The sequence below is a fragment of the Dermacentor silvarum genome, chromosome 4, assembly GCF_013339745.2.
Source record: "Dermacentor silvarum isolate Dsil-2018 chromosome 4, BIME_Dsil_1.4, whole genome shotgun sequence".
NCBI classification, from domain to species: Eukaryota; Metazoa; Arthropoda; class Arachnida; order Ixodida; family Ixodidae; genus Dermacentor; species Dermacentor silvarum.
Window position 1 is genome coordinate 109,889,081 of NC_051157.2, and position 288,358 is coordinate 110,177,438.

Consider the following 288,358-nt stretch of genomic DNA (forward strand, 5'->3'; position numbering starts at 1 on the left):
CAATATTTTTGTATACAATCCACTTTCTGCGTCGGTTACGTTGCTTGTCGGCAAATGTCTCGGCCGCGTGGCACAGCTTGACTTTTCGTTCTTTGTTACCGCGCCAGACGAATCTTTCCATCTTCAATCGAACGAACTCCTCGCCCTTTCAACGCTTGAAGAATCGTTGAGTAGCATGTTCTCCAGTTCCATCGCCATTACCCTAACCCCTGCCGAACACTCCGAGCTCCTTCAGCTTCTACACCACTTTAGCAATTCCTTCGATGTTTCTCAGCCGCAACTGGGCCAAACGTCGGAAGTGCAGCACTACATTGATATCGGTTTACACCAGCCATTGCGTCAACGACCGTGTCGCGTCTCTGCCGACAAGCGTCGCGTCATTAACGACCAAGTCGACGATATGCTACGCCGTGGCGTTATTCAACCATTCCACAGTCCCTGGGCATCTCCTGTCGTTCTCGATCGCAAGAAGGACGGGTCTATTCGCTTTTGTGTTCACTACCGTCGATTAAATAAGGTCACGTGCAAGGACGTCTATCCTTTGTCGCGCATCGACGACGCCCTAGACAGCCTTCAGGGCGCGGTATTCTTTTTGTCCCTAGACTTGCGTTCTGGCTACTGGCAGGCTCCAATGGCTGAAGCCGATCGCCAGAAAACGGCGTTTATTACACCTAATGGCCTATACGAGTTCAACGTGATGCCCTTTGGACTTTGCAACGCGCCTGCCACGCCTGAACGACTCCTGGACAATATATATACGCTGCGTGGCCTCAAGTGGTCTATGTGTCTTTGCTACCTCGACGATGTCGTGGTTTTCTCGCCTGACTTTCCGACCCACCTACATCACCTTAGACATGTTTTGACGTGTCTCACCGACGCTGGCCTGCTGCTCAACCTCAAAAAGTGTCGCTTCGCCGTGCGGGAGCTGACCATCTTAGGCCACACCGTGTCCAAGCACGGCGTTCTACCGTACCCTGTGGAACTTCATGCAGTAGCTGAGTTCCTGAAGCCTACCAACGTCAAAGAACTTCGCAGTTTTGTGGGTCTGTGCTCATATTTCCGGCGCTTTGTCCGCAATTTCGCATTGATCATGTCGCCCTTGACCCAGCTGCTGCGCAGTGGCGCAGACCTCTCCTCCTGGTCCCCTGCATGCGATGCCGCGTTTGCTACACTGCGTCTGACTTCTTACCACTCCACCTATTCTTCGCCATTTCGACCCCACAGCTGCAACTGATGTACATACAGACGCCAGCGGGGTCGGTATTGGCGCCATCCTCGCGCAAAGAAAGCCCGGCTACTCCGAATACGTGGTCGTCTATGCGACTCGTACGCTGACAAAAACAGAGGCCAATTACAGCGTGACTGAAAAAGAGTGCTTGGCACTAGTATGGGCACTTGGCAAGTTCTGCCCATACTTATACGGCCGCACATTTGATATAGTAACGGATTACCACGCGCTTTGTTGGCTCGCCACGTTGAAAGATCCGCCTGGCCGCTTAGAACGCTAGGCACTCCGAATCCAGGAGTATGATATTCGCGTCGTCTACCACTGCGGACGCAAGCACACTGACGCAGACGCCCAGTCCCGGTCGCGTATTTCCATTTGCTAGTAGGTACAGCGTTTGACCGCTGGCGCCACGCTGCGCCGCTCGCGCGTACCATGTTTCGAGCCGCCGCCGTTGGAACGGAGGAGGCGTTGACGGAGAAAACGCTGGGCTGGTGGTGACTTAGCCTGCTGTTGGGATCGGTGGTATTATAAACGCATCACTGTTTTGATGATCCAAATATAATCTCACTATCAGGGAGGGAGCAGTCTACCTGACTGGAGCAGTATTTTTTTATTTGGGGTGTTGCTACGCTGCGCTCCGCAACATCCCAACGACCGCCGCTTCGCGTCGGCGCCCGGCACCACGGCTGCCGCCGTGGCGCCGGGGTTCAAGCGACCGCGCTGGCAAACAGTGAGAGAAAAAAAAAGGAAAAAGCGGGATATTAAAAAAATTGTAGTTAGGGCGGGTTTCGAACCCGCGTACGCAAGATCCCGAAGCGAGCGCCGTAACCACTCAGCCATACAGCCACTTTTTTTTTCTTTAATGCATGGAAAATAAAGTGGAAGGTATATTACAGTGCGGACATAGCTACACACTTAAAACTCGGGCAAACACACACATGCGTCCAACAAGTGCATCCAGTCAGGCGGAGGTTCCTGCACGGCGTACACACTTCTTATATAAGCTGCACTTTCTTGAAAGAATGATCTTGTAGATCGCGGGCTTTCGGCATGTCGATCACACATTCTAGCTCTCCATAGGCTATACAAACCCAGTACTACGAACATGTCATAGGGAGGACCGCCACTAATCTTAAACGGTAGGAATCTAATTGCGTATGGAGTGATGTCAATGTCCTTTTTAAGCGTCCGTTGGAGAATGTTCCAGAAAAATATAGCATCTGTACAGTCTATAAAACAGTGATCTATAGTTTCAGCACGTGGACACAGTCGACAGTTCGTGGACCATGGCACGAAGCAGCCCCTCGCCTTCAACCAGGTTTTAACAGGAAGTGTTTCCATATGCAGTTTAAAGAAAAATGTTTTAGCTCCAGGAGGTATACACATTTTACGGACCCGCCTAAGTACATCCTGATAAGGCTGATTTAAATAAGGTGCACGATACAAAGGATCTGGGAAAATCGAATACACCAGTGCAGCAGAAATTTCTTTTCGACTCGCAGTGAAAATGTACTCCAGGCTGAATCTAACTTTCAAGAAAAGGAATGAATCCACAACCTCCTTGAGAAAGCCCCAAGGAGCCTGTGTGACATCTTTGGCATCTGATGACACTACTATATCAGGAAGATAATGAGCTAATCGGAGCTGTAACATTTCACGCAAAAAGGGATGATCACTGTCTCGAAAGAAAAACAGACGAGAAACAATTTGCCTGACGAAGAGATGGACTAATCCTAAACCACCTCGTTCAAGAGGGACGAACAGATTATCGCGCCGCATGGATTCGCAACTCGAGCTCCAAATAAATGTTGCAAATACGCGATGCAGTGCCTGAATACGAAGTCTTGAGCAGTGCAGTACTTGCAGCACATACATGAGACGGGAAACTAAAACACGTTGCACACTTCAGCACGACTGAACATTGACAAATTCCGTCCTCGCCATGAATTCACTTTACTTTGTATTTTCCCTACTTCCCCCGACCAATGACTGTTGCTATTTCTATACTGTGAGAGAGGTACACCTAAATAGCACAGATCATTTTTCCATTGAATGCCTGCGTAATGTGATGGCATTGTGGCCCATAGTCCAAACTAAAAACCTGAACTTTTTTCGAAGTTAATGCTGGCACCAGAAGCCGCACAAAATTCTTCTGTAATTGCGAGAGCAGTCTTTACACTCTTTTTATCAGTACAAAAGAAGGCCACGTCGTCTGCATATGCAAGAACCCGAATCTCACTCGACGGCAGTTTAAACCCTTGGAAATTTTCTTCTTTCAGGATGCTCATACAAAGTGGCTCCAAATACAGGCAAAAGAGAAGCGGTGACAAAGGGCATCCTTGTCTTACTGATGATAAAAGCCTAATCGGATCGGAGAGAGAACCATTCACTATCAACCTCGTTGAGCCACTAGCATAACATATTTTGACACCTTTAAGGAGCTGGGATCCGATATTTATATGCTCCAGTACACCAAACAGGAACGAGTGATTCACCCTATCGAACGCCTTAGCCAGATCTAGCTGTTCCATTGCTACCTGTCCAATCCCCTCGGCTACACACTCAAGCACAGATCTCGCAACAGAATGTTGGTCTGAATGGACCGACCTCTGATGCCACAGGTTTGATGATCACCTACCACAGATCTTATCACGACTTGTAAACGGTTAGCTAATACTTTTGCAAAAATTTTATAATCCACATTGCATTACAAACAAAAGCAATTCGCTTTTACATACATGGCGTAGAAAATACCCGACTCATCCCAAACATTTATGAAAACATCTGATTTCCAAGCGTTCCCCCCTTTCCGGGCATTATTTCCTGCACTTTGGCACCACAAATACACGGGCGACTTTGCGTTTTCAAAATTTGGCCTCAGGTTATGCGACGGTACGTGACATACACAGAGACGGACGCAACAGGCACTCAAGACAAATGCGTGGGTGCAAAGCCTGTTTTCAGTCCTTTAGAAGACGGAATTTTCGAATTACAAGTGTGATATGTTCCTCGGCGTTAGCTTTCGCGCGTTCTGCCGGCGCCAGCAGCACACTCCCATGTTATCACTCTTGGCAATCGCCCATCGCGTTTTCAACAGGCGTGAGTACCGAAAGAAGGTATATGTTGTTGCGGGGCCACAAAAAACGTCACAAACTTGACCCTCTATAAGATTCATTACACGCCAAACTAACTTTATCACCACGGCCTAGCTGCTTATTGCTAACTGCGTCACAGCGCGCTGTGCGGCCAGCGTGCCTCAAAAGTACCCCAGAAAGAAACGAAATTACTCTTCAGTAATGTCTGGCGTCAGAGAAAGCGGCACAAACTTCTAGTAAGATGCACTACACTGCGCACTACGACCGAGTTGGTTCTCGCTAACTGCGTCACAGCACGCTGCGCGGCCAGTGTGCCTCAACAGAACCGAAATAAGTTACAATAATCCCCTAGGAAGCTTCGGAAACATGTCCCAGCACGATTCATTAACTCAAATTAACTGCGCCAGGACGGCCGAGCTGTTTTTCGCTAACTGCGTCTTAAGTCTCGGTCGCATGCCGTAAGCCTAAATGCGTCGTAGACTGTGAAGCCAAATTTCTCACCTTGCCGTAATCCAATAGTGCAGTGGTGCCTTGTCCCAGTGCAAAAGGAACGTAAGCATACGCCGGGAGCCCACGAAACCAGGCTACTTTACAAAAAAAAGGGGGCAGACGGGTCGCCGCGGGCGAGCGCTCAAACGCGCGCGCGGCCGCACTCGCTGGCTTCGGGGGACTGTCTGGCGGATGACGCATGTATCTGGCGCGTCATCGACCTGTGGCTAGGTAAAGCTAGGAAATTAAGTCGCAAAGCTTAAGTTCATTTATACACAAAACGTTTTAGTTTTCGCGGCAAAGAATTTTAAAAATAAATCAATGCCTGCTAACTTGAGTTCACTTTCTTTTTTTTTTCGATGCTCGCGGCAGCTAACGTTCGGTGTCGAAAGTATAGCGTGACGTATGGTGACGTGTTTCCTGTTGCCAGTTTTTGCCGAGTGTCCCCTCTTGTTGAATTTCTTTCTCTATGATGTTGGTCTGAATGGACCGACCTCTGATGCCACAGGTTTGATGATCACCTACCACAGATCTTATCACGACTTGTAAACGGTTAGCTAATACTTTTGCAAAAATTTTATAATCCACATTGCATAAGGAAATAGGCCGGTATCCGTCCACTTTTTGCAATTTAGTTTCATCATTGCTTTTGGCTATGAGTACAGTGTGCCCTTCATACATTGTGGCAGGTAGGTAACCTACCTCCAAGGCTTCACGGTACACCTGAAGTAATAATGGGGACAAGAGGGAACGAAAACACTGATAAAATTCGGCAGTAAGGCCATCCGGGCCAGGCGTCTTGCCTTTCGCTAATGAATCTATGCATGCAGTTATCTCATTAATATCAATGTGATTGTTTGTATAATCATAATCGTCCTGATTTAACTGAGGCAGCAGGAATAAAAATTTGGTGGCAGACACACATGTATCCAATGGCTTATGGCTTCGAAATAATTTTTGGTAATGTTCAAAAAACGCTTGAGTTATGAGGGTCGGCTCATTAACAATGATTCCACCATAGTCTATTTCTAGGATTTGTTTAGACAGCGCATGTCGGCGCTCATCACCTAGGGACCTACTGCATGGCTGTTCTTCTAGAAAACGCTGCGCTCGCGCACGCACTAGTGCACCTCTGTATTTTTCTGCGTACAAAACCTGTAACTGCGCCTTGGTGTTATGAATATCATCAATATATTCACCCGGATGTAGACATTCAAGTTCATGTAATTCCTTCAGAAGTCTATACAATTCTCTGTAGTTATTCTTTTGTTCAAAGGCCAATATTGATGATTCTTCGATAGCTATCATTTTAATTTCCTGTTTGATTAATTCCCAAACAGCAAAAAGAGGCAAGTCCTTGCGACATGACAGATGAGCTATAAGCTCAGTAACACGGTTTAGGAAGCAATCGCGCGAAAGGAGTTGGTTATTAAATTTCCACAACTCCCAGCACATACGCCGGCTTTGGTATCGACGGCTACCAAAAGATGCTGAGACTAGGCAATGGTCACTGAAGAACACAGGGTGCACAGTGTAACCATGAATAAGTGATAGGGCGCTAAGCGAAACGTAAATTCGATTAAGCCTTGCATGCGAGATACCTTGGAAATGCGTGTAGCGACACCCTGCTTTTTCATGTTCCCCAATGTCCACAAGCTGATAATCACACATCAGGCGTTGCAACACATCACTACTTGGATCACGTCTCAGCCTCAATGACGCACGATCTTGCACATTACATACACAATTGAAGTCCCCAAAAAGGACCAATGCACGATCAGTAGACAAATGATGTTCTAGAGATAAAAAGAAACACTCTCGTTCACGTAGCTTGTTCGGGGCATAAACACACACAAATCTAAAGCTAATACCACTGATATCAATATCACACCATATTAGGCGCCCTTCCCTATCTGTAAACAAATGCAGCACATCACATTGTAAATGTCTTCTAACGAATAACATACAACCAGCGGAAACTCCTATTGCATGGCTTACACAAACATTATAGTCAGATAGAAATGGAGTTAGAGCTACTTCTGTGTTTTCATCGGATTCAATCTTTGTTTCTTGGATAGCAGCAATATCTAATTTCCTATTGCGTAGCAAACGAAGGAGTTGAACTTGCCGTCGCTTACTGCGTAAGCCACGGACATTTAAAGTACCAAAGTGGAAGGGAAGAGCGCCCGCCATGATTACCTATGTTGGTGCAGCGTTCACACGCTGCTCTAGGGGTGCATCACTCCCGTCTTGAGGAGGGGATGCGCTGGCGACCTTTTGCTGCACTTCAACACAAGAGACATCTGTGGGTGCAGGCGTTCCTTGGAGCGGTTTTGTCAACTTCGACACTTTGGGAACCCGGGCCTCCTTTCCCACGGACGATGGGTTGTCAGCTGGCGCTGGACGCTTCTTAGTAGCCTCACACATCAATCCAGATTCCACTGATGGCGGGCGGTCTTGAACTGGTGGCAATTCTGCCCATGACATAGTTGGTTCGTCGTCAGGCAACTTAGTATCCTCCACAGCGGCAGGCTTCGGGCTAAGGCTATCGTCAGCCGATGAAGGCTTTGTCTCTTCCTGTCGATGAGCTTCAGCGGGTGTTTCACCGGTCGCATCCACAACCTCGCTCACATCCATTAGATGATCGGTGATGGTCTCATCCTCAGCTGGTCTGTTTCCACGAAGCTTGTCAGCGTAGGTTCCGATGCATGCATCTGCAATGTGACCGTAGCGGTGACAGTTGCTGCAGCGTGGTGTCCTACATTGTCGCCGGATATGCCCGACTCTGTTGCACCGTAGGCAAAGTGGTGGTCGGCCAGGAACCAAGATGAGGCACTGGTGCCCGTATATGCTCAATAGGTGAGGCAGATTACTTGCAGAGACTCCGTCCTTCAGTGTAAACGCCACGTCGCGATTAGTCATTTGCCAGCCCTCCATGCCGTCACACCGCCACATTTCTCTCGTGATAGACTGCACTGTTCCATAAGGTTCTAGCGCTTCAACAATCCGTCTCTGTTCGAGGTGTGGGGGAAGCCAAAGAAGCTTCATCTTGATATTTTTGCATTCTGGGTCTATGACAAGGCACTTGAGGCCCTTCACCAGCAGCTCGCCTTTGTCGACAAGTTTCTGTTTCGCGATGCTATTAACGCATGTTACTAGCCACAAATGGCTCATCTGGTACTGTCCAGCACCGAGGATATCAGCTGCATTCAGAACTGAAAGGAGTGCATCGCGAAAGTCTGGGGCCCGATATGGCCGCCCTGCCAGGTCAGCATGCAGGAAAACTGAGTTGAGAACGGTATTGCCAGTTGGTAGACGAGGAAGAACGACCTTATAATTACCGGAATCAGTAGTTGACGGGGGGTGGAATCCTCGGCCAAGGGCCGATGCGCTGTTTCCAGCAGAGCTCATCGCAGACGTGGCCGTTCGAACCGGCTTCTTCTTCTTCTTCCTCAGCATTCTGCATGATCAAAACATACCTCAGCCATACAGCCACGCTTCTAAGGGTTGCATTCGTGCAAACCATGTCATTGCGTTCGAGCGCCCTCGGTGAACGGAACCATCTAGAAACGCGGTACGTGCGAGCGGCGCAGCGTGGCGCCAGCGGTCAAACGCTGTACCTACTAGCAAATGGAGTGTTGCGTCCCGGTCACCTCTACCTCCAGGCTCGGCCTGCGGAACCACTTGCGCACACCCCCTGTCATCTCTTGACCTTGACTCGATTGACATCTAACAACGCCGTTACCCGTGGATCGCTTCTCTTTTCGCCTATCTTTTTGGATCATCGACCACCCCTGTATCCCGATCCCTCCGACGCCAAGCTCTTCATTTCGCCATCAGCTGCTCCACCGACGCAACTACGCTCCTGCAGGCCGTAGATGGCTACTAGTCATTCCCCGCAGCTTGAGGTCCCAAATCTGTGCCTCTTTTCACGACGATCCGCAATGTGGCCACGCCGGAGTATTTAAGACTTACGAACGTATTCGCCATCGCTACTACTGGCGGGGAATGTACACTTTTGTACGAAAGTTTGTTCTGTGCTGCCCTGACTGTCATTGTCGCAAATTACCACCTTTACGTGCGTCTGACGCCTCAGCAGCCGCTCCCGTGCCCTGCCAAACCCTTCGATCGCGTCAGCATTGACCTCTACCGCCCGCTTCCTATGACACCGGATGGAAATCAGTGGATCATAGTTGCTGTGGACCATTTGATACGTTACGCGGAAACTGCTGCATGCTTTACCGAATGCTACAGAGCGGGATATAGCCTCTTTTGTCCTACATTGCTTCATCCTTCGACATGGCGCACCTCGAGAACTCCTGAATGATAGAGGTCGCGCCTTCCTTTCCGAAGTTGTCGAAGCTCTGCTTTCGGAATGCCACATTGTTTATTGAACGAGCACGGCATACCATCCGCAAACTTCCGGGCTCACAGAATGGTTTAACCGCTCTCTCGGTGATATGCTCGCGATGTACATGGCATCTGATCATGGCAACTGGGACCGCGTACTTCCTTTTGTAACGCTCGCATACAACACCGCGATACAAGTATACTACGGGATTTTCACCTTCCTTCCTCCTATATAAAGGGAGCCTTTGCATACCATCGACACTCTCCTTCTATACCATCCTGACACTTCTGAGTGCCCACCTGTGTGCGAAGCTGCCCGACAGGCCGAAGAGTGCCGCTTGCTCGCGCGCACCTTTACGTCACAAGTACAACAGCGCCAGAAGGAAGGCCGCGCCGACACATTGCCCAATCCCACGTATGCCCCAGGATGTCTTGTATGGCTGGCTGTTCTTTGCCAAACTCCTGGCCTTTCCTCGAAACTCGTTCCAAAGTACGAAGGGCCTTACCGTATCTTGGAGCTAGCGTCCCCGGTGAATTTTCTCATCGATCCACGTTCTCCATCTGACAACATGCGCCGGCGTAGGCGTCACCTCGTCCACGTGGCGTGTCTCAAGCCCTACCATGACACTCTGCCTCTTAGGCCACCAGGATGGCTCTTTTTCTGTGGAGGCGATTGTGAAGAAGAAGGCGCGCCTCCGTCCAGACGGGAGAGACGGTGCCCCATGCTGCGTCGCCGTTCCTTGAACTCGTAGCGTCCTTGCAGTCAATAAACCAATAAACCTATTCTCAATTCAAACACTTTCGAAGCAAGACAGAGGATATATGTGGGCCGGTAGCACCCGATGTATGTACGGGCACAACCCGTGCGACCTTGCAAGCACTTGGGAACGTACTAGACTTTCGCGAACTATTGAAGATGCGTGTGAGAACAGGGACAAGTATGCTTCCATTCGTCTTGAGCAGTGCGGGAGGGACATCATTAGTGCCAGACGAAAGGGCTGGTTTGAGGTGCTTCATACAGCTGAAAACAAGGTGTTGATTGACTGATAGTGTCCATAGCGCAACAGACCGAGAAAGGAGGTTACTTGATGTCGAAGCATATTTAACACTAAATAAGGAACAGAAATATTCTGCAAAGGCACCAGCAGTGCCCGAGACAGCATTGCCATTTTCCTCAACAAGGCATAAATCTTGGGCGCTGTTTTGAAAATTAAAAGCGCGCGCGCGTAGCTCTAGAAATATTTTCAATTATACATCATGCTGTCTTGAGCAGGTTCAACCTGGCTTTAGTGATGATTGTCATGACAAAATTTGCAGAGACAACGACAGCCCCTAAATTCCAGTTTACACTTATCTAGACCTGCGTGTCCCACTTTTCTGTGTGCACGGTCTTTCACCTTTTCCTGCGAAGTTTCTTACCTCTAGCCCCCGTATGCATCCCCCGCATGCGCGCCCATGGGGGAGCCCTGGCCGGCTTACATCTGTATCAAGGGGCGTGGACAGGAATGGCCGGCGGCGCAAAGAGTAAAAAAGAGTAAAAAAATTACACCATCTTCCCATAGGGGAACCCTAAGTAGTATGCGAAGCAGCCATGGGGTCGACTCAAGGTAGTTTTATCGGCGGTATAAACTTGGACATGCAGCAGCACCAGCAACGCGCAGAACTGTCGACGCCGTCGGCGTTTTGCCCGCGTTCGCACCGAACGCGCGCGGCGTTGGTGACTGTTGCCGGTGCCTCTGAGGCGTCTACCGTCGCGCCTCTAACCTAAGCTGCTTCGCATTATCGCGCGCGGAGCCGCAGGTGTTGCCATTCATTGTGCAATCCGGAGAGGAGCGTCGGAGAGGAGAGGAGGAGTGCCGAGAGGAGAGGATATGAGACAAGGAGAGGAGAGGGAGAGGATGCGCATGCGCAGTAGGGATGTGGACGCCGCACGGCAGAGGGAGGGAGGGAGAGACATAGCCCCGACCATAAGATGCTTCGCTTCTAAAAATTATGCTCGGATTGACGTCAAAATTTTCAGTAAGGTTCCTGTAAACAAAGGTATTAATGGCTTTGAAAAGAAAACTTGGTACATTTCGGTCTGGGCGGGAACTGAAACCGGACGAGCACGCTTCCTCGACGCCCCGGCGGCTCCACGGTTCTGCCTGAGTAAAGGTGTGCCTAGTGCGTGCGTGATTGCACCTGTCACGTAGCGGCCATCTGGCTGCCTCAATGTTTCACGAAAGGAATTATAATGCTTTCGCAATTCCCACATGACAATCTCTAATTGCCTCTGCTCAATTTGTTGTTGTTCGCATTTCGCCTGTTTGTCGGTAGCTTCCGTCGTCAAGGTCGCATCTTTTCCCGTCGCATTTTCAAGCTAACAGCGAGCAGCGATAACATCGCGTTCACGGCGCGAAGCGAACAACAAAACTGGGGGTCGGTGCACTGTTGTGCCGTCTGAAAAAAATCTATGATTGCATAATGTATGCAGCCCATGTATACAGCCTAAATAGCTTCGCTGATAATCCGTCCCCATATGAATGTTGCTGGCCAACGAATTTTTTTAGAATTTTTTTAGATCTTTGAAGACCAATGAGACTTTTTTAGTATTTTTGTAGGTATGGATATGTGCATGCCATCTTCAGTGACTTTCTTAACAAATTAACTTGTTTATAAACAATTCAGCGACAGAAATGCGCTTTTGGGAAAGTCAGGAGCAATGAATCAGTTCAAGCCGAAAACGTAATTTCATGTGAAATCACAATATTCGTGTCTCATGGAGGGGAAAAAGATGAGCATGTTAATTTAGAACGTTGTACAAAACATCAGAGATCATAAACTACGAGAGCAGGCTAAGAAAAATGTAAGCTCCGGATGATTGTATTGGAAAAGCCTATTGTTTCTTTATGGGGTTAAGTTCATACGTAATGCAAACTGAGCGCGACTGCTTTTTTTTTTCTTTTTCCACCTGTCGAAGTAATTTCATTTCTAGGTTCCTCCTGCTGTCTCGAAAAGCCTCTTATACTGGTAGGTTATTACGAAGATAACGTACGAAAAGCTTACGCAAGCGACTCACCCAATTTGCTCATAAACGTTCTTCGAAATTTCAACGTGAGCAAAGCCCTGCCCTCCCAAAAAGACTTCAAGAAACAACTCACATCGCAAGAACATACTTACCCTCTACGTCAAAAGGAGCTTCGAAGGCCTTTAGCTACTGCGAGAAAAAGTTTTAAGTGGTCCAGAGCCTCGGGCGCTCGTTTGTTGCGGAAGTAGATTGTCGAAGTACGACATCGTAACAAATAGAACTGCGACAAGCGATGACAAATCACCTATAGGTAAGCTTCGCTGAACTGCAAACCCTGTCATTATCATCCTGGGCAATCTACGCTTGCCGACCTTCCGCTTGCTCTCGTCCAAGCTGAAAAAAAAATTGCCCTTAATGAAAATTTAAAAAATCAGAAAGAGAAACAAGTGTTCCTTTCTTCGATCCAACCCGTTTCATTTATTTGATTCAATTGACTTACGACCTCAAATTTTACGAGGTCATGTTTCCACTGTTCGCTTTTCAATCAACGACATCGTTGTTACAACCTCCAAGCAACTTCAAAAGACGAAGGCGATCAATTCGACTCCGTGTACTGCTCGATCAAACTGCTCCCGCCAATAGCATGCACACCATAAAACAAAGAAAGCGAAGCGAAGCGTACGCTTGGAGGTATGCAGTGAAATTACGTAGTAAAAGAGGTGGGCAAAGCAGCATGCGGGGACGGAGTAGTACAACTTGTTCGATGAACCGCTTTGGATTAAGCACGACGCGAAAGGACCCCTCTTTTAGGGAACGGTATTATGCTGCAATCCCGCGACAGGCGTTCCAGCGCGTGCAGTCAAACGTAAAATTGAAGGAGGCTGCAGAGTCGGAGGGGTGCCTGTGTGGAGGTTAAGGTGCAGCCTCTCGAGGGAGCGACTAGGGTGAAATTTAGAACATCGCACTTCCTGTTGCTAGTGTGCGAGCGTAAAGCAGAAAAACACAGGAAAAAACTCTCTCCCCCCCAGAGCTTTGTTCCGCCCCGCGACCTCCTCCGACCCATTAAGCTTATCGTTTGTATTTCGCTGCAGGAACGAAGCGCACAGCGTCGTGATCATCTAGAATGTCCCTCTATTAAAGCGCAAATTGTGCGTGAGGAGAGCGAACTAGTTTAACCAGCTCTCCTTTTCCTCGCCCTGCCACCAACACGAGGTTGCACGCGAACGCTCCATTGCTCCTTTGCTGAGCTCACCAGGCCCTCCACAACTCAACACCCTCTTCTCTCCTTTCTGCATGCTTCTTTTTCCGTCGCCCTTTCTCTCTCAGTCTCTCGTGTTCGCATGTTAAGTGTAGTGGAAGCGAGGAAGTCTTCTTGGAAAGCGAAGTTGCATGTTTACAGTTGCATGCAACTGCAAATGTACACGATTAGGTAACGCAACATGTCTTGTGTTTTTTCTCCTATAGCAACGATATCGAGGGCGACTGTTTTTAGAATGTGGTTAACCGGCTAGACTCTAGACCATGACTTGCGTCGCAAGCTTTGAAACCAACACTGGTATTGCTGCATTATTGGGAATCCATCGGACTTAGGGTTTGCCGTTGTAAAGTGTTTGCGCATATATTTACGCATAGGTAATGCTCCTTCGCTTTCTTTCTCTGGATTCTTTCTTTTTATCATCTTATACGCCGTCTTATGGGTAGAAACGAAACCGGACACACCATTGGTTGACCACGTAGAATTCCCTTTCTCTCATCTCTCTATACAGTAAAACTTACCAAGAATGTTTCGGAAACACTTTCGCAGTGCAGGCCCCTACGCCTCAGGAACTTGAGCAAATTATAGCCCTTCACCATGCCCTTCGCACGGAGTTGCGGCATAGTGCCGTTCCTAAATATAGCCACCTCTGTATAATACGTGGTCGTTTACTGTGCTTAGAGCTCATCGTTCTTCTCCTCCCCTGACGCTATATTTCTATATTTATCCACGTACTCCATTCCTCCCGTGCTGGGTAGCCAAAGAAAACTACATTTGGTTAACCCCCCAGCCTTGCCTTTTTATACATCATTTCTCTCTCTTTCTTAAAGTGGAAGCTGTCACGAGTACTTCTGACAAATTTCTTGACGTCTGTCATAGTATTACCGTCAAGTTTGTCACGGTCCTTTCATTGTTACTTCGATATTTCCGGTCAAGATAGGTTGCCAATATGAGAGAGGATCTGTTCCTGTCGAGTACTTAATTCAAGTTAATTAACGTGGGAGCCAGGGTGCAGCCACCGTTTCAGTACCAGCTTCGTCACCGCTGTCGTGGTCATCTCCCCGCGTTTTTTTCTGTGGCCGTATTCGTCAGTGTCATTAGCACTCACCGTATTGTCGTCCTTTTTGTCGTCGACACGTTGTATTAGGTTGTCGTCACAAATGCGGGGTGATCGTTGTGGTTGTCACCTTCTTGGACGCCGCTGTCATGGTCTCCAGACCATTTATCAGTGTCTGCTTTAAATACTGCTACATTTTATTGCGATAGCAATTATATGGACACTTCAACCAAATTTCTTCCGTCGGCGTCGCCGTCGTCGTCGCCGTCGCCGTCGCCGTGAGGTTCCCTATAGATAAAATCTTCGCCGCGCGCCGCATGCCCGAGCGGAAGCGTGCGGGGACGCGCGCTATCACGGAGAGCGAACGCACTCAATCTCCCACGCGCAAGCAAGGAAGCAGGAAGCCAGCGCCGGAAAGAGCGGGGGGGGGGGGGGGGGGGGGCACTTCTACTTCGCCAACAACCGCGCTCGTCGCTCGTCCGCGCCGTCTCTTATCTCCACACGGCTCTGACCTTTATGCGCCGTGCATTCGACGCTCAGTTTCCGTTGAAGCGATAGACCGCACGTACCTTCCGCCGCTGCGGCGTATGCTTGCTGCCAGCGTTTTGACATTCGTTGTCTGCAGTCATTCAGTGTGATCTATTCATGTTTGTTTGTGCGCGCTCACACCACGCTTGTTCATTCAGTTAGTAATAGTCGGGTCACATTTTCCAACGCACGCTACACATGCAATGCTGCCCGGATCTGCAGTGCAGTGCTACAGGTGTGTCCCTTCGCACGCGCTGCCCACGGGAAGCGCTTCTCATCAACACCACCGTTTCACACGCGCCTTCTCGTGGTCATCGAGTCTGTCTTCATGTCGGTCTACTTAGGCCGCAGCACACCTGCTTACTTAATCAGCTCATGTTTACTACAATTCATATTGCTACCAAAGCCGCTCACCTTACTTCGTATGACATTGCTGTGTTGCTATCGCATTCATTGCTTGGCCCTTAGGGCGAAACTGTGACATTTTTTTTATGCTTCCAAAGCTTAATGCCACCTCGCGTGACCCAATGCCTATAACTGCACCAAACAATGCTTAGAAGCGCATATAAAAGAAAGAGAAATGCAAAAGCAAGAAGGCTAACCAGGTCGTATCTGGTTAGCCTAGAGGTTGAAAAGAGATAGCTGGCAATGGTTCGTTGCCAACATGTTGACAAGTGACACGTGTGTGTCTCATGTTTTTTGAAGTTTTCGTTCTTTTCCTCTTTATTTTTCTTGCGTAACGATTCTGGAATTTTGCGAAAGCCGGCTCTGACCTTCCCTTTCTTCTACATTTAATAAAAAGAGTTCGTTTGCGGAATAGAGGTCCGTAGACAAGTGACAGCGTTCAAAGCGCATGTAGAGGCCATCGAACAGTTCTCTAGTCCGCGCTAGTCTGCAAGAATCGCAGTAGTACAATATTAACTTTCTGTGAGAATTATGCTCGGGTTTTCTGGGAGAATATGCTGTTTTCTAAGAGGTCTGTCGTCCTATCGGCATAAGGTAGCACGCAAATATTCGTCTTGGCTGTCAAATTAGGGGCTATGGCAACGAATAAGTCCAATAGTCTCACCGTAACAGGAAATATTGCACGAGGCATTATGCACCATGCCAATGAGAGAACAGCAGGTGTTTTGTAAACGAGACGTCCAGCACCGAGCTAGGTGGTAATAGAACAAGTGTATAAATACATCGGAAGTCGTCGTGTGTTAATTGAGGCATATTAAACCTACATCACCCTCCAACTCTCAAATGTGTTTCTTTGATTAGAGTACGTGAATTGGTTGCTTTTGCATTACCTACTTTTGAATTTGCCTAGTCTGTGAAATTTGACACACATTTGCAACGTGTTGACCGTGAGAAGCTACGCGTTGGCTATAGCTCCAGTTGTTCAATTCTTAAAGTCTATTTTTAATCAAGCCTTCCTTCTTTTCTTTTTCTTTCATTTACTGTTCTTGCGCCTCGTTCTTACGCACTGTTACATTTTATAATTCGCAAACTGATGCTATATTCTGAGTATCTGGTTGTATAGAAAAGTGTGCAGGAATCTATAATTAATAGAGTAACCCGTTAAGCCGTATCTTTCGAACAAGTCCCCCATCTTCCAGAAAAATTAAGCAATTGCAAGTGACAATAATACCAATCTACTTTTACATGATAGCTAACGTGAGTGGGTAAGCGGCTATTGCCCGTTATGAAAATATTGTGACGCTTCGATCGTAAGCTGCTAAACAAGATGATCCGTTTGGGCCAGAAAACGAATCCTTACTTTGTATGTGGCGTTCTTCTAACGCCATACCAGTCTATCACTAAGTCCTGTACGAAAAACAAAGCTCTGCACAAGAAGCTTGCTTTGCGAATGGAAGTTAACACGTATAGACATAACACATGCTGGTGTTTTGTCAGGTTGTCAAATTTCAAGGCAGACTATTAGAATACTGACGGCTGAAGTTGCGTCCTTGTGTCATTAGCATTTCCTTACGCTACAAGATGCATCTGTGTCAACAGATGTAATATGACGGCCTTCAGACCCTAGTGCACTTGAATAGTGGCGCTTGGGCGGAGCGATTACCGACTGCTTTTGCAAAAATTGGTCTACATCCAGCAGGCAACACTTCTCGTCTTCCAAAGTAGTTTCACGCCATATGAGACGTAACTCTTCGCACGTAAAATACATTTATTAACAGTGTAATGGTGAAGCAAAGCTGTCTTCATATGAAGAGGCGTTAATCATATTAAATACCACAAGCAATTTCACTGGGGGCTAAGAAGTAATTAAAAAAGTTGCAGTGGCTTAGCTCGGCTATGCCAGGATATACGTAGCGTTAGCAAAGGTTCAGCTGATTATTCTTAGCTTATTCTTAAGTATATTCTTAAGATAAGATTATTGTTATGAGTCAAGCTTCTCCGTTCTTCTGCGCTGTTGAGCAGCATTTGCGCTCTCCTTCTCCATGGCTATACCACACTGGCAAACGCCAGTCAGAAGCGCAGCCGCTCCAGCGCAGTGTCAGACGGCGACTGCACAGCGAGCGCGCGCCGGCGCCAGTGCGTCTACCACGGCTACGACGTCACTCCTCTGGAATGCGCAGACCGGCTGCGGTGAGTCGCGCGCGGCGGCGGCGGAGTGCGCGAGAGGTGCCGGCTTCGGTGGCTCCGGTGCGCAAGCCGTGTGACATCACTGATCCTTGCGCATGCGCAGCACGGCTCTTGATGTGCCGCGCGAAACGGGCTTGGCTAGGCAGTGTAGCCAACGCTACAAAATGCTTTGGACTCGCCCACTACAAAAATACACATTTTCAACTTCTATTGAAGCAATTGTTTCTCGCGGATAAAAGCCTGGCCCACGATTATATTAGATGAGGAAATGTTAATCTGTCGTACCCAAATATTGCGAACCTTCATGCTTGAGAGTTCCTGCAGCGAGTCAGTGAGGGAGACTGGCAATGTTCAGAGCTCTCTAAGGAAATCAATATTACCATTGATTCTTGGCGACACGTAATCACATTTTCTGCATAAATTGAAGAAGATAGTGTCTTGCTTCCTCTATATCTGTACATTCCGAATATTACAGCAGACTTCCTTCTTGATTCACTGCTTATGTGCTCTAAATCTGTATCCTTGAACTAAAGTAAAATTCAACATTACGAGAAACAGAAATTAGGCGTGCCTATATGGGCGCAAGGAAGTAATCACTGATGGCTGTCTTAATAGTTAGACGTATAAACCAAACAAGAAACAGGAAACCAAATAGGGTTAAAGGAATTACTGCCGATTCTAGCGCAGAATCGGGGGGGGAAAACAGTGCAGGAGCATGGAACTCATTACAGCCTTTCGAAGATTAAAAAAAGAAGAAGAAATCATGTTCAATCTGGGACAGACCAACTAGTACTAGGACGTCGGAAGCAGGAAAGAGGAGAGCGCGAGAAGCTCCTAGAAACAGGCGCCCACAGCCCTCCAGCAGAGTAAATAAGCCGTGGCACCGCGATTTCAGAAAATTCCCGCACCCGACCTAACCGACTGTCCGCGCTCAGATAACGGCCCAAACGGCGGCCCCACACCGCAGGCCATTCTCGGCGCCGTTGGTGGTAAAGGCAAGCGCCGAGAGCCCTCCCCTCCCGACCATTGTCAGCTAGGATAGCGGAGGGTGTTCATTTGTAAAGGAGGGACGGGCTGATGCGGCGCGGTGGAGGCGTTGAGAGATTGAGCGAGTCCGTGGCCGGAATGGGAACAACGGGAGGAGCCAGGGGTGCGGACAGCGGGTTAGAAGCTCTAGTTTTTACGCATCCAGCCTTCGCCGAATCGATCCAATTGCACGCTCCCCTCTTCGTCCTCTCGACCTCGACGCGCTCATGTCCTGCTCGTCCCTGCTCTTCCTTTATTTATTTTTTAATTTTTGGTCTGCATTTTTGCGCTCTCCGCTTGCTGCCCTCATGTTCGGTTTCTCCTCACCCCTTCTTTCACAGCGTAAAACACGCCCCCCCCCCCTTTCTCTCCTCCTTTCCCTTTGTCTCTCGTGGTTCCGTCATAGGCGGTGATCGTTGCGTGTTCACCTTCTGCTGGTATTTTGTTTCCCCGCGAGGCTGACCGAAAGAAGCTGTCCAGCCGCTTCCGCCTCATCGAATACTCGTCGCCTACGCTTCATCTCCCGGCCTTCACTACGGCTTCCTCTGCTTGCCGCAAAGTCGTCCTCTTTTCCTCGTCCGGCGTTGCACACCCTACGGTATTTTTCTGTCATCTGCGCGCCTACCATCGGCGCTTCGCACAGTCGATTTACCGCAGCACCCCCTCTTTGCCGCTTTATGTCCCCCCCCCCCCCCCTCGCCTGTCTTCTCGGCCCTTACTATTTCTCTTGCCTCGCTCTATACCGAAGGCACATCTGTCCTTTCTAGGAAGGCCGAAAAGTTGGCCAATTCTTGGCCTCGGCTGCCGCTCTACCTTGGAAGCCAGGCTCTGGTTTGGCTTTTTTTTTTTTTTTTTGCCTGGCGTATCTGGCACAGGCGCGGCTTCGTGGCGCGATACTTCTTACTTGTCGCTCTTCTGCCCGCCCCCCAAACTTTGCGAAACAGTCGCGGCAAGTGTAGGTGGCAATTTACGGGTCCTCGACCCCTCATCGTTCGAGAAAGCTTGATAAGACTTCGGCGGAGCGCTCGAAAAGTCTCCTCTCCGTCCACACCTCAATCCATTCTTTCTCTGGTGCCATCTACATTGGTCCCTGCCGTCTTCAACTGCCAATGTGTACATCTATCTCGATTCGGTGTTTTATGAGCGATATTGGTCAAATAACAAGGATAGTATATGCACGTCGGCGAGGCCTGGTGTTCGATTGAAAAAGTTTTTTATTCGTGAGCGCTCTTAGCAAGAGCGTCCTCTAACCTAACATGACCAATATTTTTCGTTGTCTCATTGGCTTGCGAAGATTCTCTCAGATATAACAGTGGGCCCACGCCGCATCTCAATAATGGCTCTGACGTAGAAGCACCTTTTTTGAATAGGCAATATGCATTTGTATGGACGCAAATTTTCTTATTTAGGTGGCATTCGCTATGGGTTGTTATTGCAGCAATTTGACTAGCGAGCACCCAAACTACAGCCACTCAGAAAACCTTTCTAGTAGGAATTCATTTGTAGAGGCTTTATACTTAGATCCGGAAGCGTTCGTAAATTACGTGCTGGTTAAACGTGACAGCGAGCATAATACATGGGTTCAGAACAGCGTTCTCAAGCAAACGTTACGAACTTACACGAATAAATAAATTGCGTTATCTATCCAAGCAAATGTTATGGACGTACATTATTAAAGAAATAGAGTTATCGATCATACGAATGTTTCGTATGCTATCAGGTTTCTGTGGCTTGTTAACAGTAGGCTAGGGTGGGTTATTTGGCGGCTGTAACGTAAACGTACGCCAAAAAATAGTGCTGGTAAATATGACGACACCCATGGCTCCAACTTTAGTGTTAGTTGTGGCGACGGCAGAGCTATAGCTGCAGTTGACAGCTAATTAATTATTCGTAGCTTACGCAATCACTTCATGTCTACCCGCGCCAATCACAGCTTATGAACCGCTGAACCACCTAGTGTGTCAGGTATACCAAAAGAGTACAGCATTTGCTGATCTCACAAGACGCGCCTGCATAGATATCGTCACACCTGGTGCAATTGGATTATCGTGGCTTGCACGCTTTACGTCTTCGTTATGTCGACTGTTGCCGGGCGTTACCTAACATTTCTTTAAATCACGTGCACTTTGAGGTTCCACACATTGCTTGGGTCTGACTTTTCCATGACCTCGCACACATCTGATCTGTCTATTAGTGAAGGCCACTGCTAACGGCACATCGCTCACGGAATGTACCAGTCTTTGTGAACTTGACCCCTAATTATCCTTCTTTTCTTCTGCTGTTCTTTCCTCTTATCGTTTCGCCTGTCATTTTTTGTACCATCTCTCGTTATCCGGTCTTCAAGAGGAAGCTTACGCTCGAGGCCTATATACTAGCTTACCTTACTTTTGTTCGCGCACAACTTGAGTTTCCTTCCTCCATTTGGTCTGCCTATCATAACAACATGGTCACCACATTAGAATCCGTCCGAAATAGGGCAGCACGATTCACCTCAAGGAACTATATTTCCATTCAAGTGTCACTCAGATTAGAACTGATGTTTCCCTTCAATCTTTAGGCACACGCCATGACATCGCTCTTCCTCACATTATTTCACAAATATCTACACTCCAATAGCTCATGTTCATTTCCCCTCGATGTCCCACCCCGCACGTCCAAAATATTGCACAATCATTTGAGTTTTACATAGATATATGGTGACACGTTAGCTTTCAATACATCAGCACTTCCACGAGCCATCAGATTGTGGAATAATATACCTGAAAACATCGCATCTCTGTCTAATCCTGATACATTCCATCACCAACTCATTACACATTTCACCGAAACCGTCGTTTAGCATGTCTCAGTTCATATTTTGATGTGTTTTTTTCCTGATTTCCTGTTAAGCATTTAGTCTCCTTTTTTGTAGGATTTTGTTTGCCTTACATCGTGCTATAACCCGCTTTGATAACACGCGCACTTATTCATGCGCCATACGCTTTTTAGTTTATCGTGTACTTTAACGTGTACCATATTCCGCACTGCTTGGTATACTCTTCCGTACTGCGATTGTGTGCTCAAATTTTATTTGCCATGTATTGTACTTCGTTTTCTTTTTTTATCTGGTTGTGTATGCACTGTTGGGATTTTGACGTCCCCCTTACACATTGCCGTATGGGCCTGTAAGGTATTCCAAATAAAAGACTCCACCTATTCAAATACATTTAAAACGCAGAAATGCTTTTATGAGACAGTGCCTAGACTAATTTGAATGAAGTCGCTTGTATTTGAGAGAGAAAGTTGTAATTCTGGTGACTATAGAATACAAAATCTTGATTTAGGGCCTGGAAGGTATTGAACAAAATGCGGGATACCTCTGACCTTAAAAAAAAATTGAAGGTAACAAATGCGTATCTCTGCAACAAAACCAGATATTCAATTTCTGTAAACTGCACCTATTAAACAGCAACATTTATTTCACAGCGTGACACAGGATGAGTAAAAGAGGCACAGGAGAGTTCGTCTTGCATCGCGCTTTTCAGGAAATCTGCCGTTTGATAATATATACACACCAGCCACAATGAACACGCTGCATCTGTTAGACCAGCTAAAGTGGACAAGTCTGTTATGTGGGCTTGCAGCTTACATGAAATCGCTGCAATTTTTACAAGAGTATTGCAAAAGTTAAACTCGCATGCTATATTGGCATACTTCAGAAAGGTGTAAATTACACCAATTTTCTCCGCCTTAGATATAGTATTAGGTGCAGTTTGCAGAATTGTGATATCTTATTCCTTACTGAGTTACAAAGATTTAGACGTGATTGTTCTTTCTTTATTGGAAGTTCGCTTCTTTTAACAGTATTTATAAAAACTCGAAGGGCTAGTGAAAAAAATGTGCGTCCAAAATTAACTTGATATCAACTTTTTCTTTTATATGCAAGATGTTTTATGAAAGCTGATGCACTGTTTACCGAGAAAAATTATTTATCCTTTCCCATGCGAGCCCCCGAGCTAAAGCTTCCTATTTATTTTTTGGCACGTTTTTTTTTTTTCTCATTCTCCAAGTCTCGGCGCCATCTGATAGTATGTGAGGTAGAACTTACTGATTACATACTTCCTTTTTCTGAAATATCGGTAAGCGGCCGTTAATGACTAAAATTAGGCGTTTGTGTTGATGACATCGCGATATTCAATAAAAAATTACTGCTGCAAATGATATGAACAAAGTTGCAAAGATATGCACCAAATGTCTAAAAGAATACAGTACGGTAGGTTCGGATGAAAACAACTGTATCCTGTTAGCTGGAATCGGCAGTACTTTAGTGTTATATTTAATTAACTCATTAGAAATGAAGGGTTAACTGATATTTTAACGACTAATCTTATAGACAATATGTCAATCTGATACCCTTAGACTACATATGAAGATGAATTTCAGCTTTTTGCGGTTCGCTTTACTAAGCGCATTTCTTTTTGTTTTTGCGTTTTCTTGTTTTTTTTAAGAACAGCGAAATTTGGGAGACAGCAGGTGTAACCTCCCGCTTTCGCGCCATCGAATTGCGGCTCTCAAAGGCGGTGTGTTCTGCGACATTGAGCCACTTCATAATTTGAGCTTCCAGGAGATGTACTATAAAAGTATTGTTAACAATGTATTTTTTTCAACATTGAAGAAGAGACAGCAATGCCTATATTTGTGATGTAAGAAGATTCGTCATTCTTTTTTATTATGTAGAGCAACATGAACAAAATAACAAAGGGATCCTTCCTTCGATGAAATATTTTGGCACTTTATTGTCAGCGTGCTTTATAGTTCTTCTCTTGCAGAAGTTTAATCATTTGCGGTAGGTGCAGCTGCGTTAATACCATCGCAACAGAAATGATTCTAGAGAAAACGTGCTAACCGTTTTACATAAGATTTCTCGAAGTGTGGATGGTAGCGTCACTCTATCTCGACTCGTCATGGTGACATTGCCAGTAAAAACAAAATGGTGCATTCTGTCAACAGTGTGTGTGGTTTCCTGAACAAGAATGCAACAATCAAGATGTTTCGAGGAACGCTCTTTCTTCCTGGAGGAGAATTGGATTGAAAAAAAGTTTCAAATAAAGAAAATTACAATAACAGGTACAAGACTTTTCATCTTCCGCTAATGACTTTTCTGCCTCCGCCTTGCAGGACTTCGTGGTTCCCTTGGCGGATATATGCCTGACTCAACGAAAGAAAGAGCTGGGCTTTCCATGCTCGATGGTGAGTCAATTTTCTATATTCTTGAGCACAGCAACCTAGAGTGACAAACAAAGACAGGTTATTTTTTTCGCTCTAGATCGCGAATTGGGTGACTTCATAGAAGCAGTTATTTTTAGAATTGTAAACCGCGATGATGAGAAGAATGGCATCCGATTTGCCTCTTGTAGCATTCAATCTCACGTCTCTTTTTAATGGAGACATCAGAGAGCTGCACAACAATTTAACATGTCCGGGATAACAATTCCTCTGACCTATGGTGTCACAAGCAGACCACGGAGCAATGTCGGGGTTCCTACTTCACGTCAAGTTTATTCTTGCAGCAGGCTGCAGGAAGACGAATCGCCTAAAAGTGGAGAAAAAAATTGACGTAGAATTGCACTTTTTCTGCGAAAATTTTAATCTTCCATGATCCCTCAATCACGCGCCCCAAAATTCTCCTGCTTTTTTAGAATGAGGAAACAGCAAACGCAATGTGCTCCTGGCTGAAAGAGAGAAAAGAAGCGAGGGCTAGGGGGGTAACCACAGATAGATACGATTTACTACCTTGCAGTGGGGCCATGTAACGTAAAACTATTCCATTATGATTTTATTCCAATCACCTGGCGTCAATTTTACGTAATCACCGAAGCAAGCATCGGGCAGAGCCCACAGCGGTTTTTGAACAGCCCCATCAAACGCTCTCCTCCTTCATAGGAGGATTCATTTGTTTGCTTTTAAAGCAAACAGCATTGCCTCGTTGACATGTCTTTTCTGGTTTGATTGGCTGACAATATTCCAGGAGCGTGAAGCAGTTGAGAGGTTTCGGGTGGTCCGAGCTAGTGCAGTGAAAGTAGTTAACCTGACGAGGATGGTGTTGCCGGCGCCTGAGATTGGTCCGCTTCCCCTAGCGTATTTTGCAGAGGTTTGGTGGAAAATCACAGTGGCTTGCATCTAAAGGTTAGAAATGCAGCTGCAACGGATCCTCAGCGAAAAACAATTCTCAGAGTGATGTCGTATACGTGCGGAAAGGGCTTGACAACGCATTACTTTCTCGCCCCAATTCTTATTACACACAAATAAAGCGATTCTCCTAGGCAGCTCGAGTAGCCAGTGGCAGAGTAATCAGCCGCTAGCCATATTTTTATTCATTTCAGAATTACGCAGTATCCACCTATACCAATAAAAAATTATTTGTCCAGCTATAATAATGCATCTTTAGCGATCACACGTCAGTTTGACGTCGTGAGCTTTCGCGATCTTTTGACGTCACCTCACAGCCGGGCGAAGTGGGCGCTGCCCGAAAGATTTTTACCAATAGCAGAAGGCTAATCGCGAAAAAGACATCCAATCGTAAATAAATATTTTAATTTTGTTTGGCCTAATCGTGCATAATCAGTGTGTACACGTCAAATCAGATGGGGAGTTTTCGCCGTTTTCGTGACGTCGCGTGACAGACAAGCGAAGTAGGGGGCGGCCTAAAAAGTGTTTGACTAATCGCGGAAGGCTACAGTGGCAGAAATGGAATAAAAACAGATTGGGGGGGGGGAATAGCTTTACGTTAAAGCGGTCATGGACGAAGAACAACTGAAACATGCATAAAACGAAAAGCGTATATCGAATAACTGAAATCCCGTCCCGCTCGTCCAAAAGATTGCCCAATCATTTGAGTTTTACACGGATCTATGGTGACACTTTAGCTTTTAATTCATCAGCACGTCCACGAGCCATCATATAATGGAATGACCTACCAGACAGCATCGCCATCTCTGTCTAATCCTTATACATTCCATCACCAATTATTACACATTTCACTGAGATAGTTGTTTAGCATGTCTCAGTTCATATTTTGAAGTTTTTAATTGCGATAGCAATTATATGGACACTCAAGGCGCATTTCTGCCGTCGGCGTTGCCGTCGGCGTCGCCGTCGCCGTGAGGTTCCGTATGACGTCAAACGGCGATGAAATCGTCGCCGCGCGCCGTATGCTGTATGTGGGAATGAAGGCGCGCGAGGGACGCGCGCTTTCCTGGGGAGCAAACGAACGGCCGAGATCAAATACGCGTTCTGCGCCGTGCTCCCTGAAGGGCTGCAGAATTAAGCGTCTCTTTCCTCCTTTACAATCACCATATATATATATATATATATATATATATATATATATATAGAGAGAGAGAGAGAGAGAGAGAGAGAGCAAACGCGACTTCTTCCGTCGCGCGAAAGGTCGTGGGGGGGACGGGAGGGAGGGGAGGCGACGTTTAGCTGCGGCACCAAATGCGTATTGTAGCGTTAGCTACACTGGCCTAACCAAGCCCGTTTCGCGCGGCACATCAAGAGCCATGCTGCGCATGCGCAAGGATCAGTGATGTCACACGGCTTGCGCACCGGAGCCACCGGAGCCGGCACCTCTCGAGCACTCCGCCGCCGCCGGTCTGCGCATTCCAGAGGAGTGACGTCGTAGCCGTGGTAGACGCACTGGTGCCGGCGCGCGCTCGCTGTGCAGTCGCCGTCTGACACTGCGCTGGAGCCGCTGCGCTTCTGACTGGCGTTTGCCAGTGTGGTATAGCCATGAAGAAGGAGAGCGCAAATGCTGCTCAACAGCGCAGAAGAACGGAGAAGCTTGACTCATCGGATCCCGAAGTAGTTGCCTGGCAATTAGCGGTTGAGCGGTCTTTGTGGTCTTAGCGGTCTTTGTGGCAATAGAGAAGCAACGTGACGTTGAGCAAAAATAAATATACATGTGCCACATAACACGTATACCGCGTTTGTGTCATTGGAGCAGCAGTAAGCATGACAATCAAGCTAATCCTTGACAATCTAGACAACCAGGAAAGCTAAGAATAATCAGCTGAACCTTTCCTAACGCTACGTATATCCTGGCATAGCCGAGCTAAGCCCCTGCAACTTTTTTATATAAAAACGTTGTGAGGTGAGAAGGTGGTAAAGAGTTCCGACGCTGCTCAACGGGTATCCCGTTCTGATCTCGTCGAAAACCTCCGAGCCGCCCCCAGAGCTAGGCACCGGCAACAGTCACCAACGCCGCGCGCGTTCGGAGCGAACGTGGGCAAAGTGCCGACGGCGTCGACAACAGTTCTGCATGTTGCTGGTGCTGCTTCATGTCCAAGTTTATACAGCTGATAAAACTACTATCCTTACTCCGTATAGCTCTCTACTAATTTGCTATCGCAATTGATGCTTCGCCTTTCGGGTGAAACTGCGACATTTTTCCCCCTGATTTCCTGTTAAGCATTTCGTTTCCTTTTAACAGCGAAGCTGTTTAAGCCAGCCGTAATTTGTGGTGCGTATCAAGAACTACCAAGAAAGAAAAGAAAATAAACTTTTTTTGCCGAGGCGGGATTTTAACCTGCGTATCCCCGGTCCCATAGACGAGCGTCGTAACCACTAGGCTATACAGCCACGCTTGCAGAAGATGCATTTATGCGAACCATATGATTGCGTTCGAGCGTCGTAGTCTTCGTCCATAGCTGGCGCGTTCGTACGCTAGTGCTTTGCGAAGTGAAGAGGTTTTGCGCGCTATAGAGAGAGACGCATTCACGGAGCGGGTCTCCTGGAGCGCGGAGTCGGCAATTTGAAGGCGGTGTCGGCATTGGAACGTGGTGTTGATGTGGGAAGCTGCGCTATGCAACGCGCAATGACGGCCGTAAGTCCGAGAAGCGCGAAAAGAAATTATCATCATCATGAGTAATAGGATGAAAAGTTCGCGCGCACTTCCAGAAAATGCTGCGCTACGATCGTCCAGCTACGCTGTTTCAAGCGTTGCGCGGCCGAGTGCAAGGTTTTTTTTTTTTTTACATTTTGTTGGCCTCACATCTGCCATAACACGCTTTGATGAATTGCGCACTTATCCATGCGTCATGCGCTTTTTATTTTATCGTGTACTTTAAACTGTATACCATATTTTTTTCTTGTTATTGCCGCATTGCTTAGTCTCCTTTGCTTTGCTGCGAATATGTGCTCAAATTTTATTTCCTATGTATTGCACTTTTCCGTTTTCATCTGGTTATGTATGCACTGTTGGGACTTTTTTCGGCCCCCTTTTCAGAATGCCCTACGGGCCCTTAAGGTACTTCAAATAAATAAATAAATAAATAATAAATAAATAAATAAATAAATAAATAATAAATAAATAATTAGCTGCAATATTTAGCCGCTCCTGTATTCAGCATTTGCTGGGTCGACAGTATCACCTAATAAATAAATAAAATAAAATATTTTCCTGCTTAGGACCACTCTCAGGCAGAGAGATGCTCCGCTTTGAAGCAAGCTCGGGAATGAATGACATCAGAAGATGCTCTTGCCTCGAATGTGCCTAGATTTACACACTGCTTACTCAACAATGGGACATTGTTGCTAGTGTATTGAGACACTAGTGGCACATATGCACACATATTTTTCAACGGAGAGGCTACAGGGACTCTCGGCAAAACCTCGCTGATTGTTAGCTCACTACACAAAACATCTACAGCGAAATTCAAGAGAAATTTAAAAAAAGAATCTTTCTGTTTCAGGTAACGGCAAAACAAGGAAAATGTGAGGCTGCTTTAACATTTATGGCGCGCTCTGTGGAAATAAAAAAAAATGCATTGCAAAATTCAGAGCCCTTTCACTACTGTGAAACTGAAAGGTACACGTTAGTGGTCCAAATTTCCGGATTCACCCACTACGGCGTGCCTCATAATCAGATCGTGGTTTTTGCTACGTAAAACCCCATAATTTATTATATTGATTTAAATAAAGACACATATCACATGAATTGTCATTTCCTACCGTTTTTAGTATTTGGCCACTAAGGCGACTATAGCTTTGTGGTTACTATTGTAGAAGGCCATGCGTTCTGTAATGATGCTCGAACGGGAATGGGCACTAAGGCGGCGCGAGGCGTTAGCAACCTCCCGCCGCCTTTGCGGCCCATTCCCGCTTCTGCTCACGCCGTCGATCGTCGTAGGCATGCTGTTCTTCATAGGTCCGCCCAATACGCGGATACCCATTACATGGTCGTAACGCAACTGAGATAACGTGCCTATGCAGTGCGTGACGTCACCAGCCAAAGAGACACACCCATTGGCTATTAAACGCAGCTGGGGCCCACCGGCGATACACTTTGCTTTGTATCGAGGCTACGGCGTTTTCGGTCTACGCGCTCGGTCTACGCACGCGGCGATCCGCTAGAAACATAGCGCATAACAGCTCCGCTGTAAAAGCGGTGTCTCTTCGTTCCAAGAGCACGTGTTAGAACTAATAGATTACCGCTCTTCCCGGCCATCTAGTTTCCAGAATATGAGCACTGTCTGCCGGCCAGGAGATCATCGACTCCACTCGCTCAACTTACCTTGTTCCCGTCACTGCCTTGCGCGAGAGAATTACCTACAGTTTCGGCGCTCACCAACTCTCTCTCCTCGAAGCTCTAATCTTCATCTCGCCTCTTTCCCGTCACGATTCTACCTCTCCTGGGAGAGAACCGTCGTCGTGTCGTTGTTGCGAAAAGGAGTGATGAGGGCGAGTGGCAGGTCGGTCATTAGTCGTCGCGCGTCAGTGCCGCGTCCGGGTCCCTAGAGACACCGGGCTGCATTAGTGAGCCGCAGTTGAAGCCGGACACCACGGCGACTGCACCGAGCGTCCGCTCTTCGCGTCGCATTACTGCGTCCCCGAATACGGCGGGGAAAGTAGGCGCATAGTAACAGGCGGCTTTTGCCACGTGTAAAACCCACTCCGGAATGCACAGCTCGTGAAAACCGTACGCGGCCTAGGCTAACATGCTGTTTCACTCGAAATAAATAACAAATAGTTGACAAGCGCATATAAGTGTATATGTGGAGGTAGCGTGCCAAGCTGGATGAACTGGAAAGTTGAGTACCGGCTACGATCGTTGCGTCTACTTGGAGGTCTCAAATTCGTGCATGGTAAAGGTTGACGATCTCGTAAGCAGTGTGTACACACTGCTAAGGATGCGCACACACACACACACACACACACACACACACACATATATATATATATATATATATATATATATATAGAGGAGAGAGAGAGAGAGAGAGAGAGAGAGACAGAGAGTAAGGGTGTTCAACGGGCCAGACAATAAATGAGTGAACAGGATTTTGACACCTTCGCGGTAACCTTTGCTGTATTGCCCAACAGTTTCTGTCGGTGGACCAACCTTCGTCGGGGATTACAGGCTGCCCTTGCCTGTAAACCCCGACGAAGGTCAGTCCACTGACCGAAGCTGTAGGGCAATAAAGCAAAGATTGCCGCGAAATTCTGTAACTCACTTTTACTTACACACAGGTACACACACACACACACACACACACACACACACACACACACACACACACACACACACACACACACACACACACGCACACACGCACACACACACATATATATATATATATATATATATATATATATATATATATATATATATATATATGTGTGTGTGTGTGTGTGTGTGTGTGTGTGTGTGTACAGTTTCATGCACCAGCGCTAAGCCAAAACTGACTTGTACCTTTAAACTAATTTCTTTCCTTGTAGATAACAGATTCTAAGAGAATTTTCTAGTTGGTGCTCCTCACGGATATCACGGCAAACGATGAACGCGGTCCAGTGCGTTATTTTTAGCCAACAATAGAGTAGACCAGAGCGGACGCACTTGTCGACTTTGAAACATTTGCCTGCCTGATGGAACATACACTCGTGTATATTCTCCGTCCATTCCTTTTCGCGCTTGGTCGTTTCGACCAGAACTTCGGTTGATAAAATTCAGCTTGCATGTGTACGCTTTCATTAGAGCTTACACTCGCGCAGACACATGAACGCGAGCGTTTCTGGCAATTATACGAACAATCAGAGCTGAGCCCAAGCGCACGAAAGCACCACGCTTGTTGGCCGCAATAAATATGGATGTGCCGAGCGAGAACGGTTGCCGTCTACCGTCAGCCAACGAGTGTCCTCGTTTCAGGATCCAGAGCAGGCGTCTGTCAGAAAGCCAGTGCCACCAGGGATTCGCGGTTATATGATGCGAGCGCCAGACCGCGAATTGGATTTCTCTTTAGCTACTCGCTTGCCTCAGAGGCGCGCTGGTTCGCAAGGCGCAATTAGCGGCGGGACGTACGTCATCTTGCGGAGGGTTTTCACTCGTGGTCCAGACCCACGTCAGGGGCCCATCGAGTGCGCACTTATACATACAGCAGCCAAGCAAAAGCAAAGTACGTCCTATACCACCGAAAGCCTGATTACCTTTTACGCTATTACGTACTTTCGCGTTCCCATGGGTATATCGTATATATGGTGCTTTCCGCACGCTTTCCCGCGCTCTTCTGATTCATAATGCGGTGCATTAGCAGCGCATCAAACACAGAAGCGGTGAGGAGGCATTAAGCGTGCCTCAACGAAAAGCAGCAGCGATAACAGAAACAAGCCGTGCTGCGTCACAGAGACGCGGAAATGTATGAACCTGATGAGTCCTCAGCCTCGTCTATTTGATGCTTCGTTGCGGTTCCGACAGCAAGTGGAGGTGATCTGCTTAACGGGCGACCTGAATATCAGTAAGCCACCTTATACCGCATGCCTACGTTTTATTTCGCGGAGTTCCGGATCCTTTGAGGCAAACAAACACTCTGCCAGGTTGCTGTTACTTTAGAAACTGGGGTTTTCGATTGTGCTTGCAGACTTATGCATCAGAAACTTTAGCTGACCGTGCCTCTTCACCGGGGTTTGGTGTTCGTTGTCTGTTGTCGCCGTAAATTTTTGTGGATATATATATATATATATATATATATATATATATATATTGCGAGACGACGCCCGGGACGAAGGCAGAGCTCTTATATTGACACACAGCGCGAGACAGCCCACGAACACCAACCCGACAAAATGATGATGATTATGAGGATGGGTATATACACATGAAGACGATGATGAACTGCACAGTTAGCGCTCACACTAACTTCCCCCCCCCCCCCCCCCTCACGAAAGCGGCCGGTAAGGCAGCGAGTCAGAAACGGTCGGAACGCCGAAGATACGGCTTCAGGCGAGAGACGTGAACAATTTCAGTGCTGCGGCAACGGCGGTCAGTAACCGAGGTAACAGGAGCTACGCGACAGTTCACGGCAGATGTTCTTTCAAGCACGGTATATGGGCCGCGATACCTGTGAAGAAATTTTTCACAGAGCCCTGGCACTCGAACAGGTGTCCACAGGAGCACTTTGTCGCCTGGGCGGAACGACATGACACGACGGGTCGCATCACAACGGACTTTCCTCTTATCTTGAATGGTTGCGGTGTGGGAGCGCGCAATTTCGCGGCAGTGGGCGACGCGGGCGGCGAACTCCTCTGGTAGAGATGTGGATGGAACAGAAGGCGTAGAGAGAAAGGTGGTGTCCAAAACAAAAGATGGTGCACGGCCGTACACGAGGAAAAAGGGGCTGTAGTTTGTTGTGCGCTGAACGGCAGTATTATATGCAAACGTGACGAAAGGAAGTATAGTGTCCCAGTTTGTGTGGTCAGATTTCACATACATGGAGATCATGTCGGACAGAGTTCGATGGAAAGACGCTCGGTAAGACCATTGGTCTGGGGATGGTACGCAGAGGTGGTCTTATGAATGGTGTTTGACGCTTGCAGGACTTCAGCAGGAACATGGGAAAGAAATGTCTTGCCACGGTCACTTAGAAGAACACGAGGCGCACCGTGGCGCAAGATAATGGCTAGCAGGACAAACTCGGCGACCTCAGAGGCCGCACCAGAACGAAGAGCTGCCGTCTCAGCGTAGCGCGTGAGATGGCCCACGGCGGTGACAATCCAGCGGTGACCCGCGGGGGTAAGCGGAAGGGGTCCGTATAAGTCGATGCCCACGAATTCAAGGGGAACGGACGGGCACGGCAATGGTTGTAAAAGGCTGGCGGGAAGAGATGTCGAACGTTTTCGATGTTGGCAGGACGCACACAAACTGACGTACTTGGCAACACTAGTAGACAGGCCAGGCCAGAAACAGCGAGTCTTAATGCGGTCGTAGGTTTTATGAAATCCTAAGTGGCCAGCCGTTGCGTCGTCGTGAAAAGCTTGCAAAATTTGCAGTCGAAGTGAGCGAGTGACGACTGGGACCCATCGGTGACCGGTAGGGTGGTAAACTTGCCGCAATAATGAGCCATCATGAAGTTTAAACCGTGCCAGTTGTCGTCTTAAGCGGCTGTTGGGAGGACAAAATATATACTGTTTGGAGCACTCACAATATATATATATATATATATATATATATATATATATATAGACGACTTGGGACACTAAGTATGTGCTAATATTGTCCTTTCGAGTGGACAGCTTCTACCACTGCGAGTTTGGTATTTGCGACTGGGTGTGCGTTCATTCTAGTCCCGTACTCTGGAATGGATGTGCCACTTTGACATAAGGTGTATTAAGGTCTTAAATGTGTTTAGATAACGTGTCGTACTACCCTGTGCATACTCGTGTAAGCATAGTTCTTCCCTCGATAAGCATCATGCATCGCCTTCGTTCTTGTCATGCAGACTAGAAGTCACAGGCAAGAGGCTGTGCCCGTGTCATCTTATACTGCTGCTACGTCGCTAACTCAACCAAACTCCACGCCATATACGTTCCAGCATTTCGTTGGATCTGCGTGTTTTTATCAACGCCGACCTTTAAGTCAATTTTTCTGCCGTCGTGACCGACAATGTCTCGAATCGGTGGAATGAGTGGTGCAAATGTTCCGATAGCATTCCCAATGTTGAATATAAAGCTTAGCTTATCACGGAAAGGTAAAGCGTTCACTTTATTCTTCTGGCTTACCCTACCACGGACGAAGCCTCCTGAACTCTAAGAGCAACAAAATACACACGCACCAGTGAACGAACAGAGGCCACTTACTATTAGTTTAGAGTTCACTACACCTAGCGTGCTGCCTTGATACTAGGCCACTCATCGATGTCGGAGGCCGGAGAATTCGCTATGCTTTTCGAGACATATTTGATCTTTATATGCAGCCGCGATGAGACGCTCCTTTTAAGGCCAATAAGAACTAGTAATACCGCTCACAATCACATGGCTATTAGTGCTTATTCTGTCTATTTTTAATTTCGCCGCAAAAGCCCAGCGACGCTATGTCAATGAACATTTCAGTGCACTTCATTCCTCTCACAGCCTAACAACGTGACTTTATATAACGCGCTACATTTCAGAACTACTTTGCACTCCTAACGTATACAGCGCAGTAGCACACGCTAACCTGTCTCCAGTATACTAGACAATTGCTATCCCAATGGCACAGTTATCAAAGCATTACTGATACATCGTGCCATTATCACAAATTCTATAAATCTACTTTGTTACTTTGTCACTTACTTTCATAGAAATCGACAGAAATTAATGAACAAGAAAACAAATGCACTTAGCCAGCATTGCGGCACCGGAGACTTTTTGTGGGATGCGCCCGTATCCAGAGTTTTCAAAGCGAACGTTTCGAACCTATACACTCCATAGTTTGGCGTGGCTCTAACTGATATATGTAATAAAACTGCACTTAGTAGCTGCGCAACACAGACTCCATTTTGTTCTATATCACACTTCTTCTTTATTCTCTTCCCATCCCCTGCCCCTTGTCTTGTTTCAACTTCTTCTATTTGCAGGGCGCCATAGGATTGCTACATTCCCCCCAGCATTGTTTGCATCCCTCCTGGGATGATACTTGAATATATTTCCAATAGCAGCGGATTCCATGGTGTCATTGGGGCCAATGTACCATATGGTCTTTAAGTGTCCTTGTTGACTTGCCGTCTTCATCACACGAAATGGCCCGTTATAGGACGCGTTCAGGCTTGGCCCTCTTTTTACCAGCACGAAGTCACCGACGTCGATTGTTGGCAACGTTGTATTTTGCCTCTTGTCAAAGTTTCTCCTTATTCTTTCACGATACCTTGATGTACTATCTTCAGTTCTGGCTGCTTCTGTGAGCTTTATGTTCTTGTCAATGCCAAGGCTGAAATCCGCAGGCAGATAAGGTGGTTTACCAGTTGCAGCGAATAGAGGAGTGCATCCCAGGCCGGTTGTATACGAGCGGTTGTGGTGAGCTACTGCCGCTTCCAGAGAGCATTTCCAACCACCAGGGAATGAAGGATACATCCTAATGTATTATTTGATGTCTCTGATAGCCCTTTCAGCTAGCCCATTTGCGGCGGGATGATAGGGTGCAGTGAACCGTAACTTAATGTTACGTTTTTCAGCCCATTCCTGTGGCCGACGGCTTCGGAAGGCAAGTTCATTGTCGGAGACAATTACTTTTGTGTTGTCAAACATTTTCCGGTTCAAAAAAGAAAGTACGCTGTTGGCATGTTCTTTACCAGGTCTTGCGGCAATCATCCTGGTGCACTCATCGATACACAACAGGAAGGCTTGTGTCTTCTTAACTCCTTCAGAATTTTTTCGTAGTTCTGCGAAGTCTAGATGAATAACCTCAAATGGTGTGGTAGAATATTGTGGTATAACCATTTTTTGCGTTGGTAGCTTAAATTTTACTTTGTTAATCTGGCATGTATGACATGATAGTACATATTCCTTTGTTTCTTGCTTCATACGAGGCCATGAGAACCTTTTGGTCAATTTCATGTAGGTTCTCCAAAAGCCATCATGGCCTCCTGATTCGGGGCTATCATGATACAGTTCCAATATTTTTGGAACCAATGATGTAGGCACTGCAAGTCGTCCATCTTTAGTGCGTTGCAAAACCTCGGTTCCTTCCCATATCTTTGCAACATTTGCCTCTTCATGATTGTCGGGAAGCATAATGGCTAATCGCGACATTGCATCTGCATCCTTCATAGAAGCTCCCGGGCGATGAGCTACTTCAAAATCAAACTGCTGAAGTTCACCCACCCAACGGGCTATCTTTTCCTTCAGTTCGGCCATCTTCAATATGTACGTTAGTGCTTCGTGATCTGTGTATAGCTTGAACTTTGCGCCTTCCAAATATGAACGGAAGTAGCGGACGGCTTTTAAAACGGCGAGAGCTTCTTTTTCTGTTGTGGTATAGTGCAATTCAGTTTTGTTGAATGTGTAGCTGTAGTATCCAACTACACGGAGCTGTTGGTTTGGTGGTCGTGATGAGTCTCTCTGATATAAGACTGCTCCCGTTCCATAGTGCGATGCATCGGTGTTCAATTCGAAGGGCAGCGCAAAGTCTGGTAAGCACAAGATAGGATCAGAAGAAATGATTCGGACCAGTTCTCGGTAAGCGTCATTACATTCTTCTGTCCAATAAAAGGGGAGATCTTTCTGCGTCAATCTTGTCAGGCAGCGACTTTCAGAGCATAATCTTGAATGAACGCTCTGCCAAGCCTAGAAACACACGAAGTGAGTGCACATCGTACGGCTTTGCTAGTTTTTCGATGCGAGCTACCGATTCTTCTTTCGTGTTCTTCGTTGTTCCGTCCAAAACTCTACCAAGAAGTGTCACCTTAGTTTTGAAGAACTCGCTTTTCTTGAAATTAACTTTTAGCTTAGCATCAGATAACGCTGCCAGGATATGAGCCAGGTGTTCTTCATGCAACGTTTCACTTTTAGAGTATATGATAATGTCGTCTACGTAAACATTGCAGAAGAGTCCAATATAGGGATTCAAAACTGTGTTCATAATCTTTTGAAACCAACTAGGTGAGTTTTTCCATCCAAACGGAAGGCGATTGTATTCGTATAGGCCAAATGAAGTCGTTAATGCGGTGTATGGCTTGGTGTCTTCTTGTAGTGGCACCTGCCAGAAGCCCTTACACAAGTCTATCCGAGAAAAGCAGGTAGAGCCTACGGTTTCATCGATGATGTCGTCTATCCTCGGCATTGGAAAAGGAATCAACAGGGTTTGGTTATTTACTGCTCTGTAATCCGTACATAGCCAAACCCTGTTGATTCCTTTTCCACTGCCGAGGATAGACGACATCATCGATGAAACCGGAGGCTGAAGCTGCTTTTCTCGGATACACCTGTGTAAGGGCTTCTGGCAGGTACCACTACAAGAAGACACCAAGCCATACACCGCATTTACGACTTCATTACTTGTACACGAATCAAGCGAAAATCCAGAAGTAATCCATTTTATTAAGCTGTGGGAAGGTACCAAAGATCTCCAGTTCATCAAAGGAAAGTATCATGTACCACCAACTATGGTTCAAAGGATTCTTCATTTGTACCACGACACTCCTGGATCGGGCGGACATGATGGCTTCTGGCGCACATATAAGAAATTGCTCATGAGATTCACATGGCCGGGCATGAAAAACGACGTCAGCCATTACATACGGCCGTATGGATCGTATAAAGCCTACTGAGCCAAAATATGTAATAAAACTGCACTTAGTAGCTGCGCAACACAGACTCCATTTTGTTCTATATCACACTTCTTCTTGATTCTCTTCCCATCCCCTGCCCCTTGTCTTGTTTCAACTTCTTCTATTTGCAGGACCGCCATAGGATTGCTTCAATATATGCTGCTGTATTAGTTGTTACTTCGGCAGATGTATTTATAGATGTCAATATGAAGGTTATATGTTCCCAGAATGCAATTACACCAAACTGGCTCATATAACCTCTTCGGGCTGGCAGACAAAATGTCAGTAAGCGCACCTTCTGTTCTGTGTAATTCGAAAAAATCAAATTACTGAATAAAACCTGAACACATAATGTCGGCTCCTAGGTACCTCTAAATAAACACCTATTGAAATCGCGCATTGCATTTGATGGATTCGTTGATTTGCAAGATTTTTTTTTCATTTAGCCATGGTGTGCCAAGGTGCCCGTTTCTTCCAGAATGGATATATGCCACTGTAACAGAAGAAGTTTCACATTAGTAAATGTAGCTATTGCGGGCGAGGACATATTGTGGCTCCACTTGCCGCCAGCGCCTGAATGACGCGTAAAGTTGGATCACGTGCCAGAGCGTCTGCTTAAGCGCCATAACCTGCTCCGTTTTTATTCTTCATATTTTAGTGCAGCAAATTCTGTCGGTTGTAGTAGTTTTTCGCAGCAGCGCTTGCTATTTGTTTTGATTTTAGAATTTTATACGTTTTATGAGAACATCCTGTGTTTTTTCGTGCAAATTTGGGCAAGGTGTTGCTCTAAGTAGAACCTCAGAAATATAAAGCATGGTAGTTTCTACAGAATGTGAACGGTCGATAAATACCGGTGGCAAATTTAGAAGAGTGCATCTACTTGCACGAAATAACAAGTTCCATCCGCAAGAGTTGAAGCAGTCGAATGCATGAAGTGAGATATACGAGACTAATGCAGCCAGCTATTTACGTTGACAAAGTGGGGGTTCCAGCAGGTACAGACGCGAGCACAACCCCAACTTTGTCATCATGCACCAACAGGCCCAGCAAACCTCTCTTCCAAGCTATGCACGTGGCGCAGAGATCTATCTCGTAAGTCTACGGCATTTAGTTGGTTTGAACCAGTGATGGGATCTTGTCGCAGATGCTCGGGATTTACTGCTATGTCCTTTTTAATTTTTTTTTTGCTTTCTCGTGAACAAAGTGCACACACGGCTGTAAAGTATCGTTCGGTTCAGTCGGAACATTTTTCGCTGGCTGGCAATGTGCAATGAACTGCGGCTCCACAATCTGGATATGCTCCAAGTCTCTTCCTCACTTAACTTACAAGCAATATTGTATGTGGGTAAATCTCCGCAGCGGCTAGCTTAAATTTCATCCCCCGTAGAATGCAAGGACTTCGGAATCTGCATGCGCCTTTATAAGCAGTGTATCGTGCCACGAAGTCGTGTCTCGTTTGAATGCACCCCTGCACACGACCACATAGACGATGATCGTTGCAGTAATTTTCTATTTATATCATAGAAAACGATCTAAATAAATGAAAGCAACAAGAGAAAAAGCACGACAATACGAAATGGGCTGGGGAGTTGTCATATCTTGGTTTTGTGTGTGAAGTTAGCGTAATTTTATCTGCTGTCTGTACTATATAGTAGATAAGGTCTTATTTATACACGCTTCTGATAAATAAACAAGTAAAATACTTCTTTCAACTGCTGCAAACGTAGAACGCCCACGTCTTGAACACGCACAATATTTGACAAGTTAACTTGCGATTAACAAAAATCCGAGGAGTGATCTTTAAACCATTCAGGCTGTCTAAAAAATATCTGACCAGTTTAATTTTACATAGACCAAGCGCGGCTAGCACGAACATTTATTAACGGAAATAATTACGAATTTAAGAACGCGTTCTAGTGCAGACTAAGAGTTGGCTAGGGATCACCTAAAAAAGTTTTCTTAAATTTCTTATTATTTTCCTTATGAAATGTTCGTGCAAGCCACCCCAGGTCTTGTTGCTCCATATCTAATCGAACAATCCTACCAAAACAAGAACAAATCCCGGCGTTGGTTGGATACATTACAGGATGAGCGTATACTAAAGCTCATCTAGAAGGCCGCAAGCAACTTTTCTAGGGGTCGACAAACCTTTAACGCGAAAGCGTTAAGGACCCCGCGTCGAAGAAAATCTGGTGGCGGTGTTGGCATACCATGAGCGAAAAATGCTGATCATAAAAACGCTGATGAGCCGACAATATGTGTTCAGGCTTTACATGTGAATTTTTTTCTTTATTACGCGGAAAACAGGTGCGCCTACAGGCAATATTTTGTAGGGGCCGGAGCTTCTATACATATATATATATATATATATATATATATTGTGAGCGCATTTTGGGCATATCGTCGTCGTCATCTCTACAAACGGCTCATCATCTTGTGTGAGCGTTATTTGTGCACATCGTCGTCGTCATCTGTACTTACGATTCATCATCATCTTGTGCCTCGTGGGGTGCTTCGTCTCTGTCTCGGCGGCTGCTCAGAAATAAAGGCACCGCATCGGTCGACGTCTCACAAGATATATATATATATATATATATATATATATATATATATATATATATGGTATTGTACTGAATTAAATTTTATTGTATTGTAGCCTGTGAGATTGCACGACGCATCCACTTGCACTGGATGTCCAGGATGACACCAGTTTTGAGATATTTTTTTCCCAATGTGTGGGACGAAATACATGGGTGTTTCAGTTACTTTTGTGCTTCAGTGTATAAAACAGCATTTTGGTAAAAAAGTATAAGTGGAACAACATTGCATTTTTACGGCCAGTGTGATGGCGCATATCTCCAAACTGGCGTTATTCAGGAAGTTGATTCCAAGTAGATACGCCTGACAAGCTCACCGGCTACAATTCGTAAATTGCAATATGTGTCTTAAAGTTTTTAACTAAGAAGTTAATTAGTGAATTTGTGGTAATTAGTTGAATATGTGTTTCCATTTCTCGTGCTACTAATGTCCGTCTCATCGAATAACCCAGCTCAATGATACGAATTATGCTACCTTCCACAGGCAATTTCTTAAAAATTCCATAAAGCCTAATTTTGAACACCCGGTATATATATAGCATGGTTGTTCAACGGGCGAGAAATTAAATGAGTGAAAACGACTTTCCCATTATCGCGGCAAGGTTTACTTTATTGCCCGACAATTTCGATCGGTGTATCGACCTTCTTCAGGAGTTATACGGGGCATATATATATATATATATATATATATATATATATATATATATATAGTCAAGAAGAAGACGCACCTCCGTCCACCAGCTCTGCTCGTGTTGCTGGTGTCTTACAAGACGGTGCGCCACGCTGCCTCACCGTTCCTTGAACTCGTAGCGTCCTTGAAAGACACCGCCAATAAATCCCTTATCTATATATATATATATATATATATATATATATACACGCCAAGATACCAACGCACCAAGCAGCAAACAGTTAACCTCCACGCCAAACCCGACAGGGGGCAGGCAAAAAAAAAAAGCGCTTCGCTTTAAAACGCCACCGTAGGTGATTGATCCCGCTTCGCCTTATAGTTCCCGTTTGAACAGAGCGGGCAAAAAATTAAACAAAAACCGCGGAGAGAGAAAAAGGTGAAGGACGAAGAGCGACAATGTGTGCGGGAAGAGCTGCGGCGATGCATAGCGAAACCCGTCACGCGAATGGTCGCCGTTTACGCAATGTCGCGACACGAGTTCTCCATCCGTTTCCGGGACGAAAAAAAACCCGCGCGCACTTCCCCCATTCATCATGTCGGCGCACTGCAGCGCTGACGACGAAAGTGGATCTGGCACCTCGGGCACCCCCTTTTCTCTAACGTCCCTCCCCTCCATTCCTTCTCCTCCAGACAGCGGCTTCTGTTTGCCGACTGAACGCCGCCGTGCCTCACGCGAACGCGGGAGGTGCAGCACATGCAGTCACGTGTCCCGTGGGACGGCTGCGCCGCGAGAAGTGGCTCCTAACTGTGGCAGATAATTAGGCGGCAACCGACGCGTCGTCCCGCATTTTCGTATACAACGCTCGCAACTAGCTCTGTCGTGACGGAATTATTCGCCCGTTGACAGGCGGCGCTTTTGCCCGTGCCGTACGCTGACGGCACCTGAGGGTGCCTAGCAAACCCCGTCCACGGCATACATATTTAAGGACAAGCTTATTACAGCGGAGCTGCTATACGCTAGGTTCTGGCGGTTTGTGCGTAGGAAAAAGGAGATGGCGGCCACGCCCGAGCTCACGAGCGGCCGATCCCGGTGATAAAAACGGTGATAAAAGCGTATCGCCGGGTAGGCCCCAGCTGCGTTTAATCGCGAGAAGTGTCAAAGCGTATCGTGATAAAATAATATGGTAATAGAAAAAGTAAAACCATAATAGACACTGTTTAGTATGGATTGCAGTTTCACGTGATGGGTTATAGTCTATAGGCAAATCACATCCGATAGTCTGCGACGCGGTCGATGGGTATCTGCGCGGATATACGGGGCGATAACGTTTAAGTTTTACGTATTTTTTTTTAATAGCGCCTGTGGCAGGTGGCATAATTCTCGTCCTCGAGGCGGCTTATTCGAAGAGGCGGACATCGTACTAGCGCGGGAAATGGAAACATAGATTTACCCTCCTTATCTTTTTAATTCATTACTTTATGGCACAATTCCGCTTTCCTAATTGTAGCCGGTGAGACTGCAAGACGTATGCACTAGAAATTAATTTCCAGAATGCCCATATCGTCTTATTTAAAACATCGTATTTTATTTTTCCCATTCTTTCCATTTTTTCTTCACTTTCTCTCGAACGCATCCTTGCTACCTTTTTTTTTCAATTACCGGCCAAGATAACGAACCCTGTTGATTTGTACCAACAACCGGTGCTTGACCAATTCTTTATGCTCGTCCTGTGTTCTCCTTACCTACCATCCCCAGAGTACTCATGCGCGCATTTACTTCGAATCCATGCTTTTTTTCTTTTTCTCCCTAAGCGGCATCAAACAGTAAAACACTTTTTGAAAAAAAAATGTTTTTCTCTGATGCGTTGACATTTTGGGGCCGAATACCGTTTGGAAACCATGGTACACCCGCCGGAGGCCTTAGTTTCTCCATCGCCTATCCCTCTAGATTCCTAAATATTTTATTAGTGAAACTGACCCGCTTTACCCCACTGGCAATTGTTAACGTTATATCTCCTTCTGTTTGATATTTTCTTTTTACCTTTCTCTGACGTGAAGACAAAGAACATGCTTGCCTCATCGTACACTTTTCTGTTTCTTCAAATGCACGATTATTTCTCAAGCACTGGTTTAGTGCACTGCTTATACGATAACGGTTCACCTGAGCCTATCGCGAGCGTAAGTGAAAACGATCGCTTTACTGAGGAAAGGGTTCCACGTCAGGAAATCAGGAGGATGCTTTTGTGAGCGTGCGACTCTAGGGGCGCTATAACGTAAAATGATTCCAACTGTTGTGATTCCAATTTCTACAATCAGCCTCCACGATTGGTGAAAACATTTTCGGGCCACTACCAACTTCGCCTGTCTGTCACGTGACGTCACGAAAACCGCGATAGCTCCCCATCTGATATAACGTGTACATACTGATTATGCATGATTAAACCGCACAAAAGAAAAATAATCATTCCTGATTCGACGCCTTTTCACCATTAGCCCTCTGCTATTGGTCCAATGTTTTCTGGCTACGTCTACTTCGCCTGTCTGTCACGCGACCTTCCAAAACCGCGAAAACTCACCACGTCAAACTGATGTGTACGTGAAAAAAATGCATTATTATGCGGAACAAAACTGAAAATTTTTCTGAATAGGCGCAGGCTGCCCCGTTCCGAAAGGAATAGAAGATGGCTGCCCGCCAATCGCTCATTCCCTCGCTACTCGCACCTTCCGGTGAGCATGTATTTATTTGCGCATTATGAACTTTTTTTTTTGCGTGGCAGTAAAACGTTATCGAGCCCTTTCGGCATGCATACGACATCGCTCTGCCAACTCTTCCTTGCTGAGGATCCATTTCAGTGGCATTCTTATCCTTCCGTTGCAGGCCACAGCGATTTTCGACCAGCCACCGCAACCTAAGTAAGTGGACCAATCGGAGAAGCCGGTACCACCCTCTTCATGCGGTTATTATTTTCACTGTGCTGGCTCGGCCCCATCGAAACCCTCTCCACTAGAGCGTGCTCTCGCCTCTTGTCAGCCAATTAGATAAGAAAAACCGCTGAGTGTAGACAATGTTATTGGTTTTGAAAGCCAACAAAGGTGACCTCCTATAAACGAGGAGTGTTTTATTGGGTTGTTCAGACAACACTGCGGGTCACCGCCCAATGCTTGCGTCGGTGGTTACGTAAATTTGACGTCAGGAGTTTGGAATCAAAACAGTTTGGAATCATTTTACGCTATAGCGCCCTAGGTTTCGTACGCATACTTCTACAAAGCCACTCACATGTAACGCGAGGCCACAGAGCCATATTGAGCGAGACATCTATTCACGATTATGGAACTTAGACTACTGAAACTTTACAAACCACTGGTATCGCGAGCAATGGACTCAAGTATAAACCGCATGCACGCGATCTTGCGCGACAGCGACAAGCGACGCGATGGAGATGGCTGTCGCGGTCGCTCGTCGCCTCCAAGTCAAACCGCATGCGAGCGACGAGACGAGCGACGACATTGGGCGACGTCTCCCCGGTGTTGCAGGTATGAGGGCAGCAAATACTCGCCGAAACTGGCGTGACGCTTGCTTTATTAATTTAAGTTGATGTGTTTTAGTGTAAAGAGCAGCATAAATATTTCTAAATGCAGCATAAATTATCCTTGCACGTATCAAAATCTAGTCGTTTGCTCGTTCCGTGCGACAATCGGTAGTGCTTGACTGATGTATATCCAGTTCCGGCTTCGCGCTATTGGCTAGTCGCTCATAGCACTTCCGGGCGACGAGCGACGAATTCTAGATTTCTAGAACCGAGCGATTGAGCGAAAAGACCGAGCGATCTGTTCGCGCGACGGCCCGTTTCGTCGCTCGAAGCCGTCGCTCGTCGCCGTCGCGCCCAAAATCGCTGTCATGCGGTTTGGGCTTCACTCCACTCGGATAATAGACAAACTCGCGATGGTTGACCATTTACTCCGCAGCAGCTACTTCGGTTACTCACCGCATTCACACTTCGAACGGGTTGTAATTCATGAACGCATTGTCAACATCAAACAGAAACACTATAATTTATTCCTGCAACATATGCAAAGAATATGAGTAATTAAAGACATGTGTTCGAACATTCATGCGCACCCTTTGAACCCGACGACGCTTCGTGAGAACGGTAGGTAAACTGTGATAACACACTGAAGTAGTATATAATGGTGCAAATAACGGACTTGTCTTAATGCAAAGAATAACATGTGTTATAATATTTTCTGTTATGAACAGCCTACAAACCAGCCTCGAGCACAGAAAATCTTATCACAATTACCGCGGTCAGTCAAATTCCTCTCTGAATGCCTCGATGAATGTATATCCGTTGAGAAGTAATGTTAAATGAAACCCAAATTTTGCCATGTGCACCTAAATCCTTCAAATTCTTTTTAGCACTTCTGCGCTAGATTTACGCTGCCATTTTTAATCGCAGTCGCATCTGTAATTTAACGTTCTGAAATAGCTGGTGACGCACACAACGGTACTCGTGCCAGAATACATCTTCGATCCCGCAGCAAATGAGTACATCGCAGAAGATAAGAACTTAGGGTGAGAAAAAAAATCACCCCGCTTGAGCAGGTTGCACGCACGCAGTGCTATGGATAGACTGCCCAGTTAGATATGTGCGACCTCCAGCAACGCAACCAAAACGTTCAACCGGCTGAGTCCTGCGGCCTTTCAAAACAAAACTTTATTTGCCTGCAAACTCCCGAAACAATGCTAAGAGCTACGGACTTCTTAAGCTCAAACTGATATGCTTGTTCGTTTCGCAACAGAGCATTCCGTGAGAAATATTCCGCGTGACTTTATGTGCATTGCTAGGAAAAACATAAAAATAAGAAAGCGCATCTCGTCCCTATGACAAGACAAGATATCAAGACGTATATAGTAGCAGGTGTCTCTACCTGAATAATGACCCCTAAGATATCCTGCGTTTAAGGGCCTATTCACATTTGCGACTAGGGGCGGTCGCGCGACCAAGTTAGTCGCAAGTAGTCGCAAATGGTCGCTTTTCTCGAAATGCGACCGTTTCGGGCCAGTCGATCACTGCTCGATTTTTCACTCGCGCGACCGCAGTCGCAGAACTGCTGAACCAATCAGATGCAAAGGAACAGGACGTCCGTATACTCTGACGCTTATTTTACGTGGCGATGACATTTCAAGCAGACGTGAACGGCATATCGTGAGACATTTCGGTTTAGCGACTGGTCGGTCGCATTTGTGAGTGTGAACATCGTTCGTCTTGAGCAGCTTTCTGGTCGTCAGTCGCAATCGGGTGCGCCCTCGCCTAGTCGCAAGTGTGAATGGGCCTTAACTCGGTACCCAGCATCTGAATGTAGCAGGATGCAGTCAAAGAAAGTGGTCTGATCAAAGAATAAAGCAACGTGACACTTTTCTTGAGGCTTTGCCTTGTCGCTAGCCGTGCAAGAGCCTCATTATCTTTCGGTAGCGCCATCGTATTTGCAGGTAGGAAGAAATGACAAGTAAGAAAAACGTCGGCGCTTCAAACGTCCGCTACGTTGTGCAAAACCTTGCGCAGCCCTAAATCCCGGCGGAACTTGCGAAATCTCGGCTTACATGAGAAGTAGTTTGTACAGCTGCCCTTATATTAGGAGCAGACGGCTCCTCGACACTTCGTCAGTTATTTACGACATTTCTGCCATTGCCACGGTTTTCCAGGAGATTTACACTGAGAAAACAGTAGCCAGAGTAGCCCTTATAACTTCTTGAAGATGAGAAATGCAGTTTATCGCTGCAGGACTGAGTCTTGCGGAAAGCCTGCGCAGTTCGTCGCAACTAAATTGCACCATCGTATTGCCTTTTCCTTTTGTCTTCCTTTTTTGTTTGTGCCCGCTGTGTTCTTATTGTGCTCGTATCAGTATCTGCCCAATTTATTAAGTGGTCAGAGAAGTACCTCATTGCCTACGTTGGTGACGGAGGCATAAACATAAACAAAGCGCATAATGCACCACCCTGCCTTGAGAGATGTCACTTGACACTCTCAAAGTGGGCACAGATAGAGAGAGAGAAGCAGGAACAGGCAGGTCGTTTAACCAGACTCACGTCCGCTTTGCTACCCCGCGCTGGAGAAAGAAATCGAAGGAACGAAAAAGATAAAAAGAAGGGGATAGAGAGAACAATATTTGCGCGCACACGTGAAGATGCCGAGGAAGTCTATACATTGTCGCAGAGACCTAGGGAATTGTGGTACTGCAGTAACGCTCCCGCTGACTTTCTGCGTGCTTGACGTGCACCGTCGTGGCCCAAGGATCTTCGTTTTTTAAAGCGATCTTGGGCACAGCTGGTTCATTACTCGCAGAGGACGTCTTCGTTCGGCGTTTTACCGGCAACAGTGGTGCAAGAGGTGTTCGGTAGAACAGAGAGATAAGTCATGTATCGAGAGCCGGGGAGGATAATCAGAGGTAGCCTATCCTAGATGGAGGCAAGGATTGAGGACATAGAAAGAGAAAGAGAGGAAAGCAGCTGAAACGAAGTGCAGTGCGTTTGAAATGTAAGCGTATAATGTGAAGCCGCTGCAGGGACAGCAGCCTCAGATGTATACATTAAACGTTAGATGTAATCGTACAAGCTGGCTCTGTTTTGTTGCCGGCTTCTCTAAGTACTGTAACTTGTTTAGTAAATAAAGAATGATGTGGCGAAGTCAAAAGAAGGCACTGCAGCAAAAAAATCTGTTTGCGTAAAAGTGCTTCAACACAAAACTCAAAAATTAAAAAAAGAAAGAAAACATTGCTGCAATCCAGAATGTTATAATTGCGACACCTCTTTTCAAGCACGTATGCCTGAAATATTATCTATTTATTCTGTAATTACAATTTAACACTGGAAATTAGTGTAGCGGCTACGAAATAAAATAAATCAATCAATAATAAAGAGCTGATAAACATATTGAATATGAACTAGGTGAAACAATGCTCAAGCTATCCTACCTTTACATTTCGGTGGCAAGAATTCTCGCAAGAGCGACAAGAAATCAAATGAGAAAAAATCAAGACACGCGGTGCACACGAAGAAACGCACAAACCTCGCGGGATTGGAAGAAACTAGCCTCGAAATTCGAGGAGCACCAGAAAGAAGAGCTCTCGCTCGCTCGCCTCATATCCCACCACATGAACGTCAAACACGCTAATATCACCGCACTGTATTCGCCACTCCGATGAGAGCGGCGCGCTGCGTTAGGGAGCGATTCGGGCAACAAAGGATAGGGTGGATCAAGGAACAGTCTGCACTAATGGTCAGAACATCGCGACAAAAGAGAATAGAAGAATGAAACATGAAAAAATGAACAATGAAAGAAATAAGGAAATAGAAATAGCTTAAGGCCGAGTGCCTCAAGAAAGAGCCTCAGGAGCAAGTGTGCGACGCTGCCGATCAAGCCAAAAAAAAAAGGCAAAGATCCCGCTAGCGAAACAATATCCCGCTACGTCTCGGCAGGATCATCAGCCGAGGCAAAAAGCCAGTGTGCGGCGGACACGGTTGCCACGGCAACCGCATCTGCTCCCGAAGGGACATCAGCGCCGGGGCTGCCACCGATGCGCCACCTAACGGTGCGTGGATGAAGCGCACTCCGACGGCTCCCGCTACCAGTCGACGCTGAGCTTTCCTCTGGGCTGCTGCTTTGTCTCCTCGGCGCCCATCCCGAATCAGTTTCGCTTGGATCACGCTCGGGAGTGTCACGTGGTGCTTGCCGAAGCCACCATAGTCCGGGCACAGCTGTTTCGGCGATACACCCGAAGGGTGTGATCGAGAACTCTCATTTCACGCTCCCCCGTTTCTTGAGGCAGAAAGAAAGGCGTTAAACTGCCAGAAGTCGACCCCTTCCTTCAGCTGAGAGACCCTGTGAACGGGAGAGTAACTCGAGTCCGGCATTCCACTAGCCGCTGCGGTGTCAGCGGCGGTGCCGAGCCCCAGAGATCGGGTATTAGGTGACTTTCGCCTGACTGCGGCGTTTTTAGCTCGCGCTCATCTCTTCGTGTCATGTGTTGTGCATCGGACGGTGCATCCGTACTTTGAGAGGAATTATGTGTCGTTCGTGAGTGAGCGTTTTCGCGAAGGATACATTTCCCATCTGTCTCTTCGTAGTCCGGAAGATTTTTTTTTTTGTGACATTCGGAATACCGTGACGATGTGTCTGATTGCGGTTTCTTCTCTTCTGCGTGCGCGATGACGTGACAACAATGGAAAGTGCTGTTCCCAAATTCCCACTGGCAATCTACTGCGCCGTCCTTACCACTATGGTCGTTCTCGCCAAAGGTTGGTAATGTACATTTACTTGCATGCGATCGTGTTCATGTTGACTAGCTAGTTGTTCCTTGGTGGCAATCACTTAAGCCTCTTAAATTCTTGCGAGAGAAAAATAGCGAGACGGTATAATGGCCCGCAACACTGTACAAAAGGAATATGATTTATCCATAAATTCTGCCATGTCAGTAAGAACTAGTGTAATATCGCCGGCGCTTGCGAGATTTAATATGTGAATATTATGATAGCTGGTCGCCGTAAAGCCGGTTGAACATATTAGTGGCCTTGCTGTCGCTTTGCGAATGGCCTGTTGGAAGTATCGGCTGATTAGGGGAAACGAACATGTTGGCCACTTGTAGCGAAAAGAGATCTCATTTTAAATTTTTTTACTTGGTTCAAGAATTCAAAGCATTGACTTCTTTGCTTATGCAAAATATTATCGATACTCTCAATAACATTTCTGACAATATCGTGCTACTCAAAACGAACGCCACGTAATCGCTCAACGATATATCAACTAACGCTACATTTTTCTGAATTAAAAAAAGTAATGAAATACCCAATGATATACATGAGGCATAATTCTTAGCGAGATCTACGCGAATGCTGCCAGGATAATTTCAATTATCAAAGACTGTTATGAAAAGTTAGTGACTAATCACAAAGATCTAATCCTATATGCCTTATGATACATCGTTCGGAGTATAATTTTCCACACATTCCTTAGCGCTTATTTCAAGTTAAAAATGTGAGATATAGAGAATGGTAATAGTAAAATGATAATGTGTTTGTCTGGCAACAACGTAGTGCACTGGCGATGCGTACCATTATGATATCAGAAAAAAGATACAAGAAACTTCAACCTTCAAATTTCAAATTAAGCTTTCAGGGTCTTGTTGTTTGATAGAGTCATGCGAGCATTCTGATGACTTCCCTTAAAGAAGTGTGAACCATGTTTAGCCGTTTAGTAGACTACACTAAACTGTAGACGTTTATGAAATAGATGTATTTTTCATGATGCATTCAGTAAAGCTGGGAACACAAATAACGGCACCATAAAAAAGTACTTTCCGAGCTCGTTTCATGGTAGATCCTCTCGGAGATAGCGATGCTTTCGCAATTTACGGAGTAAACCGCTTTTTCATTGAACTTTCATATGGTTACACACGATGAAAAATGGCTTAGGGAGAAAATAAAAATAAACAAACAGCAGAAGTACCAGTTGGAGTACCAGTACCAGTACCAATTGGAGGCGCGTAATTGCATAAAGTTTTTTTTTACTTGTTCATTTTTAATTTCACATGAAAAGGGTTTCTTTTTTGTTTGTTGTTCAGTCTTTCGAATAACATTTATACAGTACACGCAAAAACGAAATAGCTGAGCTCTGCCCACAATTTTGGTAAAAAGCGCTGCCTTTTTCTGTACTCTTGCAAGGCAATAAACGTGGTCACGCAGTTATGGCCCAAGGGGCGATGACTTCCGCGGGGGCTAGGAATGGTTCGCGACGCAGTTCTCACGCCGTGAAAAATCAAGGTTCGCATGTTGGGTCATGTTGGGTCTGCAATTGGAAAACATGTTTAATTCAAGTGCGCCTTGCGGCCTAGCGATATATATATATATATATATATATATATATATATATATATATATATATATGACCGGCATAATGCAAGGGTTCCTTTCGCCCGATTCCACTCTTTTATCATCGTCCACATCGCACAACCTGTTGATTGTGGTGATAATATCAACTGAGTGCCGCTCAGACCACTGACGGTGCTCGAAAAGGAAAAGCATTGGATAAGAATAGTAGCTTTACCTCGGCGTAGGATATTAAAGGAACTGAGTACAGAGTTAGACAGGCAGCACAGATGACGAAGTCTTGCGCTTCAGACAGTTTTAGGATACTTAGATGTCAAGCCTTTTTACGGCAGAAAAAACTCTATGCACCAGCCTACATGACCGATTGTGACGAAGTGAACGACCAACCCGCTCGCTGTGGCTTGCGTCGGGGGCATACTGTGGATACCTCTCCTCATCTTTCAGTGGCCATTCCCTTCTTCTACAATGCAAGGTAGCCAACCAGGCTCAGCCTAGTTAACCTCCCTTATCAATACTCTGTTTCACGTATGAATGGAAGCGCGAATGAGGTAGTTGAGAGTGTACAAAAGGAATAGGCTCTGCCACAGCGTCTGCGTGATATAAGCTAGGTACACAGAAACAGGGAGCGACGCTCCTAAAGAAATCGGCCCGCGAACGTGAACCCATAGGGTTATTTAATTACGCATGACTTGGCCGCGAACGCGCTGAGTGCAGTGGTTTCAAATTCTCCAACGCAATCGGACCACTCCCCGTGTGCTCGTATAGTCGGCCCAAGGTTTCCCGTTTTCTCAAGTGTTGTTTCGTGTTAGGGTTCTTCGGACTACAAGGAGATACAGTCCGTGTGTCGAGGTGAATTTCCGACCAACCATGACTTGCGGCATCACTAGCACCATCAGATTTAGCACAAGGGAAAATAAAATAAACAAAGAAAGAAAGAGAGAGAAAAAAATGACACCAATTGTATATAAAGTAGGCTTTGCCGCATAAAACCTGAGCATGTAGAGAAACTCTTTTACACGTTCTTTTATTCGAGAGAGAGAGAGAGAGAGACGTTTATTCTTGAAACAGTGTCCCGAGTGAGGCCCGGTATCACCCTGAGGTGGGAAGGTTCCTTAGTCCAGGAACCCTCTGGCTTCGGCTGCCCTATTGGCCCTGGCGACGAGTTGTCGTTGGTCTTCCAGGTCCCCGAGGGCGAGCTTGGCCTCCCACGTTTCGAATAGGTGGTTTTCATTTGCTTGTGGTGCTCGGTTAGCGTCCATTTCCGGCTGCATTTCGCTGTCTTCATTCGAGATATTTTTTTTTTCATTCTTGCTCTGGTGCCTCTCTGGACCAGAGCAAGAAGCTGTGCGCGCAAGGGCACCGGCGTTTCCAGGAAGCCACACAAAATTTGAACTAAACTGTTTATGCCGTTACACAGGCTTTTGATCTTGCTGATCTCTTACGAAGCTCGCTAAATATATGACATTAAACATCTGACACAAACGCACGATTAAGCGCTAAACGACACTCGCTTTGTTTGGTTTCTTTTGTTTTTATTTAGGTAATATTGATACTAGCCGCGGTATAGCTCAATGGTTATGGCGTTGCTATGCTGAGCTCAATGTGGTAGGTTCTGCCGCATTCCGATGGGGTCGGAATGCAAAAACGCTCGCGCGCCGTGCATTACCTGCGCTGTAAAGAACCCCAGGTTGTGCAAAATCATTCAGTTCCCCACTACGGCGTGCCTCATTAGACCAGAATTTTCATTGTTCCAATTGATGGGGGAGAGCGGACCGATTTGTACTATGATTTCGAAAGCCCGAGGCAGGCATCCCACAGAAAGTCGATTCCACCAATCCATAATACTTTTTTTTTCTTATCGTGGAAATGGCAGTCTTGGAGTGACTGAATGAATAATGTCGGCCTATAGTGTGCGGTACTTAAGACTTATTTTCACATTTACCTCTGTATTGGAAGAAAGTATCTATGAGGTAGTGTTTCTAGGACTATGCTTCTTGTATGTACCCAACTCACGCTCAATAGCAACAAATGCGTATGCAGTATTTAAATAACGCGCATACATAAATATGTGCCCAAATGGTTACAACAAAAAGTCCAGGAGTTTAAACTCTGGGCACTTAAGAGCTGACCGGTGTCTAAATAAGAACCCTTTGTCTTTTTTCTTGGAATAAATTGACCTGAACAAGAAAATCCTCGCACGTACCAGCTAGGATTTTCCCTGGGCTTCTTCCAGTTGAACATAAAAATTATCGATGGGCGTGCTTTTATTGTGAAAAGTATTTTTTATTACCCGCCATTACTCAAACTATGAATAAATCAATGCGGCGCTTATGTATTGCGCTGTTGTCGCTTAGACCAGCTCACCAATTGCAGGCCGTGTTTCTTTGAATGACTTATGGTTTGTATTTACATGCCTTTAATATTTGCTATGAAATAAATTATTTTACATTCAATTTCCGTGGCAAACCTCACAGTGCCCCCCCCCCCCCCCGAAAGTGATCCTTGTGTCAATACTGACATCCGAACGTGGGTCCATTGAATACTCATAGTGCGAATATGTAAAACAGGCTGTCGCATTCCACATACTATGCCACTTCGACGACGCTTTGACGAGACGTAGCAATGACGTGATATTGCGTATTTACTCTATTAAGGATACTTAACGGACTAACGTGACCTCAACGGAGTACATTGAAATTCAGCTGTGCATGGTATAAAGGTTGACCTAGAAGCTTCATTTTTAATGCAGCATGTAGGGAGCATAATGAGCATTAAACTAGCAGAACTGTATAACTATACTAAAGCCGTCAGGCTGCTGAAGCACGGCACGACAGCTGGTGACGTTGAAAAACTTTCGATTAACGGCAATTAAAAAACACAATTTGAATTTGAGTGTGTTTTGCTTCGTATCGATGCACTTTTTTGTTGTAAAGTCTTTCCTTCGAGGAGCAGCGAACACGAATTGCAGTGTAGATTTATAAATTGCACATCCTGTTTACTTAGAAGGAAGGCCCGACTCGCCAACAAGCGGCGTAAAATCAAAAGATTGATGAGGAGGTCAACATCAGAAATACATGATGATACGCCTGGTCAAAACAAATCAGCTTTTTTCCAACCTCAGCACTTAAGTCTAGTTAACCTCAGTGCCTTTCTTATCTTTTCTCTCTGTCTCTCACACGTCTGGCACTTATGTATAGGTTGATTCTTGTACTAAAGAAATGTAATGCATGCTATCATTTAGATGCAAAATAACGTCGTTTTCTTGCCTCAATTGAATAAACCTATGTTCAAAATTTGTTGCGAAGTCAATCGGCCCAAAAGTAACTGGCGAAATTCCTATTGGATTCCGGACTCTAAGGGGCCCTGACACACTTTTTCAACGTAGTAAGAAATCGTTGCCGATCTGTCGTAGAGGCTGCTGTGAATATGTGAGCTATATAATAATTCCGGATTCAAAGGGACCCTGAAACACTTTTTGAACATAGCAAGGTAATGTTGCCGATCTATCGCAGATACTGCTGTAAACATGTGAGCCAAATAATAATGCAGTGCATGCAGCAGGCAATTTACAATCTCGTGACAGAAACAGCAAAAACTCGCTCGCTCTTGGTTCCTCATTGCTGTCATGTCTAGCGCAATGTATGGGGCTTTCATGCAGTATGCGTTTGATGTCGAAGCCGTACATCAATTATCCCAACATCAATGACGCCGCTGGCGTCACGTCAGTTGCGCGTCGTACGCAAACCGAAACTATGTAACTAGAGCCATGTCACCTCTAACGTATTGTGTCGTGTTTTATGTCTCTTGTCAAAGACAGACACAGCATGCACAAAACATCCCCGTCTGAGACCCGACATGCCAGCTTCACTTTACGCGCGTGCAAATACACCGGCTTTCAGTGCTGGCTTTGTCGCTTTCAGTGGCGCCGATAAATAAAGCCTTCAAACGAAAGTGCCACCACCGCTGTTAGGATGAGTCCTTGTAGCACGCCCGAGGTGTGTTCGTGCGTCTGTGACGGCCTGACGTATACTCACAGATTCATCAAAGCGCGGAGCTCTTTGATGCAACGCCTCTAGGCTGTGCATTTGACGCATTATTAATGGAGTAGCCTGAACTCTGCACTGCCATTCCTAATGCAACTACCGCTAGACACCCCCCTCCCACGGTGCTCTACAAATGAGTAACTGCTAAAAAATGCAAGGATAGTGAGACACCGCCACGTCTTTCTCCGTATACATACCCCGCTCAGCTTCCATACACGTTGTGTAGTGGCCATACATCTTTCACGGGGAATACAGCTTGGCACTGAAATTAATTTGCGCCATTTTTCGCTTTGCATGGAGGCCTAAAAAAGAAGAGCATGAGAGGATCTGGCGTGGAATATACAGCTCGAAGAATACAGTGCGTGTGTTAGGAGCGACGCGAAAAAAGAAGAGGGGGGAGGGGCTAACGGTAGCATGAAGTGCAGTGGAGTGTGCGTGTTGAAAAAGAACTCTATAGTTGAGATAGTACGCGCATTGAGCTCGAAAGGAAGCAGGCACTTCATTTTTGCTGGTTACGGTGTCAGTGATAAACAGCATCTTGCGCCACGGAGGACGCCAGGCGAGGGCGCAAAAGGGAAGATACGAAAAAAAAAATGCAAGCCCAATCTCTGCTCCTTGAACTATAGACGACGGAGGATGTAAATCTTGCTAATGTATACGTGTTTCTCCCATTGGACCACAATTTCTCGCTTCGCGACGGCCCCATTTCGTTTTTTTATTTTTCTTCAGAAGCAGCGCCCGCTATCAGCGAACCGCGTAGAGCTGGGTCCCCAGCGTCGAAAGGAATTTACTCGGGCCCGAGAGTAGGGGCACGAATGAGAAACAAAGCTACTACAAATTTGCGACCCGCGTACGCTGCGTGCCAGCGCATTTTTCATCGCGCGCACCTACTATACGTTGTCGCATTTGGGTGGAAAAGGAATAAAAAGGTGCCTGGTGAGGAGACGGCGTTGCGACCGGCGAGCTTTCAAATGAGTAATGCCTGTGCTGCCCGTGTTTCATGCATGCATTTCATGGTCACGATAGCCTTGCTTTTATGCACACATTTTATCATGCACCATAGCTGAAATAATAAGAGCGAATAGAGTGATCGTGCATGCATATACGCGTGTTGTGCAGGTCTCCATGCGTGCCAGCCGAGTATACGACAGGAAAGAGAATTGTGGTGCCGATAAATTCGAAGGGCTTGAAAATGAATGAATAAGGCAGTGTTTGTGCTGCCATATTTGTTTCTTCTGGTGTGTACTTTTTGTACGCCTTCCTTTTCGTGCAGCGCACTGTGATAGAACTTGAAAGAAAGTGATTTAGGAATACGATTTGGCACGTTGAATAAATGCATTTTTTAAGTCACATTGTGGGCTGTAGGAGAGATACGTGGAAGCACGGCGTTTATTTAAGTGTATCGGTCTGGCTGAAGGATCTGGCTACTTATGAAACACAACAGCACATATACACTCACTTGCCATGATACTTTGACGCAGAGTTCGTTTTTATATCTCAATTTTTATAGTTATCGTTTCTGGAAACCAGAGCTAACGGATGCGGCATCTCATTTGCTCTAAGGAGTACTGTGTATACCTGGACAAAGCAGGGGTGTAAATTATGGGCTGTGATAACTGGCGGCCCACGATTTTATGGTATTGACTTCTTGATGCTATGATATCACGTGCACTTATTTCATTATTATTGTCTCGTTATACCTGTAGCTTTTTATCATAGTAACGTAAGCAGCACCAGCACGTAACCGCATACTGGTAATTGCACTTTACTCTGAAAATTAACTAACTGAATATAACACAACCAATAGAAAAAAAAGATTGTATGATTTGTGGTAAGCATCGAAACAAATTTTCTCCCTTTGTCATCAATCCGAAAAGCGTTTGACATATTGATCATTGCTCTGAGCGAAAAAAAATATCGCCAGGAGAGAGGCTAGGCAGACAGGACAGAGCGTCTGTCCTTGTCCGCCTGGCCTTTGTTTTTCCAAAAATTTTTCCGCTCAGCGCCATGATCAATATCCACCATCACAAGCCCAACAGTCTACAGTACTAAGCTTTCTACATGCATTCAATACCAGTTCGTAGAAGGAAAACGAAGAATGCTTCTTTCTTTTAAAAAGAAAGAAAAAAAAACACACCAAAAAACAGCTGGGGTGCACTTTGCAATTACTGGCGACTGGCGTATGGTCGAAATGTCATTTATAGTAAACTTCATATAGACCATCTCCTTTCACAGTTTACGTTCTATTTCGTGCTTAATATTATCACTTCTAACAAGACTGAAACTCACAGAGACAAAAAACGCACACGACTAAGCGTTAGTATGTGTAGCGTTAGGAGGATGCTCTGGACAGGTTAAGCAGCATAAAAACGCAAGGTTTATTTGATTTTTATGCTACCGTTGCACGGGGCGCCAATTTTATTAGGCCATGAAGCACTCAAGGCAAATGTGAGACGCCAGCGGAGGCCATGCAACTGCCGGTATACGAAGCTCTGCTCCAAGAGTGGAGCCACAGCAGCGAGCCAGCGATAACGACGATAACAATGACCACAAGCGTCTGTAGTCTTAGTTACATTATCGCAGAGGCAATCTCGACGAACGGGAACGGGAGTTGACGACAGGGGCACATCGAAGTATGATTACCGCCAACCAGCTCATTTTTGTCTTCTGTGGGCTATATGCCGCTGCGCTTAGCCGAATCGGGCCGGGAACCTTTGGTGCAGATGGGCGACACGAATTGCTATCCCCGTTCTGTGAACATGGCGCTATCCCACACAAAGCACGTCAACCATGTCGAGACAAAATGACACTATACTTCGGTGACCACGGTGACATTAGTGACGGTCACTGCTTTAAACCACCGAATGCAAACCTACAAGCTATAGTTAGCAGGGACCTTTGGTCTAAGCAGGGTTGTAGAGGTCCAGCGACGTCGACCTGAACCATCGCGAAACTGTCACCATGTAACGAGGAAAGTTTGATTGAAGAATCTGGATTGTGGTGCAGCTTGCTTCACTGGCAAGTAGCACACGCGCGCGCTCCGTTGCGTGCAGCCTTCGCCATATGAGGTTTTGAAGGCTACTCCGCTCGTCGCAATATATGCACATGTATGTCGTTCGGCAGTGTGCTGCTATTTCCGTGGTACATGTGACACTCCAACCACCTGGGTGGTGGGCACAAAAGTCTTTTTTTACATCCCCCAGGGCCCTTTGAACTTACGGCACCACGCAGGATCACCCTTAAATTGCCTGTCTGGTCAGCCTGGCAGTCGCAGACAACGTCGACGGCATGTTTTTTTACAACCAGTGTTCGTTGCCATTTATGCGCAACCACATAGAAGGAGTTGTAATGAGACGCTTTGTGGCAATGGCGTCTCGATACCTTACGTTGAGTCAGGCGTGAGACGGCTGCCGACGCAGAACACAGAAAACGTTCTGGCGCTGAACACTACTAGTAGAAAATGTCGCAAATACGCTCACCTTTTCTCAACACATTTCTTTAAACTAACGAGGCACTTGTAATAACAGGTAATCTGTGACGGGGTCAACTGCTGCCCATTAATAATAATAATTTCCAGAGGCAACTACTCTTGGCTTACCATTACACATCTTTTTTTATTTTATTTTTTCTTTTTTATCGAGGAAGGCTGCCAGTTGTAGCATAGAGAAAACGGTCACAGGCCTGCGCGGCACACGCAGCACAATCACATCGTAAGCTGGTGGAGCGAGCGACTTAAGAGTAGCAATTTCGGCACCACGCACAACAGGGCCTTCGCGGCAAAGTCTCTTCGCCTCGTTTTCACGAGAGCGATCTCAACTGTCCGCCCGGCGTCGACGGCGAGCTGCGGTTTGTAATGCTCTTTGCAGAGCCGTATGCGGAGCCCGATGATGCTTGGTTGTAGCCGCGCCCGTAGCTCTACGATTCGCTTCTTCATTAGCGGTTCGTACCTTAAGAGGAGACGCCATAACGTGTACCAAAGAGGTACAAAGAATACGTGGCGCACATCTCACATCGGGATCGCGTTTATTGCACGCCTCGCCTAAATCAGATCTCATCGTCTGCGCCTGTGCATGTGGCTTTTGCAGGGGCCAGAACTAGATGGTGCCACATACTGGCGGAGGCTCGGGTCGTCCGCACCTGAGCGCCTGCCCATTGCGCGTTTATAGGGCCTTTTTCTGACGCTGATAGCAAACGCTTGCCTGGCTCAGTGGTAAAGTATCCGACTCCCGTGCAGCGGGCCTGGGTTCGATCCCGGTGGAGACCGGGTACTTTTTTTCGCATTTCCGGCGATAGCGGTTACACGGCGGCGGCGGACAACAACGCGAACCGAAACGGCAAATCAGAATGAGCCCATAACAGCTTACGCTGTAAAACTAGAAGCGCGTATACATACAAATGCAATCCTGGATCATGCAGGAAGCCCAGCAAGGCTGTTGTAGCAACAGAACTCAGCGTCTGAGAACAAGGTGTCGCACTTTGATGTTCACAGGCGAATGTGATAACGGAAATTTCTTCTGCACTTAATTTTCCCGCAGGTCGTGTTTCTTCTTGTGTATAAGATGTTAGTTGGGGATTTAAAGTACGCGCTTTTCGTATGTGAGAAATTGGCTCGAACGTGCACATTTATATAATTCATTGCCAATGGAACAGTATTGAGATTTTTCTGAAGCAAATAAATTTTTACCTACAAAAAACGATATTTTATCGTTAGCAGCGATAAAACTATAGGTAAATTACGCATTCCTTGTAAGTGCGAGTGCAGACAAGTATTAAGACAGGACGAGTTCTTGGTCGTTCAAATACTTAATCAGAATACGAGGACCATTGTGTGGCCTCTCATTGAGCACATCACAAACAAAAAAACAAACCACGATGAAATAGTCCGCAACGAAAGCCTTTCTAATTTGTGTTAGTTGAACGTTCCGCGATGGTAATGGTAATGACTCTTATCTCTTAAAAGGAACGTGTGTGCTCTGATGCGTTTCCCAACGGTTAGAAAAAAAATGCCTTAATGACGCGTGCTTATTTTTTAAACTTTCGCCACCCATGCGATAAAGATCAGGAGCTGCGATCTAAACTTCTGGCTTTCACTTTTTTTTGTTGAAAAAAAAGCAGAGAGCGCTTATTTAGGGTCCATGTTCTTGGAGCCAGGAGCTCAACTCTGCAACAACTGTCTTAGACTTAAACGCTTTGCTTAGTGCAGATGATCACACGCTTAATAAATGAGTGAAAAATTGGATACTCGTAAGGCTATTTTTTAAATTTATTATGTAGCCTAAGGACGAAAATAAATACTGGAGCCTTCGTCGCCGTATTCGGGAGATGATTACTTGTTTTCATTTACTGCTATAATAATATAGGTTGAATCTAAAGTGTGTTCTTACGCTTTATAAGGCTTTATTTTCGAATGCTCTTAATTTACAAACATTTCGCGATTCGGAACGTCCGCAACGTTTAAGACCGTGGGAAATTTTCTGGGAGGAGATATGGACAATATAAGCCCAAACCTAAAAAAAAAACTTATTTTGCCGGATAGTTCTGTTGCCTCTACCACAAAAAACGTCGCGCATTCGATTTGCTAAGCTGCGCCAACTAGAGTTATGACTGTCTTCTCAAAGTTGTACGCCGATTCTCCGGTAATGTATCCTGTGATTCGATGAGCCAGGCGGTGTGCAGTGGCTCAATCATTAATGCCATTAGAAGCAGTTTGGCATTCTTGCCCTGCTTTCGCTGTGTCTCGAATATGTCAGCGCACCAATGCTTGAACTTGATTGAATACGTGATTTGGAAAAGAATTTCCAAGAAGCTCTTGGAGCGCAAGGGAGCTGTGCGGCACCCACAAGCATGAAATTTCGAAGTTTTGTAGCCGCTCATGTACGCCGAGTTTTCGATTCTTCAGTACGGGTCAAGAAATTATAGGGTTTTAAAGTATATAATCGCGATATAAGATACCGAACATTATATGACATCTTGATATATTATTGCTTGAATGAAGCAGATAACTTAGCGACGCAAAGGATCGAAGTTTTCCGCAAAACGTGAAGGTTGAAACAAAGTGTCCCTGTGTACTCTTTCAAGGGCTACTTGTTCAGATCATTGGATATAGATATCAAATATTCAGGCGGGAGCGGTATGGTTCTATCGTGGGTGTACAACAGAAAAGGCAGTTTTAAACTTGAGTGCTTGCCATTGAAAATATTTTGCCGCTTTTTCGAATTAACACAGTAAACGATTCCTCCACGAAGTTCTGTATGGTATAAAGCGCGCACTATTTTCTCAAAAAACAAAAACAAACCTGCTGCCCTCCACTGCAGTGCTGTGTCTGCATACAATAGCCGATAGATGGCAACCTATTTTTGAGTACAACTTTATTATATACACCAAAGCGAGTTATCTCATTGAACGGATAAACAGGCAAAACATTGTGCTCATTGCGGCCATGAAGTCACTATTAGGTATTGTTTATTAGCCTTTAACGATCCAAGGACCAAATGGCACTGTGTAGTACTGCTTGAATAAACCAAAAACAAACAAAGTAATCGCGACCTACTTCTAATCTTAACGTGTCATACCGAACTGTCCCACGTGTTAAACAACAATGGTATAGCCTTCAAACGTATAGCTCTAAGAATCTCCTAAAAGAGCACACAGAAGAGGATAAGACTTCAACAGTGTAATGGCATTCGGAGCTACCTAATGAATTAACCAGTTTCCTTCAAGTCATTGCCAAAGAACAAATGAACAAGTACTTAACTTAGTAAGAACAATAATCTAGTGCGGCCGAGCTCAAGATATCTTTCCCTTCATGATTGTTCGGCGGCTTATTTTACGAACAGATGTTGTGTACAGAGATGGACCAGGACGTGTTATGCGGCACATCACTGTGCCTAACTGCTTCTAGCTTTGCAGTTAATACTGAAGCGAATGTAGTGTTCTTAGCGCAAGTAGAAAAAATTATGCGCCTTTCTGCACCATTTTACAAAGTAATCTCAGCTATACCGTAACAGGAGCGTCGTAACGACATTCAGCTCCAGCTTCAACGTACGCTGCCGTCACAACGCAACTAGCGAAGAATGCCTCATTTCTTAGCTTTGCACCAGGTTCCCTTCGTGGTAGCAACATTTCCTGAATGTTTCAAACTTAGTGTCAGGGAAAATTTAGAATTATTCACCCCGTCATTCCAGGACATTGATCCACTATCCACTAGGCATCTTGGAGAAGAGCACTATTGGAGAAGAGCACAAAATGGAGAAGAGCACAAAAGAGGAAAAAATAAAGGAAATTGTCGGTGTCATTAAGAGCCAGTCTGCGTTCTCCACTCAGATGCCTCAGCAAACAAAAAAAAATTGAGAGAAGTGAAATCACCACATGCCCACATAATCACGAATGGAAACACCTTGGTCTACCTTGTTTAGGTTTCTAAGCACAATTTTGTTTTGCCCCTCTTGAAACATGGGCTTGCCGTAATGTGTTTCTGTACGCAGATGTAATTTCTTTGGCTAAAGTACAGGTTCCTTCATATATTCGTTGTTTTCACTCAAGGCTGGGTTTCCGAGTGAGCACTTACTTTCTTACTGATTTATTGCGAAGTGCTTTCCGCTGCTGGAACATCTATCATGCTCGGAATACAAATGAAAAAAGTATCATGATGTCTCTGAATAAAACACAGCTTTCATTTTCTTTCAGCGTATTTCTCATTAGGCCCTTGGTAAACGCCTTTCCAGTGTTGACCAAATCATAGCAAACATCACTCACGCTGTATACCGCTAGCAGGACAGTTTCGCAGCTCCTGCTCGAATTCGCGCTTAAGTTCTTAACTATCCTTTTTTCCTGGCAGCTTTTTTTTTTCATTCCGTATTGCTCCGACACAGGATAGTCGTCCGATCCATTACTTCTGCGTGACCCCAATCGCCAACTTTCGAACGGTTCTCCCCTGACCGGTTCAGTCGCCACTTGTCACACCCCTTTTCCAATTTAGTTGTTTCTTATCTGACATTTCCTACCGTATACTCTTTCTTCCGCCTGACAAATCATTTTTTTGTTTAGTTCTTGTTGAAACTGCGCCAAGGAGGTCATGTATATATAGCCCTGCGTGCGAGGGGTTGTGACCTCTGCTTGCACTAACGTCAATGTGTTGCTAGAGTAAAGGCATGAGTGTTATTGCCACCGTAGAAACTTTAGCGGGAAGGATGAAAAAGACAACGAAATGGGAGTGTAAAAGGTATTGGTAAAGAAACAATGCATAAAATATTTTTATCCTTCCTACTCTTCTTCGGAATTTGCGAGACAGTGTGCGTGGCTGATGGTCTCCATGTGCTGTCTTTTTTTTTTTCGCACAACACGCGGACGTCACATACCCCCACACGCTACAGCCAGGATATTCTTATTTTTTCCTAATAACTGCCTCGCACGTCAAGTCGCTTCGTCTTGAGATGGCATCAGTAAACAAGGAGAGAGACTTGGAGAGGACGGTAAGTGTACCGGAAATGAAAGTCTGAAAAGCCCAAGCAAAAAGAGAAAGGCGCCCGAAAGTTGAAGCAGTGGACGGCGGGCAATAAATTACAGGCATTTCCTTCATTCTTGAAAGCTCGCGACTGTTGTTGATTTTTTTCCCCAGGTTACTTTGGGATCCGTTTTCATCTGTTGTAGTTTGTACCCCCATGAACGTACTGTAGAATACATGGCAGTAAAATTTTAAAGGGTACGCTTAGTTAGTATTTCACTTCGGATTACAGCTGAAATATGATATGAAAGCACGCGGACTTCAGCGCGCAGATGTCAGCCTAATGAATCCTACCAGACCTTTCTTTTTTTTTCAATTCAATTCCGGCGTTTTACGTGCCAAAATCCCAATCTGGTCGTGAGGCACGCCGTATTGTGGGACTCCGGGTTAAATTCGGCCACTGGAGGCTCTTTAGCCTGCACCCAATGTACGGTACACGGGCGTTATTGCATTTCGTCCCCAACGAAATGCGGCAGCCGCGGCCGGGATTCGATCCCGTGAGCTCGTGCTTTGCAGCGTTTAACGCCAAAGCCTACTACAAGCCGGCCTCCGCTACAGTGTGACAACCAGCTGTGACCGCTGGATACATGATAACAGATTCCACAAAACACTGCTTCAATTCATACACAACACAGGCCTCACAGCACACATATAATACACATATACATATCAAGAATTATGCCGTACCGGCAAGTCCTTGTCGCAAAAAAAAAAAAAACAACAAAGTCACTAAGCAACCATGGCGGGTCAGTTTTCTTTTTTACCTCTCGAGAAAATAGAAGTTTTTAGTTATTTCCGTATTATACTATTTTGTGGTGGACACATAACGAATAAAAACTCCCACGTGCACACAAACTTGTGAAGAAGGGCCAGTATACGGAAAAAGGTGGCGGCAACGTTAAAGCATATAAACACCGTGAGAAAATATTGTCTGTTGTCTGAATCCCGTCTCTCCAGTGGTCCTAATATTTATTTATTTATTTATTTATTTATTTATTTATTTATTTATTTATTTATTTATTTATTTATTTATTTAAAACGTTGACAGTCACTTTAGCATACGCTAAAGAAGATGAAGGCGAGAGCCTGCGTGCTCGCGAGACATTCACTAAATTGCTTGACATTTTCATTCGGAGGCGTTGGTAGTTCCTCTCACTTGTTTTCTCCCAGCAAAGGTCGTGGTTTTGAGTGGCTTAACCTGAATTAACTGCGCCTTAATTAACTTCGCCCTAATTATAACTTAGCCAAGCTAGCCGGCACTGAGCCCCGAACTTCGATGATGAATATCTCAAATTAGGTGTGCGATTTCCAAGATTAAAAAAAAAACTAGAGTTGAATTGAAACCTAATTGGCCACCTAATTTATCTTAAATAACCACCCCAAGGCCCTAATAACGGAGTAAGGAATAATTAGTTGTGTTTATTTTAACTAGTGTTCTGAAGCTCACGTTACCAGGGGCACACTATGTCCGCTTCACCTAGGAACTCCTCTGCAAGAACGCCGCCTTCGCTACGGTCATATCCTTTTTATAAAAAAATAATCCGTAAAGGTTTTTTAGAAAAATACACGCGCTATATAGTCGTGTATATGCAGACGAGAAGCACAACTTCGCGGTTATCTTTGGTATATTTCCCAACAGAGTCGGTGGACCGACCTTTTGCAAGGGGGCGATGCTATGTATATGCGCGTATGTGTGTGTATGTAAACTGCAGACGATTTCTTGCAGTAAGCGGAATAAGGACAATGCGACAACGCTGGAGCAGAACAAATCGCTTACCATCGGAAAACGGTTGCCCTATAGTAGGCTCTGTATACCAGCGACTGTTGACGTCATTGCGATAGCCTCCTTCTGCTTAACGAGGATTGATGCGTCGGCGCCGTCCCTTTAATCGACCGCGCACGTTACGCTGCACAGTACAGCGGTGGCATCGTTGTTCGCGTTTCTCCTCGACGATTATGATGTGCCCCACTTCGCTCGATTGCTTTTGCGACTACCTCAAGGCAAGTGCCCTGGCGCCGTTCTACAATAGCGCTCCGTCAGCGCCGAGCCGTTGTTGATGTTTCCCAGGGACGCTGTTTAACTTGGCGTGCAAACTCGAACGCGCTCTTTTGTATGTCTTCGACGTTTCTGTTCGCTCCCCCGAATGACAATAACAGACGTGGACCAGCGCCACCCGGTGGTGTCGTTTGGCGACACTCCCCTTCGATGGCTCTCGTTCGGACTCGCTGTTAAACTTTGCCAGTTCGGTTATCGCTCAGTTTTTCCTGAGAGCCAGCGATATATAAATGAGTAAAACAACGTGAGCTTAGCGGGGCTGTTTAATGTTGCTGTAATCTTTGTTATTATTATTATTGTTATTTCATTCTTGATTTCAAGGAATGGGGGTGCTGGTTCGTCCTTAGTTTTCATCTTTTGACATATGGTGCTGTACACACTCCTGTTCTTGTGCATGTAGCTTGTACATAAAACGTACTGTACTTATACATGATATACATGCCTAACACACACATTTAGCGCACTGTACATTGATAACAGATATGTATACTGCGTAGTATCGACCAAAAAGTTTACGCGACAACGGGATCTCAGAAAACGCTAAATATCCGAGCAGCCTTTAAAAATAGCCAGTGAAACCGTATATCACAATGTTGTTCGCATACACCTAGAGGCTGGAGATGGGAATACCAGGCTGCGTTTTGAGGCTGCGGAGATATTCAGATTTTTGTCAGATCCCTTGGTCGAGTAAAATTTATTGCTCGATAGTACGTTCACACATGCTCTCTTCTGCATAAGAGCATAAGCAGCAGAGTATTACAAGTAACATCTCAATACAACAGTACAAGGTTAACGGTGCAAATAGAACTTTCTTTAGAAAAGAACCGTGTGGTGTATGTAGATTCGCTAATGACGCTGCACTATGCCGGTGTCGCCAAGAATTTCTCTTTAGCTTTTCTTTCCTTTTTGTTCTATCGGTGCATTGTGCTTAATGCTATATAGTTTTTATAAATTAACATATTTTAGGAAATCATGCAGATTACCTAGTTGCGACGTCTGGCACATGTTGGTAACGGAGGCCTGCATTGTACTTAGGGCGCGTAAGAACCGCCTTGGCAGGAATTATCTGGAATAAAATATTTAAATGACGTCTGCGAGAGTCGGTATTATTATTCAATAAAAGTTAGGCTTAACATGTGTTTTTCATGATCCATCCCTTCAGAAGAACGTTATAATAATTTGCTTATTATTACTCAAACACTGAATAACGAGAGGTGCTACCTTCGTAGTCATATATTTCAGATCAGAACATTTTTGGGATGATTTTTTTCGATTATCGAGTTCATTACAGCGTAAGTTCTCTTGCCTAAATCTGAAGCAGTAATCTTTAAAAAAAAAAAGCTTTAGTATTTGTAGGCAGCAGCAATGGTGGGAGCGCATTAGCGCTTGAGCACGTACAATTCCAATCGGATAATCATCGTGACTACACTATTTTTGTGTTTGTGCTTATTAACACAAACGTTTGATCATGCACAGCAAATGAGACCCAAAAGAAAGACAGCCGTAGCGCTAATTACCAACTACCGCGTTGCGTTCGTTTCTTCTTTCTCGTCCCGTTGTCACCTTATATTTTAATGACCTGTTACCAACTAGCTCATTTCTGTGTTCTGCTTTATTACTGCAGTATTATTGCGTTGTGCAGGATTAAAAAAATTAGGACTAGACTTTCCTTCAAACCGCAAGTCAGTTTTCTCACCTGCGGCGTACTTTCTGTAAAATATATATAATTAAGAAATATTGATCAGTCTGCATAGCGTTCTAGAGAGAGAGAGGGAAATAGAAGAGAGGAAATGCATAGCGTTCCAAAGGGGATATTACAATCGGTATGCTTAACTTGCAGGTTCTTCTACGCAGTTCCCGTCATTTCATTTGCAGCTTGCGCGTCGTGAAACGTGCGCAATGAATGCTTCTCGTTTTCCTCTTTTTTTTTTCTTTTTTTTCTTTTTTGTCGCTTGCAATAGAGTTCATAATATTCTACTCAAAACATGAAATTCTGTTAACAGCTGCGTTAGCAATGTTTTCGGTGGATCCTTGCTTTATGCTTGATCTTTGTTTATCACATTTTTAGTGCCATTGGACAAATTATCTCACAAGAAGTATCCTGTTAAGCATATGCCACACATTCACTTATCTCATGTGAATATGTTTTCTAAATGACTAGATATGATAATATCAGGTGATTCCAGGCTCTTTTGCTGTATGAGGCTCTCTTGACGCACAGACCAAACATGCAGACGAACGAAAGGTTTCATTCACTGTACAAACATGGATAGAAGCCTGATTTACTACTGAATGAAAACTATATCCTTATTTGAACCCCGTTTTACGCCTCTTAGGTATAAAAATTGGTCTTCAAAATTAGGTCATAAACGGCCACATGTTCTGCCGCGGCTGGAGCAATCAAATTATTGAGCTCGACCTTCCATTGCGGGTCCCGCGAATGCGGAAAAACGCAAGCCCAGAAAGAAAAGTGCGAATGCGTCACAAAGAATGATTTCGACTGAGATATTAAAAAAAGACTAAACTTCAAGAAAGTTTCGCACTCTTTTTCAGCGCATACTAAAGCATACCAAACAAAGTTGCACTATCAGTCCGCCGTAGACAGGGTTACAAGTCTGACAACGGTTCTCACTTGCGGCAAATAATGCGAAGGAAGCTTGCAAGTATACAACAGAGAAAAGGACTATCAGGAAACTGCGAGAAGACGAGACACGGCATTAACATTGCCGCAAGATACGCGTATAAGAGGGAAAGAAAGAAAGCCCTCGGGCCCCGCCCCCCCCCCCCCCCCCCCCCATCTTCTCGCAGACCCTCTCAACAACGGCGTCAGCCGAGCGTTACGGAGAGGAGGTAGCCCGGTGCCCACACGGGCATGAGAAAGGACAAAAAAAAAAGCCATGGGACGAAGAGAGGCAGTAGCAATTGCGGGAAGGCGAGAGGGAATGGAAGAAACTGGGGATGCTATATGGGCGTTAGCCAGGGAGAGATAGAGCCAAGGGGTATAGTGCCAGGCCAGCTACAAACGACGAACGTCGGGGATGTCACTAGACTGAAGGCGTAACAAGAAGGAAATTCCAGAGAGTTGGACACGGGAAGTAAGCAGTGAGACTACAGCTCGTTAGTTAGCCGGCTTTGCGCTCGTGCCTGTTTGCAGGCGCATAAGTACGCACGAGTACGTACAATATACGCATGACTACATGCAGGCACCACCGTCTGGGTAACATCCGAGGAGATGAGCTCTTATTCCCTTCATCTCTGATGGTCGGTTGAGAGCATCTACGCTTGCCTCTGCACGCACGTCCCCGCATCTTTCTTATTCGCGTGGCTACGTTGAAGGCGCGGGCTTCGATCGTCGATGCGTGAAGCCTCTGCCGTCGTTCCTTAGCGATCTGTTTCCTGATCATCCGGAAGTGCACGTTTGCCGATGACGTCGTTCTGTGCGTTAGCCCATCCTAATGGAATACAAAGGGATGCACCCAGTAAGAACCGAACTGTGCCATCAACCAAGAGCAGATGGATACGAAAGCATTTTGCCGCGTGTCTGAGTCGACAGCCCAGTGAGCAATCTCGAAGTCAGGCAAACGATGCACAGCGGACAGCAGAAAGCGGCGCGAATCTCTGTGTATAACACTGCGTCACTTGTCGAACGCGGAAACTTGCGTGGACATGGTTCATCACGCGGCATAGCCCTGTTTCTTGAGCAGGAGGATAAAGATGACGCAGGCAGCTCACGGTGCCTCTGTAAACTGTGTGCTTCTGACAGGCACTGAGCTCCTACTAGCACTGGTCTGGCTTAGCGGTGTCTCCTTTATGTATACATTTCAGTATATAGTCAACACTTGACCACTTCCTCCTTGCTTGCCGGCCATTTTCCGCGTTGAGCGGGTTTTTCGAGATCCCTGTAAACATGCGACGCGTCAGCATGAATGCTTCCGTCCTGCTTTCGCTTGGGCCTTCCACGTTGGGGTGCGGCCACCGGAAAGTTTGCAATGCTGTATGAAAGGCTTTACCTTTAATCTTGGTTGGCATCGCTCGCCTGAATAAAGAAAAGAATCAAACCTATTGTGCTTTCATTTTTCATACTTGTCGATTCACTCTACTATGATGTACGTCCCCATTCAATAACAGGCGTTTTATTTTTGTTTTTCTAAACCTTCTTAATGCATTTTGTGCAAACGTTCGCCAGTTCCCCGCGGGTTTATTTGCGCCACTTGTGTGGACGAAACCATAACAACCATATCTCGGCAAATATTACGAACCGAGAACATGCTTACCTTCTATATAGAGTGCTCGCTCCCACTTTAGTAGTTCGCTTTTGATGACAGCCAAAGCCGGTCTCACATGCTGCGAATAAACTGCGATTCTATACTGATGCATAAACAGTACCTGCACTGAAGCTAAGACGGTCAGGGCTCCTGGTCGTTCTTGACGTGGCGGAAATGTGTGGAGCCGAGTCTAACAAATGGCAGCTCGGCAGCAATCTGTGAAGTCGAACGAACTGTACCACCTCTTTTCTTTCAGTTCAAACAGATATTTCTTGCTCTTCTTCAGCTGTGACAGTGCTGTTTCGCCTTTTTTAGGTGGCTTTGTGAAAGTGGTTGCAATTATCTCCATGATAAAATGCGAATTTCGAAGTATCTAAATAGACAAGAATTCGCGAAATAACATTATAATTATTTATATTAGGGCACATGCTGCAGTTGTGAAATTGAAGCAGGGAAGTAATTAAATTTACTCTTAGAATTTCCGTAAGGCAAATTCCAAGAGTGGTACGACCTTCTGGATATTCATCCTCAAAACGTGATACGAAATGCATTGGGGTTCTAGTTACCCGTTTCCCAAAAGCGTCCCTACATCCGTTTAGGATAATTTAAAGCGAAATATGAATTCGTTTTTTAGCACATTTTGGTGATGGATATAACTCGAAAGCGGCGCTGCTATTACCTTTCATGGAAAGAGGACATGACTACTGTACGGCTTCAATGTTGCGATTTCCGTATGCACCCTAATGTTGAAAATCAAGTAACTAGACAAATTTATCAATGACATTCTTGAACTTGGCTGTGCGTCATGAAATTAATGTTTACCTCTTTAGGTACCTTATTTTGAATAGGACGAATTACAACATAGCCCCCCCCCCCCCCCCCCCGTCACCCCACCCCGAGACTTTTCTCAATATCTGTAAGGAAAAAAAAAAGAATAAAGAAACATTCTGTTCTACGCATCCCGCGGTCATGCTTCGAAACGAAAGACCAGAAGGTTGTGACGTGCTCTCTCACCGTGACACTGGGACTCAGTGTCTTGGGACGCAAAGTCATACAAAATAAATAGCTTTCTGTGAGTCAAAATCAACCTATGTCATGTAACCCCATTCGCAGACAGACTAGTCATTCCTCTAGGGATTAACTTACTGCGAATCCAGCAGCGCTCACGTAGCGTCAAATTATTATTGCTGTTGGGGCTCAATGCGGTATAGCTATAAGAAAGAGATTGGTCTCACAGAAGGTGATGAAGCAATACAGAGAAAGGGAAAAAAGGAAAGAAACAAATTTTGAGAAAACCAAGGAATCAGTGGCACAGTAATGGAAGAATCTGACAGCACGCATACACAAATCTTCTCAAGACCAACCTCCTCTGTGCGATGCGCACAACGCCTTCGCCAGCTACGGAACCGACCGCTGCGGCTTTTCAAGTACGTTAACAGGAGCCAGAGCTCTCGAAGTTTGCTTGCAACAGAGAGCCTTTCGCGCGCTTCTAAGCCCCAATGCCGCACGACAGCTTGCTGGTTGGTGCGTCTGGCTTTTAACTACAATAGGTTTACCGTAGCGCGATTAAAACACGCGACAAAAGAAGACACACAATGGCACACACTTCGCTATGGTAAACCTATTGTAGTTGGAGGCACCGTGTGTGTAATTGTGTGTCTTAGTTTGTCCTGTCTTTTAGTCATGCTGCCGTAAACCTATTGTAGTTAGGAGCCAGACGCACCAACCAGCAAGCTGTCGTACGGCTTTGGGGCCAAAGTTTCGTTTTTCATCGCAACTCGGCAAGTATGAATTTGACGATGAGGAGTGGCCCTGCGGACTACGACGCGTTAGCAGTGATGTGCCACCGGCATGTTAACGATGGCTTAAGGGAAGGATAGGAGGGACAAACGGGTGAACGGATGTATATGAGCTCGGCGAAATCAGTTTCCGAAATGTTTACTCAACAGACGCGAAAGATTTTCAGCGCCAGTGCATCCGACGTGAGCGAGGCGTGATTGAGGACACGGAGACACTGCAGACTGCCGTCATGACATAAGCTGCAGCTACTACGAAAGCCGCACGTAATCGACATTGTCATATATTGGGTCTGTACAACTACAATAACAGTTGTGTATACCTGTGTTCAAAAAGACTTTCATGATATCACTCTGCAAGGTTTTTCACATCTCGTGTCGTCTCGGCATAGATATATTTCGGCAAGAGGAACAGAGAGCACTGATATTATGTTTTGTCTCAACACTGTGGTGAATCCACACAGGGAAAGAACAAAAATGAAAAGTGGCACTCAGCTCCCCGGCTCTTCTCTTTCGCTTTTTTACTCCTCAGCGGCACGCAGATATTACGTCATGCTGAAAAATGACCTGCTGGAATGGCCCGTCACATCTGCCCCCAGCGATATATCACACCCGATGCGCGTATGGTGAAAAAAAAAAGCATGTCAAACTTCCCGCGGCTGGCTACCAAAAGCAGAAGCATCTCACGTCACGAACGCTCTACACAGCACGATGTGAACTCAGAAGGGTAAACTGAGTCAAGTGAGCTGCGTATACATATTGAAATTACATGTATGATTCTTCCATTTAGACTTGTTCCATCGGCGCAGTGGTTATCCCGTCATGATCAATCAGCATCAGATACAAGGTTTCTCCCATCACAAAATAAAAAGGGTTCGGAGCTTAATGCCTTCCGAGCACCGCTGATATTATTAACGAACAACCGGATAATCATTGGGCAATATTTTGTGACTTAAAGGTGACCTTACAGTGTATTTTGTGAGCTATTCATCGACCACCCTGTGAATAACACATGTCGAAGATGAGATGAAAACACCACCATGCGATCCCGAAAGGGAAAACCATCGTATTTCTTCGACTGATGGGTCATTGTGGTATTTCCGGCAACGATCTCACCGAGGAAGAAGGAACAAACTTTGTTTGTACACGTTTATTGAGGACTGACGCAGTCCAGCACCTAAGAAAGCTAGCCCATGATTTGACATTATAGAAGCGGTCCACAGCTGGCATCACCCACCATTATTTGTACTCACTCGATGCTCATTTGTAACTATGCATGTTAGCTGGTCTTCCCCAGAGTGAGGAAATAGCGCTGTGTCGCTTACGCCTAGGATTTGCATTAACCAATCCCTAATAGTTCTTGATTTGAATGGCCGATAGCGCTGAGTCTGTGGTGTCAAGCAGACAATAGAAAACCTTATGGCCTACTGCCCGTCCATTGAAAATGAAAGGCTTGACCTCCGCACTGCCCTGAACCAGTTCTAGAAGAGCTATACGGAAGACCTTTCTTGTTGGACAAGATCTAGGAACCATAGCCTCGCATATTACAGCTGCGGAAGGCGACAAAACTGCTGCTGCGATTTGTGAAATATGCCATTGAGTGACCGTCTTTCACAAGATGGTCACAAAGTTGGCGACATCAAAAGTGGACTTTCTATCCTTGTTTTAATTGTTCCTCCCATTTTCTTTTCCCCCAGTGCAGGGTAGCCAACAGGCTTCAGTGCTGGTCAACTTCCCTGCCTTTATCTATCTATCTGTCTCTCTCTCTCCGCGCAAAATGTAGACAAGGGCAAAAAGGTCCTGCTGTGTGGCCTGCTTTCTGTCCTCCATTATTTTCATCACAACATAGCGTTGCTAACGTCTTCAATGTGTCTTAACAAACGCACACGTGCACGTACACATGCAAATTGATGTGATGATCCATTGCGGGCGCTCGAAACCAAGCCAGTGAGCAAAGGCTGTTACATTATATGATGCTTGTGAATTATCAATGCAGGATGAAGGGTCCCTGCGCACTTCAAGATGAAGGGCTCTCCCAGCGATCTTCAAATAATTCTGTCTGGTGTCGGCTTACAGCACCATATGCCTTTATATGGCTTGTGAATGTGAGCCCAGAAGTATCCAAGCCAACCAATCGGCCGGTAGAATTCCCACGACTACCTGCAAAGCTGGTCTGACCTACCTTGGTGACAGCTGGATTAGTGCAATCAGTTTCACTGGTGCTGATTACATAATCACAGCGGTAGTTTTAGCTGTACACGTGGTGGTCAGAAGAAGAGTTTGGCTCTCTTCGCCTTTCCTTTCTTTTTCTTCTCAATTTTCTTCACTATCACATGTTCTAGTGTATCATTGCCTATATTTATCGTAGCACGATTACCACGCAGTGTGCCAGCGTTCACCATGAAAGTGTTCAAGGGCCTGCAGTCTTAAATAGCTGGACAGTCGAATGCGATGTATCCGACCGAAACCATTGTATCGTCAATCTCGGAGACGTAATCAATGCCGACCAGGTTTCTTAACTTCTCTTCAACATGGCGAAGTCAGTATATGCAGGTGCGTTCAACTATTCCTGAGGGCACACCATCGTCATGCCAAGTCCACTCGTCAATTTTTCCGAGCACGTTCATAATGCACTTTCTGGTAAACTGCCGTCACGTTTGCTGAGCGCTTACGCTGCCCCTGGCATTGAAAGCTACAGTTCATCAACTAAGACCAAGCTTCGAAACATTGTGCCGCCGTTTAATCCCCTTTGAATCATCACGTGTTGTTGCTTCTAATATTTTAACTGGTCTTGTTTATTCCTTTACCTAGGACCCACATTTTGCCAATGACCGTCACTGTCTTTAAATTGCGTATTCACATGTTTGCTGCCACTGTGCAGCCAATAACGTGGCTCAGGCTTGGTGTGACAGGGGCGGTATGTACGCCACTTTGGATTGTGTCCGCAGAAAAATGTGAATATCAGGAGCAAGTACCAGTAAGAATATTTTTGTTCTCTCCTAAAAAAACCTATCAAATTGCCTTTCTTTATTTCAGAGTACATAGCGGGAACCACAATAACGTGACTTGGCAGTATACGCACACGTCTCCTGCGCATGTTTAATCATCAGTAAGCCGTGTGAAAAGTTAAAATTGACCAATCAGGAAACATTTTATCCGTCACAGAGTTAAAGTAGCTGATATCTAGAACATATTCATTCCGAATCGTGTAGATATCGCAGAAAATGTGCCATCCCCTCGCAAGATTTCTGCTTGACTATGTCCATCATCTGGTTCAATATTTGCAGTTGCATCACTCATGGCATTTCCGGTAGTGTAATTGCAGCAGCTTGTTACGTATGGAGAGAGATGTTATATTTTTCTCTCACAAGAGGACAGAAATAACAAGGCAACGTATTTCGAATGACAATGGTTTCAAAACATTTGCAGCAGCGAAATGTTCCCTTCTCTCCATGAACGAGCACTTCGCCGGCCAAATGGACGTCACACCTACACAATGCCTACCAGCCAGAAGGGGCGCAAGTGTAATGGACTTTTCGTTGGGAATATTGCTTCCCGTTCCGGCGGAAGTGAAGTCCGGGAAAGATCCGGAAATTGTTCGTAGAGGCACAATATGACGTGACCGAACAGGCCTCAACAAGAAAGCGCCCTTTCCAACCACTTGCTAAAGGCAGTGCCATGAGAGTCCGAAAGGGGAGAGAGTGTCTGCCAGTGGAAATTGGACATAACATCCGGTGCACAGCGACTGCAGTCGCAGGAGCGAGGAGAGAGTTTGCCCGATAGCGCTTTGCGCAGGTCACATCTCGAAAAGTCATCACTCCCATCACCGCATCCGGTGACTCTCAGTTTTGTATTTTACATTATAGGCACACGCAAAAAGCGCTCCCCATCGAGTCAATAAATGCGGGCGCCCTTCAAAAGGTCAATTAATTTTTTCTGAAGGTTATGGGTCGCTCCTGTGGGGGCCAAATAATAGGTCTACGATTTACGCAAGTACGTCAGCAGACTTTGCAGAACATGTAGTTGAAATAACTGTCTCTTAGTTTTCCCCGATGTTTGTTTCTTATCTTCTGCCTTTGACAATTGGCCACTCTTTTCTATAATCTTTTATTCCCCTTGCTTCCTTTCCCCGGCACAGGGTAGCCAGCCGGTCTGAGAACTGGCTAACTGCTACTGCTTTTAACCCCCGCAAATTTTGGAGCATTATTAACGGTTCCAAAGGGACACACATTCAATTATTCCAATCTAATATTCCAGTAGTTCAAAGCAAGTGCTGCAATGTTCTGAACAATGTGTTTGTTACTCATTTTAATAAGAGCATTCCCACAGTGTTTCCACAAATACCAAAAACCAACTTTTTACCAATGGATCCCATCGCTATTGATGCAGTTGGTGTAGAAAGGCTTATTGTCAATTCAAAGGTGTCTTCATCGGCCGGCCCAGATTGTATCTCATCAAAAATGATGAAGTGTACACAAGTGTATTCTTCATTGATATTGTCAAAGCTTTTTGAACAGTCATTACAGGTGTCGACACTGCCCTCTGACTGGAAGATAGGGAAGGTGGTCCCTGTGCATAAATCTGGTGATGTACATTCCCCCAATAATTACCGTCCCATATCATTAACATCCATCCCAGTCAAAATCTTAGAGCATATAATGTACTCGCATCTCATCGAATTCCTTCAGTCCAATTCCTTTTTCAGTATTTATCAGCATGGATTCCGCAAAACAGTTTCGTGCGAAACGAAATTGCTATGTTTTACCAACGACTTATTTATTAACGCGGATCATGACGTTGATACTGATTGCATATATTTAGATTTTGCCAAAGCATTTGACTCCGTCTCACACGACCTACTTATATTCAAGCTTATTCAACTTAACATAGACTCCAGTGTACTTGCATGGATTAAGGAATTTCTCTCTAACCGTAGCCAGTATGTGACAGCTAATGATTTTTGTTCAGCTAATTCCCCCGTAACATCCGGTGTTCCGCAAAGGTCCGTTTTGGGCCCCCTACTTTTCTTGATTTATATTAATGATCTTCCTACTTGCCTTTCTTTCTCAACTGTGCGACTGTTTGCAGATGACTGTGTAATTTACCAGAAAATTACTAACCATGCTGATTATATCAATCTGCAACACGATCTAGATAGGGTGTTTGAATGGTGCAATCAATGGCTCATGACACTTAACCCAACTAAATGTAAAAGCATGCGAGTTTCTCGCCACGCTACTACTCATTGTCCGCGTACTTACTCCCTCAATAATATTCCATTACCATCTGTTGACAGTTATAAATACCTTGGTGTTCACATTTCTTCTAACCTTTCGTGGAATACGCATGTCGAATATGTAGCTAACAACGCGAATCGCATGCTTGGCTATCTGCGTCGAAATTTTTTTGATGCCCCATCGTCCCTGAAGTTAACACTTTACACAACCCTGGTACGTTCCAAGTTAGAGTACGCATGCGCCATATGGGATCCTACTCAGACCACCCTCATTCAAACTCTTGAAGCTATTCAGAATCGCGCAGCACGTTTCATCTTATCGAATCATTCACGTCATTCCAGTGTCACGTCTATGAAGAAAACCCTAAACTTGCCTGACCTTTCGTTGCGTCGAAAGTCATCTCGCCTTAATTTTTTTCACGAAATCTATTATTATAACAATGATTTAAAGGACATACTGTTTCATCCACCTCATTATATTTCTTCAAGGACCGATCATCGCTTCAAGGTTGGCCTACCGTCTTGTCGCACAAAATTGTGTAATGACTCTTTTATTCCTAGGACAAGCGTCGCATGGAACCACCTTCCCTCCACAATCGCAAGCATAACTGATGATCACGAGTTCAAGATCACTTTACAAAATGCCTTGTATTATTTTTGTTAATTGCACGTCTTGTCATTTTTTCCCACCTCCTTTCTGTAGTGCCTTCGGGCCCTGAAAGTATTTTCAATAAATAAATAAATAGATAAACAAATAAACCACCTTGTCTTTCCGTCTACTCCTCCTTCCGCCTCATCCTTCTCCTCCTCCTCCAGAATTCGCTACTTGATCTGGCAATACTGTTCAAAAAAATATGGCTATGACATCCAGGTTCATGGCTTCGCTTTCACTTGGTGCGATGGCCACGTACCTCTTTTGTGGCGTCGAATTGAATTGTAGTGTTTTGTAGAAGCCGAAATGGTCCTTGCTGCTGATCACTTTGTTTTGATCGGTCTCCAGCATCTGAACGACGAAATCGCGGAAATACTTCTGCTGTGCGTGCAAACGTCCAGCCTGCCCAGCGATCCTCATTAGATATTTTTTAGAAGACGACGAGCCTAGCTCTCAAGCAACCCGGGGTATAAAAAGGGAAGTGTTTGTGTGTAGCGGGCCTCTGAAAGGTGCTGGCACTTGTTCGCGGCCTTGCTCCAGTGTCGGAAAGCAAACTAGCGGCGCAGTGCGCAGGTAGAACGCTCCAAAGTTGGGACGAGCGCTGTTTGCAGTTTCGTATAAATTTCTTGCGGAAAAATGAACTGACAACTCACGGTGTTGAACGAAAATCAGCATCTTCTGCTTGTACAGCTAAACTAAAGCATGCCATGAAAACGATATGTCGCTTCACGGCAAAACATGAGTCGTGATCAACTTCATACCTTCCGAAAAAGTTATCATGCCTGCTACCGTGCCAGCAGACAAAAGTACATCAGCGTGAACATTCCGGATGCTTAAAGCATCAGTAACACTAACGCTGGGGCATAAAACTATAAAAGAACAAAATTTAATGAAGCTTAAGCGTACATAACTATAATTTACCAAAGCGCCTGCCTAAAGTAAGGGCACCGCGCGATTTGAAACGCCAGTAAGATATTTAATATGAACAAAAATCACCAGCCCGTCCCCTATCGAGAAAATGGGGGTAAGCGAAGCCTGTAGTGTGTGTATCTGACCATCGGGGTGGTTTCTTTCTTTCTGTCTCTCTTTCTCTCTATCTTTCTTTCTCTCTGTCTTTCTCTCAATTCCTCTCTCTCTCTTTATTTCTTTCTCTCTTTCTATATCTCTTCCTTCCTTTCTCTTTCTTTCTCTCTGACCTTCGTGTTAATTTTCCTTCTTTCTCTCTCTCTTTCACTCTCTTTTTCTCACCTTCGTGGTGATTTTCTATATTTCTCTCTCTCTTTCTCACTCTCTCTTTATGTCCCTGGTATGTGCAATTGAGCTTGGACGCTTTCTGCACTATCGCCAGGATCGGCCCACTTTTCAGCGTGAAACCTCCGCCGCCACCACCACCACCACCGCCGACACTTGTGAGCCTATAAAGCATATCTTTAAAATGTCGCAGTTTCACCCGCAAGGCGAAGCATCGATTGAGATAGCAAATTAGTAGAGAGCTATATGGAGTAAGGATAGTAGTTTTATCAGCTGTATAAACTTGGACATGCAGCAGCACCAGCAACGCGCAGAACTGTTGTCGACGCCGAGGGCATTTCGCCCGCGTTAACGCGCGCGGCGTTGGTGACTGTTGCCGGTGCCTCTGGGGGCGGCTCGGAGGTTTTCGACGAGATCAGAACGGGACACTCGTCGAACAGCCTCGGAAGTCTTTGCCACCTTCTCGCCTCGCAACCTTTTTATATAGATACACATTTGGTGCCGTAGCTAAACGTCGCCTCCCTTCCCTACCTCCCGTCCTTCCCCCCGGCCTATCTCGCGACTGAAGAAGTCACGTTTGCTCTCAGCCGTGCGTTCGCTCCCCATGAAAGCACGCGTCCCTCGAGCGCTTTCACTCGCACATACAGCATACGGCACGCGGCGACGATTTCATCGCCGTTGGACTCTATACGGAACCTCACGGCGACGGCGACGATGACGCCGAAGGCCGAAATCTGCTTGGAGTTTACATATAATTGCTATCGCAATAAAAGAAAGCAATGGTCTACTCGTAGGGAATACAGGAGTCGACCGGACTAAAGCGTTTGAACAAACCGACATAGTGGAAGTCACCTTTTCCCAATGTGGAAGTTTCTTATCCAAGTCACTCTTCGATGCGCGTCGTGTGCTTGCATCTAGAAATGATGAAATCATACGTTGCTGTCTTTCCAACGCGATTACATGCACCATAGTGCAAAGTCTTTCGACGTCCGTCTTTTTTCATTTTCGGGCTTGTGCGCGGCGGCATCACGACTATTTGAGAACTGCGAGGTATTCAGTGCATACCGTGGCAGGACGCCCTCTTTCGCTTTAAACTGAACTTGGATCCGCTGTTTCTCGGCGCGGCCGCTAGGTAACGAGCATTTACTTGGAGTCGCCAATATGATGCGTCATTACCAGTATAGCCGCGTATGCGATACTGCGGCAGGCATGTGCACCCGCGGATAAATTTAAAATTCATTTTATGTTTCTCTCATCACTGGGCAAACAACCTCTGCTTATCGGTTCGATCACGTCCTCCAATAGTGAATTTCATTCGTAGTGACAACACAGTATCTCCCCTAACGTCGTATGGAGTGACGCTTGATGTCCAGAAAAACAAAGGAACCAGAAAAAAAAGATATATTGGGGCGTTGCTGGTAACTAGCAGTTAAATGTTCGTTTTTGCCATGGCTTTATGATGCGCCGTGATGTCAAACTTTAAATCTAGCCAGGCCTTTTGTTATTTGGACGGCTCTGGCTTGAAGAAGCACCTTCTGTATCGACAAAAGGAAAGGATTACTAATATGCTATGCGAAATAAAGAACAAGTTACTCGACGATTATGGACGTAAGAAGGGTCTTTGGTACAAATAGAATTGTTATCACCGCAAAAATTATTATTGCGATAAGAAATATATGGACACTCCAAACGCATTTCTGCCGTCGCCGTCGTTGTCGCTGTGAGGTTCCGTAAAAAGTCCAACGCTGATGAAATCGTTGCTGCGCGCCGTATGCTGTATTTGCGCGAGTGAAAGCGCGCGAGGGGCGCACGCTTTCACGGAGAGCTAACACACGGCGGAGAGCAAATGCGACTTCTGCTGTCGCGCGAAAGGCCGTGTGGGGATGGGAGGGATGTAGGCGGGGCGACGCTGTGCTGCGGCACCAACTGCCTATCTTGTGGCCGGGCGCAAGGAGAACTGGTAACTCAAGCGAAATGAGGAAAGCGGGAAGGCAGCGCGGAAGGGAGGGGGTGCGGCTTCTACTCTGCCTGCACAGCATACTTGTACTTTGCACCGCTGGGGCTGTCGCGCGCACCCTATCTTGAAAGCGATCTCCACACGGCTCGTACCTTTGTATGCACTGTGCTTTCGCCGCTCAGTTTCCGTTGAAGCGATAGACCGCACGAACCTTCGCTCACTGCTGCAGCGGCGCTTGCTCACGCCAGCGTTTTGACAGTGGTTGCCTGCGGTCATCGAGTGTGATTTATTCATGTTTGCTTGTGCGCGCTGACACCATGCTTGTTAATTCACTTAGTAAGCGAACGTGTCCAAGTTTATGCAGCCGCAAATACTATCCTTACTCCGTATAGCTCTCTACTAGTAAATTTGCTGTCGCATTTGTGATGCTTCGCCTTTCAAGCCAAACTGCGACTTTTTTTTGGTGGAATGGAGTCGCAAAGCGGCAGTACAGCTAGCATCTGACAATTTAACGCAGTGACATATGAGGCCGCAACATGAGTCACGCGAGAATCACAGAAGGTTTTAGCTCTAAACACTTAGAAAACACATTTATTGCGCACACCCTCGTCTAATAGACCGAATAAAGTAGTTATCTTCAACGTACTTTTTTTTACCAGCTCGTCATACGAAATTGTTACGATCTGGCTCCTCATTCTGCCCAATGGAAACGAGCTCGCTGATACCTCATATAAGCAATCTGTTCATATAAACAACTCACTAAAATCTGCATGTGAATAATTAAATAACGCGGAGCTAAATTAGTAAATCAGGACATAGCGCTACATTAAAACCGTTGCTGCAGTACCGGATATCAGCACGCGTATGTAGTACACTCAACCTATTCTTAGACTTGATTGTTCACCGAAGTCCCTTGGTTGTGCAGTTTATCTCGAACGCTACCGTAGTAAGCGTTGCAATAAAGCTTTTGAGAGCTTCTATTTCCCAACTTCGAAGATGAGAAGGAGTACAAATGGAATGACATGGCGCCGGCCGGCACGAAGGAATGAAGTATAAAGTGTGTTCATAGTTATGCATTGCTTTTTTTAATGCAAACTCACGGTATGTGGCCCTCCGCCCAGCAGAGTGAGCCCTAAAAGGAAAAGAGGTGGCCCTTTTCAAAAAAATCCATCGTTGCTCCGGAAAGAGCGGTGAAATATACTGTCCAATAATTGGAATTCCAACATCTTGTAAACCTCCACTGCCGGGGCACTGTTGCAGAGCCCCTCTGCGGTAAACGCAGCTCTCTTGTAGCGCAAATGCAAAAGCTACGGCATTCTATGCTGACCGAGCATCGAAGGGAACTTCAGAAGTGAAAGAAAATAGTAATGTAAACGTGACGAGGTGGAAGCACTGGGAAATGATGATGCTCGATGGAGAATAAATATCTAGATAAATATGTCTTCCAAGTCGCCAGTCCTCAAATCTTTCCTATAGGTTCGACGTCGAAGAAAGAAAGTGAAACCGTCAAAGGAAATCCAGATTCGAGATCACGGGCTTGCGAGATTTACTGCAAGCATTTAAAAAATAAACGTTCGCTGGGATTTAGTGATAAAGAAGATTGAGTTTGCTTGCGCTTCCTCACTCTCTCTGTTGAACTCTATCTGCCGAGACTACCAAGAGTTCCAATATCGTGCCCGACACGGCATCCCTAAAGCGTTGCCATTTTGAGGAACTGCGCCGACGCATTTTCTGAAAAACTTAGGTATACTCGAAGGCTCATTTTTTTCCTACTATACACTGGTAAAAGTTTGATCTCAGAATGGTTATTCCTGTATACTGACTATCTATCTTCAGAGGAAAAAGTTCTTCAGGCAGAAAAAAGTGCTGACTATTATTTATAGTGGGCGACCAAGGCCATTGCATTTGGCTGCTTTTATATAGAATGGCACATAGGTCAGAAATTACTATTAAAGTTAAAGTCATAATTGTCAATGAGCGTTTGAAGTTATGTATTAACAACGACAAAAACAAATACTCTCCAGTTGAGGATAGGAGATTCCTGAAGTGAAATAAATCAATGAAAAAGGAACCATCACCAACGTATCGCCACATTTTCACTATGAAATGTGAATATTTAGCATTTTGCATTTGAGCTGCGCCTCCGGTATTTGCGCAACATTGTTGTGTATTGGGTTTAGCGAAAGATGGCTCAGTGATTGAGTTAAATTGATTGTAAAAAAACGAGCAGTTAGTCCTCGTAATCTCAAAGAACACATAAATTAACGGGACACAGGTCATGTGCAATTACCATTATAACGCAAATTCTGGTTATCGAACAACTTTGCCGGCGACACCGTGTAACATGCACCCAGGCGTAGAGGCAAACGTTGCTGGCCTGTATAAAAAAAGTGGTATCAAACACTGAAGTTGGAGCTGGTTTAAGCTTATCAGATATTGCTTTTATTTGTTTTTCCGGTTAACTTGAAAAAATAAATATTAAATTTGCAGGATAACAACGTAACCATTATGACCCACACTGTTGTGGATTCTCGGTGAAAAAGATTAAAGGTTTGATGGTTGCAAATTTTTTATCTTCTATCAAGTATCGCGTGGCTTGGGACAGTCCCTTCGAAACAGTTTTCGCATTATGCTGTGTGTTCAGTTTGAACATCTAATTTCGGTTGTACACTCGGCAAGAACGCGACGTATCTTGACCTTTTAGAACACCACGATTCTAGATTCTAAGGCAATAACGCGGAACGCTCGGTTCAAAGGAATTGTACAGCGAGAATAATGACGTAGCAACAAAATCACTGAGTGTAACGGTAGAGCAAGCAGGTATACTTTTGTTTGCCCTATGGGCGGTTGGAAGTCCTCTCGCCACCAGTTCTGGAACTTTAAGTATTTCTCTCCATACAATATCTCTGTATCGTGTAAGAGCGTTTCAAAAATCCGCGACGATTAGAGCTTTTTATACAAATTCTAGACGCGCTTATTTAGAAAACTCTTATTTAGTCGAGCGCTTAAAGTGTTCTTACTCACCGTGGACGTCGAACTTTTTGCGGTAAATTTATTGAATTTTTTTCGCGTGCTTTTGTTCGAAACCTTTGGTCGTTACTCCGCACGTGTGATGTACGATAAAAAAAAGAAAAAAAAATTCATTTTCCCAAATACATCTTAGTTCGATCATTGCTTGTTTGATTGGATATTTGTCAATAAACGTTAAACGAAAAAGGTGACAGGCATTCGTTTATCCCATTAAGAAAATCGACAAAGATTCCTTTGGTACTCAAAGGAATAATGAAAAGAAGCAATAGACTACTTGCCTCTTTCCAGGCAATTTTTTTCTGAATGGTAATACGAAAACTTCTTATTTCCAAGCTTTCTCAGCGTGTTTGATATCATAGCATTCCCGCAAAGCTTTTCACCTCTGTCCCTACTGAATATCTTTTTATCGGTCGATGCTAGCGGCAGAACTGCACGTTTCCGAGGAGATTAGGGTGTTATTTTTCTTTCAGCGCCGACCCATAAAACATGCCAATCGTCCACGAACAGACAAACTCCAAGGATAACAAAAGTCAACCCGTTCGCGCCCAGATGGAAGAAAAAAGTTTGGCCGTATTTCCCGGAGCGTCGAGTGTGCGTGTTGACACAACTCAGACGCCCGTAGTAACCAAGTCATCACGGCGTTATATTATAAGGGACGGCCAGTGTCCGAAGCACGTTGCAACTCTTCGAGCGTGGCTTGCCGATCTTGCCGCAGGGAGCCTTCAGCTCATTTCGAAAGCATTAAGCGGGTCATTGTCTGCTGCTGCTGCAGGACAGGCAGGTTATATAAGCCCCGAGCCGTTTTCTTCGTTGCGGCCTGTACATCTGCAGCAAAAACTACATAAATCAAATACCAAACGGATCACAAAAGAACAAAGGAAACTTCAATGTCTTGTGATATTCTGTCAATATATTCTTCTGGGCCGCATTCAGAAAGCTGCCCGTTCATGAGCGCTGTTTGCCATTCACTGGCTGCCTTTGCTAACAGTGTGCACGATGTCACAATGGCTTCATATCTGTTACGCAAAGTTCCAGGGTAAGAACTTTTTCGTGAATAGGGACTTTTCATCGCTAAAGCGAATTAAAAGAAGAAAAAACAGAACTCAAGAAAGCAGGACTAAGTTGTTGGTGTGTTCTATACATTCGTGTAATATTTATTCGCGCGTGATGGGCGCCTCGGTATCAAGATACGACGATCTCATCAGTAGCTAACGCGTTAGAGGGAGTACTGGCATAAAAGAGATTCGCAGCTACTTCTCTGGAACGACGTCTGTCAGGCTGCATTAAAGTAACATTATGTGTAAGCAGGGCCAGCTATTTTTAAATTACTAATTTCGTCAACTAATCTTATATATATTCTTTTTCTTCCTTCGTATCGATATACTCAGCACGCTGTCAACTCCAAATATGCATAGAATGACATCTTCCTCACGCCTAATTTCTACACTAAACATTTTGAAACTTCGCTCACTGGGCTCCATTTCAGCCACGGTGTTTCTCAAGCAAAATAAAAAGTGATAGAAACGATCCCAAAAAGCTTAAAAGTATTTGTGAAAGCCTTATGCCGAGCAAACGTAACTCCGCATCTTCATTGAAATTTTTATTCGTAACAACATATTGGCCATCCGATGCGGTCGCACACAAGTCCTCGTTGCTATACTGTACCCAAAGCGCGAACAAGTTTGAGTCCACAAACGTGTATAATGCGTGCGTATGCACTTCTGCAAAATTGTGTCGTGACAGCATAAAAGCGACCGGAACAAACTACCGCTGACTTGTCCTCCTCGTTGAGATCTCATGTGTGCTTGCGGAAGAGGTGGCCAGATAACCGCGGTCACACTTTACGGAACGGAGCGCGGTGCAACTTCCGTTTCCGCCATTTTGGTTGGAGAGGGACGAAGGGGGATAGAGGAAGGGGAAAGGGAGAGAGAGGGGGATCCCGCTAAGATTGCGCCATATATAGACGTATCCGCAGTGCAGTCTGTGTTTTGTCGATCTTCATGCCCTACCGCGCGGTCGCCTCATCACTATGCAGGTAACGAGTTCCGAGTCCCGCATTTCGGTCACAATGTCTTCGCGACTCGCGCGCCCGGGGCTCCCACTCTTATTCCCTCATCACGGCGAGAATACCCACTCTCGGGAATCCACGCCAGGACCCCAGGGACGTGCCACTGGCAATGCGGTTGTGTGGTCGCCCGTGTCTGGTTTTCGCGTACTTCCTTTTCGGGTGCTTCCGTTTTCCGTTAAAATATACCATTTACGGTGCGATCCCCCAAAGTATCTATTGTCGGGTAATCTATTTGTTATCTGCAGTACAATTTCTTTATATTAGGTGATAGGAACTTTTGATAGGAGAGTCGCAGAAAGTCAGATGACATCAAATGGAGTGAAACTGATTTCCCAAGCCTGAAGCCTCCTTCAGGAACCCAGAACACAGTGGTGCCATTGCGCAGCAGACCGGCTAAAGCAGTCAAATCAGTGAACAGAGACCACATAGAAGAGAAGACTGCTGAACAACCGGAACAGCGAAGCTATGTGTCTGCACTGCAGCGACCCCAATCGCGTTGCGTTGAAAAAACACCACAGGAGGACTGCCAACAGGTGCTACGTGCTCTCTTCAAGGCCCTGCGATCACACATAGAGAAGATGCCAGCGAGCTCGATGAAGGACATGCTCGAAGTAGTCCTGGCTCTCGAGTCAGTGATTCTAAGCTCTGCCTCTTCTTAAAGCACCAAACAATATGGATGTGGTCAGGACACAATGTTCACCGTCTCGCCCAAAGGTGCCACTTATTATGCAATGGAACTGTGCGGGTCTTGCGTGCCATTTACCTGAACTATCGCTTTTCTTACGCAACATGCCTGTGCCAATATTGGCCCTGTCCGAGGCTGGTCTTCCAAGTTCCAGATCAATTGCTGGTTACGTCGCACATGGAAACCAAAGTATTCCGACATTTCCGAATGGAAGCGCCATGCTATATGTGAGACGTGAAATACCGCATTACGTTCTCCCAGTTCAAGACCTTTGCAGCAGTGCTTTGGAGGTTACTGCTGTACAAGTGCGGCTGGGAAACCGAAGCCTGAGCGTGGCATCCGTGTATGTGAGCTCTCGCCAGAAGGTCTCGATGGGAGAGATCATAAGAGACCTCTGCAGCCGCTGCCCGGCTCCGAGGATTATATGTGGGGACTTTAACGCACACCATACTCTTTGGGGCGACAAGGTGACTGATGCACGTGGGAAGCAAATTGTGAGTGCCTTAGACACTGAGGGACTCTGCGTGGCGAATGACAAACAACCAACGTTTTTTCGACCGCCGGCCTCTTACAGTGTCATTGACTTGACATTATACTCCGCAGACATCCTCGCATCGTCAACGACGAGTAAAGATAGAATGGGTAGTGACCATTTTCCTGTCTTCGTCAACATTGCTGGATATAGAACCAACGGCCGAAAATCCTGTCCTGTGACGCATTGGGATACATACAGGGACGGCCTAAGTGAATCATCTGGAGACCTGTTCGCAGACATGCTACGTAGCAAGAGATTAGCTACCGCTGAGCTGAAGCTACCCGACCACTTTCCCGCTCCGGATCTGAAGCTAAAAAATCTATGCGCTGCTCGTAGAAGAGCGGAATGGAGGCTGATGAGGACGAAGGGCGACCCACCAATGAAGACAATATACAACAGAATTAACGCGGTGATTCGACGTTACACGAAGAAACTAAGAAGAGATCAATGGGCAGCATTTTGTGCAAGCCTATCGGTCTTCACGCCAGTTCCAAGGATATGGTGGGTCGTTAATAACCTTGCTGGAAACTTTCGACCAAACAAGCCATTTGAAGCCCTAGCATTGAAGTTAGGCAAGACGCTCGATTGTCTTGCGAATGCCTTTGCTCAAGTATACTCTTCTGGAAGGTCAGCCGGCACAACCAACCCGCCTCCGCCGCTATCGTCGTCTCCGATGGATGCTCCTTTTACACTGAGAGAGATGGAGCTAGCTATGAGCAGCCTCCGACGTCGCTGTGCGGTGGGACCTGACCGCATAAGTAATCAGATGCTGACGAACCTACCTATTGAGCAACGACGTGACTTGCTGGCATTTTTTAACAAAGTGTGGGCTAGAGGGGATATCCCACATTTATGGAAGGTAGCATGGGTGGTACCGGTTCTGAAGCCTGGAAAGAATCCTGCAGCTCTGGACTCATACAGACCGGTATCGCTGACCTCCTGTGCAGCGAAGCTAATGGAGAAGATGGTCTGCACAAGACTCACTTGGTCTGTCGAGCAGGGTCGAAAACTACCGCCGTGCATGACTGGGTTTCGCCAGCGTCTAAGTGCTCAAGACAATGTGCTAGACCTGCTAAGCCACATAGAACATTACAGTGCGGATGGCCTGTCGACACTTGCTGTTTTTATGGATATTTCCAAGGCTTATGACTACGTGTCTCCAACAGCCATCATCAGCCAGTTACAAGTTATAGGCGTCACGGGTCATCTCTTGCACTTCATACATACGTTTCTCAATGATCGCCGTATCAGAGTCCGTCTTGGTAACACTTTAAGCGATGAGATAGGTATATTTCGCGGCGTGCCACAGGGAAGTGTTTTATCTCCCTTATTGTTTAACATCGCCATGGCTAGCCTCCCAAGAGTACTAAACCATCGAACACCAGTGAAGATATCTATATATGCCGATGATATCTGCATATGGGTCTCTGGCTACCAGCATCGGCGCCTCGCACGAATAGCCCAGGGAGCAGTAAATGCCATTCAAGGCCACTTGGCAACGCTTGGACTATCACTATCAGCAGAGAAATCATCGTTCATACTATTTCCTGGAGTTAAAAGAAAATCTACACGCTTGAAGCTGAATATGGACGGATACCACATTCGACAAGTCACCAACGTCCGATTTCTTGGCGTTACCTTGGACCACAGGCTAATCTGGCGCCGCGCTGTTGACCACGTTGTGGCGTCATCGTCACAAAGGCTACATGTGCTCAAACGAGTCGCTGGCATACGCTGGGGCAACCACCCGACATCGATGCTACGGCTACATACAGCGTTGGTTACCAGTCGGATCCTGTACCAGCTACCCCTGATGTCACCCTCAGATAGCCAATACGAGCGCTTAGAAGCCATCCACAGAAAAGGTATTCGACTTTGCCTTGGAGTCCCTCAGCCAGCGTCGAACAAGAAAGTGCTCTACGAAGCTGAGTCACGCCCTCTGCGACTTCAGGCTTCCCAGAGTCTCATGATCCAGTTACTACGATTGAGTGAGTCTACGCCCGGGAAAGCCCTGTTAAGACGTATAAGTAACAGGCCACGGTCACATTTTTATGCAGCACTGAACACACTTCGCGTCTTAGGATTGCGCTGCTCGAGACAGAGGGAAAAGATAGAACCGCCCTGGACATTCGAGGACATCACATGCGACTTAAGTATACCACGATTGCAGTCAAAGAGCTGCATTCCATCTGCAGAAGCCAAGTCATTAGTCCTACAACATTTGCACACGACTTACCCGAACCACCTACAAGTATACACAGATGGCTCTGTCAAAGTAGACGAAGACCGCTGTGCAGCTGCATTCTGTATTCCCTCTCTGAGATATACATGGTCTGGCCGTCTAGACTGTATGGCCTCGTCGACAGTTGTAGAAGGCGTAGCAATAGCTTCTGCGCTGCGCAAACTAAAGTCTCTGCCTTCGCAGAAGGTGGTTGTCCTTACGGACTCAAAGGCCGCGTTACAACAACTATACCGCGGTCTGCCATCCACCAAGTTCCCACGCAAATCACTAGCCCTTGTGAAAGAACTCAAGAACAAAGGCTTCACGGTAAAGTTTCAGTGGATTCCCTCCCACATTGGTATTACTGGCAACGAAAAAGCTGATGCGCTTGCATACGCAGCGCTCTATCATCCTCCCAAAATCAAGGCTCCAAAGAGTAATCAAGTGAAAAAATCGGACATTCGAAATCACTTTGGGTCGCTTTGGGTTCCACCACATATGCCCTGCGTAACCAAGAGATTTCATCGAGAGGAAGCATCGCTTTTATATCGAATCAGGACAGGATCTGCTAGTACACCGCCCTGGTTATTTAAGACGGGACGAATCAATTCTCCGAACTGTACGGCATGTGACGAGACAGGAGATATTGAACACTTTCTGTGGTCATGCCAGCAATTCCAAGTTGAAAGGGACGCTCTCCTGGAGAATCTACAAAAAAGGACCTTCCGCATGCGTGCCTGCAACACCTTGTATTTCCCGAGGGATCAGTTATAGCCCGCACAGAAACTTCACGTCTCCTTGTGGAATTCTTAAGACAGACTGGTTTGATGGACATATGGTGAAACCATTCAGCGATATTGTAAGAGACGCTCAGGCGGAGCAATTGCCGGCCTTGATCGCCAGGCTAAACCCGCCTGTTGCTACAATTCACCACCACCACCACCACCACAACTTTTTTTTTTAACGCCTGCTGCTGCAAATCAAGGTCCTCGCAGCCAGCACATTTGCACAAGGCTGTTCCTCTCGTGCGCAGTTACTTTGTACGTGTAAACAAACAGGCGGTAAAAAAACAATAAATGGTTCGTTGTTACCACGTGGTATCGATGCGCATAAGATAAGAGAAAGTAAATATCATGGGTGGCATAGCTGAAGCACTAAACTAAGCCACACTTCATATCCGTGCTTTGACCCAGGCGAGTGCGACCATATCGCTAGCACTCATTTATATTAGCCTGTCGTCGAAACGTCGATTGAGAAACTTGTTTTTCACGCTTTTATTGAGACCACTAAAGGTGTTCCGTGTTAGTAATCGTGCTGTGAGCGATCATTGCATTCGTTCAGAAAGTTCCGAGTATATTTCCAGCTGACTTTCGACCTGTTTTATGCGCTTGTTACTATTTTGTGGCATACAGGCTGGAAGCTTCGAAATCAAAACTGGGCATATGACATCTAGAAAGAGTAGCTCTTAGGTTACGCATAGTTTGTCAACAAAAATGACGACTGATGCAACGCACAGGTTCGCATCAACGTTAATCGAAGCATTCTTGCGCCATTTCAATTGAATGCTACGCAAAGAGACTCATGATGTGTGCAGATTTATGTTATATCCAACTATGCTCCAGAAACTGTCCACGCTCTTCTTTCAAAGTTGAAGTTTTGGATCGTTATCTTCGCACGCAAGTAACTGCTAATGGTACTACAAGTGCTACTAGCAAATGTCAGGAAATATTGCGCTTGATACAAATTACCTACTGCGTATACGCCGTTCTTCCCGTGGTTTGTATATATCTTGGGTTAAGTAATTTGAAAACAAGCGATATATAAGCGGATGCCCGCAAACAGGGCTGTCTGTGTCGCGCTCACGTATAGTGCATTTCTCAGCTTTCGATGGCGTAGCGCTCCCCCTCTCCCGCAATCCGTTTCACTTGAAGATTTGACCTCTTTATTCGCTTAAGAATGCATTCGGTATTAACAAATACTCTGAATCGCATCGGAAGTTGCAAAAACGTTCGACTACTAGTAAGAAAGGGACGAGTATTGACAAACCCCTTCTTTTTTTTATATATAATTATGCATACGCCCCCCCCCCCCAGCCCGCCCTCTTCATTTCCATAAATCATTCGAAAAAATAATGCAGTTGATCGCCACGTTGACATGTAAGCGAGTTATTGATGGGTGCGTACGAGGCGTTGGGTGAGAAGATACCCTCGACTAAAGATGAAGCTCGACTAACGTCATCGCATAGGAGGAGCTACTGTTTACGGCATAACAGCTCACAAAGCCGATGCTACAGCAGAGAGAAACAGTGCTCACGAATGACATAGTCCAGCCGGCCCACATTCTCGGACAGCGAGGAAGCTCGTTATGGGTCTTAGCTGAGCTGAACATTCAACAAAAGAGAGAAAGCAATGTCTCTCGTAGCGGCTGCTTCGCGCGGCACTCAATTTAATAACACTCGCTTTGTCATCCGCGCCTCATAACCCTATCTACAGGCCTGAAAGGTGATTGTCGCCGATAGAGACGGGGGCACACCTGCTTCCCGCAATGAGGTTATTAACGTTCATTAATCACGGTCGACGCCGAGGACCTGTTTCTTGCGCTTTGTGTTTGCGCTTTCGTGGCTTGGCTGGTAATATACGCAACAGCCTTCTATATATAGCTTTCAAATTTCGTGCTTCGTTAGTGAGTGGTCTTCTTGCATAGGCTGTATGGTTGGATGGCAGATAGATGAGAAAGTTTTTTTTTTCTTCCTGTCAGCCTAACGGTGACCTCTCGCTTTAAGAGGAGCGTGCGACGCGTAATTGGCAACGTAATTTTAATACCTACCTAATTTATTTTCGGTTTTCTAGTCTATTCATGTTGTTAAGTTACTTGTACATTTATGTTTCGATTTATTCACACATGTGTATGTTCAGTGCGTATAACTTCTGTTTCCTCACAATTTCTGCAATCCTTGTGCAAGGGTCCCTACACATGTGAATTATTCTTACTTTGTACATTCGATTATTTTCTTCAACTGCTTGTTTTTCACGCGTGAACCACTTGCGTGCGCATTCACCAAATGTCTTGTCGCGCCCACTGCACTTGCTCCCCGATTCAAGCGCGCTCACGCTATGTGCTCATCATTGTGCGAGTGCTTGGGCTCTTATTTCCTTACTTTTTCACGTCATTTCTGTATATATACTAGACAACCAAACGGGGGAAAACTGACGACAAAGTTAGCCACCATTTCCAGTTTAAGCAAACCGATCATTCAGTACCAGGCATATCCTGCCCATTTTCACTCACAAACTCACAAAAGCTTCAGTGAATGGTTTGTGAAGCTGTGATTCATTACCTAGCTGACATGCTTTGTGAGGCTTAGAATCTTCATAAAGGGTCCATTACGCCGTACAGAGCATTACCTTCTACACAACTGGCACACCATATATTGAGACCGGTCTTTGCTTCGATACTCTATCTATCGCACTGGGTACAGTGTTTTTCGCTCTTGAGAGACATTATCACAAGTATAAAGAACGACACGTTTCGTCCTGTCACACAGCTGCCACGAAAAACTAAAGAGCGATGCTTGTTACGCTTACCTCACAAGCTGCGCAAGCCAATACAGCACGTCTGGACTGTCTGCAAACTTAGTAGCAGATCAAGCAATAAAAACTCCGCCCATGGTTACCGTAAACGCATTTTACAGGCACATAACCTGAATAATTCATCAGTGAACTTGTAACCCTCAAAGGTCACTTAGTGGCCATGGTGTTGGGCTGCTAAGCACGAGGTCGCGGGATCGAATCCCGGCCATGGCAGCCGCATTCCGATGGGGGCGAATTGCTAGAACACCAGTGCACTTAGATTTAGGTGCACGTTAAGGAACCCCAAGTGATCCAAATTATTCCGGAGTCCTCCACTACGGCGTACCTCCTACTCAGATCGTGGTTTTGGCACGTAAAACCCCATAATAAAAAAATTACTTGTAACAGAAAGTAGCGCGAAAAAGACACTCTCAGATGAAACGGAGCGATGAACAAGAGCTAAACTCTCACTGCTCATTCACCAGCATGGGCCGCTAAATATGGGGCCCATATTTAGCGGCCCATACACGAAGCAAAAACTATATGCGCGAAACATGGTCGTCACAACGAAGGGGCCCACACATGCACGCCATGAAAAACTTTGTTTCATGTTTGCCTTACATATACAGTCGGCCATGACGGTGAATAAATAGCGTGACTTTAGAGCGGCTTCTTCGTGTCCATCAACGTGATGCCGTCTTTCATTCCAAAATATTTTCAAGTCCGTCTAACACAATATAGGCCGTAAAAAAAGATGTACTAAAGTACAGATCACTAATCTGTCATAGTGAAGCTGGTAAAAAGAAACAGCTAGGCACTCCTCACTTAAAAAGCTTCACATTAAACAAGGTCAAACTCAGACTTTTCGGTGCTATTTAAATACGAAGCATTCTTTGCCTCGTACCAGGGACATTGCTGTAGGTATGTTCCTCTCTCGTCTCGTTTTGAGCCTCAGTAAGAAAAACTATATGCATATCCAACGCACATCTTCGAATCTATGTGAAGCGATGAATTGTTAAAGATCTTAACTGAATGCTCTTGAACTAACGGCGACACGTACACTTTTTGTTTACTTTTATTTTTGGCAACGTATATCAAAGGAGATATTTGGCCAATGCCAAATATCTCTTTGAGATGATTGGCGTATATAACTCGGCATTTCGTAAGAATTATCTTGCTTTTTTTTTCGAGAGGACGCGCGCACACGCCTCTTCACACTGTAGTCAACGGCCGCCGGGTGTGAAATACGCGAATAATTATCAAGCTTGCCAATTTCCTTCGCGTGTGTGACGTCACATAGCAGCAAGTTTTCGATAAAAGCTAAAGCACGCCACGTTTGTCTAAATTTCCCTGGTGGCAGCCAGTGCGTTGACACGCTTTGTGACACTGGAACGCTTTCGCAGTGGCCGCGCCTCCTCTAGACGTCTAGACGTTGCGTCTTCGTAGATAGCGCTTTGAGAAGCTGGGACACTAACCACTTTGGCATTGGCTCAGGTTGTAACGTACCAGGTTGTAGCGTTCCTTTGTTAAACTATTCTTGTCGCCGTTGTCATCGCCTAGCTATTTTCATTGCGCAGACGCTCGTGCGTCTTAGACATACAATTTCTCACCTTCAGCAAACACGTTGGTTGATCTCGTAACGCTTTGCAGAACCGTAAACAACACTGGATAGCCAACAGCTTGCAAAACACTCCGCAAAACACTCCGCAAACCACTCTGCTTATTTTTTTGTCTCTTGGGAAAGGCTTCATGTCATTCTTATTTCTTAAGAATTCCGTGATTTGAGTCGAAGAGGAACTCTCTAGGTGTCGTTAAAAAGTTTAACCTTCTGAAGAATGGAAATACAGTACGGTTACAAACACGCCTTTATTTAAGTTAATTGTAATAATTGGCGTTTATAATAATTCCAATCCTGCACTTTGAATGATAATATTAGCGCAGGAATCAAACATCAAAGCTTTCTTCTGCCTTGCAGCTTTCAAGTATTAAAAAAATACTTTCTCAAACTTAAAAAATGTTTTCGGATAGTCACAGCGCACTTCCAAGCTCCCGCACTGTTTTGGAAAATTGAAAACCACCTATATCCTGCCACATGACCTTGTCGATAGGTTGATACGTTTTTTGGGAATCTAAAGAGATAGTTTATCTGCAAATTTTATATATTAGTAAGCTTTCTGTTAGTGTGTGCAAGCATGCATATCTTGCTCAGTAAGCTTTAGGTCGGCTTACCGTGTTATGCATTTTACGCTATTCTATAGACAACAGTTCGCACCGATTTAAAAGGTTCGAAATGGCTTATCTGTAATCAAATGATAATGATGATGATGATACATGGGCTTTATTGGCGCAAGGGCAAGGGGTGGCCAAGGAATTACATACTTGTATTTGCGCCAACTTTAACTAAAATAGGCGTTTTTATTTACTTGAGATTTAAATTGTTTGTTGTTTGGTGTGTTTGTTAATAATCTAGCTTATCTTGTTTCAGTTACCAAGTTACAATGTGCTTACGTTCATGTTATAGTGTGCTGTTATATACACAATAAGCACGTAACCTCTTCAAACGCGTCTGCCGCACCGCTGGATGGCTTGTAGATAGCTGCACGTAAACAAAAACAAAAAAACTTTAATGAGCGAATTGCAGTTGGTACGATTCAAACCATTGTGGAAACGACTGCCGCGATTTGATTAACTATGACTTCCACAAAGAGAAAAATAGATCAGCATGCGTAGCTCTCCCATGACCTTCATATGCCACGACGAGAAGTTCGGGCAAGGACTTCATGTTGAAGCTACCGAGTCTGTAAGTGTTGATGAAGAGGCGAAATGACATTATTCGCACTGTAAAAGATCAGAATATCTACTACAAAATGATAACCGAGAGAGCAAAAAACGTTACGCAAAGTGAGCCGCCGGCTCACAAATTTCGCAGAGCAATACATTCTTACACATGGCAAGGAGACAGTAGACAGTGCTCGGTATACTGCAGGCCATTCGTTTTACGAAGTCTTATTCCCGTAACCTTTTGATTGTACTTCGTATACTTAGGTGCAGTACCCAGGACGCATTTCACTATGAACAGCCGACTCAACAGTCTGTTCAAGGCGCATTTCTGACATTGGCTTACATAACTCGTTTCCGACTCGCTTCCAGTCTAATAAAAGTGCACGAGAATCAGCAGACCGAGTTCAATCAAGGCAAACAAGACACGCACAGAGTGAGACCGTGATGAGAGGAGCTTGAAATGCAACAAGACCCCCCCCCCCCCCCCCCCCCCCCAACGAGCACTGGACCTTCTCACAAAAAATATTGGGATACTATAAAGATAGAATCTATGAACACTGTATCAGTGCATTTCGCAACCGTCATCTCGCAACAAGTATCGTCTTGTCGGCGGTACTTTATATCGCTTCGTCTACGTGCGCAATCCCCTTGCGGAGCGCTGCTGAGCCACGTACAGAGAGCACAAATGTAGCTAGCTCCTTTCGTCGAACATTCATGCACACAACTGCAGCGATCACCGATTCACGACCGTCACCATGGTAACGGGAGCGGGTGCCTCGCGAAACCCTGGCGGCCTATATGTCGTAGACGTCGGCTCGCCTGGCTACCGTCCGCAGTAAAGAGGACTGAAGGTCAGATCAAAGGGAGAGAGAAAGAGAGCAGAGAAATACACGGCCAGTACCGGGAGTAATCCGAGAAGATAATTTAAAGTGCGATTCCTATTCGAGACCAGGGAAGTGAAGTGCACGTGCACTCGGAAGTGGTTTCACCACCTGCCGCGCAAGACGTCCTGCTTACTCTCACAGCTCTAGGGCATACATTTTTTTTTTATCCTTCTCTTCCAGCGCTTCTAAAGGGGTGCTTGTCGATTCTTCCTTTCAGCGCACACAGGCTGCTGTCCCAGTATTTCTGATCCCTTGCGTTTGCTTGTCCCTCGGGAAACGGTATCAAGAACTTCGTAATCTTGGAAGAATTCGGGATGTCAGCACGACCGAGTTCTCTTGACAGTCTTCGTGTTTACTGTCATCGCGTCAGTGTATCTAAAGTGACGTGAACAATGCGATTGGGCTTACAAGCGTTCGGCTTCTACATTTTCTTTATTTGATTTGTTTTGATGTGATATCATTCATGGGGACACTGGATGGTCTTCCCGGTTCTTCTTTTGGGGTTTTACGTGGATGGTCTTCTCGGTCTGTATTCACTAGCGTCCTGACTAGGAGCTCGCGTGGAGCCAGCTTTTGTGTGACAGCATTGAAAGTCGGGCTTCTGGTCAGTGCAATAAGTTGCGAGAAGTTCTGTATTGCAGTCATACTTCCTCTTTCAGTTATTCATAACGCCAACGTCCAAGCACGCATATGCCCGACGTATCGAAAGCCTGGCATTCGCTCTGACATTTAAGTGTAAAGTTTATTACATCGTTTTTATAATACAGTTTGAATCGTGGGATCGACAATGTAAAAAAAACCAAGGTGGCTTTGTCGTTGGGACGTGGTTGTAGGGAATGGTGCCATCGATGCTTTCAGCGTTGTTTTTCAGCAACCGCTTAATCCGGTGAAGATGCTTCATAATTGCGGCGCATAATCATCATAATTGTCATGTACGCCTTATTTGTGCCATCGACACTGTTTTCACGGCTATGATGCCAAGAAATTACATGTTACCACAAAGCCGTTTTGTCAACATCAACTCCTATGCGAAGCACATAATGTCATCCTCACATACTACAGCATTGCTCATATTTGCACATAGGCCACCACTCTCAAAGTCTCTGTAGGGTGCAAAACTATGCACTAAGTGCCAAGTGCTGTGTTGCACAATAGCCCGGTGGTTAGCGCGTTCGGCTCTGAAGAGTACATTGCTGCAGTGACGTCAGTTGGAATCCCAGTGTTGACGGGGTGGACTCCGCCCTAAGGCCTTGGGGAAACTTGGTAGGAGGTGGCGACCTTACAATGGCCAAATAACGTTGATGACAACAATGGTTATTGTTCGCAGTAAAGGAATGGACGGACGAAAAATGTACACGTAGCTCCCTGCATTTATTCCTGTCACACATTACATTTGTGTGGCCTCTACGACGTTGTTCTTGAGCCATCTATAACAATAGTGACTGTTCTTGAGCACACACAATCCACATTAATTCCCTCCTTCAGAAATAACAGTATGGACACTTCCTTCACTAATGTAAAGGGGAAAAAGCAATAGAATATGGACTCAAGAGCTCCGAACGTTCGCCAACTCTTCTAAGCTCTAATTAAGAAAAGTCTTTTTAAATGCGAAGAATTTCTTGCCGGCGGCTCTGTCTGTTGTCCCACGTCCCACACCCCCAGAGCGCATGCGCGTCCCCTCCCTATCTCTCCCCTCTCCTACGCTCTCCCCTTTCTCTCCTCTAGGAATCCTCTACGGAGCGGCGCCCGCGTGCCTCACCCCCAGAGCGTATGCGCGTCAACTCCCCTTCTCTCTCCTCTCCTAATCTACCCCCCTTTCTCTCCTCTAGGAATCCTGTACGGAGCGGCGCCCGCGTCCCACACCCCCACAGCGCATGCGCGTCCCCTACCCAGTGGCGTAGCCAGAAATTTTGTTCAGGGGGGGGCTGAGGTTGCAGCGCGGCCTCCTCCTTATAGAATTTGTCTATGGATCAAATACATGAATCATACCTGCTTTGCCAATGCCATTGTATATTAGATGCTGCAAACGAATTATTGAATGCTATATACGCACTGTCGAGTAAAATATGTATTTTTTCATAAAAGAATATATTCGTATGTCCGAAAAATTGTGGCAGAAATAACTGATATAAATGATGCCGCGTTTTTAGTCTATTTATTAACTAAAGAAAATATCACACGAACTTTAGAACTACATCAGTTCGAAACCAGCAAAGCAGTGCATGTAGCTGACATGAAAAACACAAAGGCCATGAAATGAATAAGTTGAGGACAAATATTTTGATGAATCTTTATCATTCAAGAACCTTGTTTCCATTTTTGCACATATGCAACGGCCAGGAAAGAACCTCAATGACGCTGTCCGTCGTTGCAATAGATTGTGCAGGAGCAGCTGCTACCAGTTGTGTATTGTAATTACACCGAGATTATACTCGCAACAGTGAGTGCAAATAAAAAGTAGGAGTTCTGCAAAATATACATTAGAAATGCCAAGATAGAATGGAGCATACAAATGCCAATATAGAACTCCCTATAGGGCAAAAAGGAGTTGCTGGAAACAAAGTTCATTGCTTGTATACACAAAACCTCGCAACAAGATATTTAAATATACGTCTAAGTGTCCAATAAGTCTACGTATTTAAGCAAACGTCACTGTATATAATGTGTCAAACAAGACAAATAAACATGTTGCGCAGTCACAGATAGTAGACTTTGCGCACAGAAAGACAGATGATCTAGGCAAGAACAAAACTATGATCGCAGAAATTGTGATATGTAGTTGGGCCATGCTGCGGTCGCGACAGCGCCATATTGGTAGAATAATAGTGGAACAATGCAGAAATCAGTACGAAAATGTGTAATTTAACTGCCTGCACAGCGGCAACAATTATTCTGCAGCCAAAATTAAAGGAGGGTATTTCTTCGTTTCAAAAAAGAAATAAAAGCAGGTCGCTAAAGAGGAAAGAAAAGGACAAACGAAAGCCACAGATGATGCAGCAAGTTGAACTACCCAATATACGAGTGTGTTTGTTGGAAAACGCCGTGTGGGCCGGGATTTCAATGAGCAAGGTCGGTTAAAATTGGTTATTGATGTCCTCGTAATTTTCGTATTCGCATGATAATTTTGATCACGATGCTAACTGCTAGAATAAACGGCAAAATTTCTGCGGTTTTAAAAACTAACGAACAGTCATACGTTTTCATAATTACGAGCTTATGGACCTGAAGGAACCGAGCTTTTTACTTGCATTGATTTTTGCTGCTTCGCCTATCTAAAGGACAAACTTCTCTCGGCGGGGAAGTTGAGCGAAGCGGTCAATGACTTCGGACACGTTGATACCGGCGTCTCGGTGGGTGTATAAGCGCCAGCCTAACCATGCGTTCCATAGAGATTGTAGAGCGCAAGTAGTTTTTTAGTAAACTCTTGTTAAAAATATTCTTACTGCGCTGGCAGTGGTCCCTGGAAGGGTAACTAGAATCTGCAGCAGCTTGTACACATTTACATAGAACCTGCAGTCGCAATGAGAGAGGACATCTATTCCGGTGCTAAAACCTAAAACACTCCCTCGATGTCGTTCGCATCCTTGCTTAGGTACCTAGCACAAACAGTGGGCTGTTGGATTCAAGCGATGTCCGTCGTTTCGTCAGGAAGTATGGAGAAGCAGCCTGCTTTTGCAACTAGGTTTTCTTTGATAATTTCACCATAAATTTCTATAATTTGGTTTTCTGCATCTGGGCTTAAATACGAGGCATTACTGGGGCTACTTTTCAAATGGTTCCTCAGACATGTATCTCCACAATCAGCTCGCATGCGAAGATGCGCTCTGAAAATATCTGTATTTTCAGGGGGGGGGGGGGGGGGGGGGCTATGCTTAAATCCATAGGACCACTGTCCCTGTGGCCACGGAGAGCCAGACCTTGTCGCCCGCAAAAAGAATATCCTGAATAATAGGCTATTTACTTCTGTTTTCTCATACTTTACTTTGCCTGCCCTGGTCCAGCTGATCGATCACATTGGGCACGCTTCCTGAAAATGTTTGGAGAAAATTATCAGCTGCTAGCTCACAGTCACGGTGATATTTAGTATTTTCGTGTGTGTGGAAGATTGCGAGTGCGTGCTTTCATTTCTGGAACGGCTCGGTCACAATTGAAAATCTTTTAAAGCACGCCTTTGTAAATCTCAGTGCACCTTTCGCGTCAAAAGTTAATGAGAACTTTATACCCATAAAGTTTCGTAATAAAAATCCATGCACTCCGTATATTCTGCGGCCGCTGCGAGATGCCGCAACGCGCCCGCTCGCTATCAAATAGCCCTTGAAATTTTGTGCTCGGAGGGGGCTCCTTTTGTTACGTGACTCCAGGTGCAAGGGGGTTGCCACGAAATCTAGCCCGAGTTCGGAATGTTCGTGCCAAAATGTCTGTTTAAGCGTGAAAAAGGCATTGTAGACGGAATCCAGAATGATTCCCGGCGTCGGTGGTAGTTTTGGTTGACGGTGCATGTCGGCACGAAAAAATTTCGGGGAAGGGCTGAAGCTCCATCAGCCCCCCCCCCCGCCCTTCCCCCTCTCTCTCCTCTCCTACGCTCCCCCTTTCTTCTAAGAATCCTGTACGGAGCGGCGCCCACGTGCCACACTCCCAGAGCGCATGCGCGTCCCCTCCTACCTCTCTCCTCCTCTCCTACGCTCCCCCCTTTCTCTCCTCTAGGAATCTGGAGCGGCGCGCTCGACAGGTGGTGCGACAGCTGCATACTCCGCTGGGGGCGCCACGGTAGTTCCGCGGTATGAAAATGACGGAGCGCGCGCACCTCATTCTCTCTCCTGTGCAGCGCCGCGATGAGCGCTCGGGCGCTGCCGCGAAACCATCTCCCGCTCAAGCTAGCCATCTCTCCGCTGCTTCGCATCCACACATGGTTCCCTTTAGCGGGAAATGGAGTAATTTTTTTAATGTGCTGCAGGAAGGAAGGTAAATAAGAGGTGAGAGGCAGAGAGGTTAGCAGGTTAAGTGTCCGGTTGGCTACTCTGCACAGGGGGATGAGGTAAGGGCAGAGAAGATTAGAAAACAACAGAAGATAAAAATATAAATAACGAACGCATCAGTTCGCACATTTTATAGTTTTTCAATGAGTACTGTTGCTTTTCAAAAGCATACTAGCGCTTTCACAACAGTTCATGCCAACGTCAGCTTGGACCACGGACTAAGAATTCACGCTTCTGTAAGGGGACTTTAAATGACAGAAAGCTGAGCTTCATGAGGATTCATATTGCAAAAAAAAAAATGGGACGGCTGCCAATCTTGACGAGCGCGGTGCTGAGAACTTTTCTTTTTGCACTAAAACGACGTCAATCACACAGAAGATGCGCCAACAAGCACCTCGAGATCACATAGTAATCACTGAGTACGCATAATTATTCCACCAGCTTCCTTAATGAAGGAGCAAAGACACGTACTAAAACTCATAAAGACCAGCGGTTATCATGTCAGGCTTGTAGGATAAACACTCCACCTCTGCAAGACATCCCCTTTTCATTTTACAACTCTTATTTCAGCTTCCTGGTTGTAGATGCACTTTGATTCAACACACTCTGTGTGAATGATACTTGCAGAATAATAATGTTTTCAACGTTACTGCTGTTCTATGTAAGCTCAGGATAGTTTACTTTGAAGCCTTAATATAGTTTTCTGTTTTTTTTTACCAGTTCATTTTGATGACAACAAGAGCAGTGCAGCCTTCTTTACCGGTATAATAACCACGTCCCGGCGAAGAACTTCATTCAGCGGTTCATAAGATTAAAAACTCCTTTGGGAAACGAGCTCTCTACTGCGCTTGTTAACTTACGTCCACTGAAGCCCTACGGACACTTCCATTACTCGAGTCTTCTTCCCCTAGCTTGATTGGGAAGCTGTAGTCCTTCTCCGTGGCAGCAAACAATGACGGGTGGGTCGCAATGGCAACAGACTCGGCGATCACCGTTATCAGCCACCAATCGATGACCGAAGACTAAGCGTAGAAAGGAAGGCAGCGAGGGAACGTGGAGCAAATGAGTGATAAATAATTCACAAACACTACATAAAAGACTTCGTTGACTATGTAGCTTGAAGAGGGGCTCGTAACGAGATGATTGTCTCTCGATGGTCGCTTGGCGCACTTCCGGGCTCTTGGGACCAATAAAGAAGCCAACGCGCGAACGGTGCTGCTGCTGCTGTTGCCGCTGCGCGACGAAGTATCCCTCCGCTTTCGTTTGCGGAAGATGCATTCGCTGAGTGGCTTCGCCGGGTGCCGGTAAGCAAAGCCCGGGGCCTGGGGCGTGTCCACTCATATGGCAGACTAATCAGCGTGACATTAACTGATGTATGCTCTAACTAGTAGATAGGGACGCACGCATCGCTGAAAGGGTCACTCCGTCGAGACGGCAAAAACCTCACTGACCGCGTGAGAAATGTGGTAGGATGGCACCCGTGTTTATGTTCTTTTTTATATTTTCATTAGTCTTGAGCCTAATCAAAGCAGGCTAACGTAAACAAAACACAAGCAGAGTTTTTCTGCTACTGCAATTGAGCGCGTACTGGGCCTGGCAAGGACGATGCTTTTTTTTTTTCATCGCACTTGTCCGTTTCTCCTGATCCAGAGTGCATCTCCAAGGGGTCAAGACCCTTGAGACTCTCTGCAGAATCCTACCGTGATTAACACATACTGTTGTTGTTTTTTTTCTCCTTTCCTAGCGGCTGAAAGTAATAACAGCAAATGACACAGCCGTGGGCATTGGCGGAAGATTTCTGCAAGGCAGGGCACATTTTTCATCAGGCCCGTCATCGGACGCTGATGTCTGGAAGTCGTTCTAGCTGCAGCTGCAGAATGTACGATGTGCGCTGTTACTTCCACGATCCTTAGAGACTCGGTAGGCTTTATCTGAGACCCTGCATCCGGTGCGCCAGGCGCTTGCGATATAGGTAAACAGCCACAGCCTTATAGGGTAAAAAGAAGCCTGTTGAAGTGATTCGCTCTTTGCATGTGTTGTCTAATCAATTCCTAGCCCTTTTTGATGACTTGCGCATAATAAACGGCAATACTATGTTTCTAGCTGTTTTTCGCTTGGTTTTTGTAAGGGAGGAAGTTTATATGCACGAAATTGCTGAGAATGGATGGGTTCGAAATGCGATGTCTGTTCATCGATAACATTCGTCGTACCAATGTGGATTACTTTTGGAACTCCAGAATTCCTCCTTCTTAATACGGGTTGCACCGCAATGTATTTGTATGGTGAAAAAAGGAACAAACAGTCATCAAATCAATGAATGCAGCCCTTTGTGAGGCAGGTACAGTAGCATTAAGTTGGCGTGTTTGTTGAGTTGGTTGTAGGTATTAGCCGACAACCAACTCTCGGTGTTACCTGACAACATTATTATTGGGGAGGCCTTCATCCGGCAGTGGACACAAAAATAAGCTGATGATGATGATGGTGGTGGTGGTGATGATTAGCCAAAGAGGACGCGTATGTAGAGAGAGCATCGAGCGAACATGCTGATCAGCAGCAGAAACGGTCGTGGGGAAACGACACTCAACGATTCAGGATTTCTTCTGTAAAGCTTAAAGGTCGCCTTGATGCGTACAAAATTGTGTTTGAATAGCTGGCAGCTTACGGGCTTGAAAAAGCTGCGGATATTTTCGGCCGCACGCACACACTTCTGCACGCTATGCTAGACACCGTGGTACCGTAAGACTAAGTATGAAGAGGTTCTCGAACATCTTCATTGTAGCTTGCCCTGATGGATCCTAAAGATACGAACGCATTTTGTTCATTAGTAATATATTCGGGTTGCTTCGAGGATGAGTGTTTGTACTCGACAAAATAATTGGTGCAATGTCTCAATGATGTCCACTAAAAACAGGTGAATGCAAAGCGAATGTGTGTGGTCTATGCAAAAAGAGTACGGTATAGTCAATATTTTATTTGAAAGTGACTCAAAAAGCACTTGAAAACTTCTTTTGGACGCTACCATGGCTTTTATAACTTGCGGGTGTTGCTCGAGGGCTGAAATATACACAGTCATCAAATAAATCATGCAGTAGTTCAACATGCGAGAAATTTAAAAAATGATACGTAAGTAATATCAGTGTTCTTTTTCTATTGCCTTCCTGTAGCGGGTTCACTATTGTACAAAATAACACCAATTTTGGCAGTAAAAGGAACAACAAATGCAAGAATTTTATAATTATTCGTGGTTGGTTGTTTTGAGTCTCGCACTTAAATATATTCTTGGGCGAACGTTTTCATATTCTCCAATGCACTCCTGGCCGAGAAAAGGATAAAAGTTACAAAGTTGCGACCTATAGGGGAAGGGAGAAGAGGGGGGGGGGGGAGTGGGGGGCTGTAAAAGAAATCCCTCTAGTCTCGGTTAACACCTTCCATATTGGCTTTCTTCTCTACTGAAGGCAAAACAGGATATCGTCGTACTAGAAAATAAAAAAAGGTCTTTGGATCCGTTTGCTAAACCGTTAGCACTGTGTTATCATCATGCCTGTCACAGAGGAAGCATAACTATTTGTACTGATGGTTCAACAACTCACTGAAACGTTCCCAGACGCTGTCTCTAATCACCTCAAGATTACCTATTGTACTTTTTCCGCTGTGTAAAAAAAAAGCTAAACAAGAGTGCAACTGGTGAAATTAGTTGCGTCTAGAAAACGTAAAAAGGCACATGAATTCTCTAGACAAAAAACAACAGAAATAGCACAAATCTTTCAAGCAGTCGAGGTATGTACGTTGCGAGCCACAAGAAAGCCATCTCGGCAAAGGTGAAGTTCAAGGAGTAGTATAGATACATGGAGAATGGCAGGCAACTAGAGGAAGTCTGGCAATGGCAAGTGCACTTTGCAACGGACAGTGCCGAGTTACTTTGACAAATGGAACTTCGGCGTGCAGGACCCGGTTAGCTTCGTTCGAGCCAGTGCTCGCTGTCCACCAAGACGACGTTTCAATTAGGAACGGGGAATCCAAGCGTGTTTTTGCGCGACTCGGCTAACCTGCCTTCACTATGTCCCCTTCCCCTGCGATAGTTTACCAGAATCGCAGGTACGTTTGCCTCACTAATGTATGCGTGCATAAAAGGTTGCAAACCAACGAAAACACGCACGCAAACAGAGTGACCTCCTTGAGTTGGTCGATGCGAAGGGGTACGGGAGACGGTCAGTTAAACAAACCCAACGAAGGCAGTCGAAAGCGAAACTTCACAGCAATAAATGTAGCCCTGTCAGCACAGTCAAGTCCGGTTCTCTAAATCAACCAATACACCTAAGGCTCTCTGAGCGTGTCCCACTAACTGATTCGGCCTACGACAAGCTTAGTATAGCAAAAAACTCTCAATGTTGACAGTGCAATGTCTCCACGGCCGTGTGCGCTAGAGACAGTAAACAGGTAGGCTTAACCATGAGTCCCAATGTACTATAGAGACCAGTTCCACACTAATATTTAGGAACAATCCTGTTGGCCCTCGATATAACTGCCGGCCGCAAAGTGTTACCTGACTCGTGAATGACACTATCCCTGTCAAGGACGGCCGGCGTAGCCTTTTTCATAGTTAAATAAGTTTCACAATTCCTACTCATCTATGATCTTTCGTTCTTTCTTGCAGGCGAAATGTGATGATGTGGCACCGAGACTACGATGGGTGCGATTAATGGAAGTATCTAACGATTTAGCAAGAGACTGGGATATAACTTCCTAAATTCAGCGGAAGCACCAAATGTGTTTTTTAATAACTGTTTACCTAAAATGGTACTATATTAGAAATGACCTCCGTTACATCAAAGTGTTGGACCACATAGAAAGCGCGTCGCAACAAATAATTGAAAGAGTGGCGTACAAAGCATCGTTATTTTAAGCTTTTTAATCATTTGAGCGCCCAATGAGGCGAGTTCCTTGACTATCGATAGTTATCCAGGCAAAAAAATTCACGGTACACCACGCGTAGGACTCCCCGGCAATGAATTCCAAGGTTGGTTGTCCAATGAATTTACTGTTGGTATCTTTCATTCCGGTTTTCTGACTAGCTGCAATAATAAATATTTTGCTTTGGTCTCTCGTACAGCTTTCAACTTCTGCTGAATACTTTTTTCTGTTGTCCTAGCTATTATCTAAGACGCTAAAAATGCTGAAATGAGGGACAGCCCACGCAGCCGGTATAATTTTTGTGGCCCTGATTTCGTTGGTAGCCAACGTACGTCATGTCTGCATTTAGAAACCTTCCCTGCTCTCGCTTGCGATCAATGTACGTGCGCCGCAATCCAGTGCATCTTCACATTCGTGTGCCGACGGAGTTCTTTAAAATCTGGTCTGGACATCAGAGGCATACAGATTCTATGTCCGTTGAGGTACTCCTGTTTTCTTTTATGTTTCTCGTTCACGACTGTTCGAAACGGGGTGAAAAATGTGGACCAGAATTGAGCACCGCTGACTCTCTAAGTATGCGATCGCGTACTTTGCGATCTCCCGACAGCTCAGCGCGCGTGCTTCACGGGGGACCTGGCATCCTTTAATTTATCACATTGACATTTCTCGACCTCGTAATTTTTACAAACTTGTGAATTCGTGCACACTGTGACGCACTGGCCGATGCTCAACACACCGTTAAGTTTGCGTTAGATGCCTAAAGTGCGTCAGGTTTGTCTATAATGCTATAAAGAACCCCTTTATTTAAGCACGGCATCACAATGCTCTATCCATTAAGTAACAACCATACGATTACTTCTTTTGTGCCAAATATGCTCTTTGAGACCTCTGGCGCATGTGTCACGTGACATTTTCTCGCATTCCCTCTTCGTGACAGCTAGCGCGTTGAGACTGTTTCAAAATGTAGCGCTTTCTGGATCGGCCCATATTTTCTGTCGGATACCTGCAAAGTGATTTAAGTTTCACCATAATGAAAGCTCATTATCCAACTCATCACATGTCTGACTGCATGCATTTAGCGATTCACCATTGACCACCCGTGGCGAGCGATAAGTGCGTTATGTAACGCGTTCAGTTTATCACTTCGTCACCACTGGTGCGGCTAGGGTGGCCACGCTTTTCGAGAGTTGTCTCACTTGATGAAGGGCCACCGGTGGTCAGCAATCATGAAGTGCAGACGTGCTGATATTGTCAGATTATGTAGATGACACGTCAGTGCGGTCAGGCGTGTGATCTGCGCGCCAGCATTTTTCGCCTGTGTTTTATAAGTGGACTGAGATAGTGCGACGTGTGACAAATATTTGTCGCGCAATAGTTAAATGGGCCGTGAAGAGTATGTTTCATCATCGACGACTATCGCGTCAGAAACACGCCGTTTCAGTGGGTGCAGGAGAGGCTAAAACAAAGAACGACTGTTTGATAGTGATAATTACAGAATGCGCATAACAGAGTGCACAACACAGGTTTGAGCTTCTACCAGTAGCGTGAGCCCATTTCTGGCTAGAGATAGAGCGGCTTATAGACACTACTTCGCAGCACTTTCGCCAGAGCTTTGTTTGCTTGTCTTGAGGCTAGATCACGGCCTGATTGTTCTCCTGCACTGGGTAAACAAATATGAACTCATTAGCGATACAAAAAATATAACATGTCACCAACTGCTGCATGTATACCACTGAACGCCACAAAGGCTGCGTTTGATACTGACGTCATGTTTTATTCCTTTTTGCCTACTTTTCTTGTCCTCTTTGCTCAGCACTGTGACTGTCGTCTATACTGTAATCTATACGTACATGTTCGGTTCCCTTTAGCATGCACTAACCACCGCAGTTAAGCACATTCCGTCTTTGCTCTTCTTTGGTCTTTATATATTTCCTAGCCGCAGTTTCCTTAGTTTTTCAGTATTTGGAGGACGGAAAAACCTTTCATGGGCATGTGTCTAAACAAGAACACACTGCACCAGATCACGTCACTTTGTGGATGCGTTTAGCCGAATCGTTAGCCGTAGCATAGCATTCGCAGTCTGCTATGTATGTCTCTGCAGCAGTGTACAATAGGATGCCACATTTCTACTCATTTGACAGCCGTCATTTTGGTGTGATTTCGCTTTGTTACCTGGATACCCATCTAAAGCGGCGCTTCTTTCACGGCCTACCACGACCTGACGTCAATTTAATATGTCGTCTAAGGCTTGGAGTAAGCATTCACGATTGCCTACTTCTTCATCGGAATGACCAGAGAGAGAGAAAATAAACCTTTATTTGGAGCAAGCGCGTTCTGCGATCAAGGTGGGCATCCTCCTTATTCCAGGTGGCCGCGGCCCATGCCCATCTCTAGCGACAGCTTCCTAAGGATGCGCTGTCTCTTGGGCTCCGGGTCTGATAGCTTAGCTTCCCACTGCTCTCTGGCTAGCGGTTGGGTGTCTATGGTGCCATGTTTTCCTCGAAAGCCCCATACCATATGACATAGGGTGTCTGAGACATTCAGTAGACCGCGACACTGAAGTTTGCGGACGCTGAGAGTCGATTGCATCCCTTTTCAGTGTACACAGAAGAGTGAGCTGTGCCACGATTGAGACGAATAAGAGCCGTCACCTTACGGAAAACTAAATTCTTTGACCTTAGTTTCAGCCGACGTCAGCTCGAGTTACTTAAATGCACTAGTGCTTTTGTGTGTGTGTGTGTGTGTTTTCTTCAAAGCTTTGGAAATGCAGGAAACACTGTTCTTATTGTCAGGTGAAATATCACGTGTAACAGGTTACCATGTAAATAAATCCTAATGATTTGAACAACATTCTTCAGAACCCACCATATTTGTTTTGATTTCCTACACCTTAATATTCAATATCCTTGGGCAAAAGAAGGTGCTTTTAATGTGTTCCTTGAAGAGTTTAGATTCAAGTTCACTGCAGTGATGCTCACTGAAACTTTTCTGTCAGGCAGTGATGCTCTTATTTTAAACGACCACTCTTTATTGGCCTTGAATAGGAGTGCTAGGAGACGAGGAGGAGTGTCGCTACTATTGTTAAAGATTAAAAGGGTTGATGAATTGAGTGTTGTAACATCAGATTATGAAGTGCTTTCCGTACTTAGTGACAGAACTCTCTTTATAGTTATTTAATTTATCGTTTGCCTGATGGTCGTGTTCTTGCGTTCTTAGATTTTAGTAGAAATTAGTAGCCTTTCCCTTGTCGAGGAAATAGGGGTAAGCGAAGTTTGTCGTGTGTTTCTTCGGTGTTCCTCCGAACGAATTGCACTGACGAGTACCACGTTGTGCTCGAAGCACAAGCACTCACACGCACTGGGGCTGGCTCCGAAGTTCCGGTTGAGATCCTCGCGTTGAAACCTGGCCGTCACACCTGTGAAGTTGGCGCCAGCGTTGCCGTCGTCGAGTTCCTGGAGGGCTTGACGACGCTGACATTTGGCTTCAAGATCGCGCTCCCGCAACTCGCGGTTGGCGGCTCTTCGCTGACGTTTCGCCTGGGCTTCGGAAGCCCTCACGCTAGAATCGGCACGTCGTCAACGAGCCCTTTTCCCGAGCGCGTTCATTCTGGATGGATTTCCATGAAATTCCTTCAAAATGAAATCTATCCGTTACGTAAGACAATGAATGGCTCACACCTCCTCAAGAAATAGCTCATAGCCCCGTAAACGTAGCCTCACCATTAAGACGACAAGTGAAATTTCACGCTGGAAGGATTAGCGGCAACGCAGCCAGCTGTGGAAGCAGACGACGACGACGAACGCGGGAGCAGTGGCACGAGCGCTTGCCGAGCACGAGCGCATGCCGACCACCTGGGCAGCTCTGAGAGCAGCTTTGTTTGCGTTACATCGCCCGCGCACGCTAGCGTATACAATCTTCGCTTCACAAAAAAAGGATATCAGGGACGATTACGATAGTTCCTAATGTAAAATTTGAGAGCAGCTCTATACATGTTTTCCTTTCGCGATATATTGGCTAGCGCGGACAATCTGTCTCGTGCGGCACGTTCCGAACGGAGCGAAGTGTGGCGTGACGGCATAGCTAATCGGGAAATCGCCAGAAGGTGATGCGTGGGCGCGATTCACAGCAGCCGCCGCAGACAGACCTCGCTGCCGACGCGCGCTACTCTGGCGCCACCTCGCCATCGTCGCCGCAGTGCGCGCCTTTCGCGACATTACGTTTTGCTTCTCACGCTTTCGCCATAGCCTCATCATCCGCTTTGCGCCTCATGCTTCCACTGCATCTTCCTCCTCCGCTTTCCTGCTCACGCTCTCACCGTTTTAGGGTTGTAGCTCCTCTTAGTCTAACCTTGTCACGTCTCCGTTGTCCGGCGTATCTCCCGGCAGTAAACGGCAGTATCTCCCATATAATGCAATAGATGGCGCTGTCTCATAGAAGTACATACAAACTGCAGTTCAGGGACGATATTCTAGATGGCGCTGTACACAATCTGTGTCGTCATCACCATTTCTCGTCTCATTTCCTAGATGGCGTTGGTCCAATAGAATTGTGTGCAATATGGCGCTTCTGTGAATCGACACTAGATGGCGCTGGAAGTGCCGCTGCTCTCCGATTGGCTGCTGCGCGGGCTGCGCGGGGATGGCGGGGAGCGAGCGCCTCTCTCATTTCTTGGATCGTCGCCGTACGTGTCGGATCGTTGGTGGAGCATGGACGATGCGCAGCGGCGGGCGCGGATGGCCACTGCGGCTCGTGCTCGTCGGCAGGATCCCGCGCGACGTAAAGTTCTTCGTGGACACCGCGTGCAAAGACTTTGACGCCAAATACACAAACAGACCGTTCCTGCTCGTGGGTGATTTTAATGTCGACATATCGGACCGCTCCACCAACGATTGGCTCGTTCAGCACATGGCCATCAGATACTCGCTCAGGCGCATCTCCCTAGACCACCTTGCACCTACTACCGTGCGGGGGTCGTGCAGAGACATCGTGTTTGCTAACATTCCCCTTAAACCGGTACTCGAACCTCTAGCTGTGCACTTCTCCGACCACAAGTGCGTAGTATATAAAGGTAACTTGAAGTCTCAATAAAAGTTTTCTTCACCGTACCTCACGTGTTTGCGTGATGATTTTATCGGGCGAACTTCTCGGAGGATTAACGGTATCACCCATAACCTCCGGAGCTTCGCCCACCTCACCATCATTCACCTCGTGGATATGCTGTGATTTTTTTACCCCCCCCCCTCCCCCACTGCACTCCGGCTTCGCTCTTTCATCCTGTGCGCCCGTTCGCTCGGTTACGAGGGACAACGCCGACGCTCGCCGCAAGAACGGGCGCACAAGAGCTGCACTATAAAAGTTCGAAAATTCAAAGTTAACATTTTTCACTCTTATTAACAGAGTTAGACCCGTACGCCTGCGAATTTCTCAATCTCATCACAGAATTTGATCCTCTATGGGTCTCCGCTGTGTTCTCCTTGTTTTGAAAACTATATTTTGTCATTCTGATACACCACCAGTTATCTACTCTACTCGTTAATGACTTGCCCAGCGCCACATCCTTCTGAATCTCACCAAGAATATCACCTACACCCACTTACTGTATAAACTAACCTGCCGTCTTTCGGTCGCTTAGCCGTCATTATTATCATCATCATCACTATCAGCAGCAGCAGCGGCAGCTTATCTTTATGTTCGCTTCAGGACTAAGGCCTCTGCCAGACATCTCCAATTACCCTTGTATTGCGCTAGCTGATTCCAACTTGTTTAGCCACGGGCCTATCAATTTTCGCGTTGTCGCTCGTTGCGCGCTTGTTAGCTTCTTCTCCAGCTTGCTTGTTAACCTTCAAGTACTTGCCCAATAAGTCATTACTAGCAGAATGCAATAACAGCACGCTTTCTTTTTGAAGAATATCGGTAAGCTGTCATTCATGACTTGTGAGTGCCTACATTATGCACTCCAACCGGTAGTACACAGAATAACATTACCACTGCGGTGGCGATTTTCGCGCAAAGCTGCAACTCCCGGATACGCAACAGGGGCACTCATAGTAATGAAACGATGAGCACCGAAACACACACCCCTCCCCCCCCCCCCCTCAAAAACACAACTGCGGGAGCACGGTAGCCAACTGTACTAACTGAAGAACACAGTGTGGTTTGAGGAAGGGAAAGAGCGCACTTTATTTTTTCGTCGCCAGATTCACCGTCTAATAGACGGTGCGCACAGCCCCGAAAATTCAAGAGTAAGGTATGCCCTGGTCACCCCGCTTTTATACAAAGAAAATTTCTGGGAGAAATAAGATCGATAGATAAATCTTTATTAGGGAAGAATAATTCCTGCTGTGCTACTGACTTATCCAGAGCACCTACCTGGAAACACGTGCTGAAGAAGGCTACGACTGTGTAAGGCTCGTAAATTGAGAAAACCAAAGGTCCACTCCTTGCCGTCAAACAGCCAGCGTCAGGTTGATGTTGCGCACCTGCAGCAAATGACTTTCCTTTCTAAGCAAAGAGTGCGTACTCTCCTGGGCATCCCCTTCCCTCCACTAATAGCCTCTCCCCCACTTTTGGTAATCGAAGTGTAATGGAGCCCCCTCTCTGGCAAGAAGATTAACGCGTGCCCCTTTTGTTGGTTCATTGTGTTCAGTGCACATTTTACAGGTCACAGGAAGCTCCCTAATTGACCGCCTGTTGTACGTGTCTGTCTTGTGCCGGTGACTCCCTTCTCCCGCCCATAAACGAAACTACGTGCAACGCAGTATTAGAAATGTCTCAAGGTGCCTTGAGGTTCGATACGTTATTCTTCTATTCGAACCATTAAACACACAGCAAGCAGCTACGACAAACAAATGCCTTAGAGTGCACGACCTTTATTTTCTCGTCGCTTATGTTTAGACTAAAAATGGTATTGTGGAGTGACAGTATTTCACGTCCAAAAGCAGCCCAGACGCCACGAGAGGTATTGCAGAAAATTCCTGTGCATTACTCGGGACCACCTCTGACTCTGGAACACCAACACGAAGAGCGGTACAGTAACAAGTGCATTCGCTGCGATATGCCCGGCCTCACGCTTAACAGCATAGACATAATCAGTCAGCCTACAAAGCGAGCCCGAGAACTACAGGAAGAGTCAAGCAGCGGTCATGTTCAGAACATACCTTCGCTATTGTTCCGTATGTGCTGGCTTCTTCTGACTGATGAACCTTTTCATTTTCAGCGCCTACAACTAAGCGAACAAGCTTGGGCAAACAGACCTACCATGCGCTAGAAAAATGAGCCATCCGCTTAACGTCGAGAAGGGTGCCTGCTTTCATGACGTCGGTGGAGGCAAACGAAATAAAAGCCGCATAGCGGAACATCAACACTCCAGCCGTTGGCTGTACGCATGCAGCGCCGATTCCGGCTCATTGTTCACCGGGTCCAACCAGTCTGTGAGGTCGGTAAATCAGCACGACCAGAAAAACCTCGCTCGGAACACTACAGCAGTATATCTAGACCCTGTAACGCTGTGACCGCGGATCAAGTGTGGCGGCACAGCGATAAACGTGCAGGCTACTGTAAGGGAACCGCCGCGCGGCGAGCTATAGCGAAAAAGAGCGAGATTAAGCACTACATGCTGACCTTAAAGCATAAATAACTCAGCGCGGGGGACGGCGTCAATGAATTTCTCCCATCCATGGCACAAGTACGGTCAACCAACCATTACGCGGATGCATATTACACGCGCACTTACGTCATTGACTTCACATCTCGTTTTTGTCGCCACTTTGTTGGAGGCACCATGGGCATCAAATCAAAGGCGGGGGAAGAGCGGCAAGCAACAAATTGAGATAACCGGCAAAAAATCTTTAAAAAAACCAGGCGACGCATGAGAAAGATAGTCGCCATGTGGACGGAAAACAAAAAATAAGTGTCAATTTTCCGGTAATTAGCCAAGTCGTTAGTTGCTTCCTAGCATCTTCGCACTGTTTATCTCGTCGTCGAGTCTACCACCAACCTCGCTGTCCATACTGCGTCTACACATTACAGCGTCGTCGACTTCCTATCTCATTCTTTGCCTTTCTGTTTTCTCGTCAACTGATAAGCGGTTTGCTGCCTAACAAAAAAAAAAAAGAAAAAAAAAGGCTCAGCGGTTACCTCCGCTTTTCCGCTTCGGTGCCTCTGAAAGCGTGTTCGCGCTCTGCCCTCCAGAAACCGCTACTCTCAGCTAGCGCGTTTTCGTACCCGCGATAAGGTTCATCGCTCACCGCGCACGACAGAGCGCTCTCTTTATTGCATACCAGCGGCACTCGCCGGCGTTGTTTCCGCACAGCAAGCAATAAACAAACAAGACAACCGAACAGGATCACGGACACACATAAAAACGCGGCTGTTTTCTGCTGTCTATACAGCCTCGCTTTGTGCAAAGATGATGTTTTGCGTAACGCGCAGAAAAAGATGCGGTGCTATAGGGGCAAGGGGCGTGGTCGTGATACTAATTACATGCATCGCGGGTCTCTGCGCCTGTGCTCTATCTAATACACGTGCCTCATGATAGCGTTCATTAAGGGCCGACTACTCTTTCCACCCACGCGAGCCCACGGTATTGAATTCTTCATTGCTATCAAGAAAGGCTACGGAATTCGCTGACTGAAAGGGAAAACATGAGATGCTCTGTGCAGAACTGAAGGAGAATTTTAGGATCGATTGGCAACTAATGGATTGAAATCGCGGCGAAAATGTGCAACAAGGGCGTTTTTTTTTTTTTTATGGCAATCAAGACTCGCTTAGCAACTCGGCACATTATAGAGCTGGCTCACTTCCACATTGCTAAACCTTTAATATGCATTTTGCGGTTGTTGCTCATGTTAATGATAGAGTTGCAAGCTCCGCTAAGCAAATGCAATCTGCGTTTTGCATTGCGCTGTGGCGCCACCTTATAGCAGGCTTCGCGAGAAACAATATGTACGGTGTCGGGGCGCTGCGGTACACGAGAGAGGCGCGCTGCCTGAAGCGAGCTGAAATGTATTGTGCGTTTATTCATTTTCTGTGACTGACTGCTTCCTGGGCTGAACACCGAAGCCGACAGCAACTCTGGCGCGACTGACAACCGCAAGTCGTCGAAATGTGATGACGGGCTTTCGTGCAGCTACGCCAACAAAGCCAGTCACCGTGCGATATGGCGCTGAACGAAAACATGGCACCGTAACGCGATTGCCACAGTGTGTACGCTTGTATTTTCTATTATTCCTATATAGCGGTGCACAACATGAATCCAAACATGGTTTCAAAATTAAAATGCAAGAAATTTAGCACTCGCTAGCCACCCACATCACGTCCGAGCCGTGGCCGATTCCGCTCGGTGGAGGTTAGCCGTATCGTAGAGACCAAGTTCATGCATTTGCTATTGCTAGAGCTGCGCTGAAAGTATACGCCAATTGAACAAAAACAACTATTTCTATAGTTCAGTTTTGACCATAATGGCCACGGTTCTTCAAAGGGGCAATACTCGCCGCAGTGTACTTATACAACATTAGAACGACGCATTTGTTTACATCGGCACGTTTAGGCCACCACTCGCTGTTCGCTTCAAGTAAAGTGGAAGCCGTCCATAGATGACCTTAAATAATGACGAAGTGCTCAAAATATACACGTTTGCGCACATGAGAAGTGTTGTGTCCTCCTGAGGCGACCAGGCACGAACGTGCCGGGCACTTCGAAAACGGAGGCTAGGTGGTCGCATATATATGACGGGGAGTGCGGTTACTGCTGATATTGATATCTAGTTCTGACTTTTTGTGCTCTTCATCAGGATTAAGATTTTTGTGCTCGATAGCGTATTGGCTAGTCTAAGCTCTGCGCACATGACCGCTCCTTTAGAGAACACGTAGGTTTCAAGCGAAAACGCCGATGCCTGTCGGGCTCGCGTGGCAACTGAGTGAGATTGTTGTTTACGCTGCGGTACCCAAGGGGCCGTCACTTCTTTCCTATTTGGCATAAGAAGCAAACGGTGCTTATTGGTAATTAATTCCTCAGCATAACCACAGACACAGATCAACCACTCCACGCAGCCAGGCACCAGGCTCTGAGAGTTATTATCGACATCTCACGTCACGAGGAAAAAAAATAAATAGAAAGGAAAATAATGATATGACAACTTATTTTACAGTTGACCATAACGCTCTTCCTTTCTGGTACGTTTTTTTTTTTTTTCTCCTGCGCATATTGTCACTCTCTTCCGGCCACCCCCACGCGTAAGATATAGCCAATCAGTGGATTGGCTATAGCTTACATCCTACGCGAAAATGTTTATCGCTGTTTTGTTATATATTGGGGTCTGTTTCTCAATTCCAACCACGCATTTGTTTCGCCACGTTGTTACTCAACTGCCGTCTTCACTGTCGAAAACTTCCTGTCCTTTCGATGCGGTGCTTAGCACAGTACATGAACAGAGCGAACGGTGAAGATTGAGAATACTCAATAACTTCATGGGGGCATTAGCGGCAGCGTGGCTCATTTATTCCTTTCACCGTCAACTCCCCAGCCATTTAGATTTGCAGACGGAAACAAGCGCAAAACGAAATTTACACTTCGCCCTTCCGCGTTCGGATTACACAGTGGAACGACACTTTGCGATGCGCACGCGGTTTCGTAACGTACAGCCAACTTCCTTCTCTGGTAGTTTGCCGAAAGGATGAACAAAGGCCACCCGCTCGAAACGGAGTATCGCTGATGCACGATGCGCTCTGGGCGCACACTATAACAGCTCCGCAAAGAAATCCCGTAAAACAAGAGAAAAATACTGGCAGAGAGTTCTCACGAATGCCGCACTGAACAAGAGTTCACAAAACTGTCCCTCATACTGAAAGCAATGAACGACATACGAGCCAGAAGCAAACATAAATAAATAAGTAAGCGGGTGGCCGAGAGAAACGAGTAAATTACGTGGGCACACTCTTTCGAAAGTCGAGTGAGAAGTTTGAGCTCGTACGTTACGTCGCATCCAATTTACGTCCAGGTCTGCATGGAAGATAGCAGGGCTGTTGTGTGCTTTTCCGTGGGCGCGGACGCGACGCGGTAATCCACTTATCGGCTTTTGCGGAGGCCGACATCGTAGATTTAGTTGGGACGGCCATGCGGCCGCGAGACTGGGCTGCAGTCGCGTGCATCAAAACGCGTTTGAACACCCTGCCTTTTATATAGCTCAGAATCCCCGGCAAGAGAGCTCATCCGTGGAGCGTCGTAGCCTTTTCAATCTTTTCTTCTTTGTAACGGTGATGATGATAAACGGAAGTGAAGAGCACTGTGCCTGCATTCTTTAGCGTCCTTATATGAGGTGTTATTAATACGCGACCACCATGTGCCTAGACTACGATTGACTAATGGAGATGATAAATATTCGTTCTGGTTCTTCTGTAGCCGATCACACCGCGCTTAATTTATTCCAGTAATTCGCCGCGGTATCGAATCCTGGCCGCGGCGGTCACATTTCGCCTCCATTTCGATGGAGGCGAAATGCAAAAACGCCCGTGTGCTTGCGTTGGAGTGCACGTTAAAGAACCCCAGATAGTCAAAATTAATCCGGAGCCCTTCACTACCGCATGCCTCATAATCAGAACTGGTTTTGACACGTAAAACCCCAGAAAGAACAATGAGAATTTGTGCGTCCTACTGGACTGCGATTAAGCAGTGCGGCGTTAGGACTACTTGTTGCTTCAGGGCCCAATTCCGCTATCAGCATTTCTCGCTTTAGGCGAAATTACTAGTGTTACTCCATTACGAATTCGGTGACGTCTCAAGCATTTCACGAATGTTTGACCACTTGCGGCACTTCATATTACTTCATACGTAGCTTGGTGCAGGCACTCTCTGACTCAACGCTTTCTGGCATAATCACGTAATCCAAGCTGCAATTCCTTAAGAAATTGCACTAGGGCAGGTAACGCTACCGCCCGTATTTAACAAGTTTTCTGGCCGACACGCATCAACACAGCTCATCAAATAAGCACTTTATAAACTTTTGTTGCCCTGATTTGTAGGCGTTTCTGTTCAAAAATACACCAAATTGTAGCGAAATTTGAGACTTTAAGCTTTTCCTTAACGTTATGTCTATACCATAGTGTGGAGGATCTCTTTTGTTTTCTTTTCTTGTGCAAAGCTCGCACATTTAATCACCTTTTATGATCAAATCTCTACTCGTAAGCATTTTCACTTCTGCATTTTAAGTTAATGCCAACCTCTGCAGATCGAAATTATCGAAGCTTCAGTGCAGCAATTAGGTTTACATTCGTCTAAAGTGAAGCAAAATTTGCGTGCCGGCATGTAAAGCTATGCAGTCACTGGCTTCATCCGCTGCAGCGCTCTTTCGAAAGCCTGATCGATGTGCCTGCTGCGAATAAATGCAGAAGGCCACGCGAAGTGATGGATAGCATGGGCTATCACTTAAAACAAGAAAGAAGAAAAAAACCTAATCAACAGACAAAAGCGGAGATACCTTTGAATATGCTACAGAGGCTATAAAATAGCAAAGCGAGATCAATAAGTGGTGCGAGATATGGCGGGATTCGTGGCCCTACGGGTCGCTGTTCGTTAAAGTGCGTGGCAAGATAACTTCATGATGGGACATCAATATGCGCTTAATGTGTCGTGGACAGTTCGAAAAAGCCGCTGCTATCAGCAAAGACGAGCAAAGGAACGTCCTACAGAGAAAGGAAAATGCTTTTCTGCATCAGGGATTTTCTCGCTTCGTTGCTTATATAAAGATATGCACTTCTATTATCCAAGAATTCTGAACTCCATACGTAGGGGCTCGTGAAATGAAACGAACTGTCAACAAAGAGAAATACTTCTTACCGACAAAAAAATTTTCTAAATGTAGCACCTAATTTTTCATGTGGGGGATTAGCGGACACATAAAGATGAGGTACGAACCACAAGGATATTAGCTGGACAAAGCAAGACAAAGCACGTAACTGAATCGTCACCGAGTCAAATCAGCGCGTACAGCGCGTCGTAATTGCAGCCTCCGCGATCAACTTCAGAAACATTTTGAGAGCTAATTGCGGAGGCCACGCTCCGCTGTGCTGAGTACGGTGAACGCCACCTAGGTGGCGTTGGTAGTGCTTCTTGATGCCAGCGTCCCTTCGAATGCTGGCATCGAGGCGTCGTAGCGCTGAGACCACCGAAGCGTTCACTGTCGGTGCGCGTTAGTGTCATAATGCAGTACTTCTCTTTTCTGCTCGTAGGCGGCGGCACCGCCCCGAGCAAGAGCGCGGGTACACGGAGGAGTGTTAGATATATAAGGCGCGTCTGTGTAGCTCTCTGCAAATGCGTTTGTGGCGCAATAGGTTAAACGCTCGGCGATCTATCGTCGCGGACCGAGAGGTCGTGGGTTCGATTTCCAAATTTTGCATGTTTGTGGAACTTTATCTTCTGGTTTCTTTCTTTGTATTATGTTCTATGACGTATTTCCGTAATTGTCGCGGTTTCACCTGAAAGGCGAAGCATCAATTGCGATAGCAAATTTGTAGAGAGCTATACGAAGTAATGATAGTAGCTTTATCAGCTGTATAAATTTGGACATGCAGCAGCACCGGCAACACGCAGAACTGTTGTCGACGCCGTCGGCGTTTTGCCCGCGTTCGCACAAAATGCGTGCGGCGTTGGTGACTGTTGCCGGAGCCTCTAATAGGCACCTGGTGCCGCAGCTACACGTCGCCTCCCTTCCCACCCCCTCCCCCCTACGGCCTTTCGTGCGTCAGAAGAAGGCGCGTTTGCTCTACATATATGGTGATTGTAAAGGACGAAAGAGACGCCTACTTCTGCAGCCCTTAAGGGAGCACGGCACAGAACGCGCGTTTGTTCTCCGCCGTTCGTTCACTCCCCGTGAAAGCGCGCGTCCCTCGCGCCCTTTCACTCGCACATACAGCGTTAGGCGGCGCGCGGCGACTATTTCATCTCCATTGACGTCATACGGAACCTCACGGCGACGGCGACGGCGACGCCGACGGCAGAAATCTGCTTTGGAGTGTCCATATAATTGCTATCGCAATAATAAACATCCGGTTCCCATTCGCTCGGTCTTTTGCAGAGCTTGAGCAGATTTAGTAGCTGTGTTAATGCAACAGAAATCACAGGCACCAACCAGGACCCGTATTTTATAGCGATGCCTTATGACTTATTCTATACTAGTCTCATCATCCACCGCTCACGGCCGGCTGATCCCGTTGATAACGCTAGCGGACCGTCACTCTGACCAATGACAAAGCGCGATAAGCGCGGAAAGGCATTAGCACCGGAAAAGCATCACTACAAAATACCAGCCCAGTCGTCTTTGGCTACGGAGCGCTGGTCTCGTTCTTCTCAATAAGGCAAATCTTTTGACGTGTTAAGCTTGACATTTAATTGCGTAGTAGGGCCACCATAGGACCTCAAGTGACAAGGAATAGCGATGTGCTTCCTTTATGTTCATGTATGTATGAGAAGTAATTGATGATGAATATGATAATGATGATGATGGTTGCGGTGGGGGTGATGACTATGGGGATGAAACTGCATCGCTGATTACAAACGAGTCAGAGGGACTTCGTTATCCATACTCTGCGCACCAGCTGATTGTCCTCCCCCTCCAAAATTGATCACGGGGAGGCAGGCGTACACAAACGCTGCAAAGAAAGCATTTGCTAATCAGACGAAGTCATCTTGCCGCAGCGTGGCTCCAGCGACATTCCTTGTTCTGTCTCTGTCAACTATACGTCTAGCGTATACAAGCGTCACTAGGAGTAAAAGAGGAAGGGAATAGTAAAAAGGGGACAAGTGTTTTCAAAGCGAGTGCCTGATTCTCTCCGCGCAGAGCGGGAGAACTTCTACGACGTCGCTTTCGTTCACCGCAGCTTGAAACAGCATGAGTTTGCTGCTTTGTATGCAGAACAATCCGGAAGCCGGCAATAATGGGGTTGTGTTGTTGAATGAAGCCCTTCGAGTTCATTGATGCCATGGACTCATATGAGTGACCCGAAAGGAAGCAGTAGGGCGGAAACGAATGCCCCAAGAGACAGACCAACGGGAACGTTCCAGTGGGATATGTACCCTACCGACAAATGTACGCAAACCCTTTTCAAGACTTGTTCGCTGCGAATGCTTCTATATAGGCCTTGCACTTACAATTTATGATTTTTTTTCTCTGTAGCCCGGAAAACGCGCCTCTGGAGAATAGGAACCTATTCACCAGAACGCTCTTCAGGCCTACGAATCTCCAAGAGTGACTTGAAGGAGAAGTAAAGAAAATGCTTGCAGAAAGCAGCGGAACAATCGGGGTCCGAGGGAAACGACAGCGATTGTCGTTCTGGCCACAGAGTCTCACTCCCATCACGGAGATTGCGTTATAAATCGCTCGCTCGGGCCCCCTGCGATGTCTCTGCGAGTTGATGCATGACCTGCTTCTCTGCTTAATATATCTGGGTCAAGATTGACGAAAATGAAAGGAGAGACTAAGTGCACTTACATGTGTGTGTGTGTGTGTGTGTGTGTGTGTGTGTGGTGTGTGTGTGTGTGTGTGTGTGTGTGTGTGTGTGTGTGTGTGCGTGTGCGTGTGTGTGTGTGTGTGTGTGTGTGTGTGTGTGTGTGTGTGTGTGTGTGTGTGTGTGTGTGTGTGTGTGTGTGTCCGATATCTGTTAAAAATTGCATTGGTCGTCCTAATTCCTTCCACATCAAAAATTGCTTTGTTATCTTTCGTGAGATCAAGTTATGCTTGTCAGCTCTCAGCTTTCGCGAACACCAAGTACACATCGTTGTTTAAAGTCACGGCTGCTTCACTCTCCCACTATTTAAAAAAAACCGCACCGAGATTTCTGCTGTATGTTATTATCTTTCGCGTTACTTGCTAAAGGGTAGACTGACTCCCTGGTTCCGTGCTTGGTTTCTGCGTCTTTCACGCAGCCCTATCTGCGAAGTATCAGAAAGGAACCAGTCAGTCGTCGTAAACGTCGTGTCGTTAATGGTCTCCCTGTCTCCATCAGTTGTCCACGAAGATAGTGTTTCTCTCATGGTTAGACATCATTTTTTTTGTTCATTCAAGGTGTTCGCATCTTACAAACCTGGTACAACTTTTTGTTGTAGATCAAGTATATATACCTTGCAGCTTTAGTAGCCACTTCCGTTGCCTAGCGCATTTGGTGGTATTAACGAACAGCCATCCACGCGAGAATGTCAGTAGTGCGGAAGACCATCCATTAACGCCTTTCTTCGTGTCACCGTTAGAGCCGTTCTACTGGAGGGGTTATAGTTAGCGAAAACATTAGAATGTTGTTGCTAAACGTTCGTTTCTGGCGATAAACGAAAGAAAAATGTGAGAGGTATACTTTTAAATTGTCGACAATGATGAAGAGCACCATTTCCTGGACTACCTTCCTTTAATGCTCTATTTTCACTACGCATAATTTTTTAATTGCACTATTCCACTATTCCACTTCAAGGCTCCTCGTGAAAAAAAAAAACTGTCTTTCTTGTTTATTTTGGTTTTGATGGTAAATTTCGACATATTTCCGCACTTTCGGGACATTATTTTCCTAGTTCCATGTTTTACAGTTTCTCATGCACACATTCAGAAAAATCACACCCTCGGGAAGGTTCGATTGGATGTTGAAACACCGTTATTGCGTTTTTACGTTCTATGGGAACTATTAAAATTGATGTAGTTGTTATCAGAGTACCTTTAGAGCGCCCTTTCAACTAATTTGAGTTGGCTGAAAATGGGCATTGTGCAAAATATACACGTTGCAGAATCTCAGGGTGCTCGGGCACTAAAGCATTTTCAAGCAAGCAAGAAGCCGTAAGTGTATATTTTTCAGTGGTTTCCGCCAAGTCCTTGCTCGAGCACATAAACCAACTAATTTACTTGCATGGCGTCCCCAGTGATGCAGTGCAAAGGCATAGCTTCTTACTTTATTTCCTACATTACCGTTCGCTGTTTACCGCAACCTTTGCTGCTGCCAATCGCTGCCAATCGCCCGCGAATCACACCGCATCGGCCAATCATAGTTCTTCAGGCGCGCGTTCTTTCGGGTGTAGCATCGGGGCAAGCGCAATATTATGCGCAGTAAGTTTTGAGCTGTTCATGCAGCGTAGGTTAGAATATACATTCCCGTGAGGTTCATGCGGAGCAACCTCCCACGGCTAACAACACAGCATTTATTGCGGAGGTGGTGCACCCCATACGTCAAGCGGAAAGACAGGACTGCTTTGTCCTTTTCTCTCCTTCCCGCCTTTAATATCTTACTGCAAGGTTCGCTTAAATTCGTAGCAGCTTGGTGATGACTTATAGATAAATTGAAGCACTGAAGGGCGTAGCGTGAGCCGATTAGAGCCTCTACATCGCCATTAAGGTGCGGTATTATTCGCTATGGTTGTGCCAGCGGAGTGTTCTGTATTAAATGGGTAATAAAAAAAAAACGGAGTGGCCGAGAGCTAACGCTTCCAACTGGCTATCTGCCGATCCATAATTCGAATCCAGGCTGCACGTCCTTCTTTTTGTTTTTGTTTTTCGTTTTGTTTTTGGTTTTTTAGTATCGTCTGAAAAGGCCCTTCGGGTTTACTTCGGCGGATGCCCGAAATACTAGGGTAGTGATCGAATAATATATATTACTATAAAAATGAAACAGGGCGTGCATTTTAGCAAAAGCACATTGGGGAAAATGGTGCAATTTCACAAAATGTCCCTTTGAAGGGGATCTACAGACACGAGGAAACGCCCTTAAGATTGAAATTTTTTTTAGTGTGCACTTAGTCGCGGAAGAGACGGCAAAAAATATTTGGGCCAACGGTTATCTTTGGTTATTCAGATAACATATCCAGCTACCAGTGTGCTCAATTTAAATAAAGATTTACCTTCAGACGCAGCCCACTGAGCAGCAGCAAGCTTGGAAAGCCAAATACTGACAATCAACTAATTGTTTTCCAGATCGCAGTGACTTTTTCAGCAACTTGGCTGATGCCAATTTATCCTGCTTCTAGAACTTGTTTGTGTAGATTTCCTCGAAGCAAGTGTCACTCTTGCATCATTTCGACATCGAAAGACTCACAACTAAAGGTACGCAGACCGACGTGTGATACATGACCAAATAGAATTAGTTTTTCGTAATACTTGACGCATGATTTGTCAAATTGTAAAACGGGCCCCAAATTCATAAACATTAAGAAACAAATTCGGGAGACTTGGCAGGCATGAAATTAGTGTACGTTTCCTATTGCTACGTTAAAGTTATTTTCTTGCGTTTTCCGCGCCGTCACTGCAAAGCACTTAGCACTTTTTCGAATCGCTGCCCCCGATTCATTCTGACTCTACTTTCACTACACAGGACAACTCTCTCTCTCTCTCTCTCTCTCTATATATATATATATATATATATATATATATATATTATATATATGTACCGGGTATTCAAAATTAAGCTTTATGCTTTTTCTAATTAGGCACTGGGAGGTACGCGAAGACCACCTGTGCAAATAAGTTATGTGGCCAGGGGGGCACACAGTGAGATGATAATTATCGCCGTCAGCAATCGAATTAACTAAACTTGAATAACCAACTTTTTACTGACTGCAGTAAGTGTGCACGTTTGTTCTCAAAAGTTGGTGGCAGTCGTGTTTCTACACAGTTTCCCTTGGAAGAATTCTGCTGTCATGTATGTGCTCAGAGATATCCGACTTCGAATTTTAATTGTCGTTCGCATGATTACGCGTGCAAAGAGAGCGAGAATGGGCGCAACGCTCCTCCATGATGTGACGTGGCTGTTGCGTGCGTCGTTTAGTCCGGCAACAGGGCGGAGGCATAAGCAAAGATGATAACTCTACCCCTCCCCTCTCGGCTGGCGAAATCGAGATATGACAGCGCGGTGTCACCATTACGCACGCGCACTGCCCTCCGGCCACTCCGCTCGCGCCATTATCATGGCATGGCAGCAGCCGCCATCGGTACAGGCTGCGCGGTCGCGTGTTACGACAGCGGTTACGGGCTCATTGATATTTTTTTTTTTCATTTCGCCAGCCGTGAGGGGAAGGGGGACAGTTATCATCTTTGCCAATGCCTCCGCCCCGTTGTCAGACTAAACGCCGCACGCAAAAGCCGCGTCACATTCAGGGAGGAGCTTTGCGCCGATTGTAACTCTCTTGCATGCGTAATCATGCGAACGACAATTAAAATTTGGAGTCGGATATCTCGAAGCACACACACTCCAGAAGAATTGTTTCAACTGATATTGTGTAGAAACACGACTGCCTCTAACTTTTCAATACAAACATACCCACTTACTGCAGTCAACAAAACGTTAATTATCCAATTTTAGTTGATTGGGCTGCTGATAGCGATAATTATCATCTCACTTTGCGCCCCCTGGCCACATAACTTATTTGCATAGGTGGTCTTCGCGTGCCTCACAGTGCCTAAATTTAATAAAACCATTAAGCTTGACTTTGAGCACTCTGTATATATATATATATATATTCACACTCACTCCATTCAATCACGCACGGTGGCAACCCGATTGGTATTGTATTTTCGTTTTATATGCCGCTTCTGCCGCACTAAGGAAGTGCCATTCACTAGCAAGTGGTTGCTGAGTGGCTGGGTCCTCTTTTATGTATGGTTTAGTGTGTGCAATCATTTTTATATATGAGCTAGCGGGTTTACAAATGTTAACCCTGTGGCACGTCCTTGGTTAACCTACCCGCCTCTTCGTTTCTCGCTCTCTCTGTGACATCGCATTGATGAGCTATTATTTGAATTTATTATTGCTATTACCAGAAATACATTTTTCACGTTGCTGAAAAACAAATTATACTTTGTCAACATAGCCTTGTGGAAGGTATGTAAACCTTTACGTTACTGCAACATGATTTTCCTGGTGAGCCAGTTTAGCAGGGTAACTGAATTTACTGTACTCTATGCCTGTAACGCGTGCTTTGCCACCAAACGACAAGACGTGAGAAGAAGCTGCAAGTGTTTTTTTTTTTTTTTTTTTTTTTTTTTGCGAGCGCATCAGGTTTTCTATTTACCTGCTACCCTCCTCTAGCGCACGGCACGCAAACAGTCGCTATTGTGGTTAAATTCCCCACCTTTTGCCCATTTTTGAAACGCAGCTTTCATGTCCAGCGGTCCCGCCTTTGGTGAGGCTGCCTGACTGCTGTCTGCATGGTCGCTCAGTATCTCGACGGCAATGTGTGTGGCTACACAGGGTGTTTCAGTTAACTTGGGCCAAACTTCATAAAAATGCGAAGGGCTACGCAGCTCGACAGAACCAAGATAACGTTGTTTGCCGTCACTTGGAGATACTCAGATTATTGTATTGCATTCCGCCTGATTAGATAATTAGTCCTAAATAATTATTCAACTTCTGAATTATTATAATTACTTGAAAAGTGTCAATCAGAAAATTGTGGATCAAGATGAAAAACTCCCGATACAGCTTTACGTTGCTCAATACGTGCTACATAAAAGTGTAGCCCGCGAATACACGCAAAACTGTCGCGCGACTGGCCGCTCGAGGCACTTTGCACAACGCAGACCGACCTTCATTGGGGGCAGAGTCTATGGGCGTCGGCGGCTCATAGCTTTGTGCGTGCTGTGTGTTCTCGGCGCTCAGTTTCCGTTGAAGCGACAGACGACACAAAAGTCACTTCGCTCGCTGCTGGTGCCGCGTTTCATCGCGCCAGCGTTTTGACAGCAAGTGTCCGCAGTAATCGAGTAAGGTATGTTCATGTTTTCTGTGCGCGCTGCCACCATGCATGTTAATATAGTTAGCAAGCGAATGTTTACAAGTGGATACGACCGATAAAGGCACTATCTTTACTTCATATAGCTCTGTGCTAATTTGCTATCGCAGTCGATGCTTCGCCTTTCGGGCGAAACTGAGACATTTTTTTTTAGTTTAACACTTTCATCGAGGAGGGTAGCTACATAGGCTAGCATGTATGGTGCTTTCTACTTTTTCGTAGCGCAGGCAGAATGAGAGGAACACGTAAAGGCAAGTTAGACAAACATACAGCGGTAACTTTCAAAAACAGATTTAATTCCAGTTCTCGCGGGCGTACTTTTACTCCCCAAACGTCTTAAGGCAGGTGTACGTTGTTAGGCAAATATGAACAACACTAAGAAAACCGCACGCAGACACTTTTGTAGCTCCACTGATTATTTATAAGGGTGTCCGTTTAACGCAAACAGAAATAGTCGAGCTCTTTTATCGATAAAAGAAATTGAAGGCTTGCTGGCGCATGCACGAATTTTCTGGTGCCATAAAGCAGGACGGTCGTCGAATTTTCCGACCCATGAGCCATCTAAGGTTTTCGACTTAATATACGCTACCTGGAACGTCAGCGTAAAGAGAACGCGAGCCCACAGCAGACGGTTGCGGTAAATCAAACGTCTCAGTGAGCAGCAAAATACATTTTCCGACTTAAGAACGCTGACAAAAACTGTTCTTCGCCGTTCCAGACGTCAGCCACCGCGAAGTGAGACAGAGGCCTCGCTGCATTTTTTTTTGTGGTTGTCATATATTCGAGAAAACATCGTGGAATCTTTCTTTCCACAGTGGGAACTAGGAATAGTTTGCAGTTAGATTGATTTTATGGGACATAGATTACTATCAATGTCAAAATAAAGCGTCAGGCTCTGCCTTTTTTTTATTATTTCTTCATTATTCGAAACATCGTAAAGTGAAAGATTATCAGGAACAAAATGAGTACATCCGTTCTTTCTGTCTAACTTTGGTGCTTCTCTCGTTGCGATATAATCGAAAAAGAAAAAAACAGGAGATCGTAATGGTGGTCATTATCGCTCGGTAAAGGATGTCTGGGTTAAAAAGCTAAAAACCTTCAAATATCACACTCACAGCGTCTACCTTATTGAAAAAAAAACACACAAAAAAAAACACTCCGGGCATAAACGACTAACACGCAAAATAAAGCAGTGTTAACTATAGGACAACCTAAGTTGCAAATTGAGGGAAAGCGAGAGGAACAAAAGTCCATCGTGCCAGAGGAAGGGACGACGGACGTCAAATAAAGACGCCAGCACGCAGTACGTAGCAAACACAAATAAGCTGTGCGCCGTGGCTTCAGCACTGGTGCCCCGGAACCCACTGTCTGCACCGAGATAACGAGCCGAGCGGTGGCTCTTCTCCACGCGCATGCAGTTCGTGAATGGCAAGGGCTTTTTCGAAGCTATAGCTCAAGACTTGTCTCGTGCGTAGACCGGCAGGATAAGGGGTGATTTCCGACGCGAGAGGAGGGAAACTTTCTCGGGATCACCTAGGGCGGCTAAGGGCGTACGAGAATTCAAACGTGCGGAAGGTACTATACGGGTGCTTTCTATAGAAGAGGTCTCTTGAAAATAACTGGTGTCTTATTTTTTTTTCTTTCCACGAACCCAGATTTACAGTTGGAATCGATAGACTGGCGCCACTTGTCGTCTTTCACGATTTTGATTTTTGCAGGGCCCTTTTCGCGGGGAGAGATGGGGAGGGGGGGGGGGGGGAGGGGGTGGCCAGCAGTCGTCACTTCCACTGCTCTTCCGTTGCGTGTAGTATTTTCTCGTCTTTCCACCGACATCTTCGGTCTTCCGTGATCGTCTTCTTGTCTTCTGTGGCACTCGCGTCCTACAATTCGGTTTCTGTGAAATTCTGCAGATACGCCGCAGCTCTATTCGTATAATAAAACAATCCTAGGCTATACGCACCACATCTTCCTTTCTCGGCGACTTCTCCTTCATCGCGTTCTTCTTTTATCAGTTTTGGCACGGGTGATTTACCACGCACTCTCTCTCTCTCTTTCTTTTGGAGGCCAGGCTTCCTCCAGTGAAGAAGCTCGGCCGGTGTCCAGCGCCTTGTTTTGTGCGTGTGTGTGCGTTGTGAGCGCATTGTATAGCGCTCGTCTACTTAGATTTAGGTGCACATTACAGAACCCTCAGGTTGCCAAAGTTAATCAGCAGTCCTACACTACGGTGTTCTTAATGATTAGACCGTGCTTTTGAACCTTAAAGCACTTGAATTGCATAAAAATTTCGCAGCATATCCACGGGGTGAATGATGATGAGTGGGCGAAGCTCCGGAGGTTCATGACTCTTCCGTGAAAATTCGCCCATTACATCATCATGAAAGACGTGAGAACCAGTGTGTGAGGTTATATAAGAACTTTTATTCATTTTTTGTAGATGAGGTTTGGCTTCCGTTGTCCCTTCCAAATGACGGCTTTATGGTCCGTGAAATGCAAGGAGAGCGGTTCTTGTATGGGTTGCAGTTGGACGTTCGTAAATGCAATGTCTATGCACGTCCCTCGAGTGGTCGTTGGTTTCAAGTAGTCAAAGGATGTGCACGTGAGAGCATATCTGCAAGCCATGTGTTATATAAGCCAATTATTGTTCCTGTCTGCGATATCCACGGTAAAATCACCAACCAGTATGAATGGTGCATTCTTGTATTTTTGTATTGTAATCTTTCAATGCCGTGTCAATGTATGCCTTGACATCCCGAGGCGCTCGCGCAGCCTCGGGATCCGCCCGCCTGTACGCGCGTTGCGCGTTTCCTCGCCGCTTCTCAGGCTCTCACAGTTTCTGTATCCGCTTCTCGGCGTCGCCGTGCACATTCTGCTTCGCGGGCTCGAACGTCGGGATCCGTTTCTCGGCGCCTCTGTGCAGCTTCGGCTTCGCGGGCTCTCACGTCCGGGTTCTGTCTGTGAGCGCGCGCTGCAGCCGCTTTCCGTGCCCTCCGCTCCGCCGCCTTGTCTTCCATATGGCGCAGCGACTCCGAGCGAAAGAGGAAGCGCGCCAAGAGCGAGCGCATTTTATAGCTCTCACCCCTAGCGGTCTCCCATCGCTCTGCATCGAAACATCTCGAACGATCGCCTCCATCCAATGATCTAGTGATCGCTCATTACACTATGCGCTCCCATACATCTGAATGGAGCGAGCGCCGCAGCGCCATCTCGAATTTTAATGCGTCAACTATGCTGCCCTAGCGCCATCTAGTGATATCCTGTCACACTAGCCTTTACCATGTATCTCTATGGAGCGAGCGCCACCAATGCTATCTAGTGATCACGAACTAGACGAGGTGGCTATACGACGGAGGAGAGACTGACCCACGGCGTAAGGAGCTTCGCCCCTAAAATATTCATACTGATCATTTAAGGGCAATGTAGAATCCTAGATGATCATGAATAAATTGAAGATGTGGATGTTATGGAGCGCGAATGGTTGTGTGCCTTATGTTTGTGTGCTTGTTTTCGTGCATGTAAATGCATGGAGTGCATGAAAAATTATCGAATCAAATAAAAATAAATATAAGTTAACCTCAAAAAACATGGTATGTGATTACCAAACATGAGACCTAGTATTTTCTTTATAATTTGCTCTCTCTCTTATTGAAGTAAAATCTAACAAAAGAAATATAAGCTTGGACCGAAAGATTGGCAACTGAAAATATTTAAAACAAGGCACGGAGAAAAGCCTGAACACGTGTATACTCACAAAAGCTAGCGGTGGAGAAAAAAAAGAGATTTCTAGGCATGTCCGCTTGAATACGCCTCATTAACATTGAGAATGCTGAAGATCTGGTAGAAAGGCTTGTTGAATAAAAACTTGCAGTTTGAGCACTCGCTCGCTCTGACAGGTACCGTACTCTGAAAGTTCGACGCATACTGCACGCAGGGCAGCAGCCACTCAAAGCGCCTTCGTAAAGCGCAAATTGAGTTTCCGACTGCGAAAAACTGCCTCACCGACAAACTCACTGCATCCCACCTCTTTCCTCCTTCACTATTTCCGCCGCCCTGGCGTTCTTCGGTGTCGTGCATTTGGTAGGCCACCTATAGAGTCGAAAGTGCGACACAAGTCGGGTGCACAGAACACGACCTCGGTGTGACATTGAAACGGCGCTGATAGCGCCTCATCACTCGTGAGAGCTGCCTAAAATTGCGAGCACTGCCACGAAGCAGAGGCACTAGCGCGAAATCTCTGCTTCTGCCTAGAACGCACTCAGGAGCGACACGCTATAGCCGTTTCTTTGGCAACCATGAACGCCAGACCACTCTCGAGGGGACTTAGTGTGGGGCCCTTAGTCTCACCCGAGATGTGTTGCGCTAACAGTGCGGGGCTACGATACAATTTCTGCACGACACAGGAGAGAACTCAAGACTTTCACCCAAGTATGCTTCAGTGTTAACGAGCAGCATTAACCGCATCCTTATTCTTGCCATTATCATGTTATATCCCTCTATTGTTCTCTTCCCCCACTTCCTCCGCTCTGAGCAACAGGTTAGAACATATACGTGGATGTCGAAGTCTCTGCTTTTCTATAAATCCCCACCCTCCCCATTTCTCTCTCTCTCAATCAGGCTTCAATTGCTCTCTGTAACATTACACGCTCAGCAGAATAACTCCTATAGAGGGTAGAATGAATGTTTGAAACACTGTTTCTGCGCCCTTATTTTTGCTAATAATCTTTAAAATGACTGAACGCGTAAGCAGAACACCCTTAGTGCATCTTTTTATTAAATTATGCGTGCTAGAAGGATGTCTTGCAGGAAATATACACCTTACAGAATTAAGGGGTGCTGGAGCACTTCAACTTTTCAAGCAAGTAAAATGCCATACGAGTTTATTTCTAAGTGGTTTACGCCAAGGCGTTGTTCGAGCTCGTTATGTTCTCGCAGTACGTTACGAGTCTCATCCTGCGACTTCGTGTATATGGCGTCCCCCGTGTTGAAGTGGAGAGACCAGGCTGCGTCTTTTATTTCCTATCCTGCTGTTCGCTTTTTACCACTGGCGTTGTTTAAATTGTTTACGCTGAGTGCTGTTTTACAAATAAGCTGCCCAGTGTCAGCAAATAATAGCGAGCCAGCCAATTGTAGTTGTTCAAGCGCATGTTCTTTCTGGTGCAGCATCGGCGTCAGCGCAATATTATGCGCAGTAAGGTTTCCACTCTTGGGGTGCTATAGCGAAAAGCTGTTCCAAATGTTTATATTCCGTTTCTGCAATCAGCCCCCCACGATTCGTCAAAACATGTTCGGGCCATCCCCACTTCGCCTGACGTCACAAATACTACGAGAGCTCGTCTCCTATGACCTGTACACACTGATTATGCGTTATTATACCGAGCAAAAGAAAAATCGTTCTTTCCGATTCTACGCCTTTTTCGCAATCAGACTTTCGCTATTGGTTAAAAAAAAATGTGGTTGATCCCTCTTATATAGGAATCGGTATAGAACACGAAAGTGAAACGTGTCTTCACAGAAGTAGTGTAATGTTTATTGCACATTGATATATAATGTCTATTGGTGTTTTGTGGCTAAAGCGCCCTTAGGCGTTGATGCACCCACGCTGACGCCTGGTGGCACGTCTCCTCCATCACGACTACCAACGTCGATGACCATGAGCAACCGTCGTGCATATGGAAGCTGCACTACGCTGCACACGCTAGCACAACGCGAAAGACGAAGCACGTAACTGACACACTAATACAACGCGCAAGACAAAGCACGTAACTGAATCGTCACCGAGTCAAATCAGCGCGTACAGCGCGTCGTAATTGCAGCCTCCGCGATCAACTTCAGAAACATTTTCAGAGCTAATTGCGGAGGCCACGCTCCGCTGTGCTGAGTACGGTGAACGCCACCTGGCGTTGGTAGTGCTTCTTGATGCCAGCGTCCCTTCGAATGCTGGCATCGAGGCGTCGTAGTGCTGAGACCACCGAAGCGTTCACTGTCGGTGCGCGTTAGTGTGATAATGCAGTACTTCTCTTTTCTGCTCGTAGGCGGCGGCATCGCCCCGAGCAAGAGCGCGGGTACACGGAGGAGTGTTAGATATATAATAATTTTCAGGTTGCTCCCACTTCACCTGTCTGTCATGCGGCCTCACAAAACAGCAAAAGCTCAACACGTCGAATGTACGCAGTAAAGGTTCAATATTATGCCGAAAAAAAGAAACTGAGCTTCTTTTCGTCATAGCCGAATACTTCCTCGTTCCGAAAGGAATGAAACGCCGCTGCCCGTTGATCATTACTGACGCTGGCTACTTGGAGCTGCCGGGGATAATGGGTCTATTAGCGCATAATAAAAAGTATTGCGTGGCACTTAAATGTTACAGAGCTCTTTCGACACGTATACGACATGGCTCGGTCAACTCTTCTTTGCTGAGTATCTGTTTTAGCGGCATCGTTATCCTTCCGTTGCACGCCGCCGTGATTTTCGAACAGCCACCGAAAGCTAAGTAAGGGAAGTGGGCCATTCGCAGACACCGGCACCACCCTCCTTATCCGGTTATCTACGCGAACTTTCACTGCGCTAGCTCGGCTCCACTGAATCCCTCTCGACTTCTGCGTGTTCCTCGCCTCTTCTCAGCCAATTAGATAAGGAGAACCTGTCGTGGTAGACAACGCTATTCGCTTTGAAAGGAAACAAAGTAAACTCCCTATAAACATCGAGAGCATTTGATTAGGTGGTTCAAAAATTACTCTGTGGATCACCACCCCATGCTTGCGTCGGTCGGTTACGACAGGAGATTTTGACGTCAGGAGATTGTAATAGCTTTACGTTATAGGGCCCTTGCATCTAGTCTCAGCTGTAATAAACATTCGCGGGGAATACGGAGCAGAGTACTACCGTTAAGAACACAGCATATACTACTGCGGGGAGTTCACGCCCAGGTCGTATAGCGAGTAGAGACAATCATTTTGGCCTCCTCGTGTTCCTGCTGTCAGATATTACTGCTAGTTTCACTTAAATTGTTTCACCTTGGTGCCGGTTATTGGTAAACTCAAGAAGCGTGACATCAGCCGCGTCATTGTGTTATAACAGATAGAGGCGCCAGCGTACTGTTTGGGTGCTGTGTCATTTCTTTATGGTAGCGTTCGTGGAGTGGCTGAGAGATAACATTTCTGACTGAAATCTGAGTTGCACCGCATGTATCTCGGTAGAGTGCTGCACGGCTTTTTTTTTTTATGTCTCGAAAACCACTTCGGGATAACTTAAGTGGAATTCTGAAAGACTAGGGTCAGTGATAGAACAAAAATGCCTCGCTGCAAAAATAAAACATGATGTGCAATTTAGCAGAACACACAATCTGAGAAAGCATGCAATTCTAAAAATTCCCCCTATCAATGTGTATATCATATCGCTCAAACACCATTTTCTATGGGTGTAGGGGATAAGTTATAGAAACAAGAAAACAACCTTTAAGGTGCACTTTTTTCATTAGTGCGAATGAAAACTAATAAGCTTGCCGACTTGTCCAGCAAACATGCTTGTATTTCGTCGCTTCGAAACGCAAATTCTTTCGGTCTGGATACTTTCTCTAACGCATTATCCCGAGTCTTATAAAAGCACTATTATACGGTCATATCGATTTTGGAACGGCTTAGCCGAAGTTCCTGTCAGCTTTCTTATTCATCTACGTGAATTTATTTTCCTCCCAAAACAGTGCGCTTAAAGAGAAATCGCAAGCATTTGATCAGGAAATAATACCCAAAATAATTTGGATATAACGTCCTGCTTTTCCAGCAATTCTTACGCTACAGATACTTACAGGACATGCACTTACCTAAACCAGTACATAGCATAGTGCCATTGTGTTTGATGTCAAGGGAAAAAGAAGTTATCTTCATAGCTTAGTCAACACGAAACAAGTGAATTCCTGCGAAATGGTACGGCTGCAACCTAATATACAACTCTGTCACACGCGAATAAATAACGAAGTTATTAAGCCACTAACGTTAAATCGAGTTAGCTTGTAGTGTACCTCACTTTAGTTAAAGATTTTCACGATTTCTAGACAGCACATGCCCCTTAGTCATTGTAAGGCACATGCGACCTCGTCACTACAAATCTCGTGCTGAACTCCTCAGTCGCTCAAAAAGTGCTATCGCCATAGAAAATTTTCCTTAGCACTACTTCAAAACGTAGAATTGCCTCATATTCAACGCGTCGGTTGAACACGCGGGCACGGACTCTACCAATTGATTTCAGCCGGCATATCCAGGCCGCATAGAACTTTTTTCATGGCACAATTGGCATCCAAAGTGTTGCTCGCGACTGTAAACGTGCTGCTGTACGAGGCGCTGGACGGTATATCTCTTAGGAGAACGAACCCGTGGGCGAGTCTGCAAGCCTACAGAGTTGCTCGGCACAAAACACGATGACACTAGACACGTCCTGTCATTACCTTGCCTCTTGTTTTCGTTTTTTTTTCGGGCTGCTAGTGACCACACAGTTCAATATCTCTCAAACAGCTATGTGCTGCGAGTCGTTGCCTAGAAACAGAAGGCTTATTCCGTAGTCATATGTGCAACACGTATGAAATAAATCGATTCCACTATACGCATGGCTATACGACGGTGGCGGAAGAATGTCCGAAATTATCCGAGCTTAGATGGCGCAATAAGGCGTATACGCAAGCAATGCGTACCCTCTTGCGTCATCTGTAACACCCAAACAGACAAGCTTCACCGACACGCACCCTTGCGTGGCAAGCTGCCCCGGCTGTATAGAGAACGCATATGTTAGGTGACTTTTGCGCTCGGGAATTCCGGACACGTCGTGGGAGCTCTAGCACAAGCATGCGCATTGAGAATGCGGCGTACATTCCTGTGGTATAGGGTACAAGCGCAGGAACACCGAAATGCAGACGTTGGAAGTGGATCGCCACGTTTCATATGCTGGAGACGGGCGGCCTGTGTGCATTACTCATGCATAGTACCACGCCAAATGGCTGGCTTCAAAGGTGGCGGAAGCTTTCTATACCGCGATCCCTTAATGCGTTCGTTAAATCGACGTGTAGACCTTAGAATTCGGAAGGAAGCGGCGGATATTTGCGGAGAATACTCAAAGTTCCGAGGCGCGTTCGTCCCGAAAGATGCGAATTCCACTGCATATGGTATGTGGGTAAATTTTCTAAGACGCCACCGGAACAGAAAGATCATTGTCCTGCAGACTGAAGTCGCGTTCCCACACGGGATAAATATTGTTACTGGGATGCCTGACTGCCTTCAACACGAAATTTTATGTCAGTGCTAGTCGCTGTCTTGTCTCGCTTTGTCCTCCATTTCCTCTACTCTCTTTCCGCACATATATTCTTCATGGTGCTGTTCCCAGTTCAACCGTAGCAATATTTCCCTAGCTGTCGCTGATGCAAAATTTCTCTCTGTCTCTCGGCAAGTTTCTTAACGAATTATTTCTTTTTTTTTCATGCTATGTTAGTTGATACAGCAATGCTGTTCCCGCCTTTCTTAGGCAGATCTTACTAGTGTCACGCTTTTGGTGGTACGGGCAGATAAACAAAAACTACCGGATGCGTGAGCTTTTTCAGAAATGTATTTGAATCTCCATACAAAATAACATCCTCACTCTATCTGTCTAGGCGCTTATCTTTGTGTTCACTAGCCTTTATGTCCCCTATCCAGCACAGTTATTCGAGGGTATGAGCTTCCAGTGTGATAGAGGAGATAAAGCTGTGCGCTATCCTGGTCGCCTTACACGCAGACCACAGCAACTTCGAGATGGCCACTTCCTTGAATGTCACTAAATTCTCGGTTTTCAGGATTTATTGCGAATTGTCAGCTGTGGCAAAGAAAGCGGTGTCAGTGGTTCAAAGGTCATTCTGGCGGCTTAGTTTATCCAGCAGATGGAGGCCATGGTGATAGAAAATCCTAAAAAGCTAATTATGGCACTTTAGAAGCCGCATCGAATGCTAGGCTCGGCAACCAAGCTTTCTGTGTACGATGTCATTAGGCGCCAGTACTAAGTAAAAGATTTACTTGCTCCCAGGACACCTGCGCGACCCACGAGTGGCCGGCTGTAAACGTCTGTGGCCACGTCGTCATGAATGTGGAGTTCTAGTTCCCAATATAAACCTGATATGCTGATTTGTACGGGTGGCATCACCGAGAGGCTTCTATCGTGGAACCACGGCTGCTGTAGTTACACAATAGTAGCCGCTATAGCTGATATTGTGGAACCACTTCCCAACATCAACGCGTACTATATGATACAAGCATACAGCTCTTTTTGAAGCCGACTTCAGTCAATAATTGAGGCTGAAGATGATTTTATTCAACAGTCCTAGAAATGGGCTGTAAGAGAACCAATCAAAAATTGTTACGAATACTTTAATCGTTGTCTACATTATCGTTCATATTCGTGAAGTCGTCATGCTATTCTGAAGTAGCTCCGGCACCCTGTATGCCATGCCGCGAACCATGCTCTGTTGGGTATTTACGGCGCCACTCATCATTTAAATGAGCCGTATGTGACATTCCATTCGCCTTCGTGCCTTCCCACACAGGTCTCACCATGTGCGACTGCGGTCCGGGCCAGTTCGCGTGCACAAGCTTCGCCGAAGAAGGAACCAACTGCAGCTGCATACCGGCGCGATGGCACTGCGACTCAGATGACGACTGTGGAAACGGCAGCGATGAGCTAGGATGCGGTGAGAGAGACAAAATACTGCTACGGGGTTCATATGCGGCAGCGTTGATGCCACCTCGGCAGCAGCGGCAACAGAGCTAATGTTGTAGCATATTTTGTAAACTAATGTTCTGCCCTTTAACAGCGACAACATTTCTATTGAACGCAGTACGAGTCACCCCGTGTACTGTTTTATGTTGTTTTCCCAATAGCTAGTTTTCTTTTTTATGTAATATTACAAAACAGGCAATAAAAAGAACAACCGTGGCCTAATAGTAAGAGCACCGGGCTGCTGTGTTTGATTATGCCGTCGATAATACGATATATATATAAGCAGGCGACGAAAGCGCCTATCTACCTAGTAAAATACCAAGAAAAGGGCAAGGAACGCTTCGCATTTAAAGAATACCGAACGGTCAAAGTTAATCCGGAGTGCACTGCAAAGGTGCATCTAATTGTGCCAGCACCCCTGCGCGGCGTTCTTCCACGCCAAGGAACGAATTTCAGATTACCACGAAGCACGTGAAAGCTATTCCTCCAAATGTGCGCAGTGCGTTCACCATTCCATAACAGCGCCTTTTTTTCTGTAGGCGGCTTAGTGGCAAAAGGCCAGGAACCGAATTGACCATAAAGTTTTCTTTACGCTCTCTCCGTCTTTCGTAAATCTCCTGGTCAGCCAGCTCGTCTTCTAACGTCATCTCAACTTGCCCTAACTGCGAACTAAGGCCCTTCGGAATGCAATCTGGCCGAAAATCTTCGCGCGGAGGCATATACGCACGCGTTTGTCAAAGTGAAAGGTCGAGGCGACCAAACAGAAACAAAGGCTTATTCTCCGCACACACGTATATAGCAGGAAAAATCAACGCGATAGAGATAGCCGGTTTCCACATAAGCGCCTAGGCCATCAGGTAAGCCCGGCCATGCCCGGCCATTTGCTTCTGGGCGACCGTCTTTCTTGACACCCATTTCAGCCCGCAGTGATTTGTGACTCGTAAAGCAGGTCTCGTAGCACCGACTACACCTAAATCCCTGCCCGGCCGCTTGGGCACCGTCTCGCACTGGTGGCCTTCCTTATAACTGGCCCATAGAAGGCGCACGTTGTTGCTATAGTAACGGATCCTAGCACTGGCTCCGGCCGTTTCGTTGCCAGCCCAATGCGGAGCTTGGTGTCCCGAGATGCATTAATCCCGTAGCACGTATACAAAAAGTTTCAGACCCAGATTAAGGCTCGCTGTAAAAAAAAACGACATGATTGGGCTTCTGCGCAAGCCACATTGTCTGCAATATTCTGCGTTGCACGCCTGTTGCCCCTCGGTCATAAACCACGCTTGATGAATCAGTTCCATATAAAAAGCAATTGCGCTCAATGGCTTCAGTGCACTTGTTCGTTGCTTTGAATTACGCCATTGTCAGAAATAAACTACAGTATGCAAATAAAGAATAGACTTTTCCTAGCAAGGAGAGCAGGCTTTTAAATTGAAAGCCAGAATGTCGTAAGAGCGGACATGGCATTAAGGGGAAGCTTTGTAGGCAAACCTCCCCCATCCCCCGTACTTGGCTGACCGTAGCAGCTGCTGCTGTGTACTGTTGTTGCTATTTTGCAGAATAGCCCTCAATACAGGACAGCACTCAAATAATGAATCGGCTTATATATAACCAATCGGCTTATTCGTGCTAGCCCTGAAGATCAATCGATGGCCGGATCTATTCTGTACCAAATCAAACAGTGAAACAGCAGACGATACATCAATATCCACACTGCAAAAAATATTCACATTCAAGTGCATCATTCCTTTAATAAAGCTAAGCTTTCTGTGCTTTCTCTTCTGAGGTTTTGTGCGTGTGCTCTTTCCGCTTCTTTCAGAGTCAGGTTGTCTGGTCCTGGAGATGATGCAATAGTAAACTAGGTAGAAGAGGTGGGTAGGTTCCTAAATCGTGGGCTAATCTCGAAATGTAATCAGTGGTCGCGGTGATCACGTGGGTCGCGTGGTGGGGATTTGCGCGTCCTGCTGATTTTGCTGCTCAGGCACCTAATCCCTAGGTTGCGATACGTGTTGCGGCCCTGCTGAACAGTTTTATAGCATTTAATTAACCACTTCACGAAAACTACGCTTCAGATAGGTTTCAAATTGTGCATTGTATATGCATATAGATTTCTTGCGTACGCATGTGGTTAATGGCTACGTCTCCTGAAGACTTTCTATAAAGAAACTGCGTCATCACCGGACATTACGGCGCCAATCCTTCCCGCTTCAGGTGAAACAGGTAACCATTTATGACGCAATGGCCTCCTTCACGGGAGATGAATGGTCTTTTACACTTTCTTTATCATTTGCCTTACCTCAGACGCAAAGTGACGGCATCATCTTGGTGGTCCTGTTGAAGTAGGTTCTGGATGCCGGGGTACGCCGGCCTCACAAATGATAACACAGAGGCGGTTCATCATGTCGTTGCATGGCTTGGATTAGCATTGCTTTAAGTAGTACACGCTTTTATTTTATTGCGATAGCAATTATACGGACCCTCAAGGAGAATTCCTGCCATCGCCGTCGCGTCGTTGTCGCCATCGCCGTGAGGTTCCGTATGACGTCAACGGCGATGAAATCCCCGCGCGCCGGACGCTGTATGTGCGAGTGAAAGGGCGCGAGGGAGGTGCTCTTTCAGGGGGCGCGAACGCGCGGCGGAAAACAAACGCGCGTTCTGCGCCATGCTCCCTGAAGGGCTGCATAATTAAGCGTCTCTCTCCTCCTTTACAATCACCATGTATATAGGGCAAACGTGACTTCTTCCTTCGCGCGAAAGGCCATGGGGGGGACGGGAGGGAGGGAGGGGAGGCGACGTTTAGCTGCGGCACCAAGTGCGTATTTATATAAAAAACACCGCATATCCACGGCGTATCTATATAAAAACGTTCCGAGGCGAGAAGGTGGTAACGAATTCCGACGCTGCTCGACGAGTTTCCCGTTCTGATCTCGTCCAAAACCCCCGAGCGGCGCGCCCCCAGAGGCTCTGGCAATAGCCACATACGCCGCGCGCGTTTGGTGCGAACGCGGGCAAAACGGCGACGGTGTCGACAACAGTTCTGCGCATTGCTGGTGCTGCTGCATGTCCAAAGAATTCCGACGCTGCTTGACGAGTTTCCCGTTCTGATCTCGTCGAAAACCTCCGAGCCGCCCCCAGAGGCCCTGGCAATAGTCACCAACGTCGCGCGCGTTCGGTGCGAACGCGGTCAAAACGGCGACGGCGTCGACAACAGTTCTGCGCATTGCTGGTGCTGCTGCATGTCCAAAGAATTCCGACGCTGCTCGACGAGTTTCCCGTTCTGATCTCGTCGAAAACATCCGAGCCGCCCCCAGAGGCCCTGGCAATAGTCACCAACGTCGCGCGCGTTCGATGCGAACGCGGGCAAAACGGCGACGGCGTCGACAACAGTTCTGCGCATTGCTGGTGCTGCTGCATGTCCAAAGAATTCCGACGCTGCTCGACGAGTTTCCCGTTCTGATCTCGTCGAAAACCTCCGAGCCGCCCCCAGAGGCCCTGGCAATAGTCACCAACGTCGCGCGCGTTCGGTGCGAACGCGGGCAAAACGGCGACGGCGTCGACAACAGTTCTGCGCATTGCTGGTGCTGCTGCATGTCCAAAGAATTCCGACGCTGCTCGACGAGTTTCCCGTTCTGATCTCGTCGAAAACATCCGAGCCGCCCCCAGAGGCCCTGGCAATAGTCACCAACGTCGCGCGCGTTCGATGCGAACGCGGGCAAAACGGCGACGGCGTCGACAACAGTTCTGCGCATTGCTGGTGCTGCTGCATGTCCAAAGAATTCCGACGCTGCTCGACGAGTTTCCCGTTCTGATCTCGTCGAAAACCCCCGAGCGGCGCGCCCCCAGAGGCCCTGGCAATAGTCACCAACGTCGCGCGCGTTCGGTGCGAACACGGGCAAAATGGCGACGGTGTCGACAACAGTTCTGCGCATTGCTGGTGCTGCTGCATGTCGAAGTTTATACAGCTGATAAAACTACTATCCTTACTCCGTATAGCTTTCTACTAAGTTGCTGTCGCAATTGATGGATGGATGGAAAAAACTATTATTTATCGAGGGAGGGGAAAAGGGGAATAAGGGAAGTGGTTGGGTGAAAGGGAGCTGGTGGGTGGGTCCATAGTGGTGGGTGGGTCCTTAAGTGGGGCACCAGTGATTCTTGCTACCCTCTGCGCCTGGTCCAAGAGGCCCCTTTGGCTGGGCGAGGAGAATCTCCCACGGCTCCCTCCCAATTGATGCTTCGCCTTTCGGGTGAAACTGCGACATGGCGTTCCTTGGCAGGATCCACCAAAGGATAAGACAGTAGTCAGTTCTCGCCCCTCTTCGCGTAATGGCGCGAGGGAGAATTGTAAGCTATGGAGTTACTGTCTTGGCTTGTATACGGGAACACTATCTCAAACCAGAAACAATGGGAAATGGAAAATGCTATGGGGGATGAGGGAACAATGATAGAAAGCGTAAGGTATTTAGAAGATTTTCGAACATTTTCCTTGAGCAAGTGCTTGAAAGTGTTATACGGCACCTATCCGTACCTCTTCTTAGTATCTTTGGAGAAATGTACCACCGTGTGGCGGTATTGGCGGTACTGTGCGGTAGCAGACGGCAGTACTGCACGATCACACGGTGATACGATAGCATTACGTCCTTCTTCCCACGAGGTAACTGGCGCGCTGAGCTGCTGTCGTTGATATGCTGTGACTCTGGTCGCCGCGTCTTTGACTAGTTCTGGGTTCTGCACTGGTCATTGAGGAAGTGGCACTCCATGCACAGCTGGACTCCCGCGTACGGGTATAGCACGGTTGTAAAGGAAGAGCCACCCATAACTCATAATGGCACATAGTATTACCAATAACCTCCTCCCAAATCATGCTACACGTACTCTTGGATTGAAACCAGGGTTGGTTCTTCACAACTCTTTTTCTCTGCAATATCTGCACAAACTTTAGATAACGAAAGGTAAAATCCAGTTACTGTGGGAAGCATTTTTCTTATTTAAGCAGTCATTCTTTTTTGAAGAATTTTTGAAATATGCAAAATTGAAAAAAATAAATAAACTATAATGTTTAAAGCTTTAACTCGGCAACATGTAATAAAGTGTAACTGCACCTTATAGAACATCTAGCGCGGAAAAAATTGGATTACATACCACTCTCAAATATACCACAAAAATGTGAGTAGGAGTGTTGCAAGGTCGTTGTAAACATTGTAACATAATGCATAAATTAATATGAAAAGCTTGTCCGCTTCAGCTAATACGGGCAATTTAAGTAATGGTAAATTTACCTAATGGTAAACCTACTTCTGGCGGAGTCCCGAAGTTGTAAACCTCGTGCTTTATTTATTTATTTTTTGAAATTTACAATTTTTAATGCATTTTAAAATATTCCAGGCTCATAATCAATAGCATGCCTTCCAGAGTTATCATTTATCTTTCTCTCTCAAATGCAACAAATTTCTTTGCTTTTGGTCCAACGCTTGTCTCATGAAAGCCTTTCTAGCCTTTTAAATGTATTCGAATACCGGCATAGCAGTTTTAGCCGGGATAAAGCTTCCTCCTAAACGCAATTTGTTTCAAAACTTTGACGTCCATTGTTTAAATATTATTTTCATGCGTTCCATGAAGTACGCAGTAGGTTTACCCAATCTACCTGGTGAACGAAGCGAGAAATGTGGCGTATATTTGGAAAATATAATTAGCAGGTTATGGACGGTGCGGAGGCGCAATTCAACCTAAGTGTATCAATTACGGCCACCGAAGGAAAATGCGTGTGCAAGCCCTTCGGAGCGTTGTAAACGTGTTGTAGAAACAGCCGCACAATTACCACTAGCATCAAACGTCGTAAAAATGGAAAGAACGTTATGGCCAAAATGCTTGCGACAAAACAAAAGAGTCTAGATGAATGTCAGCATTTCTAAAGGTTGCTTTAACTAGAGCCCTTAAGCGTTATACGCCCGCTATCGGCAATATTTCCCAGTGCTCCAAGAGATTTCTACGTCACCTCAACTTTAAAATTAATAATATTGGAAAATGTGGTAATGTAATGTGTGGCGAAAGTTGAATTGTTATGATAACTAATAATATGATCTGTATTATCAGCTTTACCGCTAAAAAGTGAATTAGCGTTTTCTCCCTATACATTCGCGCAATAGCGCAAGAGACATTTGTAAGCTATAATTATTGTCTAGGCTTGTATACTAGAACGCAATTGCCCAAGCCAACAACAATGTGAAATGGAAAATCTTATGGGTATGAGTGAGCAATATTTAAAAGCGTTTAATAGCACTGTTTTAAGAACACTGTCAAGATGAGGACTACAAATCAAGGTATCGCTATATTTCAGCCACCGATACAAAATTTCGCAATAATGGTGAAGTACGACTATAATGGCTTATATGTATTCAAAGCTAAATGTGGGAGCGGAGAATGGTGTTTCCCTAAAACCTTCCCAAGCAACTATTTCAAGTTATATGCGGACAGCGTTTCAAACAAGTCAGTCATATGTGAGCAACATTTTATAGTGTGTGGTTTAGTTACATTCAACTATAATTCATAATGCAGCTGCTCAAAAGACTGCAGCTTCTCTGAAAATTTGACTGTTATTGTACAAGGTCGCGGAAGCCTTCTGTCTTTTATCTTTTCAATTTGAGCTCCAACAAAATACAAAATGTACAAAGAAAAGCGCTGCGCATATGCTAGCAACCACCGAATCACACAACACATCTGTTGACTAAACTTAACGCAGACCTATCATTTTGTATTAGAAATAATAATAATAATTGTGTCGCTTATCAAGGAATCTTGTGAAGTAATTTCCCGCTACAACCCGTGACGCACTCCCGCCCCGTATGAGCCAACTATTTTTCGCGTATCTGAAGGCGCGAAACCTCGACGCATTCCGGCTGGCTTGCGTACCCTGTCACATATTGGATATCTTCCTGTCGCCTCAATGGACGACAACCGTTTGGTATAGAATGCTTGCTTGGCTAAGGAACTTCGCTGTTCAAGCTCTCCCGTGACATCTATGTTGCCTTTATCCTAGCCGTGGGTGGCCTACACTCTTGGCCACAAGCGCAAAATTGCGCTTCTACTGTCGAACACTCTATCTTGCGGGCTCACTCTATAACAATCTATTCACCTCCTGCCATTTCCTGCAGATGCCGGAGCAGTTCCGCTAGGGTAAAGTAGCCAGCTTGAGCGATAAATGCCGCCCAGCTAAGCTCAGCTCTGACACCCACGATGCCGCGCAGGTATTGGATGAAGCTGCCTTCATTCGTTTTATGTACTGCAGTAGGTTCTGGCGCTCTATTCTTGCTCGCGAAGCGTGAACACGAAAGAAAACAAAAACGTATGCTCAGAGACGTCGTGTTTATGCACATTACCACCGCGCTTTGAACGCCTCAAGAAACCAGTGGAGGCGTCTTTAGGTTCCTTAGTCGAATAAGTTAAAACCGCAAACAAAGACGGGACAACAAGAAACGCAGACCCGTGTTCGTTTGTGCTTTTAGCTTATTGGACTATGGAACACCAACTAGACCAAACTACCACCCTTCCTTTCTTGTACCACGTCTCGCGAAAAAAAAAAAAGAAATTAATCCCCTAGGAAGGCCTACCACTTTATTGCTTGTGCTTTGAGAACTATATTTGGTTGCCGCGTGAATTTGCGATCGTAAGTGACGTTGACAGGACAATACGGCTTAGAAAGTTTCCTGTTGAATGGAGATCTAGAGCGTTGGCATCGGAACAAATAAGCATTCATAGAGCTCGCTGTACGGCAATAGGACATGACGGGCTCCGTATTTCAGACGAAAGATACGGGAGCTAAGGAAGGCATAAAAAGAACAATAAGCTGGAAAAAGAAAAAAAGAAGAGAAAGAGCCGCAACAAAAGAATAAGAAATGGAATTGCCTCGATCACGCAATCCTCTCTTCGGCTAAGGGCTGTTCACTATTCAGAGCCGCTACTGCGACGAGTTAGTCGGCTCTCGTAAATTATGCGCGTTTCGCAAATGTGATTAGCGCTGCCCCTATGCCAAGAAAAATAAGAAGTTTCAGAATCAGATCAAAGGGCACTTGCAATTTAAGCACATTCTGCAGTTTCCATACGCGCAAAAGAACAAGTGCACTGCGCAGTTACCCGTATAAGCTGCGTTCAATGTCGCTGTCCGTGTTTTATAGATATTTCTTTCTTTTTCCTATGACGCGGGTGCTCTTTGAGAGCGGAACCTTGTTAGATGTGCTCGCTGAAGTCGGCAACATCAGGAGAGACAGTGTAGAGGGTTGCAACGCGCTCAAGGAATGTTGGAGCGGCAGCAAGGCGGGTAGATGAAAGAACGGCTCGGACTCAATTTGCCTGATCTCTGCACTGCTTCTGCACTGTTCTTGTTGTACGTTTTTTTTTTTTTTTCGTTTACGTCCTTCGAGCTTTGCTTCGTCTGACAGTATCACAGGTTCAATATTCTAGCTTGAAGAAATCATGCCGTGACTCAGGTTACATTCTTTTACGCAACCTTCGGCAGCCAAAGTAGCCTATCTGAGATTATAGTATAAAGCAGTCTCCTCCAGTTGCGTGCTAGTAGCACAAACCTGCAGACGTTTCAGCTACTTATCTGAGTACATGATTAAGTGTGTCATGGAGGCAGGCTATTTCCAGTCTCAAAAGCCATTTTTGATCTTCCAATAGTTTTACGCGTGTGTCACTCTTTCAATGCTTTCTCTGACCACCCACTCTGACCACCCACGTCCTTTACATTGTCAATTTACATCCTTCTGAGACATAATTTTTACCCAAGAGGTCTCTATGACAATATTCCCTTTTCTTTAACAAACGACGGTGCACCTTAACATTTTTCTTTGTATTCTGCCACATTTTCCTGAAGTTTCTTACTGTAATCTAGGGTTAGAGGAAAACTCGTCTTGCCGGGGATGATCATGGCACATTTGAGTAAACATTTATTCTTGTATTACTCAACTATGCCATGGTCATCCCCTACAAGATAGGTGGTGATGGTGGGGGTGCTGATGTTGAAGCCGGCGGGGTTAGCCCGGCATACATAGCCGGCAACTGCTCCGTTTGATCCTCCTATGAGTTGAGGTCACGGGTGTGTGACCAGGTGTTGATGAGCCCCGTGTGAGTTTTCATCAAACCCCAGATCTCATTTAACTTCGCCAGGCATACGACTAACAATTCACCAGGATTCGTCTAAACCTTTATCTCTGTGTCGTTGTCCGTTATTACTCGAAAATGTCGAAGATTATTACTTGTAGTGCAGATGCGTGTCTCAGTTTGAAACCTCAACTAAGCATAACATGTTTGCTGCCTGCAAGCTCGAGCACACAGAAAGGAGTGAGTGAGTGAGTGAGAGTGAGTGAGTGAGTGAGTGAGTGAGTGAGTGAGTGAGTGAGTGAGTGAGTGAGTGAGTGAGTGAGTGAGTGAGTGAGTGAGTGAGTGAGTGAGTGAGTGAGTGAGTGAGTGAGTGAGTGAGTGAGTGAGTGCAGGAAGCCACGTGTGCAACACGAACAGAGTGGATGAGACGAACGCTTTGCTTACAACTGAAGTTCATTCGTATAAAATGATACACACTGCATATATACCACCGCGCCTAACGCCATGCATTGTACTGACGTAGGCCATACTTAATTATTCCTTGTGTAGTCATTGTTTTCTGCACTTCTTTATGCCGTGACTGATCTGGCCACAGATGAGCTGGCCACTGCAATTTGTAATTCGCCGCCGGCTTTGGCGGCTCACGTTTATCAACGAGTACATCGCTTACAACGCAGGCCATAGTCTTCACGCCACTGCCGGTGGCGTGTCTTGTTGCGTCAAATTGACTGTTAGGCTGAGCATCACTAAACCAGCAATCTTCATTTCACAGATGACCGGGATGATGGAAGAATTTTATTTTATTTCCCTCCCTTTGGGCCCTTCGTAGAGAGAGAAAAAAGGTAAAGGAAAGACAGGGAGGTTAACCAGAGATTATCTCTGGTTGGCTACCCTGTGCCGGGGGAGGGGTAAAGGGATTCGACAGGAGAGAAAGAAAAAGAAGTATAAAAAGGGGGGGAAAGGAAAGAAAAGAAAATCGCACACACACACACACACACACACACACACACACACACACACACAACAGAAATGTTTCTGTGGGCATTGTCACGCAGTCTGTGAAGGCGTTCTAGTGTTGCACAGTGTCAACGTCCCATCCTACGTCACACAGTGTAGAGTCACAATTTGACGCAGCAGTGCCTTCAGGGCGGCTCGCGCTTTTGTTCGTGAAGGCCAGTTTCTAAGGATGTTGATTTGCGTTATTGGGCGTTTGTCCAGTTGATCTATCGTGGCTCAGAGAGCTGCTCTCTGTGGGTTAAAACGAGGGCACTCACAAACAAGGTGTGCGATTGTTTCGTTGCACCGGAAGAGCGTTCTAATCACAGTTGGTCAGATAGGCCGGTGGCTCGCAAGAAGCGCAGAAGCGCCTGCACGGCCTTCTTCTGTGACGTTAAGTCCAGTCTGTGGTGGAGAATGTTTTTCTTCCGACAGAGGCTGGTTGTCCAATTGGTTGAACGCGTTGGTAAGAGAATGTCCTTGCGCACTGTACTGCGGGCAGTCGCACAAAATATGTACAATTGATTCTTCATTGCCGCAGTGGTCACAGGCTGCGCTGTTGGCCATTCCTATGCGGAACGCATAGGCGTTGGAAAACGCAACGCCCAACCATAATCTCCACAACAGAGTTGCGTCTCCTCGGCGAAGCCTTGATGGTACTCGAAAAGGCTTAGGGTTGGGTCCAGAGAGTATAAGCGAGCATGCATGAAGTGCGATTCATTCCATTGTGACCTTGTGCGTTGGCGAGCAAGCACGCGGAGCTTCCGTGCAGCGTCGGTCCTAGAAAGCGGTATGGGTCGTATGTCATCTTCTTTATCAGCTGTGCGGGCAGCTTGATCGGCCCGTTCATTGCCGATAATTCCACAGTGACTTGGAAGCCACTGAAAAGTTATTTCTTGCCCTATCTCAGTCAGATTGTGTATTGCCTCGGAAATCTCAAAGACCAGCTGCTCGTGTGGACCGCGGCGTAAAGGTGATAGTAGAGACTGCGGAGCCGCCTTTGATTGGGAAAAAATTTTCCATTTCTGTATCACTTGATCACTAATAAATTCCAGCGCGGCACAAAGCGCTGCGAGCTCTGCTGCCGTCGATGTTGTGACGTGAAACGCCTTGAATTTAATAGTTGTGCCCATCGTTGGTATCACAATGGCCGCGGTAGAGCTGTTCGGCAGGACGGATCCGTCGGTGTATATATGGGCAGAGTCTTGGTACTTCTCGTACAACAGAAGTAAGGTGAGCTGTTTAAGGGCTGGTGATGACAGCTCTCCTTTTTTCTGGATGCCAGGTATTGTCAGGTTGATATTTGGCTGGGTAAGGCACCACGGAGGAATCGAAGGTCTTGCGGCAAGAGTGAAGCAAGTTGGTAATGATTCACCATGCGTGGCTATTGTTTGGCAGAAAGATGTACGTTGTCTGTCCGCTGGTAGAGATGCCAGGTGGTGGTGGGGAGTCCGGGCAAGATGTCGTATATGTGTCCTTAAGGCTTCAACCTCAATGTGAGTCTTAGCGAGGTGGTCTCCAGCAATTGCTATAGTCGCCACTGTTGCACTCCGAGGCAGGCCTAGGCAACTGCGGAGCGCTTGCGCTTGAACACTTTGTATGGTGCGCAGACTCATTTTGCTTACGTTAGTTAAGGTTGGCAAGCTGTACCGCAGGAAGCCAAGAAACAGCACATTGTATAGTTGCAGCATAGCACTTGTGGACATTCCCCATGTCTTTCCAGTGAAGAACCTAAACTGGTGACAGATGCCTGTTAAACGCTTCTTCATGTATGAATCATGAGGGCTCCATGACATGTCTCTGTCAATTCTAACGTCTAGAAACTTGTAAGATCGAATGTATGGTATTCTTTGGCCATTTATCAATACGCTGTAGTTCGCCATTTCTCAGACGATATTTCCAGACCTCGATTCCGGAGGGAAATAGCAGTCTGAGATGTGGCTTTCTGCATCCTCGCTCGCAGTTGTAGGCGTGTTACTGCGGACGTCCAAACGCAGATGTCATCTGCATACATTGATAGCTGAACTGTGCTTGGCAGGTGCTCAAGGAGAGAAAGGAAAGTCAGATTGAACAGCACAGGGCTGAGTACACCGCCCTGGGGGACGCCGTGGTAGCTGTAATGTAGAGAGGTGTGGCCGTCCTCAGTGTTCACGAAAAAAGGATCGCATGGAGAGGTAGTCGCGTATCGATCGAAAGTGCCACTCGTTGTGTGCCACTGGCTTTGTGCCGCTCTTCAATGAACCTCTTTGATGCCAACTTGGGTATGTGTCACTGGGCATGTGCCCCTCTGTATGTGCTCCAGGGTCCACTGGGTATGCAGGGCTGGGTATGTGCCACTTTTCAATCAACCCCTTTGACGCCAACTTAGGTCGCTGGGCATCACGATAACACCAAACACCTACGTAGTGATATCTGCATGATGGAAATCATTACGTAGATGTCAATTCAAGTGGACCTTGTTTAAACTTTTCATCATCGTTGTATATAGAGCTGCTGACTGCATACCACTGTCCTTACGACACGTGCAATCGCATCGAAAGCTAAACATATAATGTTCATTCGCGCGTGAAGATACTGGGTGCGTGATTCGCCGAGCGAATCACTGCTGTTTGACTCACGCTTTGCAACATTTGTCTTCATTTGCAGCGCCCATCTGTCAACCGGAAGAGGCCATGTGCCTAAACGGCCGCTGCATACCCAAGCCGCAATGGTGCGATGGTAGCAAGGAATGCACCGATGGCAGCGATGAGGCCGACTGCGGTGAGTTCAAAATTTAATCCTTGGGTTTTGCATGCCAATAGCACTATCTCATTATGAAGCATGCCGTATTGCGGGACTCCGGAATAATTATTCACCACCTGGGGCTTCTTTAACATGGACCAAAATTCACGAGAGTTGTTGCATTCTTCTCTCCAATAGTTATTTTCAATTCTTTACTGCCAAAATAAGAACGCACAAGCTCTTCAGTCAAGCCCAGTTAAATACTGTCTTCTTACTGGGCTACGTATTGCCCGAAGCTATGTGACGGCTCGCTAGCTGAGGTTCGCGGCCTCCGTCTAGGGTCGTGGACCATAACTGTTCGTTCAAGGATGTGTTTTTGTCGTATCACATGTCCTGACGAGATCTCCTCAGACTATTAACAGTTTCACATAAGTAATTTCAACATATTTGGTCGAAATTGTGTGGAATTATACTTATTGTATAATTATCTTACTCCTTATAAGTAGGCTACTTATACGAAAATTACTTTCCTAGTTTTCCTTTCTTTTTTAAGCCATCAATTGGCACAATACTTTTTACTACGCCAGAAAGTTCTTGCATAATATGTCAGTGCTAATAAAAACTCCGATATTATTTATTTTTGTTGAGAAGCTCGCAAATTCAGGGACGCGGTTATTCCAGGTGTAGGAAACCCTGGCGATGATTATCAGAACACTGACTGTTCGAATTGTTTGTATGAGCTGCCATGTCTATACAAGTGGCGATGTTGACACAAACAGTGGCCACTTGTTTCCTTTTTCCAACACAGCTCCACGCAACTGCACCCATGATGAATTTGAATGTGATAACGGGCGCTGCATTCCCAAGTCCTGGCACTGTGACGGTTACGATGACTGTGGCGACACCACGGACGAGATCTGCCGTGAGTATACTGCTTGCTTCATGCTATTTGTGGAAACACTGAATACGTTGTATCGCAAGGCCAGCCTGCGCGTCACGCCTTTAAGTTCTATGCCAAGAAAGTGTGTCATTTAGAAACACCAAAAACTCCTGTAACAAACCCAGATAATTTAGTTACTTTGAGATATAGCGCAAATAAGACCACATACAAACGAAGAAGACACGACAGCGTGGACGAGCGCTCGTCCGCGTTTGTCGTGTCTTCTTCGTGTGTATGTACGAGTTGTGTATGCGTTCTTATTTGCATTATATCTGAAAGTAACTATGTTAGACCAACTAGCCCAACAGACGGTCTTTCTGACAGATAATTTAGTTAAGCAATAACAGACAGGTTGGCCCGATGAGAAACCGGTCTGTTATTCTGCTCAGAGGGATGGGGGAAAAAGAAAACGAGTCTCCTAAAATGCGACGATGAGAACAGGCATTATAGGACGCCTGTATGAAAAAATTAGGGTCCTGAGAACCCGCTCAAATATTTGAATTTAGACCTCTCTAGTTCAAAAATTGCAGGAGCATATAACTTTCGGCCGAAGGTCCAGTGACATATCTTCAGTAAATGCGTTGTGCTATATTAGTCCAAATGAAGAGGCCAAAGCCTCCCGACAACGGCCGCATTTGGGGCAAATATGTGATGCATTTTCCCGGGCACTTCATACAAACCATGGTTTGATGAGCCTGACCATCAGATACGACACATATGTTGACGCCGCCTATAGGTGACACCTTATCCTAAGTAATGCAGCAGGGTCGCGTGGCAATGATATAGCACCAAGGACCACTTGGTGGTGGCCACATGGCATCAGAATTCTCAGATACGTAAAGAAAAGATGGGTGTGACAATTTTTGCGTTGTTCTTAATGACTTGCGGTTGTGCTTAGCGCAGCACTGAATATAGGCTAGCTGCAGTTAGTTTTAAAACTGTGGGGTCAGGGTCAGGGTCAGAGCCAGCATACGACGGCAAGCCCTATGGCAAGTCGCTGTCGTCTTCCTTGAATAAACCGATAGATACACTAATAGAAAGTGTCCCCACAAGAAAGAGGCAAGACGCGAATAGAAAGAAAAAGCAGGGAGGCTAAACTCTTTGCCACTGTCATGTGGCGCCTTATGGTGGCGGATCAGAAAGCTCAAGCATGCTTCCTTTTACGCCAACATTGTAGGCATGGTTTTCTCATGTGTGAGCCATCGTTTTTCGAAAGTTTATCGCTCGTATTTGTAGGCACTAATCGTGTGCGTTATAGAAACAGTGGTTTGAATAGCGGGAGGTTCTTTCTGCTGAGCGCTATTTGACAACTGATTAGCAAGGGGGTGTGCCACATCACTGATGTCGCGTTTACGAGAATACAGCAAAAGCACACCACGTCATAGTTTGAGTGCATGCAATCTGGGACGACGCACCGCATACGGCATTAGTACAACACATACGGCGGCATTTGGTGACTGCAGGAGGTGGAAACCTGCTCTCACATAGCGCTGCAGTAACAGTTACAGAAAGTTAAGGCACCTTCGGCTATTTTACGTAAATGGCTGGTGCATCGTACTTGCATGTAGAGGGGAGTCACTTCTGCTAGGAGCAAAGATACTCCTGAGTGTTCCGCTATGTCTTACGATCTCTTGACATCGGCAATTGTTCCACGCAATCACAGGCAAGGCATTATTGTCGGTGGTTCATATAATAATATGCCAATAGGAGCTACATGAATATGCAAAAATTGGAACCACAGCGATATTCAAACCTTGGCGTAGCTGTTTGCAATAAAGGTTTAAGGACCACTTGGCCTCTTCAACAATCTGATTCAAACTGAGAATAGTTGGTATTTATGGGTCATCTGGTTTATGAATCGTATAACGCAAGGGTTTTGGCACTGCATCGGGAACTATCACCATCGTTACGGTGAGAATTATGTGAGCATAAAAAAGGAGAAATCCAGTGCGTTGCGCTAATTTAAACTATGAAAGTCATCGTAACGAAAGGGAATGAAAGCTTAACAGCTCAATAACGGTGTGACCACTAGCCTTGTTGGATAAGCACCTATAAGGAGAACTCTCAAAGAAACATTCAGTTTCACCAACCTAAGTATGACAAACACTTTCTCCCTGCTTAAATGCCAACATAAGTTACTACCCGAGCTCAGTTGCAGAATCCACACATGGGTTTCACGCTCGTAATTCGTGTGGCTTTGAAAACATTACCATAAATTGTCACTACCGTTGTTGGCCGTCTTGCTCGAACCAATATTTAAACATTCGTATGCAAAACTCTGCCTGAATACCGTGAAAATAATTTTCTTCCTCAGGTCTCTATAAAAAGCGTTATATTGTCACGAGCAATGGCAAAGACAAAGACGTTGTAGTGGGGCTGGGTCAGAGGCTCTCTTGTCGGACTGAAAACCTGCTGGAACCTGTGCGCTCTGCGCAGTCTTGACTAGGCAAGCGCTAGCCGTTCACGGTTAATTAAATACTCTCCGTAACATCTTTTTGGTGGAGGTTGCGGGCTCTATTCCACCCGGCCCTGGATCTTCGGAGCGGACGCCACGTTTCTCCCGCCTCCATGGCCGAAGACAGTACGCAGTCATCGCAGCCCGCGCCTGCGGCGCCGCCGACCGTGGTCCTTTCGCAGCCCCTCGACCCCGGCACGTTTTGCGGCACGGACAACAAAGACGTCGACGATTGGCTCCTCTTGTACGAGCGCGTCACCAAGCACCACAGGTGGGATGAGACTCTAATGCTTGCCAACGTCATTTTCTACCTACGGGGCACGGCTCGGGTGTGGTTTAACACGCATGAAGAAGAACTTACAAGTTGGGACCTATGCAAGGAGAAGATGCGTGCACTGTTTGGTCGATCGGCCGCGCGCCAAATGACATCCCGGCACGAGCTGGCGGCCAGAGCTCAGACGTCCACGGAGTCGTACGTCGCCTACATTCAAGACGTACTAGCCTTGTGCCGTACCATTGACAAAGACATGCCAGAGACGGACAAGGTTGGCCACGTGTTGAAAGGCATAGCTGACGATGCCTTCAACATCCTCATGTGTAAGAACTGCACCACGGTTGACTCCATTATCACTGAATGCCGGCGGTTTGAACAAGCCAAAAGCAGGCGGATTACTCAGCGTTTTAATAGACTCCCGAATACAGCTGCGACATCCTCGTGCGATGATCCCGTGACGCCCCCTCCGTTCTCGCCGCCTAACAACTTGGCCAGGATTGTTCGCCAGGAGCTCGAAGCCATGGCTCCAGCCGCTTATCAGGCACCTGCTCACGACCATTTGGCGACAATCTCTCTCATTCAGGCCGTCGTACGTCAGGAGGTAGCCAATATGGGCGTCGTATTTCCACAAGCGCCTAGTTACGCCCCTCCGCCCATGTGCGCGTCCGGTCCTCCCACTGAACACCACAACGCCCCAATTGTTGCTGCTGCCGCTTCCGCTCCCCGGTTTACACCCCGCTACCGCAACCCTTCTGAGTGGAGGACGCCTGACGATCGACCAATCTGTTTTTCTTACTCTCGCGTCGGCCACATTTCACGCCACTGCCGCAATCGTCGGAATTACCGACCAAGTTTCCCCGGTGACCGCCGCCAAGATCGTGGCCCGTACAGCCCATCTTTTCTTGACGACCAACTCCCGGCCCGTGATCCTCACCGTCTTTCTTCGCGCTCAGAATTGACCTACGCCAATATTGCCGCACAAGGACACTGGTTCAGCCGATCGCCGTCACCTCAGAGTCGCCAGTCGCGCTCCCCTCAACGCCGTCGCTCTCCTTCTCCGGCTTCCTCTGGACACCACCCGGGAAACTAGCCAGTGCAGCTCCGGGAGGTGAGGCTGCATTGACGACAAGGACCGCAAAACCTCTATCGACCCCCTACTTCAAGACGAAATTTGCTCGGTGTTCTCGTCGACGGCGTGCCCGTTACTGCTCTCATCGATACTGGCGCCCACATATCTGTTATGAGTTCTACGCTCCGACGCCGCCTACGCAAAGTGCTGACACCTGCCGTCTCTCCTACTGTACGAGTAGCTGACGGCACCCGAACACCTGTTCTTGGCATGTGCACTGCCCGCGTTGCTGTTGCCGGCCACCACACTTCAGTTCTCTTCGCCGTTCTCGACGCTTGCCCACATGATGTCATTCTTGGCATTGACTTCTTGAGCGCCCACTCTGCCCTCATCGATTGTTCTTCTGGCATTTTGCGACTCGAACTGCCATTGTGTCCTGATGACACCGCATCAAGTAACGCTCGCCTACGTTCCCAGGAGTTTCTACGACTACCCGCGCAGGCTGCTACCTACGTCCTTATGTCACCGTTTCCCCCAGTCCCTGATGGTGAATATGTGGTCGCTCCCCTCACAGATCTGATCCTTTCGCGCAACATCGCACTTCCCCATACCGTAGTGCTTATTGCCAACAACAAAACGTTGCTTCCAGTCCTCAACTTTTCTACTTCGGCCCATGTTCTTCCTCAAGGAATTTCACTAGCCGAACTGTCACCTTTGGAAGAATGTATTGTTTCTGCATTCGCTGCTGACGCTGAGACCGCGACGCAACCTGCCATACCGGCGCCAACCCAGGCACTTCTGGACAAAATGATATCCCCCGACCTCTTACCGTCCCAAAGTGAAGCACTCTGTGGTGTCCTATTTTCGTACCTTGACGTATTTGATGTTGAGAACACTCCATTAGGCTGTACACAAGTCGTGGCCCACCGCATCGACACTGGAGACGCTAGCCCCCTTCACAAGCACCCTTACCGAGTATCTCTCTGAGCGCGAAGTCATCCAAAAGGAGGTAGAGAAAATGCTTGATAAAGATGTTATAGAGCCTTCCTCTAGCCCTTGGGCATCCCCTGTAGTGCTTGTGAAAAAGAAGGACAACAGCTGGCGGTTCTGCGTCGATTATCGCCATCTCAATCGGGTAACGAAGAAGGATGTGTATCCTCTCCCACGAATTGACTGATGCGCTCGACTGCCTCCATGGTGCCAAATATTTCTCGTCGCTAGATCTCCGCTCGGGATACTGGCAAATTGCCGTCGATGACCGCGACCGCGAGAAGACCGCATTCATCACACCCGACGGCCTCTACCAATTTAAGGTTATGCCTTTTGGGTTGTGTAATGCTCCTGCAACTTTTGAACGCATGATGGACACTCTTCTACGCGGTCTGAAATGGTCGACCTGTCTTTGTTATCTGGACGACGTCATCGTTTTCTCGCCCAGCTTTGACAGCCACCTCCCTCGTCTGTCGGCCATTCTCGACATCTTTCGCCGGGCTGGCCTCCAGCTCAATTCGTCTAAGTGTACCTTTGGGCGCCGCCAGATCAAATTACTTGGACACTTAGTCGACGCTACTGGTGTCCAACCAGACCCTGACAAGGTCCGTGCCGTCCGCGAGTTCCCAGTTCCACTGGTCCACTCAAGAAGTACGCAGCTTTCTTGGGCTCTGCTCCTACTTTCGCCGCTTTGTTCTCAACTTCGCGGACATTGCTCGACCCCTCATGGACCTACTCAAGAAGGATGCGGCCTTTTCTTGGGGCGCGGACCAAGCGTCTTCCTTTGCGTCGTTGATTTCTGCCCTCACTACACCACCTGTGCTGGCTCATTTTGACCCGGCTGCTAGAACAGAACTTCGCACTGACGCAAGCGGCCATGGCATTGGTGCTATCCTCGCCCAAACACAGAACGGAGCCAACCGTGTGATAGCGTATGCTAGTCGTCTTCTGTCACAGTCGGAGAAGAATTACACAATCACTGAGCGGGAGTGCTTAGCTCTCGTCTGGGCTGTCGCGAAATTCCGTCCGTACCTATATGGACGGCCGTTCGTGGTCATAACAGATCATCATGCGCTCTGCTGGCTTTCAACACTCAAAGACCCCACAGGGAGGCTCGGCCGTTGGGCATTACGATTACAGGAGTACACGTTCTCGGTAGTGTACAAATCTGGCAAGTTACACAATGACGCCGATTGCCTCTCCCGCCATCCCGTTGAACCATCCGACTCCACTGAAACGGACCCCGACACCTATGTCTTGGCGATAACAGACTTCACCAATGTGGCCGACGAACAACGTCGAGATCCATCTTTGCTCTCTCTTATTGACCGTCTGCAATCCGGCACCCTCGACCCTTCCCTCAACATGTTCTTGCTTCAGGATAACGTTCTTTACCGCCGCAACATGCACCCCGACGGCGCAGAACTCCTGCTCGTTGTCCCGCATCATCTGCGCAGGGATGTCCTCATCCAGTTTCATGACGCCCCCACTTCCGGGCACTTAGGCGTCTCCAGAACTTATGATCGCATACGACGACGCTTTTTCTGGAAGGGCCTTTATCGGTCCGTTCGCCGCTACGTAACATCTTGTGACCTGTGTCAGCGTCGGAAGAAACCTGCGACTCTACCCGCTGGTCTCCTTCAGCCAATTGACGTTCCAGCCGAGCCATTTCATCGAGTGGGCCTGGACTTGCTGGGTCCCTTTCCAATTTCCACGAAAGGCAACAAATGGATTGCAGTCGCTACGGATTATACCACTCGATTTGCAATTACTCGAGCGTTGCCAACCAGCTGCGCCACAGACGTAGCCGACTTCCTACTGTACGACGTCATCCTCCAACATGGTGCTCCACGTCACCTACTCACAGATCGCGGTCGCTGCTTCCTGTCTCGTGTGGTTGACGATCTACTTCGATCATGTGCTACTCATCACAACTTCACGACCTCATATCACCCTCAAACTAATGGACTCACCGAACGCTTAAACCGTACACTGACCGACATGCTTTCCATGTACGTTTCCGATGACCACCATGATTGGGACGTTGCGCTCCCGTTCGTCACATTTGCATACAACTCATCGCGTCATGAAACTGCCGGCTACTCACCCTTCTATCTTCTCTTTGGACGCCATCCCTTACTACCCTTTGACACCTTGCTCCCTTCTGATCCGGCCTCCACGTCCACGACTTCCTATGCGCAAGATGTCATCACGCGTGCGCTCGTCGCGCGCACAGTAGCCCGCGCTCGGCTCACGTCATCGCAGACCGCACAAAAGGCCATCTACGATCGTCGACACCGGGATACTGATTTTCCAGCGGGCTCTCTCGTCCTTCTCTGGCTCCCATCTCGTCGCGTCGGCCTGTGTGAAAAGTTAATGTCGCGGTACGTCGGACCCTATCGCGTGCTGCGCCAGGTGACTCCTGTCACCTATGAGATATCTCCCATGGCATCCACCTCATCGACTGCCGCACCGCGAACTGACATCGTACATGTTTCCCGCCTCAAACTTTACAACTGTGATAATCCATTTTGATCACAACAAGCACCGGGACGGTGCTTCATCGGCCGGGGATAATGTCACGAGCAATGGCAAAGACAAAGACGTTGTAGTGGGGCTGGGTCAGAGGCTCTCTTGTCGGACTGAAAACCTGCTGGAACCTGTGCGCTCTGCGCAGTCTTGACTAGGCAAGCGCTAGCCGTTCACGGTTAATTAAATACTCCCCGTAACAATATATAACAAAGTTCTTCCTCTAAGCAAGTGATAATGAGGCTGTCCTCCAGTGGCGTATGGACGGAAGCCATATCCTGACTGTGAATAAAGAACAAGAGATTCGTATCGATGAAACTTCATCTGAAACGAGGATAGTACAGCACGCTACCTGCTATTTTTTAGTTTGGAAAAAAATATAGTTTGGAGATCAAAAAGTGTTATATATGAGAACAGAAAAAAAGAGGAGAAAATCATGCGTTAAGCCATTACTGAAGAAAACGACATGAATTGAAGCACAATCTATACAGTTTCGCGAGGAGGATTCCAGCAGAGAACATTAAGATATATCGCTTTTTCAGCACTGCTGTGAAAGAATATTTTGCTATTCTATAGAACATCTACAATGGATGTCATGCTTTTCAGCAGAGGAAACCTGGAATTGAAGCACAGTGAAAGAAAAGTTATAACAGCGGACGCAAAGCAAAATTTAATGGAACGTCATCTGGGCAGCATGGTCGACTCGGGGCGCCAAGAACAAGAACTGTCTCCCCTTGGTGTTGGCAGCCTTGTAGCTGTACTACATTTTGCCGGGGCGCGTTGCCCAGTAGAAATCCAACAGTACTTGCACGTCGTGGAACTTACAAGCAGAAGTTCTCATTCATTGCACATCTGAAAATACTGCGGCCAGTTATTTATTAAAAGGAACGTGTCACTTAAACTGAGGCCGTGGGTACCTCGTAGGCCGAGCCCTAATACGCGTTGTGGTCCAGCCTGGAGAAAATCCCCATGAAAGTGTGAGCCTTCTGCGCCTAAAAACAAAACCGTTTAAAGCCCCAAGCCGGAAAAGACGGAGGAAATGGTTGTCTCCCGCAAGATTTCGTCAGAGCTCGTTCTTTACGACCATAAGACCAGAGTTATGTCGAGTGTGGATTTGCAGGATAATCAGGTCAATAAACAAGATTTTGTGGTTGGTGAAACAGAAATAGGTGTTTCAGGACAGAACGTGATCTTGCGTTTTCGCCATCCTGTGGTCGTGAGGTGGCTGCACAACCAGGAATCCAAACATTTCACGTTATGCTCTTTAAGAACTGAAAGTTACGAGGGTGTTCTTCACAATACACTCCTCTGAAACCTGCAAGGCGAAAAGAAAAGCTATAAAACACCACTGATAAAGCTTATGTCTGGAAAATCGGTCAGTAAAAATAGCAGTTTCTCTATCTCTCTCGGCTGGAAGTGTGGGAGAAATATTACAGCTTGACCAAAATGCACATCTTAATGGCGAAGTCTTTGAGCTAAATTGACTTGGGAACAACTCATATTCGCGTAATGTTTCTTATTACTCTTTTCACCAAGATGTTTCGAAAAATTAGTATGACGTTTTAAAAGCCATTACAAAGACTCGTTTCGAAAGTGGCCACGCACATAGTAAGAGCTAACATATGGACATTTAAATTACCACAAAGCACCTTAAGGTGGCTAAAGTAAACGAAAATTGCGGACTTTCAGAAATGAGTCATTCAACGCGTAGTTCGTTCAAGTATTCTAGCTCCCTTTGCACCTTCAGTTAAATGCACATTTCCAAAGCATGCTCGACTGAACTTTCCTAACTATAGCTCAGTTATTACTACAAGCAGACGCTATCCATTAGGGCTAAGCTTTATCGTTGAAGTTTTGTGTGTATTGTGCACCTCGTCTGTTTCGTCCCTTGAACGAAAACATAACACTACGGCGGCGGCTAATGGGCACAGAAGTCTCAGAAGAACTAAGACGGCAGTAGCAGACGCGATTCTGACGCGTAAAATAAATAGAAGCGCCTGACACCTCTGTACCTTGACTTTTGCTCTGTAATTACAGTTCGTTGTACCATTATTGTTTCTCAGTGTAGCCATAAATGTTAAAATGTAAGGATTGAAATGTTTACGAGTGACTGCACTAAAGGGGTTAATAATCGACACTGTAGTCGATGTGGGAGACTACGCCCTGACTCTCCGAATAAAAAAAAAAGCGTTTTTTCCTTACATTTTTGTCCTCAGCTATCGCGTAACATAATCACTTTCTGGGAGTGTATCAGTATTTCAGCTTTTGGAACTCGGCGTGCCTCATAATCTGAACTGGTTTCGGCACGTAAAACCCCAGAAAGAAGAACGTTTGCTCAGTTGTGCATCGTATAATTTGCAGAAATTTTTAACTACGTGCTTCGCGAGTCTTTCACTCAGTTCCAGAAGCTATACAGCAATATGACATAGAGTTCTTGTAAGTGCTTTCTTTTTTAACTATGACAAAATACCTGATGTACCTTCTCAGGCGTGCACGAGTGAAGCATCCGTCGGGTTGACTTTTAACTCCTGGACGTTTTCCTTGAAAATGTACTCTCCCAAGACTTAGTCTGATGAGCTGTGTGCTTAGCTGTCAGCTGTGCTGGAGCTAAGCAAGCTTTTCTTTGAAGACTTTCGTTAAGGTTTGGCCGATGGTGTCAAAGGAAGCCAGGTTTCTCAATATTTGAGACGCATTTAATGGTGAGAAAGATGTACGAAAAACTAGTTCTCGCCATAAATACCCAGTGTTATAGATGCGTGGTCCCGCGTGGTCGTGCTTAGCAGCGCAATGCCAATGCCACTAAGCAACCACAGCGGTTTGTTAGCAAGGAAATGTCAAACTATTTTTCCTAAATGACACACTCGTCATTCAGTATTCCAGCGGCACAGTGTACAGGTTGCTCACTATGAGTTCTCACTATTAGTTGTTAGCCAAGTTGTGTCAAATAATAGACTGTTGTTCGCCATTCCCCATGGGGGTGTGTGCCTTCTTTCGCTCTCATTATTTACTGTAAACAACCTATATAGCGCGCGCAAACACTGCACGTGTTTGTTTGTCTGTTTCCAATTGCATAGTTCCGCACCGAACCATGTGACATCAGAAGAGTGCCACTCGAAGCCGGCAGGGTTCGGCCCACCATTTTTTGCTTCAACTTTGCACACACATATGAAGCATTTGGTGTGTTTAGAATGGACCGTTGACAGTGCATGATCATCAGAACAAGTACTACAATCGAGCGGACAGGAAGGGCACACTATGATTCCCCACCGAAAAAAAAAAACCTCCTTCATACCATTTCTTCGAATACTCGCTCAGTCTTTCTAGCCCCAAAATAATTTGTCTGGCAGGACGCACGCGCCTTAACCTCGACACACGCGCCTTAATCTCTGGTGGATGAAGTCTCTCTTTGAAAAATAGAGGATGCGGCCATTTACGCGTTCCGTAACTTGGGCCTGGGGTCCACCACCCGAAGACCCAGTGAGATGTCCAAAGGGTGTTGTTCCGCCTTCTCTACCAGACATTCACCGCCTGTTGTGGCGGCGCCCAGGAACGAGGGCTACTCGAGAGAGAATGCTTAGAGTTGCAGAGCTACGACGGAATCAGACACAAAACCATAGACATTGGTCGATGAGTCCTCTAGCCACTACTGCAGCTTCTACACAAGGATGGCATTCACGCGCATATGTAAATACACATCTGTGCCACAGGGCGAACTACAGAGCAAATAAAAAATGACGCAGGTCCAACGCAGGAATCTACATTATATACGGCAAAGCTCACGTGGCCCTGTTCACGCGCACCTTCTCATCTGGCTCAAGCATGCCCCGAACGAGAAGCCCTGCAATGCAATGCACCTTTGAATGCAGCCAACGTTGTAGGGGTTGAAAGAGGGAAGCTGGCTTTCTAAGCCGTTTGTTCGGGGCACCCGCCCTCCCATTGGAGGCGCAGATCCAACCGTCCACGTGGTTGCCAGGTGGCGCAACGCATGCGCAACGGGAGGCCATCTCCTCCGGGGCCAATGACCAGTATGCGCAGGCCGGCTTCCCCCCTCTTCATTCCACTGCTGCGGGCGAAGTACTGTGAGCAATCGCTCCTAGATGACGCCGCCGTCCCGCGGCCTAGTGTGATCTATTCCGCGAGAACGCACGAGCAGCAGCAGCAGCAGGCGGCAGCCACAGTCAGCAAGAGAGGCGCATAGAAAGCTTCACTTTAAAAAGCGTTTTTATAGCTTAAGAAGTGTTAATGTGACAGTGTTAACTACTATTCGTCGTGTTTTCTACGCCACCTGCGGTTTCTACGCCAACTGTGATTTCGCCCGGCGCACGGAAGTGGTTAGGAGGTTTCCAGAAGGCCACAAGACAGAATCAGAAAAGAACGACGTTCGCGCAGTCCGGGCGCTGCGCCAGTGATTTTCGCGAATTCCATTATGCCATACTTTTGGATCGGGATTGAGCGGTGTGGCACAATGTTGTTGGTTCTTCGTTTTGGAATCTCACCATCTCTACTAGCTTTCCCACGCCTTTTACATAATGAGCTCTCACTTTAAGATATCTGAGCGGTCTGTCTACGCTGATTTTACAATTTCTCTAAATCCAGCTCTACTTCATTTTTTTCTTCATTTCCTGCGCGAATGGTCCTTGTTTGATGCCTATTATTACGCCCATTCATTCTGTCTAGAGCTCTTTATAATAACTACAGTATCCACATTCAGTAAATACCATCATTCCCTGTCTACTTCAAAATAAACATTCGTGCCATATAGCAAGAGGCTTGTAATACTTTGGCGAAGTTAATGTACTTGATGTGCGCGTTGTTTCTTGCTTTAACCACCACCGTGGCTAAGTAGTTATAAGGCTTTACTACTTATGGCGAGATTGCTTACTTGATTCGTTCACTCAGAACCCTTGCCTTAGTGTTTAGAAATGCATCCCTATCAAAAATTCTCATTTGTTTTTGCAATAGTGTCCCGATTCTCCAATTTGCCTGTCATCGCAATTACCGCCACTGCTGCTGTTCGTTTATTTAATGTCCCATTCATGATGCTTTACGCGCACAAAAATAGCGGATGATGTTGGGCATCAGCGTCATTTACCTGGACAAAATATTATCTCAGCTTGCGTTCATCGCATACGCTGCAAAACAGGTAAAGCGATACTAAATACTCTACAGTTTAGTATATAATGCTCGCCACTGCCTACGTACGTGTCAGCGCTTCATGTAAGTATTCACGCGAAAAACGCAAGCACTTACATGTAAGAGGAAGCTTTAGCTCGGTCCGAACTTCGACGGCGCCTATTAAAATATATGTAAAACGCAAGAAAATGTTTTTTTTTTTCTTTTCTGAGATAACCCCTTCACCGATTTTAATGACATTTGTTGCATTGAATAGAGAAAGTTAAATTCCAGTGACTGCTGGAAGCGGAATCTTCATTTACGGCTTGAAACTTATTATGTAAATTGCCAAATATGTGTGTTTTAAAAGAATAAAAGCACGAATATTACAATTCCCTAACTCTGCACCAAGGACAGATATCGTAGTTCTGTTGCCTGTATCCGTTAGAGGATTCGAAGCTGGCAAACTTTATGTATGAATTTGCAGCTTACGTGAATTAGTTACAATGTTTGGAAAAGTTTTACAAAAGTTCTACTCACATATTAGTGGTGTACTTGAGATCCATGTAAAAACAAAACATCAATTGTGGACGCTTTATATGTGCTAACAGACGTATTAACAGAATCATGATAGCATTTCTGATTGCTGAGTTATGAAGTTGTAAACTTGATAGTTTGGTATTTCTAAATTTTGCGGCTTTCAACAATGCTTATTTAAAAAGTGAGGACCTAGATAAAAAATAATCTTCAAACACTCACTAGATCCAAGCTTTTTTCTTTTAATTGCAACAAACTTCATCAAATTTGGCGCCGTGGTTGTCGAGAAAAACGATTTCTCCTTTCTCCCATTGTTAGGTAGCGGCCCCCCAGCTAAAGCTTCCTATTAAGAGTTATGCATAAAACAGAAGTACTTAAATGTAATTGGGAGCGGAAGGACAATAACAAGCAGAAACGTTCGACCATAACACTTCGCACAAAGGCATAACTAAGACTCCTTGCAACGAGGCGCATGAAAAGAAAAACGACGGCGCTGTTATTGCTTTGCCCCGCGGAAATAACACCAAAGAAGATGTAAGCAGGCAATGACAAAGCGTCGAAATGCAAAAGAACGCAAGAACTGCAGATGCGAGCACGTATGCATAACGTCCCGCACACGCCATTCGTGCGCAAGCACTTTCGCAGCCGTTTAGAAAAGGGCCCTTCGCGAAAAAAGCGTTTTCAGCCACCGGAGAGAGGGGTGGGGAGAAAGTATAAGAGAAGAAGGAGGACCGCGTAAGGCCAACGTCAGTTGGATTCTCACCGCCATCCGTAACGCACATTTAGGCGCGCTGTACTTTTTACACGCAAATATGATTCCGGTGAAGCGAAGGCGAACGGGAACGAGCTTACCAACGGAAGCGGCGGACCCAACAAACCGCCGCCCAATGCTGCGAGAAGCACGTTTCGGGGGAGCGAAGCAGTGCGCATTTCAAGTACCGAATAAATACGGAGGCCTTTGCAGCGCATATAAATGCGTTCGGCAAAGAAAGACATAGAGGGATAAAAACAAAAGAAAAAAAAAACAAGATCAGTGGTGAATGTGTTTGGATCTCGCCGTACATTCTGTGCGTCAGCATGCGGCATACAATTCATGCACAAAACTGGCAGCGGCTCGCACTCAGCGAAGGCGTCCTGCTTCTGTTGTTTCCCGCGCATTCGTTCTCTCTAGTATTTGGGAACTATACCTCACAAATCTTTTGCCCCACTTTGCCCGTGGCCCTTCCACACGCTCCTTAGAAGTCTTGCTCGTGTGAAAATTTGAATTATAAAGAGAGCAAAACCATGCTTGCCTCCTACTTTTGGTGAACTAATAAGAGTGTGGAATGCAGAAACAAAGGGAGCCTGTTGTGGGAAGTGGGAATGCGCTAGAGCTATCGGCGCTCACGCGTGTCCAAACGTATGTGCCTGTAAATTGTCTGTTTTTGTGTGACTTAGCTGATATAGCACCAATAATCTACACAAGCAGGCCTTCAATATACAGTATGACCGACGCTTTTGACTGCATACATCGGCGATATCTGACACACATATTAGATAAGTATGTACGTGTACGTGGGTTCGACGGGTGAGCCGCAAGCGTCTGGTAGCACGCTTGCTTTTATTGCGATAGCAATTATATGGACACTCCAAGCACATTTTTGCCGTCGCCGTCGTCGTCGCCATGAGGTTCCGTATTAAGTCCAACGGCGATAAACGCGCCGTGTGTGCGAGTGCCAGCTTGCGAGGGAGAGCCGGCAACCACAGCCTTATCTCGCGCACGTCAGAGAGGTCTTCGTTCACGTGCAAGGCACGGGGTGGAGGCGACGGAGACGGGAGGGGAAAGGGGGGGGGGGGGGGGGGGACGGTGCGTTTTGCTTACGCGGCTGTTGCTCACGGAGCTATCTTGAAAGCGATCTGCGATGTGGCCGAAGTGGGCGCCCGCGGGGCCTCATCTTGAAAGCGATCTGCGAAACGACTAAGTGCATTCGCCGAGTACCCGTAGCTTCGTATGCGCCGCGCTTTCGACGTTTAGTTCGCGCTGAAGCGATAGCCAGCGCGAAGGTGAATTTGCGCGCTGGCGCGCTTTATCACTCCAGCGTTGTGACTAGCTCCCACGGTCATCGAGTGAGATGTGTTCATTTTTACCTGTGCGCGCGTGACACCGTGCTTGTTTATTTAGTTAGTAAGCGAATATTTAGAACTTTACACGAACGAAAAAACTACTATCCTTATTTCGTATAGCTGTCTGCTAATTTGCTATCGCAATCGATGCTTTGCCTTTCGGGCGAAACTGCGGCATTTTTTACGCATACTTCATCAAAAACAAGAGTAACGACTGTATCAATGGCACTTCAATCCATTCGCAAGCGAGTGAGATGGACTTCCTGTACCGCGCGCTGTAATATCAGGCCACAGCTTTGTAGTCATTCCGTTTAGTTGTTATGCTAGAGTACGTCCTTTCTGTTTAGGCAATGTGCGTGTTATATATAGCAGGTATGTCTAAAACAAATTCCAGTTGTTGGTTGCGCGTGTGCGGTCTCCTTCCAATCAGTTTTCTTGTATTGTATTGCTAATAAACATGAACTTCGATGTTGTACTACACGATCTGCCACATCTTGAAGCCAGCCTACATAATAGTAAGCATGACCAGCTGCTTCCTTATTCCTGCTGGTTCGTCTTTTTTCAGTGTGCTTAATTATTTCTTTTTTTGTGTTGTTATCATGGCTTTTCTTCTTTATGACAATTGAATTCACTTTTAAAACGAAGGAATTCTTTGTCTACCATGGTATCTCCCTAAACCTGTGAGACTCCTGTTATTACTCAGTGAAAAAACGGGGATTCAGATTTCGCGTAGCAAATGTGCTAACTAGGATTATAGTTTGACGCCTAAGAAGCCTTTGTGTCGTACTACAATCTTTTGTGAGCTTTAGTTGTGTAAAAGCGTTTCCTGCTTTATGTAAACTAATCTTCATCCCTTGCGCCACATGACGCATCTTTCTATTACTGTCTAACATTTACGTACTCGGTGCATCGCTAGCTGCTGCGTGAACTTTAGTCATTTATGTCCATTTAGAATTCACGAATTAAATTCTCACAACTTCACTTTTGAGAACAGCTGCGCCCTACTAAGAACTGATAACATTTCTCACAAAGTATATCTGGCGCCCGGCGGCCTAAGCCATTGTAATCTAAATCAGGTCGTGAGAACACTTCATTAAATTGAAATAATTTTTGCCCCACTTCGAGTTGTCAGTTCTATGATCTTGCACTTTTAGTTCTAGCTTCCAGGTTAGTATATGTTGCAGGGATCTGCGAATATTCGAAACTTTCGAATAACAAATAGAATAGTGTCCTATTCGATTCGGTCTTCGATTGCAATATACATTATTTGTATATGCGAATATTTTCGAATAATTTTCGAATATTTGTAATGTCAACTGCGCCCAAATAAACATAAAATTGGAGCAAATGTACGGTAAGATTTCACCGCAGCCGTTATAGTATAGCCACATCAAACATGAGAGCTTACGTAGTGCAGTAGACTACGTTACCTAGATAGCCATACCTTAAAGGCTGTACAGTGATCGATTCGCATTCAATTCAGTCTCAAAAATCACTATTCACACAACCCTAGTATTTTCTAGAGCAACTGTAGAGGAAAGGTGGCGGTAGCGAGTTGGGCTGCTGGACTGCTGGTTTTCTTTCTAAAGAAATCAGTAGCCCCTCATCTGTCGAGAAAATGCGGGTAAGCGAAGCTTGTCGTGGTTTTATTCGGCGTTCCTCCGAACAAATTGCACTAACAAATACCACGTTGTGCTCGAACCACAACTGGTCACATGCACTGCAGCTGGCTCCGAAGTTCCGATTCAGAAAATCGCTTTGAAACCTGGCCGTCGCACCGGGTAAGTTAGCGGTAGCGTTGCTGAGGCGTGCACCAGCATTGTCGAGTTCCTGGAGGGGAACACGACGCTGACGTTTGGCCTCAACATGGGGTCGGTGGCTCTTCCCTGACATTTGGCCTCTACACCGCGCTCCCTCAACTCGGTGTCCACGGCTCTTCGCTGACGTTTCGCCTGGACTTCGGAATCTCTCACGCAAGAATGGGCAGGTCGATGACGAGCTCTTTCCCAAGCGCATTCATTCTGGACGGATTTCCATAAAATTGCTGCAAAATTAAATCTGCCTGTTACGTAAGACAATGAATGGCTCATACCTCCTTAAACAATGGTTCATACGCCTGTTAACGTGGCCTCGCTATTCCGACGACAGAAGAGAACTGAAATTCATCGCTGGAATGATTAGCGGAAACGCAGCCAGCTGTGGAAGCCGACGACGACGACGAACGCGGGAGCAGTGGCACGAGTGCAACCCGAGGTGCACCAACGAGCCAGCTGCGGAAGAAGACGACGACGCTCGAGCCAGTGCTGATGATGATAATTTTGTGCGTACATGAACGCCACCGAAATCTGTGATTTATAAAAAGCTTCGCTTGAAAAATCTGTAGCCACGTCCCGGTCGAGGAAAGGGGGCAAAGCGAATCTTGTCGCATGTTTCTTCGGTGTACCGCGGAAAGAACTGCACAGACGAGTAACACGTTGTGCTCGAACCACAACCGTCCACACGCAATGCAGCTTGCTCCCAAGTTCCGGTTGAGAAACTCGCGTTGAATCTTGGCCGTCGCACCGGGGAAGTTGGTTCTAGCTTTGCCGGGGCCTGCACCACCGTTGTCGGGTTCCTGGAGGGCAAGACGACGCTGACGTTTGGCCTCAACATCGCGCTGCCGCAACTCGGGGTTCGCGGCTCTTCGCTGACGTTCCGCCTGGGCTTCGGAAGCCCTTACGCTAGAATCGGCACGTCGACGACTAGCCCTTTGCTGAGCACGTTCGCGGCGCCGTTGCTCAAACGCAGCCTGCTCCTCGGCGGAACGTACCACGCGGGAGCCTTCCCATCCGGGCGCCGAAACTGATCTGACGTGAGAAAAGCTCGGCGGAGCGCGCGCCAGGCACTTTCCTTCCCTTTGCCTCCCCGTGGCACACCAAACGGTCCTGATTGGTCACGCGGGTCACGTGATTCTGCGCTGGTGCAGCTTTCCCCGCACCTGCTCTTTCTTTCTTTTCTTCCTTCCTTCCTTCCTTCTTTCTTTATTGTCCCTGGCTCATACCCGCACATCCCAGGCTCATACCCGCATATCCCAGGCTCATACCCGCATATGCATGCGGGTATGCGCCTCACGTGAGTTATTGCGTGACTACAACGCCACCGAAACTTGGGAGCCAATACAAGCTTCGCTTGAAAAATCTTTCTGCATTTGGCTTTTAGCTTGCGCACTGCTTACGCGTAAATGAGCATTTCCTCGATTTCCTCCACTACAGCAGCCTTGCGGATTACAGCAGAACTTCTCCGGATGTTCAAGTACAGATAGTACAGTATTGTTACATAGGAAGACGCACACGAGAAGCTATATACAACTATATTTACAAGCGAATACGCCGCGTTTGGCCAAGAGGAAAGAGCCCGCGCTAGCCTCGAATCGTCGTCGTCGTCTTCACCCTACTGGCCTCTTCATCATCGCACATACTGGTCCGTAGCACTACCCCCGGTAGCAAAAGCGCCGTCGCGGAGCAACTAATATTCACCAATATTTTCGTTCTTTTGGGGCTGTTTGCTATTGGCCGGCCACCTTTAGTATATTATGTCCGCCGTCACAAGTGGCTGTCATTTGTTCTTCAGAACAGATTTAGCGAAATATTTTTTGCCATGTGGATACGAACCATGGTGAATACTATAATCGTCCTTGTTCAGAGTAAAGTTGTGGTTCGCACCGTTTCTATATATTATACAGTGCCTCAAATTTTCCGCAGTGTGCACTTGCATCGAACTATTTGGTTTTTCTGAGGGCAAATAACAGTTAATTTATTGTTTTTATTATTTTTGAAGCAACTTGTACAAGGTGTCCGAAAAGTAATTGTGCAGTAAGAAAATAAACAAAAATGTGATGACAATTGCGGATGGCATCCTAGTTTCACGTGCGATCTAATAGTGCAATGCCTGTAGTACCTCTTTTAACGCATGTGTCTTCATACATGTCTTCAAGCCACTGGTGGGCATCTTCAGCATCTCCTGTAGTGATTCACTGTACTTCCACTAGTATAACTTCAAAGTTTAAGACCACCATTTCTGATGCGTAGGTAATTTATGGATACGCAGACGAATGCAAAAAAACTTTGTCAGAAATGTTTGGTTGGATGCGTGGAAATTACTGTTAATTTCACTATTTCGGCAAAATGAACAGCACTTTAATAAAGCCCTACGTGGAATTTTGTAAGAGTGGCACGAAGACTAAATAATTGAGTAAAAAATAAATTAGTGCAACGTTTGTCAAAACTCGTCAATTATATTCATTTTGCTAGCAATTTCCGGGTTTTCGAGTATTTTCAAGCTAAACGACGGAATTATTCTAATAGTATTCGACAAATCTCAAAGCAGGGACAATAGTCTGCAACGGTTCTTTTCACTTCTCATTCTTTTTGTTCGTCATTGGCTGCGTCTACGTTATCGTCAGTATCGGCCACTCGTTGAGATGGCTGATAAAGAAAAGAATAGAAGCTGGGGAGAAGAATTCTTACACAATACCGTCTCAGGTGGTACACGTGTACCAAGGTAAAATACTCACGTTGGCGCCGGTTCATGTCAAAGAAATCTGTAGAAGAAAAAAAAAACGGTAATAAATGCGAACTTCAGTACCCATCTGGTTGCTCAATCGATATGTGTAATATACGCAAAAGCGGCGTCGACTCCTCCGTGCAAAGTGAGCGATGAGATTAGATTAGATTGAGTTAGGGGATCCGGTGGAGATGGTGGAAGCACATACATCCTGTTACTTCATTTTGCATTTTTTTATAATTTTAAATTTATTGCATCACAATGTGGGTGCAAGTTTTGACAGATATGAAATATAAAAGGAGGTTCCATAGTCTGTATTGGGACATCCGGTCAAGGTTAGGTGGTGAGAGGAATGACCATGTAGAAGTAAAATAAAGCGATGTCATTCTACTGATGTACTGGTCATATAAAAGTAAACTAACTATAAGGAGACAAGTTGAGCGGAAATATACAAAAAATGAAAAAAGAAAGTAAAGAAATAAAAAAATGAAATTAAAACAAGTAACGAAATATAAATTTTGGATTTATATCTGATCTAATGAAAATTACTCAAGAAATGCTAATCAACATCAAAAAATAAAAAAAGCTGAATAAGGTGATATCATAATCAAGCGCGAGGAAGCAAAAAAAATTAAGTTAAAGAACATGAGCGCTTAATACACAATTAAAATAAATAAAAAGACTAAAATAATGTTCAACCATATATGCACTTCAAGATCGAAATCATCCGCAGTGGCTGCGATGATAGAGTGCCTGATTAGGAGGACGAAGAAACAAAAAAAAAAAAAACAGGAGCCGGTACGCTTGCGTTCTGAGCTCAGTAGGACTGTCTTTAAGGCATATAAAAATATAGTTTAAAGCTTGCTTTTACTTTGTGCGAGAAGACATAGTACCTAGTAGTCTTCCTAAATCTTGTGGTTCGTGTGAAACAGAGCCGATTCTAACTAAATAACTAGTTGCCTCATCTCCATAACCTGGTCATTCTAACAAAAAACCCGCATTTCCCCGAAGGGAGTATGAGGAAGTGCGAAGCACGGGGTGATGCTATGAGGGGGCGCGCGCGACTAAACTGCAGAGCCGAGCGAAGGAGACGGCAGCGAGAGAGCACGACTGACGCGCCGGCGCCACACACACAACACGTGACGGCGGAGCGAAACACGCCAGGCGGTTGGAGAGGGGGTGAGTGGTGGGGAGAGTACGCACACGAGGGGCTGTTACCGTGCTCCCTCAAGGGCTGCAGAAGATAGCGCCAACCTTTCCCTTTCCCTCAAGAACCACTTATCATCAGGGGCTGTTACCGGGCGAGGAGGGAGCTGTCAGCGCGAGGGGAGAGGCGGCGGCCGAGGGTGAGTGCAAACCTAACGGGGGGAGAGGCACACCAACTGCATGGCGCCGTGACGTCACGGCGCGGAGAGGGTGCGAGGAGCCGGCGCGGCGCGCCCAGCCACGGCGCGGAGGCGCCAGCTGCACAACGCGCCGTGACGTCACGGCACGGAGAGCGGTGCGGAGCCGGCGCGGGGCGCGCGCAGCCACGGAGCGGAGGGCGGAGCGCGCGCCGTCACGTGGGGCGTGACGTCGCTGCGCCGTTGCTACAGACGCTCCTCTCCGCTCCTCGCGCCGTTGCTAGGGGAGAGGAGGAGGAGCGCGGATGCCGGCGGAGTTTTCGGGGCCGCTTAAGAAGTGCATTCGCACTTAAAAAGTGTTCCACGGTTTCTGATGCACCACAGTTGTGACAGTACGGGTTGGCGGTACATGACAAGCCCTAGCATGAAAAGCTGTAACACCCATCAGCTTTGTCTCGCCTGTAAATACCATGTCACATTTGTTTCTTACATGTTTTTTATTAATTTTTCGCGCTCCTCTTCCTAGGGCCTTCCTGTCCCCGATCCCCTTCCTTATGCAGATAGCAGGTAGGCGCCTACTCATAGGCCGGCATAATTCTCTGTATTTTAACAAAAAAGCAAATTCTCTCTCTCTCTCTCTCTCTCTCTCTCTCTCTCTGTAGTGCGGCTTAAGCCTACAGACAAACAGCAGCTTCTTACAGACAGGAACCGTATAGTGAAACGTTCATTTGGCGACAGGTATCTCTTGACCCTCTTCTGGCTTGCTGTAATTTCTCGTTGCATAGACACGCAAACACTCTTTCCACGCCGTGAGAGACACATGACGAGCTCGAGACGCGGGAAGGTCGTCCTCATAGCCAGCTACTAATACAAGAAAGCCTCCAGCCATCTTGAAATTAATCAGCACCGGCAGTCACGAAACCACTGTTTGGTTGGGATGGCGACGTTGTACCACAAAGGCTTCAACAGGCGTCTTTTGCTTTACTTTTTTTTGTGTTCATTACGATGGGAGCGATGAAGCATGTCATCTGGACTAGATTAGGAAGGGCCATAGCAACAGAATAAGTTAAAGAAGACGGGCAGAAAACACCGAAGTTCCTGGCTAGAGGAGTGCAAGTTGTTCTTTTCCGAAATATGGGGCAATGTTGCGGAGGATTTGGGGGCGTGTGTGCCTCCGGCGAGATGAGGGGAGGGGGGAGGGCGATGGAGAAAGGGGCACCTGCTTTCGATGTCTTAACACTCGCGACGCAGCGGCCCGAAAGGGTGCCGAGAGAAAGCCGTCGCGAAGCAACACAAAGCAAGCAAGGCATAAGCTAACAGGCTCTGTAAGCCGAAGGCGGAAGAACATGACGCGGGACATTGCAGGGAAGCGAGAAATTTTGAACACGCACGCCGTTGGGGAGTACGAGGCTGAAAGAATGATCAGTATAGATATACGGATGGCTCATATATTCCGTCGGGTCCGTGCTTCGCTACAGGGCTGTCTTGTTAACGAGTCGAACGAGACCAGGATTCTCTCTGATTTTTTTTTACTTTCTTTCCCGGGAAGAAAACCGCGTGCGAGCGAGTGAAGATGGCGCGCGCTTAGCGACCCAGCGTATTGCCATGCAAATTATGAGTGGTGGATGCGGAAGGGAAAGGGTGCAGTAAGATATGCAGCCCCACTATGCGTCCAGTTAGCTCATGTATATGGATACGCCATCGTGTGCAGACGCGGCGGCCTCTGGCGCCGCATGTCTCGCTCGTAAGCGGCTTTCTCGGCAGCGAGGCAGATAAAAATGTATACGTGTCATGCGGAAAAGGACACTCCGGATGAGTAAGGGGAGGGAACGGTCTTTCGGATTTAGCGAGTGACCCTAGGCTGGAAAAGCCCGTCACAGGCTTATTCGCACCGCAAAGATGGGCTTTCTGCTGGTCAGCGCTGTGTGGCTCGTTCGAGCAGCCGTCCCTGCTGACGAGGTTCCACCAAATAATTACAAATAAAGGCATATAAGGAGAAGGCGCTCTTGTGATTTTAGTCCTCATTAAGAGACACGAAGTGCTTGTGTCTGGGGTTTCAACTGTTTAGAATTTTTTAGGTACTGATGCGGACAGTGCCAGACAAGTTTAGGCAAAACTCTAGTAAAACTCACCGGAGTCTCGCTGAATGTGCCCCGCGACCAGATGCAATCGTAAGGAGGCGAACGAATGAAATTAGGCAGAAATGGTCGGGATGAAACCCGACAAATATTGTACCTATATCAGACACCACAGCATCGCTTTACCGACTGGTGAACGAGTTTATTCTGCTGAGCGAACATATTCGCTATTTGAGGAAGGATGCTTTTTTAACAGCGAAGCTGTTTAAACTGGAGATAGTCCGGTGGTGTATGCCCGAAATGTGGGCCGATACTCTAGCTAGTGCAGAAAGGTTCCAAGCACAATGGCACATACCCCTGTGAACTAGCGAAGCTGTTAAAGCTCGAGGATGGCCCGTCGAGTGTACGCCGCAAAACCTTCGCCTGGCGATGACGTCACCATGCGCCGCCTAGGAACGCTTCGCCCCAGCTGCGTGAGCCATGACGTCATCAGGCGCGCCTGCATCGCTTCGCCTTAGCTTTGCCGAGCCATGACGTCACCGTGTGGTGCGGAGTGGTTGCCGCGGCTGCGCAGAGGCAGAGCTAAGCCGTGACGTCAATGCGCCGACCCACGGGATATACAGCTCCGCGTCGCCTCCACGGCGACACAAAAGGCCAGGATATAGTCCAGCGTTTTCGGCGCGCCAAGCCGCGGCAGGCGAAGTCGGATACGCTACGCCAGCCAGCGCTAGCCTGTGGAAGAATTTTGCCTCCTCTACAGTTCGGCGCGCATGCCGCGCGAGGCTAGCGCCATCTCTGTGTGGGGGAGCGCAACTTTACGGCCGCGCGAACAGCTATTCCATGGCGCATGCGCATTCTTGCTTTCTGACAGCATGTGCCCGCGCCGTCCGAGTTGCGCGCGCTTTTCTTTTTTTGACAAGACAAGACACTTTGTTTCAGACAACCAACATACATAGTTGCCTAGGAGATCGGCGTAAAGGCACATAAAGCCTGACAGAGCGCCTATCACCCGCTTACACACACATGAATCATAAAATATGAACATAAGTTCGAAAAGAAAGCGCATCGTGATTTTTCATACGCAAAAACAAAAAAATACCTTACACACAGCTCTCGCTCCGTGTGCTGTTTGAGGTCGCACTCCTAGTGCTAGTGCGTCAGCTACGCCAAAAACGGAAGCGGACCATGTACATACATCCTCACTTGCGCTGTCATCGTCCACGGACGTTGAGAAAGCCACAGCCGCGCTTTTCACTACGAGCGCCGCAAGCCGCCATTTTGCCTTCAGCCCGCTGCCCCTACAGCTCGCAGTCAGAGAAAGAAAATTCTTTCTCCAAGGCGCAGTGCATTCTGGTCTAGCGGCAGCCGCGTGAAATAGAACATGTTCTATCTCCGCGCCGGCGGCGCTGAGCGCCCCCGACGCAGCTGGGCACGCCGGCTACGCCGTGACGCCAGACTGTAGATTGTGCACTTTTCACTGGCGGTGCTTGGCCGCGCACGCGCGTTACGCCGGACTATATCTTGCCCTAAAGCCACGCCGTCTCCGCGCGAGGCACTTCGCCGCGAAGATGGGGCGGCCGAAGAAGAGCGTCACTCTCGAAGAAGCGGAAGCGCGGCGCGCATCTCTTCGCGCCGCTACTCGAGAGCGAGTGAGACGACTTCCGTATTGCGTCTCCGAAGCGGCGGCGAAACGTCGGTGATTCGCAGAAGAACCGGAGTTACGAGCCCGCGAAACCGAGCAAAATTGTTTGAGCCCCCAGATACTTTTATGACCGAGGAGTGTTCGTTTCTCCTTGGGCTGTCCATGATTCCCGGGTGATCTTGCTCAAAACTTGACCGAGTCTCGAAGCATAACCTCGCAAAAACTTGGCCGAACCGAGATAAAGCTAGGTGGGGTCGCCAGCTTCGATATTTGTCCAGTCTTCGCACTACTAGTGTGAAGCTGCCCCTAATTTTTTTTAATCATGTCCATCACGTGGGATAACGGGTAGGAGAATTCAGAGAACGAAGAGCAAGAGTGAGAGAATAATGAATGTGTCGCGTAATTAAGTTATCAATAATGATTGCAGTGACGTTCCTGACCAATGTGTGGGACACAGTCAGGAACGCCAACAGTGAGCGGCCTGAACCTTCTTGGCCGCTTTCCCGCGTCTCTTAAACTTAACAAAGGGATAGCCGTTGCTATAGATAGACTATTCGACGTGCTATGCTATCGTGCTTACACTGCCTAGTAGCTGCTCTACAGACATCGTAGACCGGGTTTGGTATTCACAACAGGCTAGTGCGCTAGAATTATTCGTATAACAAACTTCTATCTAATCTTGATGCTGTACATAGCATTAGCGAAAGCTGACGCACAATTACAAAGAGCACTTTGCTCTTTCACGGCGCGCCCCGGTAGTTGGTGACGGATTATGGCATTTACTTCCTATCCCGACTTGTCCAAGAACTCTTTGTTCTTCCTTCGGCGAACAAAAGCTCACAAGAACCTATCACCCGGAAACGAACGGACTGACCAAGCGACTGAATCGCACCCTTACAGAGATCTTATCTATTTACGTATACATTTCGGTGCACTATCGCGACTGCAACACGTTGTCCTACGTAAGCTTCACGTATAGTCATTCACGTCATTATAATGCCAGTTTGTTTTCCTTCTAACTTTTTTTTTGGTCACCAACCCACTGTACCTTCTGAAACGATACTTCGTCCGGTGTCACAACACACAACAAAATACGCCCACGAGGCCGTAGTTCGGGCTCGTATGGCTCGTCATGTCACCTCTAATTGACTTTCAGTGTCTCGGGTGTCACCAAAGACCCGCTGTAAACGACTGTTGTCACCGCATCGTTTACTTTCCTCCTGCAATTCTCGTTCTCCTGTGGTTCCCAAGCCGGCGCGTCCGAAACACTGCTTCCACGCTATACCAGACTCTACGAGGTCTTGTGAAGGTTAAGGGAAATGCAGTAAGAAATTGGCCCCGTCGGAACTGCCCCGTCACTTTCACAGTTACGAGCTGATGTCATACACGTGTTTCGATTAAAAACCTACTGTTCGGTTGCTTCGTTGCCATTCTAGCAAGTGTTGGGACAGCGCTCGTGTGCCAGAGGGTTCTGCAACGGAGTTCTTCGGAAAAGACGACTGCGCACGAAACATTCAGTGAGAAGACGCGTGGCAGGCCGTTTTGCTGAAATGGTTAGCCTATCAACGTGCATCACTGCCACGGCGCCTTCATGTGTAAACTGTGTATTTATACATTTCCGCAAATTGTAGCGAGGGCAGTCACAGAGAAGATGCTGAAGAGTCTCCTCACTACTACAGTCATCACACGCGGCGTCGTCGGCCCATCCGATTCGGAATGCAAAAGACTTAGTAAAGGCCACTCGTAGCCATATTCGAAAAAGTAGGGTAGCTTCTCGACGGCAGAGTCCAGCTGGGATGCAAAGGCATACACGCTCGATACACGCGATAGCGCGTTTTGACCAAAGACCTCTAACAGAGGAACTTATTTTAGAATGCCCACATCACAAGCCATCGCAGCGGAAGGCGATGAGGGCACTGCTGCTGTTTTTAAAGGCAACAGACTTGGTCAAGCGGCTGTAGCCTGAACAGATGTTTATAGTGCTGCAAGTGCAACGGTGCTGTGCCACCTGTGACCGATTGTGATTGTGTATCTGTGATCCTTTCTTTCTGTATCTCTACTTTCCTGTCACTTTACCTCCTCCTCCCCTCTCTCCCCAGCGTAGGGTAGCAAACCAGATCTTCCCATCTGGTTAACCTCCCTGCCTTTCCCCTTTCTTCTGTATCTCTCTCTCTCTCTACAAACATTTCTGCCATTTCGTCTCCATGGCAACATAATAACTACGGTTTCCTGCTCCCTAGCTTGGCGAGAGGACGTTGGTAGTGATATCTTTGAAGTTACTCCTATTTTCCGCCTTGTAGCGTTATATTGACATGTGTACTTGTTTATCTTTCGCTGGTTATTGCTCGGCGCAGGACCCACCTGCATGTATCGGAAGTTTCTCGGACGTTATCGAGGCTTCTATCCGTTGTCTGTTGTCACCGACGCTTATGTAATCTGATTGTATGAGCGACACGAATTGTCTAGTACTTTCTGGAAGACACGCGGGCACCAGGGATTACTCTGGAACCTTGGATGACTCATCTATAAAAGCCGACGCGTTTCGCCACTGAGCAGATTTCGACGATCGCCGACTGTGTTCGACGCCATCGTTGTGCTTCGAGTGCAACTTGCTTTTGTGGGCACAGGTTCGCCCAATAAAAAGTCCGTTTCGTCATTCACAGTTTTGCGACTGTTTTCTTCACCGTCACTAATACGTGACAGTATCAATGGCATTAAAGGCGCGGATGGAGTCCCACGTTTCCAGCGTGCCAACCATCTGACGGCGAAGTTCGATACGTCCTACCGGCGACGCCACGCTTGTTGCCCCATTTATAGTTTATCACCGCAGCAGCGCGGCGATCAGCTGTTGCCGCAGCCTATGCGCACAAGTGCGCAGTGAGCGAGTGTTACCTCATTGGACGAAAGCGCAAACTCAGCACACTCTCTCGTCCGTGCACCGGAATTGAAGATCAGCATGGGGTCAGCATGCTGCCGCCCAGCCATGATAACGCACGATGCACCCTGGGCCGGTATGTTGTAACGATGCGTTGTACTTTATTCTATACTAGTCTTATCATCCACCGCTCACGGCCGGCTGATCCCGTTGAAAACGTGAGCGGACCGTTGCTCTGACCACTGACCAAGCGCGAAAAGACATTAGACAGTTTTAGCAGAGCGCCGCTTACGCTCCGCTCCGCTCCGATTTCACGCACTGAGATACTGCAGGGAACTGCGTAGACTTCGCATTTGATAAGCGCGTCTTGCCGAAACGCGAGCGACGTGCTATCAACTCGGCTCCAAAACGACGAAGAGGCCAAGTAGACACGCTGTAACGCTCCGCTCAGTCGGCTTTGTAGCGGAGCGAGGGATGCGACCTTCGTTCCGCTGACGGTACGAGCGTTGTGCGCAAACGCACTAGCATTCCCGCTAAGCAGTTGTATGGCATTTGCTAGCGTATGCCGGTCTGAGCGGAGCGGAGAGCAAGCGCTCAGGTAAAACACTCTATTGGCATCGGAAAGGCATCGCTACAAAATACCGCCCTGGGCCACTATTTTGTAGCGATTCCTTTAAAGTAATAATGCCTTTTCGGGCTTATCGCGCTTTGTCAGTGGTCAGAGCGACGGTCCGCTCACGATATCAACGCTGATAACGCGAGCGGACCGTCGCTCTGACCACTGACAAAGCGCGATAAGCGCGAAAAGGCATTATTACTTTAAAGGCATCGCTACAAAATACCCGCCCTGGTAATAGCGCCTCCGGCGTAAGTTAGGACATGTTCTATTCCAGAGCCAGCCGCACCATTCAATGTCGCGCTGCGTTCATATACGTATGTATTCTTTGTAAACTCGCATTCTCATTCAACCTCTCCAGTATAAAAACCTCTCAATTGACGTGTACAGGTCTCGCTCGAATAGTCGTTTTGTAAGTTTACCAACTCGTTTGTGGCGTCTTCCTCTTCAATCCCCGAACGCTATGCCCACCAACTCTTGCCTATCACGTCCTGAGTGATAACGCACGAACCATTTTAAGTGTCCGCGTGCTTTCGGACCCATCACATTATAAAAGCCTGATTGTCCTTTCAGACTCCCTATTTTTCTAGTCGTGTCGTTTCTTTCTCGCCTATTAAAGAATAATTAAATTCTGGGGTGCTATGTGCTAAAACCGCGCTCTCATTTTGAGGCACGCCGTAGGGGGTTCCGGATAAAATTTGATCACCACGGTTTCTTCAACGTGCACGTAAACCTAAACATGCGCTTTTGCATATCACCCCCGATCGAAATGCCGCCGCCGGGTGTCGTACCAGCGACCTCGAGATCAACAGTGGAACGCCGCTGCCACTGTTCTACCGCGGCGTGTGTCGCTGATCGGCCAAGTTTCTCGCATTATCTGCGTTTACCCTATTTGGTATGCACATCAAATAGCTCTTAATTTTATCTTCAGGTTATAGCTTTCATGGACCAAGCTTAAGAAAAAGAAATGATGCTCCCGTTTAAGAAAAGAAAAGAGAGAGTGAGACAAGAAAGGGCAGCGAGAAAATAAATATACTCAAGGAAGGTAGGAGCGTAGAAAAAGAAGCCTCCGTCTTTCCTCTAAGCATCTTTTCTTTCTTCACCCCTACACAGCCATTTCGGTGATTGCTATATCGGAGTTTTCTTATAATTTACACCTTCCTTGTCGTCCTGTTTACCCCTCTTTCACCGTGCTGACCTTTTTATTGCAACTTTCAAAGAAAGATACCCAGAGCGTGGGTGGTGAATTAGCTTCTGCTGCTCGCGAACGGAGAGGAAATTTGGTCATTAAAATGCCTCGTCGTGTACCCTCCAAAAGTCGAGTGCAGGAAAAGAAAAACTTAGATCAGCAACATCTAGGAAAACTCGTGCCGACTGAGTTCGCGGGGAGCCTTTCTGCCTTCATGGTAGGGTGGCGTCGCGCCTATAGCGTTGAACTATTGTAAAGTTTGGCTCTGAAGACGCATCACCCACCGCAAAAGGGACCCAAGACGCGCGTTCTGTAGTGCGAAGTGACATCCCTGAAGAACTTCTAGAAATGAAAAGGACAGAATGAACGAGCTTGACAAAGAAAGAGGGAGAGTATAAAATATTTTTTAAGAAACGGAGATAGAAGACCAAGAAGCGGAGAAAGGGAACAAACAAAATGAATCGCATAAATAAACGGGAATCAACCAACGCCGGAGGAACCAAAAGAAAATGAAAGGTGCCAGCGACGAACCACAGAATAAGTTCGAAGGGGAAGAAAACGAGATATAAATAACAAACTTCGAATGGAGTGACAGGACGAAATAAAAATTTGGCAGGTTAAAAAAAAAGAAGCAAATTAAAGAAAGCAGGCGAAAGTGCACGCAACGGGCTTCCTTCGACTTTTCACCGGGACGCGAGTAATGGAAGTCGGTGCACGGAGCCGGCAAGAGCGCGAACTAACAGGAGCTGTTTTGAATGCATCGAGTTTGTGCCGTTGTTGTCAGTAGCGATGTCGACATGTGTGTGTTTGTGAGTGCGGAGATTCGCGAAGCGCGCGTCGTCTCAGTCGCTCACCGGAAGAGGCACTGCGCGGAAAGCAAAAGAACCGCGAAATGGGGTCGACATGAAGATAAAGCCTCGGCCCAGGAAAAGTACCTTCTTCGCGGAAACTTCTGTCGCTATGTTTCTAATTTGCCCCATCGTCGCCCCAACTCGTCGCCCTTGCAGTACGTGACTCGAAAAGAAAGTTCTCAAATGGAAGTATAGTGACGAGAACCTCATCATTTAATTACAACCACGGCGGCGTCAAAGCAAGGAAGGCATGCGTCGCCTCTTTAATTGTCCTTGTCTTCTTGTACTGCTCCCGTTTACGCTTCAAATTGGTGCCCTGGGTAAATTGTATTCTGTTTTCTTTCCGTCGTACGTTTAGTGTGCTTTCAGCAGGGCTAATGAGATGCTGGTTCTCGTCAGTAAATAAAAGCAATCTTGAATGACGGCGCCCTCATTGGTTTTAACGAGCTTAGAGATGTTTCTCGCACCTGAGACATAGAAACACATTGATGTGCGCGTCTTTTCTAAGAACTGCTGAAATGTCCCCGCAACTGTCACCATATAGTCGCGGATGCCGCCATACCTGCGGCATTCTCGAGCTGTCTTTTGTATATATATATAGCTCACAAAGTGGTGTAGTTAAGGGTGTCTCAGAGAGGCAGCAGCGTTTACTATTGCCTCCAGAATTCTGCAGGTCGAATAAACAAGGTTTTCGCGTGCACGGATTGCACAACGAAATTCTGGCTAGCGGTGCGCTCGGAATACAAGGCGATAGAAATTCTGAGCCATGGTCGTTATGTATAAAAAATTCGTTTTCAAAAGCAAGTAATTCACTGCTCAGGTTTTTCCGCTATAATATTTCTCATTAGTGCCAATTTAGCCAGTATCTTGCAGTTTTAAGCGGCATGCGGCAAATGCCGGGACATCCAGCCTTTAATGCACGCATGCTTGTGTGTGCGTGCATGTGCGGTTGCGTGCGTGCGTGTGTGTGTGTGTGTGTGGTGTGTGTGTGTGTGTGTGTGTTGTGTGTGGTGTGTGTGTGTGTGTGTGTGTGTGTGTGTGTGTGTGTGTGTGTTGTGTGTGTGTGTGTGTGTGTGTGTGTGTGTGTGTGTGTGTGTGTGTGTGTGTGTGTGTGTGTGTGTGTGTGTGTGTGTGTCTGCGTAGGCGTGATGGCATGCGTTCTGTTTGCCCTGGCGGAGTACCTGGATGTGGTATTTTCCCTGTCGAGCTCTAATAGTTTACTGAATCCATGCCATCCTATTCGCGCGTAGCCATTCTACGCCTTCCTTCTTGACTTTGAAGCTGTTTGACGTCATTGTTATTTGATTTGTAAATTCATGCAAACAGCCGTGTGCTATGCTTACTAAATATCTTAAACAAATTCTCGTAGCCATGACTTATTTTGCTGAAGTTTGCATAGTACATGAATGGGCACCACCATTTCAAAATGTAGCCGCAGAAAACGCGTTTGAATTTAGATGGGAGCGATACCGTGGTCTCACTCATACTGCGCGAAACGGAATAGTACCCACAATGTTCTGGTGCTGGCACACTACTTATATACATAAAAAAGTGACGGACTTCTTGATGAAGCGATAGTTTGCCCAGCAGCAAAGCGAACCATAGCGCCGTATTCAGAAATGCATCTTAGCTTGAAGCTCATGCTTGACTTTATCTAATGATCTAAATGACGCCTAGAGTAAGAGTGCCCAAGAAGCTCATTGCGTTTCGTTCGGTACGTTAGCCACATGCGTCATTTATATCAAATCAAGCGTGGACTTGATGCTGAGATGCATTGCCAACGTTCAGGAGCTCACGCTGAGCGAGGTTGTCGGGCTGGACGATCCCCGAGGAGAAATTCAGTGGATGGCCGGCCCCCGAACACATCTCATTGATGGTGCTTCTCCTGAGAACTAACTATTCAATGGAAAATAATTCCACACGAAATAAATGTACGGAAAAGAACTTCTATGTTGGCGTTCTCAATTTGTAACTCAAACCACGGCGGCAATGATACAGGTGATGTGCAGTTTTCTCGCTGTGCTTGGCATATTTTTTCAATTTTTCTTAGAAGGCTAGGTCTCTGAGAGTTGCCAGCCGGAGCTTTCATTCGCATGCGTTATAACCACGTCATGTGCTTTTTTGTGTGTGTTTTGTTTTGTTTCTGATGAATTAACTCACTAGGACATATATAGGCCAAGTCTTGGAGCTCGATCTCTCGCATCACAATTTTTATTTGGACATTTCAGCTTGCCAATACTGCTTGCCTTCAAAGCATTACATTCTTTTGCAGTATCTCTATTCATTTCGGAAGTGAAAGCAGTCGCGCTCGCCTTCAGTGCTACAGTGGAACGTTTAACAATTATCAGTCACAAATTGCGTATTTTATTGCTACTTGAGAACCTGCAGGTAACTTGAATGTTCCACAGCCGCGGAGAGCAGGTAGGGGCACGGTACAGAGAAGCGATATCGCATGAAGAAGAGTGCACTAGGAAAGTTATCGATTCACTCTTACTTAACGCATATATTGACATCATTTCCTGTCATTACGCTGTACCTAGGTATATGATGCGTAAAACGAAAAGAGAAGAGAAATCAATGAATAAACCTTTCAGTAACGCCACTAGCTGCAATACTGGTTAGCGCTCAGGCTACGCGGTTTAACGGGCATAGGAAAACGTGCTATATACCGTTCTTTCGCGTGACAACCATGGTACATCATCACAACGGCGCCAGCGTGAGGGAACAAGCAACGACTAAAGGTCGCAATCGATTGCAACGTTAGAGAAGGTAGCACAGGTGCGTCTGATGACCCCTTGAATGGCCAGTGTAAGCTTGGTGGCGCAACATTGCTACTCTCGTTAGGCGCGAGTCCCGCTCTCGACGCACAATAACGACCACGTTGGTTGCACACGTGTGGAGCATTTGCTGTACCGCAGTTATGCACATGCTGCTCTAGCTATGCAGTAATTGGACGATGAACTTCATTAGAGTGTTGTAACCCGCGGCGAATCGTTTACAGAAACAGTCTGCCGTTGTTGTCTAGGCCGCCACCGGAGCAATTGCGAACACCGCTGTCGGTGGCGAGGTTGGCCAACTCAATGAAAGCAGCGCATCAGCAGACGACATGGCGGTGCAAGATATTCCTGGCGCTCGCCGGAGTCCTTCGGCTTCTTGCCAAGCCCCGACCACTTATGCATGCTCAATGACGGCTAGTGTTGGTCAGGCACGTCTACAGCATTTCAGATCGATAAAAGCGTGACCGCAATGCATTTTTGTAAAACTTTTCCCAAACAGAACTACTGGGTCCAAGTAGCGCAGTTGCATGCTTGGCAATGCGAAATACGCGACATAAAGAAAGCGTCTGCAGAGCGTGGAACGTCATGCATAAAAGGGCCGGTGTCTAACAACGACAATGTTTTGCAGTATAAAAAATAAATAAATAAGTAACAATCAAGACAGCTTCCGTGGAGGTACACTTTTTAGGGATAGCACGCTCATCTTCTCACTAACAATCATTCGTTGGTGCGAGTTTTAAACAAAACTTCGACAAATTAGACAAAATCGGACAGTTCAAACGTTCGCTCAAAATTTCCAAGACTCAGGTACTACCTGATATTCAATATACCAAAATAAAAAGCATGAGTTGATCATTTGTGGTTATATCTTGGTAAAGTGCTCCACAACCTAACTGACATATAGAATGCACTCAAACACACAAACGTGTGAATGAAGGACGCCCCCCTTTGTGTGAAAAAGGGGAGGCATGCTTTCTATAGGTGCGCCTGCGCGCGTTCGTTTGTATATCTATGTGTGTTTGTTCTTTCGGACTCTGAAGCAATGTACAAAAGACGTTTTACCAACTAGTCCAGCTACCAGTTCTTGTGTGGTTGTATTGTTTTACATATGATGTACTTCATCACGCACTCGGAATCGGTTATATACAGCAGTAGTTCACTTCAAAACCACGTAAAACATGATCCTTCAGAAGTGTAGCCACTGATTAGGTGAAGCTGTAGCTATCTGGAGATATCTTGTCTCATTACATTTGATAAAATGACTAAATAAGTTCAGGCTTCGCAAATAGCAAAATATTTCTCTCGTTATCTGCGCCCGTGACGGCATGGCCGCTCCAACACCATATGGATATCCAAGCACAGGTGCATGAATATTTGGGAAGTTCACAGGTCAATAGTTGGTGATACGAAACGAACACTTTAGTGAAAGTGGTCCTGCATATTGCTCAGAGAGTCTTCGTTTTTCGTTTTTCATGCGTACTTATAGCACTTTCTCTACCGCTACAGTATCATAAAAAGTTTCTAGACGTAATCGCTATGATCGTGTGATACTTAGGCCTTTTCGCTTGTATTCCTTCTTTAGACCTACTTTTTTTCTAATGGGTCCATCACTGATGAAATATGCTGAGGATTCAGATGCATGTTTTACAATACTAGTGTGTTTCACTTTTCTGCTTCAATAAAGGTTACATGAATGTATTATTGTAATAACATCCTTGCGCAAAAAACAGACTCGTACAGTTAGTTTATCATGCAGCGGTCCGGCTGTGCGGGGAAGCCGAATTCCGGTGCATGACGGGCGGCTGCATCTCGCTGGCCTGGCGCTGCGACAAAGACATCGACTGCGTCGACGGCTCGGACGAAGGCGGTTGCACCGGTAGGTACTACTCCTTACCTTGTCTCTTCTTGAACCTGAAGCACAGGCGCTTCTCGTTGAACTGGTTCCTTGGGTTCAATCGTAGTACAGTCGAGCCCGGATATATGGAGCCTTCATATAACGAATAATTGCATATATTGAACAGAAGTGAAATCCTCTGGACATTTTTAAATATAATTTAAAAATTTTGCCATTTTTTGCCATACCCTTGAGATTCGATATATCCGGGTTCGAATGTACGTTGCCCGGCTCCCAATACACGTTCTCTGGTGACACATCTGCAAGTGGCTATTCGACGCCGTAATTTTTTTCAGAGATTTATTGATCATTAGGCGACAAATGGAAACAAAAAGTTCAGTCAGCGCTGTTGAAAGGTGCATGTTAGCACTACCATTATCTAATCAACCTAACAATAGTTTGCACCCATCGGGGTTTATCTTGTCCCCAAATAGTAATCGTAATCTAGCTTACTTGTCTTTCCTTCATTTAACGGCCCGCGCCCGGTAATGTCAGGTCACGAACGGCATAGACGTTATAAGCATAACATATTATTCTTACCAGGAAAGTAGCGAGTGCAGAATTTTCAAAAGAGGGAACACAAGCATGACATATGACGACTAATGATTGACAGACAAGATAAAAACAGAGGCAGAACGGCGTTGTCATTTGCGTACACATAGTGAGAGAAATGCGACACGGTCACATTCATACCGACTTGTCCCTTCTTTAAAATGCGCACCAGTGTCTTCTTCTTATCACTGCGCGCGCTTTTTTAAGTTCGGCGACCCTTTTGCCATAACAGCGAATAATTTGTTGGTCGTGCTGCTGTGCTCCACTTCTCTGTCATCTTGCAGCACCGGAGAACTACTGAACCTCAACTTCTGGTACTTTTCTTTTTCTTTGGCAGCTTTCACGTCTAACCTGTGCCTGGCTGAAGATTTTCAGTGCCGCAGTGGCCGCTGTGTTGGCATGAATTATCGTTGCAACGGGGACAACGACTGCGGTGACTGGTCTGACGAAGAAGGCTGTGGTGAGAGAGCAATTCTTGTACCTATTTTCACCCGCTTTATGAGTTGCCATTATTTTCTTATTGGTCCTTGTTGGTAATCATAAGAATCAATGTCATACAGATCGAACATTCGTCAGGATGTCTTGTAGCTGCATTAGTGTTACCCCCTATGCATAGCTCTAGGTATAAGCCTACCACCGCCCATTATGAATGTATATTTAAATATTGGGGGAGTACTTCTTGTTGGACTGGATGCATAGCGATTAGAAGACGGACGCAGATTACCACATACACAGCCTAATAAGGCAGGAGACAGTGTCATCGAATTCTAGTGCGCTATATAGGTGGTCTTGAAGGCCTAATAAAAAAGGGCGCTAGTGGTACTCTTGATTTCCACTTCGTCTGTATGTGTTAAACATTTTGTACGCGTATGGATAAGCATATGCGCATGTACTGGAGGTATCACTTTAAGAGACGCAGATCATTGGGATTCTAGAGGGTCTAATTTCAGAGGTTGTACTTCATGTACATTATACTGCGCTTCTTCGGAGTATCGAATGCTTGTACATGTCCTCTCAATTTTATGTCAAAGTTAAGCTCCTATTAGTGCTTGCATCCTAATTAGGAGTTTCCGTCAGCATTGGAAGAGCCTGTATACACGCGATCAGTGAACCGGTGCAAGGTACAACCATATCGTATCCCACCTATTTCTGCGCAACCTAACAGTCAAACTCTGTTCACGTTTGTTTCTCTCATTGAGGAATGTGCTTAGGTTGTTAATTACCAGGCAGATCCGGTGGTTGAATTCGGTCGCAGAGGGCAAGAGTGCGTGTCAGGAAGGCGAGTTCCGGTGCGAGGACGGCTTCTGCATCAACGTGGACTGGAAGTGTGACGGCGACGCCGACTGCGACGACCACTCGGACGAGCGCGACTGTCCGCCACGGCAGTGCGCCGCGCACGAGTTCCAGTGCTTATCGGGCAAGTGCATACAACTCGAGTGGCGCTGCGACGGAGACTTCGACTGCTCGGACAACAGCGACGAGGATGGATGCGGTACGGCCTTTATTTCCGAATGCATGCATCATTGGCGTTTTCACTTTTGACGTCGTTGGTTTCTCGGACCGTATTCAGAAAAAAAAAGAAATAACGTTCTTACGTTAGAGGTGTGTGTAAAAGCGAATGTAAGCTGATGGTGATGTCGGACAAGGTGGAAGCGATGGCGATGGAAGCTACACTTACGAATCGAAAAGCTTTGAGAATTTGGCACCTCGTTCGTAAGCGATGGTTGCCATTTTCCGGACGCCTTCGCTAATAGTAGGTCCAGCTTCAGGATTGGCTGCAATGTTTTTTTTTTTTTTTTATGAATGATGCTAGGTTAAGAGTTTTCTGTGAATAAAGGCGGGAGGGGGGGGGGGGGGGGGCACATTCACGAAGCTTTTTAGTCGTTAGTGCTCTTTGACGTTGGCCGGCCCTTTCACTAATAACGTTCAGCATCGCATTTAACTGTCATTTGCTCTTACACAAAAGTCTAGCGTAAACCTTTTTTTTATTAATACGAGCCGAGTTTACTTACGCCTCCTCTTCTTATGTCGCGTTGTATTGTGAAACTTGTTGCCTGTATTTTTAAATAAGTTTGATTCCTTTCATCCCTTTCATGGTCAGTATTTTGGAAGCTGGGTGTGAAGCTTGTATATTTAAAGGCTGGTGTTCTTATTATTTTCTTTTTCGTGAAGGGCAAAACAATTTTTCGATATAATTTCGCTTTGTCGACGCTGAGTCATACGCCCTACACTTAATGGAGTTCTTACGAAATCTACCAGGTGCCATACCGCATGTAACGAGTTCCCCTTCGAGCCTGTATTGCAGCATGAGTACAACCATGCAATGCCGGCCTTGACAGTTACCCCTACTAGTGCGCGGTGTCTGTCAACCTCAGATCCTGTTTTATGGAGCTAGCTCATTCGTAAACACGTGGTCTCTTGAATATTACTAGATTATTAGAGACGTAAACGTAAGCGGGTGAGTGGGCAGTGGCACATGGAGATGCACTGTTTAACTATAGAGGACACGGACTTGAAAAAAGGAAATTGTGAGCAATTACTTGCGAAAACCAAGATCTGATTATGAAGCACGCCCTAGTGAACAACGGGTTAGTTTCGTCACCTGAGGTTCTGAGCGTACACATAAACCTAAGTACGCGATAATTCTTTTACATTGCTCCCCCCTCCCACAGAAACGTGGGGGATATTCTTCAATTTTCCCCTTACTTGGCTGCCCATTTCTGCCGGCGTGATTGGCTGGAGCTGTACGAGTCAGAAGGAGGAAGGCTCGGAGCGCCTACCTCCTTTTCGCTCGTACCCTATCCCAGCCAATCAGCACGCCAGCCGCAGCCGGAACGGACACTCGACTAGCTGGATACTTGTAAAATACCGCGCACCCCTCCCCAGGTCTAAGTACCCTCCTCAAGTTTCGCACCACACTTTATTTTATTACATCTGATGCTCCGCTTCGCGGTCAGGATTATTATTATTATTTGGTTTGAGGAAATAGGGAGGGAGCAAGCTGACAACTGCCACCGAGAGGGGCACAACGCCTGCCTACTCTTCCAGGGGTCAGGAATATGATGACACTTGACCCACAGTCTCAAACAATGTTTTTGTGCCTTCCTAGCAGAACGACGTTTAATTTGAATCTTCTAAGGCCATGGTTAAGCGAGGGAGAATGAACGCCAAAACAGCACTGATGTGTATTTATAAAAACATCATCAGTTCATTATCGCTGCTGTAATATGAAATAAATTGTAGAAAAAATATATACACACCTTCTTTGCGCCAGATAGTATGTCGGACGGACAACTCAATAATGAATACAATGAATGCTTGGGCGCGAATTGTACAGTTGAAAAATGATACAATAGACACTTTTCCAAGGTCCTATGGGATCAATATCTTTTGCGTTTTGTACGTCCCAACGACTGTTCAGTATATAGTCGTGCTACGTGAATAAAGAGAAAGAGCGGAGACATGAAGTCAGCGTTAGGGCATTAGGCGCTCTTGCGTAAAGAAATGCAAGAATTTAACCCGTAACTGCAGCTCGCACCGCTAAGCCTGTGTTCACCATAAAGTCTTTCACAGGTGCCTCTCACTGCATAGTTTCCATTTAGGAGCCGCAATTGGCGCCGCGCGGACTTGTCATCCTAGGAAAGGAAAACAACCCTCGCTCTGCAACTAACGTCGATGCACCTGCCGTGTTCTTGCCCACATCTCCCCATGCAGTAGGGCGCGAGGTTGCCTGCGACCCTGGCCACTTCCGTTGCCTAGACGGCACCTGCATCGTGGAGCGGCTCGTGTGCAACGGGACGCCGGACTGCCCGGACCGCTCGGACGAAGCTCAGAACACGACCTGCAGTGAGCTGCTGCCGCTTGCTTTGCTCTTTGCTTCACTGTAACACGAGCCGACGCTGAAACGTTATCCCGTACCGTATGCCGATTTCCAGCGTCTCTTGTCACAGTCCTATCAGGTCTCCAGTGCTTTTCAAGTCAGCTCTCCCATTCCTGAATTCCAAGCTTCCTGAAATTGGAGCCATATTTGAAACGTGGCTTTCTAAGACATTTCGACGCCACGTGGCTAACGAGGGCAAGCGCCACACTTTTTATTTATTTTTGTGCCTTTACCAAAGTTTTCTAGGATATATTTAGATGAAAAAAACACGTGCTCCTAAAGTTCTCGTGATCATACCGCGTTGAAGGCTGCCTCGTTTTCAGACTTGCTGGAAGTGAAGTTTTGTGTGGATCCCGAACCGCAGTGTATACGTACGTTTGTCGCTTGTTTCACTTTCCGCGTAAATGTTTGCCAACATAGATGAGTAGGTTAGTCAGTTTATCTGCATATTTAGCATCCTTCGGGCTCTTCATTTGCAGTATTTGTCTCCTTACTTTATTTAGCGCGAAAATTGTGTCATATTTCTGCTTTACATAAAAGTAATTGTTATTTATTTGTCATGTTGGTGTTTTCCATTTGACAAAATTACTATGTGATCGCAGTATCACTAAATGAATACCGAAATCTGGAGAAACGTTCACAAGTGAAAGTGCTCCACAAAGACATGTGTACGTAGCCCTGGGAACATGAAGAAATCAAAGTTTGGAAACCCATTGGAAAAAATCAGTTTCATTTTTTGAAAAAGTGTATCTATTTTCTCCGAATTACCCAAGTTATAGAAAAAGGAAGCATGCATTGCTCGCCAGAGGCGAGATATGTAGTCTCGATGCAGGTGGTACTACTGTGAAGCTGAGAAAGGATTCAGGTCTGGCGAGCTGTCAATATTAGTGCGTATCTAAAGAAATCATATTGTTAACAAGCCCCGACACTTGCCGAAACCAAAGCACCCAATATAAGCCACACTTGGTCGCCTTTTCATGCTGGGCCTTAATAGAAATTCCCTGTTTCGCACGTACAACTTGCATACAGGAAACGTTTTCATGTGTTGCGACACCCCGCGCTGCATTATTACGTTCTTAAAGATATAGTTTTGGAAGATTATACTTACAAATTTTTAAAGCAGCCTAGTTACAAACTCTGCAATAAACAGTACCGTACAACTTCATAAATTCAATTTTTCGTCAGCATTTGGTTGTGTGCTTCGAGGCTTGCATAAGTCACATGGAATTGGCCGTGTTGCTAGCTGAATCAAGATTAGTGCAAGAAATTGACAAACCCTTTCAGCATGTGCTACTTTGCTTCCGAAAACTTTACACTGTATTAAAAGCGCTCTTTTCTTAAAGGAGCGTTCCTAGAGCGGTTTCTATATTTTTCCTATGCAAGTTGTTTCGCTACTAGACTGTTGCATGTCGTTTATTACTACAATATTACCTGATTATTAGATACATGACCGACTGATAGTTCCGGTAAAAGGTACGAAATGTATGAAGCATGCTTGCAAATTAAGGCTACGATGGTGCTAGAAGGTTACAATATTGCCATGGAAATGAACATTTTCGTACTTTTGAACTTTGTCGATTCAGACACGTAGCAATGTGAGTAAATAGAAAGTTTGTGTCATATTTTGTGGCCTGAAGCATAACTAGAAAACCATGTTTAAGGTTGGTGACCTCGCAGTCTACCGCGCCCTGTCAGTATAACCACAGCTGGCACTGTTGTCTACTGCACGCTACTGCTGTCACTGTATGCTGAACATTCTAAAATATAAGCCATTTCTTTGCGAAGCCACGCTAAAGTTATGCATTCCTGTTAGACGCAAACCTAATCTATGTTTTTAAAGTTGTAGTACGCGAACAATATTCGCTGACGTGTGTAGCCTGTTCACCGTACTTTAGTCTTTCTTAACATAAAACTAAACTCTGTGGTTAAATGAAATAGAGAAATGTTCAAAAATGTTGTAATACAACGCAATTATACCTATCACCGGACATCGTGTCCAGCAGGCTGCGGTGATTTCTAGAGACATAGCACTCTTCCATAGCCAGAAATCCTATACTGTATTATGCCTAACGGCAAGTACTCTATCAGGCAATGCTAGACCACCAAGTTGATAAGTTTGTGTCTTTGAGGGAGATGGTAATTCACGAAGAGGAAAAAAAACCTTTAGCATAGAAAAAGAACTGACGGGAACAAGTTCAAGAAGAAAACGCAGCTGATAACTTGGTTGAAAATTCAGTTGGAAGTTGGGCTCCCGTGTTCTCTTTTTTAATTTATCCTCATCTCTTTTTTTTCCTGCACTTAAATTTCGTCTCTATGCGAGGATAAAGAAAAAGAAAAGTAGAAGTGGAAGTTCTCGCCGCGGTCTGTAACGTCAATAGTTTTTGTGGCCTCGAACATAACGACTATCAGAGCTTTGCTTGTCGATACGTGAGCATGTGGTAGTAACTAATAACTAGGAAACAAACCGAATGCATGCTTCTGTATGTTTGTGTGTTTGTGTTCGCGGTACGTAGTGCCTGTTCGGCTAAGAACCCGCGCTAGACTTTCTGCTTCGTTTCCCTCACATAGAGACGAGCACTCCATGCCGGGAGGATGGCTTTCCCTGCCAGCACCAGTGCATGGCCACCGCCACGGGTCAGCGCTGCTCCTGCAAGGAGGGGTACCAGCTGGCGCCAGACGGACGCTCCTGTCTCGGTAAGAAGTTTGGCTTTCCTCTCTGGATGTATTTTCATCTTCCATCTACCGTGCGCTTCTCCACGTTCCCTGCGCATGTTTTTTTCTTGAGCAGCGTTCTGGTCAAAGGCAATATAGAGTGTATGTGCATATGGTACCCTTCATGCTCCTCTGCCTCGGTAAGGCAAGTAATTTTGTTTTCTCTTATTCACCTAGCATTTCTAACTTGCGGCCCGAAGTTCTCAACTGGAGTCTCCTATCTCTTCCTAAGCTCATTTCGCTCGTATACAGCAGCAAACATGACGATAAAAAGAAAATGGGAACGCATGCCATGCTTGCCGTAGATGATAAAATCGGAAGTTCTTCGCAAGTTTTCTTTGTACACCATTGTGCATTTTCAGCTCCTGTATACTTGCTGGAGGCAAGAAAGACTTAAAGTAATGATTCAGATGCCAGCATACGTATGCTTGTAGATTCATGCACTTGTAATACCTGACTTACACTGCATGGGTGTTTCGTAAGGAACTATTCCTATGTATTAGAGCATCTTTATCAAAAGCACCTCCTTTTCCCACTTTTCTTTCCCTGGAAATTGCTACCGTGAGTTTTTAAGGCGAGCAGCTTTTAAAGCGAACTGATTTCTTTCATTCTTTCCCTGTTTTCATGGTCGGTGATCGGCGGTCAGTTGTTGATGGTTGGCGGCCGCATTTTCACCAACAATAGAAAGGGTGCGTCCTCTCACCCAACTGAATTTCCGTGCGAGTTCGTCGCCAACAGTAACCTGATCGAATTAAAAATCTTTCGTAGCAAACGTATTTCTTACAAACTTAAAACTTCTAGATCCAGCATTTGCAATATCAAAATAAATATTTCGTCAAATTTCTTTAAGCACCCAGGGCTATACTGGAGGTTGTGAACATAGCCAATAAATAAAAATTTACCACGGCGTACCTCATAATCAGTTCGCTGTTTTGCCACGCAAAACCCCTCAGTTTAAGGCAATAAGCAACAATTCGATGGAACAATTAGGCTCTGTTAGAGACATACGTTCGTAACATTGTGCACGCAAGTGAATGGATGGACTGCTGGGCACATGCTGTCTCACGAGAGGCGTGGCGCTCAGAAAAAAAAAAATGCCAGGCCTGCGCGGCACACGCAGCACAGTCACAGCGTAAGCTAGACGAGCGTTTCGACATTACTACCTAGTAATTTGAGTGAATGCGTCAGGAACGCACTTGAGACGCCGTTGCGCGTGCAAGCCGACACTTTCCATCGCGGATGGCTAGCGTTGTTCAGCCCAGCCAAGCAGCCGGTAATGCAACTAAGGCTGTCACATTCACTCCCATTGCAACGCGGCCGACGCGGCCTGCTTTGGACGCCGTCGCACGTGCAAGCCGACGCGTTCCATCGCCGATGGCTAGCGCCTTTCCCGCTCTAGGATAGCAAGCGCTTGCGTGGCTCAGTGGTAGAGTATCCGCCTCCCACGCAGCGGGCCTGGGCTCGATCCCGGCGGAGACCGGGTACCTTTTTTCGCATGTGGTGGCGGCGGCATCATCGCGACCGGAAACGGCTTTTGGAATGAGCCTATAGCAGTTTACGGTTGTAAAATGGCCCTCCTCTTATCCCTTCACTCTCTTTCCCTGTGGTGGCTGCAGGAAAGGGCTGCGGCATCGCTGCATAAACGGTTGTCTTCTCAATCGAATTGCGCTATGTAGTACATCAAACGCTATATCTGAACGTCGGCAGGTTTCGGCGACCGTTTAAAGATATGGTGCGTACTTTCAAGTGTGCGGGAAACTAGTGCTCTTTCTGTCTCCCCTTTCTGTTTATTCCTATCGCTCATTGCAGGGTAGCAAACCGGACGTGCGTCTGATTAAACCTCCCTGCATTTCTTCTGTTCTGCTTTGCTCTCCCAGTAAAAAGTATTTTCAATGTAATGTTCGTAAATGAGGTAGACTGGGCATTGATGAAGGTTAATGTTTTATGTAGTATTTAAGTTCATGCGCTTATATTGGGAAAGTATTACCGTGCCCTTTCGTGGAGTTGAATTTGATAAGAAGGGATACAGAACAGTGAGGGTACCCGCACGTTGTAATCGATTGGGTCTCCTTTACTTGGCGGAAAGTCTAGAACGTATGAAGGATATAGAAATTAGGTAAAAAAGAAACAAACGTAGAAAGAATGCAACTGTCCGCGATGACACGGTGGCGCGCTTAAGGTCATTACTTTATTACCACTTGCACACGCAACAGATAAATGGCTCTCGTGCCCTTCACGCTTTAAGATGCCTCACTGAGAATCTGCACCACCTAGGTAGTACGAGAAAACGTCGATGTCAAGCCATTCTCAGTCGGATTCATTTTAGGCCCTCGGCCCGACCCGAAATTATACTACAATAAAAGTACAGGTAATGCTACAATTTTTATGTGGAGCATGCACTAGCCTCTAGACTTGAGATATGCTCCAGTGTGTTGGGGACTACCATTATTACTAGCATGATCGCTGACTAGCACCTTTGTCATCATCATCAACTTCCATCCCTCTTTCTTTCCTTTTTCCCTTTTCCAGGACAAAGTAAGAGGTTAGAGCGCACGAGGCCTCGTTGTCCTTTCTTCATTTCCATATACAAGTTCTACTACTGGAACGAAAACACGAGATACAATACACCATAAGGCTGTAATGTGCGGATGGCCATTCTATATATCCGGCATCGAAGGACTCATATACTGCAGGCTTGCCGCGTTTCACTGCGGACTGATAAGCCGAGGGATTAATTAAATTAACGTTGGCGGTGCTCCAGCTGTTCAGTGTCTGTTGTGGTAAAACCAAAAGACGACGTCATGACTCCGCATTTGTCGTACGGCGCGTACGCGAACGGAGGATTAGCTTAAAAGCCAAAGTTCTCTATGGTTCGTGAAAAGTGGTGCAGTGGCTGGCACAGGCAGAGGCTCTCGCATCAACTTCGCAGCACGGAAGGCAAATTTTTTTGCAAGAGGATTGAGTAAACGCCGTACCACTGTTGAAAAAAAAAGAGAATGTTTTAAGCGTGCTCATCCGTTAATTGCGTTATCGAATCGCCTCCTTCGCATACAGCAACAATCTCGAGCTCCATGCACCGAGCGAAAGATATTGTTGTAATCTTGAGCAGATCTAAATGATGGCGGAGCCGAACATTTTGTTTTTGTTTTTCTTCAACATTCCGCTAAGCACATGCATAAGACTACAACCACGTTTACAGATATGATGAAATTAGTTGTCGATGACCTTTTATACGCCTAATCTATATATGTATGTATGTAACAAAGAACCTTTGAATGCGTCGTTTATATAGTGTGCCCTGCCATTTTCTTTCGTGCTGTTTATCAATAATGTACATGCCGTTTATAATTATTTTTGGTGTCCATTCTGCGAAAACGAATTTATGTCCCTGTAGGTATTGTAGCTAAATGTATTGAAGAGGGAAAGGAACTTCGGGAGTTCCGGGATTGCAAGCAGCTTAGCCCTTTGCTGAGCGTGCATATCACAATACTCTGCCAAATTTTTCGTAAAGTTTACGGATTCGGTCCGCTCTATAATTTTACAAATGTTGCATTATGTTTTAAGCAAAGTCAATTCTGCTCGCCATAAACAAAAGGATTTATTTTTCAAGGTAGTCATGACATGGGCGGAGGTCTAACGTCACAAACATAATCCATACAAGAAATAAAATGCGACGGTTCCTATGCCGCCCTTTTGTGGCACCGAAACACGCCTTATGCCAGATGGTACTTGTTTCAAGCACGTTTATTCAGACAAGCTTCTTGAACGCCTCGAATCGAAATAGCCCAGTCGCTGATAGTAATTGCTGTATAAGAACATTATACGTGTTGCTTTTCAGTCGCTATTGTGCCACATTTGTTGCCTCCATTGTGCTGCGTCGATAAGTAAATCATTGTTAATAAGGTGAATATGTATCCCAAAAACATGTGTGTTCAAGGCAAACTGAAAAAAAAAGAAAGAAATGCGTACAACCCACCGGTTTGTCAAGTCCTTGACATTTTTGCGAATTTGAAAGTTCACAAGTTGGCAGGTATGCGATAACTGTTGAGCACAACGTGTGTCGGAGTATATTCTAAGCCGACTGTTTCTTCTTGCCCTCTCCCCAACGCAGACGTGGACGAGTGTACGTACGAAGGCACCTGCAGCCAGGCGTGTGTGAACACCGTGCCGGGCTTCCAGTGTCTTTGCAAGGAGGGCTACAGGCTGCGGGACGACAAGCGGCACTGCAAGGCGCAAGGTGTGTCACTTGCGTTGGTAAAACACAAGTATGGTAAAATACATGTATGGAAAGTAGGGAGCAAGCCAAATTTTTGTGTTAAGGCTGTAACAATTTTCGAAGTTGAGAATATTATTAGAAAGTATCACACGCTGTATGACGCAGTAAAGTAATGCATGATGAATGCATGTTTAAGTAGGTGTTAAGAGTTACAAAAAGAGTGCGCTAAGCATAGCAACATTTTTTTTTTCCATTGGACGAGCTGACATACCTTACGTCATAGTCACATAAAAGCGCGCTGGGATTCTTAAATAGGAAAAGAAAGAAAAGCGGGCAAGTTTGCTCTTGGTCATGCAAAGCTTAGGCACAGCGAAAGTGTCGATCCTCAAGTCTTACTGGCTACTCCTGCTAGGTATTAACTTGGTTCCTGCTAGGTCTTCACTTGGTTTAACTTAACTACGCATGTGGGGGAAAGTATCCTGGGGCGATCATTTTCGGAGGTACCATCCCTTTCGCGACATTTCGCGTGACTAGCGCTGGACGCAACGGCGCCTACGGGCGACAGCGTTCCTGGCATGCCACAAACGCAGGCAGGCAGGCAGAAGCCGTGTCTGTGTCGGGCGAAGCGAGCGTGCACCTGCGCCGGCGGTTACTAGGCAACGCAAGGTGACGTCATCGCTACTGCTTCGGCGCATGCGCGGCTAGGCGAAACGTGCGCGTCGGCAGCAGTTCTGCGCGTTGCCTCGTTGGTGCTGCTATAATGTCTTTCGCTCTCCAGCTCGCTCTCGTTTTCTCTTTCTCTCTCCCGACCATAGCGCCCCCCAAGCACATGCTCTCCTTCCCTCTCCTTAACGTCGCATGTCAAGGCAACATGTGCACAGCACGGAGAGGAGGCGAGGCACACGCTGCTCGGCGAGGTGGTTGCTAGGCAACGCAGTGACGTCATAGGTCGTGTTCGGGACGTCATACGTGTTTCGCGTCAGCAGGCGCCACTTTGTACGGCTAGCTAGATTAGCTTCGCTGTTATAAGAAAAACAGAACACATTTATAAGCACATGTTGTTATTACAAGGACCAGTCAAACGAGAACCTTAAATTTGGAATAGGATTACTAAATTTTGTGCAACTAACCTGTGCGATGGCGAAAGTGTCGGTCGCTATAAGTACAAGAAATATTTAGTAGGCGGCATAAGTGCACAGTTCAATAAGTGTCGCTATAGTTTCGGTGTCAAGATGGCCACTCCACTTGAGAGATGCGCCAAATAAGAAAAACGTTGTTACGGTATTCTTGACAAGTGAAGGAGCAAAACCTAATAAAATTCACCGAAAATAAAAGCTAAGTATGACAGTGCGTCTCTATCACAGCAGCGGGTTGTACAAGCAAAGTAGAAACTCTACAATTGACGTGACATCTCACAAAGGCCTTCAGCGGGCAGTAAAGCACATGAAGTTGACTCCAGATCACCAAAATGCATGTCTTCACACTGACCCTGTAACTAGTGCGACCATTGAAGACGTGCACATTGAGTGTCTGCCACATTCTCGTTGCTCACCATATCACGCCCCGAGTGATTATCATGTTTGGACCATACACTGAAGGAGGCACTGGGAAGAATGAAGTTCCCATCAGATGAAGAGGTACACTGAGTGGTGCATGATTCGTTGCGCAGCCAAACAAGAGCACTTATTTTCCACGGGAATTCAGGCACTTCATAAGTGTTGGAAACTTGCATTGAGCACGGGGGAGATAATTTAGAAAAGACATGCTACAGCGTTTTTCATTTGCTCAATAAATTATTTAAAAGAAATGAAGGTTGTCATTTGACTGACCCTCGTAATTATTCAGACATATAGTATATAGGACAGCTAACGTCACAAATCACAGCAAGAAACAGCACGTATTTGCTGCTATAACGGTAGCATTGCTATACGCGTACATGCAACCCTTCTACTGACAGACAGACAAAGAACTTTATTAAGGGCCTGAGGATCCAGCCATTGCAGCCCCAGAGAGGCCCCTGGCTAGCTGTTGGCTAATCCCATGTTGGAACCGGGAGGCCATGCCTCTCTGCTCTCTCACGGGCCCTCTGGACAGCCTTATACTGGTCTTCCTGTTTAGTGCTCGTGATGGCCTTCTCCCAGTACTCGCTGTTGTTGAAGTCGTGTAACACAGGGCACTGCCAGAGCATGTGGGCTAAAGTACAGAATTGTTCCCCGCAATCCGGACAATGAGGATCAATCTCTGTGTGTAGTCTGCTCAGGAAGCCTCTCGATGGGTACGAACCCGTCTGAAGCATCTTGAGCGAACGGGAATGTGCTCTACTCAATTTAGGATGGGGTGGTGGAAAACGTCGCCGCTCCCCTTTATAATGTGCCGTAATTTCATGGAACGTAAGCAGAGGGTCACTATGGCCAATAGTCTCCGAACTCGCAGAGGTCCTACCCCCGTCGCGGCGCGTGAGTTCTTGCGCACGGTGATGAGCAATCTCATTGGGGTTCAGGCGGCCCGGCAACACGTCGTCTCCCATGTGCTGGGAACCAAGTAATGTGGTGGACAGAGTCTGTGTCTGATTTCTTTTTTAGAAGCGCTGCCGCTTCTTTTGCTACGATGCCTGAGACGAAGGCCCTGACCGCCACGCGGGAGTCCGTGTAAATAATCGATCGTTTGGGATCAAGCATTGCGATGGCGATGGCAACCTGCTCAGCCACATCGACCGTGTTAGTCCTTACCGAAGCCGCGAAGTTCACCCCTGTCGTTAACAGCAGAGACTGTGAATTTATCCCCACAACCATACTAGGCGGCATCTACAAAGGATTCAATGCCTGAAATGTTCTTTAAAAACGCTTTAGCTCGGGCTACTCGCCTTCCCTTATTGTGCTGCGGATGTACATTTCTAGGAAACGGATCAACGACGTAGGTGCGTCTTAATTTAACATCAAGTTGTACAATCTCCCTCAGGCTGAAGCTAGGTCGAAGACCCGCTGCCTCAAGAAGACGTCGGCCGACCCGAGAGCCCGAAAGTCTCACAACCTGCGCTGACCCCCAGCTCCATGAGTTTCTCAGTGCTTGCAGTAATCGGGATGCCCAACACTTTCTTGATGATTTTCCGCATCAGGGTGTCTAGTTTGTCCCTGTCCGTTTTTGTCCGATGTAAGGCTGAAAACAATATAATTGACATGGCTCATGAGGAATGTGTGATGCGCTCTAAGCAGGTTGTCATCACCAATCCTTCCTTTCTTATTAGACACTCTCGTGATCAGTCTAAGAATACTTTCAGTTTTGGACGTGAGTTGAGCAATGGTCATGGCATTACACCCCCTGGAGTCAAGCAGCAACCCGAGGATTCTAATCGAGTCGACCCTGGGGATCCTCTGATCATTCCTCATAATCTGGTCTAGAGGTGTTAGCCCTCGAACCCCCTGCCTCGGTGGCCTGTGTAGTAAAAGTTCGGATTCATTCGGGGAGAGCTTAAGTCCCGTTCCGTAAAGGAAGGACTGAGTAACTTCTAGGGCTTCCTGGAGCGCCTGCTCGACGGCCGCCTCTGAACCTCCCGGGCACCAAATTGTGATATCGTCAGCGTAGAGCGCATGTTACACATTCGGTCCTACTTTGATAGCCGCCGTCCTGCCCCTGAGGAAGGATTCCACAAAGGTAAAGAATCTAGCCCCTAGGTTTAGCGCCGAGATTTCTTTGAGTATGAAGTCGTGAGCCATTCTACTGACAAAATCTATTTTGTTTCTTTTAATCATGATGCTATAGTATACATCGCTCTTTCATACATTCCGGGCTTTCTATGACACCGTCACGCCGGTTCAGCAAGTGATAACCTGGCGCAAGCACCGACAGCATTTCTACGCCATTTACCTAATATAGTAAAGGCAACCCTGCTACAACGTAGTACTTATTTGAAGTTGGAATCCTATCGGTGATTACATAACGTTACAACCCAAGCGTCAAGAACTGATCCCGAATTAGGCTTGATAATTTCATCCGAGGTATTGTACAAGTTACATTTTTAAGATGTACTAAACCGATTGAATCTGCAAACTGATGGTTTCGTGACTGTGTAACTCCAAATGGCGTCATGAGCCATATTACAGTCCTCCGCGCAGCTGTCAACGGGTTCATTCGATTGCCATGTGGTGCCCAATGTGCTGACTTGGGTTTGGCCATTGTGTCTTTAAGCTACTAAACTGATCTCGTTCTACGGAAGACTGACGAAAAATCCCTGAAGAAGACATATAAATAGGTACAGCAGAGAATAACACGCAGTGATGACAAAAAAAAAAGAAATCGATGTCTGAGTGCTCCAGGCGGGTAGGGCCCATGCTGGTTTCTCAGACTGTTGAAAGAAGCATTTTTTCCAGGACAATCTTTATTGCAACCTACTATCGACAGTGAATACGGTATTGGTGACTCCTCCATCACACGGTTGTCGGCTCGGCTGCGCAGGTTCGGAGGCGTACGTGGTGTTCGCCAACGGCGCCGACATCAGACGCATCACGATGGACAAGTCCGAGTACACCTCCGTGGCCGCCAAGCTGCAGAACGCCGTGGCGCTCGACTATCATCTGGCACAGGACACGCTCTTCTGGTCCGACATCACCGTCGACGTCATCCGGGCCTGCAGCCTCAGCAACTGCACTGCCGACAACGTGCACACCGTCGTCTCCCGTGGGCTGGGCAACCCTGACGGGCTGGCCGTGGACTGGCTCATGGGGCGCGTCTACTGGACCGACTCAGGCATGGGTCGCGTCGAGTCCGTGGGCGTCGACGGCCATCAGAGGAGGGCGCTTGTATGGAAAGACCTGGACAAGCCGAGAGCCTATTGTTGTCTACCCGCAGTTCTCGTGAGTAGAATTACGCGAGTCGAAGTGTGTGTACCAGAAGGCGCAGGTGGCAGGCGTTCGTTACACAAGCACAGTGATCGATTAGATCAGTAAATTAGGTGTGCAAAGCGTATAAGGAAAGAGTACGAGCAATGCAACACGTCGTTTGATGTCACGTCTACTTCGCTTGCATGGTGATACTTGTCATGCAAGCACACGATGGGGTAGTTGAAGCGCGGTTTTAATTCGGTGAGTTACGGATTTGCATAGATGTTATAGTTGATTTTAAACGTCAGCCGGCATGGCAAACGATACTTCGCTAGTAATCGTTAAGAAGCAGGAATGAGAGAAGGAGAGGCAGACAGATAGAACAGACCGTAGGTTTTTCTTCCTGTTGTCCTGGCCACTGACAGGAGCCTCGCATTTACTCTTCCGTCATACCCACAGCTTTTAGGCTAAGCTCACGGCTTCTTTTATCTTGTTTACAATCTGGAAACAATGTGTGTGAGTAGACTCAGAACCTCAACTGTGGTGGACGATATTATTATCATCCATGTGTAATTTTTCATGTGCACGTGCAACACACCATGGGCAATTTTCATGCACCCTTCGTGATGCTCAATTTCCCAGGGTTGATGCAACGAAAGATCTTAGTGTGTACTTCAGCAAAACGCTATGCTTCTCTTCACACGGTAACAACATGCACTTCGCGCTCTTGGTTCTGTCTGTAGGGTATCGCATTACTTCCACTCCCATACTGTCATTCTGAAATTGTATTATCCTGTGTGCCTTCCATTACTGCAATATGCCTTTGTTATTTGGACGAAGTGTGGTAATCTACTTCTAACCCCACTGACTACGTCCAGAATAAATTGATTGTTTCCAGCACCGCTTTTGCCCTTTTGGCTACCACAGTTCAGCCCTCTCAAACATGCTTTAACTCACATCTCTAAAATCAAAGCGTGTTAAATCGCAACCTTTGTTCCCCTATATGGCACAATACAATACGCAAAGCTTGTTGAGCATTTACAATTTTCTGCGCCACAAAAGAATACTCGGCCGCATTCCGCGCTCTGCTCCAGAAAACACGTAATGAGTATTCTGCCTGTTTTGACATATTCCAGAGTTAACTCTCTGTATTTTGTATATGTGTACGTAATCATGTAGCATGATGTACTCCCTTTTACTCTCCCCTCCTCGTTTTCTGTTCCCCTTGTTTCTCTACCTCACGTTGTTTTGTCTGCCAAATGTGTCTTTTCTGTACATTTTGTCCTGCGTATAATTTTTACGTGCACCAGTACGAAGGCTCTATAGCTACTCTTGGGCACTATATATAATAAACATTTGATTGAATAATTCATTATTATTATTATTATTATTATTATTATTATTATTATTATTATTATTATTATTATTATTATTATTATTATTATTATTATTATTATTATTATTATTATTATATGACCTTCCGTTTCTCTTCAAACTCCTTCACGCTAACCTCACGTGTCCCGAACTACGCAGCTGTGTCATGTTTCGTATACCATGCAAGATCACCAGAGAACATAGACCTTTCTATGTTCCTGCCTGTCATCACGAACACTCAACTGTCCACAGGATACAGAGTATTTATAACGCTTACTTTCGTGATCTTGATATCTTTCATAACTCCTTGTCATCGTTCTTTTCCGAGCTTTGCCTTGTGTTATAATTTCATGTATTGTTCAAGTGCCCTTCTCCTCCTTTTTCTTTTGTATTTACTTTGCGCTTTGTTGTCGGTACTCTCTTCTTTTCACAATTTTCATTTTTATTCATTTATTTTTTAATGATTTTTCCCTGAGTGTTTAGTTTTTGGTTTGTAATGTATGCGTGTGCCAGCACTCAGACCTTAGGGTTGTTCCTGGGCACGTTAAATAAACGTGATTGATTGATTGATTGATTGATTGATTGATTATATTCACTTGGTTTCCAAATATAATACAATGAACAGCGAGCGAAATGAGGGCATAAGCTGGACTGGGCGCAATTGTTACTGAATCATTTCCTCTTCAACGTTATGGCAATCAAGTGCTAAATGATAAAGGCTATAATGAATAAGGAGTTTCATTAGACAAAAAAAAACTATACTTCCAACAGGCTTACGCTCTTGTTTTTTTTGTGTTTTTTTCATCCCTATCAGCACCGTGTTCTGGACGGACTGGGGCGCGCGACCACGCATCGAGCGCATCTACACCGACGGATCGGGTCGGCGAGCCATCGCGGACACTTCACTGTTCTGGCCCAACGGGCTGACCATCGACTACTGGCAGTGACCGTATCTTCTGGGCGGACGCCAAGCATCACCAGATTGAGAGCGCCGACCTGGACGGCGCCAACCGCAAAAAGGTCATCGAAGCGGGTACGTGGTGTGCTTGCAAGTGAGGCAGAAACGTGGTCTGGTTCATGGTGCGTCATATTTACAAAGCTGAAAGATGGAAAAGGACGTGGGCTAGAAATCCAAAGTATTATTCATGTCTTTCAAACTGTTACAAACTGCTTGCTGTAGCGCCGGGTGTATGTGCGACAACTGCTTTGGTACGATTATACCAAGGGGTTACACTTTTCTGATGCATGAAAAATAACTCTGGTGTTGGTATAGCCGCACGCTTCTGGGTGTTCAAAATGACGCTAAGAAGGTAGGTTGTCCAGTAGTCCCAAGAGGAAGCGTAAATGAATCAGTGTGAAGAAAAAAAAGCTGTCCTAAATGCTGAGTTATGCCAATTTTAAAAAGGCCGCTTCAAAACCTGCTAAGGAGCGAACAGACAGATTATCTCTACAGATGTCCTCAAAGCAGCAGATGTGCCAGCTTGTGTGGGCAGCTCATCTTGTACATGTGCGCCGTCGTTTCTTTTTTTTTTCTTTTTTTAACCACTGTTCTTATACGTACGGCGTTTATTAAAACTCCGTGAATAAATTTTTGCAGCGCCTGCGTACAGGCCACATGTTACTTTATTGCATAAGAAATACTTTATTATAAACAGTTTGCTTGTGTTGATTATACCTGTTTCATTGTAAGAGAGCTTGGTCTGGTGTTACACAACACAGCGCTTGCTGTGTGTGCCACTTGTTAAATCCGTCCTCTTTCTTGCGCGCTGTTTTATTTCAAGATGAAGCATTACCAACTCTCCCAAGTCGCAGTTTTATTGCGGTCTGTAGTATATGTCATTAGCATATTTACCACCGGTGCTGTTCATAGGTTCATAACCAACTTATGTTCATAACCAACTTATGGATTTACCTAAGAATTCCACAGCATTCGTGCACAGCCGCACTTCTCTCTGTTTAATGTATATGCTGATTTATTTCAGGTCTGCCGCACCCATTTGCAGTTACCATATTCGAGGACACGCTTTACTGGACGGACTGGCAAACCAAGAGTATCCACACTGCTACAAAATTCGGCCAGCACGAGCCGTCCATCTTCCACCCCAAGCTGTCCTTTCCCATGGACATCAAAGTGGTCCAGAGTCTGCGCCAGCCGGATGGTAGGGTTTCACAGAACCTAATCAATTGTACCAATTCAAGAGAGAGAACCGGTGTATTCAGCATGGTATGGCCGATGACACTGATTCAACGCAGTATTCACAGATGTATAGCTCGTAGTGAGTGCACAAGATTCTTTATGATTCAGACAAATGCCGTACGAGGTATTGAAAAGCATATTTACGAACCATTCATGCTTCTTACAGCGGATCTGTTAAAGCCTTGCTACATTGGTCTCGTTGTCATGCGCAGCATCGCCGAGATGGGAGAGCGTGAAAGCAGAGCATAGGAGCAGAGGTGGTACAGAGAGAGAGAGAGCGACAGACAGAGAGCGAGAAAAATAAAGAAAACAAAATGAACTTTCTTGACGAGGCGGGATTTGAACCCGGGTACCTACGGTCCGAAGGCGAGCGCCATAACCAATGCGCCATACACCCACGCTTCCAGAACATGCATTTATGGGAACCATACGGTTGCATTGCACCGACGATTCTAACGCTATGGGCGAGAGAAAGAGAAAATGAGAGCGAGAAAGGAAGAGGGATAGAGAGAGAAAAACAATATAAACTTTCTTGGCCTCACGGTCAAGAAAGTACTAACTCGTGTACTCACGGTCAGAAGGCGAGCATGATCACCACGCTTGCAGAGCTCCGCTGTTTCATCAGATTTCACAAGCGTGGAACTGGCTTAAATTTTTTTAGGATAGAATATTGAGAATTCCTGCTTTGACTCGAAGAGCTCAGCAAGCGTAGTTGCTCCGAGGTCATTATACTCTCAGCTTTCCGAGGTAGAGCACTACTTCATTGTATATTGAGCGTTCCGAATAATGCATTGCAATTAACCAGCACTTTCTAGCTTGTTTCTCATATTCATTTTTCTATTGTATGAGCTTTGGCGTTTTTAATGCGACCAAGGTCAGTAGTAAGTTATTCTGTAGTATGGCAGAGCCTAATACTTTATACATGTGACGATATCAGCGCATTCGATTATTGTATTACTGCGTGCTGCGTTCACATCACTTGCTATGCCCATGGAGTACATAATACTACACCTTCAATTAAAAGGACTGGGGACGTTAACCATGATCTCAGTCACGACGGCCGTGTTTAAATTCGGGCGGAATGCAACAAGCGCACTTGTACTCGGATTTATGTGGATGTTAATGAATCTCGTGTGGTTGATATATATCCGATGGCCTCCACTCTCCCTCTGTCCAACTTCTGCACGTAAAACTCCGTGTCAGGATATTTTATAAAACAAGTTTTCCTCTTTAACTCTTAGGTAGGAACACTTGCTTTTCGATGGCTTATGACAAGAAATGTTGTCATGCGCATGTTGTACTATACATCCGGAATAGTAGGTGATATCATGATAGTAAAGTAATGCTCTCTCATGTCGGGCTTCATTGTTGACAATAGTGGCAGCGCACCTCAGTTATCATCAGAATCGGCTTTCTGCGGTGTGGTGTATATGGTAAGGATGAAATCTAATCAGGCTGAGAGCATAGTCACCACACTTTGGCTGTGGTGAACTTGACTGGATGATTTTAGTTAAAAGATGGCTGCGTAATGATTCCGCAACAACTTTGCTGCCTTCAGCACATAAAATATTTGTTTTAATACTTTTGTACGTACCACACCACTTCGATATAAGACGCCTTGCTTCACTTCGTTTTACTGTGCCATTTACAAGCACACAAAGTTTTTTGCTGTGTTTTCTAAAGTACAGTAACCCATCGTCATAACAAAATCACTTTATTCGACTTGCTGCGTTATTAATAGGTTATTGTGGTCCCAACGATCGTGCAGGCATTTTAGACAGCATTATTCGGAGTGTAGTGGCGCATTATTGGAAGTGTAGTGGCGCCAGACTCCTCTCAGTGCAAAATTGCGAAACAGCTCATTAGCATTGGGTCGCTCGATACAGCATACATGTTGATCCTTTCCATTTATTCGTATTAGCTCGGAGAGGCTAAATAATTTCCGAATGTCACTCTGACAGGGCGACAGCTTGATGGGGCTGACGGCGTCACGTGAGGACAACCGACAGACAAGCCGGCTGCTCACGTGTGAAAGCAGAATTTCGGCAGTGTAATGTCGCCACTATCAAGCACGCCTTTGTTCAAATATGCATTTTAGGAGCTCCCGCTCTGTTAAGTGCAAGTACAGTCGACTCCCGCTAATTCGACCCTTGTGAGACCGCTAATTTGGTGGAAATACCCCAGAGGTCTAATCAATAAACGTTGGCAAAATGAACGAATTCAAATCCTTTGCTTATTTCTTCAAATTGGCTGTAATGATTTTCTTGATTTTTTTTTTTTTTTGCGTGTGTTCGAAGCGAGACTCCACCCGCATATTTAAACATTTTCTCAGCGTAGCACGACACGAAATAAGTGGTGACGGATGGCTTCAAGGATGGAAGAAGCATAATCCACTAAAAGATAAAAATAAATTGAAATAAAGCAGCTCCAGACCTCTGCATGCAGTAGTACGGGTTGAGGAAATTCATCTTTTTTCAAGCTTTTAGTAACCACTGCGCGGATGAGGCGGCGCCGGTGTGTGTCAAATTATTCGAAGCGGCTTGATTTGAGTTCGAACTAAAGGAGTGTTTCTTCGATAGGAACGCATGGTTTCTCGCTGCGACCTTCCGGTGAGTTCCAACTAGGAGAAAAGTTGAATTAACTGAGGTCCAATTAACGGGAGTCAATTGTACCACGTTACTAGGGTCATTTAGAGCATCTCGGCGTTCAACGAAATACAACTTGTAATGAATCAGTTTCCTGTCCCGACCACTTAGTTATAAAGAGGGTACACTGTACTATTAGTTTTTTCTTCCTACGTGTCCAGGATCGAATCCTTGCACGTTGAGCGACATCAAGTGCAGCCACATCTGCGTTTCGAACAACGAAACTGCTTCGTGTGCCTGCCCGAGTGGCTTGGACCTGCAGGGTGACGGCCTCACGTGCATAGAAAGTAAGTGTAGATGTTCGCACTTGCCTGAACACAATTCCGTGTCTTCAAAATATTTATCCTATTTTGCGTATGCGTGGGGTTCGGGCCAAACGTGTGTGAGATCAAGAATAATCGTTCAAAGAAATCTAAATATATGTACAGTGCTACCATTCCTTTCTGGTAGAATTCGTCGTTACTTCGTCCTATGAAAGTAGGCAAAGAATTTATGCAAAAAGTTTCCTAATATTGAATTACAGAGTCTACAATGAGGATCAGAAGCGTTGAGAAAGGCCTGCATTACGTGTTACTATAAAAGTATGTTTGGGTTGATTCCCGCCGCCTCTTCGTTTTCTTCAGATCAGAAGACCATGATTAAACGGTGCAAGGGTTAGTTTTCTTGCATGAGTGGGTTTTTGTTTTTGTTTGTTTCTCTTATACAGCTTGCTTACCTGTCCTGAAAGAGCAAACGCGAACGATATATTTCCAGGAAGGCTGAAATCAAGTGTGTCTCGGTGCTCGTGTAATGTCATCAGATACCCAATTAACAGGTTAACTTACCTGAATAAAGAAACAACTAATTTCACGTTTTCAAGAACACATATTTTCACCGGTACGCTTACGCAGGCAGCGAATAACATATCACCAAATCATCCCGCACACTCTTTAAAGACCTCACGTTGTTACGGATACTCAAGAATCATCTTTCGTAATGGCATATTCTTGCATGGTCATCACGGTCTATTCACTGCAAATCTTTGGGCTTCCGTCGCTTGTCTACCCTCGTATACTTTTTTAAAGCAGCACCGTATGAGAGGGTCACATTCAAATAATATTGAGGTTTTAGAATCATCACATACCATTTTGTTTTAGCTTTCCTCCGCTCTTTATTTCAACGCAGGGCCGGACTCATTCCTGCTCTTCGCTCACCGTGGTGACATACGTCGCCTTTGCCTAAATTGCACGGACGACGTGGACGTCACTGTGCCACTCCGAAGCGCCATTAGCGCCGTTGACCTCGACTGGGACGCGACTACCGACATGATATTTTGGACGGACGTCGCGCACCACTCCATCCTGAAGGCCAAGTGGAACGGCGATGGCCAAGAGGTTGGTATTCTGCGCGCAACTACTTGAGCGCCCTTGTAGTTGTGAAAAATGATAACACCTGTGCCGCTAACTGAAGGTCACAACACGTAAAATCCGGACCTCCGGTGATAATCTTCCTTATGAAAGGGAATGTGCGTGCAAAACTTCCGTAGTAAATTCTGAGGTAACCAAACTTTGAAGCCGAAATTGTGTTCTGGCTTACGTGCATACCTTAGGAGTAAGCGAATGTTCGGTATTGTAACGCTTATTTAAACATTCGCCTTTGACTTGTACATAAACGGCAGCAGAACGTTGTGCACAGCATTTATAAAATATTTGGTCATATGGCCGGACGTACACGGTGCAGGGTCAGTTTCCCTGTGTGCCCTTTCTGCTTATTGACTGCGGCCATTTTTTTTTCCTAGAAGAAATTTGAGCACAGCAAAACAGCCATCATGTAGCGCGCGTAATTGCAGAAACGCGATAATATCGTTTAAAAAACAAGACTGTGTCTACTAACGAAGGCAAAGAAAGAAGGCAATCTTGTTATAGATATAGTTCACACACGTCTTGCATATATGCACGGCGCAGGTCGTGGTCGGTACAAACGCGGAGAGCGTGGCCGGCCTTGCTTTGGACTGGGTGAACCGGAAGTTGTACTGGACGGACGCGGCCAACGACAGGATCGAAGTGGCCAACCTGGACGGGAGCCACAGGGCTGTGCTAATCTATGATGGCCTGGACAAGCCACGTGGAATCGTTGTGGATCCCATCAGAGGGTGAGCTTCTCAAACCAACATTGAGATTTAGGAAGCACCGTTCACGGTCAGGCACTCCAGGTCGAAAAAAAAAAGCTAGAATAAATAATATTAGATTACAACTTGAATGATCATACTCGCATGGCAGGTGGCGCCTAAACTGTTTTATTCTGAGTAACTGTGCTTAGCATATGCTACTGTTTGTTATTATACTGCAAATGCTGCTGCCATGAAATGTAGCCTGGGCCCTTGTCAAACTGCTGCGACAGCTATTTGCACCGGTGTCCCTCCAGTTCCCTCCTATTCCGGAAAATAAAATTTATTTGAATTTAATTATAGCCGCATCCATATTGTGCGAGGTACATTAAGCATTTATACGAGGGGGTACCCAAAAGTAACTGGAATTATTTTTAAAAAGATATGTATTTATTTATATTTTGCAAAACAACCTTATCACCTTCAGCGTACTCTCCATTAAACTTTATAAATATATATATATATATATATATATATATATATATATATATGTATATATATTTGTCGAATCTCCGATTCCATTCTACGAGATATTTTTCCAACTAGTCTGTTCTGATGGCGGATAGCTCCTTACTCGTTCTTCAACTGAACTCGTAGTCCTTTCATGTTCTTCTTCATTCGAGGAAACAAAAAAAAAGGTCGCACGGTGCAAGGTCAGGTGAGTAAAGGGCGCGGGGCAAGGGAGTCATACTATTTGAGCTTTTTATATAGAAGTAGTGAAGCGATTGCGTAACAGTCTGCGACAAAATTGGCCTGATTTGTGGAAGTCGGGGGACTGGTTCTTCCACCACAACAATGCACCAGCTGATGCAGCCGTGTCAGTGCGCCAGTTTTTGGCAAAAAAATAGCATGACCCCCTTGCTCCACGCCCCTTACTCACCAGACGTAACTTTGTGCAATTTATTTCTTTTTATTTGTTTCCTCGAATGAACAAGAACATGAAAGGATTGCGAGTTCGCGACGTAAAATAGGTGAAGGTAAAAACGAGAAAGGAGCTATCAGCCATCAGAACAGACGAGTTTGAAAAACGTTTCGATGAATGGAATCGCAGTTTGGATAAATTTATTAAGTGTAATGGAGAGTACTTTGAAGGTGATAATGTTTTGTAAAAATATTAAATACATAGCTTTTAAAAAAATATGGACAGCTTGCACTAGTGGTGCAAGGCTGGAGTCAACAGCGGAGCCTGTAATCACCTAGCTTCTTCCAGCTTTTACATATCTTGACTAAACACACGCATGCCAAACGCCTCCACACTTGCCGGGGCGTGGCTGGTCGAAACCTGCCGAGCCACCGTCAGAGGCGCCGGCTGCAGTCACGAACACCGCGCGCGTTTCGTGCGAACGCGGGGAAACGCGGACGGCGTCGGCAGCAGCTCTGCGGATTGCCTCGTTGGTGCTGCTACAATTTCTTTCTTTTTCTCTCTCGCTCTCATTTAATGTGTCTCTCTCCCGAGCTTAGCGCACGCCGCGCGCATGCTCTCCTTCCCTCTCCTTAAAGGGACACCAAAGAGAAACAGGAAGTTCAGGTGGAATAAAAGTGGGACCTTCAGGAATGCATGCAGTTTTTGTTCGGTGCAAAACTATGAGTTATTAGCGGAGAAATTCGTAAACAAAGACCATGTGCCTCTTCCTCAATTTCTCTCAACCAAGTTTTGGCGCTGAAGCAGTGTCGTCACAGATTTCATTGCTCTCAGCGAATCAGAATGCGCCATGATACGTCACCGCTTGCGTAAACGGCCGAGGCGCTGGCTGCATCATGGCTGCATGGCCGCTGCGTTTGCGTTCGCCGCGATGGATACCATTGCTGCTGCTGAACCTTTCAATGAAGAGCTCGCCAGAGAAGCAGGACTGCATTTGAGCGATGTTCAGTGAAACGAAGCGCGAAATGATCCACCGTGTTCGAGCGGTAGGTGTTTCCGCGTGCGATGGCGGTGAGCCGCCGGCCGCACCGGCGGAAAGCAGAATTTCGTTTTCGTGGACGGAACGCGAGGCGTCCGGTCCCCCAGGCGACGATGTTCCCGACAGAACAAGCGTAGAAAGTTGCGCGCGCACTCGGTATAGTTTTTCAACGCCTCCTACAAAGACAATGCCTGGAAAATGGCCTCTGGGGCACGCCAAGATACCTTCCGAGGGCAGGATTATATACATAATCCGAGGGCGAGAAATGCAGAGAGCACATGATCGGTTTCTCTGGCTCTTTTGCCGTTTTATCACGGGCAGAGGACTGAGCCATTGCGAACGCCGGGGAGCCGGGGCTCGTCGCGCGGCACCACATGAAAGGACACAATCGGGTCAACACTGCCGCTGCCCCTGAGCAAGCGCCTTGGGCCGTTTATAAAGCCCTCAACACTATACACACGAAGCATTTTCTGGCTGGTTCCTGCGAAGTCAACGTTTTTCGAGCCACGCAACACGGCCACCAAACACTGTAGAGGGGAACAGGCGCGCGCAATGATAGTGGAGCAAAAACGAAATCTACGAAACTGTCACGACCGGATGTAGCGCCATGCAATTTTTTCTTAGTTATTTAATTTTGCGCTAAACTTGTACTTTCTCGCTTGAAACGGCTTAAAAAGTTGGCAAATGCTGTTTATGTACGTTTAAGGTGTATTTTATTTTGCGTTTCATTAACAGCGATAAATCGCTCTCGACTAATCCCGACCGGCCTGCGTTTGTGATCTCCGACGTCACGAACGTGTAGTGCGGGAAATCGAAGTGGCGTCAGCATCTATCCTACAGTTTTTCGCTATTTTCTGGCTTATTAAGCATCTGTTAACCTGTAAGAATGGTATGACCTGTGATTGTGAAATGATAATCTACCATTAAAGCTGAACTTCCGGTTTCTATTTAGTGTACCTTTAACGTCCCATGTCAAGGCAACATGTGCATGGCACAGAGTCAACGAGAGTTGTGCCGCCGTCGCGGCGGCTCCGAGCTTTATCTCCCCGGTGACGTCACGGCCAAGCTGCGCCTCCACACTTCCCGTGGTGTGGCTGGAGGGAGAGGAGGCAAAGCAAACGTCTATCCGCGAGGTGGTTGCTAGGTGACGCGTGGTGACGTCATCGCCAGGAGCAGTTTTTGTTCGCACTACGCGGCCTAACCAAGAGCTTAAACAGTTCCACTGTTAAAATAATTCCGTTTACTTTTGGGCACCCCCTCGTGTTAGTTTTGTGTTGCTAACGAGACACTCTACTAGCAGCAGTAGTGCGACGTGTCTAGGCTGTCACACCCGCCGTGGTTGCTTAGTGGCTATGGTTTTGGGCTGCTAAGCACGAGGTCGCGGGATCAAATACCGGCCACGGCGGCCGCATTTCGATGGGGGCGAAATGCAGAAAACACCCGTGTACTTAGATTTAGGTGCACGTTAAAGAACCCCAGGTGGTCCAAATTATTCCGGAGTCCCCCACTACGGCGTGCCTCATGATCAGATCGTGGTTTTGGCACGTAAAACCCCATAATCTAGATTTCAATGTAGGCTGGCTTATATTCTTCAGGCTTTATTACTCATAACCAAAGCATGAAAGCTACAGACCAGCGTATCCTATACAGTGACACTCTGTACTATATATGACAAGCCTATTGTTTTTGTATAGTATGAAAATAATGTGATTAACCTGGTATTTTGTTTAATTTTGCGCTACAACATGCTAACCAAAGAATGTTTGCTAATGGTGCATACAAAACATATCCAGGTACATGTACTGGACGGATCTGGGCGACCTACCAAAAATCGAGCGGTCGAGCATGGGGGGCCAGCAAAGGTCGGTCATCGTGCAGCACAATCTGACTTGGCCCAACGCGCTGGCAATGGATTACTCCACTGAGACGCTCTACTGGACCGACGGCGCGACCAAAACCATAGAGCTCATCCACATACCCACCATGAAGAGAAAGGTGCGTCTTACACAGCGCGTCAAAATCGTGCAATGAAGGAAGAAGAAACTTTCTCCGATATAGCGATATTCGGCACATTTGAGCCGAGTGACATTCGCCTGTTCAGTGTAAATGTTAAGATGCAACGCGACGCGTCGGTGCCTTCCACTGCGTTGTAGTTGCAGCGAATAGCGCAGATAAGCTCCACACGTGAGCTTGAGGAGACGCCAGAACTTTTCTGTTTGCTTCATTTTTACTTTTATGTAGCTTTAAGTGGCATGGACTCTAGCAAAGATAATTTTGAACTCCGTCCATTGGGAACTCAAGAAGGTCTGTCTCAAGAAGGAGACATGAGATTTTGGAATTATCAAACGTCGGTAACCATATCTAGTATACCGCGCTGTTACAGGCATCTTAAGCTGGAGAATGAATCGCCATTGTCAAACTGGCCTATATTAAAAAGGACGAAAAGTCGTAGTTTTGCCCGAACTGTGAAGCATTGATGTCGATAGGAAATTATTAGAGAGCTATATGAAGTACGGTTCTAGTTGACATTCTAGCTCTAGTTGACATTAAGAGGGAAAAAATGAAGCTGCGCAGGCCATGTAAAGCGTAGGATGGATAACCGGTGGACCGTTAGGGTTACAGAATGAATACCAAGAGAAGGGAAGCGCAGTCGAGGTCGGCAGAAAACATGGTGGGGTGATGAAGTTAGGAAATTTGCAGGCGCAAGTTGGAATCAGCTAACGCAAGACAGGGCTAATTGGAGATCGCAGGGAGAGGCCTTCGTCCTGCAGTGAACATAAATATAGGCTGATGATGATGATGATGATGATGATGATATGAAGTACGGTTAGCAGTTTGATCTGTATTGTGAACTACAGTAACCATTCGCCTTCTAGCTAAATAAACAAGCATGGGTTCACGCACGGCAGACATGAACACATGTCACTCGATGACCGCGGACACTCGCTGTCAGGATGCAGGCGTGATGAAGAGTGGCAGCAGCGGCGACTGAATGCTGCCTCTCGCTTTAACGCGAACTATGTGAGCGAGAAGAGAGCGCAATCACACAGCGTTCTACTCCGGGTGCTGTATCTCAAAAGCCATCTGCGTCACGGACACAGTCCGCCGTGCGCTCTGTTTCCACGGTTTAGTTCGCGTTAGTGCGAGACGCAGCACGAAGGTCAATTTGCTCGCTGCTGCCGCCGCGCTTTCTCACTCCAGCGTTTTGACAGCGAGTTTCCATGGTCATCGAGTGAGATGGGTTAATGTTTGCTTGTGGGCGCGTGACACCATGCTTGTTAATTTAGTTATTGTGCCTATCTTTACAAGTTTACACGGCCAATAAAACTACTATCCTTGCTTCCTATAGGTGTCTACTAATTTTATATCGCAATCGATGCTTCTCCTTTCGGGTAAAACTGTCACTTTTTTTTTCTTTCTTCCCTTGTTCGTACTGGAATTACTCTATTTCTCTCCACTCCTTCCTGAACATCAGGCAGACGTTGTCACCCTTTCGGTGGCAGCTGCCAGTTTGCCTCTTCTATTGTTTTCTTCTCTGTTGGTTTGTGTGTTCTCAATCCGACTAATAATATAACAAAATAGCACATTGTTATTCCACTTGCTAGAGGCGAATGTCGAGCTGCAATACCCGTAGACGGTGTCATCCTCGCGCAGGTGCTCATGTCCCACGACCTTCCTCACCCGTTCGGGCTTACGGTGTTCGACGGCCGCGTATACTGGACCGACTGGGACAAAAAAGCCATATTGTCGGCCGACGCCGCTACGGGTGAGAACAGGAGAACCGTCCTGCCGGGCCGAGATGGCCTCCGCAACATACTCGTCTTTCATCGAAACAGACCTTCAGGTAAGGATGAGGCGACTTCTTTCCGTTTCTCTCTGTTTTTACACTCTCGTTCTCTCAGTCCTACTGTGCAGGCATTCTTGAAAAGCAAAGCAGTTCAGTGGCTATGGGGTTCTAAGGTCATTGCCTCTGCTGATAGTTGTGTACTAGTTAAGGAACGCATGGTGCTCAAACCGCATGGTGGCCGCCCGCCACTACGGCGTCCCTTTTGGACCGTATGTAGCTCTAGGACGTTAAACCTTACGCTGTCATTCGCGCCTCCATTGTGATTTACAGCGGTGATTAGAGCACGATACGCCATATTCCTGTGCGCCGTATATGCAGTTTTTTTTATCAAGTAATCGCTTTCGGTGAAAACGTTTCGACTGATTAGTTCGTGCCAGTGACGCAGTAAATAAATAGCCGGCTGGCATTCTTCAGCATTCAATAACTACCGAAACCACGATGTAAACAAAGTACATGCAGCCTCCTACATTGCTCTATATTGACTGTTCAGTAGGGACACATGAGAGCCCCTTTGTTACGCATTTGGGCCCCTGGTCACTAGTCCTTTGTTTTACCAGGCAGTCATGGCGCTCAGTAGATAAGTAATTCCTGCAAGTATTGTGAGCATTTCACTGATGATCTGCCATCACTTCTTCCCCCTTTTTTCAGTACCAAACTCATGCTCGTCGAATAACGGCGGCTGCAGCCACCTGTGCCTTATCGCGCCCAAGCCAAAGGGCTTTGTATGTGCCTGTCCCACTGGGACGATGCTCCTCAACGACACCAAAACATGCTCAAGAGGTGAGCACCGCATGACCACTCCCACTGCTTTTGAGGTTCCTGGTGAGTGGCACGATAAGAGCAAGGCCCAAATATCGATTTTACAAAAATGGACTCAAATTGGAGAGAGCTACAGCAAAAAATTCTTCTCTCCATTATTTAGTGTTTCAGTGGCTCTAAACCACTATAAGTCTGATCATTATTGGTTATATAAGAAACGTTCTTCTATCCTTATCCGTAGATTTCGTGAGAATATTCACCGCACATATTTTTCATCATCTTTCAAATATGGTTTACGCAGTCTGCTGGGAAGTCTGCTTCTTTTACTGGTAGAAGTTCACCAGTAAAACACATGGTGAAATTTCATTTACGGTAAAATTTCATTTGCTTAAAGTACCCACGCCACGTTAGCATTTATTAAAGATTCACTTTTGTTGCGCACAAGTTTGTTTAAAGCATCACTAGTTAAAATTAGCACATATAGTCAGTTGGAATCAGGCACATAAGCATTTCATTAGGGCCTACGTGCATATCTGTAGTTCCGAGAAAACACAAATGTTTATTCAGGCTCCTTTCAAGTGTGGCGTACTTGTAACCAGTTCTTGATAATGAGTGGTATTTCTACCAAAGTGTTTCGCAATATCTAGATAACGAAATTCATTCATTCGTTCAATGATTTTTTAGGCATCATGTCGAATGGTGCCAGAGGCACTTACAGCCGTAATAGTGAGGCTTCATGGAGATTTGCCTATGCATTATAGAAGCCTGTTTGACAGAGCACTTGCAATTGGAGTTTTTAGTCGTGCACTATTGAGCTTTTAAAAACGCAGTTTAGATGTCTGCATGAAATTGTAGGATATAACATTTATAAGTCCGCTAGGCGGTCCCTCGCGTCTTACTGAGGATTTTGCCATTAAACTAAAACACGAGTAAGTTGAAAAACGCTTCTATGGCGCATCACATAACGACCATAAATACCGCACTATTGCAACAGAATACAGTACTGACTGGAGATGAGAGAGCTGTGTTAAACAACTCCACTGACAATTTTAACGGTCATTCGCTTGAAAAAGCTGTTCATTCGTAATGGCTGCGTGAACATGGGGGCGTAAATAGTGACCTTGAAAAAACGACACAGTGAATAGCGCTGTAGTAATCCAGTGCGTTGCAAGCCCAGCTGGGATGCGGGTACGTGCTTCAATCCCCACCACCGGACATTCACCGGTTTGCAAGACGGGCACAAACAGCCCCCGGCCAGGCATTCAGCTTTCCAGGGGTGCGTTGCTTAGGAGAGGTTCGTACAGACCGCTTTGCTTACTGCGCGAGATCCAAGACAAACTAAGCACCACACAAATCTCAAAACCTACGGCTGCCGGTTACATTTCGACAATTGGCCGTCACGCGGGTGTCCCTCCCAAGCGCTGAGGTACCGTATTATCCGGGAACCTGGCCGGGCGCGCACTTGTACACATTTTACCGGTAGTTGCTCGGCGGCAGCTCTCGTCTGCCTCCCACAGCCACGGTGGATGCTCTGCTAGAAAGCTGTCGGAGGTTGGACAAGGGGGCGCCGAGAAGCTTCGCAGAATCTATTGAGCGCAAGATCGAGCATGGTTCACCGCCTGGCGGGCACTGGTTCAATCGCAGATAGTGTGGATTGAGCCGCGCGTCGTCTGCCAGGCACTGCGTGTTAACATGTGCGTGTACGGCGTGAATAGCTTTAAAGGATGCTTCTTCTGTGGCTGTAGCACTGTCATAAATGCTGGTCTGCATTTTTTTTGACAGTGTAAAAAAGCATTTAGCGTTTCCCTGTCGTCTTAGCGATATAGTAAGTTCAGTGAATGCCCGTGTCGAGCGCTCGATTTGTGATTGTCGCACCCTCCGCGCGGCACAATCATATCAATTTTATTATCGCTTCGTGTTACGAGAACATGACAAAAACATTCTACCTTGTCTTAATTAAATGAAGTGGCAGCAGCGAGACGTGATTACCGTGCTTGAGTGACTCGTCACGGTGTGTTGATCACTCTGTGATACTACGGAACATGAACGGTGTGTTGTGAACATCGCTCAGCAATAGAAAAAAAAAAGAGTCGTAAGCGTGCGCTCATATCATATCGCCTCATATATTTATATTACGATAACTCCGTTATGGTAATTGCGATAATCGCGCATGACTCTCGCTTAGTGTTCCGCGACCGAGACGTTCATTTAATATGCAGTTCTGATGTGACTACGGTGCGTTAATTTTGCCTGATAATAAAGTCGTGCGCTTTTGTACTTTGATTAGCTGCTACAAAAGGAAAGCTAGTCTCTAGACGCAGGATAGGCGTCCTCATTCCACTCCTCCGTCTAGAGACTGCATTTACACATTAAAGATGTTTATTCTCCTCTCTCTCTCTCTAGACGGAGGACGTCATAACGAGTTGAAAGGCGGTTATTGTATCTCCTTTCGCTCTTCATTGTGGTGGTGTTAGCTTGATGTAATACAGTGGCCACTATTAGCTGAACTTAAACTACCTAATGATTTTAGCTCCTCTAATAATTCCTACTTTGTCAGATCGCTGTCATGCGCGTACTCGTGCAAGGACAATAAAAATAATCTCGTCTGAAGCAACCTTATGATCCTACTAACGTACTGTCACAGGTACCTATAGCTTGCCTAATTGAACTCATTAACTGTTTGCATTTTACAGCGAATAAACAAAAAAGAGGAAAAAAAGGTGTTGTACAGTGCGCATCAATCGGTGTTGCAGAGTGCACATTAACTTGCTACTTTACCTTTGTTCTACAGAAATACAGATTTTTTAAACCACAGCAAAATCCGCACATAATGAGGTATTAGTAACTGGTGCAATGATACAAAAGATGACCCGAGAAAGTGCCGAAACAGAGACTGTGTGGCTGAGTGCTAGCGCCGCATTGAATGACAGTTTGCGCTTCTTTCAAGTAAATCGAAACGTGCACATTTAGTGCAAAAATGTGGGATTGGAGGGCAATATAATATCAGCTCACTGCATTCAGCGCGTTTCATTACTAGAAACTCGGGCCAGATTGTTTACAGCGGAACGCCAACACAAACATTTCAATGCGCGCCATCGACCGCCTATCCACACTAGCGTGGCGACTGTGCTGCCACCTATAGTTTGACCAGGTGCCTAATAGGTCACCCTTTCGAAATGCAAAAACACCTCAAGTAGCCGTGCACCAGGTCGATCGACATATCTACCCATTATAAAAGCTGGTGGGTTCCCGGCGCTTTCGAGATTCGAACCCAGTCTCTCTCGCGTATGAGGCGGATGCTCTACTTCTAGTCCTACGCTTTATGGTAAAATATCTGGCGTAGCATACATGATTCACCTTTCTTGCGGTAAAGTGCATGTGGGACAGTTCGGAAGATGCGTCAGGGAGTGAGTGAATAAACTTTATTACGGAGACCAACCTGATAATGCCCGAAGGTGGGTAGCCACCATACGAGTAGCCGTGGCCCCGTGCTGATAGCCTAGGTCTGTTCACCAGCCGTAGCTGGTCCTAGGTATTGGTCTTGTCAGCGGGGCCTCCCACAGGTCTTCTGTTGGTGCTTGGATGGGCGTTGTCCGCGGGTTGTTTTTGCATTCCGAGACCAGGGAACATCACGCATTGTTAAACGCTTCAGGGTCTTCACATATTGCTGACTACTGTAAAAACTATGGTTGCTATGGGGTCTTTAATTAAAGAAACTGAGATTATTTTCCGACATCGGGATTACCTAACTCTTGAGCTCGTAGAATTATACCATATCTGAAAAGGGGGAAGTGTGCGTCAGACAAGCCACAATCATTTTGTACGATAAAAAGTTCACCTACCTTGATAATTGCCATTTCACTGCGTTTTTGTTTGTAATTTAAGTCACTTTCTGTCATGGATGGTTCCGTTGATTTCACCCGTATCTTTGCGCTCTTGCGCTTGAGCAAGAAATTGTAAAATTAATGCTATAATCTTTATGTTCAATAAAAATTTTGAGTTGTGAGCCAAAGCGTAGTCCTGTCTGCTTTTCTGTAGCCTTTTGTCTTTGTGTCGATGCGGTTCAACATCTTTTCATCATGAGCTTTAACCAACTTGCCTGACTCACCTAAAAAAAAAAACTCGGCGCGTGTTATGTGCTTGCTTGTAATTTTGCTGAGCCATTTCTGATTCTGACTGAACACCCCGTCCTTTCAGGAATGAGACGTTTCCTTATCTTCTCTCGTAGAACGGAAATACGAAAAATGTCTCTCGACGTGCCTTACTGGGCAGATGTGGTTGTACCGCTCAGAAATCTACGAAATGTAGTCGCCGTTGACGTCGACACGGGTGATGGTTAGTATTACGTGTTAATATGTTCATTATTTTATTGCATGCGGCATTGGCCCCGCAGGCTTCTCCTGCTTGCTGACTCGGGCAACCCGTACCGCTATGGTACGTTACTGGCAGCGCAAAACTTGGACTGCTCAGCGGCGTTCAAGTGGACATTAATGCTTTAGCATTCACAACTCATAAGAAATGCTTAGGTGTCATTTTTTTCCTTGTTTTGTTGGTGTCCGAGACTTTTTCCAGGTCTTAAGTACAAACTGTACTGTGGGCCAGAACGCCTAACTTTTGCATATATACGATCGCGAGAACGAAGGAGAGTTCAGTATGCATGAAGTACCTAACGTGGCAACCTATTTATCCATCACTTTGTTGCAAACTATACTAACAAGGCTTGCAAGCCATGAAAACAATTCCAACTACCCAAAAATGTAGCATTACTAATCGTTTCAACAATATTTAATGCTATTCCACTGTGTTCATTGCTATCTATTTGAGACAGTTTTTCTCAATTTTCCCTACCCACAGAACAAATTTACTATGCCGATGCCGAACGCCATGTTATTCAAAGCTGTGATACAGACGGACGCCGCGTAAAGGACGTGGTCTCGTTTGGTTTGGAGACGCTTGGTGGCCTTGCTATAGACACCATCGGCCGCAAGCTCTATTGGACGGACTCTGGCAGGAGCCTTATAGAGGTATCCGAGTTGGACGGAAAGCACAGGCACGTACTTATCTGGAAAGATGTCGACAGTCCGCGGGCAATCGTTCTGCACTATGAAAAGGGGTGAGTGTTGTATTGTGCATTCTTTACGTGTCTTCGGCATAATAAAAGCGTTGCGCATAGTCACGAAGGGACAGCATTTCAGCGGGAAAACAAAACACGACACCCGAATGCCAACTATCAACTGTCGATACTATCAGACAATTGATAGTTCGTGCTCGGGTGTCGTGTTTTGTTTCTAGCTTTCGTCGCTTTGAGCAACAGTTTTAATTGCAATTGCACTGAGTAATTTTCCTTAATTACATGTCTTGGAAGTTTTTTTTCTTCAGCTAACTACATTCCGTTCCATTTTGTTATTATATTCGAAGCTGTAAATTGGATAGAGAGTTTAGTTGCAGTTGAATAAATGTTGTAAACATTACAATAGTACGTACATACGGAATCACACTTGTCTATAGTGGTCAGTCGGCCGAGTTGGCTGCCATCTATTGCGAAAGAAAGTACGGGCCTACGCCGCAATGAGTCCACGCATGGTGATTACGCACGCTCGGTCGATGGGGTATATATGTGGAAACATATGTGGAACCAAGCAGATACCACGATCTAGCAGCTACGGACGCTGACGCAGTCGACAACCGGCCACTTGACCAATCTAGCACAGTTGATTCAGTCTGTACCTGAAACTAGAACGTGGCATCTAGTAGTTTGGACCTACATGTCCTTGTATGCTTCTGCTTTCCTTGATTTCCGCGAACCCGTGTGTGATATTGAGGAAGTATATGACCGAGACTCTACGACACCATGATCCTTCAGGACATGGATCACGATGTTTAGAAAGGCGTCTGATGTAAATCAGAACATTTTTTTGCTTGAGTTTTTGAGCCGTGTAAAAGAATAAGGAGGGGTGCTGCTACAGTCATTGCTAAAATGTCGACACGGGTGCTAGTCTATGTGTCGACAAGCAGTGTTTGTCATGCCTGTGTCACTTTAATCTCTTTTGTCATCAGAACTTTTCAAGCTCGCTCTCCACATAGGTGTGAGGAGCCAATATAAGCCCTTTGAGGATCATAGGTTTTTTTCACTGACAAAGCTGGGTGACGTAGACGAAAATTTGGCAGCTCGCATAAGCGCTTCGTTCCCTTCATTTAACGTAGCACCTTTGCAGCACGAAAGACATGGCATGACATGCACGGCATAACATGCAATGCGCACGGCATGACATGCAGCCTAATTTTCGTTTTCATGGCATTGCACCACTAATTCCAAAGTAATTCAATCAACTAGCATTCATATATAGCTGTAAAGTGGTGCAAATACTGCAGGCAGCAAAATAATACGACAGAAGCCACTTGGAGACACATCAGTGGTTATTATGCAGGCATAAGAGGATGGGCGAAGTGTCATAAATCCCGTCCTCAAAGAGCGCGTCTCGCGCAATATTTCACTTAATAATAATAATATTTATTTTAATATCGTTTTAACTCTCTTAAGCAACAAACCGGGCCGCAAAGATATGCATAAATCCAAATTATTTGCAGGTTTAATCGAGTATCCCTCAAATTTGCTAAACAAATGCTCCAAACTACTTGAGCATTTGCACATGGTTTCATTTGCTTTAAACTAAGAGCCCACATCGCTATGTAACGTTACTTGTTTTTGACACGTTTGGCATTGAGATCGGTTATTTATACGAAGACTTTTTTATTTAGAAAACATAATTCGTATTCTCCTCGTGAAGGTTAACAACATATTTGCTTTTATGTAAATTATTCCAATGTCAGACTACAGTTAGTTCTTCTCAGGTCAATCTTTTTGTTATCTTCTGTATATTTCTTTAGGACTTGAGCTGCTTTTCGGGTACATTTTCCATACCAACACAATCTGTTTACTATATCAACTTACTTCTTATGTTTCTTGGAGACTGATTGTATGCTTCAAATACCTTGTTCGAAATATTCATGGCTACTCACTCCACCACGCTTCATGTAGTGAATGATTTCCAACTTGGGCTTCTGATAAAAGATGCAGAACAGTTTTTATACGCTCCATAGTTATTCCTAAAACATTATCGGAAATTACGCTCTTCGCGAACGTTGAAGTTCACTGCGTTACACTTCTGTCATCTGAAGAAGGCATATTGGATCGCAGTGCTATGTTTTGGACTGACTGGGGAAACAAGATCCGAATCGAAACAGCAGACATGGATGGCGAGAACAGAGCCCTCCTGGTACAGGACGGCTTGGGTTGGCCCCATGGACTTACCGTTGACAAAGAGTCATCGCGCCTTGTATGGGCTGATGCCAAGCTGCATGTGAGTTCGTGCAGATCATTTCATATTTATTTTCGCAGTCTTATCTTGTCGCTGCTACTGCGTAAAACGCGCACGACAGACTTGGTTGATGTGTACAAGAAATTTCGCACGCATATTAAGTTATACCTTGTGGTTAACTGTTCTCACGCTTGACATGTAAATTATTTAATTATTTATTTAGCTATTTAATTATTTCGTTATTTCATATATCCTTCGAGCTGTAGGCATTAAAGAGGAGAATGGAAAAAAGGTAGAGGTGAGTATGCATAAATTATGCATATAAGGACCTGGAGATTGATTATGCGGAGTAGCATATTTGTTTAAAACAGCAATTGGTAATAATACCCTACACCAAGGGGCGCTTACACAGTTTTTTGTAGCATATATTAGGACATATATATATATATATATATATATATATATATATATATGGTACCACACAAACATTTAGGTGGAGTTATGGGAACCTAGAAAATATCGCAGGACAAGCTTTTCTGGTGATCCATCTCATCAAGCTAGAGGTTTTTCGGTCACATGACGCCTTTCTTATTTTTTATTTCTGAAATAAATATAATAATGCTCCCCACAAACTGACACTTTCAATTGTAACAAAGATTGTATTGATGTTAGTTTGCTTTCTGTAAATATAAATGTATTACAGCAGCTTCTCACTGAGAAAAGCATCTATTCCTAGGTTATCGAGTCGACTGGCCTTGACGGAAGGAATCGCAAGGTGCTTGCACGAGACGTTGCCCACCCGTACGGCGTGCTAGCGTTTTCCGGACACCTGTACTGGACAGACTGGGAGACGAAGGCCATCCATCGATCTGACACGAATGGACAAAATGGGCAAACGATTCGGGCGAACCTGGCTGGTCTCATGGACATACATGGTGTAAACACCCAGTACAGTGGTATGCGCTGCATTCCTTACGACCTGTTTATGTAACACTTTCGACGACCGAATGTTTGAATGAAATATAGCTTAGCCGTACATCCTCAGTCATAGATACCGCAACAGGGACAGAAGCAGTTTCGGATAGTGTAGCAGCATTGAAGTAACCTATATCAATAAAAATGTCGTGTTCTTAGGACATTTAGAAAATAACCTGTTCACATTACAAAGAAATGTCTAGGCCAGGCTATGTATACTTATTCAGGAAAGATCAGCAAATGCGAATATAAGTAGTACTTGCTTCCATGCAGGTCCCACACACATCACACGTATCGCTCATTCAGTTGCTTTTCTATTTACTAGCTTGCTTTTTCCCGTGTTTCCTAATAATATTATAAAGCTTGCGCCATAATGGGTTCAATAAAATAACCTATAAAAAGTTGCAGCTTCGGCCGAAGGACGAAGAACTAATGCTGAAAGCAAGGTTTAGAGTCACGCTTGAACTTCTCTTAGCGTGACGCTAAGACGCAGACGCATTATACGCGAGTGCACCAAAATTTCTTGCACCCTTAAAAGCTTTAACACGCTGTGTAGAGCCTGTAATGAGATCGCACAGGCACCACTACGCTGGCCGCAAATAGCAGCGCCAGTAACATCACATCACTTTGAGTTCTGAACACTGATATTGTTTCGTACTTTTAATGTTTGATAGTCTAAGAAGTTTTAAAATAAAAGGCATGGTCTGTGAGTGTTATGTTTCATGACATTTGTTTGTGGGCTGCGATTGTCGAAATTCTGAGGAATAATTTAGTCAAGGACGTAAGACCCTGGTCGGAGCATCTCTAGTGATTCAATAGTGCAGCAATATAACCTGCACTTACAGCATAGATAAGCATATAGCATACATATAACTAAATATATCCGGAGCTCCACGGCGACGCCGACTGTGACCACAACGGCGAAAAATCTTTTTGAGTGTCCACATTGGTACTGTCGCAATAAAAAACCAGCGAACTGACAACCACAGATGGCAAAAGCGGAAGCTCACACCTTTGGAGTACCTACGGGACTGTTCTTCAAGCATATTTGTTTCATCCCCAGAAATGCGGGAGATTAGCGTGCGAGATGGCTAGCACCCTTTGTCATTTGCGCACACTCGGCGCGACGTAATTGAAGGGGCACCGCAGTTAAAAATAAAACCTTTCCAAAAAAACGCAGTTATCAATTATGATTTGAGTGACATTTGAAAAGGGTTCACTTGGGAACCCCTTCGGAAAGTTAGGGCTCCGTAGTAATGACGCTCTGGGATTCTGAGCACATTAAATTTATTGGGTCCTTGCAAAAATATAATCAAGCTTTCGGAAGATGTTATGTATGTTACGTCACTTCTAACCTCCCTGTCTTCCCGGCCGTTTCTTCTGCTTTCTTCGGAAGTTGTTCCAAATTGATACTTCTTTTTTTGCAAATATAAATGAAGTTCTCATAAATAGCTGAGTTTTTTAGAGAATTAATTTTTCAACTCGCCGTGCCCTATTACTCACGTAGCACCGAGCGGACGCCCACCGAGAGAGGCAGGTAGGCGTGTCATGAGCATCACGCCCCGCATTTCTGGCTACTATACTGCATATTGGATCACCTAATTTTTTACAAAAAGTATTCGTAGAAAACTGTTTATTGTAGGCTAGCCGTCACTTAATGATACGAAAGAAAGATGTTGTAGTAACTCCATATTGTCTGAACGAAAATAGTTTCGATGCCAATTCAGTTTTATTCATTCTACGATAAGGAATACGGCAATCAAGTTTTGTGAAAATTTGCAAGGGAAGTTCTACGAAAGGGAACATTGTTGTGCCCAAGAAGGTCGCATGAAGGCGTAAGTTAACTTCATGCTATTTTGCTCTTCGTGAAGGCGCTTTTTTGTGCGCTTAAGGATCCTGAATGTAAAGCAGCTTGTTTATAAATACCCTCTGCAGAAAATAAAAGCCACCAAAATTTGTATTTTATACAGTTCTGCGATAACTCAAAACATAATTGAACTCTCAAAGAAACCACCGGGGTCAAATCTAGGCTCTAATCATTTGCGCTTCGTGCGTCATAAGGCATGGGGGTGGATTTGAGAATGCGGAATCTCTCTACTAGGTGTGCCTACTGTTGACCTGTCGGACGCTTGCCAAACAAGGCGATCACTGACATTGTCAACTGCGAGTTCCGAACCAATTGTAGGCGCACTGGTATTTTAAAGTATTAGGAACGTTTATAAAGTACCTGTACACTTTGCTGCCCTGATTTCGAAACGATTATGTTACTAGGAAAACGTTCACCATCAGAAGAAATGAACTGTCTTCTAGCACCTTTGCGATAACGTAGTTCTATTGAATTATTCTATGTTCTCTGTGCATTATCGCCAGCGTTCCCAAATTGCAAAGCGTGCAGCGGCTACGCCAATTGGCAACCTAAAAAAATATTACGCCACAAAGCTACATAACTATCGCATCCGCCCCCCCCCCCCCCCCCTCCCGCTCATTAAATCGCGGCCTAAGACCTACAATGCATACATGCCTGTCAGCGCTATTGTTGCAGCACTGCGTTGACACGAGCTGAGGATGAAACTTGCTTTACAGGCATCAACTCTTGTGGAAGGACCAATGGGGGATGCAGTCACTTGTGCCTCAGAAAGCCGCATGGATATTCGTGTGCGTGTCCAACTGGAATTCTTCTAAAATCTGACGACAGGACATGTTACGAAGGTAAACACACTCAGAAAATTTTACTGTCGTCAGGAGCTTGTTGTATTCTTTTGAAGGTCCAGCAAAACATTCAGTAACGTGCAACTCTCTCACCTTCAGCAAATGTTTCGGTAATTTCCTCCGTAGAATCTTGTCGATGAACTTGTGTAATGCCCTTCCTGTATACTCGTCTATGTACTAATTTACTTATCAATAAAAATGAATTGAATTGAATTGAATGGTTAAGCGAGGTTTGCTTGAACGCAGTGTTGATAAAATGAATGTTAAAGTCGTTCGTTTAACAAAACTGATCTAGACATAACATATAGTCAAAGCCCGGTCACAAATTACCGGCTTTTCTTTTTCAGCGCCATCTGCGTTTTTGTTATTTGCCAATCGTGGCAGCCTTCGCAAAATTTCGCTAGACACTGCCGACAACACTGATATGCATCTACCTCTGAATGATGTCTACAACGCTGTGGCGGTCGACTTTAACTACGACGAATGGAAGCTCTACTACACGGATGTTACGCTTGATGTGATTAGGTAAGAAATGTTCCTTTGCACATGGTCACCAGTAATAATGATGTGGTATTTCCGACCATTTTGTAGTTAAGGCTTCATCATGTTATCACGAACATGACCTAAAAACATTGATTAGAATGTGCCAATAGGACCAAGTTGTCGCCTTAAAAATGGAGTGGAATAGTACTGCTTTTATTCTGAATAACCAACTGTTGGCATTATGTTTTTTTCTTTGGCACAAGAACAAGTTCTTTGAGCAGACGTTCTGCCAAATCTTCATTGTGTTTTAGCTATATCTTCCCTTCGTCCCTTAAAATTACAGTAACAGGTTCAAATGTACATAAGATCAGTAATGTGAGTGATCGCCGCCTCTTCAATGTTAATTACGCTTTAAAATATAGGAAACACAAACTGGTAGAACATAGTGATAGACTTTAGTGAGTTAGTAAGATGTGGCATATTGTATGCGATACTGCTTTCACCGGCTACCACTGGTTCAATGCAAATTTGCTATTTGCTTTTCCTTCTTAGGAGAGTGGGCTTAAACGGCAGTAATGTGGAAGTCATCATAGACAGCGATCTAGAAGCCGCTGATGGTTTAGCGCTAGACTGGATTGCGAAGAACATTTATTGGGCCGACTCACGACGCAAGGTAAGCAATCTGCAAGGCATCATTATTGCAGAGCATGGCTCGGCCTTTCCTACTTATTTCTTTCAAAATTGTTGGAAAATATCTGCTTGAATTCACTCTCTAAACATGTAGCAGTATCACGGTGACCCAGGCGCCCATGCAGGTAATGAACAAAACCAGAAATAGCGGGAGCATTACTTTCAGGCTAAGGCGTCTGTTATTGTTGCGGGGGAAAAAAGAGTGGGCCGTAGGGAGTGTCAGTGTTATATGTGTGCCACCAACAACTTTTCAACACTCGTGCTTGGATGACTTTCGTTTGCTGAGGTGACTGTGTTCAGACATTTGAAGCAATAGCGATACTACCCGTACTGATCTCACCTTTGTTTTTATTTATTGATTTATTTTTTTATTTTTTGCAGACTATTGAGGTTGCTCGAGCTGATGGGTCAAGCCGAAAACTCCTGATCAACCTTGACCTGGACGAGCCGCGTGCACTCGCTTTGTTTCCCGAAAAAGGGTGAGGCAAAGGGACTTTTGTGACTGGTTAATCGAATGATTTCAAATTTAGTTTTGTGCTTCAATGCATAAAACGATCTTTTCTTAAGAAATTAACTGGAACGCCAATGCATTTCTCCGCAAAGGTCGGGAATTAATATCTCGAAACTGGTATCACCCTGAGAATTCGTTCCAAGTGGATCCGCCTTGCGAACTCCACGGCTATAATTTGTAAATTGCAATATGGGCCATATGGTAATTAGTTAAAAACTTTGTTAGTGAGCTTTTCTCAATTAGTCGACTAGGCTTCTCAATTTTTTTCTGCAAGTAATTTTGGCGAGAAGACCAGCTCATCAATTAGAATTGCGCTATCTGCTACAGGCAACCTTTAAAAATTTGTGAAAGTGTTCGCTGAAACACCCTGTATTTCTTGCGTACAGTATTTGCAATTTCTTGGTATTCTTAGAAGCCTAATTTTCACACTACCACTGCCATTTACGCGTACTCGACAGAGCAAATCCCAATGAACAAATCCCAATGCCAAAGGCGATGCCACTTATTAGGCATTTTTACTGTTTGCCTTTCTTCAGATACATCTTCTGGTCAGACTGGGGCAAGCTGCCGAAAATTGAGCGCTCATTCCTGGACGGCAGCGCGAGAAGGGTCATCATAGCCACAGACCTTGGCTGGCCCAATGGATTGGCCATTGACTATGAGACGGAAAGGCTGTACTGGGTTGATGCTCAGCTCGACTGCATCGAGTTTTCGGACCTCAACGGCAAAAGCAGGCAAAAGCTCATTGAAGGCGTGTCTCATCCCTTCGGACTTACTCAGGTGACTATAGCATAAGTGGTTCAAATAAATAGGTGAATTAACAGCGTAAATTACACCTTTTTATCACTTACTATGTATCAGTCGTTATCGGCTATATTTTTGTAGATTTTCCCCGGTTTATCCCACCTTATCATAGCAAAAATAAAGTTATGCTGTGCATTGTGACGAAGTAATAGCCTCAATGATTTTGAATATTTACCCAAACGAAATGAACCACTTAGATTATTCGCTGCTGTAAGATTGCCATGATTGTTTAGATGTGTACTAATTTTCGTACAACTATCATCGCTTCATCGAGCTTGCTTGTGTCCCGTCAGCGATTTCGCATCTGAAAGAAACGGAAACACCACAGGCATTACAAATCATTAGGCACATACATATGCGGCTCATTTTCTTGCGCCCTTGTCTAGTTTTAAACATGGTATTCACTATCTGCTCACACAGTCTCACACGCAAGTGAACTGTTTTTCATAATCTTGCGCACGCTCAGTGCAAAATCTGTTGTACCACTCCATGGGCGAAAATTCGAAACTTAGAAACAAAGCATAGGGACAACGTATGAAAGTGCTTCTTTTAAGTGGTATGCTCAGTCCTGTACCTATACATAGGAAAATTTGTTTTGTCGTGCGAATACTTCTCCTGATGTACACCTTCAATTACAAGCCATGTCAAACAGGTCGGTTATATATTGTCTTCATGCCACATAATGAAACACTGCTGCATTCTCTATATATAGAAAAGTTTTCGTACACAAAAATTTATTTTCAGGTGACCCCGGCAATGTCCCCCAACAACACGAATGTTTTGCTTGATTAGAGTTTTTTTCTCTCAATCATAAATTGTATATATTTGAGCCCTTCGTGGTCTATTTATCGCGATTCCCCCTTGTTAGTTTTTCTACGTCACTTGCGGTACTGCCGTGGTTGCTCATGTATTCATAGGGCCTTCTTTATTTTGACAAACCTTTGTCCTTTTCAGTACCAGTCCTACATATACTGGACTGACTGGCACACGAAAGCCATTGAGAAAGCTCACAAGGAAACAGGTGCTGAGCGGGTCATCATTCGGGACAACATTGAGTACCTGATGGAGATCAAGATGGTGGCGCGTTCTAGGCAGACGGGTAATATATGTACTTCCCTTCAGTGCTTGATTTGTTGAGGGTATTTGGAGGTTATGTCCTATGGCGGTGAATCCGACGCTAGCCTTCTTCGGGATGGAGAGGTGGAGGGGGTGTTACGCTCGTTTTAGAGTTTGTTAGGGCGAGGATAAGGCAGAATGAGAGGGTATGGGCTAACGTCTCGCCCCAGGGCACCCTCTCTAGATCCGCCCGTGGCTGTGCATCACTTTGAGACGTCGAATCCAAGCTTAAGTAAAATTTGCAATAAACTTTACCTTACGCTGAGCTTTGGTCAAAAAATGTCTTTGTGAATGTGTTACGGTTCCTGTTTATGCCGTCGCCCTACGTACCATACTGAGAACTCACTAGTACAATGTAGCAATCAGCTTTTTTTCACTCTTATTACATTCTACTCATTCATTGCTCGCAGTTCGCAGATATTTGAACTAAGTTGACAGCTTTTTTTTTTCTTTGTTCTCACGCTTACAAAACTCCTGAATCAATTACTTACGACAGCTTGAAGCAGAAACTTTGCCATAATGTGAAGTGCTGTAGTGCTAGCCTTTTCTGCCGTCACAGTTAGTTTAAAATCGACGCTCAGACAACTACAGTTTTATTTACGCTACATATTTACGCAATACTGGCCCGATAATATAGGCCAAGATGTAGAGCCGCTTCCTCCACAGTCCAAATATGTGGATTACGCGTGTCCCTTTTCTTTACAAATATGCCATCGGCTTTATGCTTATGACCATCTTGATGCGATCTTCTCATCTTCGTCATACTGATAATTTTTGCCCATTAAATGTATACTTGCATTTTCTCTTTCATTTCAGGTACAAACTCCTGCAGTGTGAGGAATGGTGGATGTTCCCACCTGTGCTTGTACAGGCCACACGGACACATTTGTGCGTGCCCCAGCCAGCCAGATTCAAGGCATTGCTCTACGTGTATGATGTGTTTTCTTATATTTCTCTGGTTTACCGCATGAAGCCCCATTTCGGCATTAACTTACTTCGGTCCCCTAAAAAGGCTTAGGAATGCTCTTCCCATCTATAGTCGGTCGCCAAAGATTACAGGACGTGGGATTTGCGAACGAGCTGAATTCCCGCAAAGCCCAGGCGCCAAGCCACGCATTCAAAGTTCCAGTGTGTGTGTGTAGTATCCTTGCCTTGCCTGTGGGTAGAAGTGCCACGCGCCAGAGAAGACATTCACATTTGTCGTGGAAACCAGTGTCCCATAAACTACTGCGGCCAAGTGTACAGATCACCACCTTCGACATTTTTGTTCGAATTGACAGACTCCGTGTTAAATGCCTGGTAACCTCAAACAGATGCGTTCTCTCCCAGAGAACTGTAGCGCCCGCTTCCGTCAATAGAGAGGAATAAATTAAGAACGCCAGTGGCTTAGTTCACCCAAGAACCAAAAGTCTGCGTAGTTTTTGCGATAGCCGAAACAGTTTGCGTGCGCGAGCGGCATGAAAGACTCTTGCATCCCCGAATGTAATGCTTTCTACTGTCCGTTGGCTTTGGTGAGCCCGCTTTGAAGTCTGCAGAGTGTAAGCGCGCTGCGCGTTCTTGCACAGTATTCTGCGAGCGCTTACAATTGTACCGAATGCTCGCATCTGCTACCATCGTAAGCTCTTATCGCCTGAATTCGTACAGCTACCATCACAAAACCATCGCAGCCGGTTGTGTAGCGTTGCCGCAAATAAAAAAAGAGAAACAGAGTACGCAGTAACCACTTCGGGCTCTCACAAAGTCTTGAATTTTCAAGGATGGCAGAGTAATCTTGAACAACATACTACGCAAGACAGCAGCGGAGAAATGCCACTGATAGAAGAGAAAGCAATAGATTGACCGAAACCATTCGAGAGTACTTGGAAAAATCAAGCGACAGCTTACCATTAGACCTGCGCGAATATTATGCTGCTGGGGGCACTTTGTTATCTCCCTCAGTTGATGCTGTCAGGCCTGCGTGCGTAATGACGTCGCATTGCCTGTAGGATTGGCTAACGCTACAAGCCACATTAAAACCCTTTAGAGAACACATACAATGCGCTGATCCCAGGTTCACCATCGCTGATCCGAGTCACCATCATTAATGCGCTGATCCCGAGTCACCATCATTAATTACACTGCATCCTGAATTGGCCCAGCATTGATTACAATGTCTCTGGGACTGACCAAATCTACTCGGCCAGAGAACCTACCACATGAAGGTGTCGCAACTGCCAATGATATTGTTACAGTACAAAGCTTGAACTGCTTTAAAGACCTGCAGATTGAGTTATTGTTGCATATAAGCGAAAATTACTCGTGGAAGAATGCTCTTAAACAGAAGCCCAGAAAATCCGTTAGAGATGAAAATCTAATGTCGCTTACCGCGACTTGAACAAAATTGTTTGCTGTAGCTAAAGATGCTCTAATCATATGTGCTAGGTATCACATTAAGACCAGTTAATGGCGGCGCGTCCATTTTTCTGTTATGATTTCAACCATTTTATTACCGAACTTTTTTTTTACTATTAGCTCGTATACAGATCACAGTTCCAAATATTACTCGCTTTCTTGAAACCTGATATTCCGATGCATAATTACGGCACTCAAAGATAGTAAGAGATCGGGTTCAAAAGAATCTATGCAGAAAACATAAGCTCCTCTCTGTTATATTCAGTGTTTACAAGATATTTGCAAGTGACTAAAGCTCAACGTAAGTCATGTTATATTGCACTACAGTGAAAATCGCGCTTTCAACAGTATCTACCATATCATTAGCCAATGTCCTTGTTGTTACAATTTAGCACAGTCGAAACTTAACGCTCTTAGAAAGAAAGGCAATCCGGCAATGTAATTTTCCTTGAAAGTTTATTTTAACCCTTAATTTTGACAGAAATGCCAGCTGTGTAATGTCACAGCAAAACATCAGTTTGAACAACTTATCCTTTAATTTATCAGTTCCAGACATGACAACACCAAGTGAGTTGCCAACAATTTCTACGGTCCTGCCATCGGCGCTGCCAAACGCATCAAGCGCTGGGTAAGTCACAATGACGAAATTCGTTTTTAGGGTTCTTAACTCAACAAAGTATATCTTCTTCTTCTTTCTGGGGTTTTACGTGCCATAACCAGTTCTGATTATGAGGCACGCCATAGTGGAGGGCTCCGAATTAATTTTGGCCACCTGGGGTTCTTTAACGTGCACTACAACGCAAGCACACGGGCGTTTTTGCATTTCGCCTCCATCTAAATACGGCCGCCGCGGTCCGGGATTCAATCCCGCTACCTCGTGCTCAGCAGCAGAACGCCTTAGCTGACTGAGCCACCCCCGCGGGTAACAAAATATATGATCAGGCTATCGTATCTCGTGACTTGTAGTTAGGTATGCTCGATAGTTGGTGTACAAAGCTCAACTCATTTTAGTAAAGCCACGAGAAGTCCATATATTATCTTTAGGATTGTCTTGGCAAAGATTTGGAGTGATAAAGAATGTGGTACCTTTGCAGCAGCTTAGGTAACACGTGGTACCACGCTGGTTCATAACGAAACCCGTTCGCGCAGAAAACGTATCAAATAAAATTGTGAATTGTGCATTCCTTATGCTCTGAAACATAACATTATTGTAATCTACTCTAAAGGCAAAGCTACCCATAGTGTCCGCTCATTGAAATCAGTAACCCCAAGGGCGCCGCCATGTTGAAACGCAGGGCAGGGGCGCCGCCGTAGACGACGAGATGCGATCCAGACCAGACATGCAATCGGCGCGATCCTGAGCCTCCTTTGGTATGGTGGCGCCATCTAGTTCACGTGCCTGAAACGCATCTGTTGATGCACCTCAAATAGTACATAGAAATCTTACAGAGAGCCATGGCATCTGTCTAAAAATATACGCAAGAAGCCTTACACAATTTTCGCACGTACAGAACCGGCGCGAAAAGATTAGCACAAGTGCCAAGTGGCCGTAGCGGCACAATCACGACACGCCGCTAAGTGACTGGTGACCGCAGCGGCACACCCCGTTTTCTAAAGCAGGGGTGGCTGTCAAAAGTCGGTCGTGCACGATTTTGCTGCTGCGGCCGCCAGTCACTTGTGCTAATCTTTTTCCGCTGGTACTGTACGTGCTATGTGCAAGTGCTTGTTTTTGAATGATATCTTGATTATGTTTAGCGTAACAAAAATGATACGTGAACATGGGGGCGTCCTTGCGGTTACCATTTGTTCAGCGCAGTTTTTTTTTCTCTACAGGCGGTATATTAACTGTATGCTCTGAAGCAATTATTGCGCGGACTTCCAAAACCCGAATAGTATGTGCACTGTATCTAAAGAAGTAACGTCCAAGCTCCAACCCGATGGTACCTATATAAAGTAGTAATTTCTTCTAGCCGAAATTTGCGTGTGCATTTAATATATATATAAGTTAGAGCTACAGAAGAACATGTGAGCTGCACTTAAGGCTTCGTGTTAGATGCACAAAGAATCAGTCCGACCTTGCGTCACTCACTGAAGCTTTTCGAATGGTGTGGATGCAGGAAAGTTCCTAATGCAGGCGAAATAAGTCAGTCTGGGCTGCTTTCCACTCACTTCCGCTCGCTAGGAAAAGCAATTTTCACCTCAACAAGTACGCAGCACGGAACCTTTTTATGTACTCAAATGTAATCTTTGGAGGCAGAACACTAGATTTGCTTATGATACCATCATTTGGTTTACCAGTGAGACACGACACGCGCCTACTTCTTCGAAACAGCCACTGCCCTGCGGTGACTCTCACACTGTTAATAATTTAATAGTGCACTGATATCCCGAAATATTCTCCTCGTTTTGTACTTTGCCCACATAAGCATGTCCAAGCAGAGTGTTTTGACCAAAACATAAAACACTACGCGTAAAGTCAGAACATCGTTGTAATTAGGGGCTGGTTTTGTAAGTGTGAACTATCTGTATTAACACGTCACTGCGACCGCATTCTCGGGTAGGGAGTGCACTCACTACTTCAGCGGTATACTTTCACTAACTCTTGTAATGCATTGTGCTGATGAGCATCCGGTGTTTTCAATCATCGATATTTATTTTTCTTCCTATAGTTGCAGTTCGTCTGATATGGCAGGAGGAAGATGCCACGTTATAGGATTCAAATTTTATGGTAAGCCGTATTTACCAAAAATAAAATCATTCCCTTTACCTTTGAACTTGGACCGTTTCAGCAGAACTGCCTCAAGGGCCGACAGTCAGGCGGCTCAGTCGGTTAACTGAAATGTACCGTGCCACTGCCATTTATCTTCTGTTGCACTTACAAAAGCAATCGAATAATGTAACTGCTCGTGTCGCCTCCGTTTCCTGTGTCTCCTTCCAATTTATCGCTGTTCCACAAACAGCATACACGTGACTAAAATCATTTTAGAGGGTTTAAATGTTTGCCCTATTAGCTTTATGACGGCACAAATCACAAAATGTTTGCTTCTACATCCGAGCTTGTTCAGCACCTTAGTAGAGCTATTATGCATTTTCCAAACGTCTATGCTTGTGTATTGGACATAACTTTGTGGTGTCGTTTGGCCTTCAGCGGCATTGTAACCAACACTAAATGTGACCATGAGACTAACGACCACACTGTCTTAAACATCTGCAATGTGGTCGCTGTTTCCAAATTCAACATGATCTTCTGCGTCACTGCGGTATTGTTTCAGATCCCATGTTCCAGAGCACATATATTGCTCTCAGTGCCGTTGGAGGAGCCCTTGTGTTGCTCCTATTGGGGGCACTGTTGCTCTGGTGCAAGAAGAGCAGGAGTAACCGTTCCCTCGAGAGGGGACAGGCTCCGAACATGGCCCGATATTCTAATCACTCACCCGGTCCCGCTGACTACCTTGACAAGAAGCCCTGGGGCTGGAGCCCCAAGCTACGCTATGATAATCACGAGGTGAGCTCATGGCTTTACGCAATCATCATAACGCAGTCAAATGTAGCCATATAAATCGCACTAATCGCTGCCATACTCAGTAATTCTGATGACTGACTAGCGCTGATCGTACTTTTACAATTTGCTTATTCCGAGTGGTCTGCACTTTTGTTGCAGTTCGATAATCAAACGTAGTGGCCTTCTTACAGCCATAACCAAGTGAAAGATAAACGTCTGATCTAGGCTATTTACGAATTTATGGTAAGGCTAGTTCCCTTGGGCGGCAGCTGTTATTACCTATTTCAGTCTCTCGGTGATTTGGCTACCATCGTTGAGGTAAAGTTGGAAAAGCCGTGGCGGAATGTTTGATCCTGTGTATGTTACACCTCAGCTGTCTTATTCAAACGAAGGTCCCACCCGTAATATTATAGCCTGTGAATCCTTCCATTGCAGTCCATGCTTCTTGGCTTTTAAATTCCTGCAGCATGCTTCAATCTTCCTCCTATGTTACGTCACCAGTTCATTTAGCTGGAGCGGATAACACCTCGGTTCCTTTACGTTTGTTGGCGCGTAGAGAGAGAGAAAGAGAGAAATCTAGAGAGGGCAGTCCTTTAATGATAGCAGAGTTTTTTGTGGGCCTGCATATCATTTCAGGGAGAGAAGACAGAAATAAAATAAGTGCGTAAGGCAGGTAGGTTAACCGGAAGATAGATATCCAGTTTGCTACGCTGCACTGTGGAAGGGGTATAGGGAGACAGAAAGATGTAGAAGAAAAGCACATAGACAAAAGAACAGCGCCATGTAAAAAACGCAAACGAAAGTGGGAGTGTCACAAACTTCAGACGTGCTACTCGGCTTAGAGAGGAGGAATAAGTAGAAATGATTCTCGAAGAGAGTGTAAAAAAGAGAAGTGAGAAAGTGAGAAAGGGGGGCAGTGAAGGCAGGCATAAAACCAGGCAATGAATCCATTGAAATCTTAAGTCAAGGCACTCTTAGTAATCTTTCTTCACATTCGCAGCCCGCGTTGGTCGGCATCGGCGGCAAAGACAAGCTGGACAACCTCGAGGTAGCTGCGCTGATGAGCAAACGCCTCGACGAGCTGGAATCGGGCATGTTGACCATCTCGTCAGGTGGCGGAGACGGCAAGGCCCTGTACAACTTGGGTCTCCAAGGTTGCCCGACGCCACCGTCGCCTCCCAGGGTTGCCTGTCCTCGGCACTCGCCCCACAGCATCAGGAGCGGTGGTTCTCTGCGGAGAACGCTGCCCCACGACGCGCCTCAGCAGCCTCATCACCATCAGCATCACTTGCCCTCGGTAGAGACGGACATTTGAGAATGACTTCACGCTAGCCGGCGAGCGCGTTGCTCTTTTCCCCGAGGACTGGAGTCCTCAACACCGAAACACACAGCTCAAGCGTCATCGGCAACAGACGAATAGGATTGTGTTGCTGTGGATGAACGCTCTCAAAGTTCACGTGTATGAAGCATGTACCCTTACGCCCTTCGTGCGCGGCTTACAAAGTGCAAAGTCGAACAAAGTGCTAGATGCTGTATTTTAAACCTCGCATACTTTATGTGTCTTCTTGTTTTCTGTTTATGGAGATGCACTCACCTAGCACGGATGGTTTCACCATATTGGTGACCAACATATATGAGAAATTTGGCTATACTGCGGGATAAATCATTCAGACAGCTCTTCACTGCTCTTCTTTCAATCACGTACAGTGCGCAGCATTAAAGTAGAGGTACTGTATTAAGACTGCCATTACATAGCAGAGTGTTGGTGGGCTGTACTGGAATAGCGTGATTCTTGGTTACTTCTGAGACCCCAATTGAAGGAAAAGTAGTGAAGCAATGTCTATCTGCATCATGAAGGAAGCAGGAAATCTGCAGGTACATTCATTTTGGTAACTTAGATAAAATTGCTTGGTTTTTTACTACTAATGTCAATGTCAATTTTAGCCGGGTGTTATATTAGTATTTAGCTAAATCATACTGACTCAACAACAACTAAGTCACAAAGGGACACAAAATACTGAGAACCGCAGCACAAATACCTTATACTATAGTGAGCATGGTGTGCTTGCAAAAATTGAACAATGTATTTTTCTCACTTTTAGATAATTTAACTGATTAGCAATATTTGTTACTTAAGCATGCAACTGGGTGTTGCCGTTAACTGCGTGTTCAGCTGGGTGATTTAAAACTTCTGGTGGAATAGTCACATGGCAATTTTTTTCGGAAATGTCAGGAACTCTCGAAATACTTCTTCAATTAACTTTGTCGCATACGATGCTACACACACTAGAGGACTATCTTGTATCAATGACGCCACTTACAAAATATGGAGATGGTTTTTTTACAAGCTGAAGAGTTATGAAGACCTGTTATACACATTCTGCCAGCTCCTATTAGTTACACTCGTTAAAGCTGCGCACCTTGTTAGCATAAACTATGCTGTCTATTACCGTTAAACAGGCCAATTAAGGATATGGTATATACTAGTGAACCTGGCTTGTGATCTGATGTTGTGTGTTAGAATTTAGTGTTATGACGTCCATTTGAATTTTGTTTCCGCGAGCGAAGTTTAAAACATTGTACATAACAATGAAGAGATCTTGAGCACCTAGTTGAATTTCGTGTTCTTATCACACAGCAAAATCAACCACATAATGATTTTACAACAAAAATAAGCACGAAGATGCAGAATGACAGCTTAAGCCTCACTGAGCATGGTCGAGCATTCACAGCTGAAAAAAATCTTAAACTATGGTACACCATATGTATTTCTCAATTATCCTTTAAGTGATATTAGCATCCTAACCCTCATGCTTTAAGACATAGGCCATGTCTCACACATGGAAACTTTAGTTTTACTTTCACGCCTAGCAAGTTTATTTCTTTTATGGCTGTCTTATATCAGAATGTCTTGCATAATCCTAATAATAATAAGACGGAACGCTTTTTTAAACGCATTTTCAGCTTTATACCACATAACTTAGACTGAAACACTGTGAGTATATATTTTGAAAATACGTGCTGATTTATGGCCCTCCGCAGAAAGAAATTACTTCAGTATTAGCTGGAAGTTTCACTGAGATTTAATATGCTTAGCATTACTGTTAAACATACGTATCTTTCATTGACGTAAGCATGAGAAAGTATTTATTAAGCGTTGGCATGTCAATACGAAAAACAGGGATATGTTAGTCTGTTGGAGTGGTTCTACCTTCGCAGCAGCGATATCTAGCGTGAAGTAAGCCAGCAACGTGGTTTATCGTTTTATGGCAGCAATCTGGCGCAGTGTTTAGATGCGAAGCATCGTATACTCGGGGCTCTGTTCCTCCCTGAGTCCGCCGTGCGGCGTCCACACCATCACTGCGCATGCGCATCCTCCTCCCCCTCCTCTCCTTGTCTCATCTCCTCTCCTCTCGGCATTCCTCCTCTCCTCTCCGACGCTCCTCTTCTCTGCGCATGCGCATCCTCCTCCCCCTCCTCTCCTTGTCTCATCTCCTCTCCTCTCGGCATTCCTCTTCTCCTCTCCGACGCTCCTCTCCTCTCCGGATTGCGCAACGAATGGCAACACCTGCGGCTCCGTGCGCGATAATGCGAAGCAGCTTAGGTTATAGGCGCGACGGTTGGCGCCCCAGAGGCACCGGCAACAGTCACCAACGCCGCGCGCGTTCGGTGCGAACGCGGGCAAAACGGCGACGGCGTCGACAACAGTTCTGCGCGTTGCTAGTGCTGCTGCATGTCCAAGTTTATACAGCTGAGAAAACTACCTTGAGTCGACCCCATGGCTGCTTGCATACTACTCAGGGTTCCCCTACGGGAAGATGGTGTAATTTTTTTCAGCAATGTTATAATATTGCGCGCAGTAGCGCACCCAGGACCTCTGCCAGAGGGGGGGGGGGGGGGGGTAGACAGTTTGCCTTCGTTTGCCACTACCGTCTAAACAGCACTAATTTCAATTTCCTCACGGCAAATTGTCAAACAATGCGCTTTTTGCGCAAGTTTGCGAGTGTGCAGACGAATGTGCGTCCTACATCTTAGTTGCAGTACTCGAGGGCGCAAGGAAAGAAAGGGGGTTAAACAAAAAAGGGGGGGGGGGGCTTACAACCCCCGAACCTCCCCCTCCCCCCCGGCGGTGCGCCACTGATTGCGCGTAGCTATAAACTAAGCTCTTACGTTACTGTGCATTCTCTGGCGGGATTTTTTATTAGTACAAAAAATTTGCATTTAGTCAAGTAAACGGCCAAACGCCGCTTTTGCTGCTGCATCTGCCGCATAGCTGCCCATGGCGCAAGCGACTTCTGTTTCCAATGGGCGTTGGGTCTGTTGGCATGACAGTTACTGAGCAGAGGACTGCGCGAACGTTGACTAAGCGCCGTTGCTCCGAAGTCTCACATGGGTCCTATTATGTCAAAGTGAAATGCACTGTGCCGGTATGTAATAACAGGATGTACCTCTCGCGTGTAAGCTACCACTCAAATAGCACAGTTTTCTTCAAGGGATCCCATTTGCTGCTTGGAAGTGCCTCACAGTTCCGAGACGAATGCGGCAAAAGGGAAGAAAAACATCTATCGGCGCGGAACCTCCAGCGCCTGGCTCCTGCCATCGCAGCTGAGCTTGTAGCAGAGCTCTTTTTTTTTTTTCATGACTAGATTTCAACTTGAATAAAGGCTGACGTGGTTCATTATGTGCATGTAGCAAGCGAGTGGTTTGCTGCACAAGATTGTAATGCGTGGGTTGACTGTTGTGTGGTGTGTTTTCATTATACTGTGTATGTACATAAGGACAATTATTATGCGTGTTTGTGCGTACATATGCTGCTACTAAGTGAATAGCGAGATACGTTTATATTGCGACTGTGTACAGGAGTGATGACATCAGTGGTGTACATAACATAGGGTCGTTAAGCTTCACGGTAAAGTTGAAAAATACTATTTCATGAAGTGCGATGCATACGGGAAGTATTGTTCATCTCGACTGCTTCGTTGCTTTGTTTTAAATGTGGTCTCATAATGGTGTTCCATGAGACTGTTGAAGATGATAATAAAGATTTTTTATGTACACAAGAAAAGTTACTCGTAAATTCGTCGTCCTTGTTTCATAGGTGGAGTGAATTTTTTTTCTATTGACATTATTTTTAATTTAATTTTTCTTCGTTCTCAAAAGTTTACAGAATTCATAGTTTACACCAAAGTGAAAACAACTAAAAGGAAAGTAGCTAGTGTTGCAGGGGCATTTTCGATCACAAAAAAGCTCAGTCGGGATCAAATAGTCGATCGTGATTAGCCTCCTTCCTTGACTTTGCGCTAAGGACAAAAGACTTAAGACAAAAAAAAAACTTTATCCTGATCGAGCTCGATCCCGACCAAAAGCGTCCTGTGTGACATCGGAAATGTTGTCCTACTGACATAATTGCTGAGCGAACGAGAAACCGAGCGCACATCGTAGCTACATATATCAATGTACGTAGGCATGCAGATATGCCTGACTACTCAGATGTGCATCTGCGTGGGTTCACAAAAACGTCAGCGCTTGAACGACGCCGGTTGGCGATATGCTAGCACTTCGTGTTTCCAACTGCGCTGATTATCATTTCAATTCCAGTTGAATAAAAGAAAATAATTTTGGAGAGTACAACGTTGGGCAAGTTGGTGCATAGCTTCAATGAACGACTTGTGGCGCAATGGTAGTGACAGAGAACACAAGAGGGACAGAATAGGATGCCTCTGTCCTATCCTGTCTAGTACAAGATGCTGGCGTCCTATCCTGTCCCTCTTTTGTTTCTTCTCACTTGCTTCATGCCATACATTTTTCGTTAAAGAAAATAATTTTCCAGTTTGAAAACTAAATGATTTCATTTCTCAAGTGAGAAAAGCAAACACGCGTTTGTTCTGCACTCGTTTTCTGAAATATCGTTGACCTCACAGTTTTGAATTAAGACATTAGCTTACAAAATCCTACAATCGACTTCTCTTGCTCGATCGTGCCGAACGATTAACACTGCTATCTTAAACTGAATGTGAGTTTTATTACCCGTAGGCAACAAATTATGAGCCCTAAATTTGGACACGGCCTCTGTAGTGTTTTACAATTTGTACTTGGCTGTTCGTGAATTAAGCAAGAACTATGTAAACTGGTCGGGCGAAATTTGCACAAGAAATACCTAATTAGGCGCGCAAGCAGCTGTGCAGTGGCTGAATTGTTTCTCTAATGCTTTTCCAGGGGCGTAGAAAATCACTGAAAATGTGTTACATAATTTTGCTCAGAGAAGGTTGTAACTCCAGAAGGTGCCCTCAAAAGCAGTGTCCATTTTCAGGTCATGCAGCGCTTCGATGAAGGCGTTATAGTTGACAGAAAAACAGCGCTCGGAGGAGCTTCCAGCAACGCCCTTAATGCGAAGCACGCTTGGAATGCCTCGTCTCGTTTTCGACGACGCGTCCGTAGCCCGGCAAAGCGAAGCAGGGGTGGCGATGGGTCTCCAAAGTGGTTTTCGAGAACTGTGCCAGTTATCCGTACAGTTGTCGTTATGATCCTTCGGAAGTTTGAGCAAGTTGTAATTTGTGCGGCCAGCCAGATTGTTCAAGGACCACTTGCGCCTTTCTACAATCATCCCAATTATTTCTTTAATTAACTGTCTCTAGCTGCACGAATCGTGTGAGATTTTTTTTTTATCGCAGCAATAAGCTGGTGGTCAACGCTTGTCCATGTCTCTTGCTACCTGATCCTGTGTCCTTCTTTCTTCCTAGTATGCTAGTACGATGTGTATTGTTCAAGTAGATTAGGCGTCCCGGCCCAAGGTGCCTTTGGTCATCAGCGCTGAAAGCCTTCATGCTACCTCTTCATCGCTGATAACCTCGTGTGGCCCGAGGCGCTAACAACGTGAAGAAAGCTAAGGTGTACCTTACCGCACAGGCAAGACGACGTGGCCTCTGCTCCACTCACCGCATCAGTGACCGTCAAGTCGTTGCCTTACAGCTAATGACTACAGCATGACAGGGGACTTGAAAGTAAGCAACTGTTCAGCTTTGTAACTATTCCTGTGTCTTGTTGCACAGATGGGGCACTAAAATGCAAAGCTATTCCGATCTGTTCAATTCCGTTGCGATAGCCCTTCACGGGGTTGAGAAATTGTTTCGGTCCACCCTCTCTTCACCTGTCCGTCACACGTTGTCACAAAAAAAAAAAAAAAAAACGCAAGACCTCCCCATCTGATATGACGTGTACACACTTACTATGCATGATGAGGCCGAACAACCTAAAATAGAATTATTTCACATTCTACGCCTTTTTCACCCTTAGGACTCCATTATTGGTCAAGTTTACTCGAGCTGTCCCCACTTGGCCAGGCTGTCACGGGACCCAACACGGCGAAGTCTCCCCACGTCAAAGTGACGTGAGTGCACTAAAGATGTACTAATATGCCGAACAAAACAGATTTTTTTAATAGCCAGAGCCTGCCCCGCTACGAAATCGATAAAGATGTATGCCCGTCCTATGACTCTGGCACTGGCAACTTGGAGCTGCCGGGGAGAATGGATATATGTGTGTACGGATAGGTGTACTTATTGATACTTCGCGGCGGCTGTCTTTCACCAGCTAACAAATGTTCGACGTTATGACCCCGCGCGAGAAGCGCCTTTCTGTATTAGAAGTTTCCCGAATGTTATCGCTGGTTCTAAGCTTAAGTTGACGCCGAGCCTTGTGTAATCAGATTGCGAGCACCACGAGATTATTTCGGTAGAATCTAGAACTTACGCGAGCAGAAGTGGTTGCGCTGGAATGGGTCAACTGTCAACGAGTCATGTATAAATAGCCGTCGCCAATAAATAGTTAGCTTCGTGACCTGCGTTGAGCCACTGTGGTTGTTCACCGTCAAGACAACGTGACATCTGGAATGTACAACCCTATTGTCATCCCACACACTGTGTGACTACACAAGGCTCGGCGATAACATAGGCAACCGATAGAACCAACGATAACATTCGAATGATTTCGGTACAGAAAGGTGCCTCTTGCGCCGCGCGATAACCTTTTAAGGTTTGTTAGCCGGTAAAATATGGTCACCGGGAAAGATAAGTACACATGGCAGTATAAGATTTTTGGGCTCTTTCGGCACGTATGTGATATCGCTCAGGCCAACTATTCTTCGCTGAGGATTTGTTTTACCGGCATTTTTAAGGTGCCGTTAACATTTTCGAGCAGCAACCGCAAACTAAGCAAGCGAAAGCAGACCAATCGCAGACGATGGCTTCACCTTCCTCATCCCGTTATCTACTTTCACTGCGCTAGCGCAGGCAACCGAAACCCTCTCCACTTATACGCGCTCCCCGCCTCTTGTCAGCCAATTAATAAGAAAAACCTGTCAAAGTATTAAAAGCAGTTGGCTTTCAAGGCAAGCAAAAGTGGCCTGCTAAAACAAGGAGAGCGTTTCATTGAGCGGTTCAAACAACACTGCGGGTCACCGCCCGATGCTTTCTTCGGTGGTTGTGTAATGTGACGTCAGAATATTGGAATTGAGTAAGAATTAAATTATTTTGCATTATATGGCCCCTCGATGCCAATTATTTCTTTTCTTCAAGGAACGCAAATACGGGAAAAGAATCGTAAATCTGCGCCATTAAAAAGTCGCAGTTTCGCCCGAAAGGCGGAGCATCGATTGCGATAGCAAACTACTGGACAGCTATACGAACTAAGGATAGTAGTCTTATCGGCCGTGTTAACTCGTAAACATAGGCACACCAACTAAATTAACAAGCATGGCGTCACGCGCGCACAAGCCAACATGAACGCATCTCACTTGATAGCAGCGGAAACTCGCTGTGAAAACGCTGGAGTGAGTCAGCGCCGCAGCATCAGCGAACGAATTGAGCTTCGTGCCGCAGCTCGCATCAACGCGATCTTAGAGGGAGGGTGGACTCTGCCCCCACCGCAGATGGTTTTCAAGATACAATCGCGCGGGCGGGCGCTCGCGGCACAGAACGCGCCGCCCTCCCTCCCCCCGGAGCCTTCTATCCCGGCGGGACCGCACGGCCGCAGTAAAGCGCGGCCCCACCACCTGGCCACCTTCCCACCCTCCCAACGGAACGTCGTGCGTGACTGTAAGACTGCGCGCTTAATCCGTACCGCTTCCCACCCTTGTGTGCGCAAGCCGCGATTTCCGGCTCACCGTCGTATGCTTTCACTCGCACATATAGCGTACGGCGCGCGGCTACGATTTTGTCTCCCGTGGACTGTATACGAAACCTCTCGGCGAGGGCGACGCCGACGGCAGAGATTCGCTTAGAGTGTCCATATTATTCCTATCGCAATAATAACTGACCCCTATGACAGACTTTTTTAACTGTGTGCCTTTCGTCTAAGGAACTGCCCCAGGATTTCCAGAAAATAAATGAGCGAATCACATCTCTGTAAATATGCAAAGTGAAGAAACCTTTTAGGAGTCTCGTGGCTTCATTTAAGGTTTCGAGTGGATGGCTACCACCGTGATTGCTACAAACCAACTCCCTCACGACAACTCCCTTCATGAGGTAATAGTTTCACATATTACTTAATAGTTCAGTAGTACAACCAGAATATAACAAACTTTTATGGTGCATTCGTTATATACAGGCATCTCGTCTATATATAGAGTTTGTAAAAAAAGAACTGCGTATGACACAGATGAAGGAAGACTTCGTGAAAGCACATTGAAGCCGTCACACAAAATGACCAGTGAGTGCGATTTGTTCGCCAAGGCATACGAATAGTGCTAAAATGTTTTCTTTTTTTTTATACCCTCCAGGTACGATTTCTTTAAATATTTATACACTGGTTTACTGCCTCCTCGTGTTACTGCATAATTGTGAAGGAATGCGTTTTTCACGGATCTCACAGGTCGCGGCTGCTTGATGCAACCGTTTCTGTCCAGAATGTCTGCCCGTCGCCCTTCATTCAGATGAACTGCATGCAACCTTTTATGACCCGCTACCCACCGTGGTGGCCTAGCGACTGCTAAGCAAGCGTTCACGTGTTCTATTCCCGGCCGAGGTGGGTGCATTTCGATGGCGGCGAAATGTAAGAACGCCCGTGTTACATGCACTAGGTGCACGTTAAAGTTGTAAGGATCTAAGGTGGGCAAAATAGATCCGGTGCCCCCCCCTTGCCTCATGATCAGATTGTTGCTGTGGCACGTAAAATCCCGCAATTTAATTTTTATTTAATGACTAGCTAAAATATTCTGTGAGGTTAGTATAACTTGTTACGAAGGCTGGTTGTTTAATCTTTCAGATGACGGAACCATCACGTCTTACCAGGTGTTTTTCTATCGAACATACCCTTATGTTCAATACTAACGACGCTGTTTCCATGCCGCTGTTAAATAAAACATCAAAAGAACAAGCTGACTGCAAAAAAAAAAAAAAATCCCAGTGGAATACAGGTGTTGTCCTATGGCGGAGATGGGATATCTTCGTAACGTCAGGTAAGTCATACTAGCTCCCCTGACGGCAAGAAAGGGTCTTTAATAAAGTATCAATGTTTACACAGCACAGCTTGCAGCACTGCTGCATTATACACCATAGTACACCTATGCTTGCTTACACCATAGTACTTAATAAACGTTAAATGGTACCATATACTAATGTATTCTAATAAAATTGTATATAGTGTACCACGGCCATTTATTTTAACTAGAAACATGTTTCCCTACTATATTGAACAAGGAAAGCACCGTTATAAGAGAGCAACTTGGCAATGCTAGTTACATTCGCGCTTTGAATTTCGTCATTCTAACGATAGCCTTCGTTGTGCTCTTTCTTCAGCACATAATGCAGAGAGAGAAAGGAAAATCAGAGAGGTCGACAAGGACTGAGTCCAGTTGGCGACCCTGTACTGGAGAAGTGGGAAAGGGGAGAAACATTTTGAGAATAAGAGAGGACGTCAAACATGTTTGAATTTTTGCCGCTTTGGACCACTGTCGGCGATGTCATTAGCAAGATCGCTACAGCAAAATTTTCTGCTGACACTGAGAAATACATGATTGAAACTTCCACTATTAGCGCTTTGTTTCTTCTCATGCATACTGGTGGTTCAATGAGCCTCTGACAGCCTATTCGCTTTGTTGCAGCTTTGGACCCCTATCGGGGACGTCATTAGCAAGATCGCTACAGCAAAATTTACTCCGGACACTGAGGAAGGTGTGTTGGAAACCTAATCTACGTATTAAGAGTTTGTTTCTTTTTCTTATCAAGCATTGGCTCCTCGGGCTGTAGGCGAGGTGTAGTCCGCCATGATAACAAGATGAGCGATGTGAAAATGACGGTGTCGTTCCATCTCATATTCGCATCAAAACACGAAATTGATAAAGTCGCTTCTACACGCCATTGCTTCTAGGATCTGCACAGAAGTCGTGCAAAGTGAATGATATCTAGTCGTTGCTCGAGGCCTCGCTTCGACGGGAGCGACCTCTGCTTCCTTCACTATCACATTGGTCCTCCTTTTCCTTTGCGCATCCGACAGTGTCTTCCCACGAGTAACTGCCCATTACGGTAACATATTATGCATTGGGGACTCCCTGCGTCTTCGGAGTACCCTCCAGAAATCTCGCCATATCCATGATGTACGACGTAGAGGGCAGTAGGCATGTCTTATGTGCTGGGCTGACCCAAAATAAAGGAGATTGCGCAGTCTCCATTTGGTTCACGACTTGGGAAATTCGAATGTTCGACGCAGTTGCTCCCGTCTGAATCACAGATGGGGGAGATCTTTCTCTCTTCTCAAACAATTTTCTTCTCTTAAGCTTCTCTCTTCATCTTTACTATTCTTTCCGGGGTTTTAGTAGACGATGCAAATCTGTCATGAGAGTTTTCCTCCTCGTAGAAAATAAGAAAGCGTGATAGCAGAGAATTCTTTAGAAGGGACACTGCTTATGATTTTTGTGCTTAGAGTTTTCTTCGGTGAGAAAGCGATATTTTAGATGATAGGGAGGCATATATAAATTAGCCTTTCTTTGCTATGCAGGCAAGGGGAATTTGTACAAAAGGGCAGGGTGGTTCACGAAGTTACGACTGTGTAACTGTTCTTAAAAAAGTTGATTTTTTTTTTCTTACGCTCTGACTCTACATAATGAGAAATCTAGGGCGGGTGTCAATGTCGCATGCCTTTAGTTTAATGCGAACCAAAATGTGGGTAGTCAACGTTGCATAATTAGTCAATTGAAGTTCTAATAGCTTCAAGAAGACGGTACGTTGGGCATGTTGTAATTCCATACTGAAACCATTCGCAGCGCGAAACGACAAGAACTACTCAGAAAAGATGCAGGGACAAGTGCTATCAACATACAACTTTATTGAAAGCACACATAATAATAAGCGATGAAGCATGTGACAAGAACCGAACAACTGACAATGTGAAGGAACAATTGGCACGAAATGACCATAACAATTCATCATATCATATCAACCCCTAAAGAAACTTGGCCAGGTAATCTATCTCCGACTTATGAAGCAAGACAGACGTACGCTCAACAGACGTGTCCCCTAGAGCACTGCACGGGCCGATTTTTTCAGCCCGGGCCCGGTCCGGGCCCGTTTTTACGTTGAGCTGCCCGCCCGAGCCCGATCAAAACTTTTATGGCGAGACCCGGGCCCGGCCCGGGCCCGGAAATAATCTACGTTACCCACCCGGACCCGCCCGCCACCCCTTTACCTTAGGCCCGAGCCCGGCTCGAAACCGGCCCGAACCCGGCCCGAGACCAAAAAATATATGTTTTTCAGAGTTGAGACGCCCGAGAATAACTTGCTGCACGTTAAATGCACACCACCAGGAAGACCGAGCCCGGCCCGGGCCCGCGTCAAAAAACCCGAGCCTGGCCCGGGCCCGGGTCAAAAATTACACGCCGTGCCCGAGCCCGGCCCGAGCCCGAGAAAAAATTGCTCTACCCGGCCCGGCCCGGCCCACGGGCCGGGCCCGGGCCCGGGCTTTCGGGTAAGCCCGAGCCCGTGCAGTGGTCTAGTGTCGCCCACCTTATCAATGAAGTAGGTTTCCACTATCTGCCGGACAGATTTCTCCCCGTGAGCGTACGTCTGTCTTGCTCCATAAGTCGGAGATAGATTACCTGGCCAAGTTTATTTAGGGGTTGATATGATATGATAGATTGTTATGGTCCTTTCCTGCCAATTGTCCCTTCCCATTGTGAATTTTTCGGTTCTTGTCACGTGCCTCATCGCTTATTTATATCTGTGCTTTCAATTAAGTTGTCTGTTGATAGTCAGCGCTTGTCCGTGTATCTTTTCTGTGTAGTTCTTGTCGTTTCGCGATGTGAATGGTTTGAGTTCCAATAGCATTCATTAATTTCGTCGAGCTTCAATTCATTTTTTGAGTGACTGTATCAAAATACACATTAGAAAAGGTAATTGGCGCAACATTGTTAATACGTGTGTACGTTACATTATTTGTAGAATATTTATTCTAAGTTTCTTGCGGCCTTCGAGGTGAAGATGATAAATTGTACAACCTGATACAAATGATTTTGAGATCTCTGCTCAAAGGTAAGAGCAAATTAGGAGGCCTGAGTGCCGCAGAAACAGCAGTATTTGAAAAACATCTGTAGATCCCACGCACGTATAGGATTCACAAATTGCTTCTAACGTTACTACCTTGTTTAAAACACAATGCGCATTTAGCCTCAGACCTGTTTTTTTTTTCTCCAGGCCAATTGTGCCATTTTTTATGTGAACAACCACAGCATATTTTTGTGAATACAGGCACGGATTGCACGAGGATTCTTCCATTCAGCCCCCATAGAATATTTCAGCTAGTGCCATTAATTGAATGCTCCGTCGCATGCTTAGCAGTTGACTATAAGCAACGCCGCAAACGCGTTGGTTTTCTACGGTAAATCAACCGCGAAACGATATAGCACATGTCGTTACTTCGCAGGTAACTACTTCTGACTTTCTCGTGTTTCTTCCAATATTTACCGTTACCTAAGAAACTAGCGAACTAAAAAAGCCGCTCGGTGAACAACTGAGCCTAGGGCAATTATCTTCTATGAGATTCGGGAACAATGTGGTGAGGCCTTTTGAAGTTATTGCTGCAGCGAGGTTTCATATCCAATGAACTTCGTGCAAATGAACCATCGCAGTTTTGGCAGGGTCTTTACAACAAGGGAACATAGTCCAATTGAACGGTCGAAGTGGTAAAAAAAGAAATACTTAGCTTTTAAAGGAAGTGCTCACGTTGACAGTGAAGAGAAGAAAACAGGGACAATGACATAAATGTGATTGTTTGCGAACAGACGCATTCCTGGCGTTACTTAGGCAGTGAAGGTGTGAAGTCCGGGCCTATACCTTCCTGCGAACTCGCAGCCGTGCATGAAGCTCTCACAGGGAAACTTGTGCTAGCAGCACGCACTCTTCTGCCGCAATTGACAGGCATACATAATCGATCGGTTGGTGCGCTGACCGGAAAAGACAGCCTGTTCGAGTGACTAACAATAAGCGCAAATAGAAACACCTAAAATGAAAGGAACAAAATATTCTGGGGACAGAGAGAGCTCTGCATGAGGATTCGCAAGCATACTAAGATCACGTATATAGGATACTAGGTTTTGGGCAGGAAGCGCAGCCACGACTGTGCGAGTGCATGACACATATTTCTATATCAGAAACCTCGCCACTAGTACCAAGTTACAAGTGCCATCAAACACTTCCCACTCTGAGGCGACAGTCTTGTGCCGCCTCTGGCTCGGGGTGGCATTTACAAAAACCTACTCGTTCCGCATTGGAATTGGGGATACACCCATGTGCGACCCTTGTGGAACTAGAGAAACAATTGAATATGTCTTATGTCTCTGTCCCCAGTTCGACGTCGAGCGTGAAGCTCTCCAGACAGCATTGAACCGGCTGGACACTCGACCATTTTCTGAAATGAGGATCCTTGGACAATGGCCGTATGCGTCGATGGCACAGAGAGCCACGAAAGCCTTGTTGCACTGCCTCAAGTCGACAGGTCTTGGTGACCGTCTGTAGACTTCGTGCGAAGTTTCAAATGTGCGCGAAACTGTGCTCTCTCTATTTTCTTTCTCTCTCTTTTCATCCCTATACCCCCTTCCCCCAGATCAGGATAGCAAACCGGACGTGCGTCTGGTTAACCTCCCTGCCTTTCCTCTCTTCTATTTCTCTTTCTCTATCTCACCACTAAACATTTTAGCAGTCTTTCTGGTAAAGTCACAAGCTAAAGCTTGAAAAAAAAACATAGTAATAAGGCAGATATAGTATGACGACATCTAGAAACATGAGGCACACCAATCTACGACGAAGGCAGAGAGGTAGTCAAGGCGAAAATGTAAAAATGGTAGCCAACTTCACGGTAATTAGGGTAGTCATTAGCTGCTTCAGCGCATTTTCGCAATGTTTTTGTTGCCGTTTAGTCGAACAGCAACCTTCATCTCCCTGTGTACAGCACCTACTCTTCGCAGTATGCTGGACTTCCTATCTCACTAACTCATTTCTCGCCATATCATAGGTTCCTTTTACCCCTTCTCATCTCACAAAAAACCTAAACAAGTGCTCACACAAATAATGTCTATGCACAGACACTACCCCCTTTGCCTCCCCTCCCTTTGGCGCTTCGTTTCTCAGCGTTTTCTTTTTTCTTGGTAATATTTGGTCTATCACACAAAACGACGACCAGAGCACTCGCTATTGAATGCTAGCGGTAACTTCAGAGGACCTTTCTTATCGCACATAAAAGAGCCGTAAATTTAGGACAAGACAGCAGGACTATTTACTGCAGTCTGTAAAGGCACTTATTGCTGAGCCAGTGTTTTCCGGAACGCGCCAAACAGTTATTCGCTGGAGCCAAACGGCGTCCTCATGGTCGTAATTACACGCATCGCGGATCCCCACGTCCGATCGAAATCTGGAACACGCATTTCATGATGTTACTAAGCCATACCAGAGTGGCCTTGCCTTTCGGATCCGTTGGCTCTCTCCTATTCTGGGTAACATATAGGAGAAGTAATGTAATACGCTAACAAAAATCAAGAAACCGAAAGGCCTCCTTGCGCAACGAACAAATTAGAGACAGCATTTTTACCCCATTAAATTTCTTACTGGTTGAAAAAGAGACCCCGACCTTGCAGTTTGGGGTAAGCCCCTATACGTTTCGGAGTCGGCTTCATCAACTCTACTAGTTTCTTTGAACTTATTGTACTCCCGTACAGACTTACCTTCGTTCCTAAACAATTACTACGTAAATGGTGCGCTGCGCGTCTTCTCTGGAGCTAAATAAAGTTATTTCACTCACTCACTCACTCACTCACCCTTAAAAATATTCACGTAGTGTACTCTGAATAATGTCCCCGCCAGAGACCCACGGTGTTATTGGTCCAGTGAACTTTATTACGGCAACGTTATCTCGAAGATAACGTTAACGCTGTCCGAGACTGCATAAAATGGTGCAAAAGTACCAGAAACTTTGTACGCAGATGATGTAAATCAAATGTTAACGGGCGCTAAATGACTAGAATACCCGATAAATTGAACAGATCGAAAATGTAGAGCACCGACCAATAGATATCTGTTCCAAGGTGCTGCGGTAGGGGTATCATTACTGAAATAAACAGTACGCTTCATTGGGGTAACGAAGCTTCTTCGGGGATGCTTCCGTGTGTTCGTAACAAGGTGCTGACCACTTACAAGAAAGTTTGTAAGGGGCCCAATTATTCGCGTCCACACTGTCATTCCTTCTTTAGAAACTGTAAAAAACAACCAATTTGCAGACCCAGCTGTATTTAAAGTCGATGTAATGCGAAGCATTTATGATTTGTAGAGAACAGTAGTAGTAATAATGTTAATGTTGTGTAGCGAACGGTTCTGTAGCTATACTATATAGCCGTAAGACCACGTATTTGTAGTGGTACGATATGATATTGAAAGCAAACTACAACGTCGTGTCACCATACCCAGTGGCCCTCTCCACGTCCGTTTCATCACTGACTAGATCCCGTCCTAAAATCTAGACTTCCACACCAGTAACTATGCTAACAGCGCAAGGCTTCACGTGGGCGAAAGAAGAGACCAAGACCCAGACAACGCTGTAAGCATAGTTAAGGAAGACCCATCAGCCAGCAAAAACTTTTACATTCCAAATCAGTTTCCCCGTTAACTTAACACTATAAATATCATCGATTTCATCTGAATGCGACCTGCGCCGCCTTGAACTGACCACCGACCTGTATTGTGATAACTCTGGTGCATTAGAAACTGTGGAACACATTTTGTTAAAATTTCCAGGTTGCAGAGAAGATAGAACTAGTTATTTTGTTAAAAGTGGCCTCTGTTTTCCAAGAACCACTAGATTTAGGAAGAATACTACGTCCTGTGCCTTCTCCTACAAAGCAATGGCAAGCTTTAATACTTCTTTTTATATTCCTTGAAGACATCGGCCTAATTGACAAGCTCTAACATGAGAAGCTCTAACACCCACCATCTTTGTCTAACCTGGAAATAACTTGACAACATTTCTTCTTGTTCTTTTTTTTCGTTTTCACCCTCCTCCTCCTAGGGCCTTTCTGTCCTCGATATCCTTCCTTATGCAGAGTAGCATTTAGGCGCCTCCGTATACGCCGGAAAATTTTCTGTATTTCAATAAAGAGCTTCCTGTGTATCTTTCTCACTCCCTGAGTGAAAATACCCAATCCCTCCTGTACACGCCATTTTAGACTCGCTATCATTGATATCAGGCCCCTTAAATGTAAAGATACCCCACCCGCCCGCCTTCTTGGTGCATAAATATCGGCTGAACTCAGTGAAGAATACTTCGAATTAAATGTTAAAAATGGACAACTGGCAGAAAGTGGCAATGAATGAACTGCTCTGTGTGAATATGTGCGTTTTGAAATCACTATGAAACCAGAACGAAATAACACAACCCAGTTCGTAGGCGCTAGCAAGAAATGGAACACCCAGTTCGTATAAGGGAGTGAATTAGCTGGTCCGACAGTTTCCCAAGCATGGCGAGAACCTTGACGCGGCCGTACGTCACGTCGGATTCGATTTACCACGGTGGCAGTACTGAAGATATGTCGCTGCTGTCGTGTGCTTTTTCGCGGGTTAGGACGCACTGCTGTAATCCACTTATCGGCTTGTGCGAACGGGCATCGTAGATCTACCTGGGGCAGCCGCGCACCAGGGAGACGAGGGTACGGTTTCGCGCGCGTCCGACATCTTTGAATGCTGGGCTGCCCTATTAAGCTGGCGTTCAGGCAGAACTGGGCTGCCCTATTAAGGGCAGCCCAGTTCAGCCTGAACGGCAGTTTTCGGTCGTGGAGCGCTACCTACCTAGTCTTTCGCTCTTTAATAGAGCAATAATTATAAGCAACAATATGATAAGCGAACAAGATGAGGAATTGTGGCGGTGTTATCTCGCTATTACCGTTCTAAGTGTCCCGCTTCCATCAAAACGAGCGTCTTACGTTATTTACGATGAGTCCAAATATTCTTTCTGACTTCTTGGTAAAGCGAGATAAATCCAGTGTGGTGAATTTTTGAATTTTAGAATCAATCCTGTATAAACTGAGCAATCTTAGTTCATCTATAAAACAAATATGTCTGGCTTGTGCGCCGAATATTTGCTAACGATTCTTTTGTTATGTAGGCTTGCTTTTGAATAAGGAGATGCCAGGCAAGACAGAGTGCTCGTTGCTATCGACACTGACCGGCCGTGTAAAGCGAAAATCACAAGTTGGAAAAAGCCGGCTCCTAATTGCCTTAGCGAAAAAAAAAAAGTCGCAGTTTCGCCCGAAAGGCGAAGCATCGGTTGCGATAGCAAATTAGTAGACAGCTATACGAAGTAAGGATAGTAGTTTTATCGGCCATATAAAGTTGTAAACATTCGCTTGCTAACTAAATAAACAAGCACAGTCTCACGCACGCACAGATAAACATGAACACATCTCGCTCGATGACCGCGGGAGCTCGTGGAAACGCTGGAGTGAGAAATCGCGCTAGAGGCAGCGAGCAAACTGACCGTCGCGCTGGCTCTCGCTTCAAGGCCAACTAAACGTCGAAAGCGCCGCGCATACGAAGCTACGGGCACTCGGTGAATGCCTTTTGGCCCATCGCAGATCGCTTTGAACATGAGGCCACCGCGGGCGCACACTTCAGCCGCGTCCACGGTGTAAGATATATACTCTTTAGGTGAGGACACTCGCCAGACTCGATCGACCAGATAAAGTAGCAAAGGCGCGCGCCGATCGGCCAGGTGACGGCAGCGGATACCTATCGGAAGTACCACGCAACTTCAACACAGAAAGCTTTTTATTGGTTTAATCTCCCGTTGTTATAGCAACCGGCGGTTCGCGGGAAATCCGAAATGTTTGAGTGACGCACGAAAGTAGGTCACCGGGGAGAGAGCATGCGCGCGTTCCTTGTTGGCGCACGCTCTCGCCTGCGTTCTAACTGAAGTTGTGTCATTCAGCCGATAGGTATAAGCTGCCGTCACCGCCCCGATAGACGCGCGCCCTTGCTACTTTATCTGGTCGATCGCGTCTAGCAAGCAAGCCGAGAAGTGTCCCCACCTAAAGAGTATATATCTTACACCGTGGCCGCGTCGAAGATCGCTTTCAAATAGCTCCGTGAGCAGCAGCCGCGTAAGCAGAACGCAAGCTCCCCGCCCCCCTCCCGTCTTCCACGCCTCCTGCCCCTTCCTCGCGCGTGAACAAAGAGCGTGCGCTTCAAGCCGCCTTCCTCTCTCGCGTGCGCGAGATTAAGCTGCGGTGGCCGGCCCACCCTCGAACGCCTTCACTCACACACAAAACGCATGGCGGGCGGCGACGATTTTATCATCATTGGACTTTATACGGAACATCACGGCGACGACGACAGCGACAGCAAAGATGCTATTGGAGTGTCCATATAATTGCTATGGGAATAATAAAAACGGTATAAGTCGGCATCACATATTTTTTGGTCCTAAAGCCAACTTGAAAAAATGACCCACTCTCCAGAGAGCCCATGGCGGGCCTGGGCTTGGAGCCACGGGTTTGGGCTGGGTTGGGCTTCAAACGGCTGGCCCGAGCGAGGTAGCTTTGGTATAATCCAACGTGTTTTCTTTTTGTTTGTTTTATTGCGATAGCAATTATATGGACACTCCAAGCGCCTTTCTGCCTTCGGCGTCGCTATCGCAGTGAGGTTACAACGCCGATAAAATCGTCTTCGCGCGCCGTACGCTCTGTGTGCGAGTGAAAGCGTACGAGGGTGAGCCGGCAATCGCGGCTCAATGTAGCGCACGCGAGGGAGGAACGCAGGCCGGAAGCGCGCTGGTCTTGTTTCGCATGCGAGGCACAGGGGCGAGGTGATGGAGAGGGAGGGGGGGTGCGTTCTGCTCCGCCGGCTGCATGCTCCCAACGCGGCCACGCGGGCTGCCGTATCTTGAGAGCGATCTGCGATGTGGGCGAAGTGCGCGCCCGCGCGGGCCTCATCTTCAAAGCGATCTGCGATGGGGACAAAGTGCATGCGCCGAGTGCCGGTAGTTTCGAATGCACTGTGCTTTCGACGTTTAGTTCGCGTTGAAGCGAGACGAGAGACAGCGCGAAGGTCAATTTTCTCGCTATTGCTGGCGCGATTCCTCACTCCGACGTTTTCACAGCGAGTTTCCGTGGCCATCGAGCGAGATGTGTTCATGTTTACGTGTGCGCAAATGACACCACGCTCGTCTATTTAGTTAGTAAGCGAATGTTCACGACTTTATACAGCCCGTTAAACTACTTCCTTCCTTCGTATAGCTCTCCACTAATTTGCTATCTCAATCGATGCTTCGCCTTTAGGGCGAAACTGCGACTTTTTGACATGCCGGGGCTTCACCTCTGTCAATTGCGGTGGCCTCTGACCACATCGAGGTGTCGGCAGGCAGTAGCCCGTCTCGCTACTTACCCGGGCTGTTATGTAGCGACGACCTGCTATCTCGTGTCTACAGTTCAAACTTCGGATCAACCTTTGCCGGGAGATAGCCACTGCCGTAATGGGTCACGCCAATCATTGGCTTTCAACAACTGTCATCGAGGCACATCCTTCTGCTGAACCAGGACAGTCGCATCGACAAATAAAGCTATCCCTGTCCAATCTTTAAGTCTTGAACAACCTCGGAACTTCGTCTTGCAGCAGTGTGCACGGGAACGATGCTTGCGCTGCAGTGGCTCATTCTCGCTTCGTGCGTCTTTTCTGCTTCGTGCAGCTTAGTAGCACATATTCTTCGTTTGCTAGGTTCACTAGCGACACATTTGCTGTTCCTGTGCCTCCTTGCACAGTGTGATGGATATGATGAATATGTTAATGTTCTTTGCAAACTGTTGTGCTGCGGGGATATCGAAATCGGCCCAGGTCCTGATGAGCGGCAAAAAGAGGTCACGCATGCTTTAAAAGAACCGAAGGGTGGCCTGGCATAAATACAAATGCCACGAAATTCAAATTTAGCGAAAAGGGCGATGGGGTGCTATATCATAATTCGGTGTGCGAAGTTAAAGGCGTGTAGAATAAATGCTGCCGCTGCGAAAAAGAAAATGCTTTAGGAATTGCTCGAAAGCGGTATATGCCCATTTCACACGCTGCCTCCTAGCGTACCAAAGTAGCTCTTCGTCACAACACATTTACATTTGGTAAAATACATGGCACATTATGCGCGCTAGTTATGTGTACAAAGATTTAGAAATGATCAGGCTAATGACGGTTCGGATATAGACTACGCAGTCTAGCTCTTCGGAGGGTTGAGTAAGTTTTATGAGCGTCACACTGCTTAGCACGCTGCCATGACATACCTACTGTAAAGAAGCAAAGAACACTGAAATCAAACTTAGCAAAGTCTTGGGCACACTATGACAAACCATTGTGTAAATTCGAATGCGGGGGAGGGGGGGGGATAAGTGAAGGTTTTCAAAAAAATGCCTTAATCAAGATTTCACACGGCCGTTGCCAGAAATGTTCCCCAATGTCTCGCGAGAACTCTATGTTGCGCAAGTAGAGTTCGAGAGTGGTGTTTCATTCGGCCGTTGTGACGCGTCACAATTCATCGCACACTCTGTAAACCAACACGGACAGCGCTATCCAAGCGCACTCTTCTGCCACCATCGCGATTTCGACAGCAAGATGGCAGAAAATGTCGTTTGGTTAGGCACAGGTGCACGAAAAGACGCGCATGCGCAATCGGATGTCTTCGTTAAAGGCAAGGAGGTTTTATCGTTGGTTAAAGGGCGCAAAAGAGCACTTTGGCGCGCGGTCGCAGATCCTGTATTATTTTGTCCCCGCCTGTACGCGTGTCATTATGCATGAGACATGTTCCACGTTCTTAAATACCTGCAAGGACAGTTTTGAATGGTAGCGAAAACACTAGTTGGCGTAAGAAAATCTTTCTTGTAGAAGGCACATAAACACACTGCCTATGGGTGCCAAAAAGGTGTAACAACACGTCGCGTGTAAAGACTAATGTGTGATGCGGCGGACGGCCAGTGACTCGAAAAGCAGTGAAAGAAAGGTGAGTTTCAGCGCTTGCTACCAGAACGCGGCACCCCGCCATTTAGTGAGGGTACGAAATTTTTATTTGAATTCTTTTGTGTCGTGCTTGAACTGTACAGCAGTCTCGCAACACGGAGTGATGGCAGAATGAACTGACACCCCCCGGAAATCTGCTTCCTTGGAAAAGAAACGTCGATCTCGAAGCCCATTCTTTTTGTGTGCGGCAAACACCGGAAGTGATTGCACGAACTCAAAATACGTCATGGCAGCCATGTTCTTGAATGTGCGTGTAAACGGTTGGCTGCTCTTTATCGTGGAGTGCTTTATCGTGCTGCTCTTTATCACCGACGGCGTCGACAATAGTTCTGCGCGTTGCAGGTGCTGCGGCATGCCCAAGTTTATACAGCTGAAAAAACTACTATCCTTACTCCGTATAGTTATCTACTAATTTGCTATCGCAATTGATGCTTCGCCTTTCGGGTGAAACTGTGACATTTTTTAGTGTTAATCTTTTTTCGCTGAGTCATTGTCCCTTTTGCTGAGTCATCCTCATGACTATGACTTCTACCACCATCCTTTAGTGTTTCCTTCACTTTGTACCTAGATCATAACCCCTTTCAGTTCTTCCTGAGTGATAGTCTTTTTTTGCTGAGTCAGTCATTTTTGCTGAGTCATGCTCATGACTATGACTTCTACCATTATCCTTTAGTGTTTACTTCACTTAGTACCCACGTCAGAACCAATTTCAGTGATTTCTGAGTGAATCTTTTTTCGCCAAGTCAGTGTTATTTTTGGGGAGTCATGCTCATGACTATGACTTCTACCATTATCCTTTAGTGTTTACTTCACTTAGTACCCACGTCACAACCAATTTCAGTGATTTCTGAGTGATTCTTTTTTGCCGAGTCAGTGTTATTTTTGGTGAGTCATGCTCCTGACTATGACTTCTACCACCATCCTTTAGTGCTTCGTTCACTTAGTACCCACGTCAGAACCCATTTGAGTGGCTTCTCAGTGTTAATCCTTTTTTGCCAGTCATTGTAATTTTTGCTGCGCAATGCGCATGACTATGACTTCTAGCATCATCCTTTAGTACCCACATCCGAACCCATTTCAGTGGTTTGTGAGTATTATTGTTTTTTCACTGGGTCAATGTCATTTTAGCCGGCTGTTTTATAACCTACATGACACGCATGTCATGGCATTCATGTCATGCCCTATCATGTTCGTCATACACTGTTGTCATACTGCGCCAATTCTGGTACCTACCAAGTTAACGAAACGACCATGATAGCACCAAGATGTAGGCAGATGTTTCATGACCTACATGACACAAGTCATGATATTCATGTCATGACTTATCAGTCAGTCAGTTGACATGTTCGTCATACACTCTTGTCATAGTATGCCAATTTTGGTAAATGTCAAGTTATACGATACGACCATTAGAGCACCAAGACGTAGGCGGATAGATAGAGAGATACTGTCTAAGTGGCAAATGTTCGCCAAGAAATGCTTCTCATTTAATAACAAGACATGCAGCCAGGGAGCGTTACACCGGCCACGTGCCCCCAACCGCCAAAAGATTCTGTCTACCAGGATACCTCTATGGCTTGAAACGGCATGCGCGAACACCAGCACCTCGTTCATCTGATCAAGCGTCTGTCATACACGCGTGGTAGTGTGACATCACTGGGTATATTGTTAGTGCTTTATAACTGTACAGAAGCTTCATTTTAACAGCGAAGCTTGCTGGAGATAAAACGTCCGAAGTCCGGAGAAAACTGCGCGCCGTTGCCTAGCAACAACCAAGCCACAGCTGCACACCACCTGGCCCAACCTCACCTAGCCGCGCATGCGGAGAAGCAGTAGCAACGCAGCAGCCGCCGCGCCAGGCCAACGCCTCCTCTTGGCCAGGCTAGCGCAGCTGCTGGTAAATCGTTTCCCCCCCACGTCGACGCTACCGAAAATAGCTGGTACGTGTCGCCTAGTAACCATCTACGTCATAACAGACGTAAACCCCCAGTGTGCATGCGCTTGGCCTCGGAGTTTGCCATACAAGGGGCTCCGTCTAGTCGTGTCAACTGTCGCTATATATCGAGCGGCTAGCCTCCAACGCGTTCGGCGTCAGCCAGCAGCAGCGTTCCTGGCCCTGTGCCTGCCTGCGTTTGTGGCATGCCAGGTACGCTGTCGCTAGGGAGCCTACATTCAAGCGCTGTAGGCTCGCTAGCTGTCGCTCCTAGGCCCCGAAGCGTCCAGCGCTAGTCACGGGAAATGTCGCGAAAGGGAATGTACCTCCGAAAATGATGGCTCGACAATACCTTCCCTACATGCGCAGTTAAGTTTTAAAAAATCGGGCAAGCTTGCCCTCGGTCGTGCAATGCTTAGGCACAGCGAAACTGTAAATCCTCAAGTCTTACAGGCTGCTACTGCTAGGTCTTAACTTGGTTGCTGCTAGGTCCTAACTTGGTTACTGCTGGGTTCTGTAACTTGGTTGCTGCTAGTTTTGCAAGTAGGTTTTGCTTGGCCTAGTATTTTGCTGTCACTTTGCATTACTAGACTTGAGGATCGACAGTTTCGCTGTGCCTAAGCCTAGCACGACCGAGTGCAAACTTGCCCGATTTTTTACAGAGAAGCTGTTAAGGGCTCCCTCTCCGATGGTGGCGTCCGGCAATTGAAAATCATTGGCCGTATGCTGTATGTGCGAGTGAAAGCGCGCGAGGGCGAGGGACGCGCGCTTTCACGGGGAGCGAACGCACATCGGAGAGAAAACGCGACTTCCCAGTGGAAGGGAAGCTTTGGGCGAGGACGGTATCGAGGCACCCTGGACAGTGCGTGTGCGTGCCCGCTCTCCCAATGAACATCTTTATCTCCTTTTTCCCCTTCCCCTGACGCTGCGCCGTGCTCCCTATTGGGCAGCAGAAATAAGCGTCATTTTCTTCTTCAGTAAAATCACTACTACTACTCTCCCGCTGCGGCGCATGCGCGCAGCCCTGCCGGCCTCTGCCGCCTGTGCTGCAGACTGTCTCTGGGCTCTCGCCCTCCTCCCCCCTAGCAGTGTCGACAATGGCGTTTAGCCGTTCCATCACGTAGCCAGCGTTTTGACAGCGGTTGGGTACGGTCACACAAACAACGCGCACAACTGTTGTCGACGTTTTGCCCGCGTTCGCACCAAACGTGCGCGGCGTTGGTGACGTGTTTATGAAGAACGTGCCAACCTTTGCCGTACAGTGGTGTACTGTAGCGACCGTAAGGCCATGATTCATGTGATCACTAAATAAATTAAAACCACCGGATCATACATATTTCTCCATTGTTTATTAGCTCAAATAACCAATAAGACCATCACATCCTAATAGTCATAATTGGAAATACATAAATCCCACCAAAGTACAGCTTCGCTGGTCTTCCATCTTCACCCCAGTGGAAGGGTTGACAGTTTTTTGTACCGAAAGCTACACTGGCCCCATTATCGCCCCTTCGCTGTGGCCGGTGCCCGCACCGCGAGCTAAGCCGTCGCCTAGCAACCACCGCAGCTGTCAGCGTTTCTTTGTCTATGGTCTGACCACGCCGCAAGCGGCGTCTGAGGAGCGTCTTTCGCCCGGCGAACTGCTTCGCTGGAGAGGGTCCGGAATGCCAAGCGCGTGAAGCTAGCTAGCGTCGGAGACTGCGGAAGAGCTAGCCGTTCGGCTCGCAAAACGCTTGGACTTGTCGGCTTATAATTTATACCTGGCTTATATAGATGAGTGTATACCTAAGTATAATAATTACAGCTAAATCAAAGGCTAACCAACTGAAACCAAGACTTAACCAGGCTAAACCAAGCTTTCGCTTCGGATATCCAGGTTTAGCTGAGCTAAGCCCACGGAGTAAGATAAGACAAGAGCGCCGACTCCGCTCATCTGGAAGGGACACATCCTGAAACGCCGGTTCCTGCTTCAGAGCGTGTTCGCCAGATGGCGCTACGAATCAATAAAAACTAGGGAGCCCGCCGTTGCATGTAGGCTCCATAAGAAAAACTCTGCAGCGGAGAGGCGGGCCCAACAAACCGAAGGAGCAAAGGCGCGGGGACTCTCTCGCGGCGCCTGCTTGCCTATCCGTTTTGTCGTCTGCTCCGCGCACGCCCTGGCACCTGTAGCGCACATAGCTCTTGCGGTTCACAGAGTGACGTTAGCAGGAGAAACAAGTCATGTATCATTTTATTTAATTTATTTTATACAGGCCAAATGCAGGGCACTTGTCAGGTGGCCTACATGGAACTTTACAAGGCACAGGAACAGAAAATAAACAAATTACGGAAACTAAGACGAAAAGAAAAACTATAGCAAATGGTAAGGTGATATAACGGCAGTTCGGGTAGTCTCAAGCAATGACAGACGACAGCGAAAAGAAGTTTTTGATGCAAAAGCTGACGTTTATCACTCTTTTTAATCTGAGCACGCATCAAGTGCTAAGATGCTTCGCTTGCTTATTCTTTGTTTCTCGCGGTGCTTTTTGTGTCGCCCGGTTTTCTTGCGAGCCGAATCGCCATATTTCTCATTAAACATAATAATTGGGAATTCCTGTCAGTGTTTCCTGCTCATTATTTCACAAGAGAAGCTCTGATTATGTCTCTGCATAACTGGGGGATCATCTGATCATCTCAAAGGCAAGGCTGAGAATTTACAGGGTAGCCAGCCGGTATTTACACTGGCTAACCTCCTTGTCTTTCTTTCCCTTTCTTTCTCTCTCTCTACATTACGGCATGTCTCTAGACAAGGAAAGGCACCTGCACTGTGTGTAGTTGCAGACAAATTCAATTGAGCTCCTCTCGTCCTTCCGCGTTGGCGTCTTCTGGTTCCTCCTGGCATTCAGCATCATTGAGCTACGCCAGGCTTCCCTAAACAAATTGAACGAACGGCTCCACTTCGAAGTCGAGGCCCTTTCTTTACATCTAGTAGGACATCGCCTTTGTCTTTGCTGAAGTAACTATCGAAAATAAGCTGCTTCTCGAAGTGTCGCGCACATATTTTGTCCATTGCTTTAAGCGCTCGCTTATTTCATGAATTTTTTGACGCCACTGGTGCAGTAGTTGAAGATCAGATGGCAAAGCAAAGAGCGAAAACTTCTTGCCTCCTTTGCCATAACCAGATTTACAGCCGGGAACAAAACACTGTCCTGTTGCTCAATCTCTTCACGCACAAGTATCAAGATACCTTGTTCCGTCAGGCATGAATAAACATACTGCAGACATGGTAAACAAAGCGAAGAAGACGAAAATTTCGCACCTTCGCTTCCGCGCAGACGTAGAGGATATATTTCACTCTCTTATCATCTAAATATTATCCCACAAGTAGCGACAGTCAAGTATCTTGGGGTGATATATGACGGTTCACTGTCATGGAAGGCACACATTGACTATATTGCAACAAAAGGTGTTCGTGCGGTTGGCTTGCTGCGTAGGCTGAGCAATAGTCGATCAGGAATGCGAAGAGCAACGCTTTTAACAATATACCGCATGTATGTTTGACCGGTATTGGAATTTGGATGCGTACTGTACTCTGGAGCTCCTGCATATAAACTTCGCCTCCTTGTTCTTCTGGAGAGGCAGGCCTTGCGACAATGTTTAGGGCTACCTAAATTTGTAGCAAATGAAGTTTTGCATCTGGAAGCTAGGATGCCATCTCTTGTTACGAGATTTCGATTATTAGCTGTGCAGTCATATTTAAGACTATATGAATCCCCTATAAGGCGTTCACAAACAGTTTTCATCTCCCAGCCGGACTTGTTTTTCGGCTTGTACTGGCCGCGATTCCACACACCACAAATTATTTTTATTCAAACTCTCCTAGATCAAATAAACATAAAAATTCGTGAGGTGAGTCCTGTTGTTTACAACACCAATTCCATTAAAATTAAGTATGATGATATTTTCCCTAAAAATGCAAAGGCATTATCTTACCGCATGCTAAGCTCAATATTAAATGATTACTTTTTGCACGTTCCGATCGACACAGTTATTGCCACTGATGCTTCTCAAAATGAAGAAAAGTGTGGAATTGGAATAATTTCTCCTATTCTTGATTGGTCGTTCTCTCTTCGCCTCCCAGACTTCGTACCGATCTTTCTAGCGGAATTTTTAGCTGTCGTTCTAGCCCTCCGTAAACTGAATACATCAACATGTTCCACAGTGATCGTGACGGATTCTTTATCTCTGTGCTCCTCCCTCACAGCGTCCGATAATTCCCCAGTTTTGCGAGCTTTCAGATACTTAGTGCCCCCTCACTTAGCTTTGATTAAATTGGTGTGGGTACCAGGGCATAAGGGCCTATTTCGAAACGAAATTGCAGATTCGTTGGCGAAAGCGTCCCTGAATGGCCCGGTATTTCATATCCTACCGATTTCAGCTTTCATCATAGGGGCTAGATTTCGGAGAAAAATGATACTGCGTGAATTTCACGCCCCTTCTTTAACAAACTCGTCAGATTTTCAGCATTTGTCGCATTATTGGAATAGCAAACTCTGTCAAACGCGATCACTTGAAGTCGCAATCACTAGACTACGCTGCAGAATTCCATTTTTAAATTTTTGCCTACACAGAGCTGGTCTGGTTCCCTCACCTAACTAACTGTCCCTATTGTGGACAACATGAAACATTAGATCACTTTCTCATTGCCTGTCAAAGATATTCTGAATTGCGAAAAAGAACCTTAGAAACACCGTTCTGCCTTCTTAGATTAGAATTAAATGTTCAAAATTTACTATCATTGGGGGCCTCTACCCTTGGGCACAGCGACGGGAAGGTTGTAAATGCCATCCAGAATTACATTACAGGGTCAGAAAGATTTAGATGACAGAATCACGGCTTAGGTTCCCGAAATATTTTTACAAATTTGGTGACTTGCTGTCTACTTTTTTTTTAGTCATCATTTACTCCTTTATTCTATTCAAGTCATTTCATATATTCTAATTATTCATTCTCAGATGCGTATATATTCCCACATTTATGTTTGTATTGTTTTATACATTTCCCTTCTGATTGTTATTTCAAACTACCCGGTTCTTGGCCAATCCCCCAGAGTGGGTATGTGCCAGTAACTCCAAGGCTCTACATCTACATCTACGTAGAGGAGTGAAAAACAAGTAGTTCTGTTGTGTGTTATTGTACAGCATCATTTATCGTCTGTTTCCTCTAAAGACATCTAAAAATGTTTCGTGTGCGTGCATAAAAGCGCTGCCGCGTGTTTATTTGCGCTTTTATTATTTTTACGCATATATTTTTTGTGTTTGATTGCTGTCAAATTGAGACGGCCGGGGGTCCACGTTTGTAGCAGATGACATGCTCTACGGGTGCCGCGCTGCCGGTTCTGCGCCACCGTCGCCGCCGGTCTCTGCCATTCAGCGCATGCTCACATGGAAGCAAGCTGTTCAGTGTTTTCCACGCGCCTCGACAGATGGCGCTACGCGATGTATAATTTAACGTTACACGGTTCGTCCCGAGCGAATGCGTAGCGCGGCGGCGGAGTCGGCGCTCCTGTTCATCTTACTCCGTGGCTAAGCCACAGTCAATTTTTTTACTCGTGTTTCAAGTACATTGAATCAGCCATAATTTTAGCAGCTAAGTCCATGTTAATGGGTAAATCCTGTATTTACCTTGCAAATGGAGATGTTTGGGTAAAGGATGTGACGGAAGCTTAAAGGGCTTCATCGCCATTTTTCTGTGTTATGTTTACTTATAATGCTAAGTGGATATGCAAAAGAAATCGGCAGTGTAACGAGATCAAGCATGGTGGCTTTTTAAATAAAGTTCATTAGAAACGCCGAAGCCCCTTCGGCTCCATTGGCGATGTTGCTGCGCAACTTTCTTCCGTATAACCTTTATATTTTCAACTCTGTGCGGTGGAGGGCTCTTTGAAGATATATAAAGCAAAATTGTACTGATGCACCGCACTGTTTGAATCAATTTTATGCGAAGCATTCTACAGATAGATGGCGTTTCAACATTGTTTGGGGTAGGGAGCCTACATGCAAACAGCGCTTGCATGTAGGCTCCCTAGTTTGGGGTTCCGCAAGCGTTACCATGTGGACCGACGTGTTTATGTAAACCTAGCAATTGTGTGTGAGACGCTAGCGCACGCGTTTGTGACGACAGCGGCAAGACGGTGACGACGAGCGTATGACAGCGACGACATGATTCCTACTACGGCCGTTCGACGCGAATTTGTCTGACATGCTGTTTGTTGGGTTCTGCATAGGTATTCAACGGGCGTAAGCGGGTGAAACATGGGTCCTGACGTGATCAGCCACTAATTGTTATACAATGTGTGGCATTTCACAGCGTTACGTGGTTTAGGTCACAAGAATATTTAGTTTGTGTTAAAATGACGATGGCATCGCTTTTACGCTTCCTGTGTGTATCTGGTTCGTCTAGTTTAGTAACAGGGAGACTTAAAGGGATACGAACACGAAATCTGAAAATGTTACGAAAATGCTGAAAATTAATCCTCCGTGTGTGATTATATCGAAAAGAAGTAGTCACTTAGCTCATTTTTGAGCCGAAGGCTTTATTTTTGGCGTTTTTGTGAGCGCGCGCCTCGCCGCCCGACCCGCGGGAGTTGGAAGGCGTGACGCCACGACTTACTCGTCGGATAACCAGCCGGCCGGCCGCGGTCATTCGAAGCGTGCCGACGCCGCCATCGCGAGCATGGATTCGAGTTCTGGTGCATCTACCAGCGATGAGAACACGTCTGAAGACGAGGACCATTCCAACTTGGCAATAAATATTACCGCTTACGGTTACGAGCCTTCTGCGTCAAGCGACGAAGAAGAGCAGGCCGCCGTGGAAGTGCCGGTCAAGTTTTCGCGAACCGTAGCTCGAAGATTTCGCTTTGCACCAGACACTTATGCGACAATTGTTTGTCATTTCCTCTGTAAACTTGCTTTTTTAAGAGCGCACGCTGGCGAGGCAGCTGCGGGGTGCTTCAACACTGCGTGCAACGGCGGCCGCAGTTTGATGGGGGCGAAATGTGAAAACACCCGTGTACTTAGATTTAGGTGCACGTTAAAGAAGCCCAGGTGGTCCAAATTTCCGGAGTCCCCCACACCGGTGTGCCTCATAATCAGATCGTGGTTTTGGCAAGTAAAACCCCATAATGTAATTTTTTTCAGCACTGCGTGGATGACTGACTAGTAGTTTATGGCGACAGATGGCAGACCTGTCTGTCGTTCTGCCCAGCCTTTTTTTTTTTTTTTTTTTTTTGGAGCAGCAGATCTGTGTGTGTGTCTGATCTCGTGAGTCGCGCTCGCTCGCCTTGAATTGTTTCACTATGCTTTTCCAACATTTTTGAAGACATTACTGCCTTCGTGCCCAGCCTCGGGCATCTCGCCCCAGCCTCGCCCTCACGCTGCTCAAGAAGGCTGCACGTGAACGAAAACAGTAACGACATCTTTTCGCTTCCTCTTTTCCAACGCGCCGCTGGTCATTTCTGCCTTGCGTTTTCGTGAGAAGACCGATGGCACAGCGTCAGGCTTTAAGCATTGCCTTTTGAGCGGCATGCCAGTGCTTTTCAGCACAGCCGGGCTGGTCCCATAATCCTCGTCGAAGAAGTGGTCCGCGCAAATGAAGTCATTTTTAGAGGTCTCCAGGCTTTGCGTGATGACTAACAGGCAGGTATCCAAAGTTTACGCACCTTCTCGTCTCTGGGAAATGTGTGCGACGGCGTGTCACGACCGACGATGCTGGTATAACAGCAATGTCTGGGCATTTCCTTCCGCCGCGACGAACGCGTCAATACCGAGCGACGACCGCGGGAAGGCGCATGTAAGACGCACCAACTGCGTGAATCGCCGACGGGGATAATGTTTCGGACGGACACCGTGCGAAGATCGCTGAAAACAAACGCTACAAGGCACCGACACCCCCGGAAACACTGCGACGGCTGTGGCCGACCTTGGCCGCGCGCGCGCGCCGGTGGGGGTCATGACGTGAAATTTCAGCTTCTGCCAGCGGCCGCTTGGAGGCAAGGTGCAACAGAAAATCGCAAAAAAAAAGGATGTTTCTCGTTCTTTTTTTCAAAGCAGCTTGTTGTATTCGTCATTTTCAACAGTTCAACTTTTGTTCCAACGCAAAAAACCACCCGCCAACTTTTGTGTCCGTATCCCTTTAATGGACAAGTTAGGATTGTCGCCAGTAACTCCGGTTCCGCGAAGCCCGTGAAAGAACTTTTCGGTGGCGGAACACAATTGGCATAGCCGACGTCAGAGGTGCAAGCGTCTCTGTCGAGGTGGCTGTAGTTACCAGCACGTACCCATCGTCTATCCCTATTCTCGCGCACAGCGTAACTCGTGAGTCGTAACAATCTGCTATATAGGTAGGGCGCGCCGATGAAAGTAGTTATTTCAAAAATCCTGCAAACTATGGAGCACCAGCTGTCACATTATACCCTGAGCTTCGTCAAGGGGTCTTCCCTCGACAGCCACACTCACGAACGCACCTTTGCAGTCTTTGCATTTCTATAAAACGTCTCATGGGCTCACGGAACAATAGGTGGGTGGGTCGCACGGGCGGGTCGCAGTGAAACCACTGTGGGCGCTTCATAGACGATGCTAAGGGGGGTTTAGTCTGTAAGGCTAGTGGACTGTCCATTTCGGCCACTGCCGATTGGCTGCAGTTGTACGAGTGAGGAGGAGACAGGTGCCCCCGGCCAGTCTCCTTCTCGCTTGTGCAGCTGCAGCCAATCAGCGACCGCCGAAATGGACAGTCCACTAGGTGGACTCTTACGGAATACCCCCCCCCCCCCCCCCAGGTCAGTCAGTATTATCAAGTCGTATGGTACGCCGTCGTCGCTCAGGAATTTTGTGGCATGTGGATCTAGTGGGAAGTCCTTCTTTAGCGTTCAGTGTAGCACGTCCCAAGAATATACCGCCTCTCAACAGTGCAGAAAACCATCATCAAGCGTCTCCGCTTTCTTACAGGTAACGCAGCCTGATCCCCTCGTTAGATATCACCCTTTTTTCTAAAAGCCTTCTTACTAACAATGTGTACGTTAGTATACACCTTAAAGAAAAATAGATCTTCCTACTGGAAAAATTCACATTCTTTTCACTCGTTTTAAAATATCCATCCATGCCCTGGCCTGCCCTGCCCATGGCCTCGGACACAGGTACAGGCAATAGTACATCACGCACATCCCGAAACAGCTCCTTCTAGAGCGCAGCTTTTAAGGCGCGTACACACTAGCGGCAAAATGCGCGCGGCGCTCAAGCAGTCGCAAAGCAGTTTTTTTTTTTTTTTTTTTTTTTTTTGCCGCGGGGAAGGATAGGTCCTGGACCAATTTTTCCCGGTTTCCCGCGTGCCGCGGAAGAAGGAGACCAATGAGGGCGACCGCTTCCGTGATGTGCACGCGGGAAACTGAATTTCATGCGGACCCGCCCGACGGTTCGTTTCGTACTCGCGTGCGCTGTCAGCCGGAAACTCGTTTCGCACTACCGTGTGCATGCGTCAGCTCCCGGAGGGAGCTGCCGGATAGTTCGAGAAGGGAGGAGGAGTCTATGCTTTCGCGTGACGGCCGCAGCTGCGTTTTGCCGCCGCCGGCGCACCACGCACGTTTTTCCGCTAGTGTATACGTGCCTTTACGCACCCGTTCCTGCGGCGACCGTTGGCGTCGGCGTAACCGAGGGAACGAGCGCAGTTAAGGATGAAAGAGCGAACACGGAGCGCCGCGGGGGGTGAAAGACACGACGAGGAAAGCCGGCGAGGAGGGTGCAGCGGAACCATCAGGCGGAAAGCGGAAGAGGAGGAGGGTATGGCGAAGGCGTGGGAAGAAAAGCGTAGTGTGGTGGCGATAGCTACAAGATGGCGCCAGAGTAGCGCGCGTCGTCTGGGAGGTCAGTCTCCGGCGGCTGCTGTGAATCGCGCCCTCGCGTCACCCAAGCACTGGCTCTCACGATCTCCACATAAGCGAGGCAGTCGCGCCGCCACTTCGCTCCGTTTGCGACGTACCGCACGAGACAGATTTTCCGCACCAGTCAATACATCGCGAGATGAAAACACGTATAGAGCTGCGCTCAAATTTCGCATTAGGGAGTATCGTAATCGTCGGTGGACTTTTTTTAGTAGGATTAAACAAATATTCGTTCAAAAACACTGCAGTCCCAAAACCTACGCTTGTTGCCCTTTCTTTGAAATAAACGCGAATCAACATCGACATGTTGTCGGTTCCCGCTACAGACTCGCGTAATAGACATTTTAGCCTGGAGAGAATCGCAATTCGCAGAAAGTGGTGAGTTACACCACGGAAGAAAATTCGGCATACCAACCTGGCCGGATAAACCAGTTTAAGCCACACCCCGTCCTTCACACGCCGAAACAAGTTCGCGCGACTCACTCCCAGGAGGGACTCAGCGCACACAAACATGGGAAATACTCGATGCATGACCTGCACGTTAATCGAGGAGCTGTGCAGCATTTGCGTTGTGTAATAAAGCTTCGACACAAAGCATAGGTTACATACATGGGTCCTAGTAAAGATTTCCTGATGTCCCGCTATATACCTGTTGGCTTTTTCTTCAATTTCTCTCCTCTCTACTTGCCAATATTCTTCGTTTTCTTTGTAAGCCTCGAGCCGGACACCCAGATATTAAACAGGAGTTCTGTCTCACTTCACGTAGGCGAGAGTGTCCGAGGTGGACGGTCACTCGCTGTGCCAGATCCCCAGTAACTTCCGCCAAATTACATAGCTGTCTGGGATCTAAGCTGAGCTTATCACAATACCGATTGTTAATTAGATACGCTCTTTATACGTGCAGCATATAGTAACATCGTTTGCATACTCCATGCTTAAATCCAGTGGCTTGTATGGGAACCCCATGATTGAATTGAGGTTTTCGTAATAGCCTTTCACAATGTTTCCGTATATCTACTGAAACATAGTGGGCTGAGAGGGCATCATTTAAGCACAGAGCTCTTTAACGGGGGGTCCCCAATGACAGATTTACTATTAAACTCGCACTGCAATTCCGATACGCCATGATCACCCCCTCAGTTATGATGGTGCCATGGCAGAGTTGTGATTGGTATTCTATGAATAAATTCAATCGTATGTTTGATCTATTGGCTCTGGCACAAAAATAAACATCTTTAAAATTTCTGCCGTTTCGAAATGACCTACAGCCTCCATTTCCAATGCACTGTCAGCAAATGTGTTCCAGCCACATAATATTTATTCCAGGGTGTAGGAACAAAATGTTTTAAAGACGATAGTCTTTCTTGGGCTACCTGAATGCAAAAAACTTTGTCCGTCACTCGATTCAACCGCCCGGCCAAAACCAACTAAGATAATAGCACTGGTGACCCGGGGTCATACACGTCAACATCATACAGCGCAAAGAAAACCTCAGACCTATTTGAGGCAAAATATGTGTATATAACCGTGATTCGCAGCGTTCATTTAATTAAAAATACACATTAACACATACGTTCGTAAATGAAAAATCATTTACGCGTTAGAAATGGTGTCGAAGAGACGCTACGCGTTAAAAACAAGCCTCCTGAAGCCGCGGCTCTGTAGCCGGCTTGAAGCCAACAGTAATAAAAGGTAACAACAGATGGTGCGAGAGCAGGGCAAACGCGAGTAATTTAAATTTAATTCAGCAAAACCTCCACTGCATTCATCATGGGAGGAGTGAGAGTGGAGGGAAGAGCGTGAGAGGTGGGAGGGGGGAGAAGAGAGGGTGTTACGTATCAGTGGCAGCAGAAGACTATCGCCTTTCGACGTCATTTGCAGCGAAGCAAGCAGATATGCGGCCAATTTTTGGTGCTTGGTTTAGTTTCGTTCCACTGAATAAAATTTCGTTCCGGTTCTGCTGCGGAACGAAAAAAAAATGATCCGTAACGGTTCATAACGGTTTTGGTTCGCATTGGAAATTTTTCGAAGCAAAGTAAGGATAAAAACATAGTTAATTTTTTCTCAGTAAGTGAATTCTGAATTATGATATCATGCTCAGTTCCTTGAGTCAAGGCACTGAGTATGATCTCAGAAGCAGCACGTCATCGACTGTACTCGCCGTAATTCGATACCGCTGTTCTGATAAGACGAACTTAAACGAAAACAAACGAAGGATAAAAGTTCGGTAACAATGCGTTGTACCTGTAAAAAACGAAACGATAACGCTCTTAGCACGCAAGCCCAGGGTTTTGCTACGATGCCGATCTGCTAGTGCACCGAGCAGCAGGCCTAGATTAGTGGGGCGTTCGACCGACTATCGCTCGCACTATGCCTGTCTGAGATACGCGCTTATGCGGACCTCTGCGATACGCGCTAATTCCGACTTTGCCTGACGTCGGTTGTTTCGGATTGCTGACTTTTCCCTTGAACGGAAAACCGATCAAATATATTTCGGTTTCACTCCTAAAGGAAATAATAAATAACGTTTCGGTTACGCTTTCGTTGCGGTCAAAAATGTTATGTTTCGTTCTTTGTTTTTGTTTTCGCTTCGTTCCGACACACTGATTCATTCCAAGGTGCCGCAGATCCTTTTTAAAGAAGGATATTATTATAGAAATATTCTTTATCCATTTTTCCAGTTTTGTGTTCGTAATTACAAAGTAGTCATATTATACCAAATGTACAGTCAGCAATGCCATATTAAAAAAAAATTTTATATCACCGATGCCTCATATACAAGTTAATTATTATCTGCACACATAGTGAGCAACGAAAAACCACTGCTTCACCATTGCCGACGGAACGCGACTCGTCGATCATCCCGTCAAAAACTGCGCAGTGCCTTTAGTGAAGTGATCGTGTGTAGCTGCAGTCTACCCTCTTGAGTGAACTATAAGAAATACGCTGATCCCACACACCGTCGAAATCAATGTAAGTGAAGCTTTCAGGTGGTGGCGCTCACGACGCTCGTCGTCTTTCATGGCCGCCACGCGTCGTTATCTTGCCTCAGGTCTTCGAGCCAGCAGAAATTCGCGGTCTGCACCACGTTTCGCTATGTAAGGAAGACGCTCCTGTTACGCGCGACGCTTCTTTCGGGCCTTAACGCGCAGTGCACGCTTTGGAGCAATTTTGCTGGCGCGTGTTTACGTGACCCTTCGGCATAAGTGACCAGCACGCTGTTAAGACGCCAGCTGCAAGCGCTCTCTTCAGGCTATGGACGATTGTAATGTTTACACTATCACAGCCCAGCACGCGACCTCCACTGCCCAGCATCTGCATTTCTGTCGCATTAGGAAAGCAAACACAACATGTCCCTTACGCCGCAAACTTTGAGACGCTGCCGTGGCGGCCGAGACGCGTAGGGAGCCTACAAGCGTTGCATGTAGGCTCCCTAGAGATGCGCGGAGGTGCGCGCCATCTGGGGATGTTGCAAGAAATCCAGCGGCGCGTGCGAACAACACCATAACAGCTGCAGCAGCGCCCGGAAAGTCGAGACGGGAGGCAAAGAACGCTTCGCTTCAATAACAATCGGTAAGCAGAACGATCAGTCGACCCGCGGCTTAGTTTTCTTGCTACTTCTTGGGAGAAGCGTGAAAAAAGTATGGCGTCCACAACTGTGATCCCCATGTCTAAAGGGCATGATATGAAGCATTGGCCAGTCGAGCTGATTGACTTATATATGTCGTCGGCCTCTCTAAATTGCCGAGCAAATAACAGAATTAAGGAAAGGTAAAGAACAGAGGGCTTTGGTACATATTCAGGTGATGCTTTAGTAAGTGCCAAGAATGTGTTATCCAAGAGTCCTTTAATAACATCTTTTAACACTTTCTTTTTATTAAAACAAAAACTCAGAAAGCAGTGGGTAAAGGCAGCGTCTGCCTCTACGCCCACCTAGCTAATTACAAAGACGCAGGGTGGTTTATTTTAATTTTTGCTTTCTTTTTTCTGCTTTCTGTTTTTTCAAGGTTTTCTTTATGCATAATACAATTTGTGAAACAATTACAAACTGGAATATCAGAGGTACGAGCAAGTGATTTGTGCATAAGGTAAACAAGTACGGCTAGAGCTGTCCATGTATTCAACGTTGCAGTTAAGGAGCGAGGCTTGTAATTAAAAGGCACAGCACAAAACTGGCCTGAGGACTCCTACGTGGCACAGTACTGCTGCTGTTAGTGGATTTCTCGGGAAACAAGGATACCGTGAACACTGTCTTTTCCCCTGTCCAAGCTATATAAACCGCAAAGTTTCGGGGCACCCTTCTTGAGAATGCACAGAATAAAATAGTTCTGCATGAAGCTTTTGAAGCAACTTATTTTTTTAAAAAGAACAGTCCATCATAGCCCACAGAGAAGCTTCATGTCGACACCTTCTTGTATTTTTTACAAACGATGTTTCACTGGGCGTTTGGCGATGTACATGCTGGAGTTTCCAAAAGATACTCAGGCTTAGCAATAGCAAGCTCCCAGCACGAGGGTAAATGCGTCTGTAGTTTAAACCCCACCAAATAAGCCGGCAGATCCCACGCCCTGTGGGAATCGATGTTATGCGAAGCAGTGTGCGGGCAGCCTAAGAGTTAATGAAACGACCATAAGGGCAGCAAGAATTAGGCGGCTCTTTTATGACCTACAAGACACACATGTCATGACATTCATGTCTTGAGTCCTCAGGAGTCATTTAGCTACACCCAAGAGACCTTAATTCGAAAACCTTAGTCATGCTCATGGCTATGACTTCGACCATCAACCTTTAGCTTTTGCCTCCACTTAGTACCACATCCGAACCCATTCCCTTGGTTTTTGAGTGTTAATCTTTTTCGCTGAGTCATTGCCATTTTTGCTCAGTCGTGGTCATGACTATGATTTCTACCATCATCCTTTGGTGTTTTCTTCAGTTATTACCTACATCATAACCCATTTCAGTGGTTTTGGAGTGTTAATCTTTTGTCGCTGAGTCATTGCCACTTTTTTCTGAGTCATGCTCATGACTATTATTTTTATCACCACCCTTTAGTGTTTCCTTCACTTAGTACCAGTGGTGCACTGACCGGGGGGTTCGAGGGTTGTAAGCCCCCTTGACTCCGAGTTGACCCCCCCCCCCTCCCGTTTATTTAACCTCTTTCCTTGCGGCTTTGCGTACTGTAACTAAGATGTAAGACGCGCAATCGTCTGCACACTCGCAAACTTGTGCAAAAAGCGCATTTTTTGACAATTGGCTGTGCAGAAATTGAAGTTAGTGCTGTTTACATGGTATTGGCAAACGAAGGCAAACTGTCACCCTCCCTTGGCAGAGATCCTGGGTGCGCTACTGCTTAGTAACCACGTCCGAACCTATTTCAGTGTCTTTTGAGTGTTCATCTTCTTTCGCTGAGTCTTTGTCATTCTTGGGGAGTCATGCTCATGACTACGACTTCTACCAGCATCCTTTAGTGTTTCCTTCACTTAGTACCCACGTCCGAACCCATTTCAGTGGTTTTTGTTTGTTAATTTTTTCCCAGAGTCATTGTCATTTTTGCTGAGTCATGCTGATGACTATGACTTCTACCAGCATCCTTTGGTGTTTTACTCACTTAGTACCAACGTCCGAACCCATTTCAGTGATCTTTGAGTTATTTTTCGCTGGGTCATTGTCATCACCTACATGACATGCATGTCATGACATTTATGTCATGACTAATCAGTTATGTTCGTTTACACTCCTGTCATACTATACCAATTTTGGTACCTACTAAGTTAACGAAAAGACCATGAGAGCACCAAGACGTAGACGGCTGTTTGATGACCTACATGACACGCATGTCATGATATTCATGTCATGACATATCATTTATGTTCGTCATATACTCTTGTCATGGTATGCCAATTTTGGCACATACCAAGTTAACAAAACAAAACAAACACCATATATATGACTCCTCTTCGATGATGCCTGTGTATGTTTCGCATGTTCATCATCATACGTTACAAACTCACCATTGTATCGCACGCCGTGATGGCACTTACGTCGTGCAACAAGAACTGCTCTTTCAGGGCAAAATATTAACTTTTGATTCACTTGCCACAATGCTCCTGTATGGAATTACTCCTATTGATTGTTCGTTTTCCCCATGCTTTCCTGCACTTTCGCTTTTTTGCGATAGCAATTGTGTGGACACTCCAGGCGAATTTCCACCGTCGCCGTGATGTTGTGTGTATAAAGTCCAAGCGCGATAACATTGCGGCCGCACGCCGTATTATGTAGGTGAGCGGAAGGATGGTAGCTTGATAAGCATATGAGAACTGTTTTGTAGATGCAGAAAACACGTACAATGTTCCCCGTACATTGTACTTGTTTTCATAAGATATAACGAACATTTTTAGCGAGAACCATGTTTCTATAATACGTACTGCTTCTTCGAAGCAGGCTTTAATTAAACTGCGTCGACCATAAACAATTGAGCTGGAGCTGTTAATTAAGGCAACTTTCTTGACCAAGGATTATACCTCATCACAAGTTGTGCGACCTGTTTTGTCTTCTGTCTTCATCACAGCATTCAGAACACTACCATTTTTTTAAATAAAGGTGGCAAGTAAAATATTTTAAGTTATTCATTTCACATTCTCAATAAGCATAAGCTAATGATTCCACGGGACCAGATAGCACATTCATCCACGCGACTGGAATAGAGATCGAGATTTCATTTATTTACCTTAAAGACCCCCCGATGGCGTATTGCGGTAAAGATGGCGACTTTCACTGGTGATTTGCGGCCGTTGTGCACCATCATTTTGCAATCCATCAGCGCTCGCGGCTTTGAAACTACAGTGTTGGGCGCACTCTTCTCATACAGAAGCTTTGCGGTGGACACCAGATCCTTCGAAGTTCTCCGTTTCGGTGCTCTCAACGGCTGAGCACAACAAGGAGGCCACCGACTGGGTGCGCCTGTGCCACTTTGATGGAGGTTCTTTCGCGCACACACACACACACACACACACACACACACACACACACACCACACACACACACACACACACACACACACACACACCACACACACACACACACACACACACACACACACACACGCACACGCACACGCACACGCACACGCACACGCACACGCACACGCACACGCACCCACACACACACACACACACACACACACACGCACACACACACACACACACACACACACACACACACACACACACACACACACACACACACACACACACACACACACACACACACACACACACACACACACACACACACACACACACACACACACACACACACACACACACACACACACACACACACACACACACACACACACACACACACACACACACACACACGCACACACACACACACACACACACACACACACACACACACACACACACACACACACACACACACACACACACTCGTATATATATAGTCTCTTCTAATTTTCCGCTTTGAGATGCAAGGTGTGTAGGATACTTATGAAGTATCGTACGTATCGCATCGACTTCAGACGCGATTTATTGCGGCCAAGATTGTTGAAAACGCCGTTCACGATGATAGTGAACGTGCGTTCGATGAAACGGCTTTTTAAATACTCTTCACACACCACAGAAGTTGGCGTCAGCGTTTTGTCGTTTCTTTTTTTCCTTCGTTCCTATTCTGCGAGCCGTGTGCCATCTGATGGGGCAGTGAACAAGATTACAAGCACTTCGCTCGAGCAGTAACTACTCCAGCATAACCATGCAAAGCAAGCCCTCTCTTCACTGTCGCTGTGGTTTCAACATTCTTTCACCGCAGTCACATAGTTCTCCTATTCACATACACGGAAGCAGAACAACGAAAAACTCACTCGAAGCTTTTATGACGCAAGAACAAACACCCAACACCGTAATGACACTGAAATCGCAAACACAGAAATCGACGCAACCACTGCAAAACTGCTCTAGCCAAGCAGATGACACGTGCAGTCGGCAACCACCTACACGGCTGCGACCCCTGCCAGGCCCCCGTGGGCATTTATTGCAGACGGCGCCACGCTCCCACACTGAAAAGGCAGGGTGCGTGGCACACTATCCAATATTCTAGGCACTATAATAGTGCCACGGGAATTAGATTAGCCAAAAGGGATAGGAAATTATATTTACAAAATATATGCAGAGAGAAACGGTTGCAGGCAAGATGGCAGAACACGAGCGCTACTCTGATCGTCGTCTTCACTGTCTTTCTGCGCATTCTTCCATGCTCGTCAGGGTGCGTGCTTCATAGTGCGCTGGAATAGCGCGTAACCTAGAACCCCCGCTGCCGAGAGCGCCGTCTCGGCGCTTAATGAGCAGTAGCATCGTGTCCGGCAACATAAGGCTTAAATCGGGAGACGTGCACGATATCAGTAGCGGACGCGGCAGATGATCTACTGTCCAATGGAGCGATATTGTAAGTGACGTCAGTGATCTGGCGTAGGAATTTGTAAGGCACTGAGTAGCGGGAAAGAAGCTTCGACGACAAGCTAACGTGGTGGCAAGGCATCCGGAGGAGGGCCAAAGAGACCGGACAGTAATTAATGACTCCGTGATGGCTATCGTAGCTTGCATTCTGGGACAGCTGGGAGGCATAAAGACTATCCCTTGCAATCTGGCGAGCCGTTGAAGTCCGAGAAGCTGCATCGCGGGCGTAGTCTGTAACAGGGTGAACAGGTCATTGTAAGAGTCTCGAAGGTCAACGTAGGATGGCAGCCAAAGAAGAGATAAAAGGGGGGAAAGCCAGCGGTGTCATGGCGTGACGAGTTGTGTGCGAATGTCACATAAGGCAAAGTGCGGTCCCAATCCCGTTGGTTTGAGCAAACGTACATGGAGAGTATTGTGGTCAGCGTGCGGTTGAGGCGCTCGGTAAGTCCATTGGTTTTCGGGTGGTAGGCAGTGGTTAGCTTGTGACGTATGGAACACGAACGAAGAATGTCGTCGACGACTTTGGACAGAAATGAGCGACCATGCACGGTCAGTCAGCAGCTGTCGAGGAGCGTCGTTGTGAAGAACAACGTCATAAAGGAGAAATTACGCAACGTCAGTGGCAAAGCTTGTCGGTAGAGCCCACGTGATAGCGTATCGTGTCGCGTAGTCCATGGCTACAGCAATCCATTTGTTCCCAGTCAGAGATGTTAGGAATGGCCCAATGAGATCAAGGCCGACGCAGTAGACCGGGACACCGGAAATGTCTATGGGCTGAGAAGACCGGCTGGCTACAAGGCTGGATGCTTGGGGCGCTGGCAGGACTCACAAGCAGCCACATATCGGCGCCCAGAGCGGTGGAGCCCTGGCCAGAAGAACAGACGCCGAACGCGATTGTACGTGTGAGTTTCTCGGAGATGTCCAGCGGTTGGGGCGTCATGAAGCTGTTCGAGAACAGTGGAACGGAGTGTTTCGGGAACGAGTAGAAGCTTTGGGCCATCGGAGCTGGTGTTGCGTCTGTATAAGACTGTATAAGATTCCGTCACGAAGCACGAATAATTGGATTAACGGGGCAGAGTGATGATTTCGTAGACTGTGGACCGCAAATAGCATCACTGAGCTGTTCGCTGCGTATGCCGGTTAAATCGGATATCGCGAAGACTTAGGCGTCCGAATCGTGCGCTGACAAGTCGGGAGGATCCACTGGATGACGGGATAGGCAGTCCGCATTCTGGTGCAATCTGCCAGACTTGTCAGTAACATCAAATCTGTATTCTTGCAGTTTCAGGGCCCAGTGACCAAGTCGTCCAGTCGGATCCTTGATTGAAGACAACCAGCAAAGCGCATATGAGTCTGTGATGACCGAAAAGGTGTGGCCGAACAAGTATGGTCGAAACTTTCCGACAGCCCAAATTAGTGGCAGGCACCCGCGCTCAGTGATCGAAAATATGCACTCTGATGAGGAAAGAAGGCGACAGCATAGGCGATGACGCTGTCTCGGCCTTGTTGCTGCTGGGTGAGAACAGTGCCGTTGCCATGTGCACTGGCGCCGGTGCGAAGTTCAGTGGGGTCTGACGGGTCGAAATGGGCCAAGATGAGTGGCTAAGTAAGTAAACTCCAGAGAGTGTGAAACGCAGTGGCCTGTTCAGGACCCCAAGAAAATGACTGACGTTTCATTCTTCAAGAGTTCCGTGAGTGGACGGGCAACGTCGGCGAAGTTCTTGACAAAGCATCGGAAATAGGAGCACAAGCCGATAAAGCTCCATACGTCTTTAGTAGAACGGGGCATAGAGATGTCTTTGACAACGCGAATTTTTTCTGGGCCAGATTGCGTGCCTTCAGCACTCACAATGTGGTCAAGCACAGTGATTTCGCGGCGGCCAAAACGGCATTTGGCAGAGTTAAGCTGAAGGCCTTCTCGCCTGAAAACTTCAAGAACTGCCGACAAGCGGCCAAGGTGGCTTTGAAATGTCGGTGAGAACACGATGACATCGTCAACGTAACAGAGGCATGTTGACCATTTGTATCCGCGAAGGAGGGAGTCCATAATCCTTTCAAATGTGGCTGGGGCATTACACAGTCGAAAGGGCATTACCCTAAACAGGTCAAGTCCATCGGGCGTAACAAATGCGGTCTTTTTTGATGGTCTTGATCATAGACGGATATCTGCCAGTATCCTGACCTCAGGTCGATAGAAGAGAAGTAGGCAGAGCCGTGTAGACAGTCTAGAGCGTCATCGATCCGCGGCAGAGGGTAGACGTCCTGGCGCGTTACCTTAAGTGGTGGTAGTCTAAGCAGAAGCGTCAGCTGCCACCTTTCCTCTTGACTAGGACGACCGGTGATGCCCATGGACTGCATGAAGGTTCAATGACGTCCTTGGTGAGCATCTTGTCGACTTTATGCTGCATCACTTCTCGCTCGGCATAGGACACACGATAAGGGCGTCGTCTGATTGGGGTGGCGTCCCCAGTATTGATCTTATGAGTGACCACAGATGTCTGTTCCAAAGGACGGTCATTAAAGTCAAATATGTCGCGGTATGACTTCAATATGCGCCGCTATCGGCTGTCTGTGCAGGAAGGAGGTCAGCCGCTATCATCTTGTCAATATCACCATCGACAAGATTGTGCGAGGAAGAAGAAGGGGCAAAGGACCAAGAAGCGTCGGTGACGAATGCAGAAACGGCACACTCATCAATAGAAGAGATGCGGACTAGAGTCATGCCGCCTGGGATAAGTTGCGTGCACCAGCTAAAGTTGAACATGGGTAGAGACGTTCGATTATCCATAACTCTAATAAGGGTGTGAGGAAGAGCGACGTCTTTGGCGAATAAGACGTCAACGATCGGGGTCAAGATGTAAGCGCCATCGGAATGGGAGAACAAGACCACAAGTTCACATACAAAACGGCTTTATGAGGTAGACGAACGTAATCCACTCAGCACAAGCGCGGTTGGCGTGTAGTAGGAGCGTCACAGTAGGTCTAGCTGAAGCAAGCCGGTTTCACAGTCAATAAGGGCAGAATGGGCCGACAGAAAATCCATACCGAGAATGAGGTCATGAGAGCATTTCTCAAGCCCCGCAAGTAGGACACTGGTGGATCGGTCAGCAACATTTATACGCCCGGAGCACATCCCTAGCACGGGAAACGTTCCGCCATCAGCGACACGAATGAGCGGTACTGTGGGTGGTGTTAGGACCTTCTTAAGGCGGCGACGAAGCTCCGAATTCACCACTGATATTTGAGCCCCAGTATCCACTAGAGCGACATGTGCATCATCCAGTTTAACGTCTATCAGGTTCCGTCTGGTCTGCAGTTTGGTCAGAGGATTTCGCAGGCGAGTCACCGATGCAACATTCCCTCTGGGAGCTGCATCGTCTAGTTTTCCAGATGGAGTCGCTCAATCGGCGACGTAGGGTTGCGGAATTGGGACGACCGAGAGGATTGGCGACGAGACAATGGCGAACGGGACTGGTAACCACGTGGGGATGGTGAACGACGATACGGCAAGGAGGGAGCGTCGTCACCGTTGGTTTGGGGAGGCTCGCGGTAGGGCTGAAATTGACCATGATCCATGTCGGGGCGACGGTTGTATCCATAGGGCGCCTGATACCCATACCACCGGCTGTTACAATTGGGGGCCACGTGCCCAATACGACGGCAGTTGAAGCAAATGGGACGGTCATCTGCAGTCCTCCACTCGGTAGCTCATGTGGTTCCCAGCGCACGTTGCCACCCCCACCGACGAGGGCCCCCCTAACTTGAATGAGGTGGCACATCGCTCTGCGCGAGAACTGACTCGCCGCGCAGAGTCTGAGACACCCTCTTCGAGTTCGGACCTCCTGGTGCGAAACACGCGAGAACGCTTAGTAAGCTATAATGATATCACCAAGCACTACCAGTTAGGCAGGAGGATATTGCCCCCACCTCACCCCAAACTGAAACGTTGCCAGGCAGTCGTCTGGCGACAACTGCAGACACACACCTTCCCCAGTCCGGTGCGATTGCAGCACATTTTCCCCCCGCAATACCCGAGTGCTATTTGCAAGTTATGTCAGGCAACTAGAGCGACGCTCTCACACATGTTGTGGGAGTGTCCTGTTATAGCAGCGAAAATGGCAGTAGCACCGGAGGCTCTTGCGTCGAAGTGGGCCGCCGCTCTGCGCAGCTCCAACCTCAAGACACAAGAGTGGGCAGTCCAGCGGGCCCGGGAGGCGGCGACGAGGCAAAGCCTCGAAGTCCCCTCATGGGAGACCTGAGCCCGGGTCATTAAACTTCGCCGGATTAGAATAAAGTTGTTTCCATCCATCCACTCGGCTGGATTGCAAGTACTGAACGGTGGCCTTTGAGCTTAGGCGTGCGAAAGTCCAGGCCAGCATTGGAGAGCTCCTGATGAATATTAGCTTGGGCTATTGGCACCATCTGGGAGCTATGGTCACAGGTACGGCCGCACATAGAAGCAGGAGACACAGCGTCAAGTTCAGGACGGGTGATCTTCTTCACGTGTTCAGGTACGTCTTCGCACGACCACGTTGCTGCAGTTTTGGGAAGTCGAGTGAAATGATGGGCAATGCGTCGACATTTGGCGGCCTCAAAGCGCTTGCACTCTTGGATGATGGCATCGACGGTGTCTCAGTCTTTGCAAATTAGCAGATTGAAGGCATCATCTGCTATGCGCTTTAACACGTGGCCTACTTTCTCAGACTATGTCATGCCGAGATGCCAGCTAGCTCTTTGGTGCTACCTTTCTACCTACAGACTTGCCGAACAGGGAACGCATGTTTTATTTGCATGCATCCCAGCTGCCAATTTCGTCTTCGTTAATCTCAAACCACACCTTCTCTGTTCCTTGAAGGTAAAATAATATGTTTGCCTACATTATCGTCTCATCCCAGTGATTGGTCTGACTTGCACGCTCGTACAGGGGTAGCCAGTCCTCGATGTCGACGTTGTCAGTCCCGCCGAATGTGCTTGGGTCTTTTAGCTGAGCCAGGACGACTCTGGTCGTTGCAGCCGCCTCGGTGGGCGCCGACTCCTCTTCCGCCATCGTGGAGAAAGCCAAGCCTCTGCCGCTGCGGAGCTCCGTTGTACCGTGTGGGTACCCAGCACCTCCCACCGAGATGCCACGGGGATGAGAGTAGCCAAAAGGGATGGAAAATTATTTTTAGAAAATATATATAGAGAGAGAGACGACTGCAGGCAAGATGGCAGAACAACAACACAAGCGCCACTCTGATACTCGTCTTGGCCGTCTTTCTGGCGCATTCTTCCATGCTCGGCAGGATGCGTGCTCCAGTGCGCGGGAATAGCACGTAACAATAGACTTAGGCTGAAAAAAGAAGACGTAAATAACAAGCAGGCTGGTGTAGATGCGAGTGGCAAGGCAGAAAATATCAGAAGAAATGTCTGGCTTGTTACTAAATTCCCAAATGCAGATTGCGTGCAGACTGTGACGCAAACAACAATTTAAGTATAATACACTCATTATAAATAAATAAAATAGAACAGCAGAAAGCACAGCTAACCCACCGAAAAACAAAGCGCAGACACAGCAATGAAAAACTTTCACGGGCATTTTCTCATGCCTTGAGTATAGCAGTCTTATTGTGTCTTCTCCCATGAAGTCTTCTGCTGCAGTGCTTCTGAAGTGTAATGCACAACTACATTGCAGATTTATATTGTGAGTTTTATATTGCGGTCACATCCATGCTTCCGGAGAAATGCCCATTGCTGAGAGATGTCGTTGGTAGAGTCTCTTACGTTTTATGCTCTTATTTTGCCATGGGGGAAAGGCTACTGTATATTTATTTTTGCTTCTATGCCATTTTGTATTCACGATGACTTAGTGATCGCGGTTTCTAAATTTGAAAACTGTAAATTTTTATACTGTTTGATACAATCATTTCTTGTTGGAGAATATTAAGCGTGATGTTTAACATTTATTTATGCATGACTGGCTGATGCATGATGGCCTGTGTTTAAAAAATGTGAACTCACACATTTGAAGCTTCATTCAGTAAGAAGAGTATGGCTGATTTAATGAACATTATTTGCTCATTTATGTACTCACGTGCTATAAGCCCTAATCTTCCATTATCGCACCAAGTACAAATAATTTAGAAATTGGCAATGTATCTCCGCATGTGGCCAGTAGAGTACCTTAATGAACAGTGGTTTGTTTTTATAAGGCCGCCATTGATACGGCACTTCGCACCTAAACAGTAATAAATGTGCCATATTTAGTCTTGCAGTAGAAAAAAAAACATTTTCAAGCAACATATTTTATACCAGACCATGCAGTGCCTTGGCATTACAAAAGAAACCAGAATTGTAATTGGAAAATCTGCTACACACCATTTTAGCTCAGAGAACTCTATTTACATTTGAAAAAAATCATTTAGGCGGGAAAAAAATTTTCTTGCTCAAGGAACCTTGTTGAGGAGCGAAAATTCATCATGATGCTCCTGGATCAAACCTTATTTAAAACAAGTTCATGTGTGGAACATACTTTGTTTCAGTATATCAAAAATGTTGGCCAGTCAAGCTTTATATCGACTTTCCAAATCAACTTTTCACAATGACTTGCCATGACATTGGTGTACAAAATAACAGGTGTCTTTCTTGTCTGCTTGCTCTGCATTTCATGTACTTCCTTAATTGACCTTTGCAATATTTTTTTTCAAGGCCACCAAAACTAGAATTTTTGTACCTGAAATTTAAAATTCAAAATTTATTCCTTTAAGTGGCACCAAACTCGGGCTGTTTTAGTGTTACCATATATACAGGTTGTTTCAGTTAACTTAAGCCAAACTTAATATATATGCAAATGCTACGTAGCTGGACAGAACCAAGGGAATGTTGTTTGCCGTCGCTCGGAGATACTCAGACATAGCTCCTCTCGCGCATCATAGGTATACGAAATGTGACACACATGGCGATCATCTCAAAGTGCTAGTCAGCTGTGGCACGATAGAAGTATATTTGTGAATGTGGTCTAATGGTTAGAGCATCGAGTTGCGGTGTTTGGGGCAACGAGGTTTGAACCTACCACAGCAACACACGACAGCAACAGCAGCCCCGGTCAGGAAAGTACAGCATGATTCGCAAATGAAGCTTTCTTTTTAAAGAATAACGAGCACACAGAAGGGTAAGTGAAAAGCTCCACGAGTGAAAAATAAAATGCCATTTCTGCGTTAATTCGGGCAGTCATTAGCTGCTACCGTTCAAATTCGTGCATTTTATATAGCCCAGTCCTGCACGGCCAACACCATTTTTACTTCCAACATGAAAACCGTACTGCGTGCCTGGATCTATCGCAAACCGACTTTTTGTTTTCTTTCTTCCTTTTTTTTTTTTGATGAGAAAGCGCCATATGGCTCATTGAGCAAAAAAGGCGGCGCTTGTAGCAGCGAAACGCCACCTAAATTCCCATTGGCTCACGAGCGCGCCTCGACGGATTTCCCGTTGTCTGCGACGCCACGGCAATAGCGCGCCTGGACGAAAGAGTGGACGAAAGGGAACACCTGTTGCGTGAGGGGAGAGGGCATCGCCGGGGCGCCGCGTCACCATCGCCCTTGCTCTTGGAAGCCTGTGTTATCCGCGCGTTCCCAGCCCGCACAAGCTCTCGCCTGCGTTCTAACTGCACCTCGGTAAGGCCAAATCACAAACTCGCCAATCGTCTCAACGCGCTCGCTTGCCCGCGAAGAGTTCACAACTCGAAGGACCGCTCAGCGGTGTTCGATTGGACATTAAATGCTTTCGCATTCACAACTCATAACCATTTAGGTTTCCTCGGATATTTGTACTTTTTTTATACTCTTCTCGACGCTTTTCAGCCTTTGACCTTCGAGGGCGAAGAGCGCAGCCCAACACACGCCCCCCCCCCCCTTCCGCCCACCCGTTTCTTTGTACTTCTCACGAAGCTTTTTTATAGTTTTTTTTAACCTCGCGATAAGGTTCATCGGACGAGCTGCCAGGCATAGCAGCTACAGCCGCTATCGTGTTTATGGCAGCACCAAAACCAAGGACACAATCATATACGAAATTGTCGAAGTTTTACCCGAAAGGCGAAGCATTGATTGCGATAGCAAATTAGTGGACAGCTATACAATGTAAGAATAGTAGTTTCATCGGCCGTATAACTTGTAAACATAGACACACTAACT

General features: G+C 46.2%; 3 protein-coding genes across 3 annotated transcripts; 1 reads left to right on the forward strand and 2 right to left on the reverse strand.

Annotated features, from left to right (window-relative positions):
• Nucleotides 1-2,143: 2,143 nt before the first annotated feature.
• Nucleotides 2,144-3,125, reverse strand: LOC119448238 (uncharacterized). The gene has a single exon (XM_049665921.1). The coding sequence runs from the start codon at nt 3,101-3,103 to the stop codon at nt 2,144-2,146; it is 960 nt and encodes a 319-aa protein (XP_049521878.1). The 5' UTR covers nt 3,104-3,125.
• A 3,886-nt stretch (nt 3,126-7,011) lies between these two features.
• LOC119448828 (uncharacterized) lies at nt 7,012-8,252 on the reverse strand. Its single transcript, XM_037712041.2, has one exon. The coding sequence runs from the start codon at nt 8,221-8,223 to the stop codon at nt 7,012-7,014; it is 1,212 nt and encodes a 403-aa protein (XP_037567969.1). The 5' UTR covers nt 8,224-8,252.
• A 39,809-nt stretch (nt 8,253-48,061) lies between these two features.
• On the forward strand, nt 48,062-240,963 carry LOC119448829 (low-density lipoprotein receptor-related protein 4-like). The gene is given in 36 exon segments (XM_049665923.1): nt 48,062-48,708; nt 137,012-137,155; nt 149,917-150,030; nt 150,800-150,913; nt 185,670-185,789; nt 186,697-186,819; nt 187,615-187,851; nt 190,074-190,205; nt 192,781-192,933; nt 197,063-197,188; nt 201,620-201,990; nt 202,728-202,749; nt 204,169-204,296; nt 204,298-204,391; nt 205,341-205,517; nt 208,362-208,493; nt 209,365-209,573; nt 210,144-210,331; nt 214,041-214,242; nt 215,902-216,091; nt 216,743-216,874; nt 221,051-221,188; nt 221,708-221,966; nt 224,052-224,214; nt 224,909-225,128; nt 227,731-227,856; nt 228,204-228,381; nt 228,892-229,012; nt 229,411-229,508; nt 230,077-230,320; nt 231,299-231,443; nt 232,277-232,390; nt 234,398-234,479; nt 236,521-236,579; nt 237,124-237,356; nt 238,354-240,963. Coding segments are annotated over 36 exon segments (5,679 nt in total). The 5' UTR covers nt 48,062-48,632; the 3' UTR covers nt 238,669-240,963.
• Nucleotides 240,964-288,358: the final 47,395 nt, after the last annotated feature.

Excerpts from the sequence above, each read along its gene's own strand:
- LOC119448828 (XM_037712041.2), bottom strand. The coding sequence starts at position 8,223 with ATGAGCTCTGCTGGAAACAGCGCATCGGCCCTTGGCCGAGGATTCCAC.
- LOC119448238 (XM_049665921.1), bottom strand. The coding sequence starts at position 3,103 with ATGTATGTGCTGCAAGTACTGCACTGCTCAAGACTTCGTATTCAGGCA.